This window comes from Dendrobates tinctorius, unplaced genomic scaffold, assembly GCF_039654945.1.
Source record: "Dendrobates tinctorius isolate UK_male_01 unplaced genomic scaffold, ASM3965494v1 ptg000233l, whole genome shotgun sequence".
NCBI lineage: Eukaryota > Metazoa > Chordata > Amphibia > Anura > Dendrobatidae > Dendrobates > Dendrobates tinctorius.
The window spans coordinates 1,910,935-2,199,292 of NW_027361900.1; the positions used below are offsets into that span (position 1 = coordinate 1,910,935).

The 288,358-nt window shown below is 45.7% G+C and overlaps 4 protein-coding genes across 4 annotated transcripts; 2 read left to right on the forward strand and 2 right to left on the reverse strand.

Annotated features, from left to right (window-relative positions):
• Positions 1-53,475: 53,475 nt before the first annotated feature.
• On the reverse strand, positions 53,476-237,636 carry LOC141060261 (uncharacterized). Its single transcript, XM_073556485.1, has 9 exons — positions 237,421-237,636; positions 173,505-173,654; positions 173,200-173,379; positions 168,467-168,590; positions 168,286-168,383; positions 150,293-150,442; positions 149,778-149,901; positions 55,283-55,380; positions 53,476-53,627 (listed from the first exon to the last, which is right to left on the reverse strand). The coding sequence occupies exons 2-9, from the start codon at positions 173,580-173,582 to the stop codon at positions 53,577-53,579; spliced, it is 903 nt and encodes a 300-aa protein (XP_073412586.1). The 5' UTR covers positions 173,583-173,654; positions 237,421-237,636; the 3' UTR covers positions 53,476-53,576.
• LOC141060183 (uncharacterized) lies at positions 88,887-90,731 on the forward strand. Its single transcript, XM_073556435.1, has 2 exons — positions 88,887-89,380; positions 89,501-90,731. The coding sequence occupies exon 2, from the start codon at positions 89,650-89,652 to the stop codon at positions 90,604-90,606; it is 957 nt and encodes a 318-aa protein (XP_073412536.1). The 5' UTR covers positions 88,887-89,380; positions 89,501-89,649; the 3' UTR covers positions 90,607-90,731.
• LOC141060197 (uncharacterized) lies at positions 131,993-149,396 on the reverse strand. The gene is made up of 2 exons (XM_073556443.1): positions 149,308-149,396; positions 131,993-134,526 (listed from the first exon to the last, which is right to left on the reverse strand). Exon 2 carries the CDS (start codon positions 134,375-134,377, stop codon positions 132,311-132,313), a length of 2,067 nt encoding a protein of 688 aa, XP_073412544.1. The 5' UTR covers positions 134,378-134,526; positions 149,308-149,396; the 3' UTR covers positions 131,993-132,310.
• A 29,029-nt stretch (positions 237,637-266,665) lies between the features above and the next one.
• LOC141060262 (uncharacterized) lies at positions 266,666-275,150 on the forward strand. Its single transcript, XM_073556486.1, has 7 exons — positions 266,666-266,683; positions 267,844-267,993; positions 268,123-268,302; positions 268,385-268,508; positions 268,592-268,689; positions 268,888-268,978; positions 273,338-275,150. Exons 1-7 carry the CDS (start codon positions 266,666-266,668, stop codon positions 274,936-274,938), a joined length of 2,262 nt encoding a protein of 753 aa, XP_073412587.1. The 3' UTR covers positions 274,939-275,150.
• Positions 275,151-288,358: the final 13,208 nt, after the last annotated feature.

Consider the following 288,358-nt stretch of genomic DNA (forward strand, 5'->3'; position numbering starts at 1 on the left):
GTGGAGATGGCGACAGCTGTTTGGCGCTGCAGTGGCGCTTCTACTGGTCTCAGAGGGGAGTGAGCCCAGTCTCACCTCTTAATCAAACCTCACCCCCACTGCTTCAACACATATGCAGCAATTATCAATGACAATTAAAAGATTTTAGAAAAAAACCCATATACAATCATGAAAGCTTATTATAGGAAAACAGCCATATCCAATCTCTCATTTAGACCAGCAGATTCTTGGGCCCGAGTGCACATGATCCATATGGCATCTCTTTTCAATAGAAGTTCATGTAAATCTCCCCCTTGTACTGGAAGAGACACCCTTTCCAGGCCAGCAAAAGAGAGCACCTCTGGATTTCCTCCATGAGATTCCCTGACATGCTTCATTAGGCGTGGGACACCTTTACCTGCTCCAACCGAGTTATAATGCTCCCTGAATCTCACATATAGGAGGCGAATGGTCTTACCGATGTAAAAAGCTTTACAGCAACATAAAACAACATAAACCGCGTGAGTTGTTTTGCAGGTGATAAAATCCTTGACAACGTGAGACACTCCCCCGATGCACAGTGTTCTATCTACAATATGGTAATTACAGAAAGGACAATGGCCACACTTATAATTACCATGTGGAACACCCTTGCTTAACCAATTATTTCGTTGCTTCACCATCCATTTTTTTACTGTCACCCAAGGTAGTACCCCGTCTATTAGAAATAATGGGACCCCTTGCTGCCACCTCTACGATATCCTTATCACGCTCCAAAATATGCCAGTTCCTGCGAATGGCAGATCGTATAACCCCATCCATAGGGCCAAATTTGAAACAAAAAACAAATCTCTTTTCAGATCCACAGGCAGGACTACGATTGCGACCTCCTGCCTGATCAGCCCTAGCCTTAGCCTCATTGAGAAGACCATTAGGATAGCCCCTACAAGGGAACCTATCACATAATTCCTCTGCTTGCTGGTTATAACCTTCCTGGGTATTATTAATCCTCTTCAATCTCAATAATTGGCTGTAAGGGAGAGACCGTTTTACATGATTTGGATGGAAGCTATCAAACCGCAGAACGGTATTTGTGGCGGAGGGTTTATGAAATACCTTGGTCTGCAACTCACCATCTACAACACTAATCTGTACATCCCAAAAATCGAGGTTAAGACCTCCATATCTCGACGTGAACGACATATTCATGCCATTGGACTTATTGAGGTACTGGACAAATTCATCAAATGATTCACGGGGTCCGTCCCATATCATGAATATATCGTCCACATAGCTCACAAAAAGTCTGATATGTCTCAGAAAATTATTCCCCACGTTATACACCTAGTCCTCCTCCAACACAGCTAGAAAAAGGTTCGCGAAAGTGCAAGCGACCGGAGTTCCCATCGCGGTCCCAGTGCATTGGAAAAACCATGCGTGTTCAAACTTGAATGCATTATGTTTTAAAACAAAGTCAACCTCTTCGCATACAAAGTTGACAAAACTGTCACTTCTCTTCAAAGACCCCAAAATCCTCCTCAAGACCACAATACCTGGATCCTCGTGTATAGGCTTTCTACATCAATCGACACCAAAGAGAAGCCTGTTTGCCATGTAATGCCTCTAAGCGCCCCCAAAAATTCATCAGTGTCTTTGATGTAGGAAGGGATATCATGCAATACGGGGCGCAACAGCCAATCCATGTATTGTGACAATGGTTCTGTGAGGGATCCGATCCCTGACACAATGTGGCGTCCTGGTGGAGCAATAAGGGATTTATGCACCTTTGGAATATAATACCAATGGGGGCGGCGTGGGAACTCCGGTAATAACCTTTCAGCCTTTTTCTTAGACAACACACCTAATTCCACGTTTTTCCATAAAAAACTCGGCAATTCATTTTTATACTTGATCGTCGGATCTTATGCCAATTTTAAATAAGTAGATGTGTCAGATAACTGTCTCATAGCCTCCATCATGTACTGCTCGTTTTTTAATAGGACTACATTGCCACCCTTATCAGCGTTCCTCACGACCACATCCAACCACTCTCTAATCTCAAAGAGGGCACGTCTTTCAGAGGCCGACAGATTGGGCGGGGCGGTCAGATATACAATGGACTCAACATTCTTCAACACCTGCGTTTCAACTAAATCGATAACATTCCCAGGGGCCACCTGGGGCATGAAAGTGGACGGTACACCTCCTGTAAAGGGTTCTAAGGAGTCTGAAACTACAGAATGAGCCAATTCTGGAGCAGTCAGATCGCACAAAACCTGGGCATCCGCCCTGACATCGGCCAGTGAATTGGTGCCAGCAAGAAACCCCAAGGGGCCCACCTGACACGGACTCTCTCCTTCTAATACTGTTTCCTCTGAAACACCTGAAGCAAATGATTTGTGTAAATGAATTTTTCGCATAGCCCTGAAAAGATCTATTTTAAAGTCCACAAAGTTAAACGCTTCTGAAACACAAAAACCCAATCCCTTTGAAAGAACAGACACGTGTGAGCTATTCAGAGCATGATCAGTTAAATTCCACACCATGTTATCACAAGAGTCTATTGCTGCTTCTGCCTCCATGACACATGTTTCCTTTTCCACTGGCGTCCTGCGCCTTCTCTCCCTTCCCCCCTCTGCGCGTTCTCCGCCTAAAGGGGGCGCCGGAGCGGAATCTGCTGCATTAGCATAAGTCCTTTCTGAATAGCCTGGTGAAGTGAGGGATTCTTCTTGTGCACTTGAGTCAGACTCTTGTCAGATATTCATTCCTATATTTCTTGCCACCATGTTTCCTATTATTTCTCTAGCAACCTTCCACGACAGCATAGGAGGATGTCTCCACGTCCTAATGGGAGACAGGAAGCACGAGAGGTTAAAAGGTCCCTCCCACCTCCCTCTCACCAGTGACTTTCCTGTCCCCCATGGGGCATGGAGAGGTCGGTATGCTGTGTGACCGGCTGCTGCAGCGTACCTGAAAGATCCAAAAGCCGGGCAGTGGTGGTCGGTGGCGCTGCCTTCCCTCCTCCGATCTGCTCCCGTCTTCTGAACTGGGGACCGTTCCTGGCCCTCCCGCGCTCCCCTATGGGGAGTAAAGCGGGCCAGTGATCCCTGACCGGAGGCCTCCTGTAGCTCTCCGGTCTCTCCTCCTCCCCCTGCGTGCAGTGCATGGTCACTTCCGGGGTATGTGGAGGATGCGCTGTCATGGCGGCCCCATCCTGTTGCCGGCGCGTGGAGCTCGCCAGCGCTTGCTGTGCCTGCTTCGGGACCCATCGAGGAGGAGGGGGAAACAAATGACTGAGCTGAGGGTGGGGTTAATCTGTTATTAACCCACCGGAAGACGCCGACAGGTAAGATGCAGAATCCCCTGTTAGCATGGACGGGTCTTCCTGCCCTGCGTCTGCAGAGCCCAGCACTGCCCCAGCCACAGTAAGTGTCCTGGGGTGGTTCCTAGTGGTGCGGTCCAGGGTTTAGGTCCTCAAAATACTTCTCCCCCTTGTTCCATAGGGAAAAAAGTCTGCCCATAAGAGCACCAATACATCCAGTAAGTCGGCCAAATGTGCCATATGCAGCACAAAGCGTCCCTCAAATTGGGAGAAGAAGCTATGTCAAGCTTGCACGGATAAGGTGGTTAGGGCTGAGCACCTGTCATTGATCGACAAAGGATAAGGTGGTTAGGGCTGAGCACCCGTCTTTGATCGACGAAATCTGCAGCTTGGTTACCCATCAGGTTCAAGCCTCTTTAGCTGCCCTGCCCCCCCCTCCACCACCTCCACTCCCTCCGATTGTGGGCTCACCACCCCCAAAAAAACGGAAAATTCAAATAGACGATTCGGGTCCGAATCAGAAAGATCATACAATTCGGGATCCGAGAATTGGGAACAACCGGTAACCTCTAGGTCAGCCGACACTAGGAAGTGCCTCCTTTCCACGGAATATGTGGAAGAGCTGGTCAGTGCAGTACATGCAACTATGGGCCTAGAGGACGAACCCGTCACGCAGACAGCACAGGATCGCATGTTCGGCGGATATGAGGGGCCTAAACGAACATGTTTTCCAGTTCACAGGAGCGTAGCAAATATGATTTCCCAGGAATGGGAGTATCCAGAAAAACGCTACTCGGCCCCTTCAGAACTCCGACATAGATTTCCCCTGGAGGGAGAGGAATTTAAATGGGACATCCCGAAAGTTGATGTCCAGGTGGCAAGGGTGGTAAAAAAGACGGTTCTGCCGTTTGATGATGTATCCCAGCTTAGAGACCCGATGGACCGTAAAGCAGAAAGCCTCCTAAGAAAAGCCTGGGAAACCTCTGCCTTTACTTTAAAATCAGGAATCGTGTCCACTTGTGTCTCTAGGTCCCCCTTCCAATGGATTGAGGAGCTAGAGAGCCATCTTTCTCGTGGTACCTCAAGGAGTGACCTCCTTAACTCCCTCCCTATCTTGCAGAGAGCTACGGGTTTCCTGACAGATGCATCAATGGAGATGATCCGTGCCTCTGCCAGGGCTATGGTCCAGTCAAATTCCGCCAGGCGGGCCCTCTGGCTTAAAACTTGGACATCCAAGGTTAAACTCTGCTCTTTACCCTTCAAAGGTGAACATGTCTTCAGCCCTGCCTTAGATGAAATTCTAGAAAAGGCCACAGATAAAAAGAAGGTGCTTCCAGAGCAGAGGACCATGTGAAGATCTAGAGTTGTGGGTGTTAGTAATCACCTAGGCAGGTTAACGATGCAACAAGTTTTATTTGTATCCATACAAGCATTTCAGTAAGTCCAGGTAGACTTACTAGGTAATGCCCCAGTCCACGGGATCAGCAACAAGTCAGTAAAAATAGTCCATGGGATAATTCCTAGGGGAATATAGATCTCACGACCGAAGCCCGAGAAAACTTAGTTCCAAGTTCGATCGTCCATTCATGGGTTCCAGGAGCGGCCTTAACTCTGCTCCTTTTGCTTCAGATGCCCAGACACAACTGCACTCCCCCATCAAGTCTCTCAACTCTACACCCAACCCCCTAACCAATGTACATTGAATTCACAGCCAGTGAAGTCTCCGGCCAGTCTGGAGTGGTGTGAACCCAAGTGGCCCCCCTGCCGAGAGAAAGAAAGGCACATATTCCCCCACCAGATAAGGTCATTGCATGTAAATACAACATAAATTGAGGTAACTAGTCATCTGTGCTGGGAAAGTATTTCAGCTCCTCACATTCCTCCCCCACTTTTCCAGCACGGCAAGTATTGGGCTCCAATTCATGAAATTGACTATCCTTCTGACGACAATTACCAGAGTTCGTGGATTCCTCAGTCTGTCTCGATAGTCCATCAGCATTGCCGTGGTCTCTCCCACACTGGTGGGAGGTTATTTGGCATGTCAAGGTCTTCTGATGCAGCGGGAATGAGTCCTTGGCTTCGGGTTGCAACACTGGTCCAGTGGCACACCAACCCTGCTCCTAAGCTGTTGCCCAGCAACACATCCACAGGTAGGTGTCGCACTACCCCCACATCCTTGCTGTGTCCCCAGTCTAAATGTAGTCGGGCTGTCCGAATGTTCAGAGATTCTCCTCCAGCTACGTGGACTCAAATGTGCCCGGCATTCCCTGGCGAAGTGTCCCCTGCGCCCGCAGTTATGGCAGCTTAATCCACCTCGCCCTGATGTGGGCCGTACTTGGGGTTTTGGGGGACCTCCCCCACTTTTCTCGCCCCCAGCAATCCAGCCCCATTGCAGTACACTGTTCACAGGTTGGAAATGCGGATGACGTGGACCCGAATGGGCCCTGCATTCCCTGGCGAAGTGTCCCATGCGTCCACAGCTATGGCAGCTTAATCCCCCTCGCCCTGATGCTGGCCGTACTTGGGGTTTTTGGAGACCTCCCCCTCTTTGTAGAGTATGAAATCCTCGCAGTTCCTCCTCTCGCTGGACCATGGGTCTCGCTGGCCTCTGGGGAAGCCCCTGTTCCCGACTTGCCGGAGCTGTTCTCCCACACCGCCCTGGACGATTGGCAGACCAATCATCAGCCAATCTTGCAGCCTCCTCCAGACTCCGTGGTTTTCTATCCGCCACCCATTCCTTTATGTCACGTGGGAGCTTGGACATAAATTGCTCCCGCATGAATATATCCAAGACATGTTCAGCTTCCCGAGCTCCCAGTCCTTCAATCCACCGAGCACATGCTGTACGTAATGTGTTGGCAAACTCCCGGTGCGTATGTGCATTGGGCTTTTCAGTCTCCCGAAACTTCCTCCGGTAGGTTTCAGGTGTGACGGCATACCTCTCCAGTAATGCACTGCGAATGGTAGCGTAACACCTCTGATCCCCAGAAGACAAGTTATTAAAAGCTTCTCTGGCTTTCCCGGTCAGGCCAACACTCAAAAATCTCGGCCAGTCCTCAATGGACACCTCATGAAGCAGGCAGAGGTTCTCAAATAATCGAAGATGGTCATCAATACCCGTGGTGTCTTCATTAAACTGTGGTATGTCCCGGTACCTCAAAGATGCAGGTCCCTCTCTCCCGTTATCCACTGTCATCTGCGCAGAGGGTGGTGGGGTTACGGCTACATGGACACCCAGATATTTGCTTATCAAAGCCGCCCGTTCTCTTTCTGTGGCCCACTCTCCTAGCGCAGCCAGCACCCGTCCCAACTCGGTCAATCGATCCTCTGCCATCGGAATGATTGCCCGCGGCTGTTGTCCGTCCACTGCGCTGTCCTCTTCTACATCTGGACTGATCTCCTGCTGTGGGTGTTCTCGATCCCACTCGTCCAATCGTTGTATTAGGGCCATCCGGTTGTCCGCCATCGACCACTCCAGCTCTCTCCCAGAGCACAGGGCTCTCAGCTGCTCCTACTTGAGTCTCTTGTAGATGGAGTCTGCCATCTCTTCTGCCAAGTCACCATCAGTAACTTTCTCTGTTACGCTGTTCAGAGATAGGTGATCCCACTGCTGCCACCACTTGTGAAGATCTAGAGTTGTGGGTGTTAGTAATCACCTAGGCAGGTTAACGATGCAACAAATTTTATTTGTATCCATACAAGCAGTATGGATTTCAGTAAGTCCAGGTAGATGACCCCAATGTAATGCCCCAGTCCACGGGATCAGCAACAAGTCAGTAAAAATAGTCCATGGGATAATTCCTAGGGGAATATAGATCTCACGACCGAAGCCCGAGAAAACTTAGTTCCAAGTCCGATCGTCCATTCATGGGTTCCAGGAGCGGCCTTAACTCTGCTCCTTTTGCTTCAGATGCCCAGACACAACTGCACTCCCCCATCAAGTCTCTCAACTCTACACCCAACCCCCTAACCAATGTACATTGAATTCACAGCCAGTGAAGTCTCCGGCCAGTCTGGAGTGGTGTGAACCCAAGTGGCCCCCCTGCCGAGAGAAAGAAAGGCACATATTCCCCCACCAGATAAGGTCATTGCATGTAAATACAACATAAATTGAGGTAACTAGTCATCTGTGCTGGGAAAGTATTTCAGTTCCTCACAGACCACAAGAAAGAGTCTTTTTCGAGCCCCCCAGAGTCAGTCATCCCAACCGCGAGGAAAGGGAAAGACGGGAAGATGGAGCTACGCTAAAGGGAGAGGCAGGAACATCCTGGTCCCCCAGCAGCAGCAGCAATCACAAGAAAAACAAAGACTCGACCCCGGTCGGGGAAGGCTTTCGAGGTTTGTTCCTGCTTGGCAGTTGATTTCCAACAGTCCCTGGGTCCTCAGTGTGATCAGAGAGGGTCTACTGCTAGAGCTCGAATCCTCCCCCCCGCGGGGTATAAGAGTTACCTCCCTACCACCTCGGGAGACTCCAGCACTAAAATCCGACATTCGGCTTCTACACTCAAATGCCATCTCTCGGGTCCCTGTGGAGGAACAAGGAAGGGGGCATTATTCCAGATTGTTCCTAGTAAAAAAGCCCACAGGGGAGGCAAGAATAGTAAATCTGAAAGGCCTCAACCGACACATTGCATACCGCAAATTCAAGATGGAGTCAGTAAAGACCGCCATTCCACTGATAGGGCCGTCGTACTTCATGGCAACCATAGATCTGAAGGATGCTTATTTCCACATCCCCATACATCCTTCCCACAGGAAGTATCAGGTTTGCGATTCGTCAGGGTTCGGAAGTCAAGCACTTTCAATACAATGTGCTTCCCTTCGGAATATCCTCTGCCCCTCGAGTGTTTTCCAAAATTATGACAGAAGCTGTGTCCTACATCAGAAGCCTGGGTATATCTATTGTACCTTACCTGGATGACCTACTGATAATAGGGTTCTCCTACAAGACCCTGGAAGACCAGGTAGCCCAGACTCTGGACATTCTCCAATCATTGGGGTGGATCCCAAATATAAAGAAATCACAAATTCAACCCTCTCAGGAGGTACAATTCTTGGGAATCCTACTAGATTCAAAGAATCAAATGTCCTTCCTACTGGAGGAACATCAGAGATCAGTAATGTCAAGAGTCTCAGATTTCAGGGGTCAGAGGTCCCCGACCCTCAGGTCAGCTATGTCCATACTAGAGTATATGACCTCCTGCATCCAGTAGGTGCCCTGGGCGCAGGCCCACTCCAGAACACTCCAGTCCCATATCTTAAGAAACTGGAACAGGGATCATACCTGCCTGAACAAAAGAGTCCAGACCCCAGGAATAGTGAGGGCTTCGCTAGCATGGTGGATGGACCGCAAAAACCTGTGCAGGGGAATTAACTGGTCCCAGATCCCCTTGGTTACAGTAACGACAGACGCCAGAAAAAAAGTCTGGGGAGCCGTAGTGTCTCGACAGCCATTCCAAGGGTTATGGAGCCAGAAAATGAGTGCAAGATCCTCAAACTTCAGGGAGCTGAAGGCAGTGGAGGAAGCTCTCCTGGCAGCAAGACACCTGGTCCAAGACCAACATATCAGAGTCTACTCGGACAACATAACAACAGTGGCACATCTCAGGCACCAGGGCGGCACAAGATCCAGCAACCTGGAGGGCCTCTCAGGCCGAATATTTTGCTGGGCCGAAAGACACCTCCGTTCACGGACAGCGGTCCACCTGAAGGGTACGGCCAATCTTCAGGTAGATTTCCTGAGCAGAAAACGCATCCAGCCCGGCGAGTGGACCCTGAATGGAAGAATCTTTCAAACACTAGTCAGCAGGTGGGGCCTCCTGGAGGTGGACCTACTAGCCTCAGGAGAGAATGCTCAAATGAGGGACTACTTCTCCCTGAACCCCAGGGACAGATCCCTGGGAGTGGACGCCTTCGCCCACAGGTGGAGGTTCCATCTGGCATATGCCTTCCCGCCAGTTCCAATCCTTGCTGCAACCCTGAGGAAAATCCGGGAGGATCAGACCCCAACCATTCTAGTAACTCCGCTATGGCCAAAGAGCTGGTATTTGCTAATCACAGAACTACAGGTAGACGGGCCATTTATCCTACCCATAGAAGAAGACCTTCTCTTGCAGGGCCCTCTATATCACCCAAACCTCCGGGGAATGAGGTTAGCGGCCTGGTTTCTGAGGCCCAGATCTTGAGGGCCAAGGGGCTATCAGAGGCAGTAATTAAAACCCTCCAGAAATCTCGGAAGCCGGTCACCATTGCCATATATAATAAAATATGGAAAAAATTCTCCTCTTGGTGTCTGCCAGACCTTACCGACCCAGAGAACCATAACATTTCCCGTATCCTGGATTTCTTACAGAGGGGGCTGGAACTAGGTCTAAAACCTAGCACACTGAAAGTATAGGTATCAGCATTAAGCTCTATGTTTGACTGTGACTTGGCTAACCACAGGTGGATAAGAAGATTCATGACATCTGCTGCTAGGCTACATCCAAAAAAACTAGTTTCTGTTCCGCCATGGGACTTGAATGTGGTGCTTATGGGACTCACTCAATCACCCTTTGAGCCTCTGTCATCCTGTACTTCTCAGCTCCTCACCTATAAAGTAGCCTTCCTTATAGCAATAACCTCAGCAAGGCGAGTAGGAGAGCTTCAAGCTCTCTCAGTCAAGGAACCCTACCTAACAGAGTCGATTCCATAGTTCTCTCTCTTGATCCATCTTTTCTACCAAAGGTTGTGTCTGACTTTCATAGGTCTCAGAATATAATTCTACCTTCATTCTGCCAAAACCCAGCAAACCCCAAAGAGGAGATGTTTCACACGCTGGATGTAAGACGTATAATTCTCCACTACTTGGAGTACACCAAACCATATAGAATCGACCACAACCTATTTATCCATACCTCTGGTCCAAACAGAGGAAAGAAGGTGGCAAAGAGCACCATTGCCAATTGGATTCAAAAGGCTATCTCTGAAGCATACCTGGCGCAAAACATCACTCCCCCTGCAGGGATCAAAGCGCATTCAACACGATCTACCTCTACTTCATGGGCTGAGAGGGCAGGTGCATCTTCAGAGCAGATTTGTAAGGCAGCAACCTGGTCCTCCTTACATACTTTCACTAAACACTACAGGTTGGACCTTGTGTCCAACAGGGATCTAGTCTTTGGCCGAAAAGTTCTTCAGGCCGTTGTCCCCCCCCAGTGCAGTATAGGTTGTTATGCCTCCTATGCTGTCGTGGAAGGTTGCTAGAGAAAATGGAATTAGACTTACCGGTAATTTGGTTTCTAGAAACCTTCCACGACACCACTATTTCCCTCCCTGCATTCTTGGACAAATTCTGAGAATCTTAAGGTAACCGGTGCTATGGTAATCAGTTATAAGTCACTGGTGAGAGGGAGGTGGGTGGGACCTTTTCACCTCTCGCGCTTCCTGTCCCCCATTAGGGCGTGGAGACATCCTCCTATGCTGTCGTGGAAGGTTTCTAGAAACCGAATTACCGGTAAGTCTAATTCCATTTTCTCTTGTAATGAAAGAACCTTTGTGGTTTCCCACTCTCATGTTCATTCTTATTTTTATTCCGTGAAAAAATGCGGTTGGAGTCATAATCACCTTTGTCACGGATACATTTGTCCCTTTTGACCTGTCTCACATTCGCCTGAATGGTCATCAGTTTAGGGTCCTTTTCTTATTCAGGGATAACCACTGTGAATCCGTTAGTCTAGATTAGACCTCATCCTTGGTTTTTTTAATATGCAACTCCAATTGAGTGTCACTTTTCATATTAAACTCATAAACCAATTTCAGTAATTTTTCTGAACATTCCAAAAATATTTTTTGCCATTCAGCCAAAAATAACGGCTCCTCTCTGAAATGTGATGCTCTTTAAAAATCCTTACGCCTCGCGGGACTCTGCCTGCTTCCACATAAGATTGAAGAGAATTGTGAGTCCAGAACAGTCTGACCTCTTTTTCTGTCAGATTGAACAATTTGCCGATGTTTTAAAGAAATAGAATAAAGCAGATTTTAACCCGGTGAGTGCCATCTGTATTTCTCTTTTCTTTTTTGGTGAAGCCACTTGAAATAATATCTTCCCCCTGCATCGGTGTTTCAGAGGTCTCCAGAATGGTTTGCATATTCCCCGCAATTTTTATTGGTGAACAATTAGATATTTCTGTTGGTACTGTATGATTGCCAGACCCTCCCTCATTCCTATTGCTATTTTTCCTCTTATTACCTTCAGTGCTAGTCCCATCCTTCCCATTCCAGTTTGTATTAATCCATTTTGTATTTCTTTTACTCAGACCATTAATCAGTTTGCTCCTCTGTTCCTCAGAGTGAGCCCTTTGTTTTTCAGATGTTAAAATAGAAAAGGATTCTTCCTTCCTGGCACCTTTATAATTTTTCTCCTCCTTTTTTTCATAATTATTATTAATGCTTGATGATCGATTACCATTTCCCCCATCGGATATCATAAATTCACCAGTATCCATAGCCTCTGCTTTTTCATGACTATTCCCACTCGCTGAGTTCTCCTTCCTATCCCTCCATAGTTTGGCAGCTTTTCTCTTTATTAGATCTTCCTCAGATTTATTCAGTTTGGTTCTCAATCCTACATCATAAGTCCTAAATTCCGATGACAAAGACAAAATCTCCAAATTTTCCCTCAGGTGTCTGGCACCCTCAAGTGCTATTTCTGCCAGGGAATCTCTCTTAGATATCAATCATTTAAGGAAACCCATAGAGCAGTTGAGGGAGAAAGTGTCCCATGGAATATTGATGAGGCTGAATGTCATAACCTGCAAAATGTATAATGATTGTTTAACGAATATTTTTTTCACAGTGTTTTTATTGGGGATGTAAGGGTTAACGCGCAATACCAGGGGGAGGTCACATAGGATTGTGGGTTGTTCCAACTAGGGCTACCTACAAAGGCTGTAATAATTGATGCTTCCTTCATTCCACCTGAGGAAGACGGCTGTGACCGTAGAAACGCGTTGTGGGTATTGGAGGAAGAATAAAAGCTGAGATTTTATGTCTCCACCGGCCCCTGTCCAGTAGCCTTTATCTCTTACTTATAGAGGCTACTGCGCAGGCGCCGCCATCACCGGTGACATTGTGCTGGATGTAATTTTTTTCTAAGCCTCACAATAGCCACAATATTATAGGCATTATCAACAATAATATCAGTGCTATTATATGCAATGTAATAATGGGGGGCAGGTCAGTGAGGGGTCAGCGACCTGTCATAGGCCAATACAGATGAATATGTAATCAGAGCACCACATAAAGCCCCACCCACAGCCCCGCCCACAGCCCCGCCCCAGAGCACGAGAATCTCATTAACTGAAAACTACAAATACAGATTACACAACAACCACAAGACGGATTTCATCACCAGGTATCACTGTAATCAGTATAACGGTGCCGACCTGACAGTGTCTGTAGGTTACTAAGCACAATCCTGCTGACAGGTTCCCTTTAAGACATCTCAGCTCTGCACTATTATACACAGTTCTCTATAAATGTGTAATATTTCTTCTTGAAACTCATCTGACAGAAAATATTGGCCCTTACGATAGTTTAGATTGTGACGTCACCGAGCCCCATACTCTAATTACCCAGAGAGGTTTCACCACTAGCTGCTCATTTATTACTGATGGAGACTGTGGAGTTTGATCATTTCAGTAGATGTTATTGTCTATAGTCACAGTGTTTGATTACAGTAGTGTCTAAAATCCTCTGATTTAACCTCTTCCCGCAGCCAGTTTTGTGTTCCTAATCAGGCCCCATTATTAATATCTGACGTGTGTCACTTTATGTGGTGGTAAGTTTGGAATTCTTCACAAAGGATAATAGAAAACAGATGGATCTTACAAATTATTTTCCAGCTTCACACTATACCCTATATACGATTATACACTACTGTCTGGGCACATGGCAGTGTTCAGAAGGGAAGGAGCGCCATTTAGCTATTTGAATGCAGGTCTAGCTGGAATAGTTTGCAGACACAATGTATCAAACTTTTCGGATTTTGGCGCGCACGGCGCACCGTCAAAAGTGCGCAGCGCAGGTCAAAGCGCAACTAGCGCACGGCCTGCGCACGATCGGCGCACCCTATGCTAAAGATAGGGTGCGCCGATCGCAGGAGCCGCTGTCCGCTAGGAGGCGGCGCTACAAGGAAGGGGCGGGCACGCTGGGCAGAGAGCCGGATCGGGGGCGGAGCTACCCCCGGCCGTGCACGCGCTGAAAATGCGCTAATGTGAAACCAGCCTTATTCAGGAATGTAAGCTCCATGGGACTGTAGCCAACCTCCCTGGAGGTGGCCGCAGGAGGAAAACTGATGACAAATCCAAGAGACGGATAATACGAATGGTAACAAAAGAGCCCAGAAAACTTCTAAACAGATTATAGGTGAACTTCAAGCTCCAGAAACATCAGTGTCAGATCGCACAATCCGTCGTTGTATGAGCCAAAGTAAACTTTATGGGAGACGACCAAGGAGGACACCATTATTGAAAATAATCACAAAAAAACCAGACTGGAATTTGACAAACTATATGTTGACAAGCCACAAAGCTTCTGGGAGAATGTCCTATGGACAGATGAGACAAAAATGGAACTTTTTGGCAAAGCACATCAGCTCTATGTTCTCAGATGGAAAAATGAAGCATATCACGAAAAGAACACTGTCCCTAATGTGAAACATGGAGGAGGTTCTGTTATGTTCCGTGAGTACTTTGCTGCATCTGGCACAGGGTGTCTAGAATGTGTGCAGGGAACAATGAAATCTCAAGACTAGCAAGGGATTCTAGAGAGAAATGTGCTGCCCTGTATCAGAAAGCTTGGTCTCAGTCGCAGGTCATGGGTCTTGCAACAGGATAACAACACAAAATACACAGCTAAAAACATGCAAGAATGGCCTTGAGGAAATCATTGGACTATTCTGAAGTGGTCTTCTGTGAGCCCAGACCTAAATCCTATTGAGCATCTTTGGAAAGAGATGAAACATGCCGTCTGGAAAAGGCAACCTTCAAACACGAGACAACTGGAGCAGTTGCTCTTCAAGAGTGATCCAAAATACCTGTCGAGAGGTGCAGAAGTCTCCTTGACAGTTGCAGAAATCATTTGATTGCAGTGATTGCCTCAAAAGGTTGTGCAGCAAAATATTTCAGTTAAGGAACCATCATTTCTGCCCAGGCCTATTTCATGAGTTTTATTTTTTTTCAAATTTTGTGGAAGCATGGCCGAAAAGCAATGTCTGACTTTCATTTGTTAATTTTCATAGATTTTTTATTTATTACTTTTGACAGATTCAAGCTATTTCTGTGACCATTGTAGGTTTTTTTGTCATCAAACGACAAGTACCAACAACTTTGACCACATGTGTAGGAGGAGTGAATATTTTGACTCCACAGCCACTTCCCGGAAATTAACACGCAGTGGATGTTGGAAAGTGAAAATTACTCATTTGCCATTTTATTACCCAGCACATAGTGCCCAGATTGTTCTCCAGGAGACACCGCAAATTAAGTGGATTCTTCTCACTATAATATTGCTAAATACAGGGATCCTAAATGTTGTTTGCGCACACTGCAAGACTCCGAAGTGAGAGCGGATTTTGCTGGATTGGTTTATAGAAACTCTGTTGCTTTTCAACAGCCTTTGAGCCACTAATAGTGTGGGAACCTCTGTTTTTCCATTGACAGATGATGGACCTGAGTGGGGACTTGGTTTTTTGTAAGATGAGAATTGGTATTATTTTCGCCTACATAACATTGATTGTTCATTCTGCCTCCCAAATATTGAATAAAAAGAAACCAAACAGTTGAACACTGCACACTACTGGTTCATCCAACAAGGTTTTCTATTAGACGGTGAACTGTCATTGTCTTTATAAATAACGGTTTTTACATAGCTTGCCATTTTTATGGACAGTTTAAGTAGAAATGTTCAAAAATATAAAATTCGGATATTTTATTAAAAATAATAATTGTTTTTTATCTTAGCAGATGACTGTACCAGGAGATCAGAGGGACAGCTGACATCTTCAATTTTTAAATCTGATGATCTTGAGATCCTACAAGATACAACTGAAGTGAATGCCATTACTCCAGATATGCCATCATCCATTCACAGCAAAGATCTGTCATCTGATCCTATGAAACAGGTCCCATCTTCTGATTCATTACCGACTACTAAGGAAAATCAAAGTCACAAAAGAGGCATTAAAAAACAAACTGCTCCTAAAGGAAAGAAGCCATTTTCATGTTCAGAATGTGGGAAATATTTTACATGGAAATCACATTTTGTTACTCACCAGAGAACTCACACAGGGGAGAAGCCTTTTTCCTGTTCAGAATGTGGGAAATGTTTTGCACGTAAATCACATTTTGTTACTCACCATAAAACTCACACAGGGGAGAAGCCTTTTTCCTGTTCAGAATGTGGGAAATATTTTGCACGTAAATCAAATTTTGTTACTCACCAGAGAACTCACACAGGTGAGAAGCCTTTTTCATGTTCAGAATGTGGGAAATGTTTTAACCAGAGATCACATTTTGTTACTCATCAGAGAACTCACACAGGGGAGAAGCCTTTTTCCTGTTCAGAATGTGGGAAATGTTTTGCACGTAAATCAAATTTTGTTACTCACCAGAGAACTCACACAGGGGAGAAGCCTTTTTCCTGTTCAGAATGTGGGAAATGTTTTAATCAGAAATCAGAACTTGTTACTCACCATAGAACTCACACAGGTGAGAAGCCTTTTTCTTGTTCAGAATGTGGAAAATGTTTTGCTCAGAAAACAAGTTTTGTTTCCCACCGGAGAACTCATACAGGGGAGAAGCCTTTTTCCTGTTCAGAATGTGGGAAATGTTTTGCACATAAATCACATTGTGTTAAGCACAAGAGAATTCACACAGGAGTGAAACTTTTTTCCTGCTCAGAATGTGGGAAACGTTTTGCAAGTAAATCACATTTTGTTACTCACCATAGAACTCACACAGGGGAGAAGCCTTTTTCCTGTTCATAATGTGGGAAATGTTTTAACCAGAAATGGAATCTTAATAATAATCTTTCTTTTTATATAGCGATAACATATTCCGCAGCCGTTTACAGTTTGCACACATTATCATCGCTGTTCCCAATGGGGCTCACAATGTAAATTCCCTGTCAGTATGTCTTTGCAATGTGGGAGGAAACCCACGTAAACACGAGAACATACAAACTCCTTGCAGATGTTTTCCTTGGTGGGAATTAAACTCAGAACTACAGTGCTGCAAGGCTGCAGTGCTAACCATTGAGCCACCTCACCAGAGAACTCACACAAGAGAAGCCTTTTTCCTGTTCAAAATGTGGGAAATATTTTAACCAGAAAGTGCTTCTTGTTAGACATCAGAGCAGTCACACAGAAGAGAAGCCTTTTTCATTTTTTTTATGTGTTAAATATTTAGAGATGTCACATAGGGGAGAAGCCTTTTTTATGTTCATAATGTTGGAATAGTTTTAACCAAAATTGAATCTTCTTAAATGGGTTGTCTCTTGTCATTCCTCATGTTTGCTGACAAAAGGATAAAACTAAACTTTATCAATTCCAAATATACACTATACCCATAATTCACCCCCTGAAGGTTAGTCAGAAGGTGACTAATAGAAAAAACATGTACCCCACATCTCAGTATATAGGGTGAGGTGACATATACACAATCTCCAAGCCTCTCATTTCTACGGGTTTCTTTGTCCTCACCAAAGGTGACTTATCAGGTGACATTTAATATTGATCTATATTCAAGCGAGACTAGACAAAAAAACTTAAATCATGTATCATGTTATTCAAATCAGAAAAATAGCCACATATTGTCAGATCCCAGACTTCAAACTATATACTTCGTATAGTTTTTACATTATGAGGGACTCAAATCTATCATTCTACAGAGAAACACCCTAGGGGTTTTTAGCCTTGGAAGAATACAGATCTGCTCCATTCACCATCGCTGAACAATGGACACGTTTGGAGAAGCCAGGTTGTGATCCTCCGATCAACTGGCCTTTTACCTTGTATGGACTGTATGGATTGTCATCTTCCTACGCTTGTCGTTACCTCCTCTCTGTGCGTGCCACAGGTGGGGTAGCGACCCTGGGAGCGAATCAGCGGAAGGGTGAGACTCTGTAATGTGCACTCTGTTGGGTATTTTGCTGGGACTGTTCTATGTGTTATCTGCCTGTTGTGTGGTACAATAAAGCATTGCCACACTGTTTTACCCTCACTGTGTGTTGTCTGAGTAGCGTTATGCCCATGTTAAAGGGAGAGCCGGCGTTCGGTGGGACGATCCCTGATCCATGTGGTTTCGGCCAGCGGACCGGGGTACGCGCTGACCACCCCATGTCTCCACAGGCATGCTTCAATAGTCTCAATGGGAGGCTAGAAGCTGCTATAACCCGATCTGAGCATTGCCTGTATGTAGCAGAGCCGATCACCTGCATGTAGCAGAGTTGCTTACTTGCTATGAGCGCCAACCACTGGGCAGCACTCATAGGATCCAGCAGTGACAACCATAGAGGTCTGCTGGAGACCTCTGGTTGTCATGTCAACCCATCGGTGACCCGCGATCACGTGACGGTCACTGAAGTGCGGGGTTTCTGACCTATCATGTGCGAGAAAAGATGTGGGCTCAGCGCCGGGGCTCACATCAAAAGGAGGGAGTCCGATATCAGCGTACATTTACACCCGATGTCAGAAAGGGGTTAAAGGGGATTGTTTTTACAGAGACAGAAGTGGTAATCAATCATGTATACGTACAAATAATTACAAAAATACACAGCTTATAATGTTAAATAGTAAAGAGTTAAGACAAGAAAATATAATTTGTGTAAATCATGTGTAGATATAAAAATTCAGGCAAATGTCAAATGTTCAAAACCACAGTAAAAAGGCAGAGATGCTGACCTGCCCAGACCTCCAAACAAATGCACTATCAGGGTGAGTGGGCCCATATAGTTAGGATGGGGGCAACACAGGTGCAAGAATACCGATGAGACAACCGCTCACAACCTACCAATGTATGGAGGGGCGGTTACTTGGTATATTAATGCGCAATGAAGACTTGTATGCGGCGCTGTTCACACAATGGGAATGCACAGCATCCAGGCCAACAGCCTATTAGTTACGCCCATACTATTAGATCAGGCGGGCTGTCTAGCGCCATCCAACTGCATCCAATGTGAACAGACACCACAGTTTACAAGACTGAATGGGCCCAACTGCACCCTAAAAAATAAAGTGCAAAAAACACATACAAAATAGAGGTGTTAGTTAATATTTTGGGTAAAATACGTAAGCAAGTAACCCACGTCATGCGTTGGCCTAAAAAAGTGTCAAAGGACTCACAGAAATTGCTTCTACTTCCACCGCTGCTGCTGCTAATGTTTTGGCGTTGAAGAATTGACGGTCCGGAGGTTGGAAGTCTACAGCTGCGATGTGAATGATGTGCTTCACTGCTGTCTTGGGGAAAAGCTCTCTTAAGGTTGTGTAAAAGCATGTTTTGATGCTCCAGCATTCACTGTTCCCTTTCTAGGGCAGGAATCATCTGGCAAAATTTGTTTTTATAATGTGGATCTAATAAAGTGCCAACCCAGCAGTCAGCATTATTCCTAATCATAACTATACGGGGATCATGTTGCAGATAGTGCAGCAAGAAGGCTCTCATATGTAGGGCTCTACCATGAGGTCCAAGCCCATGCTGTGTTGGTGGCTGAGTAACAATGAGGCTCGTTTCCTCCGTCCCATCCCTCCAACCAACCACAAACAACAGAGAGGGGAGGATTATCCTCTTCAACTGACAGTTACTCGCCCATCACCTCTTTCTCCTCCATTTCTTCCTTGGATCTTGCCCCTTCAATAACAGCTTGTCTGTTATCACCAGCCTTCATCGATCACAGTACTCCACCCTCCCTTGGCACCCACCTGTGTGGCGACAGTCTTGAACTTAAAGACAATATTATCCCTTCTGCATCCTCCACTGCTTCCTCTTCTGGGACCACCATCTCTTCCCGCTGGCTATTCAAAGTCTTCTCCAGCATATAGATGACCAGAATAGTGATGCTGATGATGGTGGCATCAGTGATAACCATCTCAGTAGCCATTTCAAAACAGCACAGAAGGGTGCAGAGGTCCTTAATCTGTGTGCACCCTGTAAATGTGACATGCGCCATGTCCATACTGTGTTGGCCCAGGCTATACGACATGACATACTGCATCAGGGCTTGTTGCTGCTGCCACAGTCACTGCAACCTGTGCAGGGTGGAATTCCACCGTGTATCAATGCAAGTCGATGAGGAGAGGGGTGCAAATGGCGGAAATGAGCACACAACTTGCGTGCTTTCTGGAGCAGCTCACCCAGGCCAGGATAGTGGCTGAGAAAACACTGTACCACCAGGTTGAGGACATGAGCCATGCAAGGCACATGTGTGGACTTGCCTTGCCATAGGGCCGCCACCATGTTTGCACCGTTATCACCTTCCCTGCATGCAGGTTCAGCAGAGACAGCAATTGATCAAACTGAGCCTGGAGAACTGTCCACAACTCTTCAGCTGTATGACTGCGAACTCCAAGACATCCATTTTAAGACTGCCTGATTGCAGAGAGCCCTGGCTGAGCTGTACAGAGGTGGTGGGGGTTTTCTCCGCATTTGGAATGCGTGTCTCGTTAAGGCAGAGGTTGAGGGCACAGGTGGAGGCCCTAGAGGAGATAGAGGAGGCAGAAGCAGTGGAGGAAGTGTTAAATGTAGAGGTTTGTCCTGCAAGCCTTGGGGATTCCAAGACTTGTGGAGCAGCACCTGTTGCCACAGCCACCAGAGTCACCCAATGCCCAGTCAGCGAGATGTAATGCCCTTGGCCATGCTTACTCGTCCAAGTGTCTGTGGTGAAATGCATTCTGGCAGGCAGCGATTTTGTCAAGGAACGGGTGATGTCTGAGATATGCTGGTGTAGCACAGGCACAGCTTTCGTAGAAAAGTAATAGCAACTGGGTAATTGGTAGTGGGGGACTGCAACGGCTATCCGCTTTCAGAAAATGTCTGTATCTATTAGGCAGAAAGGCAGCATTTCCGTGGCCAACAAATTGGAGATAGTGGAGTTCATCCTCTTTGTTTCCTCCTACGCATGACAAAGCAATCTTTTACGTGACCACAACTGTGGAACCATGGGCTGGCTGCAGTGCTGAGAGAGGGTGAAGTACGGTGAACCGGACAAACTGCTGGACCATGAGAAAGTTGCAGGCGGAGATGTTACTGTGGATTGAGAAACTTGTGGTGTGATCGTTCTCTCTGATCAGTCAAAAAAAGCAGGCTTGTCCGGTTCCTTTACAGCTGAAGGCAGCATCTCCGTCAACTTGACTGGAGCAGGCAAAGTATACAAAGAAAGGTTGCACTCTATCATGCTAAAGCATGTCAATGTGGAATACGTCAAATTTCACATATTCCACATTGACATGCTTTAGCATGCTAGAGTGCAACCTTTCTTTGTATATTGTATGTGAGGGTAGCTCCTCTTGGTATGCACCTATTCACATTGGTCTGGATGTGCCAGTCAGTTTTTTTGTCTTTTGTATGTTGGCTTACTGACCGAGCACTCCGCCCTCCACCAGGTGGTGATTTTAATTACAGCAGGTCACTACTTACCCATAAATGCAGGCATTGCTGACAGAGGTGTCCACAATCACCCAGGAATTCAGACATCAGCCTTAGAGAGGTATTCACACAGGTTAGGGATAGGGATTAGTGAGTAGCTCCTAATACTCGGGTACTCGTAGCGAGTCCAATGTAAGTCTAATGGGCAGAGAATGTGTGTGACGGAGGTGGTCTGTGGGGCTGTATCTGTGTGCAGTGGTCTGTGGGGCTGTATCTGTGTGCAGTGGTCTGTGGGGCTGTATCTGTGTGCAGTGGTCTGTGGGGCTGTATCTGTGTGCAGTGGTCTGTGGGGCTGTATCTGTGTGCGGTGGTCTGTGGGGCTGTATCTGTGTGCAGTGGTCTGTGGGGCTGTGTGTATGTGTGCAGTGGTCTGTGGGGCTGTATCTGTGTGCAGTGGTCTGTGGGGCTGTATCTGTGTGCAGTGGTCTGTGGGGCTGTATCTGTGTGCAGTGGTCTGTGGGGCTGTATCTGTGTGCGGTGGTCTGTGGGGCTGTATCTGTGTGCGGCGGTCTGTGGGGCTGTATCTGTGTGCAGTGGTCTGTGGGGCTGTATCTGTGTGCGGTGGTCTGTGGGGCTGTATCTGTGTGCGGTGGTCTGTGGGGCTGTATCTGTGTGCAGTGGTCTGTGGGGCTGTGTGTATGTGTGCGGGGCTGTCAAACTTTTTGCAATTAAAAATCTTTTTTTATATGTGCCTTAGGTTTTTTATCACCACAGCACTGAATGACAAGGTGGGATACAGCAGGCTTTATCACATTTACCTACTGCTATAATCTTATTTAGAATGCTATAGTTGTGCATGGAGCACTATAGAAGCAGCGCACAACACACTTGTAGGACATGTGCCTGCTGCCTTTGCTGTGGACCTTAGTAATGGCCCCCAAAAAATAAAATATTCCGGAATGTAAATTTTACAGCCGCACTGGACACTATCTAGCTACACGATCTGACTGACATACAACGGCCTAACTAACTAGCTGAAATCTTGCTGTAAACAGTGGCAGCGTCAGGAGCAGCCTCTCTGCGCTGTTACAATGTACAAATGGTGCTAAAACAAGATGTCCGCTATTTATATGGAGAGCGACATGTGATTTCAGCAGCCAATGACACAAGCCGTAGTGTCAGGACGTTGTGTTTCCTGCACCCTGATTGGCTGACTGTTGTGCTTGCAAGAACGCTGTGCCTCTGAGCTCTGCACACCCCTCCCCTCATCAAACATGTGCCAAACACTCATGATACACCACCATTATTGTTACTAAAGTGCTGAAAATATTTTTGTGGCAACGCAAATATTTTCCTGCACTTTGTACCGAATGTTACCGATTTTTCTTGATTTTTTTTAAAATTTTGCTCGGGATTCCGATCACAAATCCGAATGCACCATATTTGTGCCGAATTTCTGTTTGGCAATCATTTTTCAGACAAATTTACTCATCACTAGTTGTTACCCACAGATTTTTAGACCGGCTTCACATCTATGTTGCATAGACTAAACCAACTTCTGGCCCCTGTCAGCTGTTATTCCAGCCCAGGATGCTCGGACTACATCCCACACAATTTTTTGGCATTTGTTGGCTTTGCCTCAGAAACGGCATTTTTGATGTCGCCCCACAAGTGTTCTATTGGATTGAGGTCCGGGGATCGGGCTGGCCTCTCCATAACCTCAATTATGTTGGATGGGATCCAAGATTTTGCTTATTTACTGGTGTGTTTAGGGTCGTTGTCTTGGTGAAGCTCATTTCAAGGACATATCCTCTTCAGCGTAACGCAGCGTGACCTCTTCAAATATTGTAATATATACAAACTGGTGCATGATCCCTGGTGAGCGGTAAATAGGCCCGGCACCATAGTAAGAGACACATGCCCATATCATGATGCCGGCACCACCATGCGTCACTGTCTTCAGAGTGTACCGAGGCTAGAATGCAGAGTTTGGAGATGTCTGGTGAACCGTGTGTGGCCCTTGGATCCAAAAAGAACAATTCTACTTTCATCAGCCCATGAAATGTTTCTCCATTTCTCTTTAGGCCAGTTGATGTTTTCTTTGGCAAATTGTGTCCGCTTCCGTACATGTGTTTTATTAACAGTGGAATTTTGCGGGGACTTCTTGGTAAGAGATTACACACAAGCGTCTTCTGTCACAGTCCTCACAGGTAGCGTGAGACTGTCTGTGATCATCCTGGAGCTGGTCATTGGCGGAGCCTTTGCCATTCTGGCTATTCTTCCATCCATTTGAATGGTCGTTTTCCATTTTCTTCCATGTCTCTCTGGTTTGGCTTTCCATGGTAAAGCATTGGAGATCACTTTAGCTGAACAGCCGATCATTGTCTGCTCTTCTTTATAAGTTTTACCATCTCCAATCAACTTTTTAATCAAAGTACTCTGTTCTTCTGAACAATGTCTCGAGCGACCCATATTTCTCAGGGTTTCAAGGAGAAATGCATGTACAACATGTCCTGGCCTCACCCTTAGATAAGGGTCATCAGATTCCCACCTGTCTCTTCACAGAATGATTGCCCTCACTGATTGATCTCCACACAGCTATTATTGTGATCACCGCCTTTTAATTATTCTAATACACAGACTCAAAAACCTGCAGATCATGAATGCGAAGTCTGGTGGTTTTCTTAGAATCTACTGCACCAACTGGTAAATTGTGTGACACGTAATTTAATTTATACCAAAAACGGATTAATCGGGTTAGTCATACTGGACTGCTGTTATATTGGACACTACTGTAGCTAGTGTAACACAAGAGAAGGTCGCCAGCGTCTGATCAAACTGAACAGTGGCAAATCCCCCGGCCCAGATGGCATTCACCCATGGATATTGAGGGAATTGAGCTCAGCAACTGACAGATCTACTGTATCTCATCTTCTTAGGCCTCTTTCACACTTCCGTTTTTGACCATCAGTCAAAATACGCCAGGTTTTGAAAAAAACGGAGCCGCCATTTTTTTTGCGGATCCGTTTTTTTCCCCATTGAGTTGCATTACTGGCGGATCTTGACTGATGGCCATCCGTTGGATCCGTTTTTGTGAGGATCCGCCAAATTTTTTCATCCGCCGGCATGCCTGGACGGACCTTGCAACTTTTTTTTGTTGTTGGATCCGCATTTTCCAGTGCGCATGCCCGGAGAAAGGAAGTCAGGGAGAAAATTAACCCTGAAATCCTTTCTGGCGGAGGACAAAAATTCTCTCTCTCTCGGCCAGCGGTTCCTTTAAAATTCTTCATTCTGCGGATCCGTCAAAAAAACCATCCTGTGCCATCCGTTCACATCAGATAGGAACGGATCCGCTTTTCCACCTTTTTGGCGGATTTTAACTGTAACAAAAAACTGAAGTGTGAAAGAGGCCTAAGCCTCACTTGTACTTGTATTTTCACTTTTTATTTTATTCTTATTTTTCATTCATTTTTGTTTTTTTCACATATTTTATTTTTTTCTCCTCATTATTTCTCCCTTTGTCCTGACACCCTTTCACACAGTGTCAGTATTTGTTCATTTACATATTATTTGCTAATATTTCCACAAGTCGTTACCATAATGTATGTGCACATTAATAACTTTTATTCACCGACTCTGGCACTCAACACTTTGTACAATTTTTGTTACATATAATCCTATTGATTGGCGCCTGGTAGCAGCTTTCTTTCTGCTCCCTCCCCATTCCTTCAAGTCTGTTTTTTCTTACGATGTGATTCCATGCCTTTTATGCCAGAACATTGTCCTTATACATGGCTGTTTCCAGCTGAATTCTTAAAAATGGCCACCAATGTGCGCCTGCACCCTGCGCTCCTGTTCCTTTCTGCACTGTCAGGTCATCTGTTATGTGACTCATGCGTGTCTATGGTGTCACTGGGTTTGATTTACCCGACACGCATGCCGCTATGATGGTGGTGGGTAGAAGCAAATCATAATGACGTGGACAAGAGTAACCATGCTCCACTGTAATTGGCAGATGAGATTATCATATAAATAGCTAATGGGGCAGGACTCCAATGGCAATTCCTCTTGAGAAAGCTGATACGCTAAACGTGCGTCGGGGGAGCGTGGTAGGTTCATCTTATCCTCCCTTACTTTGGGTCAGCATTGCAACATTATTGAACTGGACATGTCCACATTGGTTATGGCTAGTGATGGGCGAGCACTAAAATGCTCAGGTGCTGGTTGCTCGGATCGAGCAAATTGGAATACTCGGGTACTCGGACAGAACAACGAGCCCAATGTCTATGGGAGACCCGAGTATTTTTACCGCGATCCCCCGGGGGTCCTTTTAAGGTCTAAAAACATCTGAAAATTATTGAAACACTGCTCAAATGACACGGGAACATCATGGGGAAGACCCCTGGAAGCATCTGTCACTCCTAGGTCACAGCTGTAAACAATGTTCTCAGAGTTTCATACCATTTTTACAGGTTCACCAATAAACGTACAAAAACGAAACCAAAATGGATTTTGCTGGGAAATATGTTAAGGTGCATCCTTTCCAGGTTAATGACTTGTATATAAGGTAAAATAATTAACCCCAGACCAATATCTTCCTCTGCCACTTGTGTTATGTTCAGACGCAGCATTTTTGAAGCGTTTTTCAACTTTAACATTGCTTTCAACCAATACAAATGCATTCACTGGGAAATGTCATTGGAACATTTACCAACCCTAGCTGGCCATGGGGGGGTAGTACCGGATGTATTATTAGGAATGTTACTGGCCCGGCCCATCTCCCTACAATGGCATACAGAAGATTACAACACCATGGAGACGTCACAGTGGGATGATTTATGAAACCTGCTATATATGTTATTTCTTACTCTAGGAGGACTGTTGTTTCTGTTATAGAGTGTTCTCTTTGCTGGTGGCATGGCTCTCCTGGTATATTCCCAGCGAGCTCCCACCACCGATTTGTAAAGTTAACTATGTTGTTTACTTTTTTATTGTTCTCTGTTACCTCTATCCTCTTGTGTTTCCCCCTTCTTAGATCAAACACCAATGGATACGGAACCCACCTTTAATACTTCTGATGAAACTGCAGAGGCGGTGAAACGCGCGTCGGGGTGTGTTCACAGGTCCCCTCCACCTGGGTGGCAGCATGACTACAGGTACACTGGTATTTCTCTATATGGCGATTTTTGTGTGTGCCTTTTTCTTATAGCAAATCTGCTGCATCTTGTAGGTCATTTTTAGGCTGCATATTCAGCATAACAATATATAATAGACCTATGCTGCGCCCTATTTAGGTGCTGGGTATCGTCATACAGTTTGTCTCTTATCCACTAACCATAAGTTTGCTGATATTAGGGTGAGGTATTTTTCTCCCCTTATATACTCTGTACTGTACTATTAAAATATGGTGTTGTATGATATATACTTTTTAATCATGGTGCAATAAAATTTGTTATATATTGGGATCATGTTCCTTCGTTTTTCTCTTTTTGGTATAGTTTAATACTTGTTCATGCCTGCGGCTTCCTGGGACTGAAAGGGATGGTCACACCTTAATACTACACTCCGCACTGACCTCGCCCTGGGACCCAGGATAAGTATACCTCAGACACCAGATTCTGACACCATTTACTCCTCATCGCACTTACGATTCTTGCCATGGAACGTGGCGGGCCTTAACACCACCCTTAAATGCAAAACAGTTTTAATACACATAAAATGATTCCGACCAGATGTGATTTTTCTTCAGGAGACGCACTATTGCCACAATCTTATCGCCAACTCTCACTCCTCAACCACGACTATAAACTCTTGGCGAGGATCCTGGTGAACTGACTGCAGCTGCTGCTACCTGGCCTCCTATGTGAGGCTCAAACAGGATTTAGCCAGGGACTGAGCAGTGTGGCAAATATTCGCATGGCGGTCGCAGCCACGGTCCTGGCTCAAGATACATTGTGGCCACCTGCAATGCTGATGAGTCTCGATGCCGAAAAGGCCTTTGACAAAGTGTCATGGCCCCTTCTATACAGAGTCCTGGATAGGGGAAATCTCAGCCCGAAGTTCTTACAATATGTTCACTACCTCCATGCAAACCTTATACTCAGGTGTCAGTCAATGGATACGATGCGCCATCAATTGATCTTTTTCAGGGAGTTAAACAAGGATAAAATTTTGGAAAATTGATGTCATATCTTGGAATATTTTGAAGTATTCGCTCGTTAGATCGTCGGGGCGGAGGGACTTATTATTTTTCATCCCTCTAATTGTTTGCTGTATTTCTGTTTGGAATATTGGTTGATTCAACATGTGTAATTCGTCTTCCGGTATTTTAGTAAGTTTTACGCTCTTTAAGAACTGATTTATTAGTTGGGGGTGGGGTTGTGGTATTGCGGTATTTTCCTGCAGATAACAGAGGGAGGAATAGTATTCTGAGAAGATTTTAGCAACTTAGGGTTATATATATTTTTTGGTCGCCCTGTGTGGGACAATCTTTGGTCATTTTGGCTGTGATTTTGTTGGCTAAAATTTTGCCCGTTTGTTCCCCTGCCAGTAATATTTGGCTTTACTTTTCCGTAGATTGTGCTCGTATTTGTGTTGGAGCAGTTGGTATAGTTCATACCTTAGTTTCTGTAATGTTTGGAGGATTGTGTTTGAGGGGCTACGTTTGTGTGCCTCTTCTAGTGCGGCTATGTTTTGATTAATTTCCTCTATTTGGCGTAGTGTTGCTTTTTTATTCTGGGACGCTATTTTACCCTGGATATCGGCCTTGTGGGCGCACCATACTGTAGATACGGACACATCGGGTGTGTTATTAATTGTGAAATATTATGATAATGTTTCCTGAAATTGGGGCCTAATTTTATGGGATGTGATAAGGTAGTTATTTACTCTCCATGGGGAATATGTCAGATAGTTGTGTCCCTCTGTAATTTGACCGGAGACATGGTCCGACCAGGTTATGTTCCCTATCGTGGCCTTTTGGACGTCCTGTAATAACCATTTATCTGTCACCATTAGGTCAATTCTGGAGTCGCCTCTATGGGAGTGTGAGTAGATGGTGTAATCCTGCTCGGAGGCGTGTAGAACCCGCCAGACATCATAGAGTTCTTCCGCTAGGAGGGTCTGAGAGAGTGATCGGGTATTTTCTTTCTTTTGAGGGGACACCGATTTGTCAATGTTAGGACATCGGGTGATGGTAAAGTCCCCGCAGACTAACAGGGTGCCTTTTTAACCTTTGCTACTACCGCCAGGGTGTCTTTAAGAAATGAGATCTGCTTGGAGTTAGGGGCGTAAATAGAGACAATTGTATAGGTCTTGTTATTTATGGTGCAGACTAGGATGACGTATCTGCCCTCGTCGCCCACTACGCTGGTGATTAGCAGGAAGGTGACGGTGTTCTTTATTGCGATTACTACTCCTCTTTTTTGTCAATTGCTTGGGAATGAAAGACATTTGGGAAATTTTTATTCTGCAGTCTGGGGGCGTCAGTGCTATATAGGTGGGTTTCCTGAACGCACAATACATCTGCTTTTAGGGATTGGGCCTCTTTCCATAGAAGGGATCTTCTGAATGGACTATTCAGTCCCTTTACATTAATGCTAGAAATGTGAAGAACCATGTACAGATTACAAATACAATCTATATGTCACCACTAGACAATTAGGAAAAAATGGGGGAATAACAATATTTTTTTTTTAATTTTGTGAAAAAACTGTAACAGTTTCAAAAATAGAGTTTGGTTCTAAGTGAATCTCCTGGATATGCTCCTCTATCCAGTATATAGTGGGGGAATTGGGGGCTGATATGCTTCTCTATCCAGTATATAGTGGGGGCATTGGGGGCTGATATGCTCCTCTATCCAGTATATAGTGGGGGCATTGGGGGCTGATATGCTCCTCTATCCAGTATATAGTGGGGGCATTGGGGGCTGATATGCTCCTCTATCCAGTATATAGTGGGGGCATTGGGGGCTGATATGCTCCTCTATCCAGTATATAGTGGGGGCATTGGGGGCTGATATGCTCCTCTATCCAGTATATAGTGGGGGCATTGGGGGCTGATATGCTCCTCTATCCAGTATATAGTGGGGGCATTGGGGGCTGATATGCTCCTCTATCCAGTATATAGTGGGGGGTATTGGGAGCTGATATGCTCCGCTATCCAGTATATAGTGGGGGGTATTGGGGGCTGATATGCTCCTCTATCCAGTATATAGTGGGGGCATTGGGGGCTGATATGCTCCTCTATCCAGTATATAGTGGGGGCATTGGGGGCTGATATGCTCCTCTATCCAGTATATAGTGGGGGGTATTGGGGCTGATATGCTCCTCTATCCAGTATATAGTGGGGGCATTGGGGGCTGATATGCTCCTCTGTCCAGTATATAGTGGGGGTATTGGGGGCTGATATGCTCCTCTATCCAGTATATAGTGGGGGTATTGGGGGCTGATATGCTCCTCTATCCAGTATATAGTGGGGGGTATTGGGGGCCGATATGCTCCTCTATCCAGTATATAGTGGGGGTATTGGGGCTGATATGCTCCTCTATCCAGTATATAGTGGGGGGTATTGGGGGCCGATATGCTCCTCTATCCAGTAAATAGTGGGGGGTATTGGGGGCCGATATGCTCCTCTATCCAGTATATAGTGGGGGTATTGGGGGCTGATATGCTCCTCTATCCAGTATATAGTGGGGGGTATTGGGGGCCGATATGCTCCTCTATCCAGTATATAGTGGGGGTATTGGGGCTGATATGCTCCTCTATCCAGTATGTATTGGGGGCTGATATGCTCCGCTATCCAGTATATAGTGGGGGTATTGGGGCCGATATGCTCCTCTATCCAGTATATAGTGGGGGGTATTGGGGGCTGATATGCTCCTCTATCCAGTATATAGTGGGGGGTATTGGGGCTGATATGCTCCTCTATCCAGTATATAGTGGGGGGTATTGGGGGCTGATATGCTTCTCTATCCAGTATATAGTGGGGGCATTGGGGGCTGATATGCTCCTCTATCCAGTATATAGTGGGGGTATTGGGGGCTGATATGCTCCTCTATCCAGTATATAGTGGGGGCATTGGGGGCTGATATGCTCCGCTATCCAGTATATAGTGGGGGCATTGGGGGCTGATATGCTCCTCTGTCCAGTATATAGTGGGGGGTGAAGAGAAACAAAAAAACCTCTCCTCTCGTGCCTCCGCAGACCATGGTGAAAAATAGTATTGTATTCTTTTCTCTTGTTCATGTCCACTCCATCAGGATGGTCGGCATCTTCTTCAGCGGGGAGCTGGTATCCCCGTCCACCGTCGCCAGCAACCACTTCTGCAGCAGAGACATGGCCTCTCAGGGTGAAGTCAGGACCTGTGTGACCCCATTCTTGGTGACGATCACCGGGTAGCCCCACTTGTACGTGATCCTGTTGTCCCGTAGGATCTTCGTGGCTGTGGAGAACACCCGCCTTCTGTTCAGGATGACGGCGGATAGGTCGGTGAAGACCATGATGCTCTTGAACCTCTGGGAGCTCCGGTCCACTCGCTGCAGCTTTTATAATGGTTTCTTTAAAATGATAAAAATGAAGCCTGGCAATTACATCCCTGGGCACAGAACGGGGGCATTTTTGGGTTTGGGGAACCTGTGCGCTCTGTCTATTATGAGGTCTCGCTCTTCCGCCTCGGAGACTAGTGCGGTAAAGAAATATTAGGAACTTCTTCAACGCGTCTGCAGTAACGCTTTCTGGTATCCACCTGAAGCGCAGATTGTTGCACATGGAGTGGTCCTCCAAATCCACCAGCTTTAGTTTTAGGGCGGTGATCTCCTCATCTGCCTCATAATGAGAGTCCGATAAGTGGTTGTGGGCTGTGGTGACTCCTCCAGCTTCTCCTCAGTATGGGCTGTTCTGTCCCCTATGTGCCCAATGTCTTTCTGTAGTGCAGTGAAGGCTGAGGTAATGTCACTATGTATAGCCTGCTTTAGATCTCCTAGCAGGGACTTCAGTGTGTCCTCAGTGATAGGGGTGGAGGGGTTCCCTGTGTCAGGTGCATATACTTGCGTTTTGTGCTTCTCCGGGCTCCTGGGTAAAGAGCTGCCCGATCTTTCCTGTGCCTGCTCCTCTGTACTCATACCCCTCTCCAGTAAGGTCTGGCCCAGTGTCAGATCAGACCCCCCAGAGCGCTCAACACCACCGCTGGCCGCATGGTGAGTGCTGTGGCGGCCATCTTGGATTTTCCCAGGCTCCGGCAAAATGAACGGTATCCTGCCCGGCGCTGCTCCCCTGCTCCTCGTTGCGCGCCCCATTAGTGCACGGACCCCGTCTGAGGTCGTGGTGAGTGGAATTGCGGGTTTCCCCCACCGTTAGTTGCTGCTGGGGCACGGAGCTAGCGTTCCCTGCGCCCGCTCAGCTCCTCATCCAGACATGCCCCCCGTGTCCTCATTATATAAGCTATTCATCTATAAGTGCACAGGATCTATTCCCCTTATACACTGATATCCAGTGATAGATCTACAATCCGGTTACATATATCTATGTATGGATTTATCTTATACTCAATAAATATGGTGCACTTATCTCATCTCCACTTTGATAGTGACGCTCTCTTAGGATACATGTTACTCTATGATGGCACTTTTGCACATAGCCACTAGATGGCGCTACAACATTTGACATTTGCCTGAATTTTTATATCTATACATGGTTTACACAAATTATATTTTCTTGTGGTAACTCTATTCTATTTACCATTAGAAGCTGTGTATTTTTGTAATTATCTGTATGTATACATGATTGATTACCACTTCTGTCTCTGTAAAAACAATCTCCTTTAACACCTTTCTGACATCGGGTGTAAATGTACTTCCTCCCTTTGATGTGGGCTCCGGCGGTGAGCCCACATCTTTTCCGGCACGTCAGCTGTTTTGAACATCTGCCATTTGCCCCGAACAGCCTCTGACTGGCATTTAATGCGCACTTCCAGCAAGCGCGCCAGAAATCCCGCCCATTGGTGACCCCGCCAAATGATCATGGGTCACCGATGGATTGACATGATAACCAGAGGTCTCCAGCAGACCTCTATGCTTATCACTGCCGCAACTGATCCACTGGGATAATAGCTGCTGTGACTTCAGATCTTCCAGGGTCACTACTCCACCTGTGGCACACACACAGAGAGGAAGTAATGACAAGCGTAGGAAGATGACAGTCCATACAAGGTGCAAGGCCAGTTGATCCAAAGATCACAATCTGGCTTCTCGAAACGTATCCATGGTTCAATGATGGTCAATGGAGCAGATCTGTATTCTTCCAGCCAAGGCTGAAAATCCCTAGGTTGTTTCCTATAGAATGATAGATCCGTGTCCCTTGTGATGATGTTGTGGCTGCTGTCCTGTCTCTTGTCCTTTGGATGTATAGATATCTTGGCAGAATCTCTCTGGCTGTCTCTCTCTCAGTCTCTTTATACAGAGGCATGTAACCTATTTTTAGACAACAAATGTCCCTCATTCAGTATTTACATAAAGGGTAAGAATGGAGATGAGATTATTATAGCATTACTTGATTATAATAATAATAAATGTTATTTCTATAGCGCTGACATATTCCGCAGCACTTTACATTTCAGAGGGGATTTGTACAGACAATAGACATTACAGCATAACAATAATCACATAGATCATAACAGATACCAAGAGGAATGAGGGCCCTGCTCGCAAGCTTACAATCTATGAGGAAAAAAGGTAGACACGAAAGGTGGGTGGTAAGTTGCCCTGATTGTATGGACCAGCCATAATGTTAAGTGTGTAACAGTACAGACACAGAGGGCTAATGGATGCATAAAGCATGTGGGAACATGATACGGGGAACCTGGTTATGGTAAAACTTTTGACTGTGCCACACAGGCATAGTTAGGTTAATGTGTTGAGGCGGTAGACCAATCTGAATAAATACGTTTTCAGGGCACGCTTAAAATTGTAGGGATTGGGGACTAATCATATTGACCTTTTAGATGGGAGTGGGAGGTTCTGATTATTGAGGATGCTAACCTCAGGTCATCAGCAGAATGGAGGGCACGGGTAGGGTGATATACTGAAACAAGGGAGATGTAGGGTGGCGCTGAGCCATGGAGTGCTTTGTGGGTGAGGGTAATAAGTTTGTACAGGATTCTGGAGTGGATGGGTAGCCAGTGTAATGACTGGCACAAGGTAGAAGCATCGGTGTAACGATTGGCAAGGAATATGATCCTGGCTGCAGCACTCAAGACAGATTGGAGAGGGGAGAGTTTGGTAAGAGGGAGACCGATTACAAGAGAGTTACAATAGTCGAGACGAGAATGAATAAGAGAAACAGTAAGAGTTTTTGCGGAATCAAAAGTAAGAAAAGGTCGAATTCTAGAAATGTTTTTGAGATGCAGATAACAAGAGCGAGCCAGTGATCAGATGTGGGGGGCAAAGCTCGGAGTCAAGTATGACCCCAAGACAGTGGGCCTGTTGCTGGGGAGTAATAGTGGAACCACAGACAGAAATGACAGTGTAGGGTGATTATGTAAACTATTTGCATAGTTTTTCCCTCTCTGCTTTAGAAGTCAACAAACTGGCTCCATAACACAATGCATAATTAGCATATCAGCAATCATCACTAGTGATCAAGGATAAGCACAATAATAGTCATTTATTACCGGCTTACACAAACAAAAGTCTGTTTTCTTGACCAACTAGAAATCAAGACTTAAATTTAAAGCCAACATACAGATAACATTCTATTATTCTTCTTTTGCTAAAAAAAAATTGTCTGGTTAATTAAGATACAATGCTGTATGTCTTCACAATGCCAAAAGTAAAAAAAAAAATGTTTTAAAAAATATTTTAAAAAAGTATAAAAGTTGAAATCACCCCCCTTTCGCCCCTTTCAAAATAAAACAATTAAAAATCACACATACACATATTTGTTATAGCGGCGTTCAGAATCGCCTGATCTATCAATATAAAAAAGAATTAACCCGATCGCTAAATGGCGTAACGAGAAAAAATGTCAAAACGCCAGAATTACTTTTTTTTGGCCGCCACAACATTGCATTAAAATGCAATAAAGGATGACCAAAAGATCATATCTGCACCAAAATGGTCTCCATTAATAACGTCAGCTCGGCACACAAAAAATAAGCCTTCATCCAACCCGAGGTCATGAAAAATGGAGACGCTACGGGTATCGGAAAATGGTGCAATTCTTTTATACTTTACCTAATAAAGATGAGTTATTTTTACTGATACAGTGGGTACGGAAAGTATTCAGACCCCTTTCAATTTTTAAATTGTTTCATTGCAGCCATTTCGTAAATTCAAATTCATACTATCTATTCCTGACACTGGAGTGGCTTATACACGTCCGAAGTATATAGTTTGAGGTCTGGGATCTGCCAATATGGGGCTAGTTTTCTGACTGTTTCGGATAACATGATACATGATTTTAGTTTTTTTTTGTCTAGTCTCGCTTGAGTATATGCCAATATTAAATAGTCTCATCATGAGTCGTCTTTGATGAGGACAATGAAACCCATAGAAATGAGAGGCTTGGAGAGTGAGTGTGTATACGTCACCTCACCCTATATACTGAGATGTGGGGTACATGTTTTTTCTATTAGTCACTTTCCGACTAACCTTCAGGGGGTGAATTTTAGGTATAGCTTTACATTTGGAATTAATAAGGTTTAGTTTTATCCTTTTGTCAGCAAACATGAGGAATGACAAGAGACAACCCATTTAAGAAGATTCAACTTTGGTTAAAACTATTCCAACATTATGAACATAAAAAAGGCTTCTCCCCTATGTGACATCTCTGATGTTTATTAACAGTTGATTTCCAAGTAAAATTTTTCCCACATTAAGAAAATGAAAATGACTTCTCTGTGTGACTGCGCTGATGGCGATCAAGAAGGACTTTCTGATTAAAATATTTCCCACATTCTGAACAGGAAAAAGGCTTCTCCCCTGTGTGAGTTCTCTGGTGCTTAACACAATCTGATTTATGCCTAAAACATTTCCCACATTCTGAACATGAAAAAGGCTTCTCCCCTGTGTGAGTTCTCTGATGGGTAACAAAATTTGATTTCTGTGCAAAACATTTCCCACATTCTAAACATGAAAAAGGCTTCTCTCCTGTGTGGATTCTCTGGTGCTTAACACAATCTGATTTACTGTTAAAACATTTCCCACATTCTGAACAGTAAAAAGGCTTCTCCCCTGTGTGGATTCTCTGGTGATTAACACAAGCTGATATATTGTTAAAACATTTATCACATTTTGAACAGGAAAAAGGCTTCTCTCCTGTGTGAGTTCTCTGGTGGGTAACAAAATGTGATTTCTGTGCAAAATATTTCCCACATTCTGAACAAGAAAAGGGTTTCTCCCCTGTGTGAGTTCTCTGATGGGTAACAAAATTTGATTTCTGTGCAAAACATTTCCCACATTCTAAACATGAAAAAGGCTTCTCTCCTGTGTGGATTCTCTGGTGCTTAACACAATCTGATTTACTGTTAAAACATTTCCCACATTCTGAACAGTAAAAAGGCAACTCCCCTGTGTGGATTCTCTGGTGATTAACACAAGCTGATTTATTGTTAAAACATTTTCCACATACCGAACAGGAAAAAGGCTTCTCCCCTGTGTGAGTTCTCTGGTGAATAACAAAATGTGATTTCTGTGCAAAATATTTCCCACATACCGAACAGGAAAAGGGTTTCTCCCCTGTGTGAGTTCTCTGGTGAATAGCAAAATTTGATTTCTGTGCAAAATATTTCCCACATTCTGAACATGAAAATGGCTTCTTTGTTTTAGGAGCAGTTTGTTTTTTATTGCCTCTTCTGTGACTTTGATTTTCCTTAGTAGTCAGTAATGAATCAGAAGATGGGACCTGTTTCATAGGATCAGATGACAGATCTTTGCTGTGAATGGATGATGGTATATCTGGAGTAACAGCAATCACTTCAGTTGTATCTTGTAGGATCTCAAGATCATCAGATTTAAAAATTGAAGATGTCAGCTGTCCCTCTGATCTCCTGGTACAGTCATCTGCTAAGATAAACAATTATTTTTGAACATTTATACTTAGCTTGCCATTTTTATGGACAGTTTATGTAAAAAACTTTAATTATTTCCCAAGACAATGACAGTTCACAGTCTAATAGAAAACCTTGTTGGATGAACCAGTAGTGTGCGGTGTTCAACTGTTTGTTCATTCTGCCTCCCAAATATAAAATATAAAGAAACCAATCAATGCTATGTAGGTGAAAATAATACCAATTCTCATCTCACAAAAAACAAGTCCCCACTCAGGTCCATCATCTGTCAGTGGAAAAACAGAGGTTCACACACTATTAGTGGCTCAAAGGCTGCTGAAAAGCAACAGAGTTTCTATAAACCAATCCAGCAAAATCCGCTCTCACTTCGGAGTCTTGCAGTGTGCGCAAACTACATTTAGGATCCCTGTATTTAGCAATATTATAGTGAGAAGAATCCACTTAATTTTGTTACGCGAGGCTTAGGTCAAAGAAGGCTGAAATACCCGGGGCCCCTGCAGAGTCCCTCCAACTAGGGAAAACCCTGTCTGACCCTCAACCCAGGGTTTTTGCTAATGGTGCAAATGCCTGAGCCTCCAACCTTTCCTTATCTCCTGCTCAGCCCTAAGCTGAACCCTCCACCCTCCACCCAGTGAGTTGTCAAACCACCAAAGCCCCCACAGTAATGACAGACAGGGAGAACTTAAACCGCGCCGCGCCGCATACACACAGGACAATACCGTAATGTGAACAGGGCAAAACAAAACACAAATATAGGAAGGCGAAAAGGTAACAACGGATCATACGCCACCAGATATGAATTTCTCTCTCCAACACCTCCTCTCCAGACCGGAACCACTTGGCATAAAACACAAGCTATAATCGGCGACGCCCATAGGCCAGCATTACTATTTAAAGACCGTGGGCGTGACCAAACATCCCACCTGATTTCCAGCTAGATTAACCCCCAATAACCTGAGTAAAATCAAGCCGGCGCCACTGCGGCTATAGTGGACGGAGATGGAACTACCGCTGCCTGCCGGACGCTGTGGTGTGAATAGCGTCCGACATGACAGTACCCAGTCTTCTACGAGGGACCCCAGGGCCCTCAAGACTCATAGGACCCGGCTTGTCCGGATGACGGCGGTGAAACGAACTGACCAGCCGATCCGCATGTATGTCCGAGGCTGGTACCCAAGACCTCTCCTCCGGACCATACCCCCGCCATTGTACCAAATACTGAAGAGTACGGCGCAGTACTCAAGAGTCCACCACCTTGGAGACTTCAAACTCTAAATCGCCATCCACCATGACTGGAGGTGGCATCGGCGTCGTGTCCACAGAGGCTACCACCTTTTTCAATAAAGCCCTGTGAAACACGTTGTGTATCTTGTATACCGCAGGAAGTTCCAACCGATAAGCAACCGGGTTAATGATGGCAGCAATCTTAAAAGGGCCAATAAACCTTGGACCCAATTTCAATGATGGAATTTTGAGTTTTATGTTTTTAGTAGCTAACCACACCCAATCACCCACACACAGGTCCGGACCTGGCACGCGTCTAGCGTCAGCCACTCGTTTGTACCTTGCACTCATGCTCAGCAATTGCTGTTTCACACTCCTCCAGACCGATGATAGTTGAACTCCAAGCTGCTCCTCCTCCAGGACGCCCCCAGAGCCACCCTGACGCAAGGTACAAAATTGAGGATGGTGCCCGTAAACACAAAAGAACGGAGACTCTCCCGCTGATTCTTGGCGGTGATTATTTAACGCGAACTCGGCCAAGGGAAGGAATGTCGACCACTCCTCTTGGTTGTCAGACACAAAACATCGCAAATACTGCTCCAGATTTTGGTTCATGCGCTCAGTTTGACCATTTGACTGTGGATGAAACGCCTACGAATGAGACAACTTGATCCCCAATTGTGAGCAAAAAGCTTTCCAAAACTTCGCCACAAACTGGGTACCCCTATCAGACACTATGTCCGACGGAACTCCGTGTAGTCTGACCACCTCCTGCACAAAAACCTGAGCCAACATCTTCGCGTTGGGCAAGGAAGGCAACGACACAAAATGCGCCATCTTCGAAAATCGATCAACCACCACCAGGATGACCGTGTTCCCCGCCGAGGCAGGCAAGTCCGTGATAAAGTCCATGGAGATTTCTGTCCATGGCCTACTAGGTACCCCCAGAGGCTGTAGAGTGCCAGCAGGACGGGATCTGGGCGACTTGGCCCTGGCGCACGTGATGCAAGCTGCCATGTACGAGACCACGTCCTGCCGGATTTTTGGCCACCAGAAGCGGCGCGATACCAGCTCCAAGGTGCCCCTAACCCCTGGATGACCGGCCAGGACAGAGTCGTGGTGTTCCCCCAACACCTTAAGATGAAGATGAAGGGGTACGAATGACTTGTTAGCGGGAAGTCCTGGCGGTACCTCCTCCTGGGCCTTGGCAATCTCCGCCTCTACCTCAGTCGTGAGAGCCGAAACCACTACACCTTCCTGGAGGATGGGTACCAGATCTTCCCGAGGTTCTCCCCCCCGGAAAACACCTGGACAAGGCATCCGCCTTGGTGTTTTTAGCCCCAGGACAGTAAGTCACCAGAAAGTTAAATCGTGTAAAAAACAATGCCCAGCGAGCCTGCCTGGGAGACAGACGCTTGGCCGACTCCAGATAGAGCAGGTTTTTATGGTTGGTGATTACTGTGACCTGGTGGGCCGCCCCCTCCAAGAAGTGACGCCATTCCTCAAAAGCCAATTTGATGGCCAACAACTCCTTGTTGCCGATATCGTAATTCCGTTCGGCAGGCGACAGCTTCTTGGAGAAGTAGGCGCATGGACGCATATTGCTCAAGGACGAGCCCTGTGACAGTACTGCCCCCACTCCCACCTCAGACGCATCGACCTCCACAGTAAAAGGTTTAGGTACGTCCGGTTGCACCAGAATGGGGGCAGAAGCTCAAATGCACGCACCACAACCTCAGACCAGATAGCGAGATTGGTACCTTTTCTCGTCATGTCCGTGAGCGGTTTGGCTATAGTAGAAAAATTCTTAATAAACTTCCTATAATAGTTGGCAAACCCAAGGAACCGCTGGAGCGCTTTTAGATTATCAGGCCGTTCCCATCACAGCACCGCTTGCACCTTCGCGGCGTCCATTTTAAACCCTGCGGCGGACACAATATATCCCAAAAAAGGCAACTCCTGAACAAAAAACACGCATTTTTCAAGCTTAGCATAGAGCTTATTCTCACGGAGCAATTGTAACACCTGCCTGACATGCTCTAAATGAGTGTCCCGGTCGCTCACATAAATGAGGATGTCATCCAGGTACACAATCACAAATTTCCCCAGCACATGAGCGAATACATCATTTATGAAATGTTGGAAAACAGCAGGTGCGTTTGTCAACCCAAATGGCATAACTAGGCTTTCAAAATGACCCTCAGGGGTATTAAACGCCGTCTTCCACTCATCCCCCTGACGGACCCTTATGAGGTTGTACGCCCCCCTGAGGTCAAGTTTGGAAAACCACTTCGCACCAGCCACCTGGTTGAACAAATCAGGGATCAGAGGCATCGGGTAGGGATCACGGGCCGTAATCTGGTTTAACTCCCGGAAATCCAGACACGGGCGTAACCCCCCATCTTTCTTCTTAATGAAGAAAAACCCCGCTGCTACAGGCGAGGATGAAGGCCGGATGTGCCCTTTACTTAGACTCTCTGCGATGTAGTCTTTAAGAGCTTGTCTCTCCAGACCAGAAATACTAAACATCCTAGCCTTTGGCAATTTGGCCCCGGGTTTTAACCTAATCACAGTCATAGGTTCGATGTGGAGGTAGTTCTGAGCATCCCCTCTCAGAGAAGACATCCGCAAAATACAGCAATGCCTCCGGAAGGCTGGACTTCACGGCGGACACACATGTGGCCAAGCAATTTTCCTGACAGAAACCACTCCACTGGACTATGTCCTGGGTTCTCCTGTCAATCACCGGGTTGTGCTTGGACAATTGTGCTTGGACAACCATGGGAAACCCAGGACCATTTGTGCTGGGAGATTATTGAGTACCCTACATGTAACCCACTCTCAATGTAGGACCCCAATGTGGAGTTTAACCTCAGCTACAAACTCAGTAATCTCCCCCTGTGGGAGGGGAGCGGCATTAATGGTAACCACGCGAATAAGATGAGGGAGTTTTTCGATCTTAAAACCGGCCGTGCGTGCAAACTCCTCATCCATGAAATTGGTGGTGGAACCGCTGTCCACAAACACTGATATTGGTAGCTCTCTGCCCGCAATAATAACCCTGGCAGGGAGCATACATTGAGATACCATCATGGAGGATATGCATACGCTCAGCTGGGCCTCCTCCATACCCTCTGAGCTTACCAGTTTTCCGCCGGTGCGACTTTCTTTGGTAACACAGGACAAGCATTTACATAGTGATCTCTTTTACCACAGTAAAAACATGCTCCTTGCTTCCTGAACCCAGGAACGCGACGCTTAACATGTGATACCCCAGCGATTTGCATAGGTTCCGTGGGCTCACCTGCAACAACCACACTTGCACCCCTGCTTTCCCCCAGGGGTAGCGTCCCCTGTGCCCCCTGACGCAAACGTCGATCAATACGAATAACCAAACTCATGGCAGACTCTAACGATGCAGGAGTCTCATACATCAGGAGGGCCTGTTTAACTCTTCCTGAAACCCCATGAATAAACTGACTCCGCAGCACTGGGTCGTTCCACTGTGTGTCTACTGCCCAACGGCGAAATTCTGAGCAATAGTCTTCCGCCATCCGTTCCCCCTGACGGAGGGCGCAGATTTTAGATTCCGCTAGAGCCAATCTGTCTGGATCATCATAAATGAGCCCGAGTGCTGAAAAAACATTCTCAACCGAATGAAACGTAGCAGAGTCAGCTGGTAAGGAAATCGCCCATGCTTGGGGGTCCCCACTCAGTAATGATAACACCAGAACCACCCGCTGAGCCTCATTACCTGAGGAGACAGGGCACATGCGAAAGTATAACTTGCAGGCCTCCCGAAAGATGACAAATTTGCTGCGTTCCCCAGCAAATCGTTCAGGCAGCGGAATCTTCGACTCTGCACCTGCACCTGCAGAAGCCGCTTGCACATTAGCTACAACCAGGCCCTGCTACTGAACTGCCCCCTTCAACTCGGTGACCTGTAAGGACAGCGCCACCAACTGGCGGTTTATGGAAGTCATGAAATCCATGGACTACCAAAATATTGTGGGCCGATTATAATGTTACGCGGGGCTTAGGTCAAAGAAGGCTGAAATACCCGGGGCCCCTGCGGAGTCCCTCCAACTAGGGAAAACCCTGTCTGACCCTCAACCCAGGGTTTTTGCTAATGGTGCAAATGCCTGAGCCTCCAACCTTTCCTTATCTCCTGCTCAGCCCTAAGCTGAACCCTCCACCCTCCACCCAGTGAGTCGTCAAACCACCAAAGCCCCCACAGTAATGACAGACAGGGAGAACTTAAACCGCACCGCGCCGCATACACACAGGACAATACCGTAATGTGAACAGGGCAAAACAAAACACAAACATAGGAAGGCGAAAAGGTAACAACGGATCATACGCCACCAGATACAAATTTCTCTCTCCAACACCTCCTCTCCAGACCGGAACCACTTGGCATAAAACACAAGCTATAATCGGCGACGCCCATAGGCCAGCACGACTATTTAAAGACCGTGGGCGTGACTAAACATCCCACCTGATTTCCAGCTAGATTAACCCCCGATAACCTGAGTAAAATCAAGCCGGCGCCACTGCGGCTATAGTGGACGGAGATGGAACTACCGCTGCCTGCCGGACGCTGTGGTGTGAATAGCGTCCGACATGACAAATTTGCGGTGTGTGTCTCCTGGAGCACAATCTGGGCACTATGTGCTGGGTAATAAAATGGCAAATGTGTAATTTTCACTCTCCAACATCCACTGCATGTTCATTTCCAGAAAGTGGCTGTGGAGTCAAAATATTCACTCCTCCTAAGGATTATAACCCTCAGTGAATTAATTAATAATATGGAATCACTTTATGGGGATTTCTACTCTTCTGGTTTTCTGGCATTTAGTTATATTAGGGCTTCTGCATATGGTGTGTCCAATCTCATCTGGGATCTGTTCCTGCTGTCCAGCTGGAGTAATCTGCTCCCTACTTCAGCCAATTGGAAAGTACCACACCCTACTAAAGCGCAAAGCACATGGCCGGAATCTGCCAGATACAGCGCTGTTCTCCTCTGGTTCAGTCCTCTGTGCTCAGCTTGTGGCTTGTGTATTTATCTCCTGTTGTGACCGTGGCCCGTTTACTGACTACTCTTGTGTCTTGATTCTGTATTCTGTCCTTCTAGTTCTGACCCAGCTACCTGGCTATTCTTCTTGCCATCTAACACCACAGAATAGCAGGTAACACCATGGTCCAAGCCAAGGGGTCCCTGTGTAAGTCCAGATTCCATGTGAGGATGTTAAAGGGTGATAAGCAAGGCAATCCTTGGGATATGGAAAGCAGAGAAGATAGTGCCAAGAATGTTCATGGTGGACATCTTTTGTGCTGCCCGGTGACCACGAACAGTGCTCCCAATACATTGTGTCTGCAAACTATTCCAGCTCGATCTGCATTCAAATAGCTAAATGGCGCTCCTTCCCTTCTGAACACTGCCATGTGCCCAGACAGTAGTGTACAACCGTATGTAGGGTATAGTGTGAAGCTGGAAAATAATTTGTAAGATCCATTTGTTTCCTATTTGACAACCAGCCTCACTAAAGCTAAAAACTGGCTGTTGGTATTCTCATACTTGTAAGGGGCAATGGATATTGACCCCCCAGTCTAAAAATAGCAGCCTGCAGCTGCCCAGAAAAGGCACATTTATTAGATGCGCCAATTCTGGCGCTTTGCCCAGCTCTTCCCACTTGCCCTATAGTGATGGCAAGTGGGGTTCATATTTGTGGGGTTGATATCACCCTTGTATTGACAGGTGACATCAAGCCCACGGCTTAGTAATGGAGAGGTGTCTAGAAGACACCTCTCCATTACTAATCCTATAGTTATATGGTAAATAAAGACACAGACAGAATAAAGTCTTTTATTAGAAATAAAACAAAACACAGTTTTTGTTTTTTACTAAAAAATAACAAACAGAATTCTCATGGTGATCTGCTGTGAAGTGACTTAGCTTGAACAGTGGTGACCTCATCACTAACTTTTTCCCATGGTCCTGAGGTCACTGCAGTTCAGCCTGGTTGGAAACCTCGATGATGTCACTGCTGGTCAATGATGCTGCGCTTGCAGCAGCTCATTCACCAGTGGTTCTCTGCCTGCACGGTCGCATCTTGGCACCGTCCAGGTTGAAAACTAATTATCCATCAGACATGGATTATGGCGTGGGACAGAGCGACAGACAGGTATGGTATATTGTTGTATTTTATTTTTATTACAGGAGAACGAGGTCTTCGGTGGAAATAGGCGTTAAGTGAGTATAACTGTGTTTATTTTTAAATAAAAAATGAAATTTTTTTGTTTTATTTCTAATAAAAGACTTTATTCTGGCTGTGTCGTTATTTTCCATGTAGCCAGGGCCGGACTGGGAGTGAAATTCAGCCCTGGCATTTGTAAGACCACAGGCCCACGTCTTGTACCCTCTGTAATCTTGCTGTCTAGATAGTCTAATACAGGTCCGCGGCCTACAATCACAACGTTTAGTGTTGTGACCTGCAGGGCTGACAGCCACTGAATTATGGCCACTTTAGATGGGCCAATAATCATGAAATGTGGGATTGTAAGAGCGCGGCTTCCTGATTATCGGCTCATTTCAATAGGTCAGTAATCACCTGATGGAAGGAAAAATGATTATTAGTCACGGCTTAAAAATCCAGGTTCTTGGTGGCACATTGCTCGGGGTAAACAGGACATGCGCTCCTGAGAACAGGACAGTCTACGTGCACAGAACATATTACCAGTCGCTGTGTGCACAGAGAAGTGCGTCCTCCTGTGTGAACAGGCCGTAGAGGACACTGACTGACGTGTATATGGCTGGTCGGTGGTCGTGGACATGCTGGAGCACAGTAATGACCGGAAAGTCTCAGTCAGACGGCCGTTTCTCACGTCCATGTTCTCTCTGTGGTTTTCATTAGTTTTCTTCCATTATAGTCTATGGTGCTGCTCACAGGCTCATGTTTTTGCAGACTGTGTCTCCCCAATAAAAATCAGAGACATTTTCGTTTTTTATCGATGTCACAGACACAATCCCCTCCACAAGTCTCTGAACCTGCGCCGATCACAGACCCCACATAGATCGCCCCAGTGCACACTCTGCGCGGATTAACACTGTGATGTATAGGAGAAGATTTCAATTCATTAGGTTTTTTCATAGTGAAAATCACTAAAGTTCCCGTCTGGGGGCCGCACCCATCACCGGCCCATGTGTAGTGACCCATTAACCAGTTTATCGCTGCCTTGCCTTCCTTATAGAAGCGGCAGAGACTGGACAGATGGCTTTCATGCTGGGATGCCTGTATTTTGTGGCTGCAGAACCAAGGTAAGGGGATGTGCACACATCTTTGTCAGGCGGATTGAAGAAGCGCCACAAACCTGCCGCTAAACATGAACTTAGTGCACGGCAATGGAAAACCACATTGCTGTACCTGCTCCGTCTGTTACGTCTTTTATCTGCTTCAGTGCTTGGAAACTGAGGCCATTAATACAAGTAGCACATTCTGTCACCTGCAACTATAATAGAAACTATCGAGAAAAGACGCCGGTGGCACAAAAGACATGGCGCCTTCAGGTAAAAGACCGGAGACACTTTCCTGAAGCAGCTCTGCCCCCTGAAATAAAACTGTGTGCACATACCCTAGATACAAACACAAGGCTACAGCACCCTGCAAACGCTGAGTACAAGAATCATTCTAAGGCCGGGGTCACACTAGGGTGTATGATGCGAGAAACAACACCCGGCACTGCCACCGGCACTCGGACCGGAGTGTGCGGCTACATGGATTTCTAAGGGCCAATGCAGACGGCCATATATATCCTCTGATCTGAGAGAATCGGCCAATTATACTGTACAGCTGACACTTGGATCAAGATCTGACCCGAGTGTCAGCACAGTGTGGTCCGATTGTCTAGGATGAGAAAATCAGAGAACACTGAGGAAAAGATGGAGAACAAACGCTTCTCCATTGTGTCATCGGAGTGAAGTCCAATGTTTTCCACGCACTCATTGTATTGCATTACTGAGCGTGATCGGAATATCATGTTAACAATATATAACATATAACGCATGTTCCAACCCCATGGATAGAGACAAACACCTCGGTCGCCTCAGAAAGTCCTTTTTGAGTCAGGGCTACCATCCAAGAACAATTGAAAACCAAATTACAAGAGCCACCAGAATATCAAGGAATCACCTGCTACATTACAAAGCTAAAGAAGAGAATAACCAGGAGCCTCTAGTGGTCACCTACAACCCAAATCTGGAGGTGCTAAGGGGAGCGGCACGGAAATTACAACCTTTACTACAAAACGATGCCCGATTACAATCCATGTTTCCAGACCCCCCACTACTGTGTTTTAGGCAGCCCCCAAATCTAAGAAGCGTCATTGTCAGAAACTCCCTGTCCTCTCCAACAGCTGCAGGAACCTTTCCTTGCAACCAGAAAAAATGTAAAGCCTGTCCATTTATAATGACCACGGGCAAGATAAAGATCCCCAACTCACATCAGGACTACAAGATCCCAGGTACTTTCACCTGCATTACATCTAATGGGGTGTACTTAATTATTTGTACTAAATGTCCAACTGGGGTCTGCATGTGAGGGAGACTTCTCATCGCCACACAATAAGAGAAAAAAGAAGGGATCTACCTGTGGCAAAACATTTTTATATCCTCGGTCATAGCATGATGGACATTAAATTACTTGTATTAAAAGGTAACTTCAACTCTCAGAGAGACAGGAGGGTCTGGGAGTATAAATTTATGACAACTTTTGACACACTCAGTGCAGAAATGAATGTGTCGCTTGGATTTATGTCTTTTTACATCAATTAAGGAATTGACCTTCTGGGGTCATCACACAACACAGAACCAGACCCCAATCAGAGGGCAATAAAACCTTCACACTCCTAATCTATAAACTGTTCCAATATTTATGTTTATACCTCTCCCATAATGACAATTCTGCTAAATGTTACTTGTCTTATCTATCTGCATTATTTCTGTGCTGTTTTGTGTATAAATATGTGATTTTTCAGATGTTGTATTAGTCTAGCCTGATGAAGAGACCTGAGTAGTCTCGAAAGCTTGCAATGTGTTACCATCTTCTCAGTTAGCCATTAAAAGGTATCAACCAATGAGGACTCTCAATTCTAAATATTCTTTTATCCACTGGCTAACACGGTACAAAGATATATATCTTTCCTGTATCAAAGTCATTTGAACAGTTTTGGGTGGAGGAGAATCTTGTGGTCTAGAGGCAAAATGGTGATCATGGTAATACGGCTGGACTACACCACCGATAAAGCAGCCACAGCCGGTGACTGAGAGGAATCTGTGACTTCTCTGCATTCAGTGGTTCCTACTCACCTGGTGTGATATACAATGTCTGCAAAATATGTTTTCTGTTGGACTGTGCTAGAAATCCTCCATCCTAGGACATTGTAAACTGTCAGTAGTAGGAATTCCTCCCCCCCAGGTTTTATCAACCCTGCCACTTCCTCAGGCAGAGCAGGAATGTTAGTTAGCTAGGAGACTTCCTGTCACACCATTTGGCTCCTCTTCTCTCAGCTGAAAGAGAAAAAAGTGCGGGAAAAACTCTTTGTTTGAAATCAGGAGTTAGAAGTAAACCTTTAAGAGCCTGCCCTGCGAAAACCGTACCAAGTAGAGATATGAAAATCATATTTTTGTAACCTGAGCGGTCCCAGCTTCGATACCGCGTATCTTTCGAAGTTCTATCCTGCCCAGAACATGAGATATGATTTGTTCCCAAATGGACGGTCATATCGCATAGATGTTTGATGCTTTCTTGATGGGCTCATTACGCTGGGAAACATGATACCACTGATGAGTCCATACCAGCTTCTCCCATAAAGTTATAGCTAATCTAAGTTTTGTAGCCAAAACATAACTTGGATGAGAGAGGTGGGACCAACCCAGAATGCATCTCTCCGTGATGTCACAAAGCAAAGCCTATAAGGCCTTCCCTTGGCAAAACCAGCTCAGAAGAGCTCCAATCCTCATGCTGACAAGAACTCCAGATGAGTGGAGATGTGTGGCTCCGCCTTCTTTCTCAGTCGCATGGGTTTGCCTAAAGAGTCGTGAACAACCGTGAGTGTACCTCTGTTTTTAATCCCTTTATTTTATATCTGTACTGTACATAATTAATGTCTCAATTTTATAGCAACTTTTATCTGTAACCACTGCCCTACTTTTTCGGGGAATAAATGATAAAATTATTTAGTTCTGTCTCTATGCTCTAAGAATCGAACTATACGCCTTTGATAGATAATCGCTACTAATTCAAGGGGTTTGCCACAGACCCTCTTAATTTAACACTGTGAATTAAGTAACCTTGACTGGTGGCAGCGCGTTGTGTGCGGCTATTGCGGCTTGCTGGCAGTACAGAAGGGTCTTATATTGCTGAATAAGGGGCTGCGGCCACAGCATTGATAATTCCCTTACTGCAGAAGCCTAATTGCCGGTTCACAACAGGCAGTCCGTCCGGCGTCTAATTATCCTAGGTGCAGTTCCCTGACTGACCTGAGGGTAAGGGGGGCGCCGGAGAGCTGCGAGTTCCAAAGTGGAACTGAGAAAGTGGGATATACATAAATCCCCGCAGTACTTGGAAGATTGATAGCAGTGGTGGGGCATCCAAATTAAACTCCCCCTGCGGCAAATTGTAGAGCGAGATTAGCTTGCTGGATATTTTTGTCACATGGTGCCAGTGGTGGGATAACTAAGATAAGCCCCAACTGTGCCTGTGATAGCCGTGTGCCGGCATTGTGTCTCGTCCCTCCGTCCGCTAATACACCCATGTCAGTGGTGGGACTGTGACATAGTGGTGACACAGGGTCCGCTGTCCGTCGCGTTTTGGTGGCAGCGGGACCCCCGTTAGTCGCCCTTAAGTGGACGAACGGCGGTGGGCTGTTCGTCACATATTGGTGGCAGAGCGGTGGGATAATCCTAGAGCATTAGTGATTTGGTTTGAGCAATCATTCCTCTCACTAAAGACCTGCACGGTTCCTGCGGGAATCCTGCATCATAGGTTTTGGAGAACAGACTCAGTGATTACTAGTCCTGAGACATTAGTGTGTACTTGCAAGTATTCCCTCCCTTTTTCTCCGTTTTTCTTTTCTGTCTTTTATTTGGCAACCATGGCTACGATGGGAGCAGAGTGGTATAAGCAGCATAACAAGGCATCTCTTATTGCCCTCTGCGGGGTGTGGCGGATCGACACCACGAACAAAAACAAAGCCCAAATGATCGCGGCTCTGGTGCAACGGGAAAACGACCAGAGCCCAGCGAACGCAGAAGCGGGCTCAAGTAACAATGGGGCTGCAGCAGAGGCTCCACTCATGAGCGCTGGCCCCACATTCAACCATAACGGGGTGGACCCCTATCTGCAAATGGCCTTGGACGAACTCCCTGCCGAAGACAGTGAGGGTCGTCTGACACTGATCCGGCAATATCGGCAGGAGGCCCAGGCCGAGCGTCAAGCCCAGGCTGAGAGAGCCGAACGTGAGCGTCAAGCCCAGGCTGAGAGAGCTGAGCGCCATGCAGAAGCTCAGAGGGCCCATGAGCTGGAGATGCTCCAGCGGGGGTGCAATGCCCCCACAGCCCGAACCAGTGAGCCCAGCAGCGTCCAGACTCCTAAACCCCGGACAGAGCATTTTCCCTTGATGGAAAAGGACGGGGACTTGGACACGTTTCTGCGAGCCTTTGAGAAAGCCTGCAGACAGTACCGACTGCCCGAAGACCAATGGGCCAGGTACTTGACCCCAGGGCTAAAAGGCAAAGCTCTGGAGGCGTTTGCTTCTCTTCCGCAAGCGCATGATGATGACTATCGTGCCATAAAGGAGGCGCTGATCGCCAAATATCGGCTGACACCTGAGGTATACCGAAAGAAGTTCCGACACCTCCAACGTGGCCCACATGATAGCTACAGTGATGTGGTGCAAGGACTCAGGACCCACTTTGACCAGTGGATCCATGGACTGTCCGTTGAATCCTTTGAGCAGCTACGGGACCTGATGATCAAAGACCAGTTCCTGCATCTCTGCCCAGCTGAGGTCCGACAGTTCATCCTGGACCGCGAACCAACGAACGCGGACAAAGCGGCGCAGATCGCCGACAACTACGAGGCCAACCGGAAGCCCGAGACACGGAGGCCAGTCGCCACCAGCTGGAAAGGGGGTAAGCCTGCAACCAACCCCAGTGCCCCAGCTAGCCGTCCTTCCGGAGGCCCTGTCCCTGTTGCCAACAACAGGCCGGCTACTGACAGTCGCCTGTGTCACCACTGCCAGCGGCCTGGTCACTTCTTTTACGCCTGTCCGAATAGGCCGAAGAACCCCCCAGCCAAGGCCCCCGGGCCCAACGCCTCTGTTCTTTTGGTGGGAGGTGTGGTTGGGAGGGCTGACGACAACGTTCAACCTGTTCAGGTGGGGGCCCGTCTTGCTACAGGCCTCAAGGACACCGGGGCTGAACGAACCCTCATCCGTCCTGGACTGGCGGCCCCTGAAGAGTTTGTTGAGGGGAAAACCCTGACTGTCACCGGGATTGGAGGCACCCATTGTCCCTTGCCAGTGGCCCGGGTTTTTCTTGATTGGGGTGCTGGGAGCGGGTTGAGGGAGGTGGGAGTGTCTGAAAATTTGCCCACTGATGTTTTATTGGGGACTGACTTGGGGCGGATGGTTGCATACTATGTCCCTGACACCCCTCCCCAGTCTGATAATAAGGGTAACGTTAACCCTGATGTTGATGATGAGGGGAAACTGAATGTGTTACCTGCTAATGCCTTGATGAGTAATGATGCAACTAACAACCATTCTTTCCCCAGGTATGATGCTGATGCTGATGTGAATGTACCAAAGCAAACTGATAACCATTCTTCTCCTAGGAAGGATGATGATGATGTTGATGTATCTGTGCCGACTGAACCCGTTAACCCTTTCTTTGAAACGGTAGATGTGTCCACAGGTACCGAGGTGCTCAGCCCCGTCACTCTGCGGAGTGAGACGGCTGAGGAACCCCTGGCAGGAGCAAGCAACGGTGCTCAAGGCAATGGGGAGGTGCATGGGGACCATGAGGAAGGTAATGCCATGCAGCTGACCAGTGCCGCCGAGGAAGGTAACTGGCCCATAAGTAGCACTGCTCCTGAAGTGTTGGGGGTGGATGGGGAGGTAGAGCCCAGGGCAGCACCGGCTGGTGGGTCTGTAGAAATCCCCAGGGAGGCAGCATACATAGCAGCTGTCACAAGCAGTCAGAGTGCCCAGATCGCAGGTAACGCACTGTCTTCTGGACCCTCTGCTGCTACAGGAGAGACTGAACCAGAGGTGAACCCAGAGCCGGTTCCAGAGGGTCCCAGTAAAGAGGGGACCCTGACGTCACTTCTGGCAGCCTCCAGCATGGAGTTCCAGGCTGCTCTGCACTCAGATGCCAGCCTGGAGAAATTGAGAGGTCTCGCCAAGACGCCCACCTCCAAGCCTGATAAGGAGAGGGTGTTCTGGGAGCGAGGAAGGTTGTACCGGGAGACAGTACCCGGAGATCCTAAAAAGGAGTGGTTGAGGGAAAGACAGTTGGTCGTCCCCTATCAGTTCAGAACTGAGTTGTTGCGGATTGCCCATGAGATTCCACTCGCTGGACACTTGGGGATCGGCAAAACAAAGGCACGGCTGTCTCAACACTTCTATTGGCCCAAGATGGGGACAGATGTAACACACTACTGCCGCTCCTGTGCCACCTGTCAAAAAGTGGGTAAGGCGGGGCCTGCTCTTAAGGCTCCCCTTATTTCTTTGCCGGTGATAGAGGAGCCTTTCCAGAGAATCACGGTGGACATTGTAGGACCGCTGTCCGTCCCCAGCAGCTCCGGAAAGCGATACATTCTCACCGTGGTAGACTACGCTACCCGGTACCCAGAGGCAGTAGCTCTGTCTTCAACCAGGGCAGATAAGGTGGCTGACGCACTGGTGACCATCTTTTCAAGGGTAGGATTTCCCAGGGAGATGCTTACCGATCAAGGGCCCCAATTCATGTCTCGCCTAATGGAGGCTCTCTGTGAGAAAATGCAGGTGATGCACCTGGTATCGAGTCCGTATCACCCACAGACTAATGGTTTGTGTGAACGCTTCAACGGTACCCTCAAACAGATGCTCCGCATACTGGTTGAGACCCAAGGGCGCGACTGGGAGCGGTACCTCCCAAACCTGCTGTTCGCTTACAGAGAAGTTCCGCAGGCCTCGACCGGGTTCTCCCCCTTCGAGCTCCTGTATGGCAGGCGAGTCCGGGGACCCCTTGGGTTGATAAGAGAATCCTGGGAAGATGAGCCAAACCCCACAGAAGTGTCCATCGTGGATTATGTCATGCGCTTCCGTGACAAGATGCAGACCTTGACGCAGTTGGTGCATGACAACATGACACAGGCTCAGGCTGACCAAAAGCACTGGTACGACCAGAACGCCCGGGAGCGGACCTACCAGGTGGGTCAAAAGGTGTGGGTGCTGGTCCCTGTACCAACGGATAAGCTTCAGGCAGCCTGGGAAGGCCCGTACGTCGTCCACCAACAGCTCAACCCGGTCACCTACGTGGTCACGCTTGACCATGCTCGGGGTAGGCGCAAGGCCTTTCACGTCAACATGCTGAAGGCGCACTACGAACGTGAAGCTTGCGTCCTACCGGTCTGCCATCTGCCAGAGGATGGGGAGGAAGATCCCCCTCCTGGACATGCTGGCCCAGGCCAAGGCCAATGGGTCCATTGAGGACATGGAGATAAGTGGTTCGCTCACCGTGTCCCAGCGGTTGCAGTTGATGGCCACCCTGGAACTCTTCCGGCCCGTGTTCACCAACCAACCGGGGAGGACGGAGTTAGCGGTTCATGAGGTGGACACCGGGAATCACGCCCCATTACGGCGAACACCTTATCGGATCTCTGAAACAGTGCAACAAGTCATGCACCAAGAGATCGATGAGATGTTAAGGCTGGGGGTGATTCGACGGTCAAAAAGCGCGTGGGCTTCACCTGTAGTCCTCGTGCCTAAAAAGGATCGGACCACCCGGTTCTGCGTGGACTACAGGGGGCTCAACGCCATCACAACCTCTGATGCTCACCCGATGCCGCGCATCGAGGATCTGCTCGAGCGGTTGACAAACGCCAACTACATATCCATCATGGATTTGAGTCGGGGATACTGGCAGATTCCCCTGAGCCCTGAGGCGCAGGAGAAATCCGCCTTTATCACCCCCTTTGGACTGTACGAGTCCACGGTCATGCCCTTTGGCATGAAGAATGCCCCTGCCACTTTCCAGCGGATGGTCAACCACCTGCTTCGGGGACTGGAGGAGTATGCGGTGGCGTACTTAGACGATATTGCCGTCTTCAGTTCCACCTGGGAGGAACACCTTCAGCACCTCCAGGAGGTGCTCAAGCGTCTTCACCAGGCAGGCCTGACCATCAAGCCGGGGAAGTGCCAGATAGGCATGCACAAGGTCCACTACCTGGGGCACCGGGTAGGCGGGGGTTCCATGAGTCCGGAGCCAGAAAAAGTGGACGCAATCGTGTCCTGGCCCACCCCCAGGACCAAGAAACAGGTGAAGTCCTTCTTGGGCACTGCAGGGTACTATAGGCGGTTCGTACAGGACTATAGCGCCCTTGCAAAACCCATGACTGACCTCACCAAGCAGAGGCTACCCTAAACAGTCAACTGGACAGATGACTGTGAGGCGGCTTTCCAAGCTTTGAAAGCAGCCCTGTGCAACTCTCCAGTGTTGAGAGCAGTTGACAGTAGTCGCCCGTTTCTGGTACAGACCGACGCCAGCGAGTTTGGCCTCGGTGCTGTGCTTAGCCAGGTCGACTCGGGGGACCAAGAGCACCCCGTGTTGTACCTGAGCCGGAAACTTTTGCCGAGGGAAGTGGCATACTCGACCATCGAGAAGGAGTGTCTGGCCATGGTGTGGGCACTGCAACGTTTGCAGCCCTACCTGTACGGGCGCGCCTTCACGGTGGTAACTGACCACAACCCTCTGAGCTTGTTGCACACAGTGTCGGGAACCAATGGAAGATTGCTCCGCTGGAGCCTTGCCCTTCAGCAGTATGACTTTACTGTAAAACACAGGAAGGGCAGTGAAAACGGCAATGCCGATGGGTTGTCCCGCCGGGGCGAACCCGCTGAGGTGCGCATGGCCGATTACCGAGAGGTAATGCCTCCTTAGCGCCCTCTTAAGGGGGGAGGTGTGATATACAATGTCTGCAAAATATGTTTTCTGCTGGACTGTGCTAGAAATCCTCCATCCTAGGACATTGTAAACTGTCAGTAGTAGGAATTCCTTCCCCCCAGGTTTTATCAACCCTGCCACTTCCTCTGGCAGAGCAGGAATGTTAATTAGCTAGGAGACTTCCTGTCACACCATTTGGCTCCTCTTCTCTCAGCTGAAAGAAAAAAAAGTGCGGGAAAAACTCTTTGTTTGAAATCAGGAGTTAGAAGTAAACCTTTAAGAGCCTGCCCTGCGAAAACCATACCAAGTAGAGATATGAAAATCATATTTTTGTAACCTGAGTGGTCCCAGCTTCGATACCGCGTATCTTTCGAAGTTCTACCCTGCCCAGAACATGAGATATGATTTGTTCCCAAATGGACGGTCATATCGCATAGATGTTTGATGTTTTCTTGATGGGCTCATTACGCTGGGAAACATGATACCACTGATGAGTCCATACCAGCTTCTCCCATAAAGTTATAGCTAATCTAAGTTTTGTAGCCAAAACATAACTTGGATGAGAGAGGTGGGACCAACCCAGAATGCATCTCTCCGTGATGTCACAAAGGAAAGCCTATAAGGCCTTCCCTTGGCAAAACCAGCTCAGAAGAGCTCCAATCCTCGTGCTGACAAGAACTCCAGATGAGTGGAGATGTGTGGCTCCGTCTTCTTTCTCAGCCGCATGGGTTTGCCTAAAGAGTCATGAACAACCGTGAGTGTACCTCTGTTTTTAATCCCTTTATTTTATATCTGTACTGTACATAATTAATGTCTCAATTTTATAGCAACTTTTATCTGTAACCACTGCCCTACTTTTTCGGGGAATAAATGATAAAATTATTTAGTTCTGTCTCTATGCTCTAAGAATCGAACTATACGCCTTTGATAGATAATCGCTACTAATTCAAGGGGTTTGCCACAGACCCTCTTAATTTAACACTGTGAATTAAGTAACCGTGACTGGTGGCAGCGCATTGTGTACGGCTATTGCGGCTTGCTGGCAGTACAGAAGGGTCTTATATTGCTGAATAAGGGGCTGCGGCCACAGCATTGATAATTCCCTTACTGCAGAAGCCTAATTGCCGGTTCACAACAAGCAGTCCGTCCGGCGACTAATTATCCTAGGTGCAGTTCCCTGACTGACCTGAGGGTAAGGGGGGCGCCGGAGAGCTGCGAGTTCCAAAGTGGAACTGAGAAAGTGGGATATACATAAATCCCCGCAGTACTTGGAAGATTGATAGCAGTGGTGGGGCATCCAAATTAAACTCCCCCTGCGGCAAATTGTAGAGCGAGATTAGCTTGCTGGATATTTTTGTCACATGGTGCCAGTGGTGGGATAACTAAGATAAGCCCCAACTGTGCCTGTGATAGCCGTGTGCCGGCATTGTGTCTCATCCCTCCGTCCGCTGATACACCCGTGTCAGTGGTGGGACTGTGACATAGTGGTGACACAGGGTCCGCTGTCCGTCGCGTTTTGGTGGCAGCGGGACCCCCGTTAGTCGCCCGTAAGTGGACGAACGGCGGTGGGCTGTTCGTCACACCTGGGTAGTCATATGTGGGAATCTCTTTACACCGCTCATCACCCCTCACATATGTCTCTGTAGTATTAATATGGGTCAGATCTTCACCCTGAAACACATATTGTAAAAGTCACCGACAGATGGAGAAGTCCCATCTATGATCAGCTCTAATCCTGCCATCTCCACCGTTCTCATTACACAAGTATAAAACATATAATACTGGGGGATAAAACAAGACTGAGCACAAGACCTTCACAGCCGTCTACACATCATAGGGGAGATCTCCTGACACCTTCTCTCCACCTACCTGATGATCCTGAGGAGCACTGGGATCCTCTTGGTTACAGTCCTGTGGAAGAAGAGGACGGGGACATCTCTCTGGTGTTGTCCTCTTACTGGATAGATCTGCAGGAAACACATACAGGGACTGAATTCATTCTCTACATACAGATAATTATAGGCCGTGTGTATTTAGTCCTGTCTATTACCTGGTAATGTGAGGGGCTGGGGAACCTCCATTATGACGTTCTTGTACAGATCTCTGTGTCCTTCTAAATACTCCCACTCCTCCAAGGAGAAATAGACGGCGACATCCTGACACCTTATAGGAACCTGACACATACAATGATACCGTCATCCCCCCGATCCCTTCATAGTGTTACTGCATAATGTCCCAGCAGTGTCATCTCTCCAGTCAGCAGCTCAATCATCTTGTAGATAAGTTCTAGGATCTTCTGGTCATTGATGTCCTCATGGATCAGGGGGTGAGGTGGAGGCCCCGTGATTCGGCTCAGGGGTCTTCCCCATCCCTCAGACACAGGGTCCTGACAGCGATCACTAGAGGTCTTCTTCACCACTGTGTAATCCTGGTTATGGAGAGACACATTAATAAATCTCACTACAGACATTTCCGGAGTCCTCACCTCTCCAGTTCTGTCCATCGGGTATTCCCATAGATAAGAATGATGTAATGTGACGTCATCAGAATCTCTCACCTCTCCAGTGAGACGGAAGAGGATCTCTAGGGTGAGGTGTAATATCCTCTCCGCCATCTTGTGTCTGTCCATATCCATCCTTGATAGGTAAATCAGGAAAATTCTCTTCTGTAGAAGATCTTCACTGAGAGGATCCGATATTGTAGAGACCTGAATGAGAAGAAGATGATCCGATGTAACATCATAAGAATCCTGTGTAATAATACAATTACTGGAGATAATAAGGGAAACATATGAGGAGATTTATTATCTTACAGGGTTTAGTTTTCCTCCCTGACATCTACTAATAAAACCTATATATTTAGGCCACAGACAACAAGCAGTTTCCTCCTCGGAGTCGGCAGCTGAACACGTTCCTCATAGACTCATCTTCCATAACGCTAATTCTCGTCTCATTACCGACACTGGAATCGGCATTAGCAATACTGCAGGAGATATTCATTACACGCGACATGAGAAATAACTCCTTCATAATGAGGACGACATCTTCATCTTCTACTGCGGCTCTAGAGACAGATGTGGCCAGAGTCGGTCACTGCCTCCATCCCCACCGGCCGTCTATATGAAGGTTTCCCGTCTTCCCGCACTGGAATCTTCTATCACGTTAGATCTCAGCTCTGAGTCACACACGGAAGTTTGAGGCTTTTCTGGAAGAACAGGACAGGAGAGATCTGAGGCCGATGTCTCCATGTACAGGGTTTCCCCTCGGGATAAGAGGCTTTTCTATCCCTTTTCCCCCAGTTAGAGGGGACACCTGTGGATATCGGGGTCTTTACCGGCTGCAGTCCTGGGGGGATTTACTCGGTAACATGGACGTTGGACTAACGTCACCATCAATTACCATCAGACTGAAGGAACATCGCTCCTCTATTCAGCTCTATGGATCCAGGATGAAATCCACTGCGGCCCCTGCAAGAAAAGAGCGAAGTCTGGTGAGACCCCAGAGGCCGGAGATTTCTACAGCTGCTCTGTGTGCACAGGACCTGTGATGAGGTCACAGGAGGGGAGGAGTCAGGGGTCACATGATCAGGGGCCTCAGTGTGTGCAGGACTCTGCTGTGCTGGTTGTCATGGTGCTGGATGAGGGGAAGTTTCTGTGTAGGGTCAGGAGGGGTTTACAGGGTGGATGTAGCAGAGCCGTGTGTGTACAAGGTGTACGGAGCGGAGCCGTGTGTGTACAAGGTGTACGGAGTGGAGCCGCGTGTGTACGAGGTGTACGGAGCGGAGCCGTGTGTCTACGAGGTGTACGGAGCGGAGCCGCGTGTGTGCGAGGTGTACGGAGCCGCATGTGTACGAGGTGTACGGAGCCGTGTGTGTACGAGGTGTACGGAGCGGAGCCACGTGTGTACGAGGTGAACAGAGCGGAGCAGTGTGTGTACGAGGTTTATGGAGCGGAGCCGCGTGTGTACGAGGTGTACGGAGCGGAGCCACGTGTGTGCGAGGTGTACAGAGCAAAGCAGTGTGTGTACGAGGTGTGCTCTGCATACACCCATATACCCCCAGCTTCGGTCGCAGACGCCTCTGTGTACGCTGTATACACCCGTGTACCCCCAGCTTCAGTCGCAGACCCCTCAGTGTACGCTGTATACACCTGTATACCCCCAACTTCGGTCACAGGCGCCTCTGTGTACGCTGTATACACCCGTATACCCCCAGCTTTGGTCGCAGACCCCTGTGTACACGATTCAAGATTCAAGGAAGCTTTATTGGCAGGACTAAATACACATTAGTTTTGCCAAAGCAAGTGTACAAAAGGGAATAGGGATAGGGACTGTAGGGATGTTGGGTAGGGGTTGTAGGAAAGGTGGATGGGGGCAGATCTAGGATGGGGCTATAGAAGTCCATGGCATAGGGAAAGTGAATGGGGGGCATGGGGCAGATCCAGGGTAGGGGCTATAGAAGTCCATGGCATAGGGAAGGTGGATGGGGGGTTGGGGCATATCCAGGGTGGGGGCCATGGAAGTCCATGGCATATCATAGTTCTCTTTCTCGCAGTCTATGACATTCGCTCACATATTGCCCTGCTATCTCCACTGCTCTCTCTTCTCCCCCAGCAGGATATATGTTTTCTCTTCCTCCTTCATGGTGATGAAATCCGGGAAGAGATGTGAGAGTCTCCTGAAGTGAGTGTCCCTCACTGCTGAGTACTTGGAGCAGTGTAGCAGGAAGTGGGTCTCATCCTCCAGGGCCTCCTGGTCACAGTGTTGGCACAGTCTTTCCTCCCTGGGCTTGTAGCACTGCCTGTGTCGGCCGGACTCGATGGCCAGACTGTGGGCACTGAGTCTATACCGGCTCAGGATCTTGTGGTCTCTGGGGTCCAGGAGTTTCTCCAGATATGGGGCCAGTCTGTAGTCTCTCTGTAGACTCTGGTGCATGGTCAGTTTCTGTGAACTGATAATGTCGTTCTTCCAGTCACTTGCGTACCTCTCCTGGCCTTCGTCTACCATCTTCCTGATTCTGGCTTTTGTTAGGTTGCTGTGATTGGTGTTCTGGTCAGGTTGGGTTTGGGTGAGCTGTTCCGAGGGTCCTGGTTTTTCTGTTTCACCGACATGTGTCAGGGCTTTATGGTGATGGGAGCTTGGATTGCTCCTTTGTAGGTGAGCCCGGAATGACAGTGCCCTCTTTAGAACCATTAGGTGTAGAGGGAATCTGCCCAGCTCGGCCCGGCAAGCACTGTTGGAGGTGCTCCGATGGACTTGGAGAAGGTGATTGCAGAATTCCAGGTGGAATATTTCTGTTGGGCTGGAATCCCACCTTGACCCATCTGGGTAGGTGTGAGGGACCCAGACTTCCCTACCATACAGGAGGATTGGGGCGATGATAGAGTCGAAGATTTTTAACCAGAGCCTCACTGGTGGCTTCAGATGGTAGAGTTTCCTTCGGATGGCATAGAAGGTTTTGCAGGCCTTGTCTTTCAGGGTCTCTGGCTTGTTTGAAGCTCCCTGACTGGTGAATCTCTAGGCCCAGGTAGGTATATTTGTCCATTCCTGTAAGGGCACAGTTGTTGAGGAAAAATGAAGGGTGCTGGTCTGATTTTCTCATTCTCTTCTGGAACACCATGATGTTGGTTTTCTTTGCGTTGACCGGTAGTGCTCAGGTGGAGCTGAATTTCTCTAAGATTTTCAGGTTTTCTTGGAGACCTTTCTCGGTTGGTGACAGAAGCAGCAGGTCATCTTCATACGGCAGGAATTTCACCTGCACGTCGTGGAGGGTTAGATCTGGTGCTGTGGAAGATTCCAGAGCGGTAGCCAGCTTGTTGATGTAAATGTTGAAGAGCGTTGGGCTTAGGCTACAGCCTTGTCTGACTCCACGGCTCTGCTGGAAATAGGCCATTCTTCTACCGTTCACACTCACACTGCAGAGGTTCTCGGTGTAGGAGCTTTTGATAACATCGTAGGTCTTTCCTCTTATTCCTTTCTCCAGCAGTTTCAGGAATAAGCCTGGGTGCCACACCGAATCAAAGGCCTTTTTAAAGTCTACGAAACAGGCGTATATCTTCCCGTTCTTTGTATTGTGGAAGTGTCTCTGAATGAGGCTGTGCAGGGTATAGATGTGGTCGGTAGTGCAGTGGTTTGGCATGAACCCTGCTTGGCTCTTGCTGAGGACGTTGTGCTCGGTGAGGAAACTGTGGATCCTCTTGTTCAGGATGCTGTTGAACAGTTTTCCCAGGTTGCTGCTGACACATATTCCTCTGTAGTTGGCAGGGTCATACCTGTCCCCATTCTTGTGGATGGGTGTGATGAGGCCTTGGTTCCAGGTACGAGGGAAGTAGCCGGCACTTAGCACATTATTGAAGAGTTTAACCATTGCGGCCTGTATTTCTGGTGGGCTGTACTTCAGCATTTCTGGTAGAATTCCATCCAGGCCACCGGCTTTTCTACATCTTATGGAAGAGATTCTCTCTGCTACTTCCTGTAATGTAATAGGTGTATCCACGGGGTTTTGGACATTTTTTACTTTTTCCTCCATTGCTTTTAGTTTTGCCATTATGCTTTCCTGTTCTTGGCTTAGTTCTTCCTTTGGAATGTCATTATAGAGGTCTCTGAAGTACTGGAGCCAGATGTTGCCATTTTGGATATGGATGTTGCTTTTTCTTGTCTTTTGTGCCCATGTGGTTCCATAGTTCCCAGAAGGAGTTGTCTTGGAGAGCATCTTGGAGTTGGTTGAGCTTGATAGAGATGTAACTCTGCTTCTTCCTCCTGAGGATGGTTTTGTACTACCTTTGTATGGTTTCATAGGCTTCCCTCAGACCCGGATGGTTGGGGTCTCTGTGTTTCTTGTTTGAGGCTGTTCTCAGGGTCTTCCGTACGGCTTTACATTCTCTGTAAACCATCCATTGATCTGTTTTTATTTTGGTCTCTTGTAGTTGACTTTTTTAAGGTCGGACAGTCTGGCCATTGCATAGAATATATTGTTGAGGTCTTTGGCAGCTTGACTCACTCCCTTTGGGTTAGGCTGGTACTCGTAGTTGTAGAAGTGGTGGAGCATCCGCTGTATTTCAGGTCTGCTGGGAGCCTCTTTATACTTTAATGCTGACATTTTGTGCCATTTTTTAGGATGGAGGCCGGGTGAAGAGGCCACTCTGCTGTGGCTTTTGAGTGGATGGTTTCTCGGTAGATTTCAGGTACAGAAGAAGTTGGCTGTGGTCTGACAGGTGCGTTTGTGGGGAGACTATGAAGGCGCTGATATTTGCCAGGTTCATATCTGTAATGGCATAATCTACTACACTTCTCCCTACATGGGAGTTTAGTGTACACCTCCCTAAGGAGTCCCCTTTGGTTCGTCCATTAAGAATATGAATTCCTAAACTTCTACATACGTTCAGGAGCTTTTTACCACTTTTGTTGACTGTACTGTCATAGATGTTTCTCTCTGTGACTACTGAGTCTTGGCCGTCATTCTCTGCTCCAAATATGTAGATGTTCCCATCCGTGGTCAGGAAGTCGTTTTCTCTCCCTGTTCTTGCATTGAGGTCTCCAAAGATGAGAACTTTGCCCAGGCCCTGATAGTGGGCGGCTTCTCTTTGTTGGATCTCGAAGCAGTCTGGATTGAAGTAGGGTGACTCTGGTGGTGGTATATAGGTGGCGCAGAGGTGGACATCAGACTGAGAGGTGAGGATGGAGCTGCTGATCCTGATCCATATGTGGCTGCCTCCTCTCTTCACCGGTTTGATGTACTGGTGGAGCTCCTCTTTATACCAGATCAGTATTCCTCCTGAGCTCTGGCCCTGTTTGATGTTTTTATTTTTCAGGGCAGGGACAGAGATTTCCCTGTATCCGATGGGCACCAGAGATTCGTTTTTGGCTCTGGTCCATGTTTCCAGGAGGATCTGAATGTCTATATTTCTCAGTCTTTGTATAAAGTCAGGGTCATTTGTTTTACATCCAAAGGTCGAGGTGTTGAGACCCTGAATATTCCAGCTGCTGATTGTAAGTGAAGTCATGTTTCTATATATCTTGGGTGTATATACCTTGCAATGAATATGGCTGTGTAGATCAAACTGGATTTCTGACTGTTCTGTAGATGTGCTTGGTTGCATCCAGTCACATTAGTTTCCTGCATAGTGCGCTGAGCAGGGTCTTTATCTCATCCATATCTCTGCTCTGCATGTATCTGTGTGGGGTCGGTGGACCCCTCCGTGGAGGTCTCCTCCTCTGATGGTCTGATTTTGGGTGAAGAGCTTTGTTTCCAGCTTCTGGAGATAGGAATGGGGTTTTCTGCCTTTTTATTGTTGGGGGTCTTTCAGTGTGATTATGGTCACTGTTGAGTCCAGGCCTCGGTCCTCTGTTTAGTACAATGTCTTTCAGGTCTTTGGCCAGGAGGCTGACCCCTTGTTTGTTGAGGTGTTTATTATCATACAGGTGATAGTGGTTTGGGTCACGTTTGGGACAGTCTTGACCCTTTCTGTCAGTTCCATATTGATACTTTGGGTGGTTTGCCTGGATATATCCTTTGTTGGGAGCAGAGATGACAGAATGATTTTGCTGTCTGGGAATTTTAGTTTTGCTGTCTTTGCTAATTGGATAAGTTGTCCTGCGATCTGCTGGTGCTGGTCTGGCAGATTGTTTGTATGATAATATGGTTTGGGTTGGTAAACCGCGGATTACTGATGACCTCTGTCACCTGTTCAATAGTTGCACAGTGAACTTTTCTGACCCGTGTTCCTGGGAATAGCCATCGTGTATTTAGGTACTTCCCATTTGAGTCCATTATTAGGACAATGTCAGGACTTTGTGATGTCTGGGGTGGTTTAAGTGGCCGCTGATGGGAATCTGTGATGCTGGCTTTGCTGGTGGTTGGTTCTCTTTTTTCTATCTCTCTCATTTCTGGTTCACTTTTATTGGTTTCAGGATTGGTCGTATTGGTTATTGTTGTGCTGTTATTTGGCATCTTCACATTCTGGTCAGTGGAGGCCATGTTGTCTGCTCTCTGGCTTGCTTCCTTTGCCCCCTGCTGGGTCAGATGGTGAGGGGTCTGTGTTTTTAGTTCTGCTATCTCCTTTCTGAGTATCTCATTGTCATTTTGTAATTCACGCATTTCTTCTCTTATCTTCTGTAGAGCTGACTTGTACTCACATTTCAGTGTATTGATCTCACTTGTTACTTGGTCATTTGCATTTCTATGCGAGTTTCTTTGAAGCTCTTCCCTAATTTGGACCAGTTCTCTTTCTAATTGGAATAGGCAGTCTCTGATGGCCTCAGGGGAGAGGTGTGAAGAGGTGGGGGTTGAGGAGCTGAACCTAGAGGTCTCTGTAGAGATGTGAGCATTAGAAGTGGCCTCTAGGGGTTGTTTTTTAAAGATTTGTGCCTGTTCTCTGATATGAGTAAAATGGTTTTCAAACTGCTGCAGATTGTCCTCATCCCTTGCACCATGACGGTGCCATCGTTGTATAGGCTTATGGTAAGTGAGTTGGTGTCATCATCTGCTTGGCTTCTGATTTTAATCTGCCGGCCATTATTAGTGTTGCACTTAGATATATATTTATAATGTTTGCACAGGGTGGTGTGCCAGGCTGAGAGTTGATCTGTGTAGAATAGCAGGTTGGTTTTTCTTTTATCTTCCTCTTTGGTGTAATCAGCAATAAGAGTTTCTGGTTTCTCTCTGATTGTGATTCCTTTCCTGGCTTTACTGTTCCTCTGCCCATGTGTTGTCTCCATGTCTGACCCCCTGGTGTCCTGTGTCTCCAGCTCTGTGCTTTGCTCATTTACTCCTTCTAAATTTGGGTTTTCCATTTTTGTGGTTATATAGTAATTATAATCCTTATTTCTAAGAGGGTTAATTTGTAAGACGTCTATAGGCTGTTTGGGGTTGCAGGATGGTACAACCTTTGGATGCTCAGGTCTCTGGATGTCCAATGAATGCTGCCTGTTGTTTGCAGTCTGTCCTCCAAGAGATTCTTGCTTGGTCCTTTAAATCCTCAATGTCTTCCTCTTTCATAAATAACCTAAAGTCCAGCTCAGATCAGATCCCTTTTCTGTTCCACGGAGTTGATTTTTTCCAGGTTTTGTCTTACAGTTGGCTCATTACAAGGTATAACAAGAAAACACAGAATGACAAATTTGCAAAAATACTCTGCAATAAAAAATGGCAGTAATCAGCAAGTGCTGGATAACAAATACAGGGTATTCAGTTGATACTTTTTGTTGCGCAAAAAAAATGAACATCAAGCTGCTCCACCACGTCAAGGTAACCCCTATCGAAGCAGTCCCTATCTAATGTATTAAAAACCTGAACATGTGAACAGTGTCTAATATGAACAGGATTCAGACAGGCCGCTCGCTAGTATGGGCTTGTGGTCTGAGACAGCTCTTATGTGCACGTCACACAAGAGAGGGGTGGGGTCTCCCAAACCATGCAAAGCAAGGAAAAAAACGGATTAAAAACACAAATGTGACATGCACAATTGTGAACACATCGATCAGACAATGCTCACACCACCCACTAACTGAGATACAACAAGAAAACACAGAATGACAGATTTGCAAAAATACTCTGCAATAAAAAATGGCAGTAATCAGCAAGTGCTGGATAACAAATACAGGGTATTTAGTTGATACTTAAATGTACATCAAGCTGCTCCACCACGTCAAAGTAACCCCTATAAAAGCAATCCCTATATAATGTATTAAAAACCTGAACATGTGAACAGTGTCTAATATGAACAGGATTCAGACAGGCCGCTCCCTAGTATGGGCTTGTGGTCTGAGACAGCTCTTATGTGCACGTCACACAAGAGAGGCGTGGGGTCTCACAAACCATGCAAAGCAAGGAAAAAAACGGACTAAAAACACAAATGTGACATGCACAATTGTGAACACGTCGATCAGACAATGCTCACACCACCCACTGAGATACAACAAGAAAACACAGAATGACAGATTTGCAAAAATACTCTGCAATAAAAAATGGCAGTAATCAGCAAGTGCTGGATAACAAATACAGGGTATTTAGTTGATACTTTTTTGCGCAAAAAAATGTACATCAAGCTGCTCCACCACGTCAAGGTAATCTGTGAGTCACCGGAGGAGCAAAAAACAAAAATGCAAGCTAAGTCCAGAAAACCAGAGAGGTTGGTAGCTAGCGGATTGCAGACCCCTGATCCTATTCACAACAACTAACAGTAGCCGTGGAGCCTTCCTACGGTGGTCCTAGACGCCTCTTCACAGCCGGAGAACTAAATAAGCCTAAAGAAAGAAAGGGGAAATCTAAACTGCCCCAGAGCAGACCCCAAAGCAATAGACAGCCCCCAACATGTATTGTCAGTGAAAACAGATGAAAACACAAACACAGATAGAAAGACAGGCAGAGCAAATGATGGGGCCCAACTAACTAGATAGGAAAGGACAGAAAAGATGCTGGCTGCAATCCGCAAAAACCCTACCAAAAATGTCCCAACATGTCTGATAGGAAAAACGGCCCTGAAGTCACTAGACTTCAAAATCCCTATATCAGCACTCCGATATATTCTGAAGACAGAGCAAAAGAGATTTAACCGATCAGGGACCAAAATGGAAATTCAGTAGGGCCCCAGTCGGGGCTGGCAGAACACAAAACTAAGCAAATCAAACAAAATCTCATGGAACAATAACAGAGCAAAACTTAACTTTAGAAGACAGGAACTGAACTGGAGGCCAGAGCTCAGAGCAGAGAAATCACCAGCAACCCTACAGGGCGTCGGCTGCCTTATATCCACTCAGAGATTCCGGATGTCCAATCGCAATCCACCTGTTCAGGTGACAGGTTTCTCTCATCCAAATCAGTTTCACCACCTCCTTTCACCAGCAGAGGGAGTTCATAGGACATCAAAGGTGAACGAGAAAATGAGCTCACAACAGTACCTCCCCCTAGAGGGGTCACCGAACCCTCATCCACGCCACCAGGCCGATCAGGATGGGCCCGATGAAAAGCACGAACCAATCTTTCGGCATGAATATCAGATGCTAAGACCCAAGAATTATCCTCCTGGCCATAACCCTTTCACTTAACCAAATACTGGAGTCTCCGTCTAGCCAGACGAGAATCCAGTATCTTCTCAACCTCATATTCCACATTACCTTCAACCAATGCAGGGTCAGGAGATGCCACCACAGGAACTACTGGCTCAACAAACCTCTTCAACAGAGACTTATGAAACACGTTATGGATCTTAAATGTAACAGGAAGAGCCAATCGAAAAGAGACCGGATTAAGAATCTCCAAAATCTTGTAAGGTCCAATAAATCTAGGTTTAAACTTTGGAGAAGCCACCTTCATAGAGATATTCTTTGATGACAACCAAACCATATCACCCACCTTAAACCGGGGACCAATGGTCCTATGCCGGTTGGAAAACCGTTGGGCCTTTTCCTGGGAGAGAGATAGCTTATCCACCACTTGGTCCCAAATCTAATGCATTCTCTCCACCACAGTGTCAACACCTGGGCAGGCAGAAGACTCCACCTGCCCTGAAGAGAATCGAGGATGAAACCCAAAGTTACAAAAAAAATGTGACATCAAAGTGGCAGAACTAGCTCTATTATTTAAAGCAAATTCGGCCAAGGGCAAAAATGAGACCCAATCATCCTGATCAGCAGAGATAAAACATCTCAAATAAGACTCCAAAGTCTGGTATGTTCTCTCCGTCTGCCCATTGGTCTGAGGGTGAAACGCAGAGGAGAAGGAAACTGAATTCCCAGCTTGGAACAAAAAGTCCTCCAAAATCTAGAGACAAACTGAACTCTTCTGTCAGATACAATGTTCTCAGGAATCCCATGCAAGCGAACCACCTGTTGCAAAAACAAAGGCACCAACTCTGAGGAAGATGGCAACTTAGGGAGTGGTACAAGATGGACCATCTTAGAGAATCTATCACAAATCACCCAGATAACAGTCATCCTCTGAGAGACAGGCAGATCAGAAATAAAATCCATTGAAATATGGGTCCATGGCCTCCTGGGCACCGGCAAAGGCATCAACAAGGTTTAGACCGGGAGCAAGTCCCACAGGACTGCACAAAATTCCTGACATCACAAGATAAGGCGGGCCACCAAAAAGACCGACTCACCAAATCTCTAGTACCAAAAATACCTGGATGACCAGCCAATGCGGAGCAATGAACTTCAGACATTACTCTCTTCCTCCACTGGTCAGGAACATACAATTTTCCAATGGGACAACGCTCAGGTTTGTCCTCCTGAAACTCTTCCAGAGCACGTCTCAAATCGGGCGAGATGGCAGAAAGAACTACCCCCTCACCTAAGATGGTAGCAGGCTTGGTCACAATAGGAGAATCAGCAAAGAAACTCCTAGAGAGGGCGTCTGCCTTGACAGTGCCTGGAAGAAAAGAGACCACAAAATCAAAACGTGTGAAAAACAAGGCCCACCTAGCCTGTCTAGGATTCAAGCGTTTGGCCGACTCAAAGTAAATCAAATTCTTGTGGTCAGTGAGGACCACGACTTGATGTCTAGCTCCCTCCAACCAATGTCTCCACTCCTCAAATGCCCATTTCATGGCTAACAGTTCCCGATTCCCCACATCATAGTTGCGTTCAGATGGGGAGAACTTTCGGGAAAAGAAAGCACAGGGATTCATTTTAGATGTTACCGAATCTTTTTGGGACAAAACAGCTCCTGCACCAATCTCTGAAGCGTCCACCTCTACCTGGAACGGGAGTGAGACATCAGGTTGCCGCAAAACCGGGGCAGAAGTGAACCTCCGCTTCAGCTCCTGAAAGGAAGAAACAGCCTCTGGAGACCAATTCAGCACATCAGCACCCTTCTTAGTCAAATCAGTCAATGGTTTGGCAATACCAGAAAAATTAGCTATAAATTTACGATAAAAATTAGCAAAACCCAAAAACTTCTGGAGGGCCTTCAAAGAAGTGGGCTGAACCCAATCATAAATGGCCTGTACCTTGGCCGGGTCCATTTCAATAGTTGACGGAGACAAAATAAATCCCAAAAATGAAATCCTCTGTACACCAAAAAGGCATTTCGACCCCTTAACATACAGGGAATTCTCCCTCAAAATCTGGAACACAGTCCGAACATGTTCCACATGAGAGTCCCAATCCCTGGAAAAGATCAAAATATCATCCAAATAGATGATCAAAAATTTATCCACAAAGTCCCGGAAAATATCATTCATGAAGCACTGGAAGACAGAAGGGGCATTAGTGAGCCCAAAAGGCATCACCAGGTACTCAAAATGTCCCTCCGGAGTATTAAACGCCGTCTTCCATTCATCCCCATGCTTAATGCGAATAAGATTATACATCCCCCTGAGGTAAAGCTTGGTAAACCAGCAAGCACCTTTAACTCTGGAGAATAGATCAGAAATCAGGGGTAACGGATACTGATATTTAACAGTAATTTTGTTGAGGGAACGATGGTCAATACAAGGCCATAATGAACAATCTTTCTCGGCCACGAAAAAAAACCCAGCACCCAAGGGTGAAGAGGATGGTCTAATATGACCCTTCTCCAACGACTCCTTAATATAAGATCACATAGCCTCATGCTCTGGTACAGATAAATTGAAAAGTCGACCCTTGGGAAATTTACACCCAGGGCTCAGCTCAATTGCACAGTCATAACTCCTATGAGGAGGCAAAGACGCAGACTTATTCTCACTAAATACATCATAAAAATCAGCCAAATAGTCAGGAACATCATGCGACTGGGGAGAGGTGGAGAAAACAGGAGTGTCACTAAGAGCACACTGACAACCTCAACTCACCACAGACACAGATTTTCAATCCAAAACTGGATTATGGATTTTCAACCAGGGAAACCCCAGAACAATGGTATCATGCAAATTATGCAACACCAAAAATCTGCAATTTTCTTGATGGTCTGGGGTGACCCGCATTACCACCTGGGTCCAAAACTGAGGTTTATTCTTCGCCAAAGGAGTAGCATCAATACCCCTCAAAGGGACAGGCGTCCGTAGAGGTGTCATAGGAAACCCACAACGTTTAGCAAAATCCAAGTCCATCAGGTTCAGAGCCGCTCCTGAATCCACAAAAGCCTTAGTGGAAAATGTGGACAGGGAGCAGATCAGAGTAATTGCCAGTAGAAACTTAGGTTGAACACCACCCACAGCAAATGTGTGTGCAAAACGTTTCTCTCGTTTAGGGCAGACAGAAATATTATGAGAGGCATCTCCACAGAAAAAACACAGCTTATTACGCCTTCTGAACTCCTGACGTTGCGCCCTAGACAAAACTCTCTCACATTGCATAGGTTCAGACGTTTGTTCAACAGGTGGCAACATTTCTCGTGTAATTTTACGTTCACATAAACGCCGATCCACCTGAATGGCTAATGACATAGAATCATCAAGACCTGAGGGAACAGGAAATCCCACCATAGTATCTTTTACGGTTTCTGACAAACCCTTCTGAAAGAGAGCTGCCAAGGCACCATCATTCCAGGTAGTAAGGACTGCCCACTTTCGGAATTTTTGACAGTGCAACTCTGCAGAATCCTGACCCTTTCTCAATGCCAACAGGGCTTTTTCAGCTTGATCAATAGCATTAGGTTCATCATACAACAACCCCAAGGCTTGAAAAAATGCGTCCACATTAGTTAGAATAGGATCATCAGGTGTCAAAGAAAACGCCCAATCCTGGGGATCGCCGCGCAGCAAAGAGATGACAATTTTAACCTGCTGCGCAGAGCTCCCCGATGAGCTAGGCTTCAAGGCAAGAAATAATTTACAATTATTCTTAAAATTCAAAAATTTAGACCGATCCCCAAAAAAACATCAGGAGTAGGGATCTTTGGTTCAGCAGCATGTGAATGAGCAAGATAGGCGGAAATTCCCCGGACTTCAGCAGCGAGCTGCTCCACACAATCAGACAATTGCTTAATCTCCAGTAAGAAAAAATTCCTCCTACGGCCCCAGAGAAAAAAATATACATTAAAAAAAAAAGAAATTCTGACACTTTTATTTTTTTTTTATACAATTCTTTCCTGCTATTGAGTACCCTAGAATCTGCGGTATGGCTGGTGATTCTGTTATTTTGAGTCACCGGAGGAGGAAAAAACAAAAATGCAAGCTAAGTCCAGAAAACCAGAGAGGTTGGTAGCTAGCGGATTGCAGACCCCTGATCCTATTCACAACAACTAACAGTAGCCGTGGAGCGATCCTACGGTGGTCCTAGACGCCTCTTCACAGCTGGAGAACTAAATAAGCCTAAAGAAAGAAAGGGGAAATCTAAACTGCCCCAGAGCAAACCCCAAAGCAATAGACAGCCCCCAACATGTATTGTCGGTGAAAACAGATGAAAACGCAAACACAGACAGAAAGACAGGCAGAGCAAACGAGGGGGCCCAACTAACTAGATAGGAAAGGACAGAAAAAACCCTACCAAAAATGTCCAACACGTCTGATAGGAAAAACGGCCCTGACGTCACTAGACTTCAAAATCCCTATATCAGCACTCCGATATATTCTGAAGACAGAGCAAAAGAGATTTAGCCGATCAGGGACTAAAATGGAAATTCAGCAGAGCCCCAGCCGGGGCTGGCAGAACACAAAACTAAGCAAATCAGACAAAATCTCATGGAACAATAACAGAGCAAAACTTAGCTTTAGAAGACAGGAACTGAACTGGAGGCCAGAGCTCAGAGCAGAGAAATCACCAGCAACCCTACAGGGCGTCGGCTGCCTTATAGCCACTCAGAGATTCCGGATGTCCAATCGCAATCCACCTGTTCAGGTGACAGGTTTCTCCCATCCAAATCAGTTTCACCACCTCCTTTCACCAGCAGAGGGAGTTCATCGGACATCAAAGGTGAACGAGAAAATGAGCTCACAACAGTAACTCCTATTGAAGCAGTCCCTGTCTAAATGTATTAAAAACCTGAACATGTGAACAGTGTCTAATATGAACAAGATTCAGACAGGCTGCTCCCTAGTATGGGCTTGTGGTCTGAGACAGCTCTTATGTGCATGTCACACAAGAGAGGAGTGGGGTCTCCCAAACCATGCAAAGCAAGGAAAAAAAGGATTAAAAGCACAAATGTGACATGCACAATTGTGAACATGTCGACCAGACAATGCTCACACCATCCACTAACTGAGATACAACAAGAAAACACAGAATGACAGATTTGCAAAAGTACTCTACAATAAAAAATGGCAGTAATCAGCAAGTGCTGGATAACAAATACAGGGTATTCAGTTGATACTTTTTTTGCGGAAAAAAATGTACATCAAGCTGCTCCACCACGTCAAGGTAACCCCTATCGAAGCAGTCCCTATCTAATGTATTAAAAACCTGAACATGTGAACAGTGTCTAATATGAACAGGATTCAGACAGGCCGCTCCCTAGTATGGGCTTGTGGTCTGAGACAGCTCTTATGTGCACGTCACACAAGAGAGGGGTGGGGTCTCCCAAACCATGCAAAGCAAGGAAAAAAAATGGATTAAAAACACAAATGTGACATGCACAATTGCGAACACGTCGATCACATGCGGCTCCGCTCAGTACACCTCATACTGTACACATGCGGCTCCGCTCAGTATACCTCGTACACACGGCTCCGCTCCGTACACCTCTTACACACGCGGCTTCGCTCCGTACACCTCGTACACACACGGCTCCGCTCCGTACACCTCTTACACATGTGGCTCCGCTCCGTACACCTCGTACACACAGGGCTCCGCTCCGTACACCTCGTACACACACGGCTCCGCTCTGTACACCTCGCACACACGGCTCGGCTCCGTACACCTCGTACACACGCGGCTCCTCTCCGTACACCCCGTACACACACGGCTCCACTCCGTACACCATGTACACACACGGCTGCGCTCCGTACACCTTGTACACGCGGATCCGCTCTGTACACCTCGTACACACACGGCTCCGCTCAGTACACCTCGTACACACAGGGCTCCGCTCCGTACACCTCGTACACACACGGCTCCGCTCCGTACACCTCGAACACACACGGCTCCGCTCCGTACACCTCGAACACACACGGCTCCGCTCCGTACACCTCGTACACACACGGCTCCGCTCAGTACACCTCGTATACACACGGCTCCGCTCCGTACACCTCGTACACACGGCTCCGCTCCGTACACCTCGTACACACACGGCTCCGCTCCGTACACCTCGTACACACACGGCTCCGCTCCGTACACCTAGTACACACACGGCTCCGATCCGTACACCTCGTACACACACGGTTCCGCTCCGTTCACCTCGTACACACACGGCTCCGCTCCGTACACCTCGTACACACGAGGCTCCGCTCCGTACACCTCGTACACACGCGGCTCCGCTCCGTTCACCTCGTACACACACGGCTCCGCTCCGTACACCTCGTACACACACGGCTCCGCTCCGTACACCTCGTACACACACGGTTCCGCTCCGTTCACCTCGTACACACACGGCTCCGCTCCGTACACCTCGTACACACACGGCTCCGCTCCGTACACCTCGTACACACGCGGCTCCGCTCCGTACACCTCGTACACACGCGGCTCCGCTCCGTACACCTCGTACACACACGGCACTGCTACATCCACCCTGTAAACCCCTCCTGACCCCACACATAAACTTCCCCTCATCCAGCACCATGACAACCAGCACAGCAGAGTCCTTCACACACTGAGACCCCTGATCATGTGACCCCTGACTCCTCCCCTCCTGTGACCTCATCACAGGTACTGTGCGCACAGAGCAGTCATATATGTGGAGTGCCGCTCTGCAGGTTAGTGGTGGGCAGTCCGGCTCTTCTGGCTCCTTTCCCCACTTTTCTCCCTCCTGTCCCTTCACTATAAAGCCTTGGCCTCATTATACAGCTGTACAGGGGTCTAGTGAAGGCTTTTTAGCTCTTTCCTCAGACTGTAGCTCCTGGGAACAGGCCCTCACTCCTGTCCCCTCACTATAAAGCCTGGGCCTCATTATACAGCTGTACAGGGGTCTAGTGAAGGCTTTTTAGCCCTTTCCTCAGAGTGTAGCTCCTGGGCACAGGCCCTCACTCCTGTCCCTTCACTATAAAGCCTGGGCCTCATTATACAGCTGTACAGGGGTCTAGTGAAGGCTTTTTAGCCCTTTCCTCAGACTGTAGCTCCTGGGAACAGGCCCTCACTCCTGTCCCTTCACTATAAAGCCTGGGCCTCATTATACAGCTGTACAGGGGTCTAGTGAAGGCTTTTTAGCCCTTTCCTCAGAGTGTAGCTCCTGGGCACAGGCCCTCACTCCTGTCCCTTCACTATAAAGCCTGGGCCTCATTATACAGCTGTACAGGGGTCTAGTGAAGGCTTTTTTGCCCTTTCCTCAGACTGTAGATCCTGGGAACAGGCCCTCACTCCTGTCCCCTCACTATAAAGCCTGGGCCTCATTATACAGCTGTACAGGGGTCTAGTGAAGGCTTTTTAGCCCTTTCCTCAGAGTGTAGCTCCTGTGCACAGGCCCTCACTCCTGTCCCTTCACTATAAAGCCTGGGCCTCATTATACAGCTGTACAGGGGTCTAGTGAAGGCTTTTTAGCCCTTTCCTCAGACTGTAGATCCTGGGAACAGGCCCTCACTCCTGTCCCCTCACTATAAAGCCTGGGCCTCATTATACAGCTGTAAAGGGGTCTAGTGAAGGCTTTTTAGCCCTTTCCTCAGACTGTAGCTCCTGGGATCAGGCCCTCACTCCCGTCCCTTCACTATAAAGCCTGGGCCTCATTATACAGCTGTATAGGGGTCTAGTGAAGGCTTTTTAGCCCTTTCCTCAGACTGTAGCTCCTGGGATCAGGCCCTCACTCCCGTCCCTTCACTATAAAGCCTGGGCCTCATTATACAGCTGTACAGGGGTCTAGTGAAGGCTTTTTAGCCCTTTCCTCAGACTGTAGCTCCTGGGCACAGGCCCTCACTCCTGTCCCTTCACTATAAAGCCTGGGCCTCATTATACAGCTGTACAGGGTCTAGTGAAGGCTTTTTAGCCCTTTCCTCAGACTGTAGCTCCTGGGATCAGGCCCTCACTCCTGTCCCTTCACTATAAAGCCTGGGCCTCATTATACAGCTGTACAGGGGACTAGTGAAGGCTTTTTAGCCCTTTCCTCAGACTGTGGCTCCTGGGAACATGCCCTCACTCCTGTCCCTTCACTATAAAGCCTGGGCCTCATTATACAGCTGTACAGGGGTCTAGTGAAGACTTTTTAGCTCTTTCCTCAGACTGTAGCTCCTGGGAACAGGCCCTCACTCCTGTCCCTTCACTATAAAGCCTGGGCCTCATTATACCGCTGTACAGGGGTCTAGTGAAGGCTTTTTAGCCCTTTCCTCAGACTGTAGTTCCTGGGAACAGGCCCTCACTCCTGTCCCCTCACTATAAAGCCTGGGCCTCATTATACAGCTGTAAAGGGGTCTAGTGAAGGCTTTTTAGCCCTTTCCTCAGACTGTAGCTCCTGGGATCAGGCCCTCACTCCCGTCCCTTCACTATAAAGCCTGGGCCTCATTATACAGCTGTATAGGGGTCTAGTGAAGGCTTTTTAGCCCTTTCCTCAGACTGTAGCTCCTGGGATCAGGCCCTCACTCCCGTCCCTTCACTATAAAGCCTGGGCCTCATTATACAGCTGTACAGGGGACTAGTGAAGGCTTTTTAGCCCTTTCCTCAGACTGTGGCTCCTGGGAACATGCCCTCACTCCTGTCCCTTCACTATAAAGCCTGGGCCTCATTATACAGCTGTACAGGGGTCTAGTGAAGACTTTTTAGCTCTTTCCTCAGACTGTAGCTCCTGGGAACAGGCCCTCACTCCTGTCCCTTCACTATAAAGCCTGGGCCTCATTATACAGCTGTACAGGGGTCTAGTGAAGGCTTTTTAGCCCTTTCCTCAGACTGTAGATCCTGGGAACAGGCCCTCACTCCTGTCCCCTCACTATAAAGCCTGGGCCTCATTATACAGCTGTAAAGGGGTCTAGTGAAGGCTTTTTAGCCCTTTCCTCAGACTGTAGCTCCTGGGATCAGGCCCTCACTCCCGTCCCTTCACTATAAAGCCTGGGCCTCATTATACAGCTGTATAGGGGTCTAGTGAAGGCTTTTTAGCCCTTTCCTCAGACTGTAGCTCCTGGGATCAGGCCCTCACTCCCGTCCCTTCACTATAAAGCCTGGGCCTCATTATACAGCTGTACAGGGGTCTAGTGAAGGCTTTTTAGCCCTTTCCTCAGACTGTAGCTCCTGGGCACAGGCCCTCACTCCTGTCCCTTCACTATAAAGCCTGGGCCTCATTATACAGCTGTACAGGGTCTAGTGAAGGCTTTTTAGCCCTTTCCTCAGACTGTAGCTCCTGGGATCAGGCCCTCACTCCTGTCCCTTCACTATAAAGCCTGGGCCTCATTATACAGCTGTACAGGGGACTAGTGAAGGCTTTTTAGCCCTTTCCTCAGACTGTGGCTCCTGGGAACATGCCCTCACTCCTGTCCCTTCACTATAAAGCCTGGGCCTCATTATACAGCTGTACAGGGGTCTAGTGAAGACTTTTTAGCTCTTTCCTCAGACTGTAGCTCCTGGGAACAGGCCCTCACTCCTGTCCCTTCACTATAAAGCCTGGGCCTCATTATACAGCTGTACAGGGATCTAGTGAAGGCTTTTTAGCCCTTTCCTCAGACTGTAGCTCCTGGTCACAGGCTCTCACTCCTGTCCCTTCACTATAAAGCCTGGGCCTCATTATACAGCTGTACAGGGGTCTAGTGAAGGCTTTTTAGCCCTTTCCTCAGACTGTAGCTCCTGGTCACCATGTGATCTCACCATAACCCTAACAAGCTAATTAAGGTGTGAAATCTTGGTCAAAATTATCTCAATACACAAATCTCCAAGGGTGCCCAAAGTTTTGCATCGCCCTTTTTCCTTTTTGCAATTATGAAATTGTAAAAAAAAGTCTATATATATATATTTTTTTAATATTATTTTTGTCTAAAATACAAAGGCCATGTGTCATCTTAGAGGTTCGGCCTTTTAGAGATCATTTCATCTTCATCTTACTACTGCTCACAATAACGGTCATTTTGACCCGGGGCGCCCACACTTTTACATGCCGCTGTCAATGCTTCATCCCGCTGGTGCTCAATATTTAATAGGGTCTTACTATTAAACTTAATGAAAAGTTTGGTGAATTTCTTTGAGCTGTTATTACTAGAGATGAGCGAATATCGTCGGAGAAGTTGTTATTGGCTAATATCACTTACCGAATAGCTGCATCGGGACCCCGGATCCCTGGAGCGCTCCCGATAATCAGCTGCATGTGTCGCCCTCCATGCAGGTGCTGTGACTATCACACAGCGCGACACACGCAGCTGATTATCGGGAGCGCTCCAGCACACTGAGTCCTGCACACACTGAGGCCCCTGATCATGTGACCCCTGACTCCTCCCCTCCTGTGACCTCATCACAGGTCCTGTGCACAGAGCAGTCATATATGTGGCGGACACTCCTGGATCTTCTGCTTTCTGGGCCGGTTCCTCCTGTGAGTCCTATTAACCCTTTCGCTCCCTGTATTCTCCTTTCTGACAGGACAATATCTGAATTCGGATAGTGTGACAGGAATATAAGCAATGTGGAAGGAAAAAATGACAATTGTACTTTATTTCCTCACAAAAATGTGACTTTAGCCCAAAATTGTCAGCGTAACAAATCCTTATTTTCCCCACTGTAGTTTGTAGACTCCATATACAGATCCCTTAAGGGCGAAAAGAGCTGAATTCCCCACTTAAGTTATTGCATTTTGGAAATTGCCCCCACTGGGAATTTATCTCCAGCTAAAGGCACAATTGTGTCTCCATGGGGGTTGTGCTCGCAGCCCAACATCGTGCGGCCTCCAAAGAAATGCCACCCCGCACCATTACTGACCACTGCCAAACCGGTCATGCTGAAGGATGTGGCAGGCAGCAGATCGCTCTCCACGGCGTCTCCAGACTCTGTCACGTCTGTCACATGTGCTCAGTGTGAACCTGCTTCCATCTGTGAAGAACACAGGGCACCAGTGGTGAATTTGCCAATCCTGGTGTTCTGTGGCAAATGCCAAGCGTCCTGTACGGTGTTGGGCTGTGCGCACAACCCCCATCTGTGGACGTCGGGCCCTCAGACCATCCTCATGGAGTCAGTTTCTAACCATTTGTGCAGACACATGAACATTTGTGGCCTGCTGAAGATCAGTTTGCAGGGCTCTGGCAGTGCTCCTCCTGTTCCTCCTTGCACAAAGTTGGAGGTAGCGGTCCTGCTGCTGGGTTGTTGCCCTCATACGGCCCCCTCCACATCTCCTGGTGTACTGGCCTGTCTCCTGGTAGCACCTCCAGCCTCTGGACACTACGCTGACAGACACAGCAAACCTTCTTGCCACAGCTTGCAATGATGTGCCATCCTGGATGAGCTGCACTACCTGAGCCACTTGTGTGGGTTGTAGAGTTCGTGTCATGTTACCACGAGTGTGAAAGCACAACCAACATTCAAAAGTGACCAAAACATCAGCCAGAAAGCATTGGTACTGAGATGTGGTCTGTGGTCCCCACCTGCAGAACCACTCCTTTATTGAGGGTGTCTTGATAATTGCCAATAATTTCCTTCTGTTGTCTATTCCATTTGCACAACAGCATGTGAAATTGATTGTCAGTCAGTGTTGCTTCCTAAGTGGACAGTTTGATTTCACAGAAGTTTGATTTACTTGGAGTTATATTCTGTTGTTTAAGTGTTCCCTTTATTTTTTTGAACAGTGTATATAGATAGAGAGATTTTTTGTTCTTTACGTTGGAGGGTCCAATTCCAGCTATTGCTGTGGGACCTGTGATTTCTATCTACTCCACTGTGTACAGGATAATAGAGTATAATAAAGTAGTTATGGACGTGACGTAACTAACATTGTGCAGTGTCTCTGCTTTCCATATAGTGATGGATATTTCTTGTTGCTGAAACTGTGATATTTTTCCCCTTTAAACCTTTTTTAAACCCCTCTGATCAGTGCGATCATACAACATACAAGCCTCTGATGGCTCCGGTGATGCCCTGTACTACTGTAGTGCCGTGTATCATCACTGCCTGTCAGTGTAATACTAACGGCCCCATACACATGAGATCAGAGTTGGCTGAACGGTCATTTGGCAGACGGCGATCTCTCCCGACTCCCCCATACACACAAATATTCCAGCTTTCCTGTGGTCTGTATGAGAGAGTCGCCTCCAGACTCCTCTAGAGGAGGATTATCTACAGGAAGAACAAACGGATTATCCTCTGAAATTCAGGATGCCAGATCCTTCTCTGCCCTAACATCATCTGTCGGGAGGCCCCCAAATACATTATGTGGTCCGCCAAACCCCCCGAAATCAGAGCTTTCATGGAACTTTAGTGTAATGTGTATGGGGGCGTTATAAGGTAACTTATTGGACGCTGCCTCTGGCCCGGCCTAATAGACCTTCATACATTGCAGCCCAGACCCCATTATTAGGCATGTAAGTATCGTAGTAACTAGGCCGCCCCATACTATCGAGTACTTGGGGGCGGGGGGCATTCAGCCAAACTCTGTCACACCTTCTTAGATGCCATGTTTGCTTTTCAGGGTTTTTGTTGCAGCCTCCTCTGTGCCGTCCCTGCGGTGTACATCTATGTTCTGGGGCCCAAAAAGATTAATTTCTTTTTAATAAACGTTTCACGTTAAAATTTATAAAATGTGTCTTCTGCTTTTTACATATTTTTTTCTTCTTACAAGAATTGTTGGAGCCAATTTTTCTTTAGAAACATTTTAATATTGGCTTTTTCTGGAGTTTTTCTTGTAATATAGGAAAGTCTAAGGCCAGAAATAAACCCCATAAATCACTGGAGACTTTGTGGTCAGATCATTTCTGTCCGTTGTGTTTGTGGAAACTAAAAATCTTTTCTAAAAGCCTCAAACTTCTGTGTGTGACTCAGAGCTGAGATCTAACGTGATAGAAGATTCCAGTGCGGGGAAGACGGGAAACCTTCATATAGACGGCCGGTGGGGATGGAGGCAGTGACCGACTCTGGCCAAATCTGTCTCTAGAGCTGTAGTAGAAGATGAAGATGTCGTCCTCATCATGAAGGAGTTATTTCTCATGTCGCGTGTAATGAATATCTCCTGCAGTATTGCTAATGCCGATTCCAGTGTCGGTAATGAGACGAGAATTAGCGTTATGGAAGATGAGTCTATGAGGAACGTGTTCAGCTGCCGACTCCGAGGAGGAAACTGCTTGTTGTCTGTGGCCTAAATATATAGGTTTTATTAGTAGATGTCAGGGAAGAAAACTAAACCCTGTAAGATAATAAATCTCCTCATATGTTTCCCTTATTATCTCCAGTAATTGTATTATTACACAGGATTCTTATGATGTTACATCGGATCATCTTCTTCTCATTCAGGTCTCTACAATATCGGATCCTCTCAGTGAAGATCTTCTACAAAAGAGAATTTTCCTGATTTACCCATCAAGGATGGATATGGACAGAGACAAGATGGCGGAGAGGATGTTACACCTCACCCTAGAGATCCTCTCCCGTCTCACTGGAGAGGTGAGAGATTCTGATGACGTCATGGATCGCCCTCACCCAGGGCCGCGGGGTACTCGGTACCGGGCCCGTTGATCTCAATGGGAGTTGTCACGGTAGCTGTGACCCGGTCCGTGGCCCTGGGCATCCATTGTAAAAGGGGGATGATTGCAAGTACTTGTGGATAATGATTAAAGTTTATGAGTGGATGATTCGTGACGCCACCTGTGGTGTTCGGCAATGAAGATTTTAAGCTGACGTTGCAGACAGATCCTCTGGGACAGATGGTGTGGTGCAGCAATGATGTTGTGGCCCTCCACAGGTAGGGCTGCAGTCCCAGGGCAGAGTAGACGTAGAGATAGTGAAGAGAGGGAGATGGTGCGGTGTTAAGCACAGAGATGTAGCAGTGCTGAGTGTGTTGGTGCAGGAATAAGTGGAGGACACCAGGGCATGTAGTTCCAAAGCTTTACTCTCAGTCTGTCGTGCATACAGGTGCCCGCATCCGTGCCATGTCCTCCAGGTCAGGAGCTCAGCCAACCTCCAGGCAAGATGAAGTACTCCGTTCCAACTCTCCGCCAACATATGCCTTTCCTGAACGTCTCCCTTATAGCGCCTATTTGAAGTACTCACAGTGCTGAGTTACACTGGAGTTCCTCCTGTCAGATATTCCTATGAACTCTACTTGTACGGCAGACAGCTGTAGCCTGCTTCGGGGACTAATTGCTACTATGTCCCGGCTCACTCACGTTGCTGTTGTGCCCCCAAGTCTTGTGTGGGAATAAAGTGGTGACAACTTCTATTCCTCCGGTGTCTGCTGCAGGACCATTAGTATCCATACAACCTCAGGGACCGGACCCCGGCCATTCGCTTAGAACTTGAGGAAGGCCTCTGCTCTAACCCTAGTCCTTAGTTCTCTTCTTCTCCTTACGTTCCGAACAAAACTATCTTTCCTATGGAGAATTAGGCTTTCTGAATATCTCTTTCCTGTGCCAGCAGACCCAGGTCACTGAGGTCTGCTGCAGCACTTCCTTCAATCCATCCCACTCAGAGGATCTTATCTCACAGACTACTTAGTCAGACTGACCCCGAATCCTATCTTCTCCCGCTCTTTGGTGCAGACTAAGCTCCTCCCACCTCCCAGCACTCTTCGTCTTCCAAGCAGGGAGCCACCAAAGGTGCTTTGCTACACTACTATGTTGTGTGGGATGCAGGTGTTGGAGCGTGGTCAGGTGTCTCCACCTTACCTGGATGGTGGGGCACCACACCTCAGGAGGAGGTGCAGTACCTCTGTGGCAACTGAACCCTCAGGGGCGCCACATACCCCCCCGTTAAACACAGCATGTTCGCGGGCTGCAAGTGAAACAAAGACAGACAATATAAGGAACATACAAAAATTTTTAAATGCTCAATAAACAATTCTTATACTAAACTTTCTGATATGGGAGGCACTGATTCTTGAACATGGCATAACAACTTAATTAACTATCTATACTTAATATATTACTTAATTTTAAAGTTATGTTACCTAATTTAAAGTGCTATGGAAGTAAACTCACTACCAGTTCAAGTATTATTCTTCTCTGTCTTTCACATTTTCACTGTCTCTGCTAGACTATGGGTGACAACCGCTGATGCCTGGTTCATCACCTGTATTCAAATCTTTATTCAAATTTTACACATCCTTATCAAAGTACTACCATAAGTCTAAATTCTGTAAAATATTCACTCCTAATCAGATACCTAGATATTACTACCAGCTAAACTCTATATAAAATCTGTTCTATTGCTATCAACATTTTTATTAAAGACCACTATAAAGTTCTGTAACTATACTCTATTGCTATTAATATTTTTAAGGCACATCATATAATACTTCACATTAAGACGTCAATAATTCTTGCACGTGTTGGACACCGCTCCCAGCCGGGATTTCTTGCAGTGTCCTTTGGGTGGGAGCCATGCTCCAAGTTGAGGTAGTTCTTATCTATAAAAGACTTATGTAAAACCAAGAGAGGGCACCTTAAGAGGCTCAACTATTTACAAGGACAGTTTGTGGATCACTCATTGTCCATGATCTCTGCAGTTCAATAAGAAATGCTGCCAATGCAACTAAGCAAAAAGAAAACTGAAGAAAACATGATAACAAAAAGGCACAACGGTGCTAATACCCTCCTGGGTAACAGTTAGTTATCGTGGACATGTTCCTTAATGTGGGTCTCCTCCTTGGGTGGTGGAAGCAGGTTTCTTGGGCTGCTTCCAGGGGAAAACTTCAGGTTTTCCTCTTCCTGTTGATGATCTACAAATTGCAGGTATTCCTGGTCCCAAGGAGTTAAGGTGGTGGCTGGAGCTGCCTGTGTAGATGGGGTGGCAGCTGATGGAACCATTGCCTGGGGTACAGCAGGGGTGGCAACTTGTACCAATGTGTGTTGTTCCTCAGCTTCAGGTGATATCTCCGCTGCTCTGCTTTTTGGTCTGACAGCTGGTGAAACTTGAGTGCTGCCGCTTAAGACCTGAGCAAGCACTGGACCATTTTGGTCCACAGGTACAGTTCCCAGCACCAGGATCATGGCAGGGGCAGTGATCATACCTGGTGCCTCCTGGTGATGTTCTGGCTCCGGTGCAGGTACCGGGTGGTGAACGGTGGCAGCTGCAACCTCCGGAGCTGCTTGGTGAGCGGGCGACAGCTGGATCTGAGCGGGCACAGGACTGGTGCCTGCCGATGCCTCCGGTAGGGACCTGTGCGGCCACGCCGGGTCCGGGCGGGGACACAGCCCTTGCCCCACAGGCTGCTCTGGGACTCTCATGTATCTCCTCCTGGCAGGCCGCATCCAGTGGCAGTATCGACTTGGAGGTTGTGGCGGGTCCTGCAACTGGTATCGCAGCGGCCGTGGGTTCCGCAGGTGCTGTCTGGGAGAGAGTTGTTTTTCTCCACCGTTTTCTCCTGGCCTCCATCCTTCTTCCATCATGGTGTCCTGGCGTTCTCTCTCCTTCCTGGGCTCCTTTCCCACCACGGGGCTTCGCTCCTCCTTCTGGGGGCGGCGTCTTCTTCCTACTCCTCCATACCAGGCCAGTATACGAACCCCTCTGGGGCTGGGCCATGTTGCTGTAGCATAGAAGTTTAGGCAGGAGAGGCCCAGAACAGTTTGCGCTCTTTTCTTAGGACCACCCATGTTGTCATGCCCTTCTTCACTGCGGCGGCCATTTTGAGAGTCCATTTTACAGTTTATCAATTTGGTTATCTTGCACATTGTCAGCAATCCTTAAGTCCAATAAATCTTCGGCACACAGAACCCGGTGGCACCGGGCTTCGGCATCCTGTTCGTGACGCCAAAAATGCATCGCCCTCACCCAGGGCGGCGGGGTACTCGGCCCGTTGATCTCAATGGGAGTTGTTGCGGTAGCTGTGACCCGGTCCGTGGCCCTGGGCTTCCATTGTAAAAGGATGATTGCAAGTGCGTGTGGATAATGATTAAAGTTTATGAATGGATGATTCGTTACGCCACCTGTTGTGTTCGGCAATGAAGATGTTAAGCCGACGCTGCAGACAGATCCTCTGGGACAGATGGTGTGGTGCAGCAATGATGTTGTGGCCCTCCACAGGTAGGGCTTTAGTCCCAGGGCAGAGTAGACGTAGAGATAGTGAAAAGAGGGAGATGGTGCGGTGTTAAGCACAGAGATGTAGCAGTGCTGAGTGTGTTGGCGCAGGAATAAGTGGAGGACACCAGGGCATGTAGTTCCAAAGCTTTACTCACAGTCTGTTGTGCATACAGGTGCCCGCATCCGTGCCATGTCCTCCAGGCCAGGAGCTCTGCCAACCTCCAGGCAAGATGAAGTACTCCGTTCCAACACTCCGCCAACATATGCCTTTCCTGAACGTCTCCCTTCTAGCGCTTATTTGAAGTACTCACAGTGCTGAGTTACACTGGAGTTCCTCCTTTCAGATGTTCTTTGAACTCTACTTGTACGGCAGACAGCTGTAGCCTGCTTCGGGGACTCCTTGCTACTAAGTCCCGGCTTGCTCACGATGCTGTTGTGCCCCCAAGTCTTGTGTGGGAATAAAGCGGTGACAACTTCTATTCCTCCGATGTCTGCTGCAGGACCATTAGTATCCATACAACCTCGGGGACCGGACCCCGGCCCTGCGCTTAGAACTTGAGAAAGGGCTCTGCTCTAACCCTAGTCCTTAGTTCTCTTCTTCTCCTTATGTTCCATACAAAACAATCTTTCTTATGGAGAATTAGGCTTTCTGAATATCTCTTTCCTGTGCCAGCAGACCCAGGTCACTGAGGTCTGATGTAGCACTTCCTTCAATCCATCCCACTCAGGGGATCTTCTCTCACAGACTACTTAGTCAGACTGACCCCGAATCCTATCTTCTCCCGCTCTTTGGTGCAGACTAAGCTGCACCCACCTCCCAGCACTCTTCGTGTTCCAAGCAGGGAGCCACCAAAGGTGCTTTGCTACACTACTATGTTGTGTGGGATGCAGGTGTTGGAGCGTGGTCAGGTGTCTCCACCTTACCTGGATGGTGGGTCACCACACCTCAGGAGGAGGTGCAGTACCTCTGTGGCGACTGAACTCTCAGGGGCGCCACACTCACATTGCATCATTCTTATCTATGGGAATAACAGATGGACAGAACTGGAGAGGTGAGGACTCTGGAAATGTCTTTAGTGAGATTTATTAATGTGTCTCTCCATAACCAGGAATACACAGTGGTGAAGAAGACCTCTAGTGATCGCTGTCAGGACCCTGTGTCTGAGGGATGGGGAAGACCCCTGAGCCCAATCACGGGGCCTCCACCTCACCCCCTGATTCATGAGGACATCAATGACCTGAAGATCCTAGAACTCAACTACAAGATGATTGAGCTGCTGACTGGAGAGGTGACACTGCTGGGAATGCTGGGACATTATACAGTAACACTATGAAGGGATCGGGGGGATGACGGTATCATTGTATGTGTCAGCTTCCTATAAGGTGTCAGGATGTCGCTGTCTATTTCTCCATGGAGGAGTGGGAGTATTTAGAAGGACACAGAGATCTGTACAAGAACGTCATAATGGAGGTTCCCCAACCCCTCACATCACCAGGTAATAGACAGGACTAAATACACACGGCCTATAATTATCTGTATGTAGAGAATGAATTCAGTCCCTGTATGTGTTTCCCCCAGATCTATCCAGTAAGAGGACAACACCAGAGAGATGTCCCCGACCTCTTCTTCCACAGGACTCTAACCAAGAAGATCCCAGTGCTCCTCAGGATCATCAGGTATATGGAGAGAAGGTGTCAGGAGATCTCCCCTATGATGTGTAGACGGCTGTGAAGGTCTTGTGCTCAGTCTTGTTTTATCCACCAGTATTATATGTTTTATACTTGTGTAATGAGAACGGTGGAGATGGCAGGATTAGAGCTGATCATAGATGGGACTTCTCCATCTGTCGGTGACTTTTACAATATGTGTTTCAGGGTGAAGATCTGACCCATATTAATACTACAGAGACATATGTGAGGGGTGATGAGTGGTGTAAAGAGGAGATTCCCACATATGACTACCCAGGTGAGTAGTAACCACTGAATGCAGAGAAGTCACAGATTCCTCTCAGTCACCGGCTGTGGCTGCTTTATCGGTGGTGTAGTCCGGCCGTATTACCATGATCACCATTTTGCCTCTAGACCACATTCTCCTCCACCCAAAACTGTTCAAATGACTTTGGGCATTGAAAGCCCTTTTCTATAGAACTTACAACCTGGAGGATCCACCTACTCCCTGGTATTAGTGTGAGGGTGATCCCTTAAAGCAAGATCTATATGATTGCTTGTACCTGACCCAATATAGGCCGAGTGCGCGCTTAAAGAGTCACACCGAACTCACAGGCCGGATTCACACTACCTTGTGTGATACGAGAAACTCGCACGAATCTCTCGTAATCAACAACCGGTGCTACCGCTGGTACTCAGGACCGGAGATGCGGCTGCATAGAAATACATGCAACCGCAGCTCCGGTCCTGAGTGTCGGCGTCAGCGCCAGGTGTTGATGCGAGAGACTCGTGCGAGTTTCTCACATCACACACAGTAGTGTGATCCTGACCTTACATGTCTACTCTTTTCTCAGTAAAGCTTGCACAAAATTGAAGTTTATTCTCAAAAGAAAGGAAATAGCCATTCTCTCCTTCACATTAGGAGACGCTGACCGTTACCTGCCCAGATCTGTAACTATAAAGCCAAATGACGGCGTACGTAGAATGTGCTGACAAGATAGAAAATCACTTGAAGAAAAATCTTATGCTGGGCCTGTAAGAGAAAGCGGAGGGTAATGATGCTGTTGGCTTCCTAGATCCCTGAGATCTTATCGGATGAATCTTCTCTCCCTTCTGTGCTGCTGAATGTCTCATGGTCCCTACAAGACCAGGTCCAGTCTTTCTGGCCAAACTTCCCCTTTATGATCGACAACAGTAAATGTGCAGTGAGGCCAAGTGTGAATTTCTGTCCAATAACAGCAGAGTTTCCCTTTATCCTGACTTTTCAATTTGTATTAAAACCAACTAACTTCAAGGAGGATTGTGATAATCTCCAGGACAAACTTTCCACCTGTGCCATGATAGATCTCTAAGCTGTGCATGGCTGAGGGCTGTAATATACATTTATTCCCGCCTGCAGGAGATGTGTTGGCTCCAGCCCTGGTTTCATGGATTCACTCCACCTCATACATTACATTGTTTTTGAGCCTAAGGAATTCAGATTACTGCACAATCTCTCCTGAAATGGGGAGCAATATTATTTTCTCTAATCTTCTGCTCAGGATCCATAGTAGCTCCAATGGTCCACCATAAATGAGGGCAACTCTGGTTTACTGTTGTGTAATCTGTATTTGTAGTTTTCAGTTAATGAGATTCTCGTGCTCTGGGGCGGGGCTGTGGGTGGGGCTTGGATGGGCTGTAGGAGGGGCTTTATATGGTGCTCTGATTACATATTCATCTGTATTGGCTTATGACAGGTCGCTGACCCCTCACTGACCTGCCCCCATTATTACATAATGCATATAATAGCATTGATATTATTGGTGATAATTCCTATAATATTGTGGCAATTGTGAGGCTTAGAAAAAAATTACATCCTGTAAAATGACACCAGCGGCGCCTGCGCAGTAGCCTCTGTCTCTTACTTATAGATGCTACTGCACAGGTGTCGCCATTTTACTTTTGAATGTAAAATATGCTGGACTAATTAGCGGTTGCCATGTCATGTTTCGAGAGCCCCTAATGTGCCTAAACAGTGGAAACCGCCAACAAGGGACCCCATTTTAGAAACTAGACCCCTTAGGAAACTTATCCAGATGTGTATTGAGCACCTTGAACCCACAGGTGCTTCACAGAAGTTTATAACGTAGAGCCGTGGAAATAAAAAAAATATTATTTTTCACAAATCTTTTCAGCTCCATATTTTGCATTTTCATAGGGGTAACAGGAGAAATTGCTCCATGCAATTTCTCCAGAACATGTAGATACCCCATATGTGGGAGAATACTACTGTTTGGGAGCATGGCAGAGCTTGGAAGGGAGGGAGCGCCATATTGGAGAGCAGATTTTGCTGGAATTGTTTGTGGGTGACATGTCACATTGTCAGAGACAATGACGTGTCTAAACAGTGAAGTGACCCCATTTTGGAAACTAAATCCCCCAAGGAACTTATCTAGATGTGTGGTGAGCACTGTGAACCCCCAAGTGCTTCACAGAAGTTAGTTACATAGAGTTGTGTAAATCATATTTTTTGCACAAAAAATGAACTTTTCGACCTCAAATGTTTTTTCCAAAATGGTAACAGTAGAAATTAGACCCAAAAAGTTGTTTTGCAATTTGTCCTGAGTATGCTGACACCCCATATGTGGGGGTAAACCACTGTTTGGGCGCATGGCAGAGTTCAAAAGGGAATGAGAGCAATATTGGAGAGCAGATTTTGCTGGAATTGTTTGTGGGTGACATGTCACATTGTCAGAGCCCCTGAGGTGCCAGAACAGCATAAGCCCCCAAAAGTGACTGCATTTTACCAAATACTTCCCTGAATGAATTCTTCTAGTGGTGCAGTGAGCATACTGACCCCACAGCTGTTCCATAGAAAATTATACCATTGGGCAGTGAAGAAAAAATAATTATATTTTTACAATTAAAATGTTGTTTTAACCCCAGATTTTACATTGGAAAATAGGTAGATAGGTAAATGGTCACTACACCCATAGATGAATTCCCCCTGAAGTGACCCCATTTTGGAAATGACACCCCTCTGGGAATTCATCTATGGATATAGTGACCATTTTCACTACATGGATGAATTCCAGAAACTCATAGAAGTTTCAGAGCAAAAATTGCAAAAATGTCATTGTAGTGCCCAATATATTGTGCCCAGCTTGTGTATCTGGAGACCTCCCTCCACCTACCCCCGGAAATTATTAAGTCAGCTCTACTCAAATGTGTCTGTCACTAAATAAACCAAATGCTTGAATGTCAAAACAGTTGAAAAACGTGGTTCTGTGTGGAAGATTGTAAAGCCGTCATGGAGGCATAAGGCTGGCAGTGATGGGCATTGTGGGTAATAATAGCAGGGATCATGCCTCATTCCTCTCTAGGAACATACACGACATCTTCTCTGGGGGTTCTTTCTTGTTTCAGTTACTGGGATGAGTGCAATAAAATGTCGCTCAGTGAGTCTTCTCACATCTTCACATTCTAAAGGATTGGCGGGGACAACATTTTCAAAAACAAGATTTTCAGTGACCTTTTCCTGATAATTGAGGAAAGTATCTGCATTTCCGGCTTTTTTGTATAACACAAAAGAATTATATGTGGCCACCTGAAACAAATACATGACTAACTTTTTATACCAGATATATGATTTTCTTGATACCTGGTATGGCTGTAGAACCTGATCTGCAAGGTCCACACCCCCATATATTTGTTGTAGTCAATGACAGACACAGGTTTTGGAGTAGTGGATCTCTGTTGGTCTGCAGTGGCCCTTGTGGCATCTGTGTGGATCGAGCTCAGGATAAAAATATCTTTTTTATCCTTATACTTAAGGGCAAGCAGCTCTCCATTGTGTAAAGCCCCTGACTGCCCCTTTCTGAACTTTTTGCTGACCATTGATTGTGGAAACCTCTGATGGTTTTTGCGAATGGTCCCACAAGCCCCTACGTTATGTTCAACCAGACTTTTTAATAGAGATATGCTGGTGTAATAGTTATCAACATACAGATTGTAGCCTTCTTGTAAAAATGGAGTTATCAGCTCCCAAACGATTTTTCCAGATGTCCACAGATAAGTAGGGCATCCTGGTGGGTTTAGTTGGCTATCATTCCCCTCATAAATACGAAAAGCTTTCATAATAGGTCCTAGGAAGAATGGAAGAAAACATAGCGGTTGCTTGAACAGGGCGGTTGGACCAATAGGACTGAATGCTCATTTTTTTAACAAGCCCCATAGCGAATGTAAGTCCTAAAAATGTTTTCATTTCTAGGACATTAGTTGGTGTCCATAAATTTGACCTAGCATAATAGGATCGTGGATTCTGGCTGATGAATTGGGACGCATATAAAATTGTAAGACAATATGCTCTAGCAAGCTATCTGTCAGAAACAAATTAAAAAAAATAATTGGTCCAAAATGTTCCACCTCCATATTTCTACCAGGAATGGCATTAAAATTAGGGATGAATGGAGTAGCCGAATCCGAAGCCTCCCATCTGGGAAATGCTGCATCAAGAGGCAGAGCCCCTTGGAGATTGGCGTGTGCCAATTCGCGAGCACTAGGGACAGCGCTAGTACTGGGCATTGTTCCCTGAGTTGGAGACATTTCTCCAGAAGCGCTATTTGTCCTTCTTGTTGTACTGGTCCTTGTGTGTGAGGATGGACCAGAATCACTGCTCATTTCTGAGCTATCACTGTCACTGCTACTAAAGCCCTCGAAATCCACATCGCCATCTGACACTGCACTTTCTTCACTGTCAGAACATAAAAGTGCATAAGCCTCCTCTGCACCATAATACTAACGGGCCATTTTATTTGTTTTTATTTTATTTTTTTCTGGAAATAGAAAACTCTGATGTGACCAAATTATTGGGGAGACAATTGAGAAAAGCCTAATTCTTTAGCCTAACCCTAACTTTAGCCTAACAGTAACCCTAACTTTAGCCCCAACACTAACCCTATCTATAGCATTAACTCTAACCTGCCTTATCTGTTTTTCCATTGACAGATGATGGACCTGAGTGGGGACTTGTTTTTTGTGAGATGAGAATTGGTATTATTTTCGCCTACATAACATTGATTGGTTTCTTTTTATTCGATATTTGGGAGGCAGAATGAACAAACAGTTGAACACCGCACACTACTGGCTCATCCAACACGGTTCTATTAGACTGTGAACTGTTATTGTCTTGGTAAATAATTAAAGTTTTTTACATAGCTTGCCATTTTTATGGACAGTTTAAGTAGAAATGTTCAAAAATATAAAACTCAAGGATATTTTATTAAAAAAAATTGTTTTTTTATCTTAGCAGATGACTATAACAGGAGATCAGATGGACAGTTGACATCTTCAATTTTTAAATCTGATATTCTTGAGATCCTACAAGATACAAGTGAAGTGATTGCTGTTACTCCAGATATATCATCATCCATTCACAGCAAAGATCTGTCATCTGATCCTATGAAACAGGTCCCATCTCCTGACTCATTACTGATTACTAAGGGAAATCAAGGTCACAAAAAAAGCAGTAAAAAACAAACTTCTCCTAAAGTAAATAAGTCATTTTCATGTTCAGAATGTGGGAAATGTTTTAACAAGAAATCTCTTTTTGTTGCACACCACAGAACACACACAGGGGAGAAGCCTTTCTGCTGTTCAAAATGTGGGAAATGTTTTAACAGTAAATCAGAATGTGTTAAGCACCAGAGAATCCACACAGGAGAGAAGCCTTTTTCATGTTCTGAATGTGGGAAATGTTTTAGCCAGAAGGTGATTCTTGTTAGACATCAGAGCAGTCACACAGGGGAGAAGCCTTTTTCCTGTTCAGAATGTGGGAAATGTTATAGTCAGAAAGCGATTCTTGTTAGACATCAGAGCAGTCACACAGGGGAGAAGCCTTTTTCCTGTTCAGAATGTGGGATATGTTTTAGCCGGAAAGCGATTCTTGTTAGACATCAGAGCATTCACACGGGGGAGAAGCCTTTTTCCTGTTCAGAATGTGGGAAATGTTTTAACCGGAAATCAGATTTGTTTAATCACCATAGAACTCACACGGGGGAGAAGCCTTTTTCCTGTTCAGAATGTGGGAAATGTTTTAACAAGAAAGAGCATCTTATTACTCACCAGAGAACTCACACAGGGGAGAAGCCTTTTTCCTGTTCAGAGTGTGAGAAATGTTTTAACCGGAAATTACAATTGGTTTATCACCAAAGAACTCATACAGGGGAGAAACCTTTTTCATGTTCAGAATGTGGGAAAACTTTTAACCAGAAATGTCATCTTTTTAGTCACCAGAGAATTCACACAGGAGAGAGGCCTTTTTCCTGTTCAGAATGTGGGAAATGTTTTAACCAGAAAGCGCTTCTTGTAAGACATCAGAGCAGTCACACAGAGGAGAAGCCTTTTTCATTTTCTTAAGATAAGTAAAATATTTCCTGGCAATCAAGTGTTAATAAACATCAGAGACGTCACATAGGGGAGAAGCCTTTTTTATGTTCATAATGTTGGAATAGTTTTAACCAAAATTGAATCTTCTTAAATGGGTTGTCTCTTGTCATTCCTCATGTTTGCTGACAAAAGGATAAAACGAAACTTTATTAATTCCAAATGTAAAACTATACCCATAATTCACCCCCTGAAGGTTAGTCAGTAGGTGACTAGTAGAAAAAACATGTACCCCACAGTTCAGTATATAGGGTGAGGTGACGTATACACACTCACTCTCCAAGCCTCTCATTTCTATGGGTTTCATCGTCCTCTCCAAAGGCGACTCATAAGGAGACTATTTAATATTGACCTATATTCAAGCGAGACTAGACAAAAAACTAAAATCATGTATCATGTTATCTGAAACAGTCAGAAAACTAGCCCCATATAGGCAGATCCCAGACCTCAAACTATATACTGTGTAAGTTTATAAGCCACTCCAGTGTCAGGAATAGATAGTATGTGACAATACAGTATAATTCTTGTGTTTTCTCCTATAGGGACTGCCCTAGTTTGGTAATGTAACTGCTGTTAATTAGTAGTGCAGACAAATTGTCCTAGACTAAACTCAGTCTTCAGATGGCCCAATATGGACCACTCAGGGAAAACTTACCTGCTCCAAAGATCATTAGCAGCTTCTAACTAATGGCCATGCTGCGGTCTGTCAGGGAATGAGTGCAATATCGTTATAAAGACTAGGGATATGTGCAGTCATAATGTCTGGGAGATCTGTGCCATTATTTAGTATGAATATGGAAATTATCTCTGAAAGGTAAGTGTTCCCTGAGCGGTATATACAGTATTTTCACATACTGTCTATTCCTGACACTGGAGTGGCTTATAAACTTACACAGTATATAGTCTGAGGTCTGGGATCGGCCAATATGGGGCTAGTTTTCTGACTGCTTCGGATAACATGATACATGATTTTAGGGCTTTCTTCGTCTAGTCTCGCTTGGATATAGTTTAATATTAAATAGTCTCCTGATGAATAAATGAATCCAATGAATATTCATTTCTCATAATTAGCGGCACACATGACCACCAGAAGCAGCAGGAAGCCGGTGGCTGACTCTGCGCTCTACTGAAGAGCAATGAGTACTCACTGCGATCTCCGATGAACAGTCCCGGCGAGTACTCCGGCAGCTGTGCTCTGCTTGTGAGCAGCGTATGACGTCCCTGCCATGTGCTGCTTACAAGCATATAGCAGTTACTGACACTGGAGCAGGACGCTGTGAGGGAGCGCCGGGTAGGTAAGTGTAATTTTGTTTTAATGTTTTCTGATGGTGCCATGCATACCAGGATGGGGTGGAGGCCCTGCATACCAGGACGAGATGGGGGCCCTGCATACCAGGACGAGATGGGGACCCTGCATACCAGGACGGGATGGGGGCCCTGCATACCAGGACGAGATGGGGGCCCTGCATACCAGGACGAGATGGAGGCCCTGCATACCAGGATAGGGATGAGGGGGGGTTGTGTATCAGATGGGGGTGAGGGGACCATATATACCAGGAAAGGGGATATTAAGTACAGAATTGACCTCATTTTTTGCATTAATTTATTTTCCTAATTTCCTGCTCTAAAACCTAGGTGCGTCTTATAGTCCAAAAAATAAGGTATATACATCTTTTTTTTTCTCAGTGAACTCGTTCCTCATGTTTAGCCTCTTTAAAATAAAACCACTCATACTCCGCTGGCGTGCCGGCTCCACTTCAGCGGTGCTGAGACTCACTGTCCCGGGGCTTATGTGAGGTTGTCACATCACACGAGCCCTGCGCCCAATCAGAGGCAGCTTCACTGTTCCTTCCTTCAGACGTATTGAACATGAACAGGACGCCAGGGCTGCGGCTGCTCTCTGACGGCCTCATGATGCTTGATTTGTCCGAAGGTGGGGACAGTGACGTCAGCGCTGATTGGGCACAGGGCTCACATGACGTAAAAACCTCAAAAGAGCCCCAAGAACACAAGTGCCCACACCACTGAAACGGAGCCAGCATGGGAGGTTTGTGTGTTTTTATTTTTAACAGGACCGAACATGAGGAATGAGAAGGGGTTGTCCAACTAGTTGTCAACCTTTTTATCAAAAATCCCACACAGAGAAAAGTCATTATATAGGTATTATTATAGCTAGAGTGAATTTAGACTTTTCAGACCATTTTACATCTTTCATATAATCTATTACTGATGACGTATCTTTTAAATAACCTGGGCTTCTGGGAATGAATGGCTGTAGATAAAAATCTACCCATCGGCTTAAATTCTCATTCAAGGAAGACATGCTTGATATAATGGGACGCAGAGGTGTAGGAAATTCTAATTTATGGGTTTTTGGAAGCCCATGAAATATTGGTGTTTTTCCTCTATGGTTAGATTATTTCTTTTGAGTGATACATTCTGTTTATTTTTTTGAGAAAGTTCTATCAAATCTCTTTCAATTAAAGACTGAAAAGTTTAAATACATTCTACCTTGGAATCTTTTGGGTAAAAAAAGAAAAAAAAAGCAATCACCAGCTTATCCCAAAGAGAAGACCTGGTGATTAAGAAATCCCATAAAGCCGGCTGCATTGTCCTTATGGATAAGAAGCTTTATGGAAAATGGGTTTATGATTTCCTGGATTCAATTTGACCCTACAGAATCGTGCAGAAAAACCCTGGGTAAACTGGTTGAAGATGGAGAGAAAATGGGGGTGTTCTCTAACCAAATAAGTTGCAGTATTATACCTGATAATCCGATAACACCAATATTCCATGGGCTTCCATAAATTAGATTTCCTACACCCTGCGTCCCATTATATCGAGCATTTCTTCCTTGAATGAGAATTTAAGCCGATGGGTAGATTTCTATCTACAGCCATTCATTCCCAGAAGCCCAGGTTATAAAAGATCCGTCATCAGTAATCGATTATATGAAAGATGTAAAATGGTCTGAAAAGTCTAAATTCCTGCCGTGTGATGTGGTGAACCTGTTCTCATCTATTCCACAGAACTTAGCACTGCTGTGTTCCATCACCTACAAAAACACAGCGGATACACGGATGAAACAAAGGAAGTTATTCTCCGCAGCACTGAATATCTGTTAGAGCATAACTTTATGTTCAATGAGGAATATTACTTCCAAATCAAAGGTTGCCCAATGGGCTCGTGCTTCGCTCCATCTTTAGCGGTACTTTTTGTATCGTGGTGGGAAGAAAACATTATTTTTACAGACAAAAATCCATTCAAAAATGACCTTGAACTATATGTGAGATATCTGGATGATGTTCTATTAATATGGGTCGGGCAAGTGGAGAAAATCCCACATTTTATATCCTATATCCATGCCAATGATGTAAATGTAAAATTTACATATACCGAACCACAGGGTAAAATCAGTCTCTTGGATTTGTTTCTTATGGGAGATGTAAAACAACAAAAAGTCAGATATCGGCACTATAGAAAATCAGTGGGAACACCACCCTTAGAGCGGACAGCTGCCACCCTGCACCCACTGCGAATTCATCCCTTATGGGGACTAAATAGAATCTATAGAAACCGCTCCGACATCACACTATGCCATGAGCAAGCAGAGACAGCGACATCGAGACTGATGGGGACACAGGAAGAAACAAACTGATACAGCAATAACAAAAGTTCTTGTAAGAAACACTCGAGATGACGGAATAAAAAGTAATAACAAAGTAATAACAAAATGAAAAATAAAACCATTTTTAGTTCTCCATATAGTGGCCAATTTCAGGAAATAAAAACATTGTACATAGATATGTCCCTATATTATTCCAAGGTCAGGACTTATATAAATTCCCAGAAAATGGATTAGTATGTGTGCCGGGAAAAGGGCGATCAGTAGGTGCTACTCTTTCCCCAAGTCTATACAGGAATCCAAAAGTGATAAAGAACCTTGGCTAAGCTGCGGAGGTTTATTAAATGTGCATGTCCCAAATGTGCCGTGTGTCAGTATACCCTGCAAACGCCAAAGATTGATGCCGCCAATGAGATCAGAAGATTCATCAATTGTAGCACAAACCATGCCGTGTATTGTATATTCTGCAAAGAACGTAAAATGAAATCCATGGGCCGCACAATGCGTAAATTACAGAAAAGGACACAGAACATGTTACTAACATCAGAAATAAGAAGGCCTCCTACTCAGGAGCAGGAAACACTGTGCAGAGGGACATAAGGGGGAACAACCAATGTTTCACTCTATGGGATAGAAAGAGTGGAGAATCCTATCAGAGGCGGTGAGTGGAAGAAAAATTCCGAAGAGAAAGATTTTGGATCATCAGACGTGACACAAAATGCCCCAATGGTAAGAATGATAGAAATGACACTATCTATATTAAAATTCCGGTGGTTTGATTATGGAGGTTTTTGTTTTTTTTTTCCTTGGGATCTAGCTTGCTGATTATGCAAATTATTCTCAAAATGTGATTGATTGCTAACATGTGTGTTCATTGATCAGCGGTTGGTTACCATTTGTTTTTAGACCATGTATCATAAGGAATCTGTATCTCAGTGAATAAGGGCTTTTGCCAGAAACGCGTTGAGATGTATCCCCAAAATGTATGAGCTTTTAAAATATGTGAAATAAATTTGAGGATTTTATAAATTTTTGGGACTTGCCAAAATTTTTTTTTTTTTAAATTCATTTATTAAATATCAGGGTACAAAGAATGTACAACATACACAATGGCATATGATAACAGGCATTATACAAAGCACACATATCTCCGTCCATAGTAAAACATAATACAAAGAGATTGCAGACTCTTATAGATAAACAAGGTAATGTGTACTTTTCCTTCCAAGCATATGTAAAGGATAACCGTTTATGTATTTCCCTACATGTACATCAATCCAATTTCACAAACCTTGTCATATCATGCAACAATAAGAACTAACTAAAAATTCCTAAACTACAACTACCGCTACATCAACTAATATCTACTATTTCCGCAGCCTGGTTTCTATATCATATTGTGTCGCCTGTGATGTCTCAGTCTTGCAACGTGAGGTGAGAGGAATTCCACCTCTCCCAGATCTCTTCACACTTACCCGGGCATCCCCTGTTTTGGTATAACGTGCGCTCATATGGAACAATTGAATTTACCAACTTGATCCAAAATCTAAGGGAAGGACATGAGCCCCCCATCCACCTCAGTGCCAGCACCTTCCGTGTCATAAACAGCATCTCGCGCAAGAAGACCCCAGCATAGCGATCCCAAATCTCCTCCTCCCACACCCCAAACAAGCAGACCAATGGCTCTAGAGGGACAGGGGCCTGCACCAGGGACGTCGGTAGTGTAGTCACCTCTTTCCAGTAGTGTAGAATAATGGGACACTGCCACACCATATGGATAAAATCAGCATCTGGCGAGTGACATCACAAACATTCTGATGATTGAAGCCGACCCATCCTAACAAGTCGCCTCGGAGTCAAATATGATTGATTTATTATATACAGCTGTATCATTCTGTTATTGATAGATGGTGATACTCCAGTCGGAGACTCCAGAATCTCCTCCCATTCCTCTCTTTGTGCATCAGGGATGAGTCGTTCCCACTTCATCTCTATAGAGCTTATGGCCGATTCTGCCCCTACTGACAGCATATATGTGTACAAGGAGGAGATGAGACCCTGGGGACCCTGCGAGTTAAGAATTCCTATCAGAGGTAAAGATGAAATAGTACGGTCCACACCCCCATCCCTCGTGTGATTGAAGAGCCGATCTCAGCTCCAGATAGCGAAAAAACTGAGACCTCGGAATATCATGCGCGGCTTGTAATTGTTCAAAAGACTTTAAGGTCCCCTGGTCATACAAGTCTCCCACTGAAGAAATGCCACACTGAGCCCAAAAAACAGCGGACGGGTGGTTCAGCAGCTCCGGAAAATAGCTATTACTCCACAGGGGCATTTCAGCTACAACATCTTTAAACCCTATTACCTTCTTAATTTGCCTCCATATTAATCGTGCCAGCCGGAGCAGGGGTAATAGACGCAGAGCACTGTTTTTTTCCAACTCAAGGAAACCTAATGGGCAATCCGCTTGTGCAGCGTGAAGTAGGTGGCTTTCAGAATTAGGGAGGCAATTACCCGTCATCCATTTATTTAAAGCTTTAGCCTGCCCAGCTAGGTAGTATAGGAAAAAATCTGGCAGCGCCGCCCCACCTCCCTTTCTTGGTCTTTGTAAAGTGGACAATTTAAGTTTGGGCCTAGTTTTCCCCCAAATAAAGGCCGTGACCAGAGAATTAAGATTAACAAAAAAGGACTTGGGCACGGCTACCACACTGTGCTGGAGCGAGTAGCCAAATTTAGGGAGTAAAATCATTTTACTCAGGTTAATGCGTCCAGCCACAGATAATGGGAGCCTACTCCAAATTTAGCTTTACCTAGGTCCAGCAGCGGGTGGACATTAAGTTGTAGATCAAGCGTACTATTATTAGAAATGTGGATACCCAGATATTTAAAACTAGATACAATAGGCAGCGAGGAGAGAGCCTCTAGCTGGGGAATCGGAGCATGGGAAAGAGGTAACAGGGCAGACTTCTCCCAATTTATATGTAAGCCTGAATATTTACTAAATTTATCTATAAGGGATATCACCTGCGGTAAAGTTTCTTCCACATCATTCAAGAATATCACCATGTCATCGGCATATAGGCCTATGGTATCTACCCTGCCTGCTATATCTATACCTCGGATATTAGGGAAGGACCTTATACGTATTGCTAGTGCCTCAATCACAAGGGTGAAGAGAGCCAGGGAAAGAGGGCAACCCTGACGGGTTCCGCTATGCAACGCGAAAGACTCAGATATAGAATTATTTATTATAATACGGGCCTTAGGTTTCATGTATAATATTTTGATCCATGTTATAAATTTATTGCCAAAGCGATACCTTTGCAAACATGCAGAGAGGAAAGGCCATTCAAGAGAGTCAAAAGCCTTGGCAGCATCTAACGATGCCAATGCCCATCTGTTGTCTGGCACCAGGGAGCTATATTGGACTATTGACTGGACTCTTCTGATGTTGATAGAAGTACTTTTGCCAGGCATAAAGCCCATTTGATCTGGATGTATGAGATTCAATATAATGGAATTCAGCCTGGTAGCTAGAATCTTGGTAAAAATTTTATAGTGCACATTCACTAATGAAATGGGACGATAGGATCCACATTCTAAAGGGTCCTTCCCCTCCTTCCGAAGCACTATGATATTAGCCCCGTAAAAGGACTCAGGCATAGAATTCCCCTCCCATATTCCCCGAAATACCTTTACAAGGAGTGGCGTCAATATATCCCAGTACTTCCTATATAGTTCAATAGGTAACCCATCAGGTCCAGGGGCCTTCCCAGAAGCCATGTCTGTCATAGCGTTATCTATCTCCTCTGCAGTAAACTCAGTGTCCACAAGGGCCCGCTGTTCCGAATTTAATGTGGGGAATGATATATCTGACAAATAGTCTAAGCACCCCAAAGTGTCAAAGTCACTTTTAGATTCATATAGTGACCTGTAGTAATCCTGAAAACAGCCAAGAATATCCTCGGTCGAAGACACCAATGTACCGTCCACCCTACGAATTTGCAATATCATATTAGAGGTGTTATGTTGGCGCACCAGGTAGGCCAAAAATGTACCCGCCTGGTTCCCCAGTTCAACATAGGATTGACGAGTAAAGAATAATTTACGCTTAGATTTAGTGTCCACGTGCTGAGTATATAACCTCTGGGCAGCCAGCCACTCAATCCTGTTCCCGCTAGTTTGGTTAGATACATACGCTGCCTCTGCGTCTTTCAGACGTTGCTCCACCTCATCATCCTTCCTTGCGGTTACCCGCTTAATATAAGAGATCGTGGAGGACAAACAGCCCCTCAGGTATGCCTTAAGGGCATCCCAGAATAAATTAATATCTTGGGGTTCCAGGTGGGACGCGATGAAGCAATTCAACTGATCAATTGTTCTGTCAGGAGACCCCATCAGTTTTAACCAGAAAGGATTAAACTTCCAAGCTATCCCACTGTTTACTTGCCCATATTTGAGTTTAAGGATGACCTGACTATGGTCTGAGATCCCCCTACTTCCATGCTCTATATCAGCCACCCGCATTGCCAGACCGCCAGAACCAAATATATAGTCTATGCGTGATAGAGAGCATTTAGTGGATGAGTGACAAGTGTATTCCCTTAACTCAGGGTGACGCACCCTCCACAAATCCAACCACCCACCACCCCCCATAAATGATGAAAATGGGGTTGTAGTCGTTGGAGAAGACCCCCCAGTCGCTTCATCATCCAGCCTAAATTTATCAAGGCGGTTGTTCATGACCATATTAAAGTCGCCCATACAAATAACATCTGCGTCTGGGTAGTTAAGGGAAAAACTCATTGCCTTCTGCAGGATGGATATACGAGCCGGAGGGGGGTTATAAATACATAAGACCACATATTTCCTGGTGTTTATAAATGCATGGACAGAAATAAAACGACCCTCAGGATCCCTCCGAGTCTCCCTCGCTTCCCATCTGACGTCTTTATGTACCAACAGTGAGACCCCTCTCGAGTAGCTGGTATGGAATGTATGGGCAGACCATTGTACCCAGGGCTTCTGCACTCACCGCGCTGTATCCCTAGTCAGGTGCGTCTCCACCAAGACCACAATGTGAGGGTGATAATGTCTGACCTGTGAGAAGACCTTGATCTTTTTTCGAGGAGTTTTTATTTCCCTCACATTCCATGTCATACATATTAACTCCGACTCCATATTTTACTCCTCTGAACATGGTGCATAGTATTACCCGGGCAAAGTTTAGAGACATCACCTAGAGACTGAAATTGTTGTTGACTGCAATTATAACCTAAAAAATACCAAAAACCACTACGGAAAAAAAAACAAAACAAAGTGAATAAACAACAAACAACGTAGGAGCAGAGTCCTGTACTCACATCACAAAACAAACAAGGGGATACCATCACTGAGCCCTGTGTCCGGTATTGTTGGTAACCTGGACGCCTTCGAGTAAAGCTCCAATCAGCCGATTAATAGAGAAAAAAAATACCAACTAGCAATAGATGCGTTAGGATTCTTTTTCAGCAGACCCTCCATGGGATCGCAGCCACTCCGCCGCCTTTGCCGGGTCTGTAAAAAACAGAGTAGAGCCCCGGTGAACCACCCAGAGCCGGGCCGGGTAAATCATCGAGTACACAACATTCCTCTCCCGTAGATGTCTTTTGACCTCCGTAAACTGCGCCCGTTGTTTCTGGAGTTCCGCAGAGAAATCCGGGAAAATCGAGATTGTGGCATTGTTGAACTTGATAGGACTCTTTTTCTGCGCCAGACGTAGAGCCACGTCTCTATCCCTGCAGTTGAGGATGCGCGCCAGAAAGGGTCTAGGTGGGGCTCTCGGAGGAAGAGGCCTAGTAGGGACTCTGTGAGCCCTTTCCACCACAAAGATTGAGGAGAATTCGTCGCCCAAAGTGGTTTTAAGCCAGTCTTCTAGGAATTGCTCCCGGTGTTGTCCTTCCGATCGCTCCGGGAGGCCAATAATTCGGATGTTGTTCCGACGCATTCTATTCTCCAGGTCATCTGCTTTTTGCCTCCACACATTCATGGAGCCTGCCACTTTCGTTAGTTTAGCTTCCATGGGTGTGATGGTGTCTTCAACTGGGATACCCACGTCTCCACCTCCGTAATGCGGCCCTTCATGGCTTGCATATCTTGTCGGAGGCATCCCACCTCGGTGTATACATCCTCTATCTTCCCAGACCGAGATGTCCTGGTCAAGGAGATGGCCTGCAAGAGTTGCTCGGACGCCTGTTTAAGGGTTAATTCCTCCTCCTCACTCTCTTCCCCACCTTTAGAGGGGCGGCTCTTACGCTGAGCTTGTGAGGGACTATTTTTAATAGATCTTGAGCCCTCAGCATGGTCTATTCTGGCATATTCCTTTAGCCTTTCAGCCGTTGTTCCAGACCCCTTGGAACGACTCATTTTAGTAGCAATAGGGCACAGCCGGGTATTAGAAACAGTGCACTCTGGAGTCTTCTGAATCAGAGTTACAGACAGGGTATAATGATCAGATGATGGCTGCCTTGGGGGTCCCAGGAGCAGCACAGACCCGCAGCGTCTCACAGGGAGGTAATGTCCAGCCCCAGGAGGCAGGCAAGGGCCCCCACAGCCCAGGGAATGACCCTCAGGACCCCACAGGGACAACAGTTAGAGAGGGATCCAAATCCCTATAGTTATGGCGCTGGCTGGGCAGGCGATATAGTAAAGAGGGGGACGCGGGGCCCAATTTTTCAGGGCACACATCGCTTGTCCTTCACAACTGGTCAGATTGTCCGCTCACCGTCCTCCGGCATCCTCAGCGCTGCAGCGATGGAGCCCGGCGCCGCATCTCTCACAGGCAGAGCGCGCGCCTCCAAGATGACCGGTGCCCTGTGCAGGCCCCGCCGGCCGCCCAAGTGCACAGAGCCGCAGGCACTGAAGAATCCAGCCCCGCTCTCCCGCGGGGGTCCAGGAGCGGCCCCGAGTCCAGAGGGGTCAGAAGACAGGCAAGTGTGCTGCCGAAGCAGGGGTCCGCTGGCCGGATATTATCAGGATAACAGGAGCTTCCACAAAGCGCGTCCTCACTCCGTCGCTTACATAGCCACGCCCCTGCCAAAACATCTTTCTTATGATAAGTCGCAAGTCACGACTATTGGCTGGAGACCCACTACATTGCAAGACGAACTGAATAATAATATAGGACACAGTGAGACTAATTTTTTTGTTTTACCTTGCTGTTAATGACTTTATTTAAATTTAATAAAAAGGTTATGGAAAAAAAAGTTCTATGCCTCCAGGAGACTCATTTACTATGGGAAAAGGTGGAGGTGTTGAAGAGGAGGTGGATTGGGAGAGCATATCATTCCACGTATTCTTCATATGCTAGAGGGGTCTCTATTAATAGGAGCGTCTACGCCATGTGAAGAAATTGAAAGCCATGTTGATAGTGAAGGACAGTATATTTTTGTTATTTGTAGAATCTATGGGCAATCACTATGTATAGTAGCTATGTACATACCACCGCCATGTAGCGGGACAAAGCTATGTGAGGTTATGGAATTATATAAGCGGGGTACGGGATTACCATTACTTATTATTGGTGATGTCAATAATGTTATAGATGAGGGGCGGGATAGACCTAAACAGAGTGCAGGTAAAAGCATTAGGAAACTGACGGTACTTGGGAATTATATTACAGAGATTGGAATGATGGACCTGTGGAGGGTGAGGAATGAGAACGCGGTGTGCTACTCTTGTTATTCGGCGACACATGGGTCTCTCTCACGAATAGATATGGCACTGGGACATGAACTAATGACACAACTGGTCTGTGGAGTGGAATACCTCCCAAGGGTGATTCCAGACCATAAGCCTCTAGAATTGTCCATTAGATGGGTAGGGGGGAAGAATGGGAAGGGAGGTGGGTGGAAGTTGAACCCAGTGTGGCTGGAATATATTGATATGAATATTATCAAGGAAGAATTGGAGGAGTATTGGCGGATTAATGAAGGGAGTGCTGATAGTCGGGTGGTGTGGGACGCTATGAAAGCGGTCCTAAGGGGTCTCGTGTTTCGAGACATTTCCAGGTGTAGGTCGAAATCTCAGCTAGAAGACAGGAAAATAATAGAAACTTTGGAGAGGGTGGAGAGGGATATGGTACTGGACCCGTCAGCAGAAAATCAGAGTAGGCTAAGGGGTGCACAGGAAGAGGTTAATAAGGTGTATCTGAGGAAAGCAGAGAGGAGGAGGGCCTTCCAGAAAATGCAATTTTATGATGAAGGTGAAAAAGTGGGGCCTCTGTTGTCAGTGGCGGTAGCGGCGCAGAGGGAATCGTCTTATGTATATAAATTGAAGACTGATGAGGGAAGGGAGGTGGGGGACACAGAGTATTTTGGAGGAATTTAGACGATTCTATAATCAGTTATATTCTTCGGGATTGGGGGATTCATTTGGGGACATAGAGGGTTTTCTTCAGGAAGCAGGGCTCCTGAGGATTAAAGACAGTGATAGGGGGAGACTGGAGCTGCCCATAACAAAAGAAGAGATAGAAATGGCTGTTACATCTATGGCTAATAATAGGGCCCTGGGGGCTGATGGTATCCGAGTGAAATCTACAAACAATTAATTGAGATGGTGACACTCAGACTGCAAAAGGTTTTTGAAGAGGCTCTTCGGGAGGGTGAATTACTGGCGTCCATGAGGGAGGCGGTGGTGGTGGTCATTCCGAAATAGGGAAGAGATCCGGGGTTGGCAGAATCTTATAGGCCCATCTCGTTGCTGACGGTGGATGTAATGATTTTGGCTAGCCGTTTGGCGAGTGTGGTTAAGGATCTTGTCCATCCGGACCAATCCGGTTTTATGCCAAATAAGTCTACGGCGATTAATTTGCGTAGAATTTTTCTGAACTTGCAGCTGCCATCGGACAATAGGGGCAGTAGGGTTGTGGTATCATTGGACATGTGTAAAGCGTTTGATAGTGTTGAGTGGCAGTATCTTTGGAGGGTGTTGGAACGCTTTGGTTTTGGGCAAATCTTTATTTCATGGATACGGTTGCTATATACTTTTCCGACCGCTAGGGTCAGAGTTAATGGGCAAATGTCTGGGAGTTTTTCGCTTCATATGGGGACTAGGCAGGGGTGTCCACCAGTGGCGGGCTGGGCCGGGTGGCAGGGAGGAATTTTCCCCCCGGGCCGGTTAATTGGCAGAAGGACAGGGCCACAGTGCTTGTTGTGAACATAATAGTACTGTCGGCATCATCAGAGGACTGCAGACAGGAGGAGGAGAGCGGCCGCCGCACTAGCAGCTGCAGACACAGGGGGGCCGGGCGGGCTGCCTGCCACACAGACATAATTGAAACTGCAAGGAAAAAAAGCGCAATAGGGTCTTATCTGAGAAAACCAAGATATCAAATAGTAATTTATACTCACCGTATATAGGAGAGTAACAAGCATAAAGAAATGCGGTCAGCTTGCTGCACATCCAAATGACCACGCTGTGGCCATAAATCTTCAGATTCACTAGTAGGATTTTTTATGGATTAAAACGTGCGCTGCCAGACCATCACTCCTCACAAGTTGTGTACTTAATATATTTATTTCCCAACGCGTTTCGAGGTCATAAAACCTCTTCCTCAGGGGATGACATGTACAGGCAGGTAAAGACATTGCCGGTTTTATACATACACAGTTCAAATATTGGCGCCAAGAGTCACATGTTGGGAAGGGGATAAAGGTCAGAGATCATCAGTGTAAATGTTTAAAAACTTAGTACATCCAACATAATTAATTCATTTGATGTGTTCCCAGGTAAAAGATTGAGAAGAGAAAGAGAGAGTGAAGAGAAATAAAGAAGAAATAAAAGGAAAAAAAAGAAAAAGAAAAAAAAAAAAAAAGCGCTAAACGAACCCGCAGAAAAGGAACGAAAGGAAGTGATAGCCACTGTATAAACCGCTACTCCAAGTGAGCAGAGGAGATGTTGCTGAAAGAGAAGGAGAAAAAGAATAAGAATAAATGAGAGCCATTATGTGAAAATATATGATAATAAAAATGATGTGAATATTATTAGAAATGAATATGTTAAAATCTTTATTAGTATGTAAAATACAGTAAAAATTGGATGAATAAAAATATATGAATAAAAAATATATATAAATAAAAAATATATATGAATAAAATATGAATAAAAAACGAGTCTGACCCAATGTAAAAATAAGAAATTAATAAAAATAAAGATGGTGAGAAATTAATAGAAACAAAGATGGTGTATGCATGTCTGATAAACTAATTAGAATCGCTGGAGAAAGAACGCTTCTATAGACAGTCCTGAGGACAGAGGCACACAGAAGAGGGAGCCGATTCAAAGAGGGAAATATGCCCAGAGGATCAGAAGGAGAAAGATCGCGTCCAGAGGAAGAAGGGAAAAGAAGGAGGAACAGGAGAGTCCCACACCCTGAAAGCGTAAAACAAGTGCAATAAAATTATATTATTATACAAGCAGTAACTTACACACAATAAAACTACAGATGATAAAACCAGAAATAGTAAAAGACGCATGACAAGTTCAGAGAGCGGTAGCCAGAGTTGAAACATAAAAACGCAATCTTAAAGATATGTTGCACAAAAAAAATAAATAAGAATAAACTTTATTAAACTCAATATCTATTTAAAAAAATTATTCAGACCAGGGGATGAGCTGTCAATTTATTTCTACAGGAAGACTTCAGTAATTTCGTTAAGACCATTAGGTCTTAAAGTATTCAGCCTATAAATCCAAAAAACTTCCTTTCTGTTAAGTGACCCCATTCTGTCAGTAATATTATTTGGAATATGTTCAATGGGGCTAATTTTCAAACCATTTGGATTTTTATTATGCTCAACTGTACAATGCCTAGAAAGACCATGCTTCAAAAACCCTTTTTTAATATTGTGTCTGTGAGAGTTAATTCTCAAATGTAGTGGTTGGGTTGTCCTCCCCACATACTGCTTACCGCATTCGCACTCAATCAAATAAATCACAAAGTCAGTGGTGCAGGAAAGAAACTCCTTAATAGGGAAAACTTCGTTGGTACTAGTTGATTTAAAGTTCTTATCTTTATGTGCGATGCAAGTACAACATAGACAGTTCCTCTTGCCGCATTTAAAAATACCCTTAAGAGGGGTTTTATAGACAGATAAAGATTCACTACTACTTTTAACATTTTTTAACCGGCTAGGAGCCACTGTGCACTTAATGGTGGGGGCTCTTCTAAACGTTACACCAGGGTTACTTGGGAGGAATTTCTGCAATACGGGGTCATTCAATAAAATGTGCCAGTTACTCCTCAGAATTTTCCTAATTTCTGTGTGTTCGGAACAAAATTGCGTGATAAAATTAGTAATAAATTTATTGCTTTTAGGTTTAACCGTTTTAATGCCATTAATAAGACTATCTTGAGATAGATTGATGCATTTGTTGAAGGCATTTGTAAGTAAATTATCAGGGTAATTTTTATCGGTAAACCTATTTTTTAATAATTCTGCCTGGTCCTTAAAAACTTTCGTGTCTGTACAATTTTTCCTTATTCTTCTATATTGATTAGCAGGAATGTTCCTCAACCATTTCCCAAAGTGACCACTACTAAAAGGGATATAACTATTTGTATCCACATTTTTAAAAAAAGTTTTTGTTAGAATTCTATTGTTCTCAATATAAATAGTTAGATCTAAAAAATTAATATTTTCTTTGTCATAGATTGCTGAGAAACTTAAACCCCAAATATTGTTATTAATGTCCCGAATAAAATCACCAATATTATTACCAGAGTTGTCCCATATAAAGAACAAATCATCTATATATCTTTTGTAAAAAATACAGTTACTGCACCATCTAGATTTAAAAATATAAAACTCTTCAAATACCCCCATAAAAATATTAGCGTAAGTTGGTGCTACTTTTGAACCCATCGCGGTCCCGAGTTATTAAAGGGTATGGATTTTATATTGAATAATAATTACTTCACTTTTAATGGAATTTTATATCACCAGCAACTCGGGACCGCGATGGGTTCAAAAGTAGCACCAACTTACGCTAATATTTTTATGGGGGTATTTGAAGAGTTTTATATTTTTAAATCTAGATGGTGCAGTAACTGTATTTTTTACAAAAGATATATAGATGATTTGTTCTTTATATGGGACAACTCTGGTAATAATATTGGTGATTTTATTCGGGACATTAATAACAATATTTGGGGTTTAAGTTTCTCAGCAATCTATGACAAAGAAAATATTAATTTTTTAGATCTAACTATTTATATTGAGAACAATAGAATTCTAACAAAAACTTTTTTTAAAAATGTGGATACAAATAGTTATATCCCTTTTAGTAGTGGTCACTTTGGGAAATGGTTGAGGAACATTCCTGCTAATCAATATAGAAGAATAAGGAAAAATTGTACAGACACGAAAGTTTTTAAGGACCAGGCAGAATTATTAAAAAATAGGTTTACCGATAAAAATTACCCTGATAATTTACTTACAAATGCCTTCAACAAATGCATCAATCTATCTCAAGATAGTCTTATTAATGGCATTAAAACGGTTAAACCTAAAAGCAATAAATTTATGACTAATTTTATCACGCAATTCTGTTCCGAACACACAGAAATTAGGAAAATTCTGAGGAGTAACTGGCACATTTTATTGAATGACCCCGTACTGCAGAAATTCCTCCCAAGTAACCCTGGTGTAACGTTTAGAAGAGCCCCCACCATTAAGAGCACAGTGGCTCCTAGCCGGTTAAAAAATGTTAAAAGTAGTAGTGAATCTTTATCTGTCTATAAAACCCCTCTTAAGGGTATTTTTAAATGCGGCAAGAGGAACTGTCTATGTTGTACTTGCATCGCACATAAAGATAAGAACTTTAAATCAACTAGTACCAACGAAGTTTTCCCTATTAAGGAGTTTCTTTCCTGCACCACTGACTTTGTGATTTATTTGATTGAGTGCGAATGCGGTAAGCAGTATGTGGGGAGGACAACCCAACCACTACATTTGAGAATTAACTCTCACAGACACAATATTAAAAAAGGGTTTTTGAAGCATGGTCTTTCTAGGCATTGTACAGTTGAGCATAATAAAAATCCAAATGGTTTGAAAATTAGCCCCATTGAACATATTCCAAATAATATTACTGACAGAATGGGGTCACTTAACAGAAAGGAAGTTTTTTGGATTTATAGGCTGAATACTTTAAGACCTAATGGTCTTAACGAAATCACTGAAGTCTTCCTGTAGAAATAAATTGACAGCTCATCCCCTGGTCTTAATAATTTTTTTAAATAGATATTGAGTTTAATAAAGTTTATTCTTATTTATTTTTTTGTGCAACATATTTTTAAGATTGCGTTTTTATGTTTCAACTCTGGCTACCGCTCTCTGAACTTGTCATGCGTCTTTTACTATTTCTGGTTTTATCATCTGTAGTTTTATTGTGTGTAAGTTACTGCTTGTATAATAATATAATTTTATTGCACTTGTTTTACGCTTTCAGGGTGTGGGACTCTCCTGTTCCTCCTTCTTTTCCCTTCTTCCTCTGGACGCGATCTTTCTCCTTCTGATCCTCTGGGCATATTTCCCTCTTTGAATCGGCTCCCTCTTCTGTGTGCCTCTGTCCTCAGGACTGTCTATAGAAGCGTTCTTTCTCCAGCGATTCTAATTAGTTTATCAGACATGCATACACCATCTTTGTTTCTATTAATTTCTCACCATCTTTATTTTTATTAATTTCTTATTTTTACATTGGGTCAGACTCGTTTTTTATTCATATTTTATTCATATATATTTTTTATTTATATATATTTTTTATTCATATACTTTTATTCATCCAATTTTTACTGTATTTTATATACTAATAAAGATTTTAACATATTCATTTCTAATAATATTCACATCATTTTTATTATCATATATTTTCACATAATGGCTCTCATTTATTCTTATTCTTTTTCTCCTTCTCTTTCAGCAACATCTCCTCTGCTCACTTGGAGTAGCGGATTATACAGTGGCTATCACTTCATTTCGTTCCTTTTCTGCGGGTTCGTTTAGCGCTTTTTTTTCTTTTTTTTCTTTTTTTTTCTTTTTTTTCCCTTTTTTTTCCTTTTATTTCTTCTTTATTTCTCTTCACTCTCTCTTTCTCTTCTCAATCTTTTACCTGGGAACACATCAAATGAATCAATTCTGTTGGATGTACTAAGTTTTTAAACATTTACACTGATGATCTCTGACCTTTATCCCCTTCCCAACATGTGACTCTTGGCGCCAATATTTGAACTGTGTATGTATAAAACCGGCAATGTCTTTACCTGCCTGTACATGTCATCCCCTGAGGAAGAGGTTTTATGACCTCGAAACGCGTTGGGAAATAAATATATTAAGTACACAACTTGTGAGGAGTGATGGTCTGGCAGCGCACGTTTTAATCCATAAAAAATCCTACTAGTGAATCTGCCACACAGACATAGCATAGGCATAGGTTAGCATTAGCTGAGACAGGGTTGCTGGGCGGGTGGCCGGGCACTACTGCAGCCACACACACATAGGCTATGTGTGTGCGGCGCCCCGCCCACTCGCCCTCCCTCCATGTGTCTGCTAAATGCTATGTGACATTATCATAGCATTAGCAGACACGGGGGGCGGGCCGCCGCACACACATAGCACATTAACTGACACAGGGGGGGTGGGCAGGACACGGCAGCACACATAGGTTGCATCATTCATTATAGTACTGTGTAGCAGTACAGAGACATGGGGAGGGGCACTCAGTCACTGCACACAGAGTCAGACTGTCACTGCAGGCTGACTGAGACAGTGAGACAGCACAGACGTGGCAGCCTGTGATTGGAGGATCTGGCCGAGGTTCAGAGAGAGGGGGGTGGGTGGGTCATGTGTACAGCGTGCTACGTAAGCACGTCTCTGAACCGTCCGCAGCCATATCTGAGAGAAGAGGCAGAGATCAGCCGCCATTGCTCACACAGTGAGAGCCTCAGCCCTCAGCCAGGCCTCAAACTGTCCACTCGTGACTCGCTCCACTGAGTGCACTACTGATCGTGTGTCCTCCAGCCCAGGCAGGCTCCTCCAGCACAGCAAGTATGGGAAAATGTGTTTTAGCCACATTCACAGACATCTAAAATGTTAATGTGACTGTGACTGATGTGTCCCTCTAAGGCCTGTTTCTCACGTCAGTTTTTTCTTGTCAGTTACAATCCGCCAAAATGGCAGAAAGCGGATCCGTTCGTAACTGATGCAAACGGACGGCAGCGGACCGTTTTTTTTACGGATCCGTTGACTGAAGAATTTTTAAGGAACCACAGTTTGGGGAAAAGAAAGAGAGAGAAAGAGAGAGAAAGAGAGAGGGAGAATTTTTCCGTGCGCCAGAAAGTATTTCAGGGTTAAATTGCCGGCTGAGTTCATGCCTCCGGGCATGCGCAATACAAAAATGCGGATCATTCAGCCAAAAAAACGTTACATGCTCCGTCTGGGCATGTCGGCGGACGGTAAAAAAATGGCGGATCCGCAAAAAAACGGATTCAACGGATGGCCATCCCCATCCATCAAGATCCGCCAGTAATGCAAGTCAATGGGAAAAAAAACTGATCCGCCAAATCAGACAAGGTGATTTTCTGGATTTGTTTTCTCATTTTGACTCTCATAGTTGTGGTCTACCTATGGTGTCAATTACAGGCCTCTGTCATCTTTTTAAGTGGGAGAACTTGCACAATTGGTGGCTGACTAAATACTTTTTTCCCCACTGTATGATACGTATAGGACAGTGAGGACCTTCATACTATATATAGGGGGCAGTGGGGACATCATATTGTATATAGGGGCTATGTAGCCATTTTACTATATATAGGGAGCTCTGGGGTCCTCAATGTATTATAAAGGGCTTTGGGGAAAATCATATTGTGTATTGAGGGCTGTAGGACTATCATTCTGTATATACAGAGCTGTGTGGGTACTCAAAGGACATTATTTATTATAAAAGGAGACATTATTAGTTTTGATAGGGGCACTCAGGTCCCATTATTTATTTTTGTTGGGGGGGGCATTATTAACTTTAAGTGGACACTCAAGAGTATTTGTTGCTGGAAGGGGGCACTTGGGATATTATATAGAATTTTTTGGGGAGGGAGTAATCCTAATGATGCCATAATTTTTTAAATATTGGGGTCAGTGCTCCACACCGCAAGTGCACGCAGAGTGGGGAGTTTTTGTAGGTTGGAAATAGATGGCTACGTCGCTTTAAATGTGTTTTTATTGTAATCTGTGCAGACAAGCTGTGGCTGGAGAAGTGGTAATGGAGGTCTGGGCCAGATGGAAAAGACTGGAAAAGTGAACAACCCGAATCAGAAAGAACGTCATGTGTAAGTTAAACTGTACTGTAATCACGTGTATGTTCTGTGGGACTGGTATCTACCAATATACAGTTACTGTAAGGTGGTAAGATTGCTCTTTTTAGTAGGGTTTTTATTTTTTTTATTTAGTAACAGGTTAATGTGTTTCAGTCATTATGTAGTAGAAGGTGTATGGTGGTATCATTGGTCTTTGTATAGAGTGTTTTGTTATGTAGAGATAATGGTCATATTATTTTGTATTCTCTGTGTATTGGTGATGATAGTGGACATTGTGTAGCCGTATTGTTTGGTCTTTTGTAGTAGTCATTTTGATAATATTGGTCTTTGCATTGTGTGTTGTTGGCTAGCAACAGTGATATACTGTAATTACAGATGCTATTTTATATGGATATAGGGCGGTCATATGGGGAAACATGCACTTTGGGGCTTGGACCCCTGGTCTTTTAGGACCCTAGCAACACCCCTGCGTACTGTGTGCTTACATGTTCGTGTTTCCGGAGTTGTATGTTTGAAGGTAAGCTCAGTTATGGTACCATATCTAAGCAGTAAGCTTGGTTCTGATACTGTATCGATGTAGTAATCTAGATTCTGGTACCATATGTATGTCGTAAGCTTGGTATTGTTCCCGTATTTATGTAGTAGACTTAATAATCTCGGTTCTGCTCCCATATCTCTGGAGTAAGCTCTGTTCTGCTCCCATATCTCTGGAGTAAGCTCTGTTCTGCTCCCATATCTCTGGAGTAAGCTCATTTATGCTCCCATATCTCTGTAGTAAGCTCGGATCTGCTCCCATAGCTCTGTAGTAAGCTCGGATCTGCTCCCATATCTCTGTAGTAAGCTCGGATCTGCTCCCATAGCTCTGTAGTAAGCTCAGTTCTACTCGCTTATCTCTGTAGTATGCTCTGTTCTGCTCCCATATCTCTGTAGTAAGCTCATTTCTGCTCCCATATCTCTGTAGTAAGCTCGGATCTGCTCCCATATCTCTGTAGTAAGGTCGAAAAACTGCCAGAGAATATGGGAAGCAAGATGTGCCACAGTCCGCGCTGCTGAATCCACAAAATCACCTGGGATGCAAGATGTAGTAACAAAGTACTGCTTTATTCCTTCCTACGCGTTTCGGCGCCCTTCCTGGCACCTTCCTCAGGGATATTACACCAGCCATAGGAGCAGGGAATTTATAGCCCCTTCCATTAGCAATTATGGGTGTGTTCTGTTTACATATGATGTCATAATGGTCATCACTGGGGGAGGGGCCAGCATTTTTGGCACAATTTCACACAAATAACATAATAAAACAAGAAAATCCTTCAAAATACTTGCTAAAATGTACATAAAAATCCTACCAGTAAAATGATATAAAGACCTTCATAAAAATTGCAGCGGAAACATTGCCAAAGTATCCAGACTGTCAATGCAAAAACAAAAAAATTTTTTAAAAAATATTATCTCCCGACTTTCAGGGTAGTAGAACCCATGTGTTTACTGGTTTCATTTTTTTCTCTTGTGACTTAGAATCATAGAATCATAGAATCATAGAATCGTAGAGTTGGAAGGGACCTCCTGGGCCATCTGGTCCAACCCCCTGCTCAAAGCAGGATTCGCTAAATCATCCCAGTCAGATGTCTGTCCAGCCTCTGTTTGAAGACTTCCATTGAAGGAGAACTCACCACTTCTCGTGGCAGCCTGTTCCACTCATTGATCACTCTAACTGTCAAAAAGTTTTTTCTAATATCTAATCTGTGTCTCTTCCCATTCAGTTTCATCCCATTGCTTCTAGTCTTTCCTTGTGCAAATGAGAATAAAGTTGATCCTTCTACAATGTGACAGCCCTTTAGATATTTGTAGACAGCTATTAAGTCTCCTCTCAGTCTTCTCTTTTGCAAACTAAACATTCCCAAATCCTGCAACCTTTCCTCATAAGACAGGGTTTGCAGACCGGTCACCATTCTGGTCGCTCTTTTCTGAACTTGCTCCAGTTTGTTGATGTCTTTTTTAAAATGTGGTGCCCAAAACTGGACACAATATTCCAGATGAGGTCTGACCAAAGAGGAGTAGAGGGAAATAATGACTTCACGTGATCTAGACTGTATGCTTCTGTTAATACATCCTAGAATTGCATTTGCCTTTTTTGCTGCTGCATCACACTGTTGACTCATATTCAGTCTGTGATCTATTAGTATACCCAAGTCTTTTTCACATGTGCTGTCACTTAGCCCTATTCCTCCCATTCTATATATGCTTTTTTCATTTTTATTGCCCAGATGTAGTACTTTGCATTTCTCCCTGTTAAAAACCATTCTGTTAGTTGCTGCCCACTTCTCCAGTTTATTTAAATCTTTTTGAATCCTCTCTCTCTCTTCTCTAGTATTAGCTATCCCTCCTAGCTTTGTGTCATCAGCAAATTTAATCAGTTTACCCTCAATTCCTTCATCTAAATCGTTGATAAAGATGTTGAACAATACAGGGCCCAGGACAGAGCCCTGTGGTACCCCACTTGAGACATTCTTCCAACTGGATGTACAGCCATTTACGACCACTCTTTGGGTCCGATCACTAAGCCAGTTATGAATCCACCTAACAGTTGCCTTGTCCATTCCATACTTAGTCATTTTTTCAATAAGGATTGTATGAGAGACTTTGTCAAATGCTTTGCTGAAGTCAAGATATACTATATCTACAGCATTTCCTTGATCCACCCAATCAGTGATACCGTCATAGAAGGAAATTAAGTTAGTCTGACATGACTTATTAGTTAGAAACCCATGATGACTCTGTTTAATCACTTCATTCTTATCCAGGTATTGACATACATGTTGTTTAATAATTTGTTCAAAGATCTTTCCTGGTATAGAAGTCAGACTCACCGGCCTATAGTTGCCTGGGTCCACCTTATTCCCCTTTTTGAAGATAGGAACAACATTTGCTCTTCTCCAGTCTTCTGGCACTTCTCCTGTTCTCCAAGAATTTTCAAAGATTATGGAGAGGGGTTCAAAAATTTCTTCTGCTATCTCCTTCAGTACTCTGGGGTGTAATTCATCTGGACCTGGAGACTTGAATTCATTTAGGTTAGCTAAGTGTTTCCTCACTATCTTTCTGTTTATAGATATCCTGGATTCTTCTATTCCCTTAATAGGACAGTGAATAACAGTTGATGTTGCATTTCCTTTCTGAGAGAAAACAGATGCAAAATAGGAATTTAAAAGTTCAGCCTTCTCAACATCCTGTCTTACCATTTCATCATTTTCATCCTGTAAAAATCCTATAGCATCTTTGACTTTTCTTTTACTTTTGACATATCCCCAAAATCCTTTATTATTGCTTTTGACATCTCTTGCAAGCCTCAGTTCATTTTCAGCTTTAGCTAATCTGATTTGTGCCCTGCAGGTTCTGCAGACAGCATTATATTCTTCTTTAGATATGCCTCCCTCTTTCCATTTTATAAACATTTTTTTCTTCCTTTTTAGCATGTGCTTAAGTTCTGTGTTCATCCATCCTGGTTTCCTTAAATGCTTCCTATTCTTCCCTCTTTTCGGAATTGTTAACAACTGTGCTTTGAGAATTTCATTTTTCAAGATTTCCCATCCTTCCTGGACATTTTTGTCTTTAAGGATATCCAGCCATTGGATCCCTCCAATTCTCTTTCTGAATCCCTTAAAATCTGCCTTTCTGAAATCTAACCTTGACGTCTGAGTCTTCACAGGTCTTCCACCTCTAGTAATCCAAAATTCTAAAATAGCATGGTCGCTACCTCCTAGGGTCCCAGCCACTTTTACCTCCTCAACCATTTCCTCCCTGTTTATAAGGATTAGATCCAAGGTAGCAGTTCCCCTTGTTTTCTCCCTTACCTTTTGGAAGATAAAGTTGTCAGCAAGAGAGGATAAGAATTTCCTTGACCTGTTAGTTTTGCCTGAGAGAGATTCCCAACAAATGTCTGGATAGTTGAAATCTCCCATGACAACTATGTCATATTTTTTGGAGAACTTGGCCATCTGATGCATAAAGAGTTCATCTATATATTCGGCTTGCACAGGCGGCCTGTAGTAAATGCCTACAATGGTGTCCTTTCCATTGTTCTGTCCTTGTATTCTTACCCAAACAGTTTCCACAGAACTCCCAGTCTCTGAAGCTTCAATCTCTGTGCAGATATACGCATTTCGAACATACAATGCGACACCTCCTCCTCGTTTATCAAGTCTGTTTCTTGCAAATAAGTTGTATCCTTCTAGTCTTGTATTCCAATCATGTGTATTGTCCCACCAAGTTTCAGTGATTCCAATTACATCATATTTCTGTTCCTGTGTTAGTAGTTCCAATTCTCCTTGTTTGTTGCCCATGCTTTGTGCATTAGTATAGAAACATTTTAGTTTGTGATTGGTTTCTCTTTCTCCAATATTTTTATTAATTAGATTCTTTCATCTTTGTTCTTCCTTTCCACTTCTAATAGCAGAGTTCCTAATAGCATTTGTCAGGTGTATGGCTTTTTCTGGTCTTTTGCTTCCCTTCCCATGTTGTTCTAGTTTAAAGCTCTCCTTACAAGTGTAGCAAGGCGACTTCCAAATACATGCTTTCCAGTCTTCGTAAGGTGCACCCCATCTCTAGCAAGTAGTCCATCGTATAAGTAGTTCACTCCGTGATCCAGAAATCCAAATCGTTGCTGACGGCACCATCGACGTAGCCAGTTGTTCACCTGCAGAATCTTATTCCACCTCCTTGTTCCATGGCCATCCACTGGGAGGATGGAAGAGAAGACCACCTGCGCTCCCAGTTCTTTCACTTTCTTGCCTAAGTCTTCAAAGTCTCTGCAGATGGTTTCCAGGTCGTTTCTTGCGGTGTCATTTGTCCCCACATGTAGTAGCAGGAATGGGTAGTCATCTGTAGGTCTGAAGAGTCCTGATATCCTGTCAGACACATCTTTAATTTTTGCACCTGGAAGACAGCACATTTCTCTTGTAGTTATATCCGGTCTGCAGATAGCGGCCTCTGTTCCTCTCAGCACTTATGTTGAGCGCCACCGTTCTGCTGGTATCAGTGCCTTTGGAACATAGGTTCTATGAACTATTTTGTCACAAAACTATCCTGTTAAATATGTGATACTATGGTTTGTTAAAAAATTATTATAAAAAATTGCAATGAACAATTTTCTTTATTTTTGTTTTGTAGGAGGGAATCAAGGAGCGATGCCACTATTAAATAAAATGGATTATTTCTAAAATTAACTGCTTTTAAAAAACTTATTTTTATTTTCATTTTTATTTTTATTATTTATTATCAATAAAGAATTATCTAAAAATTACTATTGTATAATCGTATTATTAAAAATGGCCTGAAGAAAGTATCTATCATCTTCCGTATAGTTATGGTCACTATTTTATATATTAATTGTGGTGGTGTCACCCATGAAACGTGTGTCTTTTGGTCTAGCACACCTGGGTTCAAGTCACAGGTCTCCATGCAGGCATAAATGACATTGTCTTTTGTAATATCAGGAAAAATTATAAATTGTTATGAGCTTATGCATATTAAATTAGGGAATTGTGAAATTCTAGATAGGATACCAACTTTGATATATATTTAAACAAAATAAATGTGTCATTAGGTGTATGTGAGACATTAAGTGTTTAGATATACCCGTGCGATCAAAAAAGTAGTCAGATGAAAAAATAAATAAAATGAAAAAAGATAGAATGAAAAAATAAAGTGAGGTTTGCTTAAGTGTGTGACATAAGGATGCAGGAATTCCTCCTACTATGGTGCGCCTTTCTTACCCACTCAGGATGTGACCAAGAGAGGGGGGGGGTTGGGGGATTATAATTTATATTAGTTCTGAAATTATGTTTAGCCCTCTCGGTTTTAATGTGTCCAGTTTAAACATCCAATATTTTTCACGTTTTTTGAGCAGCTCGAATCTGTTGGGTATATTCACTGCTATATGATCGATCGGGGTTATCTTGATTGCTGTTGCATCTCTGTTATGATGCGTGTCATAATGGAATGACACTCCATGTGCTCTATACCCACTCTTTATATTTGAACGATGTTTGTTTAGCCGCTCATGAAGTGATCTGATAGTTCTGCCAACATACTGCATGCCACATGGACACTCAAGCAGGTAAATTACAAACTCTGTAGAGCAATTCATGTCATGTTTAATGGTAAAGGATTCATTCGTTGATGCGGATTTAAAGCTGCTTGTCTGTTGGATGCTCCGACAACAAAGGCATCTATTTTTTCTACATTTTGATGTCTTTTTCTGCAGTACTTTGGCATAATTCGTGGTTGTCTTCTGTTTGAGCCTACTAGGAGCTATTATCCCTTTAATGTTTGGCGCCCTGCGGAAAGTAATTCCTGGTCTATCAGGTACAATGGATTTTAATATTGGATCACTTAGAAGTAAGTGCCAGTGTCTATGAAGGCATTTTTTGATTGACTTGTGACAATTATTATAAGTCGTTATAAAATTAAATGCTTTATTCTTCTCTGTCCCTTTTCTGTCTTTCTGTATAAGGAGGGTTTCTTGCGGGATTTCTCCACTGTGCTTTTGTGTGCTGGATATCAATTTTTTTGGGTATCCTTTCTCTAGGAATCTTTTTCTGAGTATTTCAGATTGAGAAGCGTAGTCATCCTTGGAAGTGCAATTCTTCTTAATCCTTCTAAATTGATTGGCCGGTATATTACGCAGCCATTTTGTGTAATGTCCACTCCTGAAGTCAATATATGAATTCCTGTCCGTAGGCTTAAAGTATGTTTTTGTATGTATCCTTGTGCCATCAGAGAAAATTGTTAGGTCCAGGAAATTGATGCTTTCTTCATGTATTGTTCGTTCAAAATTTATCCCCCAGTGGTTATTAATGATGTCACTGAAAAACTCCTCCATGTCACCAACTTCCGTGTCCCAGATCAGGAATAAGTCATCAATAAACCTTTTATATAAAACCAAGCCATTCTTGTATTTGTTTCCATATATATGTATGTCTTCAAAAAGACCCATAAAAAGATTAGCGTACGAACAAGCTGTTTTCGAACCCATAGCTGTACCATACTTTTGATGGTACATGTCACCATCAAAGGTGAAAAAGTTATTGTTTAATATGAAATTTAGGCCATCCAGAATGAAGTTGATGTTCCTTATATCCAATTGTATGTCTCTTTTTAGGTAGTATTCAATACAGAGTAATCCTATTTCATGACCTATATTCGTGTACAATGATGTAACATCCATGGTGACAAATCTATATGATTTTTTCCATGTGATTCTTCCCAAAATCCTGATCATATCCGTAGAATCCTTAATATAGCTTTCTAATTTCACCACGTATTTCTGTAAATTTCTATCAATATAGGTGGCAAGGTTACTTGTCAGGGAATCAATTCCTGAGATTATTGGTCGCCCAGGGGGATTGTCCAAGCTTTTATGAATCTTGGGCAAGTGGTATAGGAATGGAATGGGGGGTTGCCTTTTTATTAGAAACTTCTTTAAGTCCTTATTAATTATCCCCTGTTGGAATGCCATGTTTATTTTTTGATTGTGTATTTTTGTTAATGTGGGGTACGGGTTATTTTTTACTTTCTCATAGTATTTAGTGTCCGACAATAATCTTAATGCTTCTTTTTTATAATCATTGGTGTTTTGTATCACTATGCCGCCCCCCTTATCGGCTGCCCGAATTACTATTTCACTATTCTTACCCAAATTTTTCAGGGCTTCTCTCTCTTTCTTCGTGAGATTATTCTTATCCCCCCTTAAGTTGCCGGCTTTCTTCATTAAGGTGTCCTTTTTAAGATCTTTTAATAGTAAGTCTTGGAACGTCTCTAGTATATGACCCCTACTTTCCAAGGGATAGAAATTGGATTTTGTTTTCAGAGTAGGATCAGATGGTGCTTCACTTTTGTTATCTTTCGTGTCATCTGGCTTTAATAAGAAATGCCTTTTGAGAGTCAACCTCCTAATATACTGATGCACATCTATAAAAAGTTTAAAATCGTCTGGTTGGTTCGTGGGGCAGAAAAGTAAGCCCTTATTCAGAAGCTCCTTTTCTTCTTCTGTCAATGAATAATCTGATAAATTAATGACATTATTATTAGTTACCGTTATCTGTTTCAATCCCGGAAAGTGATCTTTGCTTTTTTCTTTATTTCCTCTTCCTCTTTTTCCTCTTTTTTTCTTTTTCCAAGAGCGGGACTGAAAAATTTCGTTATATTTTGATTTGTTACGTTTACAGCAGCTAAAAAAGGAACTATGCCATTATTTTGATTTTTTGAGTTGTCTAATATAACCTTTTGTGTAGGGGTATTGCTACCTGTTTCTATAGGTGTTGGTGTTACTATACTGATTAAATCCTCCTGGTTCTGATCAGTTTCTGTAATAATCATTAAGTCGGGTACAGAGTTTTTATTGTTTTTCAGTGGCTTATTATTGTCATGTAATATGATTGGGTCTAGGGGCCTCTCTCTGTTGATTCTATCGATGAGTTCTTTGATTTTGTTAAGATGTTCATCAACATTAACTGTTCCAGTTCCAACAGGTTTTGGATCCTCTGCATTATTATGTACTTGTGCTACAGTAATGACTTGATTGCTGCTAGCTGGCTCGTTATTGGATGCTTCTTTGTTTATATTCCTATCCCCATTGATTAATCTTGTCATGCTGCTAGGTAATTTCTCTATCACGATGAAACCCTCATCATCCAATATTTCATCTGGAAAAAGGCTTGACTCCTCTTTGCTATCTATTTCCTCCTCATCCATTGTCTCAATTTCATTAGTGCTCACAGTCACCGTAGATCTTAGGTTCAGTCCCTGTGTGCTGGATTTTTCAGGACCGTGCCTAGACACTGTTTTTGTCTCTGTCTGCATTTTGTTCCCAATAGGTGCTATCTCCATATTATTCTTCCTAAAATCTATAGTATTTTGACTGTCTTGACTATTACTAGTGTTATTTCTTGTATCTCTCTCACCAGGGGTCTTACCCCTCCTGGAGCTGTTGGAGAAACTCCTTCCTCTATGCTCTTTGTGGTGTGTGGGAGTTCTATTCCTCCTATATGTATTATTCTCCATCTCAGGTTTGTACTGGGAATAGTCCTGTCTATCTCTGTTGAGCTTCCTGGACTTCCTAATTACTGTATCGTGTTCGATTTGCGTCAAACTAGTGCTGATATTAGAATATATTCTTTTAAATTCAGTACATGCATTAAACCTATTCAAGCTTGCACTGATTATGTTAATTTCTTCTGTTGCAGCATCTGCAAGTTTTGACCTTTTATCACATAAAATACTCAACAGCGTGTTCATACATTTTCTCAAAACAAAGTTCCAATTTGTAGTAAAGTCATTATCATCAGGAAATGGAGAATTCAATACCAATCTTAGCCCCCTGGGGCAGATGTTCTCCTCTATGTAAACAGCCAAAAACCGGGCATCAATGCCATACTGCACCTCCTTTTTGAGGGCATCCTCCAAAGCATGCAAAAGTTCCTTCATAGTCTTAAGTTCCTCATCGCCAAAGTTCTCACCACCAGTCACATTATCCTCAGAAGATGTTCGACCAGTACCTATGGTGCGTTGTATCAACTTCTCTCTGGAAGCAAATCTTCCACGCAAATAGTCCATCTTATCACGCAAAATTTATGCAGCACTCTGTTCCAAAACGGGATGCTAAGCCCCAACCACCGTCACTCTCCCACAGAAACGATGATTCACTGTATCAATACAAAAAGGGTGGGGGAACAAGAGGTGCAATAGTGCCCTATCACTAGTGACACTACGATGTGAGTGGTGTAATGCAGTTCCACTCACCTATTCCGGTTGTGTGACCCACTCTTGTTCCCCCACCCTTTTTGTATTGATACAGTGAATCATCGTTTCTGTGGGAGAGTGACGGTGGTTGGGGCTTAGCATCCCGTTTTGGAACAGAGTGCTGCATAAATTTTGCGTGATAAGATGGACTATTTGCGTGGAAGATTTGCTTCCAGAGAGAAGTTGATACAACGCACCATAGGTACTGGTCGAACATCTTCTGAGGATAATGTGACTGGTGGTGAGAACTTTGGCGATGAGGAACTTAAGACTATGAAGGAACTTTTGCATGCTTTGGAGGATGCCCTCAAAAAGGAGGTGCAGTATGGCATTGATGCCCGGTTTTTGGCTGTTTACATAGAGGAGAACATCTGCCCCAGGGGGCTAAGATTGGTATTGAATTCTCCATTTCCTGATGATAATGACTTTACTACAAATTGGAACTTTGTTTTGAGAAAATGTATGAACACGCTGTTGAGTATTTTATGTGATAAAAGGTCAAAACTTGCAGATGCTGCAACAGAAGAAATTAACATAATCAGTGCAAGCTTGAATAGGTTTAATGCATGTACTGAATTTAAAAGAATATATTCTAATATCAGCACTAGTTTGACGCAAATCGAACACGATACAGTAATTAGGAAGTCCAGGAAGCTCAACAGAGATAGACAGGACTATTCCCAGTACAAACCTGAGATGGAGAATAATACATATAGGAGGAATAGAACTCCCACACACCACAAAGAGCATAGAGGAAGGAGTTTCTCCAACAGCTCCAGGAGGGGTAAGACCCCTGGTGAGAGAGATACAAGAAATAACACTAGTAATAGTCAAGACAGTCAAAATACTATAGATTTTAGGAAGAATAATATGGAGATAGCACCTATTGGGAACAAAATGCAGACAGAGACAAAAACAGTGTCTAGGCACGGTCCTGAAAAATCCAGCACACAGGGACTGAACCTAAGATCTACGGTGACTGTGAGCACTAATGAAATTGAGACAATGGATGAGGAGGAAATAGATAGCAAAGAGGAGTCAAGCCTTTTTCCAGATGAAATATTGGATGATGAGGGTTTCATCGTGATAGAGAAATTACCTAGCAGCATGACAAGATTAATCAATGGGGATAGGAATATAAACAAAGAAGCATCCAATAACGAGCCAGCTAGCAGCAATCAAGTCATTACTGTAGCACAAGTACATAATAATGCAGAGGATCCAAAACCTGTTGGAACTGGAACAGTTAATGTTGATGAACATCTTAACAAAATCAAAGAACTCATCGATAGAATCAACAGAGAGAGGCCCCTAGACCCAATCATATTACATGACAATAATAAGCCATTGAAAAACAATAAAAACTCTGTACCCGACTTAATGATTATTACAGAAACTGATCAGAACCAGGAGGATTTAATCAGTATAGTAACACCAACACCTATAGAAACAGGTAGCAATACCCCTACACAAAAGGTTATATTAGACAACTCAAAAAATCAAAATAATGGCATAGTTCCTTTTTTAGCTGCTGTAAACGTAACAAATCAAAATATAACGAAATTTTTCAGTCCCGCTCTTGGAAAAAGAAAAAAAGAGGAAAAAGAGGAAGAGGAAATAAAGAAAAAAGCAAAGATCACTTTCCGGGATTGAAACAGATAACGGTAACTAATAATAATGTCATTAATTTATCAGATTATTCATTGACAGAAGAAGAAAAGGAGCTTCTGAATAAGGGCTTACTTTTCTGCCCCACGAACCAACCAGACGATTTTAAACTTTTTATAGATGTGCATCAGTATATTAGGAGGTTGACTCTCAAAAGGCATTTCTTATTAAAGCCAGATGACACGAAAGATAACAAAAGTAAAGCACCATCTGATCCTACTCTGAAAACAAAATCCAATTTCTATCCCTTGGAAAGTAGGGGTCATATACTAGAGACGTTCCAAGACTTACTATTAAAAGATCTTAAAAAGGACACCTTAATGAAGAAAGCCGGCAACTTAAGGGGGGATAAGAATAATCTCACGAAGAAAGAGAGAGAAGCCCTGAAAAATTTGGGTAAGAATAGTGAAATAGTAATTCGGGCAGCCGATAAGGGGGGCGGCATAGTGATACAAAACACCAATGATTATAAAAAAGAAGCATTAAGATTATTGTCGGACACTAAATACTATGAGAAAGTAAAAAATAACCCGTACCCCACATTAACAAAAATACACAATCAAAAAATAAACATGGCATTCCAACAGGGGATAATTAATAAGGACTTAAAGAAGTTTCTAATAAAAAGGCAACCCCCCATTCCATTCCTATACCACTTGCCCAAGATTCATAAAAGCTTGGACAATCCCCCTGGGCGACCAATAATCTCAGGAATTGATTCCCTGACAAGTAACCTTGCCACCTATATTGATAGAAATTTACAGAAATACGTGGTGAAATTAGAAAGCTATATTAAGGATTCTACGGATATGATCAGGATTTTGGGAAGAATCACATGGAAAAAATCATATAGATTTGTCACCATGGATGTTACATCATTGTACACGAATATAGGTCATGAAATAGGATTACTCTGTATTGAATACTACCTAAAAAGAGACATACAATTGGATATAAGGAACATCAACTTCATTCTGGATGGCCTAAATTTCATATTAAACAATAACTTTTTCACCTTTGATGGTGACATGTACCATCAAAAGTATGGTACAGCTATGGGTTCGAAAACAGCTTGTTCGTACGCTAATCTTTTTATGGGTCTTTTTGAAGACATACATATATATGGAAACAAATACAAGAATGGCTTGGTTTTATATAAAAGGTTTATTGATGACTTATTCCTGATCTGGGACACGGAAGTTGGTGACATGGAGGAGTTTTTCAGTGACATCATTAATAACCACTGGGGGATAAATTTTGAACGAACAATACATGAAGAAAGCATCAATTTCCTGGACCTAACAATTTTCTCTGATGGCACAAGGATACATACAAAAACATACTTTAAGCCTACGGACAGGAATTCATATATTGACTTCAGGAGTGGACATTACACAAAATGGCTGCGTAATATACCGGCCAATCAATTTAGAAGGATTAAGAAGAATTGCACTTCCAAGGATGACTACGCTTCTCAATCTGAAATACTCAGAAAAAGATTCCTAGAGAAAGGATACCCAAAAAAATTGATATCCAGCACACAAAAGCACAGTGGAGAAATCCCGCAAGAAACCCTCCTTATACAGAAAGACAGAAAAGGGACAGAGAAGAATAAAGCATTTAATTTTATAACGACTTATAATAATTGTCACAAGTCAATCAAAAAATGCCTTCATAGACACTGGCACTTACTTCTAAGTGATCCAATATTAAAATCCATTGTACCTGATAGACCAGGAATTACTTTCCGCAGGGCGCCAAACATTAAAGGGATAATAGCTCCTAGTAGGCTCAAACAGAAGACAACCACGAATTATGCCAAAGTACTGCAGAAAAAGACATCAAAATGTAGAAAAAATAGATGCCTTTGTTGTCGGAGCATCCAACAGACAAGCAGCTTTAAATCCGCATCAACGAATGAATCCTTTACCATTAAACATGACATGAATTGCTCTACAGAGTTTGTAATTTACCTGCTTGAGTGTCCATGTGGCATGCAGTATGTTGGCAGAACTATCAGATCACTTCATGAGCGGCTAAACAAACATCGTTCAAATATAAAGAGTGGGTATAGAGCACATGGAGTGTCATTCCATTATGACACGCATCATAACAGAGATGCAACAGCAATCAAGATAACCCCGATCGATCATATAGCAGTGAATATACCCAACAGATTCGAGCTGCTCAAAAAACGTGAAAAATATTGGATGTTTAAACTGGACACATTAAAACCGAGAGGGCTAAACATAATTTCAGAACTAATATAAATTATAATCCCCCAACCCCCCCCCTCTCTTGGTCACATCCTGAGTGGGTAAGAAAGGCGCACCATAGTAGGAGGAATTCCTGCATCCTTATGTCACACACTTAAGCAAACCTCACTTTATTTTTTCATTCTATCTTTTTTCATTTTATTTATTTTTTCATCTGACTACTTTTTTGATCGCACGGGTATATCTAAACACTTAATGTCTCACATACACCTAATGACACATTTATTTTGTTTAAATATATATCAAAGTTGGTATCCTATCTAGAATTTCACAATTCCCTAATTTAATATGCATAAGCTCATAACAATTTATAATTTTTCCTGATATTACAAAAGACAATGTCATTTATGCCTGCATGGAGACCTGTGACTTGAACCCAGGTGTGCTAGACCAAAAGACACACGTTTCATGGGTGACACCACCACAATTAATATATAAAATAGTGACCATAACTATACGGAAGATGATAGATACTTTCTTCAGGCCATTTTTAATAATACGATTATACAATAGTAATTTTTAGATAATTCTTTATTGATAATAAATAATAAAAATAAAAATGAAAATAAAAATAAGTTTTTTAAAAGCAGTTAATTTTAGAAATAATCCATTTTATTTAATAGTGGCATCGCTCCTTGATTCCCTCCTACAAAACAAAAATAAAGAAAATTGTTCATTGCAATTTTTTATAATAATTTTTTAACAAACCATAGTATCACATATTTAACAGGATAGTTTTGTGACAAAATAGTTCATAGAACCTATGTTCCAAAGGCACTGATACCAGCAGAACGGTGGCGCTCAACATAAGTCACAAGAGAAAAAAATGAAACCAGTAAACACATGGGTTCTACTACCCTGAAAGTCGGGAGATAATATTTTTAAAAAAATTTTTTTGTTTTTGCATTGACAGTCTGGATACTTTGGCAATGTTTCCGCTGCAATTTTTATGAAGGTCTTTATATCATTTTACTGGTAGGATTTTTATGTACATTTTAGCAAGTATTTTGAAGGATTTTCTTGTTTTATTATGTTATTTGTGTGAAATTGTGCCAAAAATGCTGGCCCCTCCCCCAGTGATGACCATTATGACATCATATGTAAACAGAACACACCCATAATTGCTAATGGAAGGGGCTATAAATTCCCTGCTCCTATGGCTGGTGTAATATCCCTGAGGAAGGTGCCAGGAAGGGCGCCGAAACGCGTAGGAAGGAATAAAGCAGTACTTTGTTACTACATCTTGCATCCCAGGTGATTTTGTGGATTCAGCAGCGCGGACTGTGGCACATCTTGCTTCCCATATTCTCTGGCAGTTTTTCCACTTTGGAGTGGTCGGTGGAGGTCCTGCAGCAGCTGATACTGTGTTATGTCTTCAAGCCAGTTGTGGGTCACACAACCGGAATAGGTGAGTGGAACTGCATTACACCACTCACATCGTAGTGTCACTAGTGATAGGGCACTATTGCACCTCTTGTTCCCCCACCCTTTCTGTAGTAAGGTCGGATCTGCTCCCATAGCGCTGTAGTAAGCTCAGTTCTACTCGCTTATCTCTGTAGTATGCTCGGTTCTGCTCCCATATCTCTGTAGTAAGCTCATTTCTGCTCCCATATCTCTGTAGTAAGCTCGGATCTGCTCCCATATCTCTGTAGTAAGCTCAGTTCTACTCGCTTATCTCTGTAGTATGCTCTGTTCTGCTCCCATATCTCTGTAGTAAGCTCATTTCTGCTCCCATATCTCTGTAGTAAGGTCGGATCTGCTCCCATAGCGCTGTAGTAAGCTCAGTTCTACTCGCTTATCTCTGTAGTATGCTCGGTTCTGCTCCCATATCTCTGTAGTAAGCTCATTTCTGCTCCCATATCTCTGTAGTAAGCTCGGATCTGCTCCCATATCTCTGTAGTAAGCTCAGTTCTACTCGCTTATCTCTGTAGTATGCTCGGTTCTGCTCCCATATCTCTGTAGTATGCTCGGTTCTGCTCCCATATCTCTGTAGTAAGCTCATTTCTGCTCCCATATCTCTGTAGTAAGCTCATTTCTGCTCCCATATCTCTGTAGTATGCTCGGTTCTGCTCCCATATCTCTGTAGTAAGCTCATTTCTGCTCCCATATCTCTGTAGTAAGCTCGGATCTGCTCCCATAGCTCTGTAGTAAGCTCAGTTCTACTCGCTTATCTCTGTAGTATGCTCGGTTCTGCTCCCATATCTCTGTAGTAAGCTCATTTCTGCTCCCATATCTCTGTAGTAAGCTCGGATCTGCTCCCATAGCTCTGTAGTAAGCTCAGTTCTACTCGCTTATCTCTGTAGTATGCTCGGTTCTGCTCCCATATCTCTGTAGTAAGCTTGGCTCTGCTCCCATATCTCTGTAGTAAGCTTGGCTCTGCTCCCTTATTGCTGTAGTAAGCTCGTTTCAGTTCCCTTATCTAAGTAGTATTCTTTGTTCCGTTCTTGTGTCTATGTAGTTAGCTTGCTTCTGTTACTGTATCTATGTAGGCAGTAAGCTTGGTTCTACTCCCATATCTATGCAGCAAGCTTTGTTCTGTTCGCATATCTATGTACCAGCCTGTCTTTAAAGCTTGTCATTGCTGCTGCTTTAATGCAGCTGCCAGAGATAACCAGGACAGAGGTGGGCCACCACAATTCGAGGGCCACTGCCTTGTGATTGCCCCCCAGGCTGAAAAGTGCCAGCCAGCCCCTGGTGTCCGCTGTCCCCGCTACTTTTTGCATTGGCAGTGGAGCCCCTGGAGCAGACAATTAGGAGGATGGCTTCGGTTAAAGGGTTCAGCTATGGCTTGGTAGAAGAAAAAGTATCACTGTATGCAGATGATGTGTTGCTTTATTTGGAGGATTCCGGAGAGTCGTTGTTGAGAGCAATGGAAATTATTAAAACATTTAGGTCCATATCGGGATTAGAAATTAACTGGGAAAAATCCACTGTCATGGCTGTAGATGATTGTGTTGTTGATTTGCCAGTGTCGGGGGAGGGTAGTAGGTTGGCAGTGGTGCGACAGTTTAAATACCTGGGCATTCAGGTGACACTTCTGATTTCGAGCTATGCAGATTTGAATCTGATTCCACTGCTGAGTACGTTTTGGAGTAAAGTAGGGGTGTGGTGTAAACTGTATCTTTCAGAAGTGGGAAGAATTCATCTGATTAAGATGATTTTGATGCCCCAACTGCTATACGCCTTGCACAATGCCCCTATCTGGTTCCCTAAGCGGTGGTTTCGTGCTATTTACTCTATATTTAGGGATCTTGTGTGGGAAAAAAGCAGCCAAGGATCAGACTTGAGATATTACAGAGGCCCAAGGATGGAGGGGGACTGGCGCTTCCGAACCCTTGGATTTATTACTTAGCTGCTCATGGCCAACAGATGAGGGGGTGGAGGGATGTGTCTAGGGTTGGTTCAATACAAAGGGTCTTGGTCCAGGTGACGGGGAGGGATCCCTTGGTTCAGGGGTTGGAGGCAGGAAGGTTTAGGAAGTTGGGTTTGATGTATCCTACTTTAGCGCTGATACATAAAGTCTGGGAAGCAATTAAAAAGATGAGGGGTTTGGAACACTTGACAAATTTTTCCCGATATGGCAAAATGAGACTCTACCAGAATTTGTTAAAATGGGAGAATTTAAAAATTGCATGAGACTGGGAATACAGTACATGGTTCAGGTGCAGGACGCGCAGAGACTGGTGCCGTTTGGAAAGTTCCAGGAAGATTACGGGCTACGGGAGGTCTGCAGATTTCAATATGGGCAGTGTAGGCATGCTTATGTTACGCAGAGTAGGACGATGAATATGGAGGTTCACAAGGATATATTGATTATGTCTGTGCAGAGGGGGGAACAAAAGGGGTAGTGTCGGGCATTTATAAGGATCTAATGCATACTTTTTTAAATAATTATCCTATTAGAGCACAGGGGAAATGGGAGGAGTTGGGTAGGATAGAGGAAGATAAATGGGAAGTGATTATGGAATACATACCCCAATTATCGCTGAGTGAACCGGGCAGACTCTCGCAGATATACACTCACTGGCCACTTTATTAGGTACACCATGCTAGTAACGGGTTGGACCCCCTTTTGCCTTCAGAACTGCCTCAATTCTTCGTGGCAGAGATTCAACAAGGTGCTGGAAGCATTCCTCAGAGATTTTGGACCATATTGACATGATGGCATCACACAGTTGGCGCAGATTTGTCGGCTGCACATCCCTGATGCGAATCTCCCGTTCCACCACATCCCAAAGATGCTCTATTGGATTGAGATCTGGTGACTGAGGAGGCCATTTGAGTACAGTGAACTCATTGTCATGTTCAAGAAACCAATCTGAGATGATTCGAGCTTTATGACATGGCGCATTATCCTGCTGAAAGTAGCCATCAGATGTTGGGTACATTGTGGTCATAAAGGGATGGACATGGTCAGCAACAATACTCAGGTAGGCTGTGGCGTTGCAACGATGCTCAATTGGTACCAAGGGGCCCAAAGAGTGCCAAGAAAAAATTCCCCACACCATGACACCACCACCACCAGCCTGAACAGTTGATACAAGGCAGGATGGATCCATGCTTTCATGTTGTTTACGCCAAATTCTGACCCTACCATCCGAATGTCGCAGCAGAAATCGAGACTCATCAGACCAGGCAACGTTTTTCCAATCTTCTACTGTCCAATTTCGATGAGCTTGTGCAAATTGTAGCCTCAGTTTCCTGTTCTTAGCTGAGAGGAGTGGTACCCAGTGTGGTCTTCTGCTGCTGTAGCCCATCTGCCTCAAAGTTCGACGCACTGTGCGTTCAGAGATGCTCTTCTGCCTACCTTGGTTGTAACGGGTGGCAATTTGAGTCACTGTTGCCTTTTTATCAGCTCGAACCAGTCTGCCCATTCTCCTCTGACCTCTGGCATCAACAAGGCATTTCCGGCCACAGAACTGCCGCTCACTGGATTTTTTTTCTTTTTTGGACCATTCTCTGTAAACCCTAGAGATGGTTGTGCGTGAAAATCCCAGTAGATCAGCAGTTTCTGAAATACTCAGACCAGCCCTTCTGGCACCAACAATCATGCCACGTTCAAAGGCACTCAAATCACCTTTCTTCCCCATACTGATGCTCGGTTTGAACTGCAGGAGATTGTCTTGACCATGTCTACATGCTTAAATGCACTGAGTTGCCGCCATGTGATTGGCTGATTAGAAATTAAGTCTTAACACACAGTTGGACAGGTGTACCTAATAAAGTGGCCAGTGAGTGTATGTACTCCATAGAGTATATAGGACTCCTGGATGGCTGTATAGAGCGGGTCTGAGACAGACTTCTGAGTGTCCTCGGTGCCGAATGGAGGGGGCTGGAGTTCTCTATATGTTATGGCAGTGTCCAAATCTGAACCCATATTGGACGGCGGTGCTTAATGCCATAGGAGGCGCGTATGGTTGTAGGATTGAGAGGGATCCTGTGGTGTGTATACTGGGATATGTGGAGGAGGTCCAGGTACATAATAAATATAAGGTGGCTCTAGCTAGATTATTATATATTGCGCAAAAACTGATCGCCAGACACTGGATAAATGAAGATCCGCCAACACTGAGGGAATTTTTCAGACAATCTGACTATATTGTGAATACGGAAAAAAACATTTACATTAAAAGAAAAGGCAAAAGAACATCTGAGACACTGTGGACACCTTGGGTGGAGAGAAGATGACCCTGAACTTAGGTTACACCATCCATTATTTGCTGCTCTTGTATGTAATGGGGGGGAGGGAGAGAATTTCTGAAACTAATGACCATTGGTAATGCTGTTCTCATTGCGATTTTTGTTCTTTTGTTTTGTACCTTAAATTTGGTTAAATAAAAATTTATCTGATTTAAAAAAAACTATATGGGCCCACTCACCCTGACAGTGCATTTGTTTGGAGGTCTGGGCAGGTCAGCATCTCTGCCTCTTATCTGTGTTTTAAATTATATTTTGCACAAATTATATTTACCCAAATTATATTTTCTTGTCTTAACTCTATACTATTTAACATTAGAAGCTGTGTATTTTTGTAGTTATTTGTATGTATACATGATTGATTACCACTTCTGTCTGTAAAAACAATCCCTTTTAACCCCTTTCTGACATTGGGTGTAAATGTACGCTGTCAGACTCCGTCCTTTTGATGTGAGCCACGGCGCTGAGCCTACATCTTTTCTCGCACATGATGGGCCAGAAATCCCGCACATCAGTGACCCTGTCACATGAGCGCGGGTCACTGATGAGTTAGCATGACAACCAGAAGTCTCCAGCCGACCTCTATGGTTGTCACTGCCGGATCCTATGAGCGCTGCCAAGTGGTTGGCGCTCATAGCAAGTGAGCAACTCTTCTACATACAGGTGATCTGAGCATTGCCTGTATGTAGCAGAGCCGATCAGATTATAGCAGCTTCTAGCCTCCCATTGAGACTATTGAAGCATGCCTGTGGAGACATGGGGTGGTCAGCGGGTGCCCCCATCCACTGGCTGAAACCACATGAATCAGGGATCGTCCTACCGAACGCCGGCTCTCCCTTTAACATGGGCATAACGCTACTCAGACAACACACAGTGAGGGTAAAACAGTGTGGCAATGCTTTTTTGAACCACAAAACAGGCAGCTAACACATAGAACAGTCCCAGCAAAATACCCAACAGAGTGAACATTACAGAGTCTCACCCTTCCGCTGATTCGCTCCCAGGGTCGCTACCCCACCTGTGGCACGCACAGAGAGGAGGTAACGACAAGTGTAGGAAGATGACAATCCATTCAGTCCATACAAGGTAAAAGGCCAGTTGATCCGAGGATCACAACCTGGCTTCTCCAATCGTATCCATGGTTCAGCAATAGTAGATCTGTATAGATCTGTATTCTTCCAACCGAGGCTGAAAACCCCTAGGTTGTTTCCTGTAGAATGATAGATCCATGTCTCTCGTGATGTGAAAACTATATGAAGTATATAGTTTGAAGTCTGGGATCTGCCTATATGGGGCTAGTTTTCTGTTTCGGATAACATGATACATGATTTTAATTGTTTTTTGTCCAGTCTCGCTTGAATATAGATCAATATTAAATAGTCACCTGATGACGCCTTTGGCGATCACAATGAAACCCATAGAAATGAGAGGCTTGGAGAGTGAGTGTGTATACATCACCTCACCCTATATACTGAAATGTGGGGTGTTTTTTTCTCTTAGTCACCTACTGACTAACCTTCAGGGGGTGAATTATGGGTATAGTTTTACATTTGGAATTAATGAAGTTTAGTTTTATCTCTTTGTCAGCAAACATGAGGAATGACAAGAGACAACCCATTTAAGAAAATTCAAGTTTGGTTAAAACTATTCCAACATTATGAACATAAAAAAGGCTTCTCCCTTACGGGACGTCTCTGATGTTTATTAACAGCTGATTTCCAAGTAAAATATTTCCCACATTAAGAAAATAAAAAAGACTTCTCCCCTGTGTGACTGCTCTGATGTTTAACAAGAAGCGCTTTCCAGTTAAAATATTTCCCAGATTCTGAACAGGAAAAAGGCTTCTCCCCTGTGTGGGTTCTCTGGTGAGGTGGCTCAGTAGTTATCTCTGCAGCCTTGTAGTGCTGTAATCCTGGGTTCAACTTCCCACCAAGGACAACATCTGCAAGGAGTTTGTATGTTCTTCCCGTGTTTGCGTGGGTTTCCTCCTGCATTTCAAAGACATACTGATAGGGAATTTACATTGTTATCCCCATTGGGGACAGTGATGATAATGTGTGCAAACTGAAAAGGGCTGCGGAATATGTAAGCGCTATATAAAAAGATAGATTATTATTAGTAAGATTCCATTTCTGGTTAAAACATTACCACATTATGAACAGGAAAAATGGCTTCTCTGATGTGATCAAGATTTATTTTTCATTTAACAAGAAAGAAGTTTCTCCCATGTGTGTTATTTGGTGTGGAACAAGACTCCCTTTCTGGCTAAAAATTGTTCCACATTATGAACATGAAAAAGGTTTCTCCCCTTGGGTGAGTTCTCTGGTGCCTAACACACTCTGATTTAGTGCAAAAACATTTCCCACATTCTGAACATGAAAAAGGCTTCTCCCCTGTGTGAATTCTCTGGTGTCTAACAAAATGTGATTTATGTGCAAAACATTTCCCACATTCTGAACAGCAAAAAGGCTTCTCCCCTGTGTGAGTTTTATGGTGATTAACCAAATCTGATTTCAGCTTAAAACATTTCCCACATTCTGAACAGGAAAAAGGCTTCTCCCCTGTGTGAGTTCTATGGTGATAAACCAATTGTGATTTCCGGTTAAAACATTTCCCACATTCTGAACAGGAAAAAGGCTTCTCCCCTGTGTGAGTTCTCTGGTGTCTAACAAAATCTGATTTATGTGCAAAACATTTCCCACATTCTGAACAGGAAAAAGGCTTCTCCCCTGTGTGAGTTCTCTGGTGTCTAACAAAATCTGATTTATGTGCAAAACATTTCCCACATTCTGAACAGGAAAAAGGCTTCTCCCCTGTGTGAGTTCTCTGGTGAGTAACAAAATGTGATTTCTGTATAAAACATTTCCCACATTCTGAACAGGAAAAAGGCTTCTCCCCTGTGTGAGTTCTATAGTGATTAACCAAATCTGATTTCTGGTTAAAACATTTCCCACATTCTGAACAGGAAAAAGTCTTCTCTCCTGTGTGAGTTCTCTGGTGAGTAACAAAATGTGATTTCTGTATAAAACATTTCCCACATTCTGAACAGGAAAAAGGCTTCTCCCCTGTGTGAGTGCTATGGTGATTAACCAAATCTGATTTCTGGTTAAAACATTTCCCACATTCTGAACAGGAAAAACGCTTCTCCCCTGTGTGAGTTCTATGGTGATTAACCAAATCTGATTTCTGGTTAAAACATTTCCCACATTCTGAACATGAAAAAGGCTTCTCCCCTGTGTGAATTCTCTGGTGTCTAACAAAATGTGATTTATGTGCAAAACATTTCCCACATTCTGAACAGCAAAAAGGCTTCTCCCCTGTGTGAGTTTTATGGTGATAAACCAAATCTGATTTCAGGTTAAAACATTTCCCACATTCTAAACAGGAAAAAGGCTTCTCCCCTGTGTGAGTTCTATGGTGATAAACCAATTGTGATTTCTGGTTAAAACATTTCCCACATTCTGAACATGAAAAAGGCTTCTCCCCTGTGTGAATTCTCTGGTGTCTAACAAAATGTGATTTATGTGCAAAACATTTCCCACATTCTGAACAGCAAAAAGGCTTCTCCCCTGTGTGAGTTTTATGGTGATTAACCAAATCTGATTTCAGGTTAAAACATTTCCCACATTCTAAACAGGAAAAAGGCTTCTCCCCTGTGTGAGTTCTATGGTGATAAACCAATTGTGATTTCCGGTTAAAACATTTCCCACATTCTGAACAGGAAAAAGGCTTCTCCCCTGTGTGAGTTCTCTGGTGTCTAACAAAATCTGATTTATGTGCAAAACATTTCCCACATTCTGAACAGGAAAAAGGCTTCTCCCCTGTGTGAGTTCTCTGGTGAGTAACAAAATGTGATTTCTGTATAAAACATTTCCCACATTCTGAACAGGAAAAAGGCTTCTCCCCTGTGTGAGTTCTCTGGTGAGTAACAAAATGTGATTTCTGTATAAAACATTTCCCACATTCTGAACAGGAAAAAGGCTTCTCCCCTGTGTGAGTTCTCTGGTGAGTAACAAAATGTGATTTCTGTATAAAACATTTCCCACATTCTGAACTGGAAAAAGGCTTCTCCCCTGTGTGAGTTCTCTGGTGAGTAACAAAATGTGATTTAAGTGCAAAACATTTCCCACATTCTGAACAGCAAAAAGGCTTCTCCCCTGTGTGAGTTTTATGGTGATTAACCAAATCGGATTTCTGGTTAAAACATTTCCCACATTCTGAACATGAGAATGACTTCTTTGCTTTAGTAGCAGGTTGTTTTTTAATGCCTCTTTTGTGACATTGATTTCCCTTATTAGTCAGTAATGAATCAGAAGATGGGACCCGTTTCATAGGATCAGATGACAGATCTTTGCTGTGAATGGATGATGATATATCTGGAGTAACAGCAATCACTTCAGTTGTATCTTGTTGGATCTCAAGATGATCAGATTTAAAAATTGAAGATGTCAGCTGTCCCTCTGATCTCCTGGTACAGTCATCTGCCAAGATAAAAAACTATTATTTATTAATAAAATATCCTTGAGTTTTATATTTTTGAACATTTCTACTTACGGTAGCTTGCCATTTTTATGGACAGCTTATGTAAAAACCTTTAATTATTTACCAAGACAATGACAGTTCACAGTCTAATAGAAAACCTTGTTGGATGAACCAGTAGTGTGTGGTGTTCAACTGTTTGTTCATTCTGCCTCCCAAATATCAAATATAAAGAAACCAATCAATGTTATGTAGGCGAAAATAATACCAATTCTCATCTCACAAAAACAAGTCCCCACTCAGGTCCATCATCTGTCAATGGAAAAACAGAGGTTCCCGCACTATTAGTGGCTCAAAGGCTGTTGAAAAGCAACAAGGTTTCTATAAACCAATCCAGCAAAATCCGCTCTCATTTCGGAGTCTTGCAGTGTGCGCAAACAGCATTTAGGCTGTGCTCACACGTAGCGTTTTTTTCGCGCTTTTTCCACGGATTTGCCAAAAAAACGATTAAAATACACTTCCTATTCATTTCTATGCATTTTGCACTTTTTGTGCATATTGATGTTTTTTACCGCGAAAAAACAAAACCGCTTCGCTGTAAAAACGCAGCATGCTCATTAATTTCACGGATTTTTCCGCATTTCTGGCTAGTTCTATGTGTATGGAATCGCGCGGAAAAAAAAACGCATAAAAACCGTGCTTGTGCAAAAAAGCGCAAAAACCATGCAAAAAACACACAGAAAACGCGCAGAAAAAACGTGCGGTTTCTGGGAAGGAATCCGGTTTATAAGCAGAAATTTTCTGCATACATGTGCACATAGCCTTAGGATCCCTGTATTTAGCAATATTATAGTGAGAAGAACCCACTTAATTTGCGGTGTCTCCTGGAGCACAATCTGGGCACTATGTGCTGGGTAAGAAAATGGCAAATGTGTAATTTTCACTCTCCAACATCCACTGCATGTTAATTTCCGGAAAGTGGCTGTAGAGTCAAAATATTCACTCCTCCTACACACATGGTCTAAATTGTTGGTACCCCTCGTTTAAGGACAGAAAAACCCACAATGGTCACAGAAATAACTTGAATCTGACAAAAGTAATAATAAATCAAAAATCTATGAAAATTAACAAATGAAAGTCAGACATTGCTTTTCAACCATGCTTCCACAGAATTTAAAAAAGGAAAACTCATGAAATCGGCCTGGACAGAAATGACGGTTCCCTTAACTAAAATATTTTGTTGCACAACCTTTTGAGGCAATCACTGCAATCAAACGATTCCTGTACCTGTCACTGAGACTTCTGCACCTCTCGACAGGTATTTTGGCCCACTCGTCTCGTGTGTGAAGGTTGCCTTTTCCAGATGAAATGTTTCAGCTCTTTCCAAAGGTGCTCATTAGAATTTAGGTCAGGGCTCATAGAAGGCCACTTCAGCACAGTCCAATATTGTCCTCTTAGCCATTCTTGCCTGTTTTTAGCTGTGTATTGTGTCATTATCCTGTTGCAAGATCCATGACCTGCGACTGAGATCAAGATTTCTGACATCGGGCAGCACATTTCTCTCTAGAATCCCTTGATAGTCTTGAGATTTCATTGTACCCTGCAGATTCTAGACACCCTGTGCCAGATGCAGCAAAGCAGCCACAGAACGTACAAAGTCTCCTCCATGTTTCACAGTAGGAACAGTGTTCTTTTTGTGATATGCCTCATTTTTCCGTCTATGAACATAGAGCTGATGTGCCTTGCCAGAAAGTTCCATTTTTATCTCATCTGTCCTTCGGAAATTCTCCCAGAAGCTTTGTAGCTTGTCAACATGTAGTTTGGCAAATTCCAGTCTGTTTTTCATGATTTATTTTTCAACAATGGTGTCCTCCTTGGTCATCTCCCATGAAGTCCTCTTTGGCTCATACAACGACGGATGGTGCGATCTGACACCGATGTTCCTTGAGCTTAAACTTCACCTATAATCTGTTTAGAAGTTTTTCTGGGCACTTTTGTTACCATTCATATTATCCATCTATTTGATTTGTCATCAATTTTCCTCATATGGTCATGTCCAGGGAGGTTGGCTACAGTCCCATGGATAATAAATTTCTGAATAATATGGGCAACTTTAGTCACAAGAACATGAAGCTGCTTGGAGATGGTCTTATAATTTTTAAGGGGCCTGTCACACTAAGCGATATCGCTAGCAATATCGCTATAACGTCACTGGTTTTTGTGACGTTATAGCGATATTGCTAGCGATATCGCTATGTCTGATACTTACCTCCGACCGCTCCCCCGCTGGTTATCGCTGATCGCGCAAGAACATCCTGGACCGTTTCTCGTCGTCAGCCTCCTGCTGGGCTTCCTGTGGCGCCGACGAGCGATTGGTGGATGCGGGCGGGAGGACGTCAGGATCGCCTCGTCTGACAAGTAAGTAGCGACCCCCGACCCCTGCGATGTCGCTGGTGAGATTTGCCTGTGTGGCAGCTCACTAGCGACCACTTAGCGATGCACCAGAGATCCTGACTGCGTCATATCGCTGGTCGGGATCGCTGGTGCATCGCTAAGTGTGACAGTATCTTAACATGTTTGTCTATAACTTTCTTTCTAATCTCCTGAGACAACTCTTTCCTTCGCTTCCTCTGGTCCATGGTGAGTGTGATACGCACCATGTCAACACACAGCACAGTGAGGATCTGTAGCCTCTATACAGGCCACTCACTGATTCCAGGATTGTAGACACCTGTGATGCTAATTAGTGAACACCCCGTGATTTACACATTCTGTGGAAGCTTGATTGAAAAGCAATGTCTGACTTTCAATTGCTCATTTCCATAGATTTTTTCTTTATTATTACTTTTGTCAGATTCAAGTTATTTCTGTGACCATTGTGGGTTTTTCTGTCATTAAAAGAGGGGTACCAACAATTTTGACCCCGTGTATATAGATTACAACCATCAGTGAATTAATTAATAACATGGAATCACTTCATGGGGATTTTGACTATTCTGGTTTTCTGTCATTTAGTTATATTAGGGCTTCTGCATATGGTGTGTCCAATCTCATCTGGGATCTGTTCCTGCTGTCCAGCTGGAGTAATCTGCTCCCTACTTCAGCCAACTGGAAAGTACCACACCCTACTAAAGCGCAAAGCACATGGCCGGAATCTGCCAGATACAGCGCTGTCTCCTCTGGTTCAGTCCTCTGTGCTCAGCTTGCGGCTTGTGTATTTGTTTCCTGCTGTGACCGTGGCCCCTTTACTGACTACTCTTGTGTCTTCTGATTCTGTATTCTGTCCTTCTGGTTCTGACCCAGCTACCTGACTATTCTTCTTGCCATCTAACACCACAGAATAGCAGGTAACACCATGGTCCAAGCCTAGGGGTCCCAGTGTAAGTCCAGATTCCATGTAAGGGTGTTAAAGGGCGATGAGCAAGGCAATCCTTGGGATATATAAAGCAGAGAAGATAGAGCCAATCATGTTCATGGTGGACATCCTTTGAGCTGCCAGGTGACCATGAACAGTGCTCCCAATACATTGTGTCTGCAAACTATTCCAGCTAGATCTGCATTCAAACAGCTAAATGGCGCTCCTTCCCTTCTGAACACTGCTATGTGCCCAGACAGTAGTGTACAACCGTATGTAGGGTATAGTGCGAAGCTGGAGAATAATTTGTAAGATCCATTTGTTTTCTATTATCCTTTGTGAATAATTTACCACCACATAAAGTGACACACGTCAGATATTAATAATGGGGCCTGATTAAGAACACAAAACTGGCCGCAGGAAGAGGTTAAATCAGAGGATTTTGGACACTACTGTAATCAAACACTGTGACTATAGACAATAACATCTACTGAAATGATCAAACTCCACAGTCTCCATCAGTAATAAATGAGCAGCTAGTGGTGAAATCTCTCTGGGGTAATTAGAGTATGGGGCTCGGTGACCTCACAATCTAAACTATCGTAAGCTCCAATATTTTCTGTCAGATGAGTTTCAAGAAGAAATATTACACATTTATAGAGAACTGTGTATAATAGTGCAGAGCTGAGATGTCTTAAAGGGAACCTGTCAGCAGGATTGTGCTCAGTAACCTACAGACACTGTCAGGTCAGCGCCGTTATACTGATTACAATGATACCTGGTGATGAAATCCGTCTTGTGGTTGTTGTGTAATCTGTATTTGTAGTTTTCAGTTAATGAGATTCTCGTGCTCTGGGGCGGGGCTGTGGGTGGGGCTGTGGGCGGGGTTTTATGTGGTGCTCTGATTACATATTCATCTGTATTGGCTTATGACAGGTCGCTGATCCCTCACTGACCTGCCCCCATTATTACATAATGCATATAATCAAGAAAAACACATCCAGCCCATAAACTGAACTTGGTCCACACCCTAAATCAAGTTTCTGAGACTGGGATAAAAGGCTGCTACTATATATAAGTGTAACTGAATTTTATACTATTAGGATTTGTACTGTGTTTTTATGATACCTGATGAAGGATATACACTGTATCCGAAACGCGTTGTCTCTCTTTTTTAACCTATGAAATAAAAAAATATGGAATATCATCTTTGGATGTGAGTCCTGGGAAGCGCTGCCGTTTATGGGCTGGATGTGCCTTTCTTGATTTACTCATCCTGTGGGAGCCTGAACCCGGCTCTTTCACTTGGATCCACCCGAGGCAAGCTGCAAGCCCTGTCTTCTGAGAAGTATTCCAAAAGGAAGGATTTTTGAGGATACATAATCCAAAGCTATATTAGTCTTCTATCAGGTGAGTGCATAAAATTGTGCACCCTTTAAAGACTACAATATTGTGTTTACGCACTTAGGGCTCCGCAAATTGTCTGTTCTTCTCTCCCAAACAGGGGTTTTTTTGCATAATGCATATAATAGCATTGATATCACTGTTGATAATGCCTATAATTGTCACGTCCGCCATGTCTGTTTTGCCTCATGAACCCCTGGAGCGATGTGCATGCGCACCTTGGGTCTGCTATAACTGCTTGATCCCTAGAGCAGTGTGCACACTCACCTCAGGTCTGCTGGGCTGCAGGATGCCTGCGTTTCTGCTTTGCCTTCTGTGATCTCCTCGTCATGTCTAGAATCCCTGATCATGTGTCTTTCCAAGGATCCTGCACTGTCTGGTTCTGCAATCATCTCGTCATGTCTGAAACTCTGATTATGTGACCTTTCCAGGGATCCTGCACTGTCTGGTTCTGCAATCATCTCGTCATGTCTGAAACTCTGATTATGTGACCTTTCCAGGGATCCTGCACTGTCCGGTTCTGCAGTCACCTCGTCATGTCTGAAACTCTGATCATGTGACCTTTCCTAGGATCCTGCACTGTCTGGCTCTGCAATTATCTCCTCATGTCTGACACCCTAATCATGTGACCGCACTCTGTGATCTTGGAGCATCTGATCTGGAAGTGCTCCCCTGGTCCTGACCTAGAAGAGGAGGTCCTATGCCCTATATTAGACGGCCCCTTCCTATGCCCAGTGCCTGATTATTGTGTTGCTTCCCTGCATGGCTCTTTGTCTGTGGGGTTGCTCCCTCTATTCTGTGCCCTTGCACTGTACTCGTATTCCGTCTCTTGTCTTGTGCCATGTCTTGTGTTGTCTCTCGTGCCATGTTTGTCTTTGCCTTGCTTTGCCTTGTAGTCCTTCCGCTGTTCTCTGCTTTAGCCTGTTTTGCTATGTCTCGCCTTAGCTATTCTTTGACTTGTAGTCCTTCCTCTGTTCTCTGCCTTGCCTGTTTCGCCATGTCTGGTCTTTGCTATTCTTAGCCTTGTAGTACTTCTAATGTTCTTGTCTCAGCCTGGTTTTCCACTCTCTGTCCTATGGTGCGCTCTTGCACATTTCCAAGTCTAGTCCCAAGGTTCTCCCTTGGCCTGGCTCTGGGTTTCGGCCTATGCTCCGCTGCTAGACTCTGTCCTCGCTCTGACCTGGCTCTGTTCCTGTCTATGTTCTGCTCCGTGTTCCTTGCCTTGTTCCTTGCCTTGTCGTGCTCTGAACCCTGGTGTGGCTCCTAGCACGCACCCTGCCCTGAACCTGGCATGGCTCCTAGAACGAAGGTTCCTTTGCCCGCCTCCTGTGCCAAGGTCGTGCCTCGTGCTGGCGTTACAGCCATGTGCACTGGCCAGTGAGGTGTGTCCCCCGCGTGGCTCCTAGCACGCGTCCTGCTCTGAACCTTGGCGTGGCTCCTAGCATGCACCCTGCCTTGAACCCTGGCGTGGCTCCTAGCACGCACCCTGTTTTGAACCCTTGGCGTGGCTTCTAGCACGCACCCTGCCCTGAACCTGGCGTGGCTCCTAGCACGAAGGTTCCTTTGCCCGCCTCCTGTGCCAAGGTCGTGCCTCGTGCTGGCGTTACAGCCGTGTGCACTGGCCAGTGAGGTGTGCGTCCCGCGTGGCTCCTAGCACGCGTCCTGCTCTGAACCCTGGCGTGGCTCCTAGCACGCACCCTGCCTTGAACCCTGGCGTGGCTCCTAGCACGCACCCTGCCTTGAACCCTGACCTTGGCGTGTCTCTATACACGCACTCTGTCTCGTACCTTGTGCTTTGGCGTGTCTTTACACATGCACCCTGTCTCGTTTTGTGAACCCTGGCATGTCCCCTACACACACACCTTGCCTTGCACCTAGCCTTGAACCCTGGCGTGTCCACTACACACACACCTTGCCTTGCACCTAGCCTTGGACCTTGGCGTGTTCCCTAACCGCACCATGCCTGGATATCTGTCGTCAGACACTTGCCCATAGCGTTTCCCTGAGCCGGCCGTCTGGTCCCAGCAGTCGTGGTGGCTCACCCCCTTGGTCTTGCCCCTGACACTCCCTGTATAGGGGGTGGATTCTCACAAGGTAAGCTCGCCCTCGGTGGGTGGGTGCCATGGCCCAGAGGGTCCACTCAAAAAAGGGCTCAGCAGGAGCTGAGCCTGTCACAATAATATTGTGGCTATTGTGAGGCTTAGAAAAAAATTACATCCAGCAAAATGACACCAGCGATGGCGGCGCCTGCACAGTAGCATCTATAAGTAAGAGATAGAGGCTACTGGACAAGCGCCACTGGTGTCATTTTACTGGATGTAATTTTCTTTCTAAGCCTCACAATAGCCACAATATTATAGGCATTATCTATATATATTTGAAAAACTAATATTTAACAGCCAATGGTGCTGCGTGAGGGTATAACAGCTGCAAATTAGCAGACACTGCCACTATTTTGTCTGAATGTTAAAACAATTAAAATAAAAACAAAGAATTGCGCTAGTAATACCCACATATAATCACTCTCTTAGGCCTCTTTCACACTTCCGTTTTTTACAATCAGTCACAATCCGCCAGGTTTTGAAAAAAAACGGATCCTTAATTTTTTTTTGAGGATCCGTTTTTTTCCCATTGACTTGCATTAATGGCGGATTGTGACGGATTGCTGTCCGTTGCATCCGTTTTTTGTGAGGATCCGCCAAAAGTTGCTGTCCGTCACCATCCTCAAAAATTTCAAAACGGAGCTTGTAACGTTTTTTTCTCTGGCGGATCCTGCAAACACTGATTTAACCCGAATTTCTTTCTGGGTGCCGGACAAAAATAAAATTCTCTCTCTCTCTCTCTCTGGCCAGCAATTCCTTTAAATTTCTTCATTTTCAGGATCCGTCTGAAAACGGATCCTGTGCCATCCGTTCACATCAGTTGAGAACGGATCCGCTTGTCCGCCTTTTTGGCGGATTATAACTGATGCAAAAAACTGAAGTGTGAAAGAGGCCTTAGTGGGAGGCAGGATTATTGTCTAGTGTTTCATATGTCTCCGTATAAGAACCTATATATCTCACTATAAAGAGAAAAACCACCCACATAAAACACTAACTTCATAGAAAACAGGATTTCAAGTATAAACGTGTAAATATGTATATCTCACTACAACCAAGGAGCAAAACTTTTTTAAAAAAATGCAGCCAATCTTAATGTTCAATATACATTGGTGCGTCTCTCACCAAAAGAGGGGAATCGTACTGACCATTCAGGTTGTTGTTCAGACCATATGCGATGTGTGACAGTCTTGGATTCAGCACCTGGCAATTCCTCTCCTGATGAACTTTGATGAACTCCAATAGTGGTGAAATAGTAAGTCCAAAAAATTGAGGAGTAATAATGGGTAAAAAATGATATGGTCACCTCTAATATACTAACTGGCGATGCTCCGGCCGGTAGCAATCGCCCAGTCTCCCCAGTGCTGCAATGTCCGTGGACAATGGAACATGCAGCGGGAGACGCGGTAAATGCCGGCAAGGTACAGGACCTTGCGTGTTAGGTCACGTGATCGGCAAAGTAAGACTGACAGAACTCGCAACCAATCCTACGCGTTTCGGAGGCTTACTGCCTCCTTCCTCAGGGATGTTTGCTGTCATTGAGGCGACACATATATACCCAGTCCATATAATGTATTGGACCTATTTATTGAAAGCAAATAATTCAATCTCGCTGTTTAAGCCATGTGGTCTAAGAGTGTTCATTTTAAACATCCACTCACTTAAGTGATTGGAAAGAGGATGGCCAGTAAATTTATTGATAATATTACGAAGATGTTCAGCGATTCGTACCCACATTGGACGAATGGTTCTTCCAATATATAATTTGCCACATGGACAACTAAACCCATAAATAACCCCTTTAGTATTGCAATCAATAAAATCGGTGATTCTATTCTCAATCCCTTTATTAGTGATCATTTTTTGTTTTTTAGTGTTTAATTTTTTACATGGTCCACATTTCCTACACGAGAAAAAACCACATAAGAGATTTTGACCACCATTACTGTTAACGTTGGAAATTCTTGGAATTGAAGGTGCAATCAAATTACCAAGATTATTTGCCTTCCGAAAAACAAACCTCGGATACATAGGTAATGTTTCCCCAATAATTTTATCATTTTGTAAAATGTTCCAATGTCTATTGACAATGTTCCTAATAATCCTGACGTTCGAATTATATTGTAAAATAATCGGAATTTCATTTTTGACAAAAAAATCATTCGGAATCCGTTCTTTTGTAGAGTCCAATAATTGGTCCCTTTGTATTTTTCTAACTACTTCTGTAGTTTTTTCCAATAATTTTACATCATATCCCTTATGTTTAAACTTCATATTCATGGACTCGGCTTCTTTCTCAAAATCTTGTTGTTTGGAACAATTTCTATGTGCTCTTATGAGCTGACTTTTAGGAACATTAAGAAGCCATTTCGGAAGATGGCAACTATCTAAGGAAATAAAATTTTTTGAATCCGTAGGTTTGTGGTATATTTGAGTCTGAACAGTGTTCCCCTCAATAAAAATCCTCAAATCTAAAAAATTTAACTCTTTATGGCTAATGTTTGCAGTGAAATTTAAAAAATAACTTTTATTTAAATCACTTAAAAATTCATTCAATAAAATATCACCCCCTGACCAAATGAAAAAAATATTGTCGATAAAACGACGCCATAATACCAAATTTGTCCGTAATTCACCTTCCATATAGATGGTCTCGAGTTCCCATTTTCCCACATAAAGGTTGGCATAGCTAGGGGCAAACCTTGTACCCATAGCTGTGCCCCATTTCTGGGAGTAGTAGTTCGCCCCAAATTTAAAATAATTATGCGTTAAAATAAATTCAATACAATCCAGAATAAACTCCCTTTGTTCCTTAGGTATCACACTGTTCTTAGACATGAAGAACTCGGCTGATTCACATACTTTTTTATTTTGTATCACAGTGTACAGTGAGGTGATATCCAGAGTCCCCATAATGTAGTGATCCTGCCACACTACATTTTTCAAAAGTTTTAAAATATGGGTACTGTCTGCCTAGTCCATGAATATGAAGTTTAAACATAAGGGATATGATGTAAAATTATTGGAAAAAACTACAGAAGTAGTTAGAAAAAATACAAAGGGACCAATTATTAGACTCTACAAAAGAACGGATTCCGAATGATTTTTTTGTCAAAAATGAAATTCCGATTATTTTACAATATAATTCGAACGTCTGGATTATTAGGAACATTGTCAATAGACATTGGAACATTTTACAAAATGATAAAATTATTGGGGAAACATTACCTATGTATCCGAGGTTTGTTTTTCGGAAGGCAAATAATCTTGGTAATTTGATTGCACCTTCAATTCCAAGAATTTCCAACGTTAACAGTAATGGTGGTCAAAATCTCTTATGTGGTTTTTTCTCGTGTAGGAAATGTGGACCATGTAAAAAATTAAACACTAAAAAACAAAAAATGATCACTAATAAAGGGATTGAGAATAGAATCACCGATTTTATTGATTGCAATACTAAAGGGGTTATTTATGGGTTTAGTTGTCCATGTGGCAAATTATATATTGGAAGAACCATTCGTCCAATGTGGGTCCGAATCGCTGAACATCTTCGTAATATTATCAATAAATTTACTGGCCATCCTCTTTCCAATCACTTTTTTACACATCATGGAGGTTCTATTAGTGGTATTACAGTAACTGGTATTAGAATAGTTAAGAAAAACTGGAGAAAAGGAAATTTTATTGAACAAATGTCTAAAGTAGAAAGTGAGTGGATATTTAAAATGAACACTCTTAGACCACATGGCTTAAACAGCGAGATTGAATTATTTGCTTTCAATAAATAGGTCAAATACATTATATGGACTGGGTATATATGTGTCTCCTCAATGACAGCAAACATCTCTGAGGAAGGAGGCAGTAAGCCTCCGAAACGCGTAGGATTGGTTGCGAGTTCTGTCAGTCTTACTTTGCCGATCACGTGACCTAACACGTGACTGTGACGTCACGCAAGGTCCTGTACCTTGCCGGCATTTACCGCGTCTCCCGCTGCATGTTCCATTGTCCACGGACATTGCAGCACTGGGGAGACTGGGCGATTGCTACCGGCCGGAGCATCGCCCGTTAGTATATTAGAGGTGACCATATCATTTTTTACCCATTATTACTCCTCAATTTTTTGGACTTACTATTTCACCACTATTGGAGTTCATCAAAGTTCATCAGGAGAGGAATTGCCAGGTGCTGAATCCAAGACTGTCACACATCGCATATGGTCTGAACAACAACCTGTATGGTCAGTACGATTCCCCTCCTTTGGTGAGAGACGCACCAATGTATATTGAACATTAAGATTGGCTGCATTTTTTTAAAAAAGTTTTGCTCCTTGGTTGTAGTGAGATATACATATTTACACGTTTATACTTGAAATCCTGTTTTCTATGAAGTTAGTGTTTTATGTGGGTGGTTTTTCTCTTTATAGTGAGATATATAGGTTCTTATACGGAGACATATGAAACACTAGACAATAATCCTGCCTCCCACTAAGAGAGTGATTATATGTGGGTATTACTAGCGCAATTCTTTGTTTTTATTTTAATATATATATATATTTATCTTAAATTGTCTGTCATCCACTTCCGTCTGGATGTCGTCGAATCCCACAATCCACAGCGCCGCACCGGAAGTACGCCGACCGCCATATTGGAATACCAAAGTGATGGGTATTCCAATATGGCACCTGCTGGTGATACCAGGCCCTCCCACAGTACCACCAGTGGGATACCGCCGGGACCCTCCCGCCACCACCGGACCCGCCGCTGCCTGCCCACCTACCTCTGTCACAGCCGGCAGTAAAGACCGCAGCTTGCGGCCTGTGCTGGAGATGGGGTGCGGGCGCCCTCTGGTGACGCCGCACCCCATCTCCAGCACAGGCCGCAAGCCACAGTCTTTCCTGCCAGCTGGCTGCTGCTAGAAACCCACCCCGCCGCTGGACCCGCCGCTGCCTGCCCATGTACATATACACACACGTACTCACATACACACATGTACTCACATACACACAGACACACCTCCAGCACAGGCCGCAAACCACCCTCTTTCCTGCCAGCTGTGACTGCACGGAGGTGGGTGCGCAGGCAGCTGCGGGACACACACACCCACATGTACACACACATACACTTCCCTCTCGATGCGATAACATCGGGCACACCTCTAGTCAACAATAATATCAATGCTATTATATGCATTATGTAATAATGGGGGGCAGGTCAGTGAGGGGTCAGCGACCTGTCATAAGCCAATACAGATGAATATGTAATCAGAGCACCACATAAAGCCCCTCCCACAGCCCCACCCACAGCCCCGCCCCAGAGCACGAGAATGTCATTAACTGAAAACTACAAATACAGATTACACAACAGTAAACCAGAGTGGCCCTCATTTATGGTGGACTATTGGAGCTACTATGAATCCTGAGCAGAAGATTAGAGATAATAATATTGCTCCCCATTTTAGGAGAGATTGTGCAGTAATCTGAATTCCTTAGGATGGAAAACAATGTAATTTATGACGTGGAGTGACTCCATGACACCAGGGCTGGAGCCAACACATCTCCTGCAGGCGGGAATAAATGTATATTACAGCCCTCAGCCACGCACAGCTTAGAGATCTATCATGGCACAGGTGGAATGTTTGTCCTGGAGATTATCACAATCCTCCTTGAAGTTAGTTGGTTTTAAAACAAATTGAAAAGTCAGGATAAAGCGAAATTCTGCTGTTATTCTACAGAAATTCACACTTAGCCTAAGGCCATGTGCACACGATGCAGATTTGCAGCGTTTCCGCAGCGGATTTTATCGCGCAAAAACGTTGCATATCCGCATTGTGATGTACAGTACCTTTAAAATGAATGAAAAAAAAAAAAAAACGCTGTGCAGACGCTGCGGATTTTTGCGCGCGGTTTTCCTGCGGTACAAAATCCGCAGCATGTTACTTCTTTTGTGCGGTTTTCTATCTCCCCTGTTACCAAATCCGCAGGGGGAAGACCGCAATGGAAAACCGCGTGAAAAATGGAAGAAATCCGCAGGAAAAATGCAGGTCATTTGACCTGCGGTTTTCTTCCATTCTGCACGGAAAAATCCGCAGGGCTCAAAACTCCGTCTGCACTCAGCCTAAATGTGCAGTGAAGTTATGTGCACACGTTGCGGAACTCCAGCGGAAGTTACCGCGAGAATTCCGGAATTCCATTCCGCGGGAAAATCGCATTTTAAATTCCCGCGATTTTCCCATGGAAAAACTTGCGTTTTGCAAGTGTAATTAGCTTGCAGAATGCTAGCATTTTCCAAGCGATCTGTAGCATCGCTTGGAGAACTGATTCACAGGTTGGTCACACTCGTCAAACATAGTGTTTGACGAGTGTGACCAACGTTTTACTATTGAGGCTGCCTATGCGGCATCAATAGTAAAAGATCTAATGTTAAAAATAGTAAAAAAAAAACAAATACAAAAATTGGGCCTTATTCACCTTCTGGCGTCCCGCGCAGCGTCCCCAGGCCTCCGCAATCCTCCGGCAGATCCCGTTCCCAGTGATGCATTGCGGCAATGACCTTTGACGTCGCGGTCTCACGAGATCGCTACATGATCGCGACACACGACGTCAGCAAAGGCATTGCAATGCATTACTGGGAACGGGAGCTGCCGCGTGTATTGCTGAGGCCTGGGGACGCTGCGCGGGACGCCGGAAGGTGAATATAACCCGATTTTTTTATTTTAATTCTATTTTTTACAGGGATATGGTACCCAGAGCCTGGAGGACAGTCTCCTCTCCTCCGGACCGTGGGTACCATCCGCAAATGTTCTGCTTACTTTTCGCATGGTGGGCACAGCCACATGCGGAAATTAAGCAGAACAATGCATCCCTACGTGGGTGGAATCGCCGCGATTCCACAAATTAATGAGCATGCTGCGGATTTTACCGCGAAGCGATTCCACCGCGGGAAAAGCCGCAGCATTAGCACAGCATTGCAGAATCCCATAGGATTGCATGGGTTGCTGTTTTTTCGTGTTTTCGCGGCAAAATCGCACGGTAAAAACCACCGCGAAAAAAACGCGATGTGTGAACGCAGCCTTACTGTTGTTAATCATAAAAGGGAAGTTTGGCCAGAAAGACTGGAATCATGAGACATTCAGCAGCACAGAAGGGAGAGAAGATTCATCCGATAAGATCTCAGGGATCTAGGAAGCCAACAGCATCATTACCCTCCGCTTTCTCTTCCAGGCCCAGCATAAGATTTTTCTTCAAGTGATTTTCTATCTTGTCAGCACATTCTACGTACGCTGTCATTTGGCTTTATAGTTACAGATCTGGGCAGGTAACGGTCAGCGTCTCCTAATGTGAAGGAGAGAATGGCTAATTCCTGTCTCTTTGTCTTGAGAATAAACTTCAGTTTTGTGCAAGCCTTTACTGAGAAAAGAGAAGACATCTAAGGCCGGGATCATACTACTGTGTGTGATGCGAGAAACTCGCACGAGTCTCTCACATCAACAGCCATGTATTTCTATGCAGCCGCAGCTCCGGTCCTGAGTACAGGCAGCAGCGCTGGATGTTGATGCGAGAGACTCATGCGTTTCTTGTATCACACACGGTAGTGTGATTCCGGCCTAACTCTGTGTTCGGTGTGACTCTTTAAGCGAGCTCTCGGCCTACATTGGGTCAGGTACAAGTAATCATATAGATCTCGCTATAAGGGATCACCCTCACACTAATCCCAGGGGGTAGGTGGATGCTCCAGGTGGTAAGTTCTATAGAAAAGGGCTTTCAATGGCCAAAGTCATTTGAACAGTTTTGGGTGGAGGAGGATGTTGTGGTCTAGAGTCAAAATGGTGACATGGTAATACGGCCGGACTACACCACCGATAAAGCAGCCACAGCCGGTGACTGAGAGGAATCTGTGACTTCTCTGCATTCAGTGGTTATTACTCACCTGGGTAGTCATATGTGGGAATCTCCTCTTTACACCACTCATCATCTCTCACATATGTCTCTGTAGTATTAATATGGGTCAGATCTTCACCCTGAAACAAATATTGTAAGAGTCACAGACAGATGGAGAAGTCCCATCTATGATCAGCTCTAATCCTGCCATCTCCACCGTTCTCATTACACAAGTATAAAACATATAATACTGGTGGATAAAACAAGACTGAGCACAAGACCTTCACAGCCGTCTACACATCATAGGGGAGATCTCCTGACACCTTCTCTCCATCTACCTGATGATCCTGAGGAGCACTGGGATCTTCTTGGTTACAGTCCTGTGGAAGAAGAGGACGGGGACATCTCTCTGGTGTTGTCCTCTTACTGGATAGATCTGGAGGAAACACATACAGGGACTGAATTCATTCTCTACATACAGATAATTATAGGCCGTGTGTATTTAGTCCTGTCTATTACCTGGTGATGTGAGGGGCTGGGGAACCTCCATTATGACGTTCTTGTACAGATCTTTGTGTCCTTCTAAATACTCCCACTCCTCCATGGAGAAATAGACAGCGACATCCTGACACCTTATAGGAACCTGACACATACAATGATACCGTCATCCCCCGATCCCTTCATAGTGTTACAGTATAATGTCCCAGCATTCCCAGCAGTGTCACCTCTCCAGTCAGCAGCTCAGTCATCTTGTAGGTGAGTTCTAGGATCTTCTGGTCATTGATGTCCTCATGGATCAGGGGGTGAGGTGGAGGCCCCGTGATTGGGCTCAGGGGTCTTCCCCATCCCTCAGACACAGGGTCCTGACAGCGATCACTAGAGGTCTTCTTCACCACTGTGTAATCCTGGTTATGGAGAGACACATTAATAAATCTCACTACAGACATTTCCAGTGTCCTCACCTCTCCAGTTCTGTCCATCTGTTATTCCCATAGATAAGAATGATGTAATGTGACGTCATCAGAATCTCTCACCTCTCCAGTGAGACGGAAGAGGACCTCTAGGGTGAGGTGTAACATCCTCTCCGCCATCTTGTCTCTGTCCATATCCATCCTTGATGGGTAAATCAGGAAAATTCTCTTCTGTAGAAGATCTTCACTGAGAGGATCCGATATTGTAGAGACCTGAATGAGAAGAAGATGATCCGATGTAACATCATAAGAATCCTGTGTAATAATACAATGACAGCAGCAATCTGCAGAGTCGGGAGATATGACTCTGCCAAATATAAATAGTATGAGATTCAGGACAGCCCTTAGTTCAGAACTACTACGGGCATACTCGCTGTCCCTATTTTTGATCACAAGGACCACATCCTTCATGAACCACTACATTGTTCAAGGCGACTTATGTGATCAAGGTCTTGAATGACCGAAACGTCATTCTGTCGCAATCACTATAAGAGCACTTGCTTTCAATAAATTTCACTAATAAGCAAATACTCCTTAAGTGTATGTGTGCAGGGATTCTAATAGACATATATATACATACACACACATTATATATATATATATCTCTCTCTCTCTCTATCTATATACACACACACACACTAGCTGAAGAGCCCAGCGCTGCCCGGGCATAGTAACTAACTGTGGTTAGTTATAGCAAATTATAATTATCCTCCATCCCACAGAACCATGCCCATATACCCATCATACATATCCGCCATCCCATAGTCCCGTGCCCATATACTCATCATACATATTCGCCATCCCATAGTCGAGTGCCCATATACCCACCACACATTTTTCATCTCATAGTCCCATGCCCATATACCCATCATACATATCCTCCATCCCATAGTCCCGTGCCCATATACCCATCATACATATCCTCCATCCCATTGTCCCGTGCCCATATACCCATCATACATAGCCACGATCCCATAGGCCAGTGCCCATATACCCATCATATATATCCTCCATCCCATAGTCCCATGCCCATATACCCATCACACATCCTCCATCCCATAGTCCCGTGCCCATATACCCATCATATATATCCTCCATCCCATAGTCCCATGCCCATATACCCATCATACATATCCTCCATCCCATAGTCGAGTGCCCATATACCCATCATATATATCCTCCATCCCATAGTCCCATGCCCATATACCCATCATACATATCCTCCATCCCATAGTCGAGTGCCCATATACCCATCATATATATCCTCCATCCCATAGTCCCATGCCCATATACCCATCACACATCCTCAATCCCATAGTCCCGTGCCCATATACCCATCATACATATTCGCCATCCCATAGTCGAGTGTCCATATACCCATCACACATCCTCCATCCCATAGTCCCGCGCCCATATACCCATCATACATATTCTCCATCCCATAGTCCCGTGCCCATATACCCATCATACATATTCTCCATCCCATAGTCCCATGCCCATATACCCATCACACATCCTCAATCCCATAGTCCCGTGCCCATATACCCATCATACATATTCGCCATCCCATAGTCGTGTGCCCATATACCCATCATACATGTCCTCCATCCCATAGTCCCATGCCCATATACCAGTCATTCATATCCACGATCCCATAGGCCTGTGCCCATATACCCATCATACATATCCTCCATCCCATAGTCCAGTGCCCATATACCCATCACACATCCTCCATCTCATAGTCCCATGCCCATATACCCATCATACATATTCTCCATCCCATAGTCCCATGCCCATATACCCATCATACATATTCGCCATCCCATAGTCGAGTGCCCATATACCCATCACACATCCTCCATCCCATAGTCCCATGCCCATATACCCATCACACATTCTTCACCTCATAGTCCCATGCCCATATACCCATCATACATATCCTCCATCCCATAGTCCCGTGCCCATATACCCATCATACATATCCTCCATTCCATAGCCCCGTGCCCATATACCCATCATACATGTCCTCCATCCCATAGTCCCATGCCCATATACCCATTACACATCCTCCATCCCATAGTCCCATGCCCATATACCCATCATACATATTCGCCATCCCATAGTCGAGTGCCCATATACCCATCACACATCCTTCATCTCATAGTCCCATGCCCATATACCCATCACACATCCTCAATCCCATAGTCCCGTGCCCATATACCCATCATACATATTCGCCATCCCATAGTCGAGTGCCCATATACCAATCACACATTCTTCATCTCATAGTCCCATGCCCATATACCCATCACACATCCTCAATCCCATAGTCCCGTGCCCATATACCCATCATACATATCCTCCATCCCATAGTCCCGTGCCCATATACCAGTCATTCATATCCACGATCCCATAGGCCTGTGCCCATATACCAGTCATTCATATCCACGATCCCATAGGCCTGTGCCCATATACCCATCATATATATCCTCCATCCCATAGTCCTATGCCCATTACACATCCTCCATCCCATAGTCCCATGCCCATATACCCATCATATATATTCTCCATCCCATAGTCCCATGCCCATATACCCATCATACATATTCGCCATCCCATTGTCGAGTGCCCATATACCCATCACACATCCTTCATCCCATAGTCCCATGCCCATATACCCATCATATATATTCTCCATCCCATAGTCCCATGCCCATATACCCATCATACATATTCGCCATCCCATAGTCGAGTGCCCATATACCCATCACATATCCTCCATCCCATAGTCACGTGCCCATATACCCATCATACATATCCTCCATCCCATAGTCCCGTGCCCATATACCCATCATATATATCCTCCATCCCATAGTTCCATGCCCATATACCCATCACACATCCTCCATCCCATAGTCCCGTGCCCATATACCCATCACACATCCTCAATCCCATAGTCCCGTGCCCATATACCCATCATACATATTCGCCATCCCATAGTCGAGTGTCCATATACCCATCACACATCCTCCATCCCATAGTCCCGCGCCCATATACCCATCATACATATTCTCCATCCCATAGTCCCGTGCCCATATACCCATCATACATATTCTCCATCCCATAGTCCCATGCCCATATACCCATCACACATCCTCAATCCCATAGTCCCGTGCCATATACCCATCATACATATTCGCCATCCCATAGTCGTGTGCCCATATACCCATCATACATGTCCTCCATCCCATAGTCCCATGCCCATATACCAGTCATTCATATCCACGATCCCATAGGCCTGTGCCCATATACCCATCATACATATCCTCCATCCCATAGTCCCGTGCCCATATACCCATTACACATCCTCCATCCCATAGTCCAGTGCCCATATACCCATCACACATCCTCCATCTCATAGTCCCATGCCCATATACCCATCATACATATTCTCCATCCCATAGTCCCATGCCCATATACCCATCATACATATTCGCCATCCCATAGTCGAGTGCCCATATACCCATCACACATCCTCCATCCCATAGTCCCATGCCCATATACCCATCACACATTCTTCACCTCATAGTCCCATGCCCATATACCCATCATACATATCCTCCATCCCATAGCCCCGTGCCCATATACCCATCATACATGTCCTCCATCCCATAGTCCCATGCCCATATACCAGTCATTCATATCCACGATCCCATAGGCCTGTCCCCATATACCCATCATACATATCCTCCAACCCATAGTCCCGTGCCCATATACCCATTACACATCCTCCATCCCATAGTCCCATGCCCATATACCCATCATACATATTCGCCATCCCATAGTCGAGTGCCCATATACCCATCACACATCCTTCATCTCATAGTCCCATGCCCATATACCCATCACACATCCTCAATCCCATAGTCCCGTGCCCATATACCCATCATACATATTCGCCATCCCATAGTCGAGTGCCCATATACCAATCACACATTCTTCATCTCATAGTCCCATGCCCATATACCCATCACACATCCTCAATCCCATAGTCCCGTGCCCATATACCCATCATACATATCCTCCATCCCATAGTCCCGTGCCCATATACCAGTCATTCATATCCACGATCCCATAGGCCTGTGCCCATATACCAGTCATTCATATCCACGATCCCATAGGCCTGTGCCCATATACCCATCATATATATCCTCCATCCCATAGTCCTATGCCCATTACACATCCTCCATCCCATAGTCCCATGCCCATATACCCATCATACATATTCGCCATCCCATTGTCGAGTGCCCATATACCCATCACACATCCTTCATCCCATAGTCCCATGCCCATATACCCATCATATATATTCTCCATCCCATAGTCCCATGCCCATATACCCATCATACATATTCGCCATCCCATAGTCGAGTGCCCATATACCCATCACATATCCTCCATCCCATAGTCACGTGCCCATATACCCATCATACATATCCTCCATCCCATAGTCCCGTGCCCATATACCCGTCATACATATCCTCCATCCCATAGTCCCGTGCCATATACCCATCATACATATCCTCCATCCCATAGTCCCGTGCCCATATACCCATCATACATATCCTCCATCCCATAGTCATGTGCCCATATACCCTTCATACATATTCTCCATCCCATAGTCCCATGCCCATATACCCATCATACATATCCTCCATCCCATAGTCCAGTGCCCATATACCCATCACACATCCTCTCCATCCCATAGTCCAGTGCCCATATACCCATCATACATATCCTCCATCCCATAGTCACGTGCCCATATACCCATCATACATATCCTCCATCCCATAGTCCCGTGCCCATATACCCATCATACATATCCTCCATCCCATAGTCCCGTGCCCATATACCCACCATACATATCCTCCATCCCATAGTCCAGTGCCCATATACCCATCACACATCCTCCTTCCCATAGTCCAGTGCCCATATACCCATCACACATCCTCCTTCCCATAGTCCAGTGCCCATATACCCATCATACATATCCTCCATCCCATAGTCCAGTGCCCATATACCCATCATACATATCCTCCATCCCATAGTCCCATGCCCATATACCCATCATACATTTCCTCCATCCCATAGTCCCATGCCCATATACCCATCATACATATCCTCCATCCCATAGTCCAGTGCCCATATACCCATCATACATATCCTCCATCCCATAGTCCAGTGCCCATATACCCATCATACATATCCTCCATCCCATAGTCACGTGCCCATATACCCATCATACATATCCTCCATCCCATAGTCCAGTGCCCATATACCCATCATACATATCCTCCATCCCATAGTCCAGTGCCCATATACCCATCATACATATCCTCCATCCCATAGTCCCATGCCCATATACCCATCATACATATCCTCCATCCCATAGTCCCATGCCCATATACCCATCATACATATCCTCCATTCCATAGTCCCATGCCCATATACCCATCATACATATCCTCCATCCCATAGTCCCGTGCCCATATACCCATCATACATATCCTCCATCCCATAGTCCCGTGCCCATATACCCATCATACATATCCTCCATCCCATAGTCCAGTGCCCATATACCCATCACACATCCTCCATCCCATAGGCCCGTGCCCATATACCCATCATACATATCCTCCATCCCATAGTCCCATGCCCATATACCCATCATACATATCCTCCATCCCATAGTCCCATGCCCATATACCCATCATACATATCCTCCATCCCATAGTCCAGTGCCCATATACCCATCACACATCCTCCATCCCATAGGCCCGTGCCCATATACCCATCATACATATCCTCCATCCCATAGTCCCATGCCCATATACCCATCATACACATCCTCCATCCCATAGTCCAGTGCCCATATACCCATCATACATATCCTCCATCCCATAGTCCCGTGCCCATATACCCATCACACATCCTCCATCCCATAGTCCAGTGCCCATATACCCATCATACATATCCACCATCCCATAGTCCAGTGCCCATATACCCATCATACATATCCTCCATCCCATAGTCCAGTGCCCATATACCCATCATACATATCCACCATCCCATAGTCCAGTGTCCATATACCCATCACACATCCTCCATCCCATAGTCAACCATTATGACATAATGAGCGGCGGGGCTTGCAACCTATGACGACATCAGCGTCGCCATGGCAACCATTATGACATCATAATGAGGGGCGGGGCTTGACGTGCACACACTTTTTCTCCAGTATGTAGATAGGGGCAAAATTGTTTGGTGAATTGGAACGTGCAGGGTTAAAATTTCGCCTCACAACATAGCTTAGGACGCTCTCGGGGTCCAGACGTGTGACTGTGCCAAATTTTGTGGCTGTAGCTGCGACGGTGCGGATGCCTATCCCGGACATACACACATACATACATACACACTTGAGCTTTATATATTAGATATATATAATTTCACCATCACAGAAAGTAAGGACTGCAGCACCCACTGATCCATACTGAAAATCCATAGTTTATTTGTAGCAAAAGGTTAAAACTTCATGGCCGGGAGGCTGAAGAAAGGAGTGAGCAAACTCTGACGACGGCCTAACAGCGCTTCCACGGGTCAGCTATATATTATATATATATATATATATCTATTTATATAATCGTCTAATTCTGTCTGTCTGTAACGGAAATCCCGCGTCGCTGATTGGTCGCGCCTGGGGACATCACTGAAGGTGGAGGAAGATGGCGCCCGCAGCAGTCCTCCACAGGAACTTCACCAACGATGTGCCCTGCCTTAACTTGAGCAGAGGAGGGCGAAAACCCGCGGTCAGCAAGGGGCAAGCCTAAGGCAGGACGCAGATGCTGTTCAGAAGGAAATCTCCACACCGCCCGAACACTGGGTAGCGGTGACGTCACCACAGAGTAGGAAGATGGCGCGTGCAGCAGGCAGACACGGAACCTTCACCAGCGGTGTGCCCATGGAGTACAAGGTCAGATGAGGGTCCAGCCCCCCAGGTCTGCAAGGGGCAATCCCAAAGTTGATCCCAGAAGCCTTTCCAAAGCAATTTTCTACACCGCCCGAACAAGTATATTTGGCAGAGTCATAACTCCCTACTCCACAGATTGCTGCTGTCGTTGTAGGCCCAGACCAGATAGTATGGAGATGAATGAGGGAGACCAAAGTTCAAAAATAGACTTTCCTTTACTTAACAAGACCTTGATGAGAAGTATATACATCAGACGGCAGGTGCAACACTTTATGAATGCTTCTTCTGCATTATGCAGTCAGGAACTTTCCGGTGACATGCGGCAGTACATAACCTTTGTTATAAGCCACAATAGTGCAGCAAACCTGAGCTAATGACCTCTTCCTGCTCTGTGTCTCCGCTATGCTCCCTGCCTGGAATCCGAATTCTTACTGCCATTATATCTTTGCTTTCTGATGTCTCTCTCCTGGCACACAACACCATATCAATTCAGGAGGACGGCAATCAGATAGACCAAAGGCCTGGATTTCTCACTTTCTGACTCATCACAAGGACATTGTTCTCCTGTGTGGCCATGTAGCTCAGTATGAGGTCTCCCACACAGTATGACGGCCCCACAGCACCTCACACAGTATTATGGCGAGAGATGAGCGAATATTTCAATGCTCGGCCCACGATCGCCGAATTTGCAATATTTGCTGATTTAATCACAGAATATAGCGGAAAATGCACAACACAAAAGCCGGTGTTTCCCAAGCTGTGTGACATTGTGGTAAACACCGGTGTAGCACTTCTGATTGGCGGTAAACATCTCCGCCGGTCACAGAGCCGTGGTTCCCACACTGTCAGAACACAGCATGACCGCTCAGCTGTGATCGGAGGTAAAAAGTTTATCTCCGGTCACTGGTGTTGTTATGGAAAGATATATGTACAGTTGTGGTCAAAAGTATTGACACCCCTGCAATTCTGTCAGATAATACTCAGTTTCTTCCTGAAAATGATTGCAAACACAAATTCTTTGGTATTATTATCTTCATTCAATTTTTCTTAAATGAAAAAACACAAAAGAGAATGAAGCAAAAAGCAAAACATTGATCATTTCACACAAAACTCCAAAAATGGGCCAGACAAAAGTATTGGCACCCTCAGACTAATACTTGGTTGCACAACCTTTAGCCAAAATAACTGCGACCAACCGCTTCCGTAACCATCAATGAGTTTCTTACAATGCTCTGCTGGAATTTTAGACCATTCTTCTTTGGCAAACTGCTCCAGGTCCCTGATATTTGAAGGGTGCCTTCTCCAAACTGCCATTTTTAGATCTCTCCACAGGTGTTCTATGGGATTTAGGTCTGGACTCATTGCTGGCCACCTTAGAAGTCTCCAGTGCTTTCTCTCAAACCATTTTCTAGTGCTTTTTGAAGTGTGTTTTGGGTCATTGTCCTGCTGGAAGACCCATGACCTCTGAGGGAGACCCAGCTTTCTCACACTGGGCCCTACATTATGCTGCAAAATTTGTTGGTAGTCTTCAGACTTCATAATGCCATGCACACGGTCAAGCAGTCCAGTGCCAGAGGCAGCAAAGCAACCCCAAAACATCAGGGAACCTCTGCCATGTTTGACTGTAGGGACCGTGTTCTTTTCTTTGAATGCCTCTTTTTTTCTCCTGTAAACTCTATGTTGATGCCTTTGCCCAAAAAGCTCTACTTTTGTCTCATCTGACCAGAGAACATTCTTCCAAAACGTTTTAGGCTTTTTCAGGTAAGTTTTGGCAAACTCCAGCCTGGCTTTTTTATGTCTCGGAGTAAGAAGTGGGGTCTTCCTGGGTCTCCTACCATACAGTCCCTTTTCATTCAGACGCCAACGGATAGTACGGGTTGACACTGTTGTACCCTCGGACTGCAGGGCACCTTGAACTTGTTTGGATGTTAGTCGAGTTTCTTTATCCAACATCCGCACAATCTTGCGTTGAAATCTCTTGTCTATTTTTCTTTTCCATCCACATCTAGGAAGGTTAGCCACAGTGCCATGGGCTTTAAACTTCTTGATGACACTGCGCACGGTAGACACAGGAACATTCAGGTCTTTGGAGATGGACTTGTAGCCTTGAGATTGCTCATGCTTCCTCACAATTTGGTTTCTCAAGTCCTCAGACAGTTCTTTGGTCTTCTTTCTTTTCTCCATGCTCAATGTGGTACACACAAGGACACAGGACAGAGGTTGAGTCAACTTTAATCCATGTCAACTGGCTGCAAGTGTGATTTACTTATTGCCAACACCTGTTAGGTGCCACAGGTAAGTTACAGGTGCTGTTAATTACACAAATTAGAGAAGCATCACATGATTTTTCTAACAGTGCCAATACTTTTGTCCACCCTCTTTTTTATGTTTGGTGTGGAATTATATCCAATTTGGCTTTAGGACAATTCTTTTTGTGTTTTTTCATTTAAGACAAATTAAATGAAGATAATATACCAAAGAATTTGTGTTTGCAATCATTTTCAGGAAGAAACTGAGTATTATCTGACAGAATTGCAGGGGTGTCAATACTTTTGGCCACAACTGTATATGTATTTCATCTAGATCTCACTTGCCTGCTGTAGGCTATATGCTATATACTTACAGCATATACGCTATATACTCATTCATGTGCACCTAGATATAATCACAGCTGTCCTGAACTTTATAATCAGTTGCTAATGATGACCTAACCCCATGAGCCAGGGCCTGGGGAGCTGATGTTATCTCATGATAGCATTATCTTGTGACATTTGTCCCAGACATACAGAAGAGGAAGTAAGGCCAGATGTGCCAGCCGATATCTGAACATTGCTGACATTGTAAGACAAGGGGCAGTAAATCATCTGATTCTTAAATCACCTCAGGTCGGACACCCATATATGTACATGTATTTAAACTGACCAATTAGATAAGAAGTTCAGCCTTTATGTTAATGAGTAACCACTCCTTTGTACGAACTGATAAAACCAAGTATATTCAATAAACTTCCAGAGTTTTGCTGGAATGGATTGCTGCTAACTAGGTGTGGCGTCTTTCATTCCTTGAGCGCTCAATAAGACTCAGCCACAGCACGCACGAGGGTATATCTACCTAATCAATCAAATTTCCATGCCAATTGGCGCCCAGACGCGAGGCTGTGGACGAAAACGCAAGGGGATCCTGCTGACCGGAGAGGACAGAGGTGCCGGCCAAGGCCTTGGCTCATGGGAACGGAGATTTGCGCAATTCCATAAGTAAGGTAAGAAAATCTAGTTATCTTACCTGAATGTTCCCTGTGCCCAGTCCGGGTCAGCAACTCTAGCCGGTCAGTGTGGTCACCAAACCAAGGTAGTGTAAAAAAGTCCACCCTTATCCAAACCCTGGGATAAGCTAAGTGTCTGCTGTGGTCCTGTGTGTTTTGATCCGGGAGAGAGCTGGTGGAAACACGGTGACTGATTTGTGCTTGTGGCTGCTGGGAAACTGATAACAGGGTAGTTTGACTCGCTCAGATAGGTCCTCACAAATACACCTGGACACAGGGGAAGGACAGGAGAAGCCTTGCCCAGGGACAGGTGGTGGGGTCTTACAGAGTTATCACAAGGCGAATCTCACATCAAGCTATCACAATAAACACCTGTGCATAGGAATGGACAACAGCGCCCACGCCAGGCACGCGGTGGTGTTAGCTTAGGGGAAATATTGCAAGCCAAACCACTTGACAAATTGCCACCAACACACCTGGTCACAGGGAAGGACAGGAGAAGCCGGCCCAGGTATCAGGTGGTGGCAGTTTCGTGGGATTTATCACATTCCTGTTATGGACGAGCCAGCCAGGACGTCCGAAACAGCGTGGTAAACATTCCCGGGTCACCAAGCGTAGTGCACCTAGTGTGGTTAGCAGTTATGGGTTACCAGCAGCTGTTTGACATACGTGTCACAAAACAAGGGCTTCGATCTCTACCCAGACGTCTATATGTGCATCAACCTGTTTTTTCCACTGCACTTCTCCACAAAGATCTGAAGGAGATAAAGTTTTTCCTTTTTTATTGTACACTTCCTCTTTTGCCTACAGGGTGTGCCCCTGAAATATATATATATTTTTTTCATATTGTCATATTTGTACTCTGCTTTTCCCTATTTTATGCTTTATCTTGCATTTTTGGTGGAGATTATTGTTACTGTAGTGTGAGCATTTTCGTGAAAGTTGGGTCTTTTTGAGTATATCACTGCAGTCTCCGTTAGGTTTTCTTTTTCTCTCTCTTCCATTGTTCTCAGAAGATTTCACTGAGAGACGCAGGCAGAAAAAAGGGAAGCGTGTGTGTTCTGCAGTCAGCACACTTTTTATATTGTTGGAAGTGTACTTGCATCGATCTTTGATTTTTTCGAAGTGGTTTCTAAGTTTTATCAACTTTTTGATTTGTTTTTCCTTTTAAAAATCTTTTACTCCCTGATCATTTTTCTCTTTTTCTTTTGGGTTTTTCCATTTTTGAGTTTTGTTTTCAGTCTTTTTGATTTTCACTTCTCAGACATTTTTCCTTTTCCTTTATTTTGTTTATAACAGAAATTTTGCCTGCTTTTGGTTATTCCTGTGTTCTCTTGTCAATTTTGATTTTCCATTTTGTGTCCACTACTTTTGAAATTTTTTACTAAATATTTTTGTTTTGTTTTTCATTCCTTTTTAAGTAAGTTAAAAGGGGTTGCAAAGTTTTTAAAGTTTTGATCACTTTTTTCAGTTTTTAAAACAGACATAGTATGTGGTTTTGCAAGAACAGTTTCCTTTAAAGCTGTAGCATGGCATGATGTATTGAAAGGAAAAAGGGAAGTAGCTAGTAATTGCCGTCTGCATTTCTTAAAGTGACAGCGGATTTTACAGCGTAGAAGGTGCTAACAGATAGTGTGAACAGGAAAGGATTGTTTTTTTTACGTGTAGAGAAAAAGTGTTTTCAGCGGCATTCTAATCTGTGCCGTCTGAGAGGTACCACAGATCTAAGCATGCCTTCTGTGATGGCAGAAGGGGGGCAGCAGGTCGCTCCCCCCACCATCTCCTCTCTCCCCACTCTTCCCTCCTCCCATCTCTCTCACCTCTCTCTTCCCTCTATCTCCGCTATTCTCACTCCCAACTCCCCTCTCTCATCTATTTCTCCTCCTATACCTCATCCTCCCTCACCATATCTCTCTCTCCCTCCTCTATCTTATTCATCTCCACCTATCTCTCCCCCTTCTCTCTCTCATCTCTCCTCCCTCTCCACCATCATCACCAACATCATCTCTCATCCCCCTCATCTCCACTTTCTCCTCCTCTTTTGTCTCCTCCCCACTCTCCTCCTATTCCAAATCTCTCCTCCACCCTCCCCTGCTCCTCTCTCCCCCACCCACCTCTCAGTTCATCGTCACCAGCTGGCCCAGTGCCAGATCCAGACAATGAGGTGTCCCTATTTCCACAAGGCACCCTCTCTAAAGAGACAGCTATGACACCGGGAGAAGAAAGTGAATCACTCCCCACACATAACAAAACAGGTGCCCTCCCTATACAACAGCTAGCAGAAGGGAGGTGTGTGCCATCAGAGACTGCACCTGCTAAGTCTAACACGGAGCTGCAGTCTCAGAAGGGGGGAGTACTACCCACACAATGGCACAGTTCCTCCTCTGATGAACATGAAGAGGAGATTATGCTTCATAGTACTAGGAGAAACTCACAGACACCAAGTAGGCAGAGGCAGATAGAGCCAGAACTCTTACACTATGTGCCCTTCACCCCTAGTCAGGTGTTCAGTATTCTAAGAAATCTGCCAAACCCAGATATGGACCCAATGCCATTTTACCGAAGAATGCAGCAGAGCCAGCAGACATATGCTGCAACCTGGAGTGATCTCTGGTCCATAATGGAGATAAAAGCAGGTGAAACACTCTGGCCAATCATGAAGGAACACTTCAAGCTTCCATCAGAATTAGATGTGCATTCCTGGGAATCAGGATCAAAGCTAATTGAACAGCTCAGAGAGTGGGCCAAAGCCAGACAAGCACTCAGCATGCATAACATGAGCCAGGCCGAGACAGAGTCTGTACACGAGTTTCATGGCAGAGTGAGGCAAGTATTCCAAATTTTAGGCTTCACTATTCATGATCAGATACACGGACAAATGTTGGCACAAGCCTTTGTGCATGGACTAAGAAAACCAATCAAGAAACTATTGATAGTGGCCAGGCCTGAGTACAGGACAATAGCAGTAGATGTCCTGCTCGCAGTAGCCAGAAGAATTGAGTCCCTCCCAGGAGTGCAGAGGACAGGCCCTCCTGTGGTGGCCACTGACGTGAAGGAGCAACTATCACACAGAGTCAGGAGAGCTAGCAAGTGTTTCAACTGTGGCAACCTTGGCCATTTCTGGAACCAGTGCACAGCACCCCAGGAACCCAGGTCATCCCGCGGAGGAATAGGCCAAGAAAGAAACACAGAAGACAATGAAGAACCCTGTCCATAGGAGAGAGGCAAACCAGGTCCGCCAGACGTCACTCCCCTGACATGTGAAACCCCGTCAGCGGACCCAATACCTCAAATCACTGGGGGCTGTCATATTTTTCCTTGTGGACACTGGTGCAGTCAGAAGTGAAAATCCCCGACCCCACCAGTCTATCAGAGCACTGTGTGTCTTATATAGGGACTGCAGGTCAAGACAGACGTTCCCCAGCTTGCAAGACCCTGAGCATGTGGACACAGCCAGGACACTCCATCCCGTTCCAGTTTATGGTGGAGACCTGCCCACCACACCTGATGAGAGCAGACCTACTGCATGAACTGAAGGTGACCAAAGTGTCCCATGAAAATGTGACCTTGACCTCCTCTCCACCCCAGGCCCAGGAAGAATCAATCATGCCCATGCTGGTGGCCCTACAAGAGCCTCGCTCGAACAACCGGTTCAGGTCTACCCAAGGAGGTGCTGGACATAGCACCCGGAAGCCTATGGTCCAAGGGAGACTTCAAGTTGTGCCAGTGTGGGTGTCACTCAAGTCTGGAACCCCGGACGCTCAGAAGGCCCAGCATCCGCTGCTCATCACCCAGAGCCAAACTGCCTCTGACCAACTGGAGGTCTAAGTGGAACTGCGGTTCAAGAAATGGCCTAAGAACTTTGGCATGGGCCAGGAAAACGCTCAACCCAGAGGGACCACACCCGCTCCGTGAGATGGCTGCACTGCTTCCAGCTCCAGAGGATCATCTTGGACAAGATTCTGAAGGTGCTCCCTGAAGTTAATCCAGGCCCTGGACTAGAAGACAACCACTTAGCTCCTCAAACTGGTTAACAAAAGCTGACCTGAGATCAAGCTGGGTGAAAGGAACTGCTACAGGCTGGTAAAGAAGACGCCCCAGCAAAAAGACCCCCTGTGAGAGCAAGAAAGCTCAGCTGGACGTCATCTCTGATGAAGAGGTCACCAGTATAACGGCTTGTTTTCCTGCTGGCCCTCTGCCAGAAGATGGGAGTCACTCACGGCACTGTGAAGAGCAAGGCCAGATTGAGTCGCCTCACTCATGGGAATCATCATGCAGTCCCAGCTTTTCTCAATCAAGAGGAAGACTGTGAAAGGAGAACCAGACTGGGTTGAATGGTGCATAACCTGAGGGCTGTGAACAAAGCAACCGTGTTTGAAACCCCAGTTGTGCCAGATCTGCACACTCTGCTGACAAATGTGCCAGCCACAGCAACGGTGCTCATGGCAATGGATCTGCCTGAAGCTCTCCTCAATGTTCCCCCCCCACCTGGACGACCAGTTCCTGAAAACGCACAAGGGGGGTGCGAAACAAATGGACAGTGATGCCCAAGAGGGCCCGGAACAGCCTTTCACAGCTCGCCAGAGCATTGTCCTCCATCCCCGTCAACTGGATTGCGGAGCATGCAGAAGTCATCGACATCGCTACCTGCACAGCGCTTTCCATGTCTCCTCTACTCTGCCTGACGGAGCAGCAACGTAAGTTCTGCGAAACAGAGTCCAGTGGTGTCAAAAAGCAAGTTCCTGAAGACACCGTATCGCCCACTACATGAAACACTTGACAGATGACCGGAAGACCGCGGAGGAGAAGATGGCTCCCTCAACAACTCCGAAGATGCAGGCCTTCCTTGGTCCAGTCTCGTACTGCAGAACTTGGATCCCTGGTGCTCCAGGCTTAATGCAGCCTCTGCACAATTGCATCAACGCATTGCAGCCTTCATCTCGTACAGGAAACTGAAAGACTTCATAGTCTGCGCCAGCTCTAGGCCTCCCTGACTACGAGAAGCCATCCCATCTGTGCCGAACAGAAAAGGAAGGACAAGGATGGAGAAGGTCATGCTACTGGCCTAAAACAGACCCGCCGAGGAAAACCAGAGGCCTCTAGACTACCTCTCAGCCGGTCTGGATCCAGTTGCAAGGGGGGGCCCTCCTGCATGAAAACAATATCTGCAGCACACGCCCTCCTGACAAGGCTGCTCTCCACCACTTTTCAGTGCTCTCAGCCGTTACCTGTCTCTACTCCCACTTCCAAGGGGTGATGCGGTTACGGACCCTCAGATGAAAAGTCTGCAAGATACTGTAGATGGCTCCAGTTTTGCAGATGATGAAAGAAGGTTCCACACGGGATGTGCAGTGACCAGCCATCAAGACATCCTATGGTCCAGAAGTTTGTCAGCCCAAGAAGCGGAACTGGTAGAGCTGACGAAAGGTCTGCCACATTGCAAGGAACAAAACTTCCAGGTACTCGCATGACATGGCACCCGACTTCAGACCCATCTGGGCTGCAAGAGACTTCATCACAGTAAGCGGATCGGCCATGAAGCATCATGGAGCCATCAGAGACCTGCTGGACGCTCTTCAACTACTAAAAGTGGTGGGAGTGTTGAAGGTCAAGGCACACGGAAACCTGAACACAGTAGAGACACGGGGCATCAACAGCAGACGTGGCAGCCAAAGAAGCAGCCAAGAGGAAGACAATATGGAAAATGGGAGAGGTCGTAGAGTCGGACGGCTACTACAAGACGACTGAAGACGAGAAAGCCTGACAAAATGACTTCCCGAAGCCTGTACAAGAAGTAGCATGATCAGACTCGGAAAGAGAAGGAAAGCTGGATGCTGTAGGGCAAAAGCACTGGGCTCCAAGAAACCTGTCTACCTCAAACATGTCTACCTCAAGACGTCTACCTCAAGACAGACCCAGTCTACCTCAAAGTGTGTACCCTACGGCGGTTCAATGGGCACATGGCCCCCGCACAGAACTGACGACACAGATGAATGACCTGATTGACTGGACTCTCACCTTAACAGCCAAATTCCCAGCAGCTGTTTGGCCTCGGACAAATTCAACATCGGACAAGCGGGAAAAGTTCCCCCACATCATCTGGCCTGAAGACTTCCCAGTAAGGATCCGGTTGGCGAAGACTACTGCAAAGAAGCTACCCTCAAAAATAGTGTGCAGATATGGGGGTTCCAGAAGCAATAGCAAGTGATCAGGGACCCACATACACAGAAAACCTGACACAAGAGATCTGATCAGCAGTAGGGTTAGATTTAGGCCTACACACACTTCCCACCCCATCCTACACCATAGACTAGGTGGGACATTCAAGAGCAGCATGCTAAAAAATTTGCCCAAGAGACAGACAAACCCTGACATTAGACACTCCCATAGGCTCAGAAAAAGCTGTCACCAATATGAAACTTGATTTGGGTCTAACCCCCATGTTAGGGGTATTCTTTACTTAGCAGTTGACTATGCAAAATGATACTTTGTCTGCATGTGTAATTGAATTTATCAAGAATCTTTCTAATGTCCATTCTCGAGTTTTCTCCTTCATTGCCAGGTCCAGATTCGGTGCCTGGTATGCACACCCTGAGGTCAGGAGACTGCTGAGTGTTGGTGGAAAAAGTCCGTAAAGAGAAGCACTCGATCCCAGATTTGATGGCCCTTCTCCAAGTGCTGACGCCGCCAACCTGGAAGGAAAACCCCCACCTGAATCCACGCACCGCATTGCAGGAAAAGGCCTTCATACCAGAAGATACACCTGAGCTGGAATGATGCCGTGGATGACCTACCTGACTGAATAAATTACCTACCTGATAGAGAATACACATGCACTGACTGCATAGACTGCTAACTAAGAGACTTTGATTACATTGCACAAAACCCCCGTTAGGGACAGATCTCCTGACCGCCCATTTGCGAAAGTCTGTAGAGAGGAGGATGTATGCGCTAGGCGTGCGTCAAACCACTGGCAGCATAAAAGAGTTGCAGCGCTTTGGGCCAGGAGCAGGACTTTAGGGCAAGTGATATCTAAGGGGGGATTGTTATGGAAATATATATGTATATGTATTTCATCTAGATTTCACTTGCCTGCTATAGGCTATATACTTATATACTCTATATACTCATTCATATGCGCCTAGATATAGTCACAGCTGTCCTGAACTTTATAATCAGTTGCTAAAGATGACCTAACCCCATGAGCCAGGGCCTGGGGAGCTGATGTTAACTCATGATAGCATTGTCTTGTGACATTTGTCCCAGACATACAGAAGAGGAAGTAAGGCCAGATGTACCAGCCAATATCTGAACATTGCTGACATTGTAAGACAAGGGGCAGTAAATAATCTGATTCTTAAATCACCTCAGGTCGGACACCCATATATGTACATGTATTTAAACTGACGAATTAGATAAGAAGTTCAGCCTTTATGTTAATGAGTAACCACTCCTTTGTACGAACTGATAAAACCAAGTATATTCAATAAACTTCCAGAGTTTTGCTGGAATGGATTGCTGCTAACTAGGTGTGGCATCTTTCCTTCCTTGAGCGCTCAATAAGACTCTGTCTAATTAGGACAGGCCACAGCACGCACGAGGGTATATCTACCTAATCAATCAAATTTCCATGTCAGTGTCAGCTGTAATCCTGCCATCTCCACCGTTCTCATTAAATCATCATGGATAAAACAAGACTGAGCACAAGACCTTCACAGCTGTCTACACATCATAGAGGAGATCTCCTGACACCTTATCTCCATCTACCTGATGATCCTGAAGAGCACTGGGATCTTCTTGGTTACAGTCCTGTGGAAGAAGAGGACGGGGACATCTCTCTGGTGTTGTCCTCTTACTGGATAGATCTGGAGGAAACACATACAGGGACTGAATTCATTCTCTACATACAGATAATTATAGGCCGTGTGTATTTAGTCCTGTCTATTACCTGGTGATGTGAGGAGCTGGTGAACCTCCATTATGACGTCGTTGTAGAGATCTCTGTGTCCTTCTAAATACTTCCACTCCTCCATGGAGAAATAGACAGCGACATCCTGACACCTTATAGGAACCTGACACATACAATGATACCGTCATCCTCCTGATCCCTTAATAGTGTTACTGTATAATGTCGGTCTGTCATTCCAAGGATGTCGTTCTAAGGCTAACAACTGAAATATGCCTGAAAATGACTCCCTGCTATAGATGCTTCATTATTATTACTATCACTCTGACAATCGATCTGCTTCATCCACAGGTATGTGTTCTGGCTGCAATACCATCATCACACATCTTTCCTGAACCCCAATCACCCCTGAATCTGTCTGCTATCAATGGTATGTGTTCTGGTTGCAATACCATCATCACACATCTTTCCTGAACCCCAATCACCTCTGAATCTGTCTGCTATCAATGGTATGTGTTCTGGCTGCAATACTATCTCCCTTAGCATTTCCTCTTGTTACTTCTAATTAATCATCTCCTGTGTCTGCATCCAGTCCCCCTACTGCTCCTTCCTTTCAGATCACACCTGGGCCCTTTCATATGCTGTTTAGTATAAATTCAGACTAAAGCCCCCGTCACACATAGCGATGCACCAGCGATCCCGACAACGATATGACCTTGTCGGGATCGCTGGTGTGCTGCTATATGATCGCTGGTGAGCTGCCAAACAAGCAGATCTCATCAGCGATCAAGACCAGCGACGACTCGGGTAACAAGCATGCTCGTTGCTTAGTTACCCGCTGTGTACCTTGGATACCAGCGTGCTGGCGCTGGGAGCCAGTATGCAAGGTACACAGCGGGTAACTAAGCGACACGCGCACTTGTTACCCACGGTTTACCTTGGATACCAGCTCGCTGATCGATCGTCTCATGCTGCCACATGCAGCGATGCGTGCTGGCCAGCGGGAGACTAACGATCAAAAAAATGTCCAGGGCATTCGAGCACGATCAGCGATAAATGGTGGTGGGCGGTCGCTGATACGTCACACACAGCGAGATTGCTGATGAGATCGCTGTTGCGTCACAAAACTTGTGACTCAGCAGCGACCTCGCTAGCGATCTCGCTGTGTGTGACGGGGGCTTAAGAGGTCTGCCTGACCTCGGTCTGTTATTCCAAGGAAGTCTTCTAAGGATAACATCTGAAATGAGCCTGAAGTGACCAGAAGGTACGACTAACCACTGCGTTTACATGTTCTAAATTTCTTTTGCCTTCTAAATTACTCTCACCATGCTGACATACGCACTAACAGTTTTGGCTCCACTACTACTCACTCTCCTTCGATATCCACAAACCCCAGCACCCGCTAACCAAATAATAATCTCTTCTTCCCTCTGGCCTCCCCACCTGACCTCCTCTGCTGGCCTGCTCCTCGACCTCAGAGCTCTCCTAATAAAATACAAAACAAGCCACCCACCCTCCTTCTCCCACATGCTCTCCCTCTTTCTGCTTCTCCTCACTGCTGGCGACATATCTCCCAACCCTGGACCCCCACAACCCACACCTCCCATTATTACCCCCTTCTATCGTTCCCAAACCAACACAAACACCAGAAATCTTTCCCACCTCAAATCCGTGCCCTTGACGCCCACCACCATGCTCCCACTCTCTGGATCACTCTGGAATGCCCGCTCCGTCTGCAATAAACTCCATGTGATTCACGACCTCTTTACCTCTCATAATTTTTCCTTCCTTGGCCTCACCGAAACATGGCTGACACCCTCCGACACAGCCTCCCCTGCTGAGCTGTGTTACGGCGGCTTCCACTTCACCCACACTCCTCGCCCTGGCAACAGACATGCTGGAGGAGTGGGCCTTCTCCTTTCTTCCAATTGCACCTTCAACCCAATCCCACCTCTACCCTCCCTTATCCTCCCCTCTTTTGAAGTCCACTCTGTCTGCATCTACTCTCCCTCCAACCTCCAAGTGGCCATCATATACCGACCTCCAGGCCCGACCAATGCCTTCATTGACCAATTATCCACCTGGCTCCTTCACTTTCTCTCTGCTGACATTCCCACCATCATCATGGGTGACTTCAACATCCCCATTGACACCCACCATTCATCAGCCTCCAAACTCCTGTCCCTTACTTCATCTTTTGGACTTACTCAGTGGTCCTCCTCAGCAACCCGCACAGACGGACATACATACATTAAACGTGGTCTTCACCCGCCTCTGCTCTCTTTCTAACTTCACCACCTCCCCTCTCCCTCTATCTGACCACCATCTACGCACTTTCTCATCCCTGTTCTCCACCTGTCACCCATGTCCAGCAGCATGCGCACCCCCGCACAAACCTCACATCTAGACACTCGCACACTCTCTGACTCTATTCTACCACTGTCCTCCATATCTTCGCTCCACGACACAGACACTGCAACTACTTTCTACAATGCCACTCTTGCATCAGCCATGGACTCAGTCGCCCCTGTCATGCATAACAGAGTGACACGAATCAATAGACAACCCTGGCACAATAACACCACTAAAAAGCTTCGGCAAGCATCCAGAATTACAGAACGATGCTGGAAGAAAACACATTCGCAAGACGACTTCACTGCACTAAAACAAGCAACACTTGCATTCAAATCTGCCCTCACCTCTGCTAAACAGGCCTACTTTACATCCCTTGTATCTTCCTTATCCCACAATCCCAAACAGTTGTTCAATACTTTTAACTCCCTCCTCCGCCCACCACTGCCTCCTCCGACTTCCCTCATCTCTGCAGAGGACTTTGCCGCACACTTCAAAAACAAGATAGACCAAACACGGCAAGTCTTTATTGCTTAACCACCACAACCCTTTTGCACACCAGACCAATGCCCAAACCCCATAACCTCCCTATCTAACATCACTGAAGGGGAGCTTGCTCATCTTCTCTCCAAATCACACCTCACCACTTGTGCACTTGACCCTATTGCCATCCCACCTCCACCCCAACCTCACCACCACACTTATCCCATCCCTAACCCACCTCTTCAACCTATCACTAACTTCTGGTACCTTCCCTTCTGCTTTCAAACATGCCACAATCACGCCTATCCTTAAAAAGCCAACCCTCGACCCAACAGCCACGTCCAGCTATCGCCCAATATCGCTGCTCCCATTCGCTTCTAAACTCCTGGAGCAGCATGTCCACGCTGAACTTTCCTCCCACCTCTTATCTAACTTGCTCTTTGACAATCTAAAATCTGGCTTCCACCACCATCAATCCACTGAGACAGCCCTGACAAAAATTACCAAAGACCTACTTACAGCAAAAGCTAACGGACAATACTCTATACTCCTCTTTCTAGACCTGTCCTCTGCTTTCAACACAGTTGACCACTGCCTCCTACTACAGATCCTCTCCTCCTTCGGCATCAAAGACCTCGCCCTATCCTGGATTTCCTCATACCTTTCCAACTGCACATTCAGGGTCTATCACTCCCACACTACCTCCTCATCCCACCCTCTCTCTGTTGGGAGTCCTCCAAGGCTCTGTTCTAGGACCCCTACTCTTCTCAATCTATACACTTGGCCTGGGGCAACTCGTAAAGTCCCACAGATTCCAGTACCACCTTTATGCTGATGATACTCAGATCTACCTCTCTGGCCCAGACATCACCTCTCTGCTCTCCAGAATCCCGGAGTATCTATCACCTATATCCTCCTTCTCCTCTCGCTTCCTCAAACTCAACGTGGACAAATCTGAACTAATCATCATTCCCCCCATCTCACAGATCTTCCTTAACCGACCTTTCTATAACAATTGACAACATCACACTTTCCCCACTACTGGAGGTCCGCTGCCTTGGAATAACCCTTGACTCAACCCTTTTCTTCAAACCGCACATCCAAGCTCTCTCCACCTCCTTTCGCCTCCAGCTCAAAAATATTTCCAGAATCCGTCCCTTCCTCAACCCTCAATCTACTAAACTACTTGTGCATGCCCTCATCGTCTCCCGCCTCGACTATTGCAACATCCTTTTCTGTCGCTTCCCTGCTAACACCCTTGCACCTCTCCAGTCCATCCTTAACTCTGTGCCTGACTAATTCATCTCTCTCCTCGCTACTCCCCCGCTTCTCCCCTCTGCAAATCTCTTGACTGGCTCCCATTCCCTCAGCGTATCCAATTCAAATTACTAATACTGACCTACAAGCCCATCTATAACCTGTCTCCGCCATACATCTCTGAACTAATCTCCTGATACCTTCCATCACGTAATTTCTGGTCCTCCCAAGACCTCCTTCTCTCCTTCACACTTATTCGCTCCTCACCCAACCGCCTCCAAAACTTCCCCCGAATAGCACCCATCCTCTGGAATTCCCTGCCCCAACACGTCCGGCTATTATCCACACTCGGATCCTTCTTACGGAATCTGACAACCCACCTCTTCAGGAAAGCCTACAGCCTGCAATCATCCCCGCTGCCTCCTCACCACTACTGGAGCTACCGCGTCACCATCACTGGAGCTGCTGCAACCCCCCCAAACTACTGTCTCCTTCCCCACCATCCTGTAGCATGTAAGCCCGAAAGGACAGGGTCCTTTCCCCTCTGTATCAGTCTCTCATTGATAGTTTGCTTACTGTAAGTGATATCTGTAATTTGTATGGAACCCCTTCTCATGTACAGCACCATGGAACCAATGGTGCTTTATAAATAAATAATAATAATAATGTCCCAGCAGTGTCACCTCTCCAGTCAGCAGCTCAATCATCTTGTAGATGAGGTCTAGGATCTTCAGGTCACTGATGTCCTCATGGATCAGAGGGTGAGGTGCAGACCCCGTGATTGGGCTCAGGGGTCTTCCCCATCCCTCAGACACAGGGTCCTGACAGCAATCACTAGAGGTCTTCTTCACCACTGTGTAATCCTGGTAATGGAGAGACACATTAATCTCACTACAGACATTTTCAGAGCCCTCACCTCTCCAGTTCTGTCCATCTGTTATTCCCATAGATAAGAATGATGTAATGTGACGTCATCAGAATCTCTCACCTCTCCAGTGAGACGGAAGAGGATCTCTAGGGCGAGGTGTAACATCCTCTCCGCCATCTTGTCTCTGTCCATATCCATCCTTGATGGGTAAATCAGGAAAATTCTCTTCTGTAGAAGATCTTCACTGAGAGGATCCGATATTGTAGAGACCTGAATGAGAAGATGATCCGATGTAACATCATAAGAATCCTGTGTAATAATACAATTACTGGAGATAATAAGGGAAACATATGAGGAGATTTATTATCTTACAGGGTTTAGTTTTCTCCCCTGACATCTACTAATAAAACCTATATATTTAGGCCACAGACAACAAGCAGTTTCCTCCTCAGAGTCGGCAGCTGAACACGTTCCTCATAGACTCATCTTCCATAACGTGAATTCTCATCTCATTACCGACACTGGAATCGGCATTAGCAATACTGCAGGAGATATTCATTACACGCGACATGAGAAATAACTCCTTCATGATGAGGACGACATCTTCATCTCCTACTACGGCTCTAGAGACAGATTTGGCCAGAGTCGGTCACTGACTCCATCCCCACCGGCCGTCTATATGAAGGTTTCCCGTCTTCCCCGCACTGGAATCTTCTATCCCGTTAGATCTCAGCTCTGAGTCACACACAGAAGTTTGAGGCTTTAATTAAGAAAATATTTTTAGTTTCCACAATCAACACAGACAGAAATGATCTGATCCCAAAGTCTCCATGTACAGTGATTTATGGGGTTTATTTCTGGCCTTAGGCTTTCCTATATTACAAGAAAAACACCAGAAAAAGCCGATATTAAAATGTTTCAAAAGAAAAATTGGCTCCAACAATTCTTGTAAAAATGAGAGAAAAAAAATTAAAAAAGCAGAAGACATATTATTGTATTTTAACAAGTGAAAAATTTTTTTTTTACAAATTAACTCTTTTGGGCCCCATAACATAGATGTACACTGCAGGGACAGCACAGGAGCGGCTGCAACAAAAACCCTAGCAGTATAACCACTTGCTGATGTGAAAAGCAAACATGGCATCTAAGGCTAGTTTCACACTTGCTTTTTTTTGCAGCGCGTTTTTCCCGCAAAAAAACGCATTGAAAAAAACGCATACAAAAGCATACAACTGCTGCGCTTTTTTCAAGCATTTTTATGAGCATGCATGAAAAAAACGCAGCGTTTTTATGCGTTTTTACCGCGTTTGCGTTTTTTTCCAACATTAGGTGGCCCCTCACACTAACCCAAACCATGACTTTACTAACCCTAACCCTGACCCTAACCCTGACCCTAACCCTTAACCAAATCATACTTAACCCTAACCCAAACCCTAACTAACCCTAACCCTGACCCTAACCCTAACCCTGACCCTTAACCAAATCATACTTAACCCTAACCCAAACCCTAAACCCTAACTAACCCTAACCCTGACCCTAACCCTTAACCAAACCATACTTAACCCTAACCCTGACCCTAACCCTTAACCAAACCATACTTAACCCTAACCCTGACCCTAACCCTTAACCAAACCATACTTAACCCTAACCCTGACCCTAACCCTAACCCTGACCCTAACCCTGACCCTAACCCTTAACCAAACCATACTTAACCCTAACCCTGACCCTAACCCTGACCCTAACCCTTAACCAAACCATACTTAACCCTAACCCTGACCCAAACCCCAACCCTAACCCTGACCCTGACCCTAACCCTAAACCCCCTTAACTAACCCTAACTCTAACCCAAACCCCTAAATTCCATGGTTAACAAAAAAAAAACGCATGTGCAAAAAAACGCATACATGAGCATGCCAGTGCGCACATATGCGCATCCATAGGCTATAATGGCCATTTTTAGCGCAAAACGTGCGCATATGTGCGCATGCGCTTTTTTGCAGGGCCAAAAAATGCAACATGCTGCGTCTGGAAAATACAAACGCACACCCCAAAAAAACGCAGCGCATGAAAATCGCATACATGCGCTTACCAGCGCGCAGGTATGCGCACCCATGTTAAATATAGGGGAAAAAACGCATGCGCACATATGCGTTTTTTTCCAGCGCTAAAAAACGCAAATGTGAAACCAGCCTAAGAAGGTGTGACAGAGTTTGGCAGAATGTTCCTCCGCCCCCCAAGTATTTGGCGGCCTAGTTACTACTATACTTATGTAAGAAGATGAGCCAGGGCAGAGTCAGCGGTTCTCGGTACACTTTGGGGCCGGAACTATCGGGACTGTCACCACTGTTGCTGAGGGACGATTACTTTGAGTGGGGAGGACCTTTGCACTGGACAGCAGGGGGCGTGGGGGAGATAGAAGGGGCTGAGCGAGGGAACAGGGGAGAATTGTCGGGAACGGCGACAGGAGAAGGAGAAGGATGACTCCTTCCCCACTGCTCCGACTGCTAATTCCTCATCAGCTATTCCCCAGCGGTTTGACGTACCCACTGACTATGTCCTTACTGAGCTGTCCCCAGACCTTCCTTTACTGGACGGCTCATTCCCGCTCTCAGTGAAAGACAATCTGACTCGCTCTGTTCCTAGCGACTAGTTCAGAGGTTTGCATGCTGCTGCAGCCTGCAAGCATGCATGCTGTTTGTGTACTGCGTCATTCCAGAGGAATCAACAAAAGAGACTGTTTCTACATTCCAACGCACTCAAGCCCAGTGAGCCCGGATACATGGGCACGGTCGGGAGACAGTACTTTTCGTCCCTCCGCAACAGGGTCAGAGACATTGTAGATGATTTACGATGCCGGCGGTAGATATTCCAGCCTCTCCACAACAAGAACTGCAAGCGATAAGTTCTCTCTTTTTCGTACACCTTTATTCCAAATATTGTGTTTTTGTGCAAATCTTGTAGTTGTGCTCAGTGTTCCCGCGTTTTCCCACTGTTGATTTCATCTCCCTGCGCGGAGTATTCCTTGTACCACAATAACCTGTTGTAGTAAACCCTGCTAACCCCTTCTCTGCCTCCGGCTCTTCACTGCATCCAACGAACCTCATTTCCAGTGCCCTCTTACATTTGGCGTAGTCGGCAGAATGCAGTCCAATTGCACAGAGGCCGCAGAACAGGCGGCTGGGCCCAGAACCAGTATCTCCCTGGGGGGCCATGCTGAGTAAGTTGCCTAAATATACGGGGTCCAATACTATGTTGTGGAGTTGGACGGAGCGCACGAGGGGTATGATGAGAATGCACCCTATGAGCCCTGCACTCAAGGCCGAGGTGGCCATTAAGGCTTTGGATGGAGAGGCTAGAGACTCTGTGAAGCTGCATACCCCCCGAGATCGTGATATGTTTTACCAAAGTTCTCCAAATTTTAGAGGTGACCCATGGGGACCCCACTCACATAGGAGAACTTAGGACTCGCCTGTTTAGCCGCATGCAAAGAGAGGGGGAGACAGTTACACAGTATATGAATGTGCTGCAAGAGTTACACACCACCATTGTTAGAAAGGACTGAGTGGTGATAGGGTCAGCAGATGTCGTGTTGCATGACTTGTTGGTGACTGGCTGCGGGATGCTCTGACCAAGCAGACTCAGAGAGCAGGTACGGGCGGACTCTCGTATCACTTTTGCGGACATAGGAAAAGAGGCCCGCTTACGTGAACAGGAGCAGGGGGTGACAGTCCCAGTAAGGAAGGTCCAGAGGTGTGATGCAGCAGAGCAGTAAAGACTGTTGCTGAACCCCAATGGGTTGAAGAGATGAGAAAGGAGCTGTTGAATATTCAAGGGTTACTGGCTCAAGTGAAGGAGAAAGTTGAAATCGGTCAGTATGCAGCCGGGGGCCAAAGTGAAACAGAAGCCCGTAACGATGCCAGAAGGTTCCGCCGGCAGAGGCCCTTCGCTTGCTATAACTACGGAGAAGTGGGACATATGGCCAGGGAACGTCCACGGAGGAACGGGTCCCGGCCGCACCGTCCGTTAAACTAGAGGGCTCCGAGCCTGGGGGATGTCGCCCGGAACCAGAATGGAAAGGAAGGAGTAGTGAAAGTCCCACAAATCTGGGGTCTACGTGGCTGTTGGTCTGGGCCGAGTTAGATGGTCGAGCCGTGCTTTGCCTGGTAGATACTGGGTTCCAAGTGACCACGATGCCATGCCTGAAGGGTATTTCCGATGACACTTCCCAGAGCCTCTCCGGCCTGAGTGGGGCCCGGTAGTGAAGCTGACAGCGGCAAACCACTTGCCCATCCCGGTCGCATGGGTGGTGTGGATGCAGGTCTCCTTGTGAGGGAAAGATCTTGGACGGAAGGGTATAGTGCTGACACTGGGGGAAGCGTCACCCTGGGGATGAATATCCTGAAAGAGTTTGGAAAACTGCTCATCGATGAACCTTCTCATTTGTCTCTGAAACAGTGGAGTCCGCATACCCCCCAGTGACAAGTGTTTCAATGGTTAATTCGTACAGCTCAAGCTTAGGGAGGCCTCTAGTCAGGGGAAACATTAGAAAAAGTGGTTGTGCCGGCCTCCACTAAACTCACCCTACCACCAGGACAGATCATACTGACTGTCAGTCCGAGCACATGCCCCACTAGAGGGGGTAGAAGTACAGTTGGAACCCTCTGTAACAATTGCCTGCAGGACTCTTAGCGGCCCGGACACTGGCCATGGTGCGTGAAGGGACGGTTCCTGTATGCTGCGTTAATTTGACAGATCAGGAATTTGTCCTTCCACACAGGGGTGAAGTGGCACTGGTAGTGGGAATAACCTCAAGAAATTATACATCCACAGACCATACAGTTGGCAGTAAATCCAGAAAACCTGTGGTCGGTAAAGGTCACCACTTCTCCGACAGCCGAACCTCAATACATCCAGGAGGGTCGACGCATACTGGAACAGATGTGCGCCAAACTATCTGAACTCACCCCCACCAAGGTACAACAAGTGGAAGAGTTACTGCGGCGATACCAATCCATGTTCGCGAAACATGACGATGACTTTGGCTGCACTACAGCGATTACCCACAAAACACCAACGGGGGATACGGCACCCATTCAAGAATGTTATTGGCAGTTTCCCCCTCAGTTATATCAGGAAGTAAGAGAGATCTTCGGTCAGATGCTACAGGCGGGCGTCATCAGGGAGAGCCAAAGTCCGTGGGCATCCCCATTGTGCTGGTGCGAAAGAAGGACGGGACACTAAGGTTCTGTGTAGACTACTGTAAACTCAATGCCTGCACCGTGAGGGATTCATACCCTCTACTCCGGATTGAGGAATCTCTGTCTGTATTGGGGAAAGCCAAATTTTTCTCGAAGCTGGATCTCGCCAGTGGCTAATGGCTAGTGTACATATCGGAGAAGGACCAGGCAAAAATGGCCTTTATACTACCTATGGGCCTCTTTGAATTCAAAAGGATGCCCCTGGTACGTTCCAACAACTGCTGGAGAGGTGCCTAGGTGATTTGAACTTTGAAGCCACACTCATTTACCTGGATGACATCATATTATATGCTGCCTCATTTGAAGATCACCTGCGGAGACTAGAGCAATTGCTGAGCTGTCTGCAGAAGTATGGACTGAAGGTGAAACCACAGCAATGCCACTTGTTCCAGACCCAGATAGAGTACCTAGGTCATGTTGTTTCATCTGAAGGAGTGAAGCAGTCATGGGAGGAAATCAAGGTAATTTAGGATTGGCCGACCACAGAGACCGTAAAAGATGTCTGAGCGTTCCTGGGACTGACGGGGTACTATCGTCGCTTCGTGAAGAACTTTGACCATGTGGTACAACCTCTGCTCAAGCTTCTGAAAGGGGTACTCCCGAATGTGATGGGTTAATCCATCTGTTGGGAGGAAAGGCAGGAGAAGGCTTTTCGTGACTTGAAGAAAGCGCTGACCGAAGCTGCGGTACTGTCCTATGCGGACTTCTCTATACTGTTCATTCTCCGCACCGACGGACTCTTGCACGGACTTGAGGCTGTGTTGTCACAGGTCCAGGATGGGAAGGAGGGTGATTGCCTATGCTAGTCAGTCCCTTCACGATTCCGAGCGCAACCCGGACAACTACTTTTCCTTCAAGCTCGAATTGTTGGCATTAGTGTGGGCTATGACGGAGAGATTTGCACACCATCAGGCTCTTCCGCCCCCTCTCCCTCAGGGTAGCGGTCATATACCGGCCCCCAGGCTCACCCACCCACTTCCTTGACCACTTTTCAGCCTGGCTGCCACACTTCATGTCCTCAGAACTACCAACCCTCATCCTGGGAGACTTCAACATCCCCATTAACAGCCCTAATTCCACATCTGCATCCCAGCTTCTATCACTAACCACCTCTCTAGGCCTCTCACAGCTTTCAACCTCTGAGACACATAAGGACGGTAACACCCTTGATCTGGTCTTCTGCCGGCTCTGTTCAATCTCCCACCTAAACAACTCACCGCTTCCACTCTCTGACCACAACATTCTCTCCTTCACGCTCACAAATCCTCGCCCACCCCAGCTCATTCCTACCTACCACACAGTCAGAAATCTACAAGCTATTAACCCTCAGACACTTTCAGATTCCCTACATTCATCTCTGTCCCCAATCTCCTCTCTTTCCTGTCCTAATCTGGCTGTTCATCACTACAATGACACTCTTAGAAGCACCCTTGACCAAGTAGCTCCCCTCACCCTCAGAACCTCCAAACACAGAGTAAAACAGCCCTGGCTCACATCGCAAACTCAACTTCTCCAGCGATGCTCCAGGAGTGCTGAACGCCTATGGAGAAAAACCCGCACACCAGAAGACTTCACTTCAAATTTATGTTAAGAACCTATAACGCTGCCCTTCACCTTGCCAAACAGACCTACTTCACCACCCTGATCTCCTCACTAGCCAACAACCCCAAGAAACTTTTTGACACTTTTCACTCCCTCCTCAGGCCAAAAGCACAAGCCCCTATCACAGACATTTGTGCTGATGACCTGGCCTCCCACTTTACAGAAAAAATAGATGATATCCGTCAAGAAATCTGCTCCCAACCACCAAGTGCTGTGACTCCCATCCCTTCCTACATCTCCCCTGGCTCACTCTCCACATTTGATCCCATCACAGAAGAAGAAGTCTCCAGACTTCTCTCTTCTTCTCGTCCGACTACATGCACTACCGACCCCATTCCCTCACATCTCCTCCAGTCTCTCTCTCCAGTCGTCACAACCCACCTAACTACAATCTTTAATCTCTCCCTCTCCTCGGGCATTTTCCCATCCTCCTTCAAACACGCCATCGTTACTCCATTACTAAAGAAACCTGCTCTCAGCCCATCCTGCACAAACAACTACAGACCAGTCTCCAATCTCCCCTTCATCTCTAAACTTTTGGAACGCCTAGTTTACTCCCGCCTTAGCCGTTACCTCTCCATTCACTCCCTTCTAGACCCTTCACAGTCCGGCTTCCGCCCCCTACATTCGACTGAAACTGCACTCATCAAAGTGACCAATGACCTTCTGACAGCAAAACGTAACGGTGACCACTCTCTGCTCATTCTTCTTGACCTATCTGCAGCTTTCGATACTGTTGACCACCATCTCCTACTCTCTAGGCTCCAGTCACTAGGCATTAAGGACACTGCACTCTCCTGGTTCTCTTCCTATCTCTCTGACCGCTCCTTCAGTGTTTTGTTCTCTGGCTCCACGTCATCTCCTCTTCCTCTTGCTGTCGGGGTACCTCAGGGCTCAGTCCTTGGCCCTCTTCTTTTCTCTCTCTACACAGCCCCAATTGGACAGACCATCAGCAGATTTGGCTTTCAGTACCATCTTTATGCTGATGACACACAACTATACACGTCTTCCCCCGACCTTACCCCCGCTGTACTACAGAACGCCAGTGACTGTCTGTCCGCAGTCTCCAATATCATGTCCGCTCTCTATCTGAAACTCAACCTCTCCAAAACTGAACTACTACTGCTCCCACCGTCTACTAACCTCCCTAAATCTGACATTTCCCTCTCCGTGGGTGGTACCACAATAACACCTCGGCAGCAGGTGCGCTGTCTGGGTGTTATGTTTGACACCAATCTCTCCTTCACATCCCATATACAATCCCTTGCCCGCTCTTGCCGCTTACACCTAAAGAACATCTCTAGAATCCGCCCTTTTCTCACTATGGAAACAACAAAAACCCTCACTGTTGCATTGATCCACTCTCGCCTGGATTACTGCAACGCTCTATTAATTGGCCTCCCCGTCACTCGACTATCCCCTCTCCAGTCCATACTTAATGCAGCGGCCAGGATCGTCCATCTGGGTAATCGGTACTTGGACGCGTCCGCTCTTCGCCAGTCCTTACATTGGCTGCCCATTCATTATAGGATCCAATTCAAAGTACTTGTTCTCACCCACAAAGCTCTCCACAGTGCGGCACCCCCTTACATCTCTTCTCTCATTTCTGTCTATCGGCCTAGCCGATCGCTGCGCTCTGCAAACGACTTTCGACTAACCTCTGCACTAATCCGTACTTCCCACTCCCGACTCCAAGACTTCTCCCATGCTGCTCCTATCCTCTGGAATGCTCTACCCCAAGAAATCAGGACTATCCACAATTTGCATAGTTTTAGGCGCTCCCTCAAAACACACCTGTTCAGAGCGGCCTATCACATTCACTAATCAAAGTCATTCTCTGTGTAAGTGTGCGTGTGTAGCCCATTCACTATCTCCATCCATCCTTCACTCCCGCAAGATGGCTGGACCTTCATTGTAAATACACCATTGTAAATACACACCTGTACTCTGTATCTACCTCACCTCATTGTAGATTGTAAGCTCTCACGAGCAGGGTCGTCTTATTTCGTCTTATTTTGCTTTAATTATTGTATTGTTAGCGTTGTTACTTATGACTTGTGTTTTGAAACTGTTAAACTGTAAAGCGCTGCGGAATATGTTGGCGCTATATAAATAAAGATTATTATTATTATTATTATTAATACCTGTCTGGCTCGGAGGTGTTGGTGCGCACCGATAATCTATTAGCACATCTGGAGAACGCCAAGTTATGGGGCTCTGGAACAGCGCTCGGTGGCCCGGATGGCGAAGGTCTGATATAGAATCGCTTACACGGGGGGGGGTGGAGAATACCCACACCAACACCCTATCCAGAGCAAAGCATGCGACACCTGGAAAGAGTAAAGATGAGATGCTAGAGGAGGAGATTCCCCGGTTTCGGAAGACCGCTGGGAGGGTGGTGGCCACGCTGGACCAGATACGGACCCCCCACCATGAAGGAGTATTGGGAAAATCTCAGGATAAGTGGGTCCGGTTGCAGCAGGAAGACCGTGAACTTGCCCTGCTTAGGCCTGCTTCACACTTCCGTTTTTGTGTCCGCCAAACGGATCCGTTTCCGTTTTTTTGACGGAAACTGATGCAAACGGATCCGTTTTTAAAAAAACGGATCCGTTTTTTTGACGGATCCGCGGTAACCACTAATGGAAGTCTATGGGACAAAAAAACCGGATCCTGCAAAAAAATGGCGGATCCGTTTTTTTACGGAAACCAACGGATTTTGACGGATTTGAAAAAACGGAAGTGTGAAACAGGCCTTAGACAATGGGTGACACTGAAGAAGCTGCCCAATCAAGAACAGAGGAGTACTCTGACTTCAGAAGCACTGAAGATAATCTGGCAGTAGGAGCACCTCCAGATGAGAAACGGGCTGTTATATGGGAACGTTCAACTGCAAAAAGAGTTAGGAGCCTCCTGGTAGGTGGTGATTCCGGCGACAGTGCTGTCTACAGTGGCCGCTGAATCTCATGAAAAATTAGCTCACTTCAGTCATGAAAAAACTTTCCAGTGGCTACAGCGGTTTGTCTACCACCCTCGGTTAAGAACAGTGGTTGAAGAGGCTTGCAGTCTCTGCCGGGCATGTGAGTTGGCCAAATCCCCAGAAAAGAGAGCTCCTACACAAACTGTAGCGACATCAGCCCCCCAGGAGATGTTGACTATCGACTACTTGACCATCGGGCCAGCACACCAAGGATGCGACCACTGTCTAGTGATGATAGATCAAATGGATGCCCACAGCGGATCCATTCTGATCAAGGAACCTGTTTCTTGGGAAGAGTAATGGATGAGCTAAAATAGATCTATCAGCTTGACAGGTCTCATAGCACACCGTACCACCCTCAGGGAAACGGGGCCTGTGAACGGTTTAACCATATTCTAATCAAAATGTTAAGGACCCTGGAAGACGATAGGAAGGCTCGGTGGCCCGAGTACGTGTCTGAGCTTGTGTGGATCTACAATAATCGAGTCCATCAAACCACCGGTTACACGCCCTACTCCTTGTTGTTTGGCCGAACAGGAAAGACGTCACGGAACTAGAGCTGGACCCGATGGAGGACTACCCACAGACGGGGGAGTCTTCCTGGATCTGAGAACATCAAAACCCACTTAACACCAGACACTATATCCAGAATGAATAAAACTTGGGATACAATGAAAGCATGTTATGTACATGTCCTATTCTAGGGGGGTGGCCGTTATGATACATGGATCTTTGAGATGGTCGGTTCACATGGTCAAGAGGGACCCGAAGGGCAGATTTATTTTTATATACAGTATGCATTTATAGATATGGTACCTTATGTACTACTCAATATTTATAATCTGCCACCGGCAAAAATGGATGTAGTCCAACAGGCTGCAATTTTTGTATCACAGTATCCTGATGCCAAGATGTTATGTCTGGGTGATTTTAATATGTTTCTTAACACGTACTTGGATGAATGAGTGCTGCCACACTCTAGGCCTAGTAATCAGGACACTACTGTGTTAGATGCTTTCATAACAGAGATGGGCTGGATTAATTTGTGGAGATAGCAGAATCCTCTTAAGAAAGAATTCTCCTGTTATACGCCATCTGTTCACTGTTTATCCAGAATTGATCATGCATTTGGGAATAATGCTGTATTATCGGATCTGCGTGAAACTGAGTACTTTCCTAGGGCAGTATCAGCCCATGCTCCATTGGTGATGTGCCTTCATCTAGGTGGCCCTAACAGACCTAAGAGGCTCCGCATACATCCGTTTTGGCTCTCCCTCATAGGGGAACAAGACAGAATAATAGACCAATTAGAGGTATTTAGACTATGCTTATTTCCCTGACAGATTGCTAGTGTGGGATACACTTAAAGCATAATTGAGGGGATGTGTCAGGTCCACGATTTCATATATTAAAAGGAAATCCTGTATTGGGGAGCAGAGACTTGCTGAGGAGTGTAAATTATTGGACGCTGAGTATATCAATAACCCCTCTGATGATTCTTTACATCGGTGGCTTGGGAAGGGGAGGATTTGATACAATTACAGGATAAAGCCCAGAGAAGACTTTTTTTCTCTAAACAAACTCATATTGAATTGAATAACCAATTGTGTAAATTCTTAGCATACATAGTCGAACAATATCAAATGTCTCCATCCATTCTGACCATTAATACAAGAGAGGGAACTCCGCTACTTAAATCTGACCAAATCGCAGACAGATGTGAAGAATACTTTAGAGTTATATGACTCTCAACTGAATCCCACTATAGAAGAGATTGATGAGGACTTGGACCATATAGAATTTCCTAAACTTTCTGGTGAGGATCGGGCGTTCTTGGATAGAGATATCACGTTGGAGGAAATTCGGGAAGCCGCCATGTCTCTCTCCAATGGGAACACTCCGAGCCCTGATGGCATGCCCATAGAACTATATAAAAGATACATCGATCAGACAGGGCCGGGTCTGCTGCAAACCCTCTCCGAAGCACTTGTAAAACACTCGCTTCCCCAATCCTTTTATGATGCCACTGTAGAGGTAATTCCAAAGCCAGATAAACCTTCTGAGGAGTGTGGTGCTTATCGCCCTATATCCCTGCTTAATACAGACTATAAAATACTCACTAAACTTATAGCTAATAGATTGAAAGCGGTAATACTAAGCATTGTACACGAAGATCAATCCGGCTTCATGCCAGGAAGATCCACTTCCTCTAATGTTAGAAGGGTACAGGTTCTAACGCAGATAGGCCACAAATATAGGAAACCTCGGGCGATAGCCTCTTTAGATACAGCCAAGGCTTTTCATTCATTGGAGTGGAAATTTTTGCAACTTGTGCTTCTGAAATTTGGCTTCTCTGACAAATTTTGCAAGTGGATTGAATGACTCTCTTACATGCCGAGAGCGAATATACTTGTTAATGGCTCGCTATCAGAGTATTTTAATCTGGGTAGAGGGACTAGACAGGGCCGCCCACTATCCCCAATGCTCTTTGCCCTCGCGATTGAACCAATTGCACTTAGGCCTCTTTCACACTTCAGTTTTTTGCATCAGTTCAAATCCGCCAGAAAGTCAGACAAGCGGATCCACTCTCAACTGATGTGAACGGATGCCACAGGATCCGTTTTCAGACGGATCCTGAAAATGAGGAAATTTAAAGGAGAGGGAGAGGGAGAGGGAGAGGGAGAGGGAGAGGGACAGGGAGAGGGACAGGGAGAGGGACAGGGAGATTTTTTTGTCCATCCAGAAAGAATTTCGGGTTAAATGAGTGTCTGGAGGATCCGCCAGAGAAAAAAACGTTGCAAGCTCAGTTTTGAAATCTTTGAGGATGGTGATGGACAGAAACTTTTGGCGGATCCTCCAAAAAAACGGATACAACGGGCAGCAATCCGTCACAATCCGCCATTAATGAAAGTCAATGGGGAAAAAAAACGGATCCTCAAAAGAAAATTGAGGATCCGTTTTTTTTCAAAACCTGGCGGATTGTGACTGATTGTAAAAAACTGAAGTGTGAAAGAGGCCTTAGGATTAGACAAGATCTTTTGGTGGAAGGAATTAATGTTAATTCTAGGGTGGACAAGGTGGGATTATAAGCTGATGATCTGGTACTCTTTCTAGTTAAAATAGAGCAATCTCTTCCAAGAGCAATTCACCTCATCAATCGTTTTGGAGAATTGTCAGGTCTTAGGTTGAGTTCACACGTGGCGTTTTTTTCGCGTTTCCGCGGCGGTTTTAACCGCGCGATTTTGCCGCGAAAAATAAGCATCCCATGCATTCCTATGGGATTCCGCAATGCTGTGCTAATGCTGCGGTTTTTACCGCGGCGAAATCACTTCGCGGTAATAACCGCAGCATGCTCATTAATTTTGCGGAATCGCGGCGATCCCGCACCCATAGGAATGCATTGTTCCGCTTACTTCCCGCATGTGGCTGTGCACACCATACCAACATTAAGCAGAACAATTGCAGATGGAACCCATGGTCCGGAGGAGAGGAGACTGTCCTCCGGGCTTTGGGTACCATATCACTGTAAAAAATAGAATTTAAAATAAAAAATATTGTTATTCTCACCTTCCGACGTCCCGTGCAGCCCTCCCGCCTCTCTCCACGGTCCCAGTAATCCTTTGCAAAAATGCCCGCGATGGCGTCCGTTCTCGCGGGATCGCGAAGTCTCGCGGTAATTCGCGCGACATCATCGCGAATTACCGCGAGACGTCACGATCCCGCGAGAACGGACGCCATCGCGGGCATTTTTGCAAAGGATTACTGGGAAGTCTGCGCGGGACGTCGGAAGGTAAGAATAAATACCATTTTTTATTTTTTTTTATTATTTTTTACATTTTATCTTTTACTACTGATGCTGCATTGGCGGCCTCAGTAGTAAAAAGTTGGTTACACTTGTCAAACACAGTGTTTGACGAGTGTGACCAACCTGTCAATCAGTTCTCCAAGCGATGCTCCAGATCGCTTGGAAAACGCTAGCATTTTGCAAGCTAATTACGCTTGCAAAATGCTAGTTTTTCCGCGGGAATTTAAAATGCGATTTTCCCGCTGAATGGAATTCCGGAATTCTCGCGGTAATTTCCACGAGAGTTCCGGTACGTGTGAACTTAGCCTTAAAATTAATTGGAGTACATCTGTGGTCATGCCGCTAGTCGATATCATAACCGTACGATATAATTCCTTATGAAAACATATTATATAGACACAGAAGATGTCCCTAGAAGTTCCATAGGATTCGGGAATGGTGGTGTATCTCACCCTTGTCACACTTGGCTCCTAATGCCATGGTCTCCTCCATCTCGCGATACAATCCCTGATGTATATCCCTTCCAGAGTATGAAAGTGACGATATGTGTGGGCTTGGGAATATGTGTATAACCTGACCTGGTACGAGCTCATAACATAATAATGGACCTGTTGGTTAGGAGGAGCAATGCTTTATAGAGCACATTATGGTGAATGCTGTCTCATTCGTTTTATTACTGAAAGTGTGATATTATATCTGTGTCACTGTGGATGGAGATTATACGGATTATTCTGATCTTACACTGCATTGTCATATGTCTGTCATCTTATTTTGTGGAATCTTTCAATAAAAAGAGTTTAAAAAAAGAAATAATCCGTCACTATATGGAAAACAGAGTCACTGCACAATGTTAGGTATGTCAGGACCTTAACAATTTTATTGTACATACTCGTACATACATACACACAGGGTCGGACTGGCCTGGGGGGTATCGGGGAAATCCCCAGTGGGCCCTTGGTTGTGGGAAGGAAAGGAGGAGAAGAAGAGAAGAAGAAAAAAAGAAAAAAAAAAGTCTGCAGTTTTTAGGGGCGCGGGCCCTTTAAAAGCACAGGCAGAGTATGTGCAGGGGTGCGTGCACGCAGCGGTCATTACATGAACCACTGTGCCGAGCGTCTTGATCAATACTGAAGAGTGTGCGCCCGTCGTCACCGGCGTATGACATCAGTGTCATTCAGCGCCGGCCTCTGCTATGTCGGCGGCCATTTTACTTTGTGCGCTCTGGACCTGAGGACGCTGTACAGCGCTGGAAGCGCAGGAAGGTAAGAGGAATCTTTTTTTTTTTGTCCCCTCTCTCTGTACATAAAGCCAGGACAAAGGGCAGGGATGGAGACACATGCGGGGGCCACGGGAGGCAGACACATGCGGGGGCCACGGGAGGCAGACACATGGAGGGGCCACGGGAGGCAGACACATGGAGGGGCCACGGGAGGCAGACACATGGAGGGGCCACGGGAGGCAGACACATGGAGGGGCCACGGGAGGCAGACACATGGAGGGGCCACGGGAGGCAGACACATGGAGGGGCCACGGGAGGCAGACACATGGAGGGGCCACGGGAGGCAGACACATGGAGGGGCCACGGGAGGCAGACACATGGAGGGGCCACGGGAGGCAGACACATGGAGGGGCCACGGGAGGCAGACACATGGAGGGGCCACGGGAGGCAGACACATGGAGGGGCCACGGGAGGCAGACACATGGAGGGGCCACGGGAGGCAGACACATGGAGGGGCCACGGGAGGCAGACACATGGAGGGGCCACGGGAGGCAGACACATGGAGGGGCCACGGGAGGCAGACACATGGAGGGGCCACGGGAGGCAGACACATGGAGGGGCCACGGGAGGCAGACACATGCGGGGGCCGGGAGGCAGACACATGCGGGGGCCAGGAGGGAGACACATTGGGGGGCCAGGAGGGAGACACATTGGGGGGCCAGGAGGGAGACACATTGGGGGGCCAGGAGGGAGACACATTGGGGGGCCAGGAGGGAGACACATGGGGGGCCAGGAGGGAGACATGGGCTAGGATGGATATATATGGGGGGTAGGACAAAAGACCAAGAAGCATATATATGGGGGTTCAGGATGCACATATATGGTGGTCCAGGATTCATATATATGGGGAGCCAGGAAAAGGGACCAGGAAGGATATATGGGGGTCCAGGAAAGGTATATGGGAGACACAGGATAAAACACATATACAGTTGCGGCCAAAAGTATTGACACCCCTGCAATTCTGTCAGATAATACTCAGTTTCTTCCTGAAAATGATTGCAAACACAGATTCTTTGTTATTATTATCTTCATTTAATTTGTCTTAAATGAAAAAACACAAAAGAGAATGACGCAAAAAGCAAAACATTGATCATTTCAAACAAAACTTCAAAAATGGGCCAGACAAAAGTATTGGCACCCTCAGCCTAATACTTGGTTGCACAACCTTTAGCCAAAATAACTGCGACCAACCGCTTCCGGTAACCATCAATGAGCTTCTTACAATGCTCTGCTGGAATTTTAGACCATTCTTCTTTGGCAAACTGCTCCAGGTCCCTGATATTAGAAGGGTGCCTTCTCCAAACTGCCATTTTTAGATCTCTCCACAGGTGTTCTATGGGATTCAGGTCTGGACTCATTGCTGGCCACCTTAAAAGTCTCCAGTGCTTCCTCTCAAACCATTTTCTAGTGCTTTTTGAAGTGTGTTTTGGGTCATTGTCCTGCTGGAAGACCCATGACCTCTGAGGGAGACCCAGCTTTCTCACACTGGGCCCTACATTATGCTGCAAAATTTGTTGGTAGTCTTCAGACTTCATAATGCCATGCACACGGTCAAGCAGTCCAGTGCCAGAGGCAGCAAAGCAACCCCAAAACATCAGGGAACCTCCGCCATGTTTGACTGTAGGGACCGTGTTTTTTTCTTTGAATGCCTCTTTTGTTCTCCTGTAAACTCTATGTTGATGCCTTTGCCCAAAAAGCTCTACTTTTGTCTCATCTGACCAGAGAACATTCTTCCAAAACGTTTTAGGCTTTTTCAGGTAACTTTTGGCAAACTCAAGCCTGGCTTTTTTATGTCTCGGGGTAAGAAGTGGGGTCTTCCTTGGTCTCCTACCATACAGTCCCTTTTCATTCAGATGCCGACGGATAGTACGGGTTGACACTGTTGTACCCTCGGACTGCAGGGCAACTTGAACTTGTTTGGATGTTAGTCGAGGTTCTTTATCCAACATCCGCACAATCTTGCGTTGAAATCTCTTGTCAATTTTTCTTTTCCGTCCACATCTAGGGAGGTTAGCCACAGTGCCATGGGCTTTAAACTTCTTGATGACACTGCGCACGGTAGACACAGGAACATTCAGGTCTTTGGAGATGGACTTGTAGCCTTGAGATTGCTCATGCTTTCTCACAATTTGGTTTCTTAAGTCCTCAGACAGTTCTTTGGTCTTCTTTCTTTTCTCCATGCCCAATGTGGTACACACAAGGACACCGGACAGAGGTTGAGTCAACTTTAATCCATGTCAACTGGCTTCAAATGTGATTTAGTTATTGCCAACACCTGTTAGGTGCCACAGGTAAGTTACAGGGGCTGTTAATTACACAAATTAGAGAAGCATCACATGATTTTTCGAACAGTGCCAATACTTTTGTCCACCCTCTTTTTTATGTTTGGTGTGGAATTATATCCAATTTGGCTTTAGGACAATTCTTTTTGTGTTTTTTCATTTAAGACAAATTAAATGAAGATAATAATAACAAAGAATTTGTGTTTGCAATCATTTTCAGGAAGAAACTGAGTATTATCTGACAGAATTGCAGAGGTGTCAATACTTTTGGCCACAACTGTATGAGGGCCAGTATGTATATCTGGGGGCCAGGCTGGACAAGGGACATAAGGGGATCAAAATGGGGCATATTATAAAATAAAGTGGGCAAGGCTGGAGCATATTATAAAATAAATGGGGCCAGGCTGGGTGAGATTATTAAATAAAGGGGGCCAGGATGAGGGACTAAATTACTGCTTGAAGGCCAGAATGAGGAACACGCTATATTAATTTATGGTGACAAGTGGGAAACATAATTTCTTTAGGGTCCAATTAGGGACATTACTACTGTAATATAATTTACTTTTTAGGAAATACTGTACATTGGGGATCTGCACAACGGAGGCAAGCGCAAGCAAAAGGCAACAGGATTAACCTCCTCTAAAATTTCGTAAGGACCAATGAACTTGGGACCCAACTTAGCAGAAGGAACCTTCAACCTTATATTCTTGGTGGATAACCATACCTTATCCCCCACCTGGAATGCCGGCCCCACCAAGCGTCGTTTATTCGCAAAAAATTTATACTTGCCCTGAGCCTCCCCAATGTTCCTCTGGTCCCTCCAGATATCCACCTACCGCAGAATGGTCGAATCAGCCCCTGGACACTCCAAATCAAGCTGGGAAAACTCACCAAAATGAGGGTGAAAACCATAATTACAGAAGAACGGGGAAGTACCAGTGACTGATTGACACGATTATTAACCGCAAATTCTGCCATGGGTAAAGAAGAGCACCAATCATCCTGTCGAGATGTGGAAGACACCGTAAAATCTGCTCCAAAGACTGATTGGTCCTTTCAGTCTGACCGTTGGTCTCGGGATGATAGACTGATGTAAAGGTCAAACTGATACCCAGCCTTTTTTCAAAAAGCCCTCCAGAACTTAGACACAAACTGATACAATACACCCCTTCAAACAATTAGGACCCCAATTAGCAATGTCCTGGGATTCCCAGTCAATAATCGGGTTATGTACTCATAACCAGGGAAACCCCAACATCAATCCCGCAGGAAGATGGTCCAGAACAAAACATGTAATACGTACTTGATGACAGGACCCCACCTTGAGGATAATCTCCTCTGAGACAAACTTAATAACATTATTAGCAAGAAGTGTCTAATCAATAGCCACGATATTAATGGGAGTTCCCAACCTGACTGTCCCTAACTTACATTTGGCCACCGTTAGATTCAATCAAGTTCAAAGATGACCCGCAGTCCACAAAAGCCGAAGTGGGAGTACAATAGTTCTGGACATAAAGTTCCACTTCCAGCAGTAACTTAAACAATAAGGAAAAAGGTACCTGAGAGTCTGGGCAACCTCCTCAATAGTTACCCAAACTTAGGCGTTTCCCGGCACATTGGGAAGGGAGGAGGGGCAGTCCATTTTCCAGTGTCCCGAACTACCACAGTAGAAGCAGAGTCTCTCTTTCCATAGTCGTTTCCTCTCCTTTTCCTTGACGGTGGTGGCCCCCACCTCCATGGGCTCGGAATGTAGTGTAACGTTGAGATTACTTGGAAGTAATGGAACTTCCAGCTGCATAACACACCTCTCCCATAGTCTTCGATCTATCCGGATGACCTGAGACATAGCCTCCTCCAAGGAACTAGGTGGTGGATGGAGAGCCAGAGCATCCTTCAGATGATCAGACAGTCCCCTCCGGAACTGGCACCTGAGAGCAGAGTCGTTCCTCGGGGAACTATCGTCTAAACTCCGAGCAATACCACTCGGCTGAGCGCTTTCCCTGAACAAGACCCATGATAGTGTCCTCTGCCAACCTGACATGGTCCAGTTCGTCATAGATAAGTCCTAAGGACTCAAAAAACCTATCCACCGACATCCGTTCAGGGGCAGTAGGGGGCAGCAAGAAAGCCCCGGACTGAGGATCCTCCCTGAGCAAGGATATAATTATCCCCACCCGATGACTCTCATCCCCACAGGATCGAGGTCAAATAATAATTTGTAACTCTCACTGAACGTACGAAACTTATCCTTCTCACCAGAAAAGGTGTCAGGTAGCTTGACTGAGGGTTCGGGAGAGTGCAAGGCGACATCTACAGAATCACCAGTCCTACCAACAACATGGGGGGCACCCAGCACAGTCTTTTAGTCTCCATCAACTCTTTCTGCAATTGAGTATGGGACGTGGCCAGGGCCCGGTGTTCTACCAACAATTCCCGCAACATCTGCATCAAACTGGACACCTGATCCGCCAAGTTACGAAGCAGATCCATAACCATGAGAAAATAATGATAAACACCTTTAAATATACTGGTCAGTTATAATGTAATGCTGCTGTAGCGCAGTAGTGCTTAACCTCCACCAGGGGGTGCTGATGAGAGAAGAAAGGTTGCACTCACAGCATAGCACCACATTGCAGCAGCACAGGTGCCACTAAGTGGCAAGAGATTGGTCAGACGAGCCGGGTCAATAATGGACAGGGAACACAGTACAAGGAAAGAGCAATACAAGTGGTCAGCTACAAGCCAGAGAAGTCAGAGCCAGTCGGGAGCAGAGATGCCAGAGACGTGAGACAGTAACAGGTCAGAGGACAAGACGGGTCAAATACCAAGAGGTCACAGCACTGGGAGCAGACACTAAGATGAGCGGGGAAGGCATGGGAGCTCAGGAAACGGGCAGAGGACAAATCAGGGTGTAACGGAGTCAGCCGGTCAAGCCAGGGGCAGGAACTATATGTCACGCTCGCGCCTTGGCGCGAGCCGGGGGGTTGTGGCCCCACTGTGCCACAGACGAGACTACCCTGGAAGAGGCGTGACTGCGACAGCTACCTTGGTCTTCACTGGAGCCTCTGATGGTGAGGTCAGGCTTGTGCGGCAGATAGCTGTCGGGTGCCACTCCAGGGTGGTGTCTGGCTGTGGCTGCTGATCCCACTTGGAGACAAGTCACTTGGACAGGTGTGACTGACAGGCAGGCTGAGACACAGGGCAAGAAGGTATGACAGACACAAGACAGGCGGGCACGGCTTGAGACACAGGACAGGCGGGCACGGCTTGAGACACAGGACAGGCGGGCACGGCTTGAGACACAGGACAGGCGGGCACGGCTTGAGACACAGGACAGGCGGGCACGGCTTGAGACACAGGACAGGCGGGCACGGCTTGAGACACAGGACAGGCGGGCACGGCTTGAGACACAGGACAGGCGGGCACGGCTTGAGACACAGGACAGGCGGGCACGGCTTGAGACACAGGACAGGCGGGCACGGCTTGAGACACAGGACAGGCGGGCACGGCTTGAGACACAGGACAGGCGGGCACGGCTTGAGACACAGGACAGGCGGGCACGGCTTGAGACACAGGACAGGCGGGCACGGCTTGAGACACAGGACAGGCGGGCACGGCTTGAGACACAGGACAGGCGGGCACGGCTTGAGACACAGGACAGGCGGGCACGGCTTGAGACACAGGACAGGCGGGCACGGCTTGAGACACAGGACAGGCGGGCACGGCTTGAGACACAGGACAGGCGGGCACGGCTTGAGACACAGGACAGGCGGGCACGGCTTGAGACACAGGACAGGCGGGCACGGCTTGAGACACAGGACAGGCGGGCACGGCTTGAGACACAGGACAGGCGGGCACGGCTTGAGACACAGGACAGGCGGGCACGGCTTGAGACACAGGACAGGCGGGCACGGCTTGAGACACAGGACAGGCGGGCACGGCTTGAGACACAGGACAGGCGGGCACGGCTTGAGACACAGGACAGGCGGGCACCTGTTCACACAGCAGGTGCAGGTATGGATGCAGGCAGGCAGGCAGGCGTGGAATATGAAGGAACAGGTTTGGACCTGTTCACACAGGAGGTGCAGGTGAAGGCAGGAGTGGAGAGAGAAGCTGCATCAAGAGGTTCCGCAGCGGCAGCAGGAATGGAGCAAAGCAGAAACACAAGGTCTGTGGAGAGAAGCTGCAGCAAGAGGTTCTGCAGCGGCAACAGGACTGGAGCAAAGCAGAACCACAAGGTCTGTGGAGAGAAGCTGCAGCAAGGGGTTCTGCAGCGGCAGCAGGAATGGAGCAAAGCAGAACCACAAGGTCTGTGGAGAGAAGCTGCAGCAAGAGGTTCTGCAGCGGCAGCAGGAGCCGCGCAGGCAGAGCGGCTAAGGAGCCGCGCAGGCAGAGACAGACCCGGACCAAAGGTTATGGAGATGAATAAGGGAGACCAAAAGTTCAAAAACAAACTCCATTACTTAACAAGAACTTGATGAGAAGTATATACATCACATTACGGTTGTAACACTTTATGAATGCTTCTTCTGCATTATGCATATTCAGGAACTTTCCGGTTTCCTGTGGTGGTACATCATTTTTGTTATAAGTCACAATAGTCCAGCAAACCTGAGCTAAGGACCTCACCCTACTCTTTGTATTCCAGGCCTGGAGCGTAGCGGAGACAAATTCCCAATTCCCATTTTTGCTTTCCTTCAGAGCTAATGACCTCTTCCTGCTCTTGGTCTCCGCTATGCCCCCTGCATGGAATCCAGATTTCCACTGCCATTATATCTTTGCTTTACATCAGAACATACTATCTGATGTCTCCCTCCTGACACACAACACCATATCAATTCAGGAGGACGGCAATCAGATAGACCATAGGTCACTAATCACAAGGAATTAGTTCTCCTGTGTGCCCATGTAGCTCAGTATGAGGGCTCCCGCACAGTATGGTGGCCTCCACAAACCCCACACAGTATCACGGCCCTCACAGCACCTCACACAGTATTATGGCCACCACAACCTGCTACAGAAAATAAGGACCCCCAGTCAGTATGGAGGAACTTACAGTCCACCACAACCCCTTACTCAGTATAATGTCCCGTACCAGCCACACATTCAGTATGAGAGTCTCAACAGCTCTTCTCTTAATAATAAGCCTCCACAATTCCTGATATAAAAACACACACTACTCACCCAACCCCGTTCCCGAGGTGAACTGCTCCAGTCTCTGCGGTGTGAGCACTGAGGCTCCATACTACAGGTGTGATGTAGTGACGCCATTGTGCCTGCAGTGCACGGAGTCTCAGACTCACAGGTGAAGGCTGAATGGTGGAGCAGGAGCTTTGGACTCCCTGATTCACTATTGTATTCAATGGTATCACCGTCATGGGAATGTGGATATCGCTGAAATTGTGATGATGGGAAGGAGAGGGTGACCAATACCAAACCCCACGAGCCCTCTCAATGTATGGGCATCATAGCAACCGAGTGGGCTAACTTTATGGGTGATACACTCCTGCCTATCCAACTATTGTATGGTAAATATCTAATAGATCCTGGGTTCATTAGTATCTGCACCAAGAATGAGGCGAAGTGAGTATATGATAATTAGCTGTGAGGTTGTCAGTGGGGTAGATGGTACCATCTTGTGCATGTAGGGGGAAGTACTGTTGGAACATTAGAAAGTGGGGGAGAAGGCAGTACTGTGGGAACAATATACTGTGTGTGAGGGGGATGCCAGTCCTGTGGAAACATTATCCTGTGTATGGCAAGCTGCTAATGTGGGAACATTTTAATTTTACTATGTAGGGGGATGGTGATAATGTGAGATTATACTGTGTGTGGTGGGATGGTGATACTGTGAGAATATACTGTGTGTGGTGGGATGGTGATACTGTGAGAAGATTATACTGTGTGTGGTGGGATGGTGATACTATGAGAAGATTATACTGTGTGTGGTGGGACGGTGATACTGTGAGATTATTATACTGTGTGGTGGGATGGTGATACTGTGAGAAGATTATACTGTGTGTGGTGGGATGGTGATACTGTGAGAAGATTATACTGTGTGTGGTGGGATGGTGATACTGTGGGAAGATTATACTGTGTGTGTGGGATGGTGATACTGTGAGAAGATTATACTGTGTGTGGTGGGATGGTGATACTGTGAGAAGATTATACTGTGTGTGGGGGGATGGTGATACTGTGAGATTATACTGTGTGTGGTGGGATGGTGATACTGTGAGAAGATTATACTGTGTGTGGTGGGATGGTGATACTGTGAGAAGATTATACTGTGTGTGGTGGGATGGTGATACTGTGAGAAGATTATACTGTGTGTGGTGGGATGGTGATACTGTGGGAAGATTATACTGTGTGTGGTGGGATGGTGATACTGTGAGAAGATTATACTGTGTGTGGTGGGATGGTGATACTGTGAGAAGATTATTCTGTGTGTGGGGGGATGGTGATACTCTGAGAAGATTATACTGTGTGTGGTGGGATGGTGATACTGTGAGAAGATTATACTGTGTGGGTTGGGATGGTGATACTATGAGATTATACTGTGTGTGGTGGGATGGTGATACTGTGAGAAGATTATACTGTGTGTGGTGGGATGGTGATACTATGAGAAGATTATACTGTGTGTGGGGGATGGTGATACTGTGAGATTATACTGTGTGTGGTGGGATGGTGATACTGTGAGAAGATTATACTGTGTGTGGTGGGATGGTGATACTGTGAGAAGATTATACTGTGTGTGGTGGGATGGTGATACTATGAGAAGATTATACTGTGTGTGGTGGGACGGTGATACGGTGAGATTATTATACTGTGTGGTGGGATGGTGATACTGTGAGAAGATTATACTGTGTGTGGTGGGATGACGGTACTGTGAGAAGATTATACTGTGTGTGGTGGGATGGCGATACTGTGATAAGATTATACTGTGTGTGGGGGGATGGTGATACTGTGAGAAGATTATACTGTGTGTGGTGGGATGACGGTACTGTGAGAAGATTATACTGTGTGTGGTGGGATGGCGATACTGTGAGAAGATTATACTGTGTGTGGTGGGATGGTGATACTGTGAGAAGATTATACTGTGTGTGGTGGGATGGTGATACTGTGAGATTATACTGTGTGTGGGGGGATGGTGATACTGTGAGAAGATTATACTGTGTGTGGGAGGATGGTGATACTGTGAGAAGATTATACTGTGTGTGGAGGGATGGTGATACCGTGAGATTATACTGTGTGTGGTGGGATGGTGATACTGTGAGAAGATTATACTGTGTGTGGTGGGATGGTGATACTGTGAGAAGATTATACTGTGTGTGGTGGGATGGTGATACTGTGAGAAGATTATACTGTGTGTGGTGGGATGGTGATACTGTGAGAAGATTATACTGTGTGTGGAGGGATGGTGCTACTGTGAGAAGATTATACTGTGTGTGGTGGGATGGTGATACTGTGAGAAGATTATACTGTGTGTGGTGGGATGGTGATACTATGAGAAGATTATACTGTGTGTGGGGGATGGTGATACTGTGAGATTATACTGTGTGTGGTGGGATGGTGATACTGTGAGAAGATTATACTGTGTGTGGTGGGATGGTGATACTGTGAGAAGATTATACTGTGTGTGGTGGGATGGTGATACTGTGAGAAGATTATACTGTGTGGTGGGATGGTGATACTGTGAGAAGATTATACTGTGTGTGGTGGGATGGTGATACTGTGAGAAGATTATACTGTGTGTGGTGGGATGGTGATACTGTGAGAAGATTATACTGTGTGTGGTGGGATGGTGATACTATGAGAAGATTATACTGTGTGTGGTGGGACGGTGATACTGTGAGATTATTATACTGTGTGGTGGGATGGTGATACTGTGAGAAGATTATACTGTGTGTGGGGGATGGTGATACTATGAGAAGATTATACTGTGTGTGGTGGGATGGTGATACTGTGAGAAGATTATACAGTGTGTGGTGGGATGGTGCTACTGTGAGAATATTATAATGTGTGTGGTGGGATGGTGGTACTGTGAGAAGATTATACTGTGTGTGGTGGGATGGTGATACTGTGATAAGATTATACTGTGTGGTGAGATGGTGATACTGTGAGATTATACTGTGTGTGGAGGGATGGTGATACTGTGAGATTATACTGTGTGTGGAGGGATGGTGATACTGTGAGATTATACTGTGTGTGGTGGGATGGTGATACTGTGAGAAGATTATACTGTGTGTGGTGGGATGGTGATACTGTGAGAAGATTATACTGTGTGTGGGGGATGGTGATACTGAGAGAAGATTATACTGTGTGTGGTGGGATGGCGGTACTGTGAGAAGATTATACTGTGTGTGGTGGGATGGCGATACTGTGAGAAGATTATACTGTGTGTGGTGGGATGGTTATACTGTGTGTGGTGGGAAGGTGATACTGTGAGAAGATTATACTGTGTGTGGTGGGATGGTGATACTGTGAGAAGATTATACTGTGAGTGGTGGGATGGTGATACTGTGAGAAGATTATACTGTGTGTGGGGAAGGTGATACTGTGAGAAGATTATACTGTATGTGGGGGGATGGTGATACTGTGGGAAGATTATACTGTGTGTGGTGGGATGGTGATACTGTGAGAAGATTATACTGTGTGTGGTGGGATGGTGATACTGTGAGAAGATTATACTGTGTGTGGTGGGATGGTGATACTGTGAGAAGATTATACTGTGTGTGGTGGGATGGTGATACTGTGAGAAGATTATACTGTGTGTGGTGGGATGGTGATACTGTGAGAAGACTATACTGTGTGTGGTGGGATGGTGATACTGTGAGAAGATTATACTGTGTGTGGAGGGATGGTGGTACTGTGAGAAGATTATACTGTGTGTGGTGGGATGGTGGTACTGTGAGAAGATTATACTGTGTGTGGTGGGATGGTGATACTGTGAGAAGATTATACTGTGTGTGGTGGGATGGTGATACTGTGAGAAGATTATACTGTGTGTGGTGGGATGGTGATACTGTGAGAAGATTATACTGTGTGTGGTGGGATGGTGATACTGTGAGAAGATTATACTGTGTGTGGAGGGATGGTGGTACTGTGAGAAGATTATACTGTGTGTGGTGGGATGGTGGTACTGTGAGAAGATTATACTGTGTGTGGTGGGATGGTGATACTGTGAGAAGATTATACAGTGTGTGGTGGGATGGTGATACTGTGAGAAGATTATACTGTGTGTGGTGGGATGGTGATACTGTGAGATTATACTGTGTGTGGAGGGATGGTGGTACTGTGAGAAGATTATACAGTGTGTGGTGGGATGGTGATACTGTGAGATTATACTGTGTGGTGAGATGGTGATACTGTGAGAAGATTATACTGTGTGTGGTGGGATGGTGATACTGTGAGAAGATTATACAGTGTGTGGTGGGATGGTGATACTGTGAGAAGATTATACTGTGTGTGGTGGGATGGTGATACTGTGAGAAGATTATACTGTGTGTGGTGGGATGGTGATACTGTGAGAAGATTATACTGTGTGTGGAGGGATGGTGGTACTGTGAGAAGATTATACTGTGTGTGGTGGGATGGTGATACTGTGAGAAGATTATACTGTGTGGTGAGATGGTGATACTGTGAGAAGATTATATTGTGTGTGGTGGGATGGTGGTACTGTGAGAAGATTATACTGTGTGTGGGGGGATGGTGATACTGTGAGAAGATTATACTGTGTGTGGTGGGATGGTGATACTGTGAGAAGATTATACTGTGTGGTGGGATGGTGATACTGTGAGAAGATTATACTGTGTGTGGTGGGATGGTGATACTGTGAGAAGATTATACTGTGTGTGGTGGGATGGTGATACTGTGAGAAGATTATACTGTGTGTGGTGGGATGGTGATAATGTGAGATTATACTGTGTGTGGGGGGATGGTGATACTGTGAGATTATACTGTGTGTGGTGGGATGGTGATACTGTGAGAAGATTATACTGTGAGAAGATTATACTGTGTGTGGGGGGATGGTGATAATGTGGGAAGATTATACTGTGTGTTGTGGGATGGTGATACTGTGAGATTATACTGTGTGTGGGGGATGGTGATACTGTGAGATTATACTGTGTGTGGTGGGATGGTGATACTGTGAGATTATACTGTGTGGTGGGATGGTGATACTGTGAGAAGATTATACTGTGTGTGGGGGATGGTGATACTGTGAGAAGATTATACTGTGTGGTGGGATGGCGGTACTGTGAGAAGATTATACTGTGTGGTGGGATGGCGATACTGTGAGAAGATTATACTGTGTGTGGTGGGATGGTGATACTGTGAGAAGATTATACTGTGTGTGGTGGGATGGTGATACTGTGAGAAGATTATACTGTGTGTGGGTGGATGGTGATACTGTGAGAAGATTATACTGTGTGTGGAGGGATGGTGATACTGTGAGTTTATACTGTGTGTGGTGGGATGGTGATACTGTGAGAAGATTATACTGTGTGTGGTGGGATGGTGATACTGTGAGAAGATTATACTGTGTGTGGGGGATGGTGATACTGTGAGAAGATTATACTGTGTGTGGTGGGATGGCGGTACTGTGAGAAGATTATACTGTGTGTGGTGGGATGGCGATACTGTGAGAAGATTATACAGTGTGTGGTGGGATGGTGATACTGTGAGAAGATTATACTGTGTGTGGTGGGATGGTGATACTGTGAGAAGATTATACTGTGTGTGGTGGGATGGTGATACTGTGAGAAGATTATACTGTGTGTGGTGGGATGGTGATACTGTGAGAAGATTATACTGTGTGTGGGGGGATGACGATACTGTGAGATTATACTGTGTGTGCGGGGATGGTGATACTGTGAGATTATACTGTGTGTGGTGGGATGGAGATACTGTGAGAAGATTATACTGTGTGTGGAGGGATGGTGATACTGTGAGATTACACTGTGTGTGGTGGGATGGTGATACTGTGAGAAGATTATACTGTGTGTGGGGATGGTGATACTGTGAGATTATACTGTGTCTGGTGGGATGGTGATACTGTGAGATTATACTGTGTGTGGTGGGATGGTGATACTGTGAGAAGATTATACTGTGTGTGGTGGGATGGTGATACTGTGAGAAGATTATACTGTGTGTGGTGGGATGGTGATACTGTGAGAAGATTATACTGTGTGTGGAGGGATGGTGATACTGTGAGAAGATTATACTGTGTGTGGTGGGATGGTGATACTGTGAGAAGATTATACTGTGTGGGGTGGGATGGTGATACTATGAGAAGATTATACTGTGTGTGGTGGGATGGTGATACTGTGAGAAGATTATACTGTGTGTGGTGGGATGGTGATACTGTGAGAAGATTATACTGTGTGGGGTGGGATGGTGATACTATGAGATTATACTGTGTGTGGTGGGATGGTGATAATGTGAGAAGATTATACTGTGTGTGGTGGGATGGTGATACTATGAGAAGATTATACTGTGTGTGGGGGATGGTGATACTGTGAGATTATACTGTGTGTGGTGGGATGGTGATACTGTGAGAAGATTATACTGTGTGTGGTGAGATGGTGATACTGTGAGAAGATTATACTGTGTGGTGGGATGGTGATACTGTGAGATTATACTGTGTGTGGTGGGCTGGTGATACTGTGAGAAGATTATACTGTGTGTGGTGGGATGGTGATACTGTGAGATTATACTGTGTGTGGTGGGATGGTGATACTATGAGAAGATTATACTGTGTGTGGTGGGATGGTGATACTGTGAGAATATTATACTGTGTGGTGGGATGGTGATACTGTGAGAAGATTATACTGTGTGTGGGGGGATGGTGATACTGTGAGAAGATTATACTGTGTGTGGGGGATGGTGATACTATGAGAAGATTATACTGTGTGTGGTGGGATGGTGATACTGTGAGAAGATTATACAGTGTGTGGTGGGATGGTGATACTGTGAGAATATTATAATGTGTGTGGTGGGATGGTGGTACTGTGAGAAGATTATACTGTGTGTGGTGGGATGGTGATACTGTGATAAGATTATACTGTGTGTGGTGGGATGGTGATACTGTGAGATTATACTGTGTGTGGTGGGATGGTGATACTGTGAGAAGATTATACTGTGTGTGGGGGGATGGTGATACTGTGAGAAGATTATACTGTGTGTGGAGGGATGGTGATACTGTGAGATTATACTGTGTGTGGTGGGATGGTGATACTGTGAGAAGATTATACTGTGTGTGGGGGATGGTGATACTGTGAGAAGATTATACTGTGTGTGGTGGGATGGTGATACTGTGAGAAGATTATACTGTGTGTGGAGGGATGGTGATACTGTGAGATTATACTGTGTGTGGTGGGATGGTGATACTGTGAGAAGATTATACTGTGTGTGGTGGGATGGTGATACTGTGAGAAGATTATACTGTGTGTGGGGGATGGTGATACTGTGAGAAGATTATACTGTGTGTGGTGGGATGGTTATACTGTGTGTGGTGGGATGCTGATACTGTGAGAAGATTATACTGTGTGTGGTGGGATGGTGATACTGTGAGAAGATTATACTGTGTGTGGTGGGATGGTGATACTGTGAGAAGATTATACTGTGTGTGGGGGGATGGTAATACTGTGAGAAGATTATACTGTGTGTGGTGGGATGGTGATACTGTGAGAAGATTATACTGTGTGTGGAGGGATGGTGATACTGTGAGATTACACTGTGTGTGGTGGGATGGTGATACTGTGAGAAGATTATACTGTGTGTGGTGGGATGGTAATACTGTGAGAAGATTATAATGTGTGTGGGGGGATGGTGATACTGTGAGAAGATTATACTGTGTGTGGAGGGATGGTGATACTGTGAGATTATACTGTGTGTGGTGGGATGGTGATACTGTGAGAAGATTATACTGTGTGTGGTGGGATGGTGATACTGTGAGAAGATTATACTGTGTGTGGGGGATGGTGATACTGTGAGAAGATTATACTGTGTGTGGTGGGATGGTGGTACTGTGAGATTATACTGTGTGTGGTGGGATGGCGATACTGTGAGAAGATTATACTGTGTGTAGTGGGATGGTGATACTGTGAGAAGATTATACTGTGTGTGGTGGGATGGTGATACTGTGAGAAGATTATACTGTGTGTGGTGGGATGGTGATACTGTGAGAAGATTATACTGTGTGTGGTGGGATGGTGATACTGTGAGAAGATTATACTGTGTGTGGGGGGATGATGATAGTGTGAGAAGATTATACTGTGTGTGGGGGGATGGTGATACTGTGAGATTATACTGTGTGTGGTGGGATGGAGATACTGTGAGAAGATTATACTGTGTGTGGGGGGATGGTGATACTGTGAGAAGATTATACTGTGTGTGGTGGGATGGTGATACTGTGAGAAGATTATACTGTGTGTGGAGGGATGGTGATACTGTGAGATTATACTGTGTGTGGTGGGATGGCGATACTGTGAGAAGATTATACTGTGTGTGGTGGGATGGCGATACTGTGAGAAGATTATACTGTGTGTGGTGGGATGGCGATACTGTGAGAAGATTATACTGTGTGTGGTGGCATGGCGATACTGTGAGAAGATTATACTGTGAGAAGATTATACTGTGTGTGGTGGGATGGTGATACTGTGAGAAGATTATACTGTGTGTGGTGGGATGGTGATACTGTGAGATTATACTGTGTGTGGGGGGATGGTGATACTGTGAGAAGATTATACTGTGTGTGGTGGGATGGTGATACTGTGAGAAGATTATACTGTGTGTGGAGGGATGGTGATACTGTGAGATTACACTGTGTGTGGTGGGATGGTGATACTGTGAGAAGATTATACTGTGTGTGGGGATGGGATACTGTGAGAAGATTATACTGTGTGGGGTGGGATGGTGATACTATGAGAAGATTATACTGTGTGTGGTGGGATGGTGATACTGTGAGAAGATTATTCTGTGTGTGGGGGGATGGTGATACTCTGAGAAGATTATACTGTGTGTGGTGGGATGGTGATACTGTGAGAAGATTATACTGTGTGGGTTGGGATGGTGATACTATGAGATTATACTGTGTGTGGTGGGATGGTGATACTGTGAGAAGATTATACTGTGTGTGGTGGGATGGTGATACTATGAGAAGATTATACTGTGTGTGGGGGATGGTGATACTGTGAGATTATACTGTGTGTGGTGGGATGGTGATACTGTGAGAAGATTATACTGTGTGTGGTGGGATGGTGATACTGTGAGAAGATTATACTGTGTGGTGGGATGGTGATACTGTGAGAAGATTATACTGTGTGTGGTGGGATGGTGATACTGTGAGAAGATTATACTGTGTGTGGTGGGATGGTGATACTGTGAGAAGATTATACTGTGTGTGGTGGGATGGTGATACTATGAGAAGATTATACTGTGTGTGGTGGGACGGTGATACTGTGAGATTATTATACTGTGTGGTGGGATGGTGATACTGTGAGAAGATTATACTGTGTGTGGTGGGATGACGGTACTGTGAGAAGATTATACTGTGTGTGGTGGGATGGCGATACTGTGATAAGATTATACTGTGTGTGGGGGGATGGTGATACTGTGAGAAGATTATACTGTGTGTGGTGGGATGACGGTACTGTAAGAAGATTATACTGTGTGTGGTGGGATGGCGATACTGTGAGATTATACTGTGTGTGGTGGGATGGTGATACTGTGAGAAGATTATACTGTGTGTGGTGGGATGGTGATACTGTGAGATTATACTGTGTGTGGGGGGATGGTGATACTGTGAGATTATACTGTGTGTGGGAGGATGGTGATACTGTGAGAAGATTATACTGTGTGTGGAGGGATGGTGATACTGTGAGATTATACTGTGTGTGGTGGGATGGTGATACTGTGAGAAGATTATACTGTGTGTGGTGGGATGGTGATACTGTGAGAAGATTATACTGTGTGTGGTGGGATGGTGATACTGTGAGAAGATTATACTGTGTGTGGTGGGATGGTGATACTGTGAGAAGATTATACTGTGTGTGGAGGGATGGTGCTACTGCGAGAAGATTATACTGTGTGTGGTGGGATGGTGATACTGTGAGAAGATTATACTGTGTGTGGTGGGATGGTGATACTATGAGAAGATTATACTGTGTGTGGTGGGATGGTGATACTGTGAGATTATACTGTGTGTGGTGGGATGGTGATACTGTGAGAAGATTATACTGTGTGTGGTGGGATGGTGATACTGTGAGAAGATTATACTGTGTGGTGGGATGGTGATACTGTGAGAAGATTATACTGTGTGTGGTGGGATGGTGATACTGTGAGAAGATTATACTGTGTGTGGTGGGATGGTGATACTGTGAGAAGATTATACTGTGTGTGGTGGGATGGTGATACTATGAGAAGATTATACTGTGTGTGGTGGGACGGTGATACTGTGAGATTATTATACTGTGTGGTGGGATGGTGATACTGTGAGAAGATTATACTGTGTGTGGGGGATGGTGATACTATGAGAAGATTATACTGTGTGTGGTGGGATGGTGATACTGTGAGAAGATTATACAGTGTGTGGTGGGATGGTGCTACTGTGAGAATATTATAATGTGTGTGGTGGGATGGTGGTACTGTGAGAAGATTATACTGTGTGTGGTGGGATGGTGATACTGTGATAAGATTATACTGTGTGTGGGGGGATGGTGATACTGTGAGAAGATTATACTGTGTGTGGGGGGATGACGGTACTGTGAGAAGATTATACTGTGTGTGGTGGGATGGCGATACTGTGAGAAGATTATACTGTGTGTGGTGGGATGGTGATACTGTGAGAAGATTATACTGTGTGTGGTGGGATGGTGATACTGTGAGAAGATTATACTGTGTGTGGGGGGATGGTGATACTGTGAGATTATACTGTGTGTGGGGGGATGGTGATACTGTGAGAAGATTATACTGTGTGTGGAGGGATGGTGATACTGTGAGATTATACTGTGTGTGGTGGGATGGTGATACTGTGAGAAGATTATACTGTGTGTGGTGGGATGGTGATACTGTGAGATTATACTGTGTGTGGTGGGATGGTGATACTGTGAGAAGATTATACTGTGTGTGGTGGGATGGTGATACTGTGAGAAGATTATACTGTGTGTGGTGGGATGGTGGTACTGTGAGAAGATTATACTGTGTGTGGTGGGATGGTGATACTGTGAGAAGATTATACTGTGTGTGGTGGGATGGTGATACTGTGAGAAGATTATACTGTGTGTGGTGGGATGGTGATACTGTGAGAAGATTATACTGTGTGTGGAGGGATGGTGGTACTGTGAGAAGATTATACTGTGTGTGGTGGGATGGTGATACTGTGAGAAGATTATACTGTGTGGTGAGATGGTGATACTGTGAGAAGATTATACTGTGTGTGGTGGGATGGTGATACTGTGAGAAGATTATACAGTGTGTGGTGGGATGGTGATACTGTGAGAAGATTATACTGTGTGTGGTGGGATGGTGATACTGTGAGAAGATTATACTGTGTGTGGTGGGATGGTGATACTGTGAGAAGATTATACTGTGTGTGGAGGGATGGTGGTACTGTGAGAAGATTATACTGTGTGTGGTGGGATGGTGATACTGTGAGAAGATTATACTGTGTGGTGAGATGGTGATACTGTGAGAAGATTATACTGTGTGTGGTGGGATGGTGATACTGTGAGAAGATTATACAGTGTGTGGTGGGATGGTGATACTGTGAGAAGATTATACTGTGTGTGGTGGGATGGTGATACTGTGAGAAGATTATACTGTGTGTGGTGGGATGGTGATACTGTGAGAAGATTATACTGTGTGTGGTGGGATGGTGATACTGTGAGATTATACTGTGTGGTGAGATGGTGATACTGTGAGAAGATTATACTGTGTGTGGTGGGATGGTGATACTGTGAGAAGATTATACAGTGTGTGGTGGGATGGTGATACTGTGAGAAGATTATACTGTGTGTGGTGGGATGGTGATACTGTGAGAAGATTATACTGTGTGTGGTGGGATGGTGATACTGTGAGAAGATTATACTGTGTGTGGAGGGATGGTGGTACTGTGAGAAGATTATACTGTGTGTGGTGGGATGGTGATACTGTGAGAAGATTATACTGTGTGGTGAGATGGTGATACTGTGAGAAGATTATATTGTGTGTGGTGGGATGGTGGTACTGTGAGAAGATTATACTGTGTGTGGGGGGATGGTGATACTGTGAGAAGATTATACTGTGTGTGGTGGGATGGTGATACTGTGAGAAGATTATACTGTGTGTGGTGGGATGGTGATACTGTGAGAAGATTATACTGTGTGTGGTGGGATGGTGATACTGTGAGAAGATTATACTGTGTGTGGTGGGATGGTGATACTGTGAGAAGATTATACTGTGTGTGGTGGGATGGTGATACTGTGAGATTATACTGTGTGTGGGGGGATGGTGATACTGTGAGATTATACTGTGTGTGGTGGGATGGTGATACTGTGAGAAGATTATACTGTGAGAAGATTATACTGTGTGTGGGGGGATGGTGATAATGTGGGAAGATTATACTGTGTGTTGTGGGATGGTGATACTGTGAGATTATACTGTGTGTGGGGGATGGTGATACTGTGAGAAGATTATACTGTGTGTGGTGGGATGGTGATACTGTAAGATTATACTGTGTGGTGGGATGGTGATACTGTGAGAAGATTATACTGTGTGTGGGGGATGGTGATACTGTGAGAAGATTATACTGTGTGGTGGGATGGCGGTACTGTGAGAAGATTATACTGTGTGTGGTGGGATGGCGATACTGTGAGAAGATTATACTGTGTGTGGTGGGATGGTGATACTGTGAGAAGATTATACTGTGTGTGGTGGGATGGTGATACTGTGAGAAGATTATACTGTGTGTGGGTGGATGGTGATACTGTGAGAAGATTATACTGTGTGTGGAGGGATGGTGATACTGTGAGTTTATACTGTGTGTGGTGGGATGGTGATACTGTGAGAAGATTATACTGTGTGTGGTGGGATGGTGATACTGTGAGAAGATTATACTGTGTGTGGGGGATGGTGATACTGTGAGAAGATTATACTGTGTGTGGTGGGATGGTGATACTGTGAGAAGATTATACTGTGTGTGGTGGGATGGTGATACTGTGAGAAGATTATACTGTGTGGTGGGATGGTGATACTGTGAGAAGATTATACTGTGTGTGGAGGGATGGTGATACTGTGAGATTATACTGTGTGTGGTGGGATGGTGATACTGTGAGAAGATTATACTGTGTGTGGTGGGATGGTGATACTGTGAGATTATACTGTGTGTGGTGGGATGGTGATACTGTGAGAAGATTATACTGTGTGTGGTGGGATGGTGATACTGTGAGAAGATTATACTGTGTGTGGAGGGATGGTGGTACTGTGAGAAGATTATACTGTGTGTGGTGGGATGGTGATACTGTGAGAAGATTATACTGTGTGGTGAGATGGTGATACTGTGAGATTATACTGTGTGTGGAGGGATGGTGATACTGTAAGATTATACTGTGTGTGGAGGGATGGTGATACTGTGAGATTATACTGTGTGTGGTGGGATGGTGATACTGTGAGAAGATTATACTGTGTGTGGTGGGATGGTGATACTGTGAGATTATACTGTGTGTGGGGGATGGTGATACTGAGAGAAGATTATACTGTGTGTGGTGGGATGGCGGTACTGTGAGAAGATTATACTGTGTGTGGTGGGATGGCGATACTGTGAGAAGATTATACTGTGTGTGGTGGGATGGTTATACTGTGTGTGGTGGGAAGGTGATACTGTGAGAAGATTATACTGTGTGTGGTGGGATGGTGATACTGTGAGAAGATTATACTGTGTGTGGGGAAGGTGATACTGTGAGAAGATTATACTGTATGTGGGGGGATGGTGATACTGTGGGAAGATTATACTGTGTGTGGTGGGATGGTGATACTGTGAGAAGATTATACTGTGTGTGGTGGGATGGTGATACTGTGAGAAGATTATACTGTGTGGTGGGATGGTGATACTGTGAGAAGATTATACTGTGTGTGGTGGGATGGTGATACTGTGAGAAGATTATACTGTGTGTGGTGGGATGGTGATACTGTGAGAAGATTATACTGTGTGTGGTGGGATGGTGATACTGTGAGAAGATTATACTGTGTGTGGTGGGATGGTGATACTGTGAGAAGATTATACTGTGTGTGGTGGGATGGTGATACTGTGAGAAGATTATACTGTGTGTGGAGGGATGGTGGTACTGTGAGATTATACTGTGTGTGGTGGGATGGTGGTACTGTGAGAAGATTATACTGTGTGTGGTGGGATGGTGATACTGTGAGAAGATTATACTGTGTGTGGTGGGATGGTGATACTGTGAGAAGATTATACTGTGTGTGGTGGGATGGTGATACTGTGAGAAGATTATACTGTGTGTGGTGGGATGGTGATACTGTGAGAAGATTATACTGTGTGTGGTGGGATGGTGATACTGTGAGAAGATTATACTGTGTGTGGAGGGATGGTGGTACTGTGAGAAGATTATACTGTGTGTGGTGGGATGGTGGTACTGTGAGAAGATTATACTGTGTGTGGGGGGATGGTGATACTGTGAGAAGATTATACTGTGTGTGGAGGGATGGTGGTACTGTGAGAAGATTATACTGTGTGTGGTGGGATGGTGGTACTGTGAGAAGATTATACTGTGTGTGGTGGGATGGTGATACTGTGAGAAGATTATACTGTGTGTGGTGGGATGGTGATACTGTGAGAAGATTATACTGTGTGTGGTGGGATGGTGATACTGTGAGATTATACTGTGTGTGGTGGGATGGTGATACTGTGAGAAGATTATACTGTGTGTGGTGGGATGGTGATACTGTGAGAAGATTATACTGTGTGTGGAGGGATGGTGGTACTGTGAGAAGATTATACTGTGTGTGGTGGGATGGTGGTACTGTGAGAAGATTATACTGTGTGTGGTGGGATGGTGATACTGTGAGAAGATTATACTGTGTGTGGTGGGATGGTGATACTGTGAGAAGATTATACTGTGTGTGGTGGGATGGTGATACTGTGAGAAGATTATACTGTGTGTGGAGGGATGGTGGTACTGTGAGAAGATTATACTGTGTGTGGTGGGATGGTGATACTGTGAGAAGATTATACTGTGTGGTGAGATGGTGATACTGTGAGAAGATTATACTGTGTGTGGTGGGATGGTGATACTGTGAGAAGATTATACAGTGTGTGGTGGGATGGTGATACTGTGAGAAGATTATACTGTGTGTGGTGGGATGGTGATACTGTGAGAAGATTATACTGTGTGTGGTGGGATGGTGATACTGTGAGAAGATTATACTGTGTGTGGAGGGATGGTGGTACTGTGAGAAGATTATACTGTGTGTGGTGGGATGGTGATACTGTGAGAAGATTATACTGTGTGGTGAGATGGTGATACTGTGAGAAGATTATACTGTGTGTGGTGGGATGGTGATACTGTGAGAAGATTATACAGTGTGTGGTGGGATGGTGATACTGTGAGAAGATTATACTGTGTGTGGTGGGATGGTGATACTGTGAGAAGATTATACTGTGTGTGGTGGGATGGTGATACTGTGAGAAGATTATACTGTGTGTGGTGGGATGGTGATACTGTGAGATTATACTGTGTGGTGAGATGGTGATACTGTGAGAAGATTATACTGTGTGTGGTGGGATGGTGATACTGTGAGAAGATTATACAGTGTGTGGTGGGATGGTGATACTGTGAGAAGATTATACTGTGTGTGGTGGGATGGTGATACTGTGAGAAGATTATACTGTGTGTGGTGGGATGGTGATACTGTGAGAAGATTATACTGTGTGTGGAGGGATGGTGGTACTGTGAGAAGATTATACTGTGTGTGGTGGGATGGTGATACTGTGAGAAGATTATACTGTGTGGTGAGATGGTGATACTGTGAGAAGATTATATTGTGTGTGGTGGGATGGTGGTACTGTGAGAAGATTATACTGTGTGTGGGGGGATGGTGATACTGTGAGAAGATTATACTGTGTGTGGTGGGATGGTGATACTGTGAGAAGATTATACTGTGTGTGGTGGGATGGTGATACTGTGAGAAGATTATACTGTGTGTGGTGGGATGGTGATACTGTGAGAAGATTATACTGTGTGTGGTGGGATGGTGATACTGTGAGAAGATTATACTGTGTGTGGTGGGATGGTGATACTGTGAGATTATACTGTGTGTGGGGGGATGGTGATACTGTGAGATTATACTGTGTGTGGTGGGATGGTGATACTGTGAGAAGATTATACTGTGAGAAGATTATACTGTGTGTGGGGGGATGGTGATAATGTGGGAAGATTATACTGTGTGTTGTGGGATGGTGATACTGTGAGATTATACTGTGTGTGGGGGATGGTGATACTGTGAGAAGATTATACTGTGTGTGGTGGGATGGTGATACTGTAAGATTATACTGTGTGGTGGGATGGTGATACTGTGAGAAGATTATACTGTGTGTGGGGGATGGTGATACTGTGAGATTATACTGTGTGGTGGGATGGCGGTACTGTGAGAAGATTATACTGTGTGTGGTGGGATGGCGATACTGTGAGAAGATTATACTGTGTGTGGTGGGATGGTGATACTGTGAGAAGATTATACTGTGTGTGGTGGGATGGTGATACTGTGAGAAGATTATACTGTGTGTGGGTGGATGGTGATACTGTGAGAAGATTATACTGTGTGTGGAGGGATGGTGATACTGTGAGTTTATACTGTGTGTGGTGGGATGGTGATACTGTGAGAAGATTATACTGTGTGTGGTGGGATGGTGATACTGTGAGAAGATTATACTGTGTGTGGGGGATGGTGATACTGTGAGAAGATTATACTGTGTGTGGTGGGATGGTGATACTGTGAGAAGATTATACTGTGTGTGGTGGGATGGTGATACTGTGAGAAGATTATACTGTGTGGTGGGATGGTGATACTGTGAGAAGATTATACTGTGTGTGGTGGGATGGTGATACTGTGAGAAGATTATACTGTGTGTGGTGGGATGGTGATACTGTGAGAAGATTATACTGTGTGTCGTGGGATGGTGATACTGTGAGAAGATTATACTGTGTGTGGGGGGATGACGATACTGTGAGATTATACTGTGTGTGCGGGGATGGTGATACTGTGAGATTATACTGTGTGTGGTGGGATGGAGATACTGTGAGAAGATTATACTGTGTGTGGAGGGATGGTGATACTGTGAGATTACACTGTGTGTGGTGGGATGGTGATACTGTGAGAAGATTATACTGTGTGTGGGGATGGTGATACTGTGAGATTATACTGTGTCTGGTGGGATGGTGATACTGTGAGATTATACTGTGTGTGGTGGGATGGTGATACTGTGAGAAGATTATACTGTGTGTGGTGGGATGGTGATACTGTGAGAAGATTATACTGTGTGTGGTGGGATGGTGATACTGTGAGAAGATTATACTGTGTGTGGAGGGATGGTGATACTGTGAGAAGATTATACTGTGTGTGGTGGGATGGTGATACTGTGAGAAGATTATACTGTGTGGGGTGGGATGGTGATACTATGAGAAGATTATACTGTGTGTGGTGGGATGGTGATACTGTGAGAAGATTATACTGTGTGTGGTGGGATGGTGATACTGTGAGAAGATTATACTGTGTGGGGTGGGATGGTGATACTATGAGATTATACTGTGTGTGGTGGGATGGTGATAATGTGAGAAGATTATACTGTGTGTGGTGGGATGGTGATACTATGAGAAGATTATACTGTGTGTGGGGGATGGTGATACTGTGAGATTATACTGTGTGTGGTGGGATGGTGATACTGTGAGAAGATTATACTGTGTGTGGTGAGATGGTGATACTGTGAGAAGATTATACTGTGTGGTGGGATGGTGATACTGTGAGATTATACTGTGTGTGGTGGGATGGTGATACTGTGAGAAGATTATACTGTGTGTGGTGGGATGGTGATACTGTGAGATTATACTGTGTGTGGTGGGATGGTGATACTATGAGAAGATTATACTGTGTGTGGTGGGATGGTGATACTGTGAGAATATTATACTGTGTGGTGGGATGGTGATACTGTGAGAAGATTATACTGTGTGTGGGGGGATGGTGATACTGTGAGAAGATTATACTGTGTGTGGGGGATGGTGATACTATGAGAAGATTATACTGTGTGTGGTGGGATGGTGATACTGTGAGAAGATTATACAGTGTGTGGTGGGATGGTGATACTGTGAGAATATTATAATGTGTGTGGTGGGATGGTGGTACTGTGAGAAGATTATACTGTGTGTGGTGGGATGGTGATACTGTGATAAGATTATACTGTGTGTGGTGGGATGGTGATACTGTGAGATTATACTGTGTGTGGTGGGATGGTGATACTGTGAGAAGATTATACTGTGTGTGGGGGGATGGTGATACTGTGAGAAGATTATACTGTGTGTGGAGGGATGGTGATACTGTGAGATTATACTGTGTGTAGTGGGATGGTGATACTGTGAGAAGATTATACTGTGTGTGGTGGGATGGTGATACTGTGAGAAGATTATACTGTGTGTGGGGGATGGTGATACTGTGAGAAGATTATACTGTGTGTGGTGGGATGGTGATACTGTGAGAAGATTATACTGTGTGTGGAGGGATGGTGATACTGTGAGATTATACTGTGTGTGGTGGGATGGTGATACTGTGAGAAGATTATACTGTGTGTGGTGGGATGGTGATACTGTGAGAAGATTATACTGTGTGTGGGGGATGGTGATACTGTGAGAAGATTATACTGTGTGTGGTGGGATGGTTATACTGTGTGTGGTGGGATGCTGATACTGTGAGAAGATTATACTGTGTGTGGTGGGATGGTGATAATGTGAGAAGATTATACTGTGTGTGGTGGGATGGTGATACTGTGAGAAGATTATACTGTGTGTGGGGGGATGGTAATACTGTGAGAAGATTATACTGTGTGTGGTGGGATGGTGATACTGTGAAAAGATTATACTGTGTGTGGAGGGATGGTGATACTGTGAGATTACACTGTGTGTGGTGGGATGGTGATACTGTGAGAAGATTATACTGTGTGTGGTGGGATGGTGATACTGTGAGAAGATTATACTGTGTGTGGTGGGATGGTGATACTGTGAGAAGATTATACTGTGTGTGGTGGGATGGTGATACTGTGAGATTATACTGTGTGTGGAGGGATGGTGATACTGTGAGATTATACTGTGTGTGGTGGGATGGTGATACTGTGAGAAGATTATACTGTGTGTGGTGGGATCGTGATACTGTGAGAAGATTATTCTGTGTGTGGTGGGATGGTGATACTGTGAGAAGATTATACTGTGTGTGGTGGGATGGTGATACTGTGAGAAGATTATACTGTGTGTGGTGGGATGGTGATACTATGAGAAGATTATACTATGTGTGGTGGGATGGTGATACTATGAGAAAATTATACTGTGTGTGGGGGATGGTGATACTGTGAGATTATACTGTGTGTGGTGGGATGGTGATACTGTGAGAAGATTATACTGTGTGTGGTGGGATGGTGATACTGTGAGAAGATTATACTGTGTGTGGTGGGATGGTGACACTGTGAGATTATACTGTGTGTGGGGGGATGGTGATACTGTGAGAAGATTATACTGTGTGTGGGAGGATGGTGATACTGTGAGAAGATTATACTGTGTGTGGAGGGATGGTGATACTGTGAGATTATACTGTGTGTGGTGGGATGGTGATACTGTGAGATTATACTGTGTGTGGTGCGATGGTGATACTGTGAGAAGATTATACTGTGTGTGGTGGGATGGTGATACTGTGAGAAGATTATACTGTGTGTGGTGGGATGGTGATACTGTGAGAAGATTATACTGTGTGTGGAGGGATGGTGCTACTGCGAGAAGATTATACTGTGTGTGGTGGGATGGTGATACTGTGAGAAGATTATACTGTGTGTGGTGGGATGGTGATACTATGAGAAGATTATACTGTGTGTGGTGGGATGGTGATACTGTGAGATTATACTGTGTGTGGTGGGATGGTGATACTGTGAGAAGATTATACTGTGTGTGGTGGGATGGTGATACTGTGAGAAGATTATACTGTGTGGTGGGATGGTGATACTGTGAGAAGATTATACTGTGTGTGGTGGGATGGTGATACTGTGAGAAGATTATACTGTGTGTGGTGGGATGGTGATACTGTGAGAAGATTATACTGTGTGTGGTGGGATGGTGATACTATGAGAAGATTATACTGTGTGTGGTGGGACGGTGATACTGTGAGATTATTATACTGTGTGGTGGGATGGTGATACTGTGAGAAGATTATACTGTGTGTGGGGGATGGTGATACTATGAGAAGATTATACTGTGTGTGGTGGGATGGTGATACTGTGAGAAGATTATACAGTGTGTGGTGGGATGGTGCTACTGTGAGAATATTATAATGTGTGTGGTGGGATGGTGGTACTGTGAGAAGATTATACTGTGTGTGGTGGGATGGTGATACTGTGATAAGATTATACTGTGTGTGGGGGGATGGTGATACTGTGAGAAGATTATACTGTGTGTGGTGGGATGACGGTACTGTGAGAAGATTATACTGTGTGTGGTGGGATGGCGATACTGTGAGAAGATTATACTGTGTGTGGTGGGATGGTGATACTGTGAGAAGATTATACTGTGTGTGGTGGGATGGTGATACTGTGAGAAGATTATACTGTGTGTGGGGGGATGGTGATACTGTGAGAAGATTATACTGTGTGTGGGGGGATGGTGATACTGTGAGAAGATTATACTGTGTGTGGAGGGATGGTGATACTGTGAGATTATACTGTGTGTGGTGGGATGGTGATACTGTGAGAAGATTATACTGTGTGTGGTGGGATGGTGATACTGTGAGATTATACTGTGTGTGGTGGGATGGTGATACTGTGAGAAGATTATACTGTGTGTGGTGGGATGGTGATACTGTGAGAAGATTATACTGTGTGTGGAGGGATGGTGGTACTGTGAGAAGATTATACTGTGTGTGGTGGGATGGTGATACTGTGAGAAGATTATACTGTGTGGTGAGATGGTGATACTGTGAGATTATACTGTGTGTGGAGGGATGGTGATACTGTAAGATTATACTGTGTGTGGAGGGATGGTGATACTGTGAGATTATACTGTGTGTGGTGGGATGGTGATACTGTGAGAAGATTATACTGTGTGTGGTGGGATGGTGATACTGTGAGAAGATTATACTGTGTGTGGGGGATGGTGATACTGAGAGAAGATTATACTGTGTGTGGTGGGATGGCGGTACTGTGAGAAGATTATACTGTGTGTGGTGGGATGGCGATACTGTGAGAAGATTATACTGTGTGTGGTGGGATGGTTATACTGTGTGTGGTGGGAAGGTGATACTGTGAGATTATACTGTGTGTGGTGGGATGGTGATACTGTGAGAAGATTATACTGTGTGTGGGGAAGGTGATACTGTGAGAAGATTACACTGTATGTGGGGGGATGGTGATACTGTGGGAAGATTATACTGTGTGTGGTGGGATGGTGATACTGTGGGAAGATTATACTGTGTGTGGTGGGATGGTGATACTGTGAGAAGATTATACTGTGTGTGGTGGGATGGTGATACTGTGAGAAGATTATACTGTGTGGTGGGATGGTGATACTGTGAGAAGATTATACTGTGTGTGGTGGGATGGTGATACTGTGAGAAGATTATACTGTGTGTGGTGGGATGGTGATACTGTGAGAAGATTATACTGTGTGTGGTGGGATGGTGATACTGTGAGAAGATTATACTGTGTGTGGTGGGATGGTGATACTGTGAGAAGATTATACTGTGTGTGGTGGGATGGTGATACTGTGAGAAGATTATACTGTGTGTGGAGGGATGGTGGTACTGTGAGAAGATTATACTGTGTGTGGTGGGATGGTGGTACTGTGAGAAGATTATACTGTGTGTGGGGGGATGGTGATACTGTGAGAAGATTATACTGTGTGTGGAGGGATGGTGGTACTGTGAGAAGATTATACTGTGTGTGGTGGGATGGTGGTACTGTGAGAAGATTATACTGTGTGTGGTGGGATGGTGATACTGTGAGAAGATTATACTGTGTGTGGTGGGATGGTGATACTGTGAGAAGATTATACTGTGTGTGGTGGGATGGTGATACTGTGAGATTATACTGTGTGTGGTGGGATGGTGATACTGTGAGAAGATTATACTGTGTGTGGTGGGATGGTGATACTGTGAGAAGATTATACTGTGTGTGGAGGGATGGTGGTACTGTGAGAAGATTATACTGTGTGTGGTGGGATGGTGGTACTGTGAGAAGATTATACTGTGTGTGGTGGGATGGTGATACTGTGAGAAGATTATACTGTGTGTGGTGGGATGGTGATACTGTGAGAAGATTATACTGTGTGTGGTGGGATGGTGATACTGTGAGAAGATTATACTGTGTGTGGAGGGATGGTGGTACTGTGAGAAGATTATACTGTGTGTGGTGGGATGGTGATACTGTGAGAAGATTATACTGTGTGGTGAGATGGTGATACTGTGAGAAGATTATACTGTGTGTGGTGGGATGGTGATACTGTGAGAAGATTATACAGTGTGTGGTGGGATGGTGATACTGTGAGAAGATTATACAGTGTGTGGTGGGATGGTGATACTGTGAGAAGATTATACTGTGTGTGGTGGGATGGTGATACTGTGAGAAGACTATACTGTGTGTGGTGGGATGGTGATACTGTGAGAAGATTATACTGTGTGTGGTGGGATGGTGATACTGTGAGATTATACTGTGTGGTGAGATGGTGATACTGTGAGAAGATTATACTGTGTGTGGTGGGATGGTGATACTGTGAGAAGATTATACAGTGTGTGGTGGGATGGTGATACTGTGAGAAGATTATACTGTGTGTGGTGGGATGGTGATACTGTGAGAAGATTATACTGTGTGTGGTGGGATGGTGATACTGTGAGAAGATTATACTGTGTGTGGAGGGATGGTGGTACTGTGAGAAGATTATACTGTGTGTGGTGGGATGGTGATACTGTGAGAAGATTATACTGTGTGGTGAGATGGTGATACTGTGAGAAGATTATATTGTGTGTGGTGGGATGGTGGTACTGTGAGAAGATTATACTGTGTGTGGGGGGATGGTGATACTGTGAGAAGATTATACTGTGTGTGGTGGGATGGTGATACTGTGAGAAGATTATACTGTGTGTGGTGGGATGGTGATACTGTGAGAAGATTATACTGTGTGTGGTGGGATGGTGATACTGTGAGAAGATTATACTGTGTGTGGTGGGATGGTGATACTGTGAGATTATACTGTGTGTGGTGGGATGGTGATACTGTGAGATTATACTGTGTGTGGGGGGATGGTGATACTGTGAGATTATACTGTGTGTGGTGGGATGGTGATACTGTGAGAAGATTATACTGTGAGAAGATTATACTGTGTGTGGGGGGATGGTGATAATGTGGGAAGATTATACTGTGTGTTGTGGGATGGTGATACTGTGAGATTATACTGTGTGTGGGGGATGGTGATACTGTGAGAAGATTATACTGTGTGTGGTGGGATGGTGATACTGTAAGATTATACTGTGTGGTGGGATGGTGATACTGTGAGAAGATTATACTGTGTGTGGGGGATGGTGATACTGTGAGAAGATTATACTGTGTGGTGGGATGGCGGTACTGTGAGAAGATTATACTGTGTGTGGTGGGATGGCGATACTGTGAGAAGATTATACTGTGTGTGGTGGGATGGTGATACTGTGAGAAGATTATACTGTGTGTGGTGGGATGGTGATACTGTGAGAAGATTATACTGTGTGTGGGTGGATGGTGATACTGTGAGAAGATTATACTGTGTGTGGAGGGATGGTGATACTGTGAGTTTATACTGTGTGTGGTGGGATGGTGATACTGTGAGAAGATTATACTGTGTGTGGTGGGATGGTGATACTGTGAGAAGATTATACTGTGTGTGGGGGATGGTGATACTGTGAGAAGATTATACTGTGTGTGGTGGGATGGTGATACTGTGAGAAGATTATACTGTGTGTGGTGGGATGGTGATACTGTGAGAAGATTATACTGTGTGGTGGGATGGTGATACTGTGAGAAGATTATACTGTGTGTGGAGGGATGGTGATACTGTGAGATTATACTGTGTGTGGTGGGATGGTGATACTGTGAGAAGATTATACTGTGTGTGGTGGGATGGTGATACTGTGAGAAGATTATACTGTGTGTGGAGGGATGGTGGTACTGTGAGAAGATTATACTGTGTGTGGTGGGATGGTGATACTGTGAGAAGATTATACTGTGTGGTGAGATGGTGATACTGTGAGATTATACTGTGTGTGGAGGGATGGTGATACTGTAAGATTATACTGTGTGTGGAGGGATGGTGATACTGTGAGATTATACTGTGTGTGGTGGGATGGTGATACTGTGAGAAGATTATACTGTGTGTGGTGGGATGGTGATACTGTGAGATTATACTGTGTGTGGGGGATGGTGATACTGAGAGAAGATTATACTGTGTGTGGTGGGATGGCGGTACTGTGAGAAGATTATACTGTGTGTGGTGGGATGGCGATACTGTGAGAAGATTATACTGTGTGTGGTGGGATGGTTATACTGTGTGTGGTGGGAAGGTGATACTGTGAGAAGATTATACTGTGTGTGGTGGGATGGTGATACTGTGAGAAGATTATACTGTGTGTGGGGAAGGTGATACTGTGAGAAGATTATACTGTATGTGGGGGGATGGTGATACTGTGGGAAGATTATACTGTGTGTGGTGGGATGGTGATACTGTGGGAAGATTATACTGTGTGTGGTGGGATGGTGATACTGTGAGAAGATTATACTGTGTGTGGTGGGATGGTGATACTGTGAGAAGATTATACTGTGTGGTGGGATGGTGATACTGTGAGAAGATTATACTGTGTGTGGTGGGATGGTGATACTGTGAGAAGATTATACTGTGTGTGGTGGGATGGTGATACTGTGAGAAGATTATACTGTGTGTGGTGGGATGGTGATACTGTGAGAAGATTATACTGTGTGTGGTGGGATGGTGATACTGTGAGAAGATTATACTGTGTGTGGTGGGATGGTGATACTGTGAGAAGATTATACTGTGTGTGGTGGGATGGTGATACTGTGAGAAGATTATACTGTGTGTGGAGGGATGGTGGTACTGTGAGAAGATTATACTGTGTGTGGTGGGATGGTGGTACTGTGAGAAGATTATACTGTGTGTGGTGGGATGGTGATACTGTGAGAAGATTATACTGTGTGTGGTGGGATGGTGATACTGTGAGAAGATTATACTGTGTGTGGTGGGATGGTGATACTGTGAGAAGATTATACTGTGTGTGGTGGGATGGTGATACTGTGAGAAGATTATACTGTGTGTGGAGGGATGGTGGTACTGTGAGAAGATTATACTGTGTGTGGTGGGATGGTGGTACTGTGAGAAGATTATACTGTGTGTGGGGGGATGGTGATACTGTGAGAAGATTATACTGTGTGTGGAGGGATGGTGGTACTGTGAGAAGATTATACTGTGTGTGGTGGGATGGTGGTACTGTGAGAAGATTATACTGTGTGTGGTGGGATGGTGATACTGTGAGAAGATTATACTGTGTGTGGTGGGATGGTGATACTGTGAGAAGATTATACTGTGTGTGGTGGGATGGTGATACTGTGAGATTATACTGTGTGTGGTGGGATGGTGATACTGTGAGAAGATTATACTGTGTGTGGTGGGATGGTGATACTGTGAGAAGATTATACTGTGTGTGGAGGGATGGTGGTACTGTGAGAAGATTATACTGTGTGTGGTGGGATGGTGGTACTGTGAGAAGATTATACTGTGTGTGGTGGGATGGTGATACTGTGAGATTATACTGTGTGTGGTGGGATGGTGATACTGTGAGAAGATTATACTGTGTGTGGTGGGATGGTGATACTGTGAGAAGATTATACTGTGTGTGGAGGGATGGTGGTACTGTGAGAAGATTATACTGTGTGTGGTGGGATGGTGATACTGTGAGAAGATTATACTGTGTGGTGAGATGGTGATACTGTGAGAAGATTATACTGTGTGTGGTGGGATGGTGATACTGTGAGAAGATTATACAGTGTGTGGTGGGATGGTGATACTGTGAGAAGATTATACTGTGTGTGGTGGGATGGTGATACTGTGAGAAGATTATACTGTGTGTGGTGGGATGGTGATACTGTGAGAAGATTATACTGTGTGTGGAGGGATGGTGGTACTGTGAGAAGATTATACTGTGTGTGGTGGGATGGTGATACTGTGAGAAGATTATACTGTGTGGTGAGATGGTGATACTGTGAGAAGATTATACTGTGTGTGGTGGGATGGTGATACTGTGAGAAGATTATACAGTGTGTGGTGGGATGGTGATACTGTGAGATTATACTGTGTGTGGTGGGATGGTGATACTGTGAGAAGATTATACTGTGTGTGGTGGGATGGTGATACTGTGAGAAGATTATACTGTGTGTGGTGGGATGGTGATACTGTGAGATTATACTGTGTGGTGAGATGGTGATACTGTGAGAAGATTATACTGTGTGTGGTGGGATGGTGATACTGTGAGATTATACAGTGTGTGGTGGGATGGTGATACTGTGAGAAGATTATACTGTGTGTGGTGGGATGGTGATACTGTGAGAAGATTATACTGTGTGTGGTGGGATGGTGATACTGTGAGAAGATTATACTGTGTGTGGAGGGATGGTGGTACTGTGAGAAGATTATACTGTGTGTGGTGGGATGGTGATACTGTGAGAAGATTATACTGTGTGGTGAGATGGTGATACTGTGAGAAGATTATATTGTGTGTGGTGGGATGGTGGTACTGTGAGAAGATTATACTGTGTGTGGGGGGATGGTGATACTGTGAGAAGATTATACTGTGTGTGGTGGGATGTTGATACTGTGAGAAGATTATACTGTGTGTGGTGGGATGGTGATACTGTGAGAAGATTATACTGTGTGTGGTGGGATGGTGATACTGTGAGATTATACTGTGTGTGGGGGGATGGTGATACTGTGAGATTATACTGTGTGTGGTGGGATGGTGATACTGTGAGAAGATTATACTGTGAGAAGATTATACTGTGTGTGGGGGGATGGTGATAATGTGGGAAGATTATACTGTGTGTTGTGGGATGGTGATACTGTGAGATTATACTGTGTGTGGGGGATGGTGATACTGTGAGAAGATTATACTGTGTGTGGTGGGATGGTGATACTGTAAGATTATACTGTGTGGTGGGATGGTGATACTGTGAGAAGATTATACTGTGTGTGGGGGATGGTGATACTGTGAGAAGATTATACTGTGTGGTGGGATGGCGGTACTGTGAGAAGATTATACTGTGTGTGGTGGGATGGCGATACTGTGAGAAGATTATACTGTGTGTGGTGGGATGGTGATACTGTGAGAAGATTATACTGTGTGTGGTGGGATGGTGATACTGTGAGAAGATTATACTGTGTGTGGTGGGATGGTGATACTGTGAGAAGATTATACTGTGTGTGGGTGGATGGTGATACTGTGAGAAGATTATACTGTGTGTGGAGGGATGGTGATACTGTGAGTTTATACTGTGTGTGGTGGGATGGTGATACTGTGAGAAGATTATACTGTGTGTGGTGGGATGGTGATACTGTGAGAAGATTATACTGTGTGTGGGGGATGGTGATACTGTGAGAAGATTATACTGTGTGTGGTGGGATGGTGATACTGTGAGAAGATTATACTGTGTGTGGTGGGATGGTGATACTGTGAGAAGATTATACTGTGGTGGGATGGTGATACTGTGAGAAGATTATACTGTGTGTGGTGGGATGGTGATACTGTGAGAAGATTATACTGTGTGTGGTGGGATGGTGATACTGTGAGAAGATTATACTGTGTGTGGTGGGATGGTGATACTGTGAGAAGATTATACTGTGTGTGGGGGGATGACGATACTGTGAGATTATACTGTGTGTGCGGGGATGGTGATACTGTGAGATTATACTGTGTGTGGTGGGATGGAGATACTGTGAGAAGATTATACTGTGTGTGGAGGGATGGTGATACTGTGAGATTACACTGTGTGTGGTGGGATGGTGATACTGTGAGAAGATTATACTGTGTGTGGGGATGGTGATACTGTGAGATTATACTGTGTCTGGTGGGATGGTGATACTGTGAGATTATACTGTGTGTGGTGGGATGGTGATACTGTGAGAAGATTATACTGTGTGTGGTGGGATGGTGATACTGTGAGAAGATTATACTGTGTGGTGGGATGGTGATACTGTGAGAAGATTATACTGTGTGTGGAGGGATGGTGATACTGTGAGAAGATTATACTGTGTGTGGTGGGATGGTGATACTGTGAGAAGATTATACTGTGTGGGGTGGGATGGTGATACTATGAGAAGATTATACTGTGTGTGGTGGGATGGTGATACTGTGAGAAGATTATACTGTGTGTGGTGGGATGGTGATACTGTGAGAAGATTATACTGTGTGGGGTGGGATGGTGATACTATGAGATTATACTGTGTGTGGTGGGATGGTGATAATGTGAGAAGATTATACTGTGTGTGGTGGGATGGTGATACTATGAGAAGATTATACTGTGTGTGGGGGATGGTGATACTGTGAGATTATACTGTGTGTGGTGGGATGGTGATACTGTGAGAAGATTATACTGTGTGTGGTGAGATGGTGATACTGTGAGAAGATTATACTGTGTGGTGGGATGGTGATACTGTGAGATTATACTGTGTGTGGTGGGATGGTGATACTGTGAGAAGATTATACTGTGTGTGGTGGGATGGTGATACTGTGAGATTATACTGTGTGTGGTGGGATGGTGATACTATGAGAAGATTATACTGTGTGTGGTGGGATGGTGATACTGTGAGAATATTATACTGTGTGGTGGGATGGTGATACTGTGAGAAGATTATACTGTGTGTGGGGGGATGGTGATACTGTGAGAAGATTATACTGTGTGTGGGGGATGGTGATACTATGAGAAGATTATACTGTGTGTGGTGGGATGGTGATACTGTGAGAAGATTATACAGTGTGTGGTGGGATGGTGATACTGTGAGAATATTATAATGTGTGTGGTGGGATGGTGGTACTGTGAGAAGATTATACTGTGTGTGGTGGGATGGTGATACTGTGATAAGATTATACTGTGTGTGGTGGGATGGTGATACTGTGAGATTATACTGTGTGTGGTGGGATGGTGATACTGTGAGAAGATTATACTGTGTGTGGGGGGATGGTGATACTGTGAGAAGATTATACTGTGTGTGGAGGGATGGTGATACTGTGAGATTATACTGTGTGTGGTGGGATGGTGATACTGTGAGAAGATTATACTGTGTGTGGTGGGATGGTGATACTGTGAGAAGATTATACTGTGTGTGGGGGATGGTGATACTGTGAGAAGATTATACTGTGTGGTGGGATGGTGATACTGTGAGAAGATTATACTGTGTGTGGAGGGATGGTGATACTGTGAGATTATACTGTGTGTGGTGGGATGGTGATACTGTGAGAAGATTATACTGTGTGTGGTGGGATGGTGATACTGTGAGAAGATTATACTGTGTGTGGGGGATGGTGATACTGTGAGAAGATTATACTGTGTGTGGTGGGATGGTTATACTGTGTGTGGTGGGATGCTGATACTGTGAGAAGATTATACTGTGTGTGGTGGGATGGTGATACTGTGAGAAGATTATACTGTGTGTGGTGGGATGGTGATACTGTGAGAAGATTATACTGTGTGTGGGGGGATGGTAATACTGTGAGAAGATTATACTGTGTGTGGTGGGATGGTGATACTGTGAAAAGATTATACTGTGTGTGGAGGGATGGTGATACTGTGAGATTACACTGTGTGTGGTGGGATGGTGATACTGTGAGAAGATTATACTGTGTGTGGTGGGATGGTGATACTGTGAGAAGATTATACTGTGTGTGGTGGGATGGTGATACTGTGAGAAGATTATACTGTGTGTGGTGGGATGGTGATACTGTGAGATTATACTGTGTGTGGAGGGATGGTGATACTGTGAGATTATACTGTGTGTGGTGGGATGGTGATACTGTGAGAAGATTATACTGTGTGTGGTGGGATCGTGATACTGTGAGAAGATTATTCTGTGTGTGGTGGGATGGTGATACTGTGAGATTATACTGTGTGTGGTGGGATGGTGATACTGTGAGAAGATTATACTGTGTGTGGTGGGATGGTGATACTATGAGAAGATTATACTATGTGTGGTGGGATGGTGATACTATGAGAAAATTATACTGTGTGTGGGGGATGGTGATACTGTGAGATTATACTGTGTGTGGTGGGATGGTGATACTGTGAGAAGATTATACTGTGTGTGGTGGGATGGTGATACTGTGAGAAGATTATACTGTGTGGTGGGATGGTGATACTGTGAGAAGATTATACTGTGTGTGGTGGGATGGTGATACTGTGAGAAGATTATACTGTGTGTGGTGGGATGGTGATACTGTGAGAAGATTATACTGTGTGTGGTGGGATGGTGATACTATGAGAAGATTATACTGTGTGTGGTGGGATGGTGATACTGTGAGAATATTATACTGTGTGGTGGGATGGTGATACTGTGAGAATATTATAATGTGTGTGGTGGGATGGTGATACTGTGAGAAGATTATACTGTGTGTGGTGGGATGGTGATACTGTGAGAAGATTATACTGTGTGGTGGGATGGTGGTACTGTGAGAAGATTATACTGTGTGTGGTGGGATGGTGATACTGTGAGATTATACTGTGTGTGGGGGCATGGTGATACTGTGAGAAGATTATACTGTGTGTGGGGGGATGGTGGTACTGTGAGAAGATTATACTGTGTGTGGTGGGAAGGTGATACTGTGAGAAGATTATACTGTGTGTGGTGGGATGGTGATACTGTGAGAAGATTATACTGTGTGTGGTGGGATGGTGATACTGTGAGAAGATTATACTGTGTGTGGTGGGATGGTGATACTGTGAGATTATACTGTGTGTGGTGGGATGGTGATACTGTGAGAACATTATACTGTGTGTGGTGGGATGGTGATACTGTGAGAACATTATACTGTGTGTGGTGGGATGGTGATACTGTGAGAAGATTATACTGTGTGGTGGGATGGTGATACTGTGAGAAGATTATACTGTGTGTGGTGGGATGGTGATACTGTGAGATTATACTGTGTGTGGTGGGATGGTGATACTGTGAGAACATTATACTGTGTGTGGTGGGATGGTGATACTGTGAGATTATACTGTGTGTGGTGGGATGGTGATACTGTGAGCAGAATATACTGTGTGTTGTGGGATGGTGGTACTGTGAGATTATACTGTGTGTGGTGGGATGGTGATACTGTGAGAAGATTATACTGTGTGTGGGGGGATGGTGATACTGTGAGAACATTATACTGTGTGTGGTGGGATGGTGATACTGTGAGAAGATTATACTGTGTGGTGGGATGGTGATACTGTGAGAAGATTATACTGTGTGTGGTGGGATGGTGGTACTGTGAGAAGATTATACTGTGTGTGGTGGGATGGTGATACTGTGAGAAGATTATACTGTGTGTGGTGGGATGGTGATACTGTGAGAAGATTATACTGTGTGTGGTGGGATGGTGATACTGTGAGAAGATTATACTGTGTGTGGGGGGATGGTGATACTGTGAGAAGATTATACTGTGTGTGGGGGGATGGTGATACTGTGAGAAGATTATACTGTGTGTGGGGGGATGGTGATACTGTGAGAAGATTATACTGTGTGAGCGGCACCATATATCACATAAGGGGTGTTAGAAATGGCGTCATAAGAACAAATCCTCAGGGCTGTGCGGCATTTGTACATAGACTGCCATCTGCCGTCCAGACGGGACTATGTGGAATCAATGGGAAGAGGGAGAGTTTCAGGAAGGAAGAGTCTAGATGGTGCACCAGGTCAGGTGACCTTGATGACCCAGTTTACTGTTATTATAAAGTCCATAGCCCCAAAGGAAAGGAGTGCGAGGAGGAATCTGAGGTATCGGCCATGGTAAAGTGCCCGAGGCAGCTGGGTGTGGGGCAGAACCCTGCCTGTGGGGCATAATGGGGGCATTACACTGTGTGGGGCCAAGAAAGGGGCCCTGTACTATGAGAACACTCCGTCTCCTCACTGCCTGTCTTCCATAGTGGGGTCGTATGTATCTATTACAGGAAACAGAAACGTGATGATTCTTATAAAGAGTCTCAGCGCAGAAGGGGTTAATGTCCCCCCCGCGCTCAGTAATGGGGGGTAATCTTCACATACCTCCACCTGCAGAGCCGCACTCCACATATATGGCTGCTCTGTGCACAGGACCTGTGATGAGGTCACAGGAGGGGAGGAGTCAGGGGTCACATGATCTCCGGAGTGCAGACCTCCATGGAGCCTTCTCCTCAGTCAGTGACATTCCCGCCATTATTCGCCCCTCACTACTGGCACAATTACCCCGCGCCGCCTTTTCTACACAGTGTTATGTGTGGAATGTAACGTGTGATGTCTCTGGAGGGAAATAGACCCCACACATGAGGGAATTATCCCAGTTACCGGCCGTCTACTATATGGCGGCATATGATTGTGCTATCGACTCCACACCAGGAGCTAAAATGCCCAAATCTCGGTTATTTCCTCCCTTCCAGAGTCCGGCTGAGGCCGGGGTCACACTTGGGAGAATCTCGCACGAGTCTCGCTCCTCAATACCCGGCACTGCCGCCGGCCCTCGGACCGCAGCACATAGAAATCCATGGAGCTGAACGCTCCGGTCCCGAGTGCCGGCGGCAGTGCCGGGTATTGAGGAGCGAGCCTCGTGCGAGTTTCTCTTATGTCTGACCCCGGCCTATATGTGATTATATGCTAATGTCAGAATTTATATGTGGGAAGGACGACCCAACCCGGCGCCGTATTTGGCATTGATGCTGCCCGAGGCGCTGTGAGTGGTCGCTCCCCCTATTGGGAAGTCAGACAACAGTCTCCTGCAGCCGTCAGTGTCACACGGACAAATTCTCTCCGGAGTTTTCACACCTACAGGACACCATTATAGTCTATGAGGCCACATGGATGTGATTTCTCACTGTGCGCCTGGGCAAAACTTACAGAGATTTCTCTGTTTTTTTACAGCACAACATATGAAAAGTGCTAATACAAGTCTATGGGTCCAGAAAACCTATCACACGGGTAGTATTAGTATACAGCGTGTGCGCCATCCGTGTGCTGCCTGTGATTAACACTGCAAAGTATAACAGAGCCCCATCATTTATTTACCCATCTGTGAAAACCACTGACGATAACTGATGGTAAAAACGGGCGCGCGGACCGCACACTGATGACACACGGACTGTGTCACACACAGGGTGTGTGTGATAGAGGGGTGCAAGAGGGTGCAGGGGGTTTGATCCCCTCTATCACACACCCCCTGCACCCTCTCGCTCCCCTCTATCACACCCCCCCTGCACCCTCTCGCTCCCCTCTATCACACACCCCCTGCACCCTCTCGCTCCCCTTTATCACACCCCCCCTGCGCCCTCTTGCTCCCCTCTATCACACCCCACCTGCACCCTCTTGCTCCCCTCTATCACACCCCACCTGCACCCTCTTGCTCCCCTCTATCACACCCTCTTGTTCCCCTCTATCACACACCCCCTGCACCCTCTTGCTCCCCTCTGTCACACACCCCCTGCACCCTCTTGCTCCCGTCACACACCCCCTGCACCCTCTTGCTCCCCTCTGTCACACACCCCCTGCACCCTCTTGCTCCCCTCTGTCACACACCCCCTGCACCCTCTTGCTCCCCTCTATCACACCCCCCGCTCCTATCACACACCCCCTGCACCCTCTTGCTCCCCTGTCACACACCCCCTGCACCCTCTTGCTCCCCTCTATCACACACCCTGGCCTCATCTTCCCTGTTCCCGTCATTACCGCGGACCGTACACTGATGACACTGGCACCATCTTACACGTACGTGGTTATACACAGCTGAGTGACAGATGCTGATAAGAGCCGTTCCCATTACAGAGTAGTTACTGTCCCCATACACATTAGACTACGGTCAGCCACACCGGCAGATCTCAGCGCGCTCGGCGACACTCTGACCCTAGACCCCTAGATTAGCACACCGTGTGTTACTGAGAGAAGCCACTGACTGTTCTCCACGTTGTTACATTGTTTCTCTCCAGTTTTGTGTCACTGAAGAGGCGTCACTTCACCCAATACAAAACCCTCGGAAGGTCACGGGTTATTCAAGGTCATCACTGAGAAACAAATGCCATCAATTCACTATTACTGAGAGAAGCAGGATACATGGGACCGGCCTGTGACCCCCGGTAGGAAATCACATGTGTAAGGGCACGGGGTCGCTCTCTGGTATCAGGGAACCGTCACAGCGTGAATACAGACTCTTGTTCTAAGTCTGAGCGCCCCTTTATGGTATTGGCGGGATGTTTGGGCTCGCTGTACAATCTGGAGCCAGACGCCTCCTTGGCAATCACCTGCCTCAGCTAGGTGTATCCAGCCAAAAATGATGGAGGACCGAGCAGAGGCCGACTCTGCCCCATTATAGTCACTGACCCCATCAGCCACATCACTGACCGCTGCTCTGTGGGGTCAGATCTAAGCCCGACAGCCCCCGAATGCACAGAACAGCCTGTCACTCACACACTGCACGAGCAACATGTCCGACCACTGAGCGACAGACAGGATAAGATTGTGTACTGAGGCCACGACTTTACCACCGATGACCGATCCGTATCCTTAGGATGGGTGATCAATGTCTGATCAGTGCAACACCGCCACTCCCATCACTCACCTGTCACTGGAGGCTGGAACTGCACATACCCTACACCCCTCCATCTCCCGCACCCTGCGCCCCTGTCTCATGCACCCTCTCGCTCCCCTCTATCACACACCCCCTGCACCCTCTTGCTCCCCTCTATCACACACCCCCTGCACCCTCTTGCTCCCCTCTATCACACACCCCCTGCACGCTCTTGCTCCCCTCTATCACACACTCCCTGCATCCTCTTGCTCCCCTCTGTCACACACTACCTGCGCCCTCTTGCTCCCCTCTATCACACACACTACCTGCACCCTCCCGCTCCCCTCTATCACACCCCCCTGCGCCCTCTCGCTCCCCTCTATCACACCCCCCCAGCGCCCTCCCGCTCCCCTCTATCACACCCCCCCTGCGCCCTCTCGCTCCCCTCTATCACACCCCCTGCACCCTCTTGCTCCCCTCTATCACACACTCCCTGCACCCTCTTGCTCCCCTCTATCACACACACTCCCTGCACCCCTCTTGCTCCCCCTATCACACACCCCCTGCACCCTCTTGCTCCCCTCTATCACACACTCCCTGCATCCTCTTGCTCCCCTCTGTCACACACTCCCTGCGCCCTCTTGCTCCCCTCTGTCACACACACTACCTGCACCCCTCTATCACACACTCCCTGCACCCTCTTGCTCCCCACTATCACACACACTCCCTGCACCCCTCTTGCTCCCCTCTATCACACACCCCCTGCACCCTATCACACACCCCCTGCACCCTCTCGCTCCCCTCTATCACACACACCCTGCACCCTCCTGCTCCCCTCTATCACACACACCCTGCACCCTCTCGCTCCCCTCTATCACACACACCCTGCACCCTCTCGCTCCCCTCTATCACACACCCCCTGCGCCCTCTATCACACACACCCTGCACCCTCCAGCTCCCCTCTATCACACCCCCCTGCACCCTCTCGCTCCCCTCTATCACACACCCCCTGCACCCTCTCGCTCCCCTCTATCACACACCCCCTGCGCCCTCTTGCTCCCCTCTATCACACACTCCCTGCACCCTCTTGCTCCCCTCTATCACACACACTCCCTGCACCCCTCTTGCTCCCCTCTATCACACACCCCCTGCACCCTCTATCACACACTCCCTGCATCCTCTTGCTCCCCTCTGTCACACACTCCCTGCGCCCTCTTGCTCCCCTCTATCACACACACTACCTGCACCCCTCTATCACACACTCCCTGCACCCTCTTGCTCCCCTCTATCACACACACTCCCTGCACCCCTCTTGCTCCCCTCTATCACACACCCCCTGCACCCTCTCGCTCCCCTCTATCACACACACCCTGCACCCTCTCGCTCCCCTCTATCACACACACCCTGCACCCTCTCGCTCCCCTCTATCACACACCCCCTGCACCCTCTCGCTACCCTCTATCACAAACCCCCTGCACCCTCTCGCTACCCTCTATCACACACCCCCTGCACCCTCCTGCTCCCCTCTATCACACACACCCCCTGCACCCTCTCGCTCCCCTCTATCACACACCCCCTGCACCCCTCTATCACACACCCCCTGCACCCTCTTGCTCTCCTCTATCACACACCCCCTGCACCCTCTTGCTCCCCTCTATCACACACCCCCTGCACCCCTCTATCACACACCCCCTGCACCCCTCTATCACACACCCCCTGCACCCTCTCGCTCCCCTCTATCACACACCCCCTGCACCCTCTCGCTCCCCTCTATCACACACCCCCTGCACCGTCTCGCTCCCCTCTATCACACACCCCCTGCACCGTCTCGCTCCCCTCTATCACACACCCCCTGCACCCTCTCGCTCCCCTCTATCACACACCCCCTGCACCCTCTCGCTCCCCTCTATCACACACCCCCTGCACCCTCTCGCTCCCCTCTATCACACACCCCCTGCACCCTCTCGCTCCCCTCTATCACACACCCCCTGCACCCTCTCGCTCCCCTCCATCACACACCCCCTGCACCCTGTCGCTCCCCTCCATCACACACCCCCTGCACCCTCTCGCTCCCCTCTATCACACACCCCCTGCACCCTCTCGCTCCCCTCTATCACACACCCCCTGATCCCTCTCGCTCTCCTCTATCACACACCCCCTGCACCCTCTCGCTCCCCTCTATCACACACCCCCTGCACCCTCTCGCTCCTCTCTATCACACCCCCCCTGCACCCTCTCGCTCCTCTCTATCACACCCCCCCTGCACCCTCTTGCTCCCCTCTATCAAACACACCCTGCACCCTCTCGCTCCTCTCTATCACACACCCCCTGCACCCTCTCGCTCCCCTCTATCACACACCCCCTGCACCCCTCTATCACACACCCCCTGCACCCTCTCGCTCCTCTCTATCACACCCCCCCGCACCCTCCTGCTCCCCTCTATCACACCCCCCCTGCACCCTCTCGCTCCCCTCTATCACACACCCCCTGCACCCCTCTATCACACACCCCCTGCACCCTCTCGCTTCCCTCTATCACACACCCCCTGCACCCCTCTCGCTCCCCTCTATCACACACCCCCTGCACCCCTCTATCACACATCCCCTGCACCCTCCTGCTCTCCTCTATCACACACCCCCTGCACCCTCTCGCTCCCCTCTATCACACACCCCCTGCGCCCTCTCGCTCCCCTCTATTACACACCCCCTGCACCCTCTTGCTCCCCTCTATCACACACCCCCTGCACCCTCTCGCTCCCCTCTATCACACACCCCCTGCACCCTCTCGCTCCCCTCTATCACACACCCCCTGCACCCTCTCGCTCCCCTCTATCACACACCCCCTGCACCCTCTCGCTCCCCTCTATCACACCCCCCCTGCACCCTCTTGCTCCCCTCTATCAAACACACCCTGCACCCTCTCGCTCCTATCACACACCCCCTGCACCCTCTCGCTCCCCTCTATCACACACCCCCTGCACCCTCTCGCTCCTCTCTATCACACACCCCCTGCACCCTCTCGCTCCTCTCTATCACACACCCCCTGCACCCTCTCGCTCCCCTCTATCACACACCCCCTGCACCCCTCTATCACACACCCCCTGCACCCTCTCACTCCCCTCTATCACACACCCCCTGCACCCCTCTATCACACATCCCCTGCACCCTCCTGCTCTCCTCTATCACACACCCCCTGCGCCCTCTCGCTCTCCTCTATCACACACCCCCTGCGCCCTCTCGCTCCCCTCTATCACACACCCCCTGCGCCCTCTCGCTCCCCTCTATCACACACCCCCTGCACCCCTCTATCACACACCCCCTGCACCCTCTCGCTCCTCTCTATCACACACCCCAGCACCCTCCTGCTCCCCTCTATCACACACCCCCTGCACCCTCTCGCTCCTCTCTATCACACACCCCCTGCACCCTCTCGCTCCCCTCTATAACACACCCCCTGCACCCCTCTATCACACACCCCCTGCACCCTCTCGCTCCCCTCTATCACACACCCCCTGCACCCCTCTATCACACACCCCCTGCACCCTCTCGCTCCTCTCTATCACACACCCCAGCACCCTCCTGCTCCCCTCTATCACACACCCCAGCACCCTCCTGCTCCCCTCTATCACACACCCCCTGCACCCTCTCGCTCCTCTCTATCACACACCCCCTGCACCCTCTCGCTCCCCTCTATAACACACCCCCTGCACCCCTCTATCACACACCCCCTGCACCCTCTCGCTCCCCTCTATCACACACCCCCTGCACCCCTCTATCACACACCCCCTGCACCCCTCTCGTTCCCCTCTATCACACACCCCCTGCACCCCTCTATCACACACCCCCTGCACCCCTCTATCACACACCCCCTGCACCCCTCTATCACACATCCCCTGCACCCTCCTGCTCTCCTCTATCACACACCCCCTGCGCCCCTCTATCACACACCCCCTGCACCCTCTTGCTCCCCTCTATCACACACCCCCTGCACCCTCTTGCTCCCCTCTATCACACACCCCCTGCACCCTCTTGCTCTCCTCTATCACACACCCCCTGCACCCTCTCGCTCTCCTCTATCACACACCCCCTGCACCCTCTCGCTCTCCTCTATCTACACCCCCTGCACCCTCTCGCTCCCCTCTATCACACACCCCCTGCACCCTCTCGCTCCTCTCTATCACACCCCCCCTGCACCCTCTCGCTCCCCTCTATCAAACACACCCTGCACCCTCTCGCTCCTCTCTATCACACACCCCCTGCACCCCTCTATCACACACCCCCTGCACCCTCTCGCTCCTCTCTATCACACACCCCCGCACCCTCCTGCTCCCCTCTATCACACACCCCCTGCACCCTCTCGCTCCTCTCTATCACACACCCCCTGCACCCTCTCGCTCCCCTCTATCACACACCCCCTGCACCCTCTCGCTCCCCTCTATCACACACCCCCTGCACCCCTCTATCACACACCCCCTGCACCCTCTCACTCCCCTCTATCACACACCCCCTGCACCCCTCTATCACACATCCCCTGCACCCTCTCGCTCCCCTCTATCACACACCCCCTGCCCCCTCTTGCTCCCCTCTATCACACACCCCCTGCACCCTCTTGCTCCCCTCTATCACACACCCCCTGCACCCTCCTGCTCCCCTCTATCACACACCCCCTGCACCCTCCTGCTCCCCTCTATCACACACCCCCTGCACCCTCCTGCTCCCCTCTATCACACACCCCCTGCACCCTCCTGCTCCCCTCTATCACACACCCCCTGCACCCTCTCGCTCCCCTCTATCACACACCCCCTGCACCCTCTCGCTCCCCTCTATCACACACCCCCTGCACCCTCTCGCTCCCCTCTATCACACACCCCCTGCACCCTCTCGCTCCCCTCTATCACACACCCCCTGCACCCTCTCGCTCCCCTCTATCACACACCCCCTGCACCCTCTCGCTCCCCTCTATCACACACCCCCTGCACCCTCTCGCTCCCCTCTATCACACACCCCCTGCACCCTCCTGCTCCCCTCTATCACACACCCCCTGCACCCTCCTGCTCCCCTCTATCACACACCCCCTGCACCCTCCTGCTCCCCTCTATCACACACCCCCTGCACCCTCCTGCTCCCCTCTATCACACACCCCCTGCACCCTCCTGCTCCCCTCTATCACACACCCCCTGCACCCTCTCGCTCCCCTCTATCACACACCCCCTGCACCCTCCTGCTCCCCTCTATCACACACCCCCTGCACCCTCTCGCTCCCCTCTATCACACACCCCCTGCACCCTCTCGCTCCCCTCTATCACACACCCCCTGCACCCTCTCGCTCCCCTCTATCACACACCCCCTGCGCCCTCCCGCTCCCCTCTATCACACACCCCCTGCGCCCTCTCGCTCCCCTCTATCACACACCCCCTGCCCCCTCTCGCTCCCCTCTATCACACACCCCCTGCCCCCTCTCGCTCCCCTCTATCACACACCCCCTGCGCCCTCCCGCTCCCCTCTATCACACACCCCCTGCCCCCTCTCGCTCCCCTCTATCACACACCCCCTGCGCCCTCCCGCTCCCCTCTATCACACACCCCCTGCGCCCTCCCGCTCCCCTCTATCACACACCCCCTGCCCCCTCTCGCTCCCCTCTATCACACACCCCCTGCACCCTCTCGCTCCCCTCTATCACACACCCCCTGCACCCTCTCGCTCCCCTCTATCACACACCCCCTGCACCCTCTCGCTCCCCTCTATCACACACCCCCTGCACCCTCTCGCTCCCCTCTATCACACACCCCCTGCCCCCTCCTGCTCCCCTCTATCAAACACACCCTGCACCCTCTCGCTCCTATCACACACCCCCTGCACCCTCTCGCTCCCCTCTATCACACACCCCCTGCACCCTCTCGCTCCCCTCTATCACACACCCCCTGCACCCTCTTGCTCCCCTCTATCAAACACACCCTGCACCCTCTCGCTCCTATCACACACCCCCTGCACCCTCTCGCTCCCCTCTATCACACACCCCCTGCGCCCTCTCGCTCCCCTCTATCACACACCCCCTGCACCCTCTCGCTCCCCTCTATCACACACCCCCTGCACCCTCTCGCTCCCCTCTATCACACACCCCCTGCACCCTCTCGCTCCCCTCTATCACACACCCCCTGCGCCCTCCCGCTCCCCTCTATCACACACCCCCTGCGCCCTCCCGCTCCCCTCTATCACACACCCCCTGCCCCCTCTCGCTCCCCTCTATCACACACCCCCTGCCCCCTCTCGCTCCCCTCTATCACACACCCCCTGCACCCTCTCGCTCCCCTCTATCACACACCCCCTGCACCCTCTCGCTCCCCTCTATCACACACCCCCTGCACCCTCTCGCTCCCCTCTATCACACACCCCCTGCACCCTCTCGCTCCCCTCTATCACACACCCCCTGCACCCTCTCGCTCCCCTCTATCACACACCCCCTGCCCCCTCCTGCTCCCCTCTATCAAACACACCCTGCACCCTCTCGCTCCTATCACACACCCCCTGCACCCTCTCGCTCCCCTCTATCACACACCCCCTGCACCCTCTTGCTCCCCTCTATCAAACACACCCTGCACCCTCTCGCTCCTATCACACACCCCCTGCACCCTCTCGCTCCCCTCTATCACACACCCCCTGCGCCCTCTCGCTCCCCTCTATCACACACCCCCTGCACCCTCTCGCTCCCCTCTATCACACCCCCCCTGCACCCTCCTGCTTCCCTCTATCACACACCCCCTGTCCTCCCCATGTTCCCTGTTCCCGCCATTACCTCTCACAAGTTTCCCATATCTTTCAGCTTTCAGCCTGCAAACTCTCTGGCTCCTCCCCCATTGCGCCACATAGTCGTGACGTCACCGCAGGTCCTGTACCATCCAGTCACATGTAATGTCTTCCGGCGGGGATGTGGCAGACACTGAGGCCCCTGATCATGTGACCCCTGACTCCTCCCCTCCTGTGACCTCATCACAGGTCCTGTGCACACAGAGCAGTCATATATGTGGCAGACGCTCCTGGATCTTCTGCTTTCTGGGCCGGTTCCTCCTGTGAGTCCTATTAACCCTTTCGCTCCCTGTCTTCTCCTTTCTGACAGGACAATCTCTGAATTCGGACAGTGTGACAGGAATTTCAGCAATGTGGAAGGAAGAAATGACAATTTTCCTGTTTTCCTCACAGAAATGTGACTTTCCCCCAATGTATCATTGTCCTACAGGTGACAGGAGCGCTGAGGCCGCACAGTGCGCCGTGTCTCCTGAGTGCCGATACCCCACAGGCTCGGGAGGGAAGGGGCGCCATTGTGGCTGGGATAGACGGCGGACGCCGTGTGACGTGTGAAGAGCTCTGACACCAGAACAGCAGAGACCCCACAAGTGGCCCCGTGTTACCCCCTCCACCTCTGGGGGACTCATCTAGGGGGCAGGGAGGATTATTAACCCTCAGGGGTCACAGAATTGTGTAACATTGAGCGGAGGAATGAAATGTTGCCACTAAAATGTCGCTCCGTCCCCAAGTCTGTAATTATCACACGGGAGAAGAGGAGAAAACAGAAACCACTTGTTCCACAATTTCCCCTGAGCGCCGATACCCCATAAGGGGCCGGACACTCCTCAGGAGGGAAGGAGCGCCGTCTGACAGGGCCGAGTCTGCTCTTATGGTGTTAGGGGCCATGTCACATTATCAGAGCCCCCAATAAGAGGCGCCATGTTACACCCGCCACCTCTCAATTACTCATCTGTGGCCCAGAATTTTATACCATTGGGCGATGAAGAAACATTTTACCACAAAAAATAGTTTTCTCCCCAGAGTTTACCTTTATACAAGGGGAAATAGGTAAGAATGGCCCCAAAATGTGTCCGACAATTCCCGATGACTGTCCGGCGCTTCATGCCCACCCGGCGAGGCTTGGGAGGGAAGACGCTATTGGATTCCTGGAGAACACATTTTCTCAGGATACAGTAGGGAGAATAAGTCTTTGATGTTCTTCCGATTTTCCAGGTTTCCCCCTACAGAGAATGGAGAGGTCGGTAATTGTTATTGTAGGAAGACTTCACCTGTGAGAGACAGAATCTAACAATAAATAACAGAAGATCACACCCTATGATTTCTAAGGAATTAATGGGAATTTTATTGCATGAAATAAGTATTTGACACAATAGAGAAACAGGATTTTTGCCCCCCTCCCCCCATACAGATCTTCTCCAGATATTTCAGTCTTCGGGGCTGTCGCTTGGTAACATTGAGTTTCCGCTCCTCCACAGATTTTCTGTTGGGTTCAGGTCTGGAGACCGGCTAGGCCACTCCAGGACCCTGACATTCTTCTTTAGTAGCCACTCCTTAGTTTCCCTGTCTCTGTGTTTTGGGTCATTGTTCTGCTCAATGACCCAGCCTCGACCCATCTTCAATGCTGTTACTGAGAGAAGGAGGTTGTTAGCCAAAATCTCCCGGTACATGACCCCATCCATCCTTCCTTCAATACGTTGCAGTTGTCCTGTCCCCTTTGCAGAAAAGCACCCCCAAAGTATGATGTTTCCCCCACTAGGCTTCACGGTTGGGACTGTGTTCTTGGGGTTGTACTCATCCTTCTTGTTCCTCCTCACATATGTATGGAGTTGATACCCAAAAATTCTCTTTTGGTCTCATCTGACCACTTGACCTTCTCCCATGCCTCCTCTGGATCATCCAGATGGTCATTGGCGACCTTCAAATAGGCCTGGACATGTGCTGGCATGAGCAGGGGAACCTTGCGTGCCTTGCAGGATTTTAATCCATGACAGCATCATGTATTGCTAACTGTAATGTTTGAGACTGTGGTCCCAGATCTCTTCAAGTCATTGACCAGGTCCTCGTCCCATGTAGTTCTGGCCTGATTCCTGACCTTTCTCAGAATCACCCTTACTCTACGAGGCGAGATCTTGCATGGAGCCCCAGACTACGGAAGATCAGTCATCTTGTATTTCTTCAATGTTTCTAATAATTGCACCAACAGTTGCCTTCTCACCTAGCTGCTTGCCTATTGTCCTGTAGCTCATCCCAGCCTTGTGCAGGTCTACAATTTTTTCCCTGGTGTCCTTGGACAGCTCTTTGGTCTTGGCCATTGTGGAGAGGTTGGGAGTGTGATTGAGTGTGTGGACAGGTTTCTAGTATACAGGTAATAAGTTTAAATAGGTGCAATTAATACAGGTAATGAGTGCAGAGTAGGAGGCTTCATAAAGAAAAACTAACAGGTCTGTGAGAGCCAGAATTCTGGCTAGTTGGCAGGTGATCAAATACTACTTTACTACTTTCATCCAATAAAATTTAATTTACTTATTTAGAAAACATACAATGTGATTTTCTGTTTTTTATTTTTACATTTTGTCTCACAGTTGAAGTGTACCTGCAATAAAAATTATAGACCTCTTCATTCTTTGTAGGTTGGAAAACTTGCAAAATTGCCAGCATAACAAATACTTATTTTCCCCACTGTAGTTTGTGGACTCCATATACAGTATGTGGGCCCTGCTATATACTATGTGGGCTGTGCTATATACTATGTGGGCTGTGCTATATGCTATGTGGGCCGTGCTATATACTATGTGGACTGTGCTATATACTATGTGGGCTGTGTTATATACTATGTGGACTGTGCTATATACTATGTGGGCCGTGCTATATACTATGTGGGCTGTGCTATATACTATGTGGGCTGTGCTATATACTATTTTGGCTGTGCTATATACTATGTGGGCTGTGCTATATACTATGTGGGCTGTGCTATATACTATGTCGCTGTGCTATATACTACGTGGACTGTGTTATATACTACGTGGGCTGTGTTATATACTACGTGGGCTGTGTTATATACTATGTGGGCTGGGCTATATACTATGTGGGCTGTGCTATATACTACGTGGACTGTTATATACTACGTGGGCTGTGTTATATACTATGTGGCTGTGCTATATACTATGTGGCTGTGCTATATACTATGTGGCTGTGCTATATACTATGTGGGCCGTGCTATATACTATGTGGGCCGTGCTATATACTATGTGGGCCGTGCTATATACTATGTGGGCCGTGCTATATACTATGTGGGCCGTGCTATATACTATGTGGGCCGTGCTATATACTATGTGGACTGTGTTATATACTATGTGGGCCGTGCTATATACTATGTGGGCCGTGCTATATACTATGTGGGCCGTGCTATATACTATGTGGGCTGTGCTATATGCTATGTGGGTTGTGTTATATGCTATGTGGGCTGTGCTGTATGCTATGTGGACTGTGTTATATACTATGTGGCTGTGCTATATACTATGTGGGCTGTGTTATATACTATGTGGACTGTGCTGTATACTATGTGGGCTGTGCTGTATACTATGTGGGCTGTGCTGTATACTATGTGGGCTGTGCTGTATACTATGTGGGCTGTGCTGTATACTATGTGGGCTGTGCTATATACTATGTGGGCTGTGCTATATACTATGTGGGCTGTGCTATATACTATGTGGGCTGTGCTATATACTATGGGCTGTGCTATATACTATGTGGGCTGTGTTATATACTATGTGGGCTGTGTTATATACTATGTGGGCTGTGTTATATACTATGTGGGCTGTGCTATATACTCTGTGAGCTGTGCTATATACTATGTGAGCTGTGCTATATACTATGTGGGCTGTGCTGTATACTATGTGGGCTGTACTGTATACTATGTGGGCTGTGTTATATACTATGTGGGCTGTGCTATATACTATGTAGGCTGTGTTATATACAACGTGGCTGTGCTATATACTATGTGGCTGTGCTGTATACTATGTGGGCTGTGTTATATACTATGTGGGCTGTGTTATATACTATGTGGGCTGTGTTATATACTATGTGGGCTGTGCTATATACTATGTGAACTGTGCTATATACTATGTGGGCTGTGCTATATACTATGTGGGCTGTGCTATATACTATGTGGGCTGTGCTATATACTATGTGAGCTGTGCTATATACTATGTGGGCTGTGCTGTATACTATGTGGGCTGTGCTGTATACTATGTGGGCTGTGCTGTATACTATGTGGGCTGTGTAATATACTATGTGGGCTGTGCTATATACTATGTGAGCTGTGCTATATACTATGTGGGCTGTGCTATATACTATGTGAGCTGTGCTATATACTATGTGGGCTGTGCTATATACTATGTGAGCTGTGCTATATACTATGTGGGCTGTGCTGTATACTATGTGGGCTGTACTGTATACTATGTGGGCTGTGTAATATACTATGTGGGCTGTGCTATATACTATGTAGGCTGTGTTATATACAACGTGGCTGTGTTATATACTATGTGGGCTGTGTTATAATATTATTGGGGGGTATATTATATTCTATGGGGGAGGCTGTGTTATATACTATGTGGGCTACATTATATTCTATATGGAGGACTATGGGAAGTGTATAATACTATATGGAAGACTGAGCAGTGTATTTTAATATATGGAGGACTATAGGGAGTGTATTATACTATATAGAGGACTATGGGGCACATAATAATATATGGAGGACTATAGGGAGTGTATTATACTATATAGAGGACTATGGGGCACATATTATATGGAGGACTGCACATTATAATATATGTCGGACTATGGTGTGAATAATACTAAACAAGCAAAATGCTGCATATTCATTGAGTGATTGGATTGTTTATGCCGGAAGAAAAATCATTGTTCTCAGCAGCACATCGCCGGTGTAAACTGTAGATGTGCTGCTGATAACATGATACTGTCTGGGGACAGATTGATCTAATAGTGATTGTTCTGTTCCCATCATTATTCCTCAGCCAGTGGAAAGAGGCCGGGAAACAAGTGTGGAACGATTTCAATATTGTCAATCATGCTTGTTTAGCGGCCTGAACTCAGCGCATGCAACTACAACCGAAATGCTCCTGTGTGATGTGCCATATGTCAGCATTTGGGCCCCATTTTAAACTTTGCCTAGGGCCCCACTTTGCCTAAAACCGGCCCTGTGTGTCACAGTAAGTTTGTAAAACCATTTAGCTCAGGATAATTGGATAAACAGGTCAGGTATAAGGGGTAAAGGATAGGGAAGGTGAACCGTGACTCACAGGCACAACCCTCCATCCTTCTACCAAACCCCCCACGGTGACCGGAGAGGAGCATGGCCGTTTATGAGCCTCAGTCGGTCTCTGGAAGGGAGGAAATAAACGAGATTTCAGCAGATTAGTTTCAATAAATTTTTATTTAGAAACTTATTAAACCAAGTCCAAGTTATGATCTCCCATGCAAGGGAGCGTAAACTAACAATTTACCATACATTCAATAAACTTCAAATAATATAAGGGGAGACAGGACATAGACAGGGGTAGGGAAAGGCACAAAGGATATAATTATACGATATCCAATAATCTATAATGGTGTCATCAATGACCAATCCAGGGCGATTAAAGCAGTTATGCAACTCACTATTGTAGGATCATATCTGAATCCTGTCCCAGGCCGTGATCAGTTCTCAATTGGCTACAGAGAGAGCCTCCGTGCCTGATCCAGTCGAGTATCTGAGTGAAGCTCCATCCAGGGATGCCAAACCCTGAAGAAAGAATCCCACCTGTCGGTTCTAGTTTCTTCTATTCTTTTATATAACATAATGTCATTCATCTTCTCTTTCACCATAGATATTGGCAGTGAGGGCGACTTCCACTTTGCCGCAATGTGGATTTTAGTGACCATACATAAGTAGTTTACTAGCTTCTGAAATCTTTCTGGAAGCCGGGAAGGCCTGGTTCCCAGTAAAAGGGTAGAAGGTTCCAGATTAACCGGTCCACCATACATCTGTGCTATCAGACGCTTCACCTTCTCCCAAAGCCCAGAAACCACCGTACAAGACCACCAAATATGTCTCATGTCACCAGATATTCCACAGCCCCAAAACAGTCTCCCGAGATATTGGGAAAAATGCTGTGAATTTTTTCTGGTCCATAATAGACTCTGTGCAATAGTTTTAAGGAGGTCTCCACAAGGGAAGTCTGGTGACTACCTCATGATAGGGTGTCATAGCTACGATACCATTCATCAATTGACTGTTCAAACCCTGAATCCTCCTCCCACTGTAACATATACTTCAATTTTTTATCATCTTCTGGAGAATTTATAGCATAGTAGATCAATGAGATCGTTCCCCTGCCCAAAGGATCATTTAGACATAAATTTTCAAACCTCGTTGCCCTGAGAGTAGTACTGCTCGGGAGGATCTGCTTTGCAAAGTGGGAGATCTGGTTCAATCGCATTACCTCCCTAACTGGAGGTTCAAATATTTGAACAAATTCCTGTCTGTCAAGTAAGGCTGTGTTCACACACAGCGTTTTTTTAGCGGTATTTTTAGCGGTTTTTCCAATAAAACCGCTAAAAATAAGCTTCCCATTCATTTCTATGCATTTTTCACCACGAAAAAAACCGCATCACGGTAAAAAACGCAGCATGCTCAATAATTACGCAGATTTTTCCGCGTTTCTGGCTAGTTATATGCGTTTTGAAAACGCAGAAAAAAAACACACAAAAAACACGCGCAGAAAAAAACGCGCGGTTTCTGGAAAGGGAGTCAGGTTTTTCAGCAGAAAATTTCTGCTACGTGTGCACTTAGCCTAAGATATTAAATGGGGAACACAAATGTTTAAGGCTATGTGCACACGTAGCAGAAATTTTCTGCTGAAAAACCTGACTCCCTTTCCAGAAACCGCGCGTTTTTTTCTGCGCGTTTTCCGCGTGGTTTTTTTGCGTTTTTTTCCGCGTAGTTTCTAGACACATGGAAAAAGCCAGAAACGCGGAACAAAACGCGAAATTAATGAGCATGCTGCGTTTTTTACAGCGATGCGTTTTTTTTTTTCGCGGTAAAAAACGCATCAATGTGCACAAAAAGTGCAAAATTAATGGGAAGCTTCTTTTTCGCGTTTGCCAAAAAAACCGCGATAAAAACGCTGTGTGTGAACACAGCCTAAGTATATGAATACCTTTCAGCTTCCACCAAGAAAACATTTGTGGCTCAAGACCTGGCGGGAACATGGGGTTTTGTAATATAGCTGTCAGGGGAGAAGGGCTTGATTGTAAGTTATATTTAAACTTTCCTCCAAAGAAGCAACGAGTGGACTGTAAAAGGAGCCACATTCATTAACCCCCGTGGAAGTCGGTCTGTGGTCCACATTAGGCCTGATAAAGAGAATGGTCTGGAGAGAAATGATTCCAGAATAACCCATCTCGGACTATTGGGATATCAACACGCACTTATTAATGGAGCAATCTGTGCCGACTTGTAATAAAGTGTAAAATTAGGAAGGGATAAAACCCCCTTCTTTTCTGTGACGGAACATAAGTTTTTGCACAATTCTGGGTTGTTTTCCTAGCCAAAGAAACTTAGACATCATAGAGTGTGAATGAGTGAACGTTCTGGCTGGTACCATAATTGGGAGGGACCTAAATAGATACAGTCATATGTAAAAGTTTGGGCACCCCTATTAATGTTAACCTTTTTTCTTTATAACAAGCTATTTCAGTTTCATATATCTAATAACTGATGGACTCAGTTATATTTCTGGATTTTAATGAGGTTTATTGTATTAACAGAAAATGTGCAATCTGCATTTAAACAAAATTTGACTGGTGCAAAAGTATGGGCACCCTTATCATTTTCTTGATTTGAACACTCCTAACTACTTTTTACTGACTTCCTGAAGCACTAAATTGGTTTTGTAACCTCATTGAGCTTTGAACTTCATAGCCAGGTGTATCCAATCATGAGAAAAGGTATTTAAGGTGGCCACTTGCAAGTAGTTCTCCTATTTGATTCTCCTATGAAGAGTGGCATCATGGGCTCCTCAAAACAACTCTCAAATGATCTGAAAACAAAGATTATTCAACATAGCTTTTCAGGGGAAGGATACAAAAAGTTGTCTCAGAGATTTAACCTGTCAGTTTCCACTGTGAGGAACATAGTAAGGAAATGGAAGAACACAGGCACAGTTCTTGTTAAGCCCAGAAGTGGCAGGCCAAGAAAAATATCAGAAAAGCAGAGAAGAAGAATGGTGAGAACAGTCAAGGACAATCCACAGACCACCTCCAAAGACCTGCAGCCTCATCTTGCTGCAGATGGTGTCACTGTGCATCGGTCAACAATACAGCGCACTTTGCACAAGGAGAAGCTGTATGGGAGAGTGATGCGAAAGAAGCCGTTTCTGCAAGCACACCACAAACAGTCGCCTGAGGTCTGCAAAAGCACATTTGGACAAGCCAGTTACATTTTGGAAGAAGGGCCTGTGGACTGATGAAACAAAGATTGAGTTGTTTGGTCATACAAAAAGGCGTTATGCATGGAGGCTAAAAAACACAGCATTCCAAGAAAAACACTTGCTACCCACAGTAAAATTTGGTGGAGGTTCCATCATGCTTTGGGGCTGTGTGGCCAATGCCGGCACCGGGAATCTTGTTAAAGTTGAGGGTCGCATGGATTCAACTCAGTATCAGCAGATTCTTGACAATTATGTGCAAGAATCAGTGACGAAGTTGAAGTTACGCAGGGGATGGATATTTCAGCAAGACAATGATCCAAAACACCGCTCCAAATCTACTCAGGCATTCATGCAGAGGAACAATTACAATGTTCTGTAATGGCCATCCCAGTCCCCAGACCTGAATATCATTGAACATCTGTGGGATAATTTGAAGTGGGCTGTCCATGCTCGGCGACCATCAAACTTAACTGAACTGGAATTGTTTTGTAAACAGGAATGGTCACAAATACCTTTATCCAGGATCCAGGAACTCATTAATAGCTACAGGAAGCGACTAGAGGCTGTTATTTTTGCAAAATGAGGATCTACGAAATATTAATGTCAATTTTATGTTGAGGTGCCCATACTTTTGCACCGGTCAAATTTTGTTTAAATGCAGATTGCACATTTTCTGTTAGTACAATAAACCTCATTTGAATCCAGAAATATAACTGAGTCCATCAGTTATTAGATATATGAAACTGAAATAGCTGTTGCAAAAAACAAAATTGTTATAAAGAAAAAAGGTTAACATTAATAGGGGTGCCCAAACTTTAACATATGACTGTATAAGAAGCGAGGCAGTGACACCATTTTTAAGGCATGTTTTCTGCCGAGCCAGGATAACTTTGAGGAAGCCCATCTATCCAGGTCCCTCTGGAAGTTTTGGATCAGTGGAGTGTAATTCCACCGAAACAGAGGTGACCTGTTGGCTGTTAAGTTGATACCCAGATATGTTAGATACCGTATTTTTCAGACCATAAGACGCACTTTTTTCCCTCAAAATTTTGGGGGAAAGTGGGGGGTGCATCTTATGGTCGCAATATACTAACCTGCGGTGCGGTGGTGGCAGCGGGCGGGGCTCTGCGGTGCGGGGTGGCAGCGAGATCTGAACCCGCGCATGCGCCGTCCCCGGACCAGCGGCCATCTTTCCGGCAGCCATGTTCCCGGAGGCCACCGCAACATGGCGGCAGCCAGCAAGGGATGTGCGGGGGACTCCGGGCTGTGAGGAAATGCCGGCGGAGCCGCCGCCCCTGCACCGGAGCACAGCCCGCCACCACCCTCACCCAGCACAGGCCACCTGCCCCTGCCCCAGCACAGCTGCCCCTGCCCCAGCACAGCTGCCCAGCATAACCAACCTGCCCCAGCACAGAGCCGTCACCGCACGAGCCTGGACCACTGAATGACCCCTGTGAATACTCCTCCACCTGTGCCGGATCCCTTCCCAGGTAAGCTGAATTCGGACTGTAAGACGGACCCCCATTTGACACATTATTATTTTTTTCCCTATTTTCCTTCTGAAAATTGGGGTGCGTTTTATGGTCCGGTGCGTCTTGTAGTCCGAAAAATACAGTAATGTTCTTTGTCTATAAACCCAAAATGGGAGGCTATATTAGTTTGCTCTGTCTAAGGAAAATTTACAAAAAATGCTTTGGATTTATCAATGTTAATCTTTAACCCTGAGATCTTCTCAAATTCGTGAAGGAGGGAAAACAAGTGAGGGAGTGTAGTGTGGGGACTTATTAATGTTAGCAGGAGATCATCCGCAAAGAGGCTGACTTTATATTGGTCTCCCATATTCTCAGGGCCCAGGATATTCTGATCTCTCCTTATTGCTTCCACAATGGGTTCCATTGCAAGTGCAAAAAGATCCAGAGATAGAGGACAGCCCTGCCTGGTACCCTCTGAATATTAATTGGAGGGGGATGTGGTGACGGGAGTTTTACATAAGCGATAGGGCTATCATATAACAATTGGAGGCACTTTATAAGTTTAGGGGAGAATCCGACTTCCGATAGAACCGTAAAGAGATATGTCCAGGACGCCGAATCGAAAGCCCTCTCAATATCTATTGCAAGCAGGAGAAGTCGCTTTCGCTGTACGTTAGTTGTATGAATAATATTTAACGCTCTCCTAATATTATCTGGGGCCTGTCGCGCTGGTATAAAACCAACCTGACCCCGATGGATGAGGTGAGGGAGGATTTTATTGGTCCTGTTAGTCACAATGGATGTAAAGATTTTGAAGTCAATGTATAAGAGGGATATAGGTCTATAATTTGTGGTGAGATGATCTTTCTTAGGATTAGGGATTACGGTTACATGCGCCACGTAGAGCTCAGGGGGCAGCTGTGAGCCATTTAGTAGTGAATTACAGAGGTTTTTATATGTGGTGTCAGCACATCGCTGCATTTTTTATCATATATTGCTGTAAGACCATCCGGCCCCGGGGACTTTCCTCTTTTTAGTTTTTTGAGTGATGAAACTATTTCCTCCTCAGAGATGTGTAGATGGAGTTGTTGTGCCGCGGACTCAGTCAGGTTAGGTAGATGTAGTGTGTGAAGGAATGACTCCAGTAGTGAGGGGGGTGGTGATTGTCGGGGCGAATACAAACTCTGGGGGTATTCATTATAAGTGCTATACATGACATCGGGGTGGGCTGAGGTCTGACCCTTAGGGTCTTTTATAGAGGAGATTATATGCAGTGACTCTCTCATTCTGAGCTTACGAGCGGCATCTTATTAGGCTTATTGGCATGGTGATAAAACGCGGCTTTACTCCAAGTTAGCGCCTCTCCGTTCTGGTGGTGAGAATGGCGTCTAATTGTCATTTCATATCTTGTATTTGTGTAGATAAGTATAGGGGTGAAGAGCGCTGATTGGCCAATTCTCACTCCTGCAGTTTCTCCTCCAGTCTGGGCTGTAATTCAGACCTTTCTTCTTCCTGTCGGCCGATAACTTATCACAGAACCGGGAATAGATTTTCTGTGCGCGAGTCACATTGCTCCAAGTGAGGCCTCCTCCGCTGTGTGAGTTTAGGAGAAATTTGTTATATCTTCTCTTATAGCGGTTACATTAGAGATTTGGGCATTTTAGCTCCTGGTGTGGAGTCGATAGCACAATCATATGCCGCCATACAGTAGACGGCCGGTAACCGGTGAGAATTCCCTCCTGTGTGGGGTCTATTTCCCTCCAGAGAAATCACACGTCACATTCCACACATAACACTGTGTAGAGAAGGCGGCGCGGGGTAATTGTGCCAGTAGTGAGGGGCGAATAATGGCGGGAATGTCACTGACTGAGGAGAAGGCTCCATGGAGGTCTGCACTCCGGAGATCATGTGACCCCTGACTCCTCCCCTCCTGTGACCTCATCACAGGTCCTGTGCACAGAGCAGCCATATATGTGGAGTGCGGCTCTGCAGGTTAGTGATCGGCAGTCCAGCTCTTCTGGCTCCTTTCCCCACTTTTCTCCCTCCTGTCCCTTCACTATAAAGCCTGAGCCTCATTATACAGCTGTACAGGGGTCTAGTGAAGGCTTTTTAGCCCTTTCCTCATACTGTAGCTCCTGGGAACAGGCCCTCACTCCTGTCCCCTCACTATAAAGCCTGGGCATCATTATACAGCTGTACAGGGGTCTAGTGAAGGCTTTTTAGCCCTTTCCTCAGTCTGTAGCTCCTGGGATCAGGCCCTCACTCCTGTCCCCTCACTATAAAGCCTAGGCCTCATTATACAGCTGTACAGGGGTCTAGTGAAGGCTTTTTAGCCCTTTCCTCAGACTGTAGCTCCTGGGAACAGGCCCTCACTCCTGTCCCTTCACTATAAAGCCTGGGCCTCATTATACAGCTGTACAGGGGTCTAGTGAAGGCTTTTTAGCCCTTTCCTCAATGTGTAGCTCCTGGGAACAGGCCCTCACTCTTGTCCCTTCACTATAAAGCCTAGGCCTCATTATACAGCTGTACAGGGGTCTAGTGAAGGCTTTTTAGCCCCTTCCTCAGACTGTAGCTCCTGGGAACAGGCCCTCACTCCTGTCCCTTCACTATAAAGCCTGGGCCTCATTATACAGCTGCACAGGGGTCTAGTGAAGGCTTTTTAGCCCTTTCCTCAATGTGTAGCTCCTGGGAACAGGCCCTCACTCTTGTCCCTTCACTATAAAGCCTAGGCCTCATTATACAGCTGTACAGGGGTCTAGTGAAGGCTTTTTAGCCCCTTCCTCAGACTGTAGCTCCTGGGAACAGGCCCTCACTCCTGTCCCTTCACTATAAAGCCTGGGCCTCATTATACGGCTGTACAGGGGTCTAGTGAAGGCTTTTTAGCCCTTTCCTCAGACTGTAGCTCCTGGGAACAGGCCCTCACTCTTGTCCCTTCACTATAAAGCCTGGGCCTCATTATACAGCTGTACAGGGGTCTAGTGAAGGCTTTTTAGCCCTTTCCTCAGACTGTAGCTCCTGGGAACAGGCCCCCACTCCTGTCCCTTCACTATAAAGCCTGGACCTCATTATACAGCTGTACAGGTTTCTAGTGAAGGCTTTTTAGCCCTTTCCTCAGTCTGTAGCTCCTGGGAACAGGACCTCACTCCTGTCCCTTCACTATAAAGCCTGGGCCTCATTATACAGCTGTACAGGGGTCTAGTGAAGGCTTTTTAGCCCTTTCCTCAGACTGTAGCTCCTGGGAACAGACCCTCACTCCTGTCCCGTCACTTTAAAGCCTGTGCCTCATTATACAGCTGTACAGGGGTCTAGTGAAGGCTTTTTAGCCCTTTCCTCAGACTGTAGTTCCTGGGATCAGGCTCTCACTCCTGTCCCTTCACTATAAAGCCTGGGCCTCATTATACAGCTGTACAGGGGTCTAGTGAAGGCTTTTTAGTCCTTTCCTCAGACTGTAGCTCCTGGGAACAGGCCCTCACTCCTGTCCCTTCACTATAAAGCCTGGACCTCATTATACTGCTGTACAGGGGTTTAGTGAAGGCTTTTTAGCCCTTTCCTTGGACTGTAGCTCCTGGGATCAGGCCCACACTCCTGTCCCTTCACTATAAAGCCTGGGCCTCATTATACAGCTGTACAGGAGTCTAGTGAAGGCTTTTTAGCCCTTTACTCAGACTGTAGCTCCTGGGAACAGGCCCTTACTCCTGTCCCTTCACTATAAAGCCTGGGCCTCATTATACAGCTGTACAGGGGTCTAGTGAAGGCTTTTTAGCCCTTTCCTCAGTGTGTAGCTCCTGGGAACAGGCCCTCACTCTTGTCCCTTCACTATAAAGCCTAGGCCTCATTATACAGCTGTACAGGGGTCTAGTGAAGGCTTTTTAGGCCTTTCCTCAGACTGTAGCTCCTGGGAACAGGCCCTCACTCCTGTCCCTTCACTATAAAGCCTTGGCCTCATTATACAGCTGTACAGGGGTCTAGTGAAGGCTTTTTAGTCCTTTCCTCAGACTGTAGCTCCTGGAAACAGGCCCTCACTCCTGTCCCTTTACTATAAAGCCTGGGCCTCATTATACTGCTGTACAGGGTTTTAGTGAAGGCTTTTTAGCCCTTTCCTCAGACTGTAGCTCCTGGGATCAGGCCCACACTCCTGTCCCTTCACTATAAAGCCTGGGCCTCATTATACAGCTGTACAGGGGTCTAGTGAAGGCTTTTTAGCCCTTTCTTCAGTCTGTAGCTCCTGGGATCAGGCCCACACTCCTGTCCCTTCACTATAAAGCCTGGGCCTCATTATACAGCTGTACAGGAGTCTAGTGAAGGCTTTTTAGCCCTTTCCTCAGACTGTAGCTCCTGGGAACAGGCCCTCACTCCTGTCCCTTCACTATAAAGCCTGGGCCTCATTATACAGCTGTACAGGGGTCTAGTGAAGGCTTTTTAGCCCTTTCCTCAGTGTGTAGCTCCTGGGAACAGGCCCTCACTCTTGTCCCTTCACTATAAAGCCTAGGCCTCATTATACAGCTGTACAGGGGTCTAGTGAAGGCTTTTTAGCCCCTTCCTCAGACTGTAGCTCCTGGGAACAGGCCCTCACTCCTGTCCCTTCACTATAAAGCCTGGGCCTCATTATACGGCTGTACAGGGGTCTAGTGAAGGCTTTTTAGCCCTTTCCTCAGACTGTAGCTCCTGGGAACAGGCCCTCACTCTTGTCCCTTCACTATAAAGCCTGGGCCTCATTATACAGCTGTACAGGGGTCTAGTGAAGGCTTTTTAGCCCTTTCCTCAGACTGTAGCTCCTGGGAACAGGCCCCCACTCCTGTCCCTTCACTATAAAGCCTGGACCTCATTATACAGCTGTACAGGTTTCTAGTGAAGGCTTTTTAGCCCTTTCCTCAGTCTGTAGCTCCTGGGAACAGGCCCTCACTCCTGTCCCTTCACTATAAAGCCTGAGCCTCATTATACAGCTGTACAGGGGTCTAGTGAAGGCTTTTTAGCCCTTTCCTCAGTGTGTAGCTCCTGGGAACAGGCCCTCACTCTTGTCCCTTCACTATAATGCCTAGGCCTCATTATACAGCTGTACAGGGGTCTAGTGAAGGCTTTTTAGCCCCTTCCTCAGACTGTAGCTCCTGGGAACAGGCCCTCACTCCTGTCCCTTCACTATAAAGCCTGGGCCTCATTATACGGCTGTACAGGGGTCTAGTGAAGGCTTTTTAGCCCTTTCCTCAGACTGTAGCTCCTGGGAACAGGCCCTCACTCTTGTCCCTTCACTATAAAGCCTGGGCCTCATTATACAGCTGTACAGGGGTCTAGTGAAGGCTTTTTAGCCCTTTCCTCAGACTGTAGCTCCTGGGAACAGGCCCCCACTCCTGTCCCTTCACTATAAAGCCTGGACCTCATTATACAGCTGTACAGGGGTCTAGTGAAGGCTTTTTAGCCCTTTCCTCAGACTGTAGCTCCTGGGAACAGGCCCCCACTCCTGTCCCTTCACTATAAAGCCTGGACCTCATTATACAGCTGTACAGGTTTCTAGTGAAGGCTTTTTAGCCCTTTCCTCAGTCTGTAGCTCCTGGGAACAGGCCCTCACTCCTGTCCCTTCACTATAAAGCCTGAGCCTCATTATACAGCTGTACAGGGGTCTAGTGAAGGCTTTTTAGCCCTTTCCTCAGACTGTAGCTCCTGGGAACAGACCCTCACTCCTGTCCCGTCACTATAAAGCCTGTGCCTCATTATACTGCTGTACAGGGGTCTAGTGAAGGCTTTTTAGCCCTTTCCTCAGACTGTAGTTCCTGGGATCAGGCTCTCACTCCTGTCCCTTCACTATAAAGCCTGGGCCTCATTATACAGCTGTACAGGGGTCTAGTGAAGGCTTTTTAGTCCTTTCCTCAGACTGTAGCTCCTGGGAACAGGCCCTCACTCCTGTCCCTTCACTATAAAGCCTGGGCCTCATTATACTGCTGTACAGGGTTTTAGTGAAGGCTTTTTAGCCCTTTCCTCAGACTGTAGCTCCTGGGATCAGGCCCACACTCCTGTCCCTTCACTATAAAGCCTGGGCCTCATTATACAGCTGTACAGGGGTCTAGTGAAGGCTTTTTAGCCCTTTCTTCAGTCTGTAGCTCCTGGGATCAGGCCCACACTCCTGTCCCTTCACTATAAAGCCTGGGCCTCATTATACAGCTGTACAGGAGTCTAGTGAAGGCTTTTTAGCCCTTTCCTCAGACTGTAGCTCCTGGGAACAGGCCCTCACTCCTGTCCCTTCACTATAAAGCCTGGGCCTCATTATACAGCTGTACAGGGGTCTAGTGAAGGCTTTTTAGCCCTTTCCTCAGTGTGTAGCTCCTGGGAACAGGCCCTCACTCTTGTCCCTTCACTATAAAGCCTAGGCCTCATTATACAGCTGTACAGGGGTCTAGTGAAGGCTTTTTAGCCCTTTCCTCAGACTGTAGCTCCTGGGAACAGGCCCTCACTCCAGTCCCTTCACTATAAAGCCTGTGCCTCATTATACAGCTATACAGGGGTCTAGTGAAGGCTTTTTAGCCCTTTCCTCAGACTGTAGCTCCTGGGAACAGGCCCTCACTCCTGTCCCTTCACTATAAAGCCTGGGCCTCATTATACAGCTGTACAGGGGTCTAGTGAAGGCTTTTTAGCCCTTTCCTCAGACTGTAGCTCCTGAGATCAGGCCCTCACTCCTGTCCCTTCACTATAAAGCCTGGGCCTCATTATACAGCTGTACAGGGGTCTAGTGAAGGCATTTTAGCCCTTTCCTCAGACTGTAGCTCCTGGGATCAGGCTCTCACTCCTGTCCCTTCACTATAAAGCCTGGGCCTCATTATACAGCTGTACAGGGGTCTAATGAAGGGTTTTTAGTCCTTTCCTCAGACTGTAGCTCCTGGGAACAGGCCCTCACTCCTGTCCCTTCACTATAAAGCCTGGGCCTCATTATACACCTGTACAGGGGTCTAGTGAAGGCTTTTTAGCCCTTTCCTCAGTGTGTAGCTGCTGGGAACAGGCCCTGACTCTTGTCCCTTCACTATAAAGCCTAGGCCTCATTATACAGCTGTACAGGGGTCTAGTGAAGGCTTTTTAGCCCTTCCTCAGACTGTAGCTCCTGGGAACAGGCCCTCACTCCTGTCCCTTCACTATAAAGCCTGGGCCTCATTATACAGCTGTACAGGGGTCTAATGAAGGCTTTTTAGTCCTTTCCTCAGACTGTAGCTCCTGGGAACAGGCCCTCTCTCCTGTCCCTTCACTATAAAGCATGGGCCTCATTATATAGCTGTACAGGGGTCTAGTGAAGGCTTTTTAGCCCTTTCCTCAGTGTGTAGCTCCTGGGAACAGGCCCTCACTCTTGTCCCTTCACTATAAAGCCTAGGCCTCATTATACAGCTGTACAGGGGTCTAGTGAAGGCTTTTTAGCCCTTTCCTCAGACTGTAGCTCCTGGGAACAGGCCCTCACTCCTGTCCCTTCACTATAAAGCCTGGGCCTCATTATACAGCTGTACAGGGGTCTAGTGAAGGCTTTTTAGCCCTTTCCTCAGACTGTAGCTCCTGGGCACAAGCCCTCACTCCTCTCCTTTCACTATAAATCCTGGGCCTCATTATACAGCTGTACAGGGGTCTAGTGAAGGCTTTTTAGTCCTTTCCTCAGACTGTAGCTCCTGGAAACAGGCCCTCACTCCTGTCCCTTCACTATAAAGCCTGGGCCTCATTATACAACTGTACAGGGGTCTAGTGAAGGCTTTTTAGTCCTTTCCTCAGACTGTAGCTCCTGGAAACAGGCCCTCACTCCTGTCCCTTTACTATAAAGCCTGGGCCTCATTATACAGCTGTACAGGCGTCTAGTGAAGGCTTTTTAGCCCTTTCCTCAGACTGTAGCTCCTGGGAACAGGCCCTCACTCCTGTCCCTTCACTATAAAGCCTGGGCCTCATTATACAGCTGTACAGGGGTCTAGTGAAGGCTTTTTAGCCCTTTCCTCAGACTGTAGCTCCTGAGATCAGGCCCTCACTCCTGTCCCTTCACTATAAAGCCTGGGCCTCATTATACAGCTGTACAGGGGTCTAGTGAAGGCATTTTAGCCCTTTCCTCAGACTGTAGCTCCTGGGATCAGGCTCTCACTCCTGTCCCTTCACTATAAAGCCTGGGCCTCATTATACAGCTGTACAGGGGTCTAATGAAGGCTTTTTAGTCCTTTCCTCAGACTGTAGCTCCTGGGAACAGGCCCTCCTGTCCCTTCACTATAAAGCCTGGGCCTCATTATACAGCTGTACAGGGGTCTAGTGAAGGCTTTTTAGCCCTTTCCTCAGTGTGTAGCTCCTGGGAACAGGCCCTCACTCCTGTCCCTTCACTATAAAGCCTGGGCCTCATTATACAGCTGTACAGGGGTCTAGTGAAGGCTTTTTAGCCCTTTCCTCAGACTGTAGCTCCTGGGAACAGGCCCCCACTCCTGTCCCTTCACTATAAAGCCTGGACCTCATTATACAGCTGTACAGGGGTCTAGTGAAGGCTTTTTAGCCCTTTCCTCAGACTGTAGCTCCTGGGAACAGGCCCCCACTCCTGTCCCTTCACTTTAAAGCCTGGACCTCATTATATAGCTGTACAGGGGTCTAGTGAAGGCTTTTTAGCCCTTTCCTCAGTCTGTAGCTCCTGGGAACAGGCCTCACTCCTATCCCTTCACTATAAAGCCCGGGCCTCATTATACAGCTGTACAGGGGTCTAGTGAAGGCTTTTTAGCCCTTTCCTCAGACTGTAGCTCCTGGGAACAGACCCTCACTCCTGTCCCGTCACTATAAAGCCTGTGCCTCATTATACAGCTGTACAGGGGTCTAGTGAAGGCTTTTTAGCCCTTTCCTCAGACTGTAGCTCCTGGGAACAGGCCCCCACTCCTGTCCCTTCACTATAAAGCCTGGACCTCATTATACAGCTGTACAGGGGTGTAGTGAAGGCTTTTTAGCCCTTTCCTCAGTCTGTAGCTCCTGGGAACAGGCCCTCACTCCTGTCCCTTCACTATAAAGCCTGGGCCTCATTATACAGATGTACAGGGGTCTAGTGAAGGCTTTTTAGCCCTTTCCTCAGACTGTAGCTCCTGGGAACAGACCCTCACTCCTGTCCCGTCATTATAAAGCCTGTGCCTCATTATACAGCTGTACAGGGGTCTAGTGAAGGCTTTTTAGCCCTTTCCTCAGACTGTAGCTCCTGGGAACAGGCCCTCACTCCTGACCCTTCACTATAAAGCCTGGGCCTCATTATACAGCTGTACAGGGGTCTAGTGAAGGCTTTTTAGCCCTTTCCTCAGACTGTAGCTCCTGGTCTCCATGTGATCTCACCATAACCCTAACAAGCGAATTAAGGTGTGAAATCTTGATCAAAATTATCTCAGTACACAAATCTCTAAATGTGCCCAAAGTTTTGCATCGCCCCTTTTACTTTTTGCAATTATGAAATTGTCTATATATATATATATATATATATATATGTGTTTTATTATTATTTTTGCCTAAAATACAAAGGCCATGTGTCATCTTAGAGGTTCGGCCTTTTAGAGATCATTTCATCTTCATCTTACTACTCACAATAACGGTCATTTTGACCAGGGGCGCCCACACTTTTACATGCCGCTGTCAATGCTTCATCCCGCTGGTGCTCAATATTTAATAGGGTCTTGCTATTAATCTTAATGAAAATTTCGGTTAATTTCTTTGAGCTGTTATTACTAGAGATGAGCGAATATCGTCGGAGAAGTTGTTATTGGCTAATATCGCTTACCGAATAGCTGCATCGGGACCCCGGATCCCTGGAGCGCTCCCGATAATCAGCTGCATGTGTCGCCCTCCATGCAGGTGCTGTGACTATCACACAGCGCGACACACGCAGCTGATTATCGGGAGCGCTCCAGCACACTGAGTCCTGCACACACTGAGGCCCCTGATCATGTGACCCCTGACTCCTCCCCTCCTGTGACCTCATCACAGGTCCTGTGCACAGAGCAGTCATATATGTGGCAGACACTCCTGGTCTTCTGCTTTCTGGGCCGGTTCCTCCTGTGAGTCCTATTAACCCTTTCGCTCCCTGTATTCTCCTTTCTGACTAGGACAATATCTGAATTCGGACAGTGTGACAGAAATGTAAGCAATGTGGAAGGAAAAAATGACAATTTTACTTTTTTCCTCACAAAAATGTGACTTTAGCCCCAAAATTGGCAGCGTAACAAATCCTTATTCCCCCACTGTAGTTTGTAGACTCCATATACAGATCCCTTAAGTGAGAAAAGAGCTAAATTCCCCACTTAAGTTATTGCATTTTGGAAATTGCCCCCACTGGGAATTTATCTCCAGGTAAAGGCACAATTGTGTCTCCATGGGGGTTGTGCTCGCAGCCCAACATCGTGTGACCCTCCAAAGAAATGCCACCCCGCACCATTACTGACCACTGCCAAACCGGTCATGCTGAAGGATGTTGCAGACAGCAGATCGCTCTCCACGGCGTCTCCAGACTCTGTCACGTCTGTCACATGTGCTCAGTGTGAACCTGCTTTCATCTGTGAAGAGCACAGGGCGCCAGTGGTGAATTTGCCAACCCTGGTGTTCTGTGGCAAATGCCAAGCGTCCTGTACGGTGTTGGGCTGTGAGCACAACCCCCATCTGTGGGCATCGGGCCCTCAGACCATCCTCATGGAGTCAGTTTCTAACCGTTTGTACAGACACATGCACATTTGTGGCCTGCTGAAGATCATTTTGCAGGGCTCTGGCAGTGCTCCTCCTGTTCCTCCTTGCATAAAGGTGGAGGTAGCGGTCCTGCTGCTGGGTTGGTGCCCTCCTACGGCCCCCTCCACATCTCCTGGTGTACTGGCCTATTCCTGGTAGCGCCTCCAGCCTCTGGACACTACGCTGACAGACACAGCAAACCTTCTTGCCACAGCTCGCATTGATGTGCCATCCTGATTGAGCTGCACTACCTGAGCCACTTGTGTGGGTTGTAGAGTCTGTCTCATGCTACCACGAGTGTGAAAGCACAACCAACATTCAAAAGTGACTAAAACATCATCCAGAAGCATTGGTACTGAGATGTGGTCTGTGGTCCCCACCTGCAGAACCACTCCTTTATTGAGGGTGTCTTGATAATTGCCAATAATTTCCATCTGTTGTCTATTCCATTTACACAACAGCATGTGAAATTGATTGTCAATCAGTGTTGCTTCCTAAGTGGACAGTTTGATTTCACAGAAGTTTGATTTACTTGGAGTTATATTCTGTTATTTAAGTGTTCCCTTTATTTTTTTGAACAGTGTATGTAGATAGATAGATTTTTTTTTCTTTGCATTGGAGGGTCCAATTCCAGCTATTGCTGTGGGATCTGTGATTTCTATCTACTCCACTGTGTACAGGATAATTGAGTATAATAAAGTAGTTATGGACGAGACGTAACTAACATTGTGCAGTGACTCTGCTTTCCATATAGTGATGGATATTTCTTGTTGATGAAACTGTGATTTTTTTTTCAACTTCAAACCTTTTTTAAACCCCTCTGATCAGTGCGATCATACAACATACAAGCCTCTGATGGCTCCGGTGATGCCCTGTACTACTGTAGTGCCGTGTATCATCACTGCCTGTCAGTGTAACACTAACGGCCCCATACACATGTGATCATAGTTGGCTGAACGGTCATTTGGCAGACGGCGATCTCTCCCGACTCCCCCATACACACAAATATTCCAGCTTTCCTGTGGTCTGTATGAGAGAGTCGCCTCCAGACTCCTCTAGAGGAGGATTATCTACAGGAAGAACAGATGGATTATCCTCTGAAATTCAGGATGCCAGATCCTTCTCTGTCCTGACATCATCTGTCGGGAGGCCCCCAAATACATTGTATGGTCGGCCAAACCCCCTGAAGTCAGTGCTTTCATGGAACTTTAGTCTAATGTGTATGGGGGCGTTATAAGGTAACTTATTGGACGCTGCCTCTGGCCCGACCTAATAGACCTTCATACATTGCAGCCCAGACCCCGTTATTAGGCATGTAAGTATCGCAGTAACTAGGCCGCCCCATACTATCGAGTACTTGGAGGCGGGGGGCATTCAGCCAAACTCTGTCACACCTTCTTAGTTGTCATGTTTGCTTTTCAGGGTTTTTGTTGCAGCCTCATCTGTGCCATCCCTGCGGTGTACATCTATGTTCTGGGGCCCAAAAAGATTAATTTCTTTTTAATAAATGTTTAACATGTTAAAAACTATAAAATGTGTTTTGCTTTTTACATATTTTTTTCTTCTTACAAGAATTGTTGGAGCCAATTTTCCTTAGAAACATTTAAATTTCGGCTTTTTCTGGAGTTTTTCTTGTAACATAGGAAAGCCTAAGGCCAGAAATAAACCCCATAAATCACTGTACATGGAGACTTTGAGATCAGATCATTTCTGTCCGCGTTGATTGTGGAAACAAAAAATCTTTTCTAAAAGCCTCAAACTTCTGTGTGTGACTCAGAGCTGAGATCTAACGGGATAGAAGATTCCAGTGCGGGGAGACGGGAAACCTTCATATAGACGGCCGGTGGGGATGGAGGCAGTGACCGACTCTGGCCAAATCTGTCTCTAGAGCCGCAGTAGAAGATGAAGATGTCGTCCTCACCATGAAGTAGTTATTTCTCATGTCGCGTGTAATGAATCTCTCCTGCAGTATTGCTAATACCGATTTCAGTGTCTGTAATGAGACGAGAATTAGCATTATGGAAGATGAGTCTATGAGGAACGTGTTCAGCTGCCGACTCCGAGGAGGAAACTGCTTGTTGTCTGTGGCCTAAATATATAGGTTTTATTAGTAGATGTCAGGGGAGAAAACTAAACCCTGTAAGATAATAAATCTCCTCATATGTTTCCCTTATTATCTCCAGTAATTGTATTATTACACAGGATTCTTATGATGTTACATCGGATCATCTTCTTCTCATTCAGGTCTCTACAATATCGGATCCTCTCAGTGAAGATCTTCTACAAAAGAGAATTTTCCTGGTTTGCCCATCAAGGATGTATATGGACTGAGACAAGATGGCGGAGATGATATTACACCTCACCCTAGAGATCCTCCTCCGTCTCACTGGAGAGGTGAGAGATTCTGATGATGTCACATTACATCATTCTTATCTATGGGAATAACAGATGGACAGAACTGGAGAGGTGAGGACTCTGGAAATGTCTGTAGTGAGAGTTATTAATGTGTCTCTCCATTACCAGGATTACACAGTGGTGAAGAAGACCTCTAGTGATCGCTGTCAGGACCCTGTGTCTGAGGGATGGGGAAGACCCCTGAGCCAAATCACGGGGCCTCCACCTCACCCCCTGATCCATGAGGACATCAATGACCAGAAGATCCTAGAACTCATCTACAAGATGATTGAGCTGCTAACTGGAGAGGTGACATTGCTGGGAATGCTGGGACATTATTACTATTTATTTATAAAGCACCATTGGTTCCATGGTGCTGTACATGAGAAGGGGTTACATAGAATTACAGATATCACCGACAGTAAACAAACTAACAATGACAGACTGATACAGAGGGGAGAGAGGACCCTGCCCTTTCGGGCTTACATGCTACAGGATGGTGGGGAAGGAGACAGTAGGTTGGGGGGTTGCAGCAGTTCCGGTGTTGGTTGAGGTGATATCTGCGGTAGTGGTTAAGAGGTAGTGGAGTCATTGCAGGCTGTAGGCTTTTTTGAAGAGGTGGGTTTTCAGGTTCCGTCTGAAGGATCCGAGTGTGGTTGATAGCCGGACGTGTTGGGGCAAAGAATTCCAGCGAATAGGGGCACTTCGGGAGAAGTCTTGGAGGCGGTTGGGTGAGGAGCGAATAAGTGTGGAGGAGAGAAGGAGGTCTTGGGAGGACCAGAGATTACGTGAGGGAAGGTATCAGGAGATTAGTTCAGAGACATATGGGGGAGACAGGTTATAGATGGCCTTGTAGGTCAGTATTAGTAAATTGAATTGGATACGCTGAGGGAATGGGAGCCAGTGAAGAGATTTGCAGAGGGGAGAAGCAGAGGAGTAGCGAGGAGAGAGATGAATTAGTCAGGCGGCAGAGTTAAGGATGGACTGGAGAGATGCAAGGGTGTTAGCAGGGAAGCCACAGAAAAGGATGTTGCAATAGTCGAGGTGGGAGATGATGAGGGCATGCACAAGTAGTTTAGTAGATTGAGAGTTGAGGAAGGGACAGATTCTGGAAATATTTTTGAGCTGGAGGCGGCAGAAGGTGGAGAGAGCTTGGATGTGCGGTTTGAAGGACAGGGCAGAGTCAATGGTTACTCCCAGGCAGTGGACCTCGGGTAGGGGGGAAAGCGTGATGTCAATTGTTATAGAAATGTCGGGTAAGGAAGATCTGTGAGATGGGGGAAAGATGATGAGTTCAGATTTGTCCACATTGAGTTTGAGGAAGCGAGAGGAGAAGAAAGAGGATATGGCTGATAGACACTCTGGGATTCTGGAGAGCAGAGAGGTGACGTCTGGGCCAGAGAGGTAGATCTGAGTATCATCGGCATAAAGGTGGTACTGGAATCCATGGGACTCCATGTTGCCCCAGGCCAAGTGTATAGATTGGGAAGAGTAGGGGTCCTAGAACAGAGCCTTGGGGGACTCCAACAGAGAGAGGGTGGGATGAGGAGGTAGTGTGGGAGTGGGAGACGCTGAATGTGCGGTTGGAAAGGTATGAGGAAATCCAGGATAGGGCGAGATCTTTGATGCCGAAGGAGGAGAGGATGTGTAGTAGGAGGCAGTGGTCAACTGTGTTGAAAGCAGAGGACAGGTCTAGAAGGAGGAGTATAGAGTGTTGTCCCATAGATTTGGCTGTAAGTAGGTAATTGGTAATTCTGGTCAGGGCTGTCTCAGTGGAATGATGGGGGCGGAAGCCAGATTGTAGATTGTCAAAGAGCAAGTTAGATGAGAGGTGGGAGGAAAGGTGAGCGTGGACATGCTGCTCCAGGAGTTTAGAAGCGAATGGGAGCAGCGATATTGGGCGATAGCTAGATGTGGCTATTGGGTCGAGGGTCGGCTTTTTAAGGATAGGCGTGATTGTGGCATGTTTGAAAGCAGAAGGGAAGGTACCAGAAGTAAATGATAGGTTGAAGAGGTGGTTTAGGGATGGAATAAGAGTGGTGGCGAGGTTGTGGAGGAGGTGAGATGGCATAGGATCAAGTGCACAAGTGGTGAGGTGTGATTTGGAGAGATGAGCAAGCTCCCCTTCAGTGATGTTATATAGGGAGGTTATGGGGTTTGGGCTTTGGTCTGGTGTGTAAAGGGGTTGTGGTGGTTGAGCAATAAAGACATGCCATGTTTGGGCCATCTTGTTTTTGAAGTGTGCGCAAAGTCCTCGGCAGAGATGAGGGAGGTTGGAGGGGGCAGTGGTGGGTGGAGGAGGGAGTTAAAAGTACTGAACAACTGTTTGGGGTTGTGGGATAAGGAAGATACGAGGGATGTAAAGTAGGCCTGTTTAGCAGAGGTGAGGGCAGATTTGAATGCAAGTGTTGCTTGTTTTAGTGCAGTGAAGTCGTCTTGCGAATGCGTTTTCTTCCAGCGCCGTTCTGCAATTCTGAATGCTTGCCGAAGCTTTTTAGTGGTGTTATTGTGCCAGGGTTGTCTATTGATTCGTCGCACTCTGTTATGCATGACAGGGGCGACCGGGTCGATGGCTGATGCAAGAGTGGCATTGTAGAAACTAGTGGCAGTGTCTGTGTCGTGGAGTGAAGATATGGAGGACAGTGGTAGAATAGAGTAAGAGAGTTTGTGAGTGTCTAGATGTGTGAGGTTTCTGCGGGGGTGCGCATGCTGCTGGACATGGGTGACAGGTGAGGAGGACAGGGATGAGAAAGTGCGTAGATGGTGGTCAGATAGAGGGGAGGTGGTGAAGTTAGAAAGACAGCAGAGGCGGGTGAAAACCAGGTCTAATGTATGTCCGTCTGTGTGGGTGGCTGAGGAGGACCACAGAGTAAGTCCAAAGGATGATGTAAGGGACAGGAGTTTGGAGGCTGCTGAATGGTGGTTGTCAATGGGGATGTTGAAGTCACCCATGATGATGGTGGGAATGTCAGCAGAGAGAAAGTGAAGGAACCAGGTGGAGAATTGGTCAATGAAGGCAGTGGTCGGACCTGGAGGTCGGTATAGGACGGCCACTTGGAGGTTGGAGGGAGAGTAGATGCGGACAGAGTGGACTTCAAAAGAGGGGAGGATAAGGGAGGGTAGAGGTTGGATTGGGTTGAAGCTGCAATTGGAAGAAAGGAGAAGGCCCACTCCCCCGTCATGTCTGTTGCCAGGGCGAGGAGTGTAGGTGAAGTGGAGGCCGCCGTAACCTAGCACAGCAGGGGAGGCAGTGTCGGAGGGTGTCAGCCATGTTTCGGTGAGGCCAAGGAAGGAAAAATTACGAGAGGTAAAGAGGTCGTGAATCACATGGAGTTTATTGCAGATGGAGCTGGCATTCCAGAGTGATCCAAAGAGTGGGAGCAGGGTGGTGGGTGTCAAGGGCATGGATTTGAGGTGGGAAAGATTTCTGGTGTTTGTGTTGATTTGGGAACGATAGAAGGGGGTAATAATGGGAGGTATGGGCTGTGGGGGTCCAGGGTTGAGAGATATATCGCCAGCAGTGAGGAGAAGCAGAGAGAGGGAGAGCATGTGGGAGAAGGAGGGTGGGTGGCTTGTTTTGTATTTTATTAGGAGAGCTCTGAGGTCAAGGAGCAGGTCAGCAGAGGAGGTCAGGTGGGGAGGCAAGAGGGAAGGAGAGATTATTATTTGGTTAGCGGGTGATGGGGTTTGCGGATAGCGAAGGAGAGTGAGGAGTAGTGGAGCCAAAACTGTTAGTGCGTATGTCAGCATGGTGAGAGTAATATAAAAGGCAAAAGAAATTTAGTACATCTTAATGCTGCAGTTAGTCATACCTTCTGGTCACTTCAGGCTCATTTCAGATGTTATCCTTAGAAGACATCCTTGGAATAACAGACCGAGGTCAGACAGACCTCTTAGTCTGAATTTATACTAACTTAACAGCACATGAAAGGGCCCAGGTGTGATCAGAAAGGGAGGAGCAGCAGGGAGACTGGATGCAGACACAGGAGACGATTAATTAAAGTCACAAGAGGAAATGCAAAGGGAGATAGTATTGCAGCCAGAACACATACCAGTGATAGCAGACAGATACAGGGGTGATTGGGGTTCAGGAAAGCTGGGTGATGATGGTATTGCAGCCTGAACACATACCAGTGATAGCAGACAGATACAGGGGTGATTGGGGTTCAGGAAAGATGGATGATGATGGTATTGCAGCCGGGATACATACCATTGATAGCAGACAGATACAGGGGTGATGATGGTATTGCAGCCGGGATACATACCATTGATAGCAGACAGATACAGGGGTGATTGTGGTTCAGGAAAGATGGGTGATGATGGTATTGCAGCCAGAACACATACCTGTGGATGAAGCAGATCAATTGTCAGAGTGATAGTAATAGTGAAGCATAGTAATAATAATAATGAAGCATCTAGAGCAAGGGAGTCATTTTCAGGCATATTTCAGATGTTATCCTTAGAACGACATCCTTGGAATGACAGACCGACATTATACAGTAACACTATGAAGAGATCGGGGGGGATTGACGGTATCATTGTGTGTGTCAGGTTCCTATAAGGTGTCACGATGTCGCTGTCTATTTCTCCATGGAGGAGTGGGAGTATATAGAAGGACACAGAGATCTATACAAGGACGTCATAATGGAGGTTCCCCAGCCCCTCACATCTCCAGGTAATAGACAGGACTAAATACACACCGCATATAATATATGTAGAGAATGAATTCAGTCCCTGTATGTGTTTCCTCCAGATCTATCCAGTAAGAGGACAACACCAGAGAGATGTCCCCGTCCTCTTCTTCCACAGGACTGTAACCAAGAAGATCCCAGTGCTCCTCAGGATCATCAGGTAGATGGAGAGAAGGTGTCAGGAGATCTCCCCTATGATGTGTAGACGGCTGTGAAGGTCTTGTGCTCAGTCTTGTTTTATGCACCAGTATTATATGTTTTATACTTGTGTGATGAGAACGGTAGAGATGGCAGGATTAGAGCTGACACCAGTGACCGGAGGTAAACTTTTTACCTCCAATCACAGCTGAGCGGTTATGCTGTGTTCTGACAACGTGGGAACCACGGCTCTGTGACCGGCGGGGATGATTTTACCGCCAATCAGAAGCGCTACACCGGTGTTTACCGCACCTTCACACAGCTTGGGAAACACCGGCTTTTGTGCTGTGCATGATCGGCTATATTCTGCTATTAAATCAGCAAAAGTGTTGTGCCTGCCATCTGATGTATATACTTCTCATCAAGTTCTTGTTAAGTGAAGGAAAGTCTATTTTTTAACTTTGGTCTCCCTCATTCATCTCCATACTATCTGGTCTGGGCCTACAACGACAGCATGCAATCTCCGGAGTCGGGAGATATGACTCTGCTATAATGTATGTGTATATATATATATATATATAATTATACTATACTAGATGGTGGCCCGATTCTAACGCATCGGGTATTCTAGAATATGTATGTAGTTTATTTATGAAGATTTAAGAATAATGCAATGAATGTTCGGGCGGTGTAGAAAATTGCTTTGGAAAGGCTTCTGGAATCGACTTTGGGATTGCCCCTTGCAGACCTGGGGGGCTGGACCCTCATCTGACCTTGTTTTCCCTGGGCACACCGCTGGTGAAGGTTCCCTCTCTGCCTGCTGCACGCGCCATCTTCTTCCTTTGTGGTGACGTCACCGCTACCCGATGTTCGGCCGGTGTGGAGATTTCCTTCTGAACAGTATCTGCGTCCTGCCTTATGCTTGCCCTTTGCCGAACGGGGTTTTTTCGCCCTCCTCTGCTCAAGTTAAGGCAGGGCACATCGTTGGTGAAGTTCCTGTGGAGGACTGCTGCGGCGCCATCTTCCTCCACCTTCAGTGACGTCCCCGGGTGCGACCAATCAGCGACGCGGGATTTCCGTTACAGACAGAATTAGACGAATATATATATATACTAGATGGTGGCCCAATTCTAACGCATCGGGTATTCTAGAATATGGCCAAATTCGCATGCGTTTTGCCGCAGAAAACATGCGTTTTTCACGCGCGGAATTCAAGCGCATACCAAACGATTTGAAGCATCGCTTGGAATGTGATTGACAGGTTGGTCACACTTGTGAAGCATAGTGTTTTTGACAATTGTGATCAACTTTTTACTATTGATTGAAACCACAATTTTTTGCAAGTATTTAAATAGGCACTTCAACACATGAATCCACACTTGCGGGTGAAAAAGAATATTACTCCTTCTTATCCAAAATGAAGCGAACCACAATTATATTACCAACATGTAACTTTATTAAACAAAATAAAGACATTTAAAATTGGCTACATATTCATTGTTTCCTGATAACCTACCCCAAAAGGGGAAAAAAACAGCAGACAATTATCTCTGTTTTGTTTAATAAAGTTACATGTTTTTAATATAATTGTGGTTCGCTTCATTTTGGATAAGAAGGAGTAATATTCTTTTTTGTCCGCAAGTGTGGATTTTTACTATTGATGATGCCTATGCAGCATCAATAGTAAAAGATAGCATGTAAAAAAGAATAAAAAAAAATTAAAAAAAGGTTATTCTCACCTTCCGACGGTCCCCGGACTCTTTCTTTCCTCTCCACGCTCCCGGCATCTTCCGTTCCCAGTTATGCTTAGCGCGAATTACCGGAGATGACGTCACTCTCGAGAGCGCGATGCTTGCGAGATTGCGACGTCATCAGCGGTCTTTCTCGCAAAGCATTACTGGGAACGGAAGATGCCGGCTGCGTGGTTAGAGGCGGGAGAGCTCCGGGGGCCGTCGGAGGGTGAGTATATCACTATTTTTTGCTTTAATTCTATTTTTACAGGTTTATGGTACCCACGGTCCAGAGGAGTCTCCCGACTCCTAGCGCCGCTGATCTCCCGACGGTAGCGGTGGCGTGTGTCCTTCAAATTCCGGACTGCGCCTGCGCACTGCGCCTGTCGCTGATTGGTTGCGGCCTGCCGGCCACGACCAATCAGCGACACGGGATTTCCGTTACAGACAGACAGAGTTAGACGATTATATAAATAGATATATATATATATGTTATATATAGCTGACCCGTGGAAGCGCTGATAGGCCGTCATCAGAGTTTACTCACTCCTTTCTTCAGCCTCCCGGCCATGAAGTTTTAAACTTTTGCTACAAATAAACTACGGACTTTCAATATGGATCGGTGAGTGCTTCAGTCCTTACTTTCTTTGATGGTGAAATTATATATATATAGATATATTCTGTATATATGTGTGTATGTGTATATATATATGTTTGGCAGAGTCATATCTCCCGACTCTGCAGATTGCTGCTGTCATTGTATTATTACACAGGATTCTTATGATGTTACATCGGATCATATTCTTCTCATTCAGGTCTCTACAATATCGGATCCTCTCAGTGAAGATCTTCTACAAAAGAGAATTTTCCTGATTTACCCATCAAGGATGGATATGGACAGAGACAAGATGGCGGAGAGGATGTTACACCTCACACTAGAGATCCTCTTCCGTCTCACTGGAGAGGTGAGAGATTCTGATGACGTCACATTACATCATTCTTATCTATGGGAATAACAGATGGACAGAACTGGAGAGGTGAGGACTCTGGAAATGTCTGTAGTGAGATTTATTAATGTGTCTCTCCATAACCAGGATTACACAGTGGTGAAGAAGACCTCTAGTGATCACTGTAAGGACCCTGTGTCTGAGGGATGTGGAAGACCCCTGAACTCAATCACGGGGCCTCCACCTCACCCCCTGATCCATGAGGACATCAATGACCAGAAGATCCTAGAACTCATCTACAAGATGATTGAGCTGCTGACTGGAGAGGTGACACTGCTGGGAATGCTGGGACATTATACAGTAACACTATGAAGGGATCGGGGGATGACGGTATCATTGTATGTGTCAGGTTCCTATAAGGTGTCAGGATGTCGCTGTCTATTTCTCCATGGAGGAGTGGGAGTATTTGGAAGGACACAGAGATCTGTACAAGGACGTCATAATGGAGGTTCACCAGCCCCTCACATCACCAGGTAATAGACAGGACTAAATACACACGGCCTATAATTATCTGTATGTAGAGAATGAATTCAGTCCCTGTATGTGTTTCCTCCAGATCTATCCAGTAAGAGGACAACACCAGAGAGATGTCCCCGTCCTCTTCTTCCACAGGACTGTAACCAAGAAGATCCCAGTGCTCTTCAGGATCATCAGGTAGATGGAGAGAAGGTGTCAGGAGATCTCCCCTATGATGTGTAGACGGCTGTGAAGGTCTTGTGCTCAGTCTTGTTTTATCCACCATTATTATATGTTTTATACTTGTGTGATGAGAACGGTGGAGATGGCAGGATTAGAGCTGATCATAGATGGGACTTCTCCATCTGTCGGTGACTTTTACAATATTTGTTTCAGGGTGAAGATCTGACCCATATTAATACTACAGAGACATATGTGAGAGATGATGAGTGGTGTAAAGAGAAGATTCCCACATATGACTACCCAGGTGAGTAGTGACCACTGAATGCAGAGAAGTCACAGATTCCTCTCAGTCACCGGCTGTGGCTGCTTTATCGGTGGTGTAGTCCGGCCGTATTACCATGATCACCATTTTGCCTCTAGACCACAACATTCTCCTCCACCCAAAACTGTTCAAATGACTTTGGGCAGTGAAAGCCCTTTTCTATAGAACTTAAAACCTGGAGGATCCACCTACCCCCTGGTATTAGTGTGAGGGTGATCCCTTAAAGAGAGATCTATATGATTACTTGTACCTAACCCAATATAGGCCGAGTGCGCGCTTAAAGAGTCACACCGAACACAGAGTTAGATGTCTACTCCTTTCTCAGCAAAGGCTTGCACACAACTGAAGTTTATTCTCAAGACAAAGAGACGGGAAATGGGTGTCACACCATCTTCTGAGTAGCCAGTGTCAGTCTATGATAGGTCCATTTCAGCTTCACTTCCATATATGGTATCCAGTATCTCAGCTTCTGCATTCCAAGGATTCCTTCCAAGGTGTTGTCTGAAGACACAGACGCCATCTTGGTACACCATATCTGAACTGACTTATATAAGGTTAGCTGCGTTGTACAGTACCATGAAAGTGAATGTAAATTGAAAAACGCTGTGCACATGCTGCAGAAAAATCTGCGTGGAAACGCTGCGGGTTCATGTCAATTCTTTGTGCGGATCTGCAGCGTTTCTGCACCCATTGACTTGCATTAAGTCGGGCATATCCGGAGCAAAACCGCAGATCTAAAAAATATCTGCGTTTTTGCTGTGGATGAAACGCTGCAGATCGGGAGGGGGGGGAAGAGTGGGGGCGGCGTGTCGGCGGAGACTGTCTGCTTGTGTATGTGTGTGGGCGGTGACTGTGTGCGTGTATGGGCCTGTGTGTGCGGGGGTCATCAGGCGGTCTGCCGGGCTGTGCGAAGGTCATTAGGCATATGTCAGGGCTGTGCGGGGGTCATTAGGCATATGTCGGGGCTGTGCGGGGGTCATCGGGCGGTCTGCTGGGCTGTGTGTGGGTCATTAGGCATATGCCGGGGCTGTGTGGGGGTCATTAGGCATATGTCGGGGCTGTGCGGGGGTCATTGGGCGGTCTGCGGGGCTGTGCGGGGGTCATTAGGCACATGCCGGGGCTGTGCGGGGGTCATTAGGCATATGTCGGGGCTGTGCGGGGGTCATCGGGCGGTCTGCTGGGCTGTGCGTGGGTCATTAGGTATACGCCGTGGCTGTGTGGGGGTCATTGCGCGGTCTGCCGGGCTGTGCGGGGGTCATTAGGCATATGTCGGGGCTGTGCGGGGGTCATTGGGCGGTCTGCCGGGCTGTGCAGGGGTCATTAGGCATATGTCGGGGCTGTGCGGGGGTCATTGGGCGGTCTGCCGGGCTGTGCGGGGGTCATTAGGCATATGCCGGGGCTGTGCGGGGGTCATTGGGCGGTCTGCGGGGCTGTGCGGGGGTCATTAGGCATATGCCGGGCTGTGCGGGGGTCATTAGGCATATGTCGGGGCTGTGCGGGGGTCATTGGGCGGTCTGCTGGGCTGTGCAGGGGTCATTAGGCATATGCCGGGGCTGTGCGGGGGTCATTGGGCGGTCTGCCGGGCTGTGCGGGGGTCATCAGGCGGTCTGCTGGGCTGTGCGGGGGTCATTAGGCATATGCCGGGGCTGTGCGGGGGTCATTAGGCATATGCCGGGCTGTGCGGGGGTCATTAGGCATATGCCGGGGCTGTGCGGGGGTCATCGGGCGGTCTGCTGGGCTGTGCGTGGGTCATTAGGCATACGCCGTGGCTGTGCGGGGGTCATTGGGCGGTCTGCCGGGCTGTGCGGGGGTCATTAGGCATATGTCGGGGCTGTGCGGGGGTCATTGGGCGGTCTGCGGGGCTGTGTGTACTACAAGTCCCATCGGGCTATGCCTGCTACACTGTCAGTGCTTATACACTTAGATTGGAAGGAAGGATCATCCCCGCGCTGCCGCAAGAAGAATTCCAGAAATTGTAGAGGTGTTAACGTGGTTTCTTCTACGTGTTTGGGGGGTTCAGGTGACCCCTTCATCAGGACATACCACAAATATTGTACCAAATCATTCTCAAACACTATCCGAAGCCAGGAAACATCTAGAAAAGATTAAATTACAAATTAATCTAATTTAAAGATAAAACCACTGCTGCCCCGAAGACACTGAGAGGTAATAATAAATCTGGGACCAAAGGAGCCAACTCTAATTCGGATCTGTCCAGTTCTCTCCCTCTTTCACTTCTTGAGTTATCCATTCATGATACCACTCCAAGCATGTTGGTACCTTCACTAACCACTATCTCATTAGGTCCTGACGACCCTGATACCTCCACTCCACCAGCCCCACCAATGACACTATTGTAGTGGATCATTCAGATGCCTCTAAATCCGGGACGGTTCCTCTTTTACCCCGGGCAATAAAAAACTCCCAACTGAACCAATTTTTTGTACCCAAAACCGTAAAAAGAAAAAGCACTACTGAGGAACTAGGGGAGGGAGAAAAAGAGGAAAAATACCACCTTAACCCCTCCATCGCTAATGAATTAACTTCTAATAGTTGTAATCTTTCTGACTACAAACTCTCTGAAAGTGCGGAATCCCTCCTATCTAGAGGATTGTCCTTCTGTCTCTCCAACAAACCTAAGGATTTTAATTTATTTTTAGATTTACAAATTTTCATAAGGAAATTAAACCTTAAAAGACATTTCTTTATTAAGGAAAATAAATCCAACCCTCCAACCAACACAGAAAATACTGAAGAAACAGATGAATGTTTTCACCTGAACGTACCTGCTAAGTCTAAATTTTATCCTGTTGAGGACAAAAGCCACCATCTATCTATTATCTATCTATCCTTCTATCTATCTATCCTTCTATCTATCTATCCTTCTATCTATCTATCTATCTATTATCTATCTATCCTATAGCTATCTATCTATTTCTCTATTTATTTATCCTTCTATCTATTTATCCTTCTATCTATTATCTATGTATCTGTGTGTTATGGAGTGTGGGTTGGACAAATGTAAATGAGGAGGTTGGACAGAAATGACATCACAAATCTTTTTTTTTTGTTAAATAAGATATCTTTATTTAGCTTACAAAAACGCATACAAATCCGCCTGAAAAACCGCAGCAAAAAGGCATCAAAGACGCAACTGAGTTTTCTCCCAAGAACTGTGGATTTTGTGCGGAAAAATCCGCAGCAAAATCTGCAACGTGTGCACGCAGCCTATATGTTGTTTGCGCACACTGCAAGACTCAGAAGTGAGAGCGGATTTTGCTGGATTGGTTTATGGAAACCTTGTTGCTTTTCAGCAGCCTTTGAGCCACTAATAGTGCGGGAACCTCTGTTTTTCCATTGACAGATGATGGACCTGAGTGAGGACTTGTTTTTTGTGAGATGAGAATTGGTGTTATTTTCGCCTACATAACATTGATTGGTTTCTTTATATTTGATACTAGATGTGTGCCCGATGCTATCGCATCGGGAGGGCAGTAACATCACGATGGGGGCAGCTTTGTGGTGCTGGGGGTGGCGGCCCACCCACTTCCATGCAGTCACAACTGGCAGGAAAGACTTTGTTTTGCGATCTGTGCTGGAGATGGTGTGCGGCGCTTCCAGAGGGTGGCCGCACCCAATCTCCAGCACAGGCCTCAAGTCGCAGTCTTTCCTGGTGACTGTGACTGCATGGAGGTGGGTGGGGAGGCAGCGGTGGGATCCGGCGCATGTAGTCAGACAGTGGGTCCTGGCGGGGGTCTGGCGGTGGCATCCCTCTCATTACTCCCCCCTCATTACACCCTCTCATTATACCCCCTTTATTACACCCCTCTCTTTATACCCCCTCGTTACACCCCTTTAACAGCCTCATGATCGCAGTGATGGCCGGGATCCGAGCGGTGGCCGGGATCCGAGTAGCGGTCGGGATCCCAGCGCCGGTAGGGATCACAGTGGCAGCCTGGATATAAGCGGCAGCTGGGATCCCAGGGGTATTCGGGATCGCAGCTGCGTCCTGGATCTGAGCGGCATCACTTGGGTGTACCAAAATAGCGGTCGGCGTACTTCCGGTGCGGCGCAGTGGATTGTGGGATTCGGGGACATCCAGATGGAAGTGGATGACAGACAATTTAAGGCAATTATATATATACATTTGGGAGGCAGAATGAACAAACAGTTGAACACCGCACACTACTGGCTCATCCAACATGGTTTTCAATTAGACTGTGAACTGTCATTGTCTTGGTAAATAAAGTTTTTTACATAGCTTGCCATTTTTTAAGTAGAAGTGTTGAAAAATATAAACCTCAAGGATATTTTATTTAAAAAAATTGTTTATTATGTTAGATGACTGTACCAGGAGATCAGAGGGACAGCTGACATCTTCAATTTTTAAATCTGATGATCTTGATATCCTACAAGATACACCTGAAATGAATGCCGTTACTCCAGACACATCATCATCCATTCACAGCAAAGATCTGTCATCTGAACCTATGAAACATGTCCCATCTTCTGATTCTTTACTGACTACTAAGGAAAATCAAAGTCACAAAAGAGGCATTAAAAAACAAACTGCTCCTAAAGCAAAGAAGTCATTTTCATGTTCAGAATGTGGTAAATATTTTACACGGAAATCAGATTTTGTTACTCACCAGAGAATTCACACAGGGGAGAAGCCTTTTTCATGTTCAGAATGTGGGAAATGTTTTAATCATAAAGGGAATCTTAATGAACACCATAGAACTCACACAGGGGAGAAGCCTGTTTCATGTTCAGAATGTGGGAAATGTTTTATCAATAAATCAGTTTGTGTTAAGCACCAGAGAATCCACACAGGAGAGAAGCCTTTTTCATGTTTAGAATGTGGGAAATGTTTTGCACATAAATCACATTTTGTTACCCACCAAAGAACTCACACAGGGGAGAAGCCTTTTTCCTGTTCTGAATGTGGGAAATGTTTTGCACATAAATCACATTTTGTTACCCACCAAAGAACTCACACAGGGGAGAAGCCTTTTTCCTGTTCAGAATGTGGGAAATGTTTTAACACTAAATCAGAATGTGTTACGCACCAGAGAACTCACACAGGAGAGAAGCCTTTTTCATGTTTAGAATGTGGGAAATGTTTTAACACTAAATCAGATTGTGTTATGCACCAGAGAACTCACACAGGAGAGAAGCCTTTTTCATGTTCAGAATGTGGGAAATGTTTTATCAATAAATCAGTTTGTGTTAAGCACCAGAGAACTCACACAGGGGAGAAGCCTTTTTCATGTTCAGAATGTGGGAAATGTTTTAACCTTAAAAGGAATCTTGATGAACACCATAGAACTCACACAGGGATGAAGCCTGTTTCATGTTCAGAATGTGGGAAATGTTTTAGCAGTAAATCAGCCTGTGCTAAGCACCATAGAATCCACACAGGAGAGAAGCCTGTTTCATGTTCAGAATGTGGGAAATGTTTTATCAGTAAATCAGCTTGTGCTAAGCACCATAGAATCCACACAGGAGAGAAGCCTTTTTCATGTTCAGAATGTGGGAAATGTTTTAAACTTAAAAGGAATCTTGATGAACACCATAAAACTCACACAGGGGAGAAGCCTGTTTCATGTTCAGAATGTGGGAAATGTTTTATCAGTAAATCAGCTTGTGTTAAGCACCAGAGAACTCACACAGGAGAGAAGCCTTTTTCATGTTTAGAATGTGGGAAATGTTTTAACAGTAAATCAGATTGTGTTAAACACCAGAGAACTCACACAGGAGAGAAGCCTTTTTCATGTTTAGAATGTGGGAAATGTTTTAACCAGAAAGGGAGTCTTGATGAACACCATAGAACTCATACAGGGGAGAAGCCTTTTTCATGTTCAGAATGTGGGAAATGTTTTACAAGGAAATCAAATTGTGTTAAGCACCAGAGAACCCACATACAGGAGAATTCCTGTTAATGTGGGAAATTTTTTAACCAGGAAGCGCTTCTTGATCGCCATCAGAGCAGTCACACAGAGGAGAAGCCATTTTCATTTTCTTAATGTAGGAAATATTTTACTTGGAAATCAACTGTTAATAAACATCAGAGATGTCACATAGGGGAGAAGCCTTTTTTTATATTCATAATGTTGGAATAGTTTTAACCAAAATTAAATGTTCTTAAATGGGTTGTCTCTTGTCATTCCTCATGTTTGCTGACAAAAGGATAAAACTAAACTTTATTAATTCCAAATATAAAGCTATACCCATAATTCACCCCCTGAAGATTAGTCAGAAGGTGACTAATAGAAAAAACATATACCCCACATCTCAGTATATAGGGTGAGGTGAGGTTTACACACTCACTCTCCAAGCCTCTCATTTCTGTGGGTTTCATCGTCCTCACCAAAGGCGACTCATCAAGAGACTATTTAATATTGACCTATATTCAAGCGAGACTAAGCGAAAAAAAAAACTATAATCATGTATCATGTTATTCAGAACAGTCAGAAAACTAGCCACATATTGGCAGATCCCAGACCTCAAACTATATACTTCGGAAGGTTATAAGCCCCTCCAGTGTCAGGAATAGATAGTATGAATTTGAATTTACCAAATGGCTGCAATGAAACAAAGAGTGAAAAATTTAAAGCGGTCTGAATACTTTCCATACCCACTGTATCAGTAAAAATAACTCCTCTTTATTAGGTAAAGTATAAAAGAATTGCGCCATTTTCCGATATCCGTCGCTTCTCCATTTTTCATGATTTCAAGTTGGGTGAAGGCTTATTTTTCATGTCAAGCTGACTTTTTTAATGGATGCCATTTTGGTGCAGATACGATCTTTTGGTCGTCCTTTACTGAATTTTAATGTTGCGGTGACCAAGAAAAGTAATTCTGGGGTTTTGACATTTTTTCTCGTTACGCCATTTAGCGATCGGGTTAATTCTTTTTTATATTGATAGATCGGGCGATTCTGAATCCGGCTATAACAAATATGTGTATGTTTGATTTTTTATTGTTTTATTTTGAAAGGGGCGAAAGGGGGGTGATTTGAACTTTTATATTTTAGTATTTTTAAAAACATTTTTTTCTACTTTTGGCATTGTGAAGACATACAGCATTGTATCTTAATTAACCAGACGACTATTTTTAGCAAACGAAAAATAATAGAATGTTATCTGTATGTTGGCTTTAAATTTAAGTGCTGATTTCTGGTTGGTCAAGAAAACAGACTTTTGCTTGTGTAAGCCGGTAATATTGACTTTTATTGTGCGCTTATCCTTGATCACTAGTGATGTTTGCTGATTGTAGAAAAATATATATATATATATATATTTTCTTGCACGGTTGAGAATCAAAAGTAAAGGCAATGTTGAATTGAGGATAAAATAAATCTTGTTTTTAATTGTTCATTTCAAAAAGTGATTACAAAAATGAAGAAAAGTAAGTTCATGACATGCAGTAATTATTTGAAGAGAAAACGAGCATTGTTCTTACATATAGTCTTGAGCAGCTGTCCGGGTGTTCGAGAGTCTCAAGGGATATGAGATCTCCTGAACAAGAGTTAGGCCGGCTTTATATACTATTCTGACCTATAAACTACAACCACATATGGTGGCTTGCCACTATGTTCATAAGTTCTTCCATATTAAGTGAACCGTAGTTATTTTAACAATATGCATACAGTTATTTATGCATTACCTTAGTCTGAGATATTTAAGCCTAAAGTCTGAGATCTTTAGAACCATTCATTATCTCTAAATAGTCACATTTTGACAGCTTTGACTATTTTGACCTATACATTTGACAAGAGAGACAGCTGTGTGAGCCAAGGCACTCAGAATAAGTCAGTCACTTCTCTAAAGTAAGCAAAGCCTGTTAACTATATTCTGTATGAGAGAATTAATCCATATATTTTTTATTATAGAAATACTGATATTTTACAGTCCCCCCTGATTATGATTTGAGACATATCATAATCAATCCTAACTCATTCTCTCACCATTCGTATCACATTCATTCTTTATTCTGAAAACCTTGTATCACATCTGCCCTGAATGTCATCTGAATTTTCAAACCTATTGTAAAAACAAAAATTAGATCAGAGAGTTATATTTTTTCGTTTTAACATCTCTCTTAAAATATCATCTTCCTTTTTCATTTCTATCTTTATATTCTTATAAATTCTCCTAATTTTACACATAATAATTATTTGATATATTATACACAGCAAAACTATGATAAATAAAATAACGATCGGATTAGACAATACATTTCCTGCTGCCATTTTCGCTGAAGACTGTGACCAACTAGTTACAGATTTTCCTAAATTTCTCCACCAAGATGAGCCTGACATACTCGTCCATTCATGTTCAATATCATTTAGATTACCTTGTTCATGTCTAAATACAATTTCAGCTTCTTTTAATTGTTTTGTCAGCAGATTTAATAAACCCTTGTCTTTCTTTATTTCATTTGTCCACAAATCCCAAGGAAATTTATTGACTTGTGACAAATTGAACTGGATCGGAAGGATTTTCAGACGTCTTGAGCCTATTGACGTAATATTAATACTTCCTTCCTTCTTTGTGAGAGTTTTAACATTTCCCTCAATACAATATAAACCCATTGTCAGATTTTCGACATGTACACAAGATGAGAAGAATGCAGAAACTGCTTCTTTTCCTGACATGACTTGGAAACAAGTTTTGTTAGCGCTTACTGGTGTCACCGGGTCATGTATCGTGTGGACATTCTCAACTCTGGCATGACATGAGGTATGATTATGGAAACATGAATGATAAATGACTTTATCCTGTCCAGGTAGACACATTACCTTGGAAACAAAATTTAAGCATGACGAAGTGTCTAATTGTTCAATGTTTGTACCATCAAATGCAAAATCTGTGTACTGTAATTGATAATATAACAATTGTGTAGGACTGACAGGAAGTCCCAGAACACCTATAGGAACCAGGGTTTCTTCTCTTCCTGACACTGGAATCAATGATGTTCCTACACAAATGTTCTGTTCACATCCTAACCACTTATTTACCCACAAATCTGTATGGTTTAACGCAAAGTTATATTCTATGGGCAAATTTCTTATTAGCCCTAAAGGGGTAATTCCACTTTGTAAGGCTTGTGCAATCATTGTCAGATTGGTGGAATATTCAATCTGAATTTCTAGACATGTTTTGGCCACTTGAGATTCCTGTTCACTTTCCATTAAAGCTAAAGTAGCATCTTGAAGATGTGATACAGAAGATCCCAATACAGTAGCAGTGTTCAAAACCATCTTTTCAAGGACTTGATTCAAGCTTTTCTGAATCTTTACCCCTTTTCCTCCAATATACCCAATATTTTCCAGATCTGATTTAAGTGTATGAATGTCCATAGTGTTAATTAAACTTCCCACTGTTCCTAATCCCCCCAAAATACCTTCTAACATTCCCCTCTTACTTCTAACCTGTGTTAAAGTTCTTTTCCCAAACAATTGTTCTATTCCCATCTCCATGTTAGTGAGATGTGACTGACACTGGGGATATCTAGAAGAGATTTTCCAGTTAGACATGTTAAAATTCCATATCATAGTCAGAAACACTCCATCTCGTAACAGAGGTTTAGATTGGAATTGATTGATTTGGAAAGGAGTAGATGGTTGAAATCTTGTCTGTGTGCATACATTATCTACTGCTGACCATATATTTACCTTTACATCTCTACATTGTTTGTAGTTATATTTCGTTAAAATGCAACATTGGTAAAGTCCAGAATCCTTAGGAGATGGATTATCTACAGAAAAAATAAAATCCTTATTTAACCATCTCACATTACCGGATTGACCTCTGTGTATAACATTTGTTGGACCATTTGAAAAACTTCCCAAAAATGATTTATCTTTGGTCCATATTAACAAAGATTCTGAAGGTAGCTCTAACCTCGTGCTGCATTTTAGTAATAAAGGAGACATATTTTCTTGACTATATACTGCTTGTGGTGTAACCCTTACTTCTGGAGCTATAGTATTTGAAACTGTAAAAACTACAGATACCTGTACTTGTACTGGTTCTCTGGTTATCTGAAAATTCCATGTTTTTACCCAATCCTCGTCTCCTTCTGTAATAGAAAGAAATGCAGGATCTAAAACTTTCCCAAATAGTTGTGTCCTTAACCAAGCATCTGTTTTGGATGTTTCAACTTTCCCTTTTGCGATCATCTCATTTGTAATGTCGCCTGACCACACAGCTTTCTCTTCACCTCTTATCTCTATATTCCAGAATAACACATCTGTAGGACTACATTCCCATGTGCCTGTCTTATTATTGTGTATATAATCTCCTTGTAACTGTGTGAACTTCGTCTTAGGTCCTGTGGCTGCATGTAATATTATGTCAGTGTCATGTATGAAGTGTAGCTCAATACAGCATTTTGCACCAAAACCCATGCAAATGTTTCCAGTAATATCTACTGAATCGTCCGGTATGTCCTCATCTATTAAGCTTTGTAGATTCGTTCCTCTTGGTTTCCTTGGATGTAAAGTTCCTTTGAAAAGTTCCTTCACTTCACTAGTATTTGTTCCATGGTGTGAAATATCTTCAGCGTAGATCACAGTTGAAACAGTACAAAACAGCAGAAATGTGATTCCCATCAGATAGTAGCTTTTCCTGGGCAACGTCTTTTTCTCCTGAAGGATTGGTGTTGAATCCCTTCCATCAAGGACGTGGAGTTTCGTATTCCAGTTCTTATTGGAATCCATTTCTTCCTAAAAGAAATGCAGTATCATTATTTTGCAATATACAGTTTGCATTGATCAACATGTACCCACAATTTTTGTTGTCTGCGGGTATTTTTAACCACCTTAGATGCTCGTTGCACAAGTATCATCACTTGTCCCATGGTTTCGATAATTTCAAAGGGACCTTCCCAATTACTTTCCCAAGGTCCATTCTTCCTGAAAGTTTTAATCATCACTAGAGCCCCTTTCTTGAATTTGGATACATATGGTGGCTCCATTCTCTGCATTCTTGATGCAGCATGTGGAAGAATCGTTTTCAAATTTTCCTGCAACAATTGCAACCATTTGGACCTTGCAACAGCATCTTTTTGTGGTGTAGACAAAAATGGTTCATGAGGAAAAATCAATGGCATTTTTCTTCCTGTCATCAGTTCAAAAGGAGTAAACTGAGTTGTGGCAGAGGTTGTTCCTCTTACACTCAACAGTACAAAAGGTACTGCATCAACCCAAGTATTGCCTTTGTCCAATAACATCTTGGCAATTCTGGATTTTATTGTTCTATTCATCCTTTCCACAATACCAGCAGACTGTGGATGGTAGGGTACATGAAACTGCTGTCGTACCCCTAGAATAGCACAAACGGCTTGCATGATTTTTCCTGTAAAGTGACTTCCTCGATCAGAGGTGATCATTCTTGGGATCCCCCAAGTACAAAAGACATGATTAACTAATGCTCTAGCTGTAGACAAAGCATCATCTTTCCTGACAGGTAAAATTTCAACCCACTTAGAAAAAACATCTACCACAACCAATGCATACCTGAGACCATTTTTACCTGATGGTAACGGTCCAATGTAGTCGATTTGCAACGTAGACCATGGACCATCTGCAGGTGCGATTCGGAGTAGTGGCGGTTTCTGTCCTTTTGGTCTTGGATTAATTTGGGCACAAATGAGACATGATTGAACAACACTTTGCACTGTCTCTTCCATCTTTTCCCAGTAAAATTTCTCTCTGAGAATGCCTAACAATTTTTGTTGGCCCAAATGACCCAAACTTTCATGATTGTATTTTGTGAACTCAACCTGTAGATGTCTTGGGACAACAGGACGCAACTCCCCGTTTAAGTCATGACACAAAACCCCGTTTTCACAAACAAAGGGAGGTTTTGGATCAACCCGGGAAGCAACAAGAGATGAGTCTTTTCCTTGTTCTTCCGCAAAAGAAGGGATATGCGTGTCTGTTCTTTGAACTGCTGAAACCTCGAGAGGTTCAGGTTCAAACACCTCTTCTCCTGTCAGGGCTGCCTCTTTGGCTAGCATATCTGCGGTTGCATTTCCAACAGATAATTCATCATCAGATTTTTTATGGGCCGGAACCTTGACAATAGCAAAACCATTAGGGTTTTTTGATGCTATCCTGAAAATTGTCTTCAGTGTGTCACTGTGAACAAGAGTCTTATTAGATGAATCTACATAGCCTCTTTTTTCCCAAACTGACAAGTAATCTGTCAGTGATCTTACAACATAAGAGCTATCGCTATAGATCACAATGGGACACTGATCATCTGCTTCATTCAGCTGTAGTACCATTTTTACTGCTTCTAGCTCTGCTCTTTGAGCTGAAAAATGACTCGGTAATTTGTGCTTCACAACCTGTCCTCTGTTGGGATAAAAAATGGCATATCCTGAATAATAGTGCCCATCTGAATAGAATCTGGAACCATCTACAAAAATTGGTTCGTCTGTTACCTCTGCTTTCCGTCTGAAAAGTGATGGACTTGGATCCTGAAAAGACTGTAAACAATCATGAGTTTGTCCTTCATATTGCATCAGCTGAGGAAGAACATATTTGGCCTTGTAATCTACCTCTATTTGTTTGGGAGACAATGACAATAACCAATGAGCAAATCTCTGATGTGACACACCTGGGATATTATTCTCAAAGAGAAGTTTTAGTGTAGAATGAGGAGTTTGCAAAATGATTTTGTTGAACCCGACAATATGTTCGGTTGCTTTGACTGCAAAGTACACACCTACCAAGTGTCTTGCACAGGTCTCAAAACCTTTTTCAACAGGTGAGAGAAGTTTTGAAAAATAGCCCAAAATTCTCCACTCTTCTCCCTGTAATTGCAGCAATACAGCAGAAACAGATGTTCCTGATGTATGCACTTGCAAAGCAAATGGAGCCGAAGGATCTACTGTGGACAAAGCAGGTGCATTTTGTAAATTCATTTTCAATTGTTCAAATGAGGTTTGCTGTTCATCACCCCAAGGACCAAAGTAATCACTGTTTTCACCTTTCAAAAGATCATATAAAGGTCTGGCCTTATCTGCAAAATTCTCAATGAAATCCCTTGAATAATTCATAAGACCTAAAAAATGTCTCAATGCCTTGTGTGATGTCGGAATTGGTAGGGAAGCAATTGCCTCAATTCTTTCCTGCAGTGGCTGCCTTTTTCCTGGACTCAACAGCACCCCTAAAAATCTGACCTCAGTCTGCATTAATTTGACCTTTTTGGTGTTCAATTTCAACCCTGCATCATGCAGCAACTCAAACAATTCTGTCAGAAGAGAAACATGTGTCTCTTTATCCTCTGTAGACAATAAAATATCATCCACATATTGCAGAATGCAATCAGGCCTCGAAAATCTGGATAATACCTCTGCCAATGCCTGATGAAAAACACTAGGTGACAAATGTGCTCCTTGAGGTAACCTGCAAAACAGATATTGCTCGTCCAAGAAAGTAAATGCAAACTTATACTGACAACTCTTTTCAAGAGGTATACTGAAAAAACCATTGCTAATGTCCAGTACAGAGAAGTATTTGGCCTTTGCATTTAACCTTGCCATCATGTCATGAGTATCTGCCACAATTGGTGCGACATTGGGTGTATGCTTATTGAACATCCGTAAATCCAATATCATTCGATAAGAACCATCAGATTTCAAAACACACCACAAAGGATTGTTACTTACAGAATTAGCCTTTCGGATAACACCTTGATCTAACAATTCCTGTATGATCTTTGACATAGAGTCAATTGATTCTGGAGGCAATTTATACTGACGCTGTGGCGGGGGATCACGCCCCTCCACATTCACGATAACTTCCTTCATTGTTCCAACCTCATTCCTGAACTGAGCCCAAAGAGAAGGAAAAAGCTGTACAATTTCTGTCAATACCTTGTCATCATTAGTGTCAGGCCACAAATGGTCAGATGACACCACATCATTCAAGCAAATACTTCCAACATGGCTATAATCATTAGGATCAATGACTACCGGTTTACAACCATTGGAATCTTTCCAGATCACTTGATTTCCTAGGTCAACTACCCATCCGAATTTCTGCATAAAATCTGTGCCAAGTATATTTTCAGAATCACGACAATACCAGATGTCAATTTCTGTTTTGAAAGAACTAGGTATTTCCAAAATCACATTGGGAACTAAGGTTGCTTTAGTTCCACCTTTTCCACTGAAACCGACAATTGTACAAACTGGTGAATCTGGGTTTAGCTTCAAATCAAGGTTTGTAACACTTAACTGAGCTCCTGTGTCAATGAGGAATACAGCATTCTGTCCTGCTAAACTTACTTTGATAAATGGTCTTCCACAGTCATCCAATGTAACTCGAGTCACAAATTCCAATGGATGTGGTACAGGAATAGTCTGTGATTGTCAGAAAGATGAAGGAGATGGGAGAAGACCAGTGTCCTTTTTAAAAGACCTTGGAATTCTATCCCTTGACTCTGTTTCCTTCACTGTCATTTCTCTGATCTGTCCGATTAATGGTGCATATGGTGACTGTGTTTGTCTGTTGGCAGTATGAGCAGGTGCAGATAATTGTAATGCAGGTGCGGAAGGTGTGGTGTATGATTTTGGCATGAGTCCGTTTTCCCTTCCAAGCTTACCTGTTCCTTGTGTACCCATCTCTGATTCTGCTCTCAAAAATTTCCTGCACTGCCACTTCAAGTGTCCAGGTATACCACAAAAATAACAATGGATATTGTTCCTTTGTGTAGTATTTTTACCTCTATGCTCAATGTGATCCCTGCTCTTGGAGAATACTGTGGCTCTAGGTTTCAGTTGACTGTCTTCCTTCTCATGAACTACAGCTATTTTAGCCTTGACCTGATTTTGTTTCATGGATCTCCTTATTCTGTCAATAAAAACTGTTGCTTCTTGCAATGATGGCTGAGTGTTAGCCAATTGCACTGAGGCAGGATCTAAGTACTTGAACTTCTTTACAAAAAATTTGATCATGGATGCTGGCTCTTCGTGAGGCCCGAGATCCATTACCATCCTATAGGCCTGTTCAAACTTTACCAAAAAAGAGAATGGGTCTTCAGAAATATTTGTTTGTAAACTCCCTAAAATATCAACTGTAGGCATGTCTTCTCCAGTTGTAAACAATACTAATTGTCTAAGTCTGTCTTCTTTCGTACTATGTGCCATTTCATTCTCATCATTTAATCTGGGTGTGGTCTGTAATCTTTTTCCCATATGTGAAGGTAACCAAACTTTGAATATTTTATTCTTTTGCTCATCATTCAGATTGTATTTGTCTGTGTTTGATTCAAAAGTGTCCGCATTATAAAAGGCGTCCATCTTATCATTGTAATTTGGAATGTCTTTTACAATTTTCATTAGCTGATCGTGTATTTTCAGATTAATGCGTGCTGCTCTGTCATGTAATTTTTTCCGTTGTAATTCTACTGCCTCTAATTCCTCTACTGAAGCATCTGGATCCTGCATATTTGGTACAAATGATGACGCAGCAGCACTGTCCTCCTGTTGATCTTGTGTTAGCAGAAACCCTTTTTATATCTTGTCGTAATTTAGACAATAACTCTGTCCTGGTATCTATTTGATCTTCCAATTGTTCTATATGCTCTGACAAAATCAAACAATTTGGACAATCAAAGTAATCCCCGTCAGACTCTTGTGTGTCACCTGGTGTGTCAGTGTGATTAATGTCTTGTGTGACAATGCATGTTTTATAGGTGTTAGGTTCAGTTTTCTCAAAGACTAGGCTATTATACACATGGACTAGCTGCATAACATTCTGAAGTTTCCTTTGTAATTTTCTTACTGAGAAAAACCTTTTGTCAATTTTAACATTTTCTGCCTCACATTGATTATACAAACTAGACCATAATTGGGCATCCGTATGATTATGAACAAACTTGAAATCTATGTTACTTTTCTTAGCATAATCATGTATAAAATCCATTATATTTTTTCTCACCTATTGAGAGTCTTTCCCGTCAATGGATGGTCCTCTGTGTCCTTATGCAATCCTCAGATCTCCGTCTGGATGAGACGCATGCAGCTCTTTACGATCCTCACCCGTTGTCTTCAGGTTCAGTGTGATCCTTTGTGCCGTGAAATAGTGGAATTCCTGAGGAAGCTTGTACAACAGGTGGTTTTTTAGCAGAGTTCGTGCTCCCCCCTTGCACAATCGAGGAAGGAATGCCAGCCAAAATTAGCACAAAAGATCAATCTGGCTAAGGCTCGCCAAAATGTAGAAAAATATATATATATATATATATCTTCTTGCACGGTTGAGAATCAAAAGTAAAGGCAATGTTGAATTGAGGATAAAATAAATCTTGTTTTTAATTGTTCATTTCCAAAAGTGATTACAAAAATGAAGAAAAGTAAGTTCATGACATGCAATAATTATTTGAAGAAAAAACGAGCATTGTTCTTACATATAGTCTTGAGTAGCTGTCCGGGTGTTCGAGAGTCTCAAGGGATATGAGATCTCCTGAACAAGAGTTAGGCCGGCTTTATATACTATTCTGACCTATAAACTACAACCACATATGGTGGCTTGCCACTATGTTCATAAGTTCTTCCATATTAAGTGAACCCTAGTTATTTTAAACAATATGCATACAGTTATTTATGCATTACCTTAGTCTGAGATATTTAAGCCTAAAGTCTGAGATCTTTAGAACCATTCATTATCTCTAAATAGTCACATTTTGACAGCTTTGACTATTTTGACCTATACATTTGACGAGAGAGACAGCTGTGTGAGCCAAGGCACTCAGAATAAGTCAGTCACTTCTCTAAAGTAAGCAAAGCCTGTTAACTATATTCTGTATGAGAGAATTAATCCATATTATAGAAATACTGATATTTTACATATGTCCATGTCCACCCTTGCGCCGACAGTTACCCGCCTCCCGTTGCCCGATAAATATTCTGGGGATGGAGTCCCTCCTCCATCAGCGGACCCGGGTGCATCTGTAGGAGATGGTCGCGAGCATTTGATGTCGCTGGTTCGTTCGTCGGTGACTTCGTCTACGTGGCAAGCCTATGATGCCGTTAGACCGACTGTCTGGTTACTAGGACACTCCTACATATTTTGAGCAGCACAGCGAGCTGAGTGCCGCCCTGGGGGGAGGCATCTAGGTTTCCGTGACGTGGCCTTCATGTGGAGAGGCATCAGGGGCTTGCAATGGCCGCAAGTTCTACCGGAAGTGGGATCTATTGCAAGAGGAGCCAGGGGTCCTATAATTTTGGATTCTGCACGCGGGGGGGAATGATCTATGATCGTACAAGGTGGCAGAGCTTCTCACAATGATGCGGGCTGATATGGAACGTTTCCATGGTTTTTTTTTCAGGAATTGGTGCTAGTCTGGTCTGAGATTGTCCCGAGGGCGGTGTGGCAAGGAGCTAGGGATGGTATTGCCGTTGAGCGCACTAGGAGGACCATACACGCCTGTATTTCTAAGATGGTGCGTGAGAGGTTTGGTTGTTAGACACAGACAACTGGAAGGGGATAATGCTGCTTTATTGAGACCTGACGGGGTGCACTTGAACAATATCGGGCTCGATATCTTATCCGGTCTCCAAGATGGCATAGAGCAGGCATTGCTACTGATGGGTGGGGGTCGGAGTCCTGTTTGAGAAACAGGATCCTCCGTGGCGGTGGAGAAGTAATGGCACATAAGTTACGGCTTGCTGGCTGACTTGCCTGCGAATATGGAGTAGGGCATTAGGCAGCGAGCGCGTTTTTAAGAAAGCTAAGTGCCTTTTCAAATGGTTGGTAAGAAAACATTTAATAAAGCTGTGACTGACCTTCACCCATCACTTGGTCTCTGAGTTTTGATTTGTATGGTTAAGTGGGGCTGAGGAAATGCGCCAAGGGGTTGTTTAGCCCTATGTCAACACAGTCATACAGGAGGAGAGGTACTGTGCAGTATATACATATACAGGAGTGGTACTGTGCAGTGTATATATATACAGGAGGAGTGGTACTGTGCAGTATATACATATACAGGAGTGGTACTGTGCAGTGTATATATACAGGAGGAGTGGTACTGTGCAGTGTATATATACAGGAGGAGTGGTACTGTGCAGTATATACATATACAGGAGTGGTACAGTGCAGTGTATATATATATATATACACAGGATGAGTGGTACTGTGCAGTATATACATATATAGGAGTGGTACTGTGCAGTGTATATATACAGGAGGAGTGGTACTGTGCAGTATATACATATACAGGAGTGGTACTGTGCAGTGTATATATATACAGGATGAGTGGTACTGTGCAGTATATACATATATAGGAGTGGTACTGTGCAGTGTATATATACAGGAGGAGTGGTACTGTGCAGTATATACATATACAGGAGTGGTACTGTGCAGTGTGTATATATACAGGAGGAGTGGTACTGTGCAGTATATACATATACAGGAGTGGTACTGTGCAGTGTATATACACAGGAGGAGTGGTACTGTGCAGAGTATATATAAAGGAGGAGTGGTACTGTGCAGTATATACATATACAGGAGTGGTATTGTGCAGTGTATATATACAGGACAGGAGTTGTACTGTGCAGTGTATATATATACAGGAGGAGTGGTACTGTGCAGTGTGTATATACAGGAGGAGTGGTACTGTGCAGTGAATATATATAGGACTGGAGTGGTACTGTGCAGCGTATATATACAGGACAGGAGGAGTGGTACTGTGCAGCGTATATATACAGGACAGGAGTAGTGGTACTGTGCAATGTATATATACAGGAGTGGTACTGTGCAGAGTATATATACAGGAGGAGTGGTACTGTGCAGTGTATATATACAGGAGGAGTGGTACTGTGCAGTGTATATATACAGGAGTGGTACTGTGCAGTGTATATATACAGGACAGGAGGAGTGGTACTGTGCAGTGTATATATACAGGAGGAGTGGTACTGTGCAGTGTATATATATACAGGAGGAGTGGTACTGTGCAGTGTGTATATACAGGAGGAGTGGTACTGTGCAGTGAATATATACAGGACTGGAGTGGTACTGTGCAGTGTATATATACAGGACAGGAGGAGTGGTACTGTGCAGCGTATATATACAGGACAGGAGTAGTGGTACTGTGCAATGTATATATACAGGAGTGGTACTGTGCAGTGTATATATACAGGAGGAGTGGTACTGTGCAGTGTATATATACAGGAGGAGCGGTAATGTGCAGTGTATATATACAGGAGTGGTACTGTGCAGTGTATATATACAGGAGGAGTGGTACTGTGCAGTGTATATATACAGGAGGAGTGGTACTGTGCAGTGTATATATACAGGAGGAGTGGTACTGTGCAGTGCATATATATATACAGGGCAGGAGGACT

Excerpts from the sequence above, each read along its gene's own strand:
- LOC141060262 (XM_073556486.1), top strand. Across the intron at positions 268,509-268,591 it reads CCAGCCCCTCACATCACCAG|ATCTATCCAGTAAGAGGACA; the intron begins GTAATAGACAGG and ends TGTTTCCTCCAG. Across the intron at positions 268,979-273,337 it reads TCCCACATATGACTACCCAG|ATGACTGTACCAGGAGATCA; the intron begins GTGAGTAGTGAC and ends TTATTATGTTAG.
- LOC141060183 (XM_073556435.1), top strand. The coding sequence starts at position 89,650 with ATGAAACAGGTCCCATCTCCTGACTCATTACTGATTACTAAGGGAAAT.
- LOC141060261 (XM_073556485.1), bottom strand. The coding sequence starts at position 173,582 with ATGGATATGGACAGAGACAAGATGGCGGAGAGGATGTTACACCTCGCC. Across the intron at positions 168,591-173,199 it reads TTGAGCTGCTGACTGGAGAG|GTTCCTATAAGGTGTCAGGA; the intron begins GTGACACTGCTG and ends TGTATGTGTCAG. Across the intron at positions 150,443-168,285 it reads GTGCTCTTCAGGATCATCAG|GTCTCTACAATATCGGATCC; the intron begins GTAGATGGAGAT and ends CTTCTCATTCAG.
- LOC141060197 (XM_073556443.1), bottom strand. The coding sequence starts at position 134,377 with ATGAAACGGGTCCCATCTTCTGATTCATTACTGACTAATAAGGGAAAT.